This window comes from Mobula birostris, chromosome 7 (genome assembly GCF_030028105.1).
Source record: "Mobula birostris isolate sMobBir1 chromosome 7, sMobBir1.hap1, whole genome shotgun sequence".
Lineage (NCBI taxonomy): Eukaryota > Metazoa > Chordata > Chondrichthyes > Myliobatiformes > Myliobatidae > Mobula > Mobula birostris.
This window is the reverse complement of record NC_092376.1, coordinates 6,775,235-6,980,170: the sequence shown is the minus strand read 5'-3', so window position 1 is coordinate 6,980,170 and position 204,936 is coordinate 6,775,235. Positions and strand designations below refer to the sequence as shown.

The following is a 204,936-nucleotide window of genomic DNA, read 5'->3' as shown; positions in this document are numbered from 1 at the left end:
ATGTACGCCTTTCGGCTGTGGGAAGACACCGGAGCACCCGGGGAAAACCCAGACGGTCATGGGGAGAGCACACAAACTCGTCACAGCCGGCGGCGGAAAATGAATCCGGGTCGCTGGTGCTGCAGTAGCATTACGCGAACCGCTGCGGGTCATTCGGCTCAACTCGCCCTTGCAAAAGATCTGCAGGGTCTGGTAGACTCAGCCAGCCCCACTGCGGGTGCAACCCGCTCCGCTATTGAGCACATCATCCAAAAGGCAGGATCTACTGGGAACCTGCTGTCTTCTCGTCACTACTATCAGGGGCTGGAGCTGGAAGGCCCACACTCAACATACTTTGGAACAGCTTCTTCCCCTCTGCCATCAGATTTCTGAATTGTCTACAGACTCATGCACATGATGATATACATTATTTACTTTAGTAATTTATAACATACTTTACGACTTGCACCAGGCTGCTGCAACAAAACAACTGATTTCACGCCAGTGGTAATAAATCTGAATCGGAAACTGAACGCATCTCGTTTTGCCTGTGTTTGGCCTGTATCCACCTAAACCCTTCCTGTGTATGAGAAAAAAAATTTGACAAGAAACAGGAGTTTAGCCTGCAAGAATCGTAATTACCCTTAGTCCTGCAGGTTCTTTAACATCTCCTGTCAGAGCCACCTTATGTGCAGACACTCCTGTGCTTAGCGTCACTTTATGGGCATACAATCAATTTGGTGTATATAAGCTATCTCATGTATTTATTGTTTTTTATTATTATGTTCTTTATCTTTTGTGGGGGGTTTTTTGCGCTGCATCGGATCCAGAGTAACAATTATTTTGTTCTCCTTTACACTTCGCGTGCTGTAAATGACATTAAACAATCTTGAATCTTGAAAAACCCAGGAGAAATGAAGGACTGTAATGGCCAACTCCCCATGGAGCGGAGATTGAAAGGAGAACAACATGGCGAAGTTTATCAACTCTGTGTGGGTCTAATACAATAAAAGTGAACTTGTGATCTCTCAGTCTACCTCGTCGTGGCCCTTACACCTTAATTGTCTACTTGCACTGCACTTTCTCAGTACGATCACCAGTAGGTCACAGGTAAATAGGGTCATAAACAGATCTTTTGGCACATTGGCCTTCATAAACTACACAGAACAAATACAATCTCTGTAAATTTGCCGGTGACACAACTGTTGTTGGCAGGATCTCAGATGGGGATAAGGAGGGAGCTAGATTGGCTAGTTGAGTGGTGTGACAACAGCAAGCTTGCACTGAACATCAGGAAGACCAAGGAAGTTAATGTGGACTTCAGGAGGGGGAACTCGAGGGAAAACACACCAGTCCATAAGACTGTAAGACATAGGAACAAAATTAGGCCTTTCAGCTCAGCTCCACCATTTCGTCATGGCTGATCCCGATGTCATTCAACCCCATACATCTGCCCTCTCACCATAATCCTTGATGCACCAACCAGTCATGAACCTATCAAGTTCCGCTTTAAATATACCCACGGACTTGATCTCCACCGCAGTCTGTGGCAGAACATTCCACAGATTCACCACTCTTTGGCTAAATTATTTCTTTTTACCTCTGTTCTAAAAGGTCACACCTCAATTTTAAGGCTATGCCCTCTAGTTCTGGATACCCCCACCAGAGGAAACATCATCTCCACATCCACCTTATCTAGTCCTTTCAACATTCAGTAGGTTTCAATGAGACCCCTGTGCATTCTTCTAAATTCCAGTGAGTACAGGCCCAAAGCTGCCAAATGCTTCACTTATGTTAACCCCTTCATTCCCAGAATCATCCTTATGAACCTCCTCTGGATTCTCTCCAATTACAACACATCCTTTCTGAGATATTGGGCCCAAAACTGTTGACAGTACTCCAAGTGTGGCCCGACTAGTTTCTTACAAAGCTTCAGCATTTCTCCCTGTTTTTATATTCTATTCCCCTTCAAATAAATGCCAACATTGCATTTGCCTTCTTTATCACAGACTCAACCTGTAAATTAACCTTCTGGGAGTCTTGCACGAGGACTCCTCTGCACCTCTGATGTTCGAACCTTCTCCCCATTTAGATAATAGACTGCGTTATTGTTCCTTTTACCAAAATGCATTATAATACATTTCCCAACACTATATTCCATCTGTCACTTTTTTGCCCATTCTCCTAATTTGTCTAAGTCCTGCTGAAATGGCATCGCTTCCTCAGCACTACCTACCCCTCCACCTATCTTCATAGCATCCGCAAACTTTGTCACAAAGCCATCAATTCCATTATCTAAATCATTGACAAACAATGTGAAAAGTAGCGGTACCAATACCGACTCCTGAGGAGCAACACTAGTCACTGGCAGCCGACCAGAAAAGGCCCCTTTTATTCCCACTCACTGCCTCCTGCCTGTCAGCCATTCCTCTATTCATGCCAGTATATTTCCTGTAACATCATTGGATTTAATCTTGCTAAGCAGCCTCATGTGAGGCACCTTATTTAATGCCTTCTGAAAACCTAAGTAAATGACATCCACTACCTTTCCTTTGTCCGCCATGTGTGTTACTTCCTCGAAGAACAGATTTGTCAGGCAAGATTTCCCTTTACAGAAACCAGGCTGACTTTGAATTATTTTATCATTATACTGCAATTACCCCTCTCAAATTGCAGTATGCATTCAATCATATTATAATCACTGCCTCCTAAAGGTTTCTTTACATTAAGATGACTAATAAAATCTGGTTTACTACACAACACCCAATCTAAAATACCTCTTGCCAAGTAAGCTTGAATACAAGCTGCTCTAAAAAGCCATCTCGTAAACATTCAACAAATTTCCCCTCATGATCTGACATTGACCTGATTTCCTCAATCCCCTTGCATATTGAAGTCCCCCAATACAATTGTGACATTACCTTTATTACATGCCTTTTCCAGCTCCCTTTGCAATCTCAACCCCACATCTTGGCTATTGTTTGGAGGTCTATATATGATTCCCATAATGGTTTATTTACCCTTGCAGTTTCTTAACCCCACCCACAAAGATTCAACATTCTCCGACCCTGCATCACCTCTCTGTAAAGTTGTAATTCCATTTTTTTTACCAATGCAGCCACACCACAGCCCATGCCTTCCTGCCTGTCCTTTCAATACAAAGTATATCCTTTGATGTCAAGTTCCCAACTATGGGCTTCTTTCAGCCATAACTCAGTGATGCCCACAACGTCATACCGACCAATCTCTAATTGTGCCTCGAGTTTGTCCACCTTATTCTGAATGCTACATGCATTTAAATACAGTACCTTCAGTCCTGTATTCATCACCCTTTTGAATTTTGCCTCTGTGGTACAACTTATCTCTTTGCTCTGCCTGCAGTTGTACCCAATCATTGGCTTGTCCTTCCTTACGTTCATGTTACACTCATCATCTATTTGTAAACTTGCTGGCTCATTCTCAGTTCTATCATATTGGTTCCCATCCCCCTGCCATATTAGAAACATAGAATCATGGAAAACCTACAGCACAATATAGGCCCTTCAGCCCACAATGTTGTGCCGAACTTGTACTTACTTTAGAAATTACCTAGGGTTACACACTCTGCATAGTTCCAGCCTCCAGCGAGAGCAATCGCTTACGATGTCCTCTCACCTCTCGATGTTCATGTTCAGTGACTTCATGTCTCTCTTGCAGACATCTTTGAAATGAAGAAAGCCCTTGTGCTCCTTGCCGGAGGCCAGTTCCCCATACTAAAAAGAGAAGAGAAGCTGAGACTTGCTGTGGAAAAAAAGCGCACTCGTCGGAAAAACAGCACCAAGACAACACTGGAGGACAGCGCCTTCAAGTGCAGTGGCTGCAGCCGAGACTGTCACTCTCGTGCGGGACTGTACAGCCTCAACAGACGCTGCCCTACCAACACAGACTGAAGCAAGACTTTCCAGGTGCAGATCCATGGTCTCATGAGACTAACGGATGCCACAGACATTATTAGGGTTACACATAGCCCTCTTTTTTTCTAAGATCCATGTATCTATCCAGGAGTCTCCTAAAAGACCCTATCATATCCGCTTCCACCACCATCGCCGGCAGCCCATTCCACACACTCACCACTCTCTGTGTAAAAAACCTACCCCTGACAACTCCTCTGTACCGACTCTCAAGCACCCTAAAACTGTGCCCTCTCGAGTTAGCTATTTCAGCCCTGGGAAAAAGCCTCTGACTATCTACACGATCAATGCCTCTCATCATCTTATACACATCTATCGGGTCACCTCTCATCCTCCGTCGCTCCAAGGAGAAAAGGCCGAGTTCACTCAACCTAATCTCAAAAGGCATGCTCCCCTTGTAAATCTCCTCTGCACACTTTCTATGGTTTCCACATCCTTCCTGTAGTGAGGTGACCAGAACTGAGCACAGTACTCCACGTGGAGTCTGACCAGGGTCCTATATAGCTGCAACATTACCTCTCAGCTCCTAAACTCAATCCCACGATTGATGAAGGCTAATGCACCGCATGCCTTCTTAACCACAGAGTCAACCTGCGCAGCTGCTTTGAATGTCCTATGGACTCAGACCCCAAGATCCCTCTGATCCTCCACACTGCCAAGAGTCTTACCATTAATACTATATTCTGCCATCATATTTGACCTACCAAAACAAACCACCTCACACTTATCTGGGTTGAACTCCATCTGCTACTTCTCAGCCCACTTTTGCATCTTATCGATGTCCCGCTGTAACCTCTGACAGCCCTCCATGCTATCCACAACACCTCCAACCTTTGTGTCACCAGTAAATTTACTAACCCATCCCTCCAATTCCTCATTCAGGTCATTTATAAAATAAACATTAGTTTAAACCACTCCCAATAGCTCAAGCAAACTTGCCCGCAAGGATATGGGTCCCCCTCAGATACAAGTGCAACCCGTCCCTTTTGTACAGGTCACACCTCCCCTAGAAGAGGTCCCAATGATCCAGAAATCTGAATCCCTGCCCCCTGCTTCAATTCTTCACCACGCATTTGTGCACCACCTCATTCTATTCCTATCCTCACAGTTGTGTGGCACAGGCAGCAATCCCAAGATTACTACCCTTGAGGTCCTGCCTCTCAGCTTCTTTCCTAACTCACTGTATTCTGTTTTTAGGATATCCTCCCTTTCTCTCCTTATGTTGTTGGTACCAATATGTACCACGACTTCTGGCTAATCACTCTCCCTTTTCAGGATATGGTGGACACATTCAGAAACATTGCAGAACCTGGCACCTGTGAGGCAAACTACCATCCATTTCTCCTTGTCCAGTCCTCAATGAGGCATGAGCAATGGAAATGGTGAGCAGTTTCAAGTTTCTGGTTGTCAACACCTCGTTAGGTCTATCCTGAGCCCAACACATTGATGCAATTGCAAAGAGGGTACACCAGAGATTATATTTCATTAAGACTTTGAAGAGATTTGGTATGTCACTAAGGACTTCAGCAAATTACTACAGATGTGCTGTGGACAGCATTCTGACTGGTTCCATCACTGTCTGGTATGGACGGCCCACTGCACGGGATTGGAAAAGGCTGCAGAAAGTTGTAAACTCAGCCATCTCCATCATGGGCACCAGCCTCCCCACTATCGACCACATCTTCAAAAGGTGATGCCTCAAGAAGGCAGCTTCCATCGTTAAGGATACTCCCCATCCAGGACATCACTGGCATGAAGGAGGAGGCACAAGCGCCTGAAGACATACACTCAGCATCTTTGGACTAGCTTCTTCTCCTCAGTCATCAGGTTTCTGAACAGTTCATGAACCAATAAACACTACTTCTCTATCTTGCTCTTTTTGGACTACTTATTTATTTGTTCTATTTCATATTATAATTTACAGTCATAGAAACATAGAAAACCTACAGCACAATACAGGCCCTTCAGCCCACAAAGTTGTGCCAAATGTGTCCCTACCTTAGAAATTAATTTTATGTATTGCACTGTAATGTTATTGGAAAACAACAAATTTCATGACATACGTGAGTGGTAATAAACCTTATTTTAATTTTAAGACACACAAAGTGTTAGAGGAACTCAGCAGGCCAGGCAGCATCAATAGGGAGGAGTAAACAGTCAACATTTTGAGCTGAGACCCTTCATCAGGATTGGAAGGAAGGGGGTAGAATAAAGTGGGGGAAGAGGAAGGAGTACAAGCTGGCAGGTGATAGGGAAGACCAGGTAAGGGAGAAGTTGGGTGGGTAGGAGAGGGTGAATGAAGTAAGAAGATGGGAGGTGATGGGTGGAAGAAGTAAAGGGCTGAAGAAGAAATAATCTGATAGGACAGAAGAATGGACCATGGGGGAAATGGAAATAAGAGGGGTGACAGAGGGAGGAAAAGGGCAGGTGAGGAGAAAAGATTGGGTGAGAGAGGAGTCAGCAGGGAACGGAAAAAGGGAGAAGGGGCAGGATCTCCAAGTGACTAGTCGGAAACCAGCGAGAGGTAATGAAAAATTTTGGCCTGAAATGTTCCTTTCCCCACACAGGTGCTGCCTGGCCTGCTGAATTCCTCCAACGTTTTGTGTGTGTTGCCAGAGATTTCCATCATCTGCAGAATCCCTTGTATCACCATTTAATCAGAATTGCCTGCCTGCATGTATCTCTGCTCTGGGTAGATCCAACTCCCAAGGAAGACCCCACCTGCTGGTGGCTTCCCAGTACTGCACCTGGGATGATAACAATCACCAGAGTGAGAGAAATGTGGCACCAAGAGATCTGCACTGGAGCAGACTCTGTCCTTTCTATGGTTCTGATGCAGAGGAGATTTACCATGATGCTGCCTGGATTAGACAGCATGTTTTATGAGGATAGGTCAAGTGAGCTTTTCCCTTTGGAGTGAAGGAGGATAAGAGGTGACATGATAGAGGTGTACAAGATGATTAGAGGCATGGATATACTTGATATCCAACTTCCTTTTTTTCCCCCAAAGTGGAAATGGCTATTAAGAGGGGGTATAACTTTGAAATGATTGGAGGAAAGTAGAGAGAAGTGTCAAAGATAGGGTTATTTTTGTTCATTCGAATGAACAATCATTAAACATCTTTGCTTCATCTGTCACAAATGGGAGGATTTTTCAGTGCCCACCCATTTGACTTCCCATCCCCATTCCAACGGTCTATCACCTCCTCCACTGCCACGATGAAGTCACACTCACCTCATATTCCATCTGGCTAGCCTCCAACATAATGGCACGATCATCAATTTCTTGAACGTCCAGTAATTTTTTCCCCTCTCCTTTCTCTCTTTTACCATTCCCCATTCTGTCTCCCCTCTTACCCCTTCACTTCTCATCTGCCCATCACTTCCCCCTGGTTTCTCTCCTCCTTCCCTTTCTCCCAGAGTCCACTGTCCTCTCCAATCAGATTCCCTTTTCTTCAGCCCTTGACCTTTTCCACCACTCACCTTCTAGCTTCTCAAGTCACATCCCTCTGCTATCCACCATCTTCCCCTGACCTGGTCTCACCTATCACCAGTCAGCTTGTACTCCTTCCCCAGGCCCCCTACCCACTCACCTGCTTATCCTGCCTTCTGCTTCCTTCCTTTCCAGTGCTGATGAATGGACTCAGCCTGAAACATTGATTGTTTATTCCTTTCCATAGCTGCTGCCTGACCTACTGATTTCCTCTATCGTTTTGTGTATGTTGCTCTGGATTTCTAGCATCTGCAGAATCTCCTGTGCTTTGAATGAACAAGTGGCAGGTAACGCCTTCATTTGCATCTGGCGTTGGTCCAAGAACAGGAGCCCATGTCAACAGCAGCTCTCTGCTGCTCTAACCGTCTGAGGGGCACTGCGCAGGAGACAAGTGGAGATGAGCTCTCGAGGTCGGAAAACACCAGCAAGGAGGAGTACGACAGATCCCTCATGGAAGGTAAGCAACAGATATTTAAGTCAGTGTTTAGCAGACGTCAGCAGGTTGAGGTACCCCTTTGGTTGGGGTCAACCATAGATGTTGCATACAGTCACCATGATCCACATGCAGGTACGCAAACCATGGCAGGACAATATGAAGAGCAAACTGTTGCCCATGTAACAGGCTCACCCTCTCTACCAAGCTGATGAATGCAAAAGAACATCAGAAACCAATACAGTTTGGCAAGGCGACATCTCAGAATTTGCCAGTCGGCGTTGACCTCAGCGTAGACTGCCTTAGGAACTCCAGCTCCGGAATTTTCCTCAAGATTTATTCCTGAAGCCTTCCCCATGAGTGGATGAGCGGGTATAGCTGCAAGGCAGCAGAGGTTTTCATTCTCCTAGATGAGCTGCCAACCATGACTGACTAGCCTCATCTCCCTGAAGCAACTGGTTTTAAGGCGCCAGTAACCCTTGCCCCTTCTCATAGAACATAGAATAGTACAGCACATTACAGGCCCTTTGGCCCACAATGTTGTGCCGACCCTCAAACCCTGCCTCCCATACAACCCCCACCTTAATTCCTCCATATACCTGTCTAGTAGTCTCTTAAATTTCACTTGTGTATCTGCCTCCACCACTGACTCAGGCAGTGCATTCCACGCACCAACCACTCTCTGAGTAAAAAACCTTCCTCTAATATTCCCCTTGAACTTCCCACTCCTTACCTTAAAGCCATGTCCTCTTGTATTGAGCAGTGGTGCCCTGGGGAAGAGCCGCTGGCTATCCACTCTATCTATTCCTCTTATTATCTTGTACACTTCTATCATGTCTCCTCTCATCCTCCTTCTCTCCAAAGAGTAAAGCCCTAGCTCCCTTAATCTCTGATAATAATGCATACTCTCTAAATCGGGCAGCATCCTGGTAAATCTCCTCTGTACCCTTTCCAATGCTTCCACATCCTTCCTATAGTGAGGTGACCAGAACTGGACACAGTACTCCAAGTGTGACCTAACCAGGGTTTTATAGAGCTGCATCATTACATCGCGACTCTTAAACTCTATCCCTCGACTTATGAAAGCTAACACCCTATAAGGTTTCTTAAATACCCTATCTACCTGTGAAGCAACTTTCAAGGATCTGTGGACATGTACCCCCAGATCCCTCTGCTCCTCCACACTACCAAGTATCCTGCCATTTACTTTGTTTCTGCCTTGGAGTTTGTCCTTCCAAAGTGTACCACCTCACACTTCTCCGGGTTGAACTCCATCTGCTACTTCTCAGCCCACTTCTGCATCCTATCAATTTCTCTCTGCAATCTTTGACAATCCTCTACACTATCTACAACACCACCAACCTTTGTGTCATCTGCAAACTTGATGGCCCACCCTTCTACCCCCACATCCAGGTCGTTAATAAAAATCAAGAAAAGCAAAGGTCCCAGAACAGATCCTTGTGGGACACCACTAGTCACAATCTTCCAATCTGAATATACTCCCTCCACCACGACCCTCTGCCTTCTGCAGGCAAACCAATTCTGAATCCACCTGGCCAAACTTCCCTGGATCCCATGCCTTCTGACTTTCTGAATAAGCCTACCATGTGGAACCTTGTCAAGTGCCTTATTAAAATCCATATAGATCACATCCACTGCACTACCCTCATCTATATGCCTGGTCACCTCCTCAAAGAACTCTATCAGGCTTGTTAGACACGATCTGCCCTTCACAAAGCCATGCTAACTGTCCCTGATCAGACCATGATTCTCTAATTGCCCATAGATCCGATCTCTAAGAATCTTTTCCAACAGCTTTCCCACCACAGACTTAAGGCTCACCGGTCTATAATTACCCGGACTATCCCTACTATCTTTTTTTGAACAAGGGGACAACATTCGCCTCCCTCCAATCCTCCAGTACCATTCCTGTGGACAATGAGGACATAAAGATCCTAGCCAGAGGCTCAGCAATCTCTTCTCTTGCTTCGTGGAGCAGCCTGGGGAATATTCCGTCAGGCCCCGGGGACTTATCTGTCCTAATGTATTTTAACAACTCCAACACCTCCTCTCCCTTAATATCAACATGCTCCAGAACATCAACCTCACTCATAGTGTCCTCACCATCATCAAATTCCCTCTCATTGGTGAATACCGAAGAGAAGTATTCATTGAGGACCTCGCTTACTTCCACAGCCTCCAGGCACATCTTCCCACCTTTATCACTAATCGGCCCTACCTTCACTCCTGTCATCCTTTTGTTCTTCACATAATTGAAGAATGCCTTGGGGTTTTCCTTTACCCTACTCGTCAAGGCCTTCTCATGCCCCCTTCTTCCTCTTCTCAGCCCCTTCTTAAGCTCCTTTCTTGCTTCCCTCTATTCCTCAATAGATCCATTTGATCCTTGCTTCCTAAACCTCATGTATGCTGCCTTCTTCCACCTGACTCGATTTTCCATCTCACTTGTCACCCATGGTTCCTTCACCCTACCATTCTTTATCTTCCTCACCGGGACAAATTTATCCCTAACATCCTGCAAGAGATCCCTAAACATCGACCACATGTCCATAGTATATTTCCATACAAAAACATCATCACAATTCTCCTGTCAGTTGGACTTGGTTGTTTGAGACACACGCCATTGGGAGCATTTGATAGGGAGTGGGAGGCTATGTGGGAGGAAGGGTGACTTACTTACTTGTCTATTACACCAGTGGCATTTAGAGCAGAAATCAATGTCCCCATCTCCGCCTGATGTAGAAGGATACTTCCATGCTGTTTCCAAAATAATCTTGTTTTACATAGAAACATAGAAAATAGGTGCAGGAGTAGGCCATTCGGCCCTTCGAGCCTGAACCGCCATTCAGTATGATCATGGCTGATCATCCAACTCAGAACCCTGCACCAGCCTTCCCTCCATACCCCCTGATCCCTTTAGCCACAAGGGCCATATCTAACTCCCTCTTAAATATAGCCAATGAACTGGCCTCAACTGTTAGCTGTGGCAGAGAATTCCACAGATTCACCACTCTCTGTGTGAAGAAGTTTTTCCTCATCTCGGTCCTAAAAGGCTTCCCTTTTATCCTCAAACTGTGACCCCTCGTTCTGGAATTCCCCAACATCGGGAACAATCTTCCTGCATCTAGCCTGTCCAATCCCTTTAGGATTTTATACGTTTCAATAAGATCCCCCCTCAATCTTCTAAATTCCAATGAGTATAAGCCTAGTTCATTCAGCCTTTCATCATATGAAAGTCCTGCCATCCCAGGAATCAATCTGGTGAACCTTCTTTGTACTCCCTCTATGGCAAGGATGTCTTTCCTCAGATTAGGGGACCAAAACTGCACACAATACTCCAGGTGCGGTCTCACAAAGGCCTTGTACAACTTCAGTAGTACCTCCCTGCTCCTGTACTCGAATCCTCTTGCTATAAATGCCAGCATACCATTCGCTTTTTTTACTGCCTGCTGTACCTGCATGCCCATTTTCAATGACTGGTGTATAATGACACCCAGGTCTCATTGCACCTCCCCTTTTCCCAATCGGCCACCATTCAGATAATAATCTGTTTTCCTGTTCTTGTCACCAAAGTGGATAACTTCACATTTATTCAAATTAAATTGCATCTGCCATGAATTTGCCCACTCACCTAACCTATCCAAGTCACCCTGCACCCTCTTAGCATCTTCCTCACAGCTAATACTGCTGCCCAGCTTCGTGTCATCCGCAAACTTGGAGATGTTGCATTTAATTCCCTCATCCAAGTCATTAATATATATTGTAAACAACTGGGGTCCCAGCACTGAGCCTTGCGGTACCCCACTAGTCACCGCCTGCCATTCTGAAAAGGTCTCGTTTATTCCCACTCTTTGCTTCCTGTCTGCCAACCAATTCTCTATCCACATCAATACCTTACCCCCAATACCGTGTGCTTTAAGTTTGCACCCTAATCTCCTGTGTGGTACCTTGTCAAAAGCCTTTTGAAAATCCAAATATACCACATCCACTGGTTCTCCCCTATCCACTCTACTAGTTACATCCTCAAAAAATTCTATGAGATTCGTCAGACATGATTTTCCTTTCACAAATCCATGCTGACTTTGTCCGATGATTTCACTGCTTTCAAAATGTGCTGTTATCACATCTTTGATAACTGACTCTAGCAGTTTCCCCACCACCGATGTTAGGCTACCCTGTCTATAATTCCCCGGTTTCTCTCTCCCTCCTTTTTTAAAAAGTGGGGTTACATTAGTCACCCTCCAATCCTCAGGAACTAGTCCAGAATCTAAAGAGAATTTACCATTTAGGGTTGTTAGCCCTGAGCTGATCCCCTGATCTTGCAAGATCACTCTTAAACTGGCCTCTAGTCTTTGACCTGTTTGGCATGGGTGACCCTATCAAAAGCAAAAGCATAAAGCCCTGACTCCAGCCAGAATATCTCTCTGGGTCATTGTGGCATGCAAACCTCCAAACCACAATAAGATAGTGGTCCTCTTGGAGGAGACTGATGTTAGAGAAGGTTAAAAGGTCAACACAATGTTTCTATGTTCTATGACTTAGACAGATTGGGAGAATAGGCAAAGTAGCAGATAGAATGCAGGAAAGTGTACGGCTATGCACTTTGGTAGAAGGAATAAAGGCATAGACTATTTTCCAAAATGGGGAGAGAATTTGGAAATCAGAGGTGCAAAAGCACTTTGGAGCTCTCATACACCATTCCATAAAAGTTAACTTGCAGATTGAGTCAGTGGTAAGAAAGGCAAATGCAATGGTTAGCATTCACTTTGAGAGGACTAGAATATAAAAGCAAGGATGTGATGCTAAGGCTTTGTAAAGCATTGGTCAGACTACATTTGGAGTACTGTGAGCAGTTTTGGCCCCTAATCTAATAAAAGATGTGCAGGCATTGGAGAAGATCCAGAGGAGGTTCTCAAGGATGACTCTGGGAATTAAAGATTTTTTACACGGACTGAAAACTGCATAGCACTTTAATAATACATTATATAAAAGAAAATTCCAGCTGCATGGTAGTGAAGGCTAAGTGTGCGGGAGCATTTCAGTTCCTGCATGGCTGCACACCCATGCAGCTTAGAGGGCACAGTGGAGAAGATGTTTCCTAATGTGGGAATGTCGAAACAAAAGGCACAGCTCAGATTAGGACATCCCTTTAGAACAGAGGTGAGGAGGAATTTCTTTAGCCACAGGGTGGTGAATGTGTGGAATTCATTGCCACAGATGGCTATGGAGACCAATTCATTGAGAGTTTAGAAGGATGTGGACCAAGTGATGGCAACATACATTTTGGTCTGCAGACATGTATGGGCTGAAGGGCCTTTCTCCATGCTGCATGACTCTGTGTTGACTACATCTCCAGCATGCTGATTTGCATACAACTGGATGTACCTGCAATACTAGCAGCAATTGGATCCAGAGTATGTTGTGGCACTGTACAACCAGACAGAGGGTAGAAGAGAGGGCTATCTTAGCTGCAAAGGGGAGGGGCACAAGCAGAGACCATTGGCTTTCCCGACGGAGGAGGCACAAGAGAGTGCAGATGCTGGAATCTGGAGCAGCCACAGTACCACAGCGGTTAGTGAGACGATATTATAGCTCAGGACAACAGAGTTCAGAGTTCAATTCCGGACTCATCTGTGAGGAATCTGTACATCCTCCCTATGGAATATGTGGGTTTTCGTCATGTGCTATGGTTTTCTCCCAGGGTCCAAACACGTACCAATAGTACGTTAATTGGTCATTGTAAATTGTCCCATGATTAGGCGAGGGTTAGATTGGTGGGTTGCTGGGTGGTACGGCTCATTGAGCTGAAAGGGTCTGTTCTGCACTGTACCCCTAGCTAAAAATTAAAAAAATAAAAACACACAATCTGTTGGAGGAAATCAGCAGGTCAGCTGCATCTGTGGCAGGAAATGAATATGTTTGTATCTTGCGGTGGATTGTGAGGACTGCCGAGAGAATCACCGGGGTCTTTCTCCCCCATCCCTCATCCACAACATATACCAGAAGCTCTGCATTTACAGAGCTCTCAGCATTGTCAAGGACCCCTCTCATCCGACCCACAATCTCTTTGACCTCCTACCATCAAGACAGAAAGTACCGCAGTACAAGAACAAGCACTGTTAGTCTGGATAACAATTTCTTTCCCCAGCTGTGAGATGTCCGAATACCCTGCTCCTATGCAGTACACATTACTTATGACAGTACATGTAGTGTACTACTTTTCGTAGAACAAGATAGAACATTAGAGCACAGTACAGGCCTTTCAGCCCACAATGTTGTGCTGACCTTTATTCCTACTACAAGTCAATTTCACAATTTTCTCCCACATAGCCCTACATTTTTATTTCATAAATGTGCCTATCTAAGAGTCTCTTAAATGTCCCTAATGTCTACCACCCCTGGCAGCACGTTTCACACATCTACCGGTCTCTATGTTAAAAACCTACCCCTGGCATCCCACCTATACTTTCCTTCAAACATCTCAAAGTTCTGCAGCCTTGATTTAGCCATTTACACCCTGGGTAAAGGTCTTAGGCTGTCCACTTCATCCATGCCTCTTATTATCTTGTATACCTCTAACAAGTCACCTCTCACCCTCCTTCATTCCAAAGAGAAAAGCCCTAGCTCACTGAATGTCCTCAGAAAGCATACTTTCTAATCCAAGCAGCATCCTGGTAGATCTTCTCTGCACTCTCTAAAGCCTCCACATCCTTTTTATGAGGAGATCGGAACTGAACACAATACTCCCTGTGTGGTCTAACCGGAGTTTTATAGAGCTACAACATTACCTCACGGCTCTTGAACTCAATCTCCAATTAATGATGGCCAATATACCATACACATTCTTAACCACCCTGTCAATTTGCACTGCAACTTTGATGGATCTGTGGACATGAACCCCAAGTGGACTCCTCTTTTCCTCCATGCTGTTAAGTATCCTGCCATTAGCCCTGTATTCTGTAGTCAAGTTTGATCTTCCAGTGTGAATCTCTTCACTTTTCCAGATTTGATGATGAGAGGCGTTGATCGTGTAGATAGAGGCTTTTTCCCAGGGCCGAAATGGCTAGCACAGTTTTAAGCTGCTTGGAAGTAAGTGCAGAGGAGATGTCAGGGGTAAATCTTTTGTATGCAGAGAGTGGTGAGTTCGTGGAATGGGCTGCCGGTGATGGTGATGGAGGCGGATACGATAGGGTCTTTTAAGAGACTCCTAGGTAGGTACATGGAGCTTAGAAAAATAGAGGGCTATGGGTAATCCAAGGTAATTTCTAAAGTAAGTACATGTTCGGCACAGCATTGTGGGCCGAAGATCTGTATTGTGCTGTAGATTTTCTATGTTTTCTGTGAACTCCATCTGCCACAGCTCAGCCTAGTTCCACATTCTATTAATGTCCCATTGTAACCTATGACAATGTTCTACATTATCCACAACACCACCAACTTCATGCCATATGCAAACCTAATAATCCACTCTTCCTCTTCCTCATTCAAGTCATTTATACATTTAACTATATACATTATAAATATATGTCATATATGCATGTCATGGTCCGGTCCGTGAAATCCACATTCTGGTTCACAGTCCGGTTCATCGATCCTTATTCCGAGTTTTCCTGTTTTCCCTTGTTCCATTGGGTGCCTTAATTGAGGCACCTGATTCTCGTCTTGGGCTGACACATAAGTATCTCCGCAAACCAAGGATTCCCTGCTGGACCGTTCCCTTCCCCTCCCCATCTGAATCCCTGACAGTTTCCTTGGCAGTCATCCCGGCCCTGCGTCCAAGAAAAGGTCCCGGCCCTGTTCCCAAGAGCCTAATCAAGCTGAGTCCCAGAACCAAGCCAAACCTAGTCCAAGAGCCTCGCCCTGCTCTGGAGTCCCCTCGCCTAGCCCGGTGCTGGAGATCCCTCGCCCTATGCTGGAGTTCCCTCATCCTGTCCAAGCCACGTCCAAGAACCTTGTCCCGTCCAAGTCAAGGCTTTGTGTTCACGTCCTGTCCATGTGCCTCGTCCTGTGAAGGAGTTCCAAATCCAGTCCTGTAGCCACATCTTGTCCTTGCATAGATCCAGGGTCCGAGCCCGAGTCAAGACCCAGGGTCCAGGTCCCTGTCCAGTCTCTGGCTCGGAGACCTAGCCCAGGCTTCTAGTTCCAAGTTCCTTGTCCTGGACCCGCTCTCCTAGTCTTAGTCCTAACCCAGGCTCGGTGCCCTTGTCTTGTCCAGGGCCTGTGTCCATGTCCAGCGTTGTTTCTTCCTGACTCCCCTTGCTTTCTTGATAAACCTTGTCCTGTTCCTAGTACTTCAGTGTCTGTGTCTTGCATTTGGGTCTGCTCCCAACGTCCCCTTATGACAATGCACTTTATGTCAACTTATACATCTACAGAATAATTTTTATTATCTGTTAATATGATTGTGTTTTTATTATTTTATATGCTGCTTATGACATGTCTACTATATTTTGCAGCTTGGTCTGAGAGGAATGTTGTTTTGTGTACAAATGAATGACAATAAAGTTCAACCTAAACTTGAACTTGAAGAGACTGCAGATGTTGGAATCTGGAGGAACACACAGTATGCTGGAGGAACTCAACTGGTCAGGAAGCCTCTGTGGAGGGCAATGGACAGTCTATCTTTGTATCTTCTGCCCAGTGGGAAGAGGGGGTAGAGAAGATAGAACAGTTAGTATTTTGCCATGTTTCAGGAAATCACTTAACCACTGAACAGACAAGGCTAATGAATGAGACAGCAACCCACACTGATCCATTGTCACGTAATCCATCTTGATCTTCCAATGTACTGAGTGAGTCCCACACCTTCAGGGGTGATCCTGGATGGGCTGTTGAGGCTGCGATACCATTTGATCTCCATTGGTGGGTGGAAAAGATCGCTGGTGTTTAGGGACCAATATTCATCCAAGTTCAAGTTTATTGTCTTCTGACTGCACAAAATATACAACCAAACAAATCAAAACGTGTATCACACACAGCACATAAAACAAAATCTTATGCTCTAATTAAATTAAAATATATAATTCAAAATGCATGTAATAATGTGCAACACAGGTAAACAATAAACAGCTCGCTGTTCTGGCGATGAGATCTCGATGGTGGCAGGGTATTCATTAGACTCACAGCCTGAGGGAAGAAGCTGTTACCCAGTCTGGCAGTCCTAGTCCTGATGCTCCTGTACCTCCTTCCACCAACAATGTGATGAGATTGTATGCTCATCATTTTACTGCCTGTGAGATTATTCTTTGCATAACAGCACAGGGTCCTTTCCCCATCGTAGGGCAGTCCAAAGCTATAGGGCATAGGTATAGGGTGAGTGGGGAAAGACTGAAAAGGGACCTGTCGCCACTCCTGCCCGGGTGTTCCATGCTCCCACTACTCTCTGTGTAATAAGCCTATATCTGACATCCCCCCACCCCAAATTTTCCTCCAACCACCTTAAAATTATGTCCTCTGGTATTAGCCATTTCTGCCATGGGAAAAAAAGCACTAGTGTGGCAACAAAGGCTAAGTGCATGGAAGCACTCAGTTGCTGCATAGCTTAGAGGGAACAGTGCTTATCTTACGCACATCTATCAAGTCTAAAATACTAACATACATTTCAATCATAATCATAGCATCATAATTCAATGATTCCTTCCCCACTCTCACAGATGCTGCCAACCCACTGAGTTCCTTCTCCTGTCGGTCATTCGCTGGCCTCCAAACGTGGTTCTATGTATAAACTGTACCGTGGAAAGCATTCTGACTGGTTGCATCACCGCCTGATAATGGAGGGACAGCACAGGATCAGAAAAGGCTGCAGGAAGTTCTAAACTCAGCCAGCTCCATCATCAGCACTAGCCTCCCGCCATTGAGGACATCTTCAAAAGGCGATCACGCAGAAAGGCGGCATCCATTGTTAAGCTCCCCTGTCACCCAGGACATGCCCTCTTCTCATTGCTACCATCAGAGGGAAGTACAGGAACCTGAAGATGCAACACAATCAACGTTTCAGGAACAGCTTCATCCCCTCTGCCATCAGATTTCTGAATGGACATTGAATCCATGAACACTACATTTTTCTCCTTTTTTTGCTGTCTTTTTGCACTTATTATACACACACATGGCGTGGAAAGGGGAGACTTGCTGCATGGGCAACTGCCGGTCTTCCATAAAACCTTGCCCAGGCCTGCACCCTGGAGACCTTCCAGGCACAGATCCACTGTCTCGCGAGACTAACAGATGCCTACCATTATACACACACACACACTCACATTCATAATGAAGACATACAGAAACTTCTTACAGAGGATGCCAGGATTGAACTCCAAACTCCGATGCCTTGACCTGTAATAGCATCGGACTAACCACTATGTTACTGTGGCGTATATTTCTTACTGTAATTTATTTTATGTATTGCACTGTACTGTTGCCGCAAAACAACAAATTTCATTACATATATTGCTTTCCCTGGAGCAGCGGAGGCTTAGAGGACCACCAATAGCAGTTTATACATTTATGACAGGCGTAGATAGAGATTTGGTTCTAATTGAAACTTGAACCCATTTTTAATGAAGGTAACCAAACTGCGCTCTTTCCTCCTCCATACCTCTCCCACCCCCGTCGTTTACTGCAGGTTTTCAGAGTTATCAATCTGAACGTTGGAGGGCAGATCTACACCACGACACTGAGCACTCTGACGAGATTCCCCAGGTCCAAGCTGGCCGAGATGTTCCGTGGACGTGCCAGGTTGCCCCTCGACCCCAAAGGCAGATACTTCATCGACAGGAATGGCACCTACTTCAAGTACATCCTGGAATTCTTGCGGACTCGAAAGCCACCAAGCTGCTTTGCTCAGGGCGTCTACCAAGAGGCGCTCTTCTACGGAATCGGGCCCTTGGTGAAGTCCCTTGAGGAACACCCTGAAATGTACAGCGAGCAGGTTGGAAGGCAGAACTTTTTGGCACGGGTACCGAATTACAGGGAAAATATAGAGCTCATTATCCACCTGGCCAGGGCCGACGCTGTGGCCGCCCGACAATCCATAGTCATGGTTTGTATCGTCAAAAATGAGAAGGATGACGCAGAATGCCTTCAGGCTGTGAGTAACCTCAGTTCCAATGAGGAGCCTATTGTGAAATTCGGACCCTGGGACCCCTCCCCAACTGTTTCTGACATGCTGCGCTGCATCGAGATGGACCTAGAGAAACGAGGTTATAAGGTTTCCTCTCAACCCCATGTGATGGCGAAAGGGCCACTTTCCAAGCCCTGTAACAAGTTTTACCATTTGATTTTCAGTTGGTGGTAAGACATGAAAGTGGATATTTACAACGGGAACCTTTCTACAGAGCTGGTCTGTCCTTGTGTTCATGCCTCACACAAGCCTCTTCAATTGTCTCCAGCTCTCCAAGAAAGCTCTAGCAAGAAAGTCAAAATACAAAGCCTTTGGCACATATACAGTGCTTATAGAAAGTATCCCCCTCTTTTCATGTTTTATTGTCTCACAGCATTGACACAGTGGATTTACTTTGGCTTTTTTCTGAATCTGGTCAACAGAAAAAGACTCTTTCATGTCAAAGCACAAACAGATCTCTACAAAGTGATTTAAATTAATTACAAATATAAAACACAAAATAATTGATTGCATAAGTATTCACCCCCTTTAATATGACACACCAAATCATTGCTGGTGCAGCTAATTGGTTTTAAGAAGTCATATCATTAGTTAAATGGAGATCTGTTTTTGGAGACCTGTGTGCAGTCAAGGTGTTTCAATTGATTGCTGTAAAAATACACCTGTATCTCGAGGGTCCATCTGCTGGTGAGTCAGCATCCTGGCAAAAACTACACCATGAAGACAAAAGAACATTCCAAGCAACTCTGCGAAAAGGATATTGAAAAGCATAAGTCAGGAGATGGGGGTAAGAAAATTTCCAAGTCACTGAATATCTCTTGGAGTACAGTTAAGTCAATCATCAACAAATGGGAAGAATATGGCACAGCTGTAAATCTCTCTAGAACTGTTGCCTGGGTGCTTCGCCAGCCACAGCTTTATGGGAGAGTGACAAAGAGAAAGCCACTGTTGGAAAAAATACTGACACGAAATCTCTGTTAGAGTTTGCCAGAAGGCACGCGGGGAGACTCTGAAGTCAGCTGGAAGAAGGTCCTATGGTCTGATGAAATCAAATTTGAGTTTTTTGGCCATCAGACTAAACATCGCACATCATCAAAAACATACCATCCCTACTATGAAACATCATGCTGTGGAGATGCTTCACTGCAGCAGGCCCTGGAAGGCTTGTGAAGGTAGAGGGTAAAATGAATGCAGCAAAATACAGAGAAATCCTGGAGGAAAACCTGTTGCAGTCTGCAAGAGAACTGCGACTTGGGAGAAGATTTGATTTCCAGCAAGACAATGACCCCAAGCATAAAGCCAAAGCTACATAGGAATGGCTTAAAAACAACAAAATTAATGTCCTGGAGTGGCCAAGTCAGAGACCAGACCTCAATCTAATTGGGAAATCATGGCTGTTCACTCACAATCCCCATGCAGTATGATAGAGCTTGAGCAGTTTTGTAATGAGAAATGGGGGAAAATTGCAATGTCTAGATGTGCAAACTGATAGAGACCGAGTCACACAGACTGTAATTACTTCCAAAGGTGCAACTACTAAATAGTGACTTGAAGGGGTGAGTAATTATGCAATCATCTAATAATTGTAATAAATTTAGACCAATCTGTAGAAATTTGTTTTCCCTTTGACACAACAGGTTTCTGTTGATCAGTGTCAAAAAAGCCAAATTAAATCCATTGTGATTCAATGTTGTAAAACAATAAACCATGAAAACTTCGGGGGGGGGGGATGGTGAATGACTTTTATGGGCACTGTGTATATACCTAGGGTGCCTAAGACTTTTGCACAGTACTGTAGTAATATGTGAGTGATGATAAACCTGATTCTAATATGGGTCTGTATTAGTCATAGAAAAGTACAACACAGAAACAGACCCTTCAGCTCACCTGTCTTTTTCAAAACCATTTAAACTGCCTATTCTTGTTGACCCCCATAGCCCTCCATACCCCTACCATCTTTGTACCTATCTAAACTTCTCTTAAGCACTGAAATCAAAGCTCACATGCATCACGTGTGTGGAAGCTCATTCCACACTTTCACAGCCCTCAGAGTGGAAATGTTTCCCTCATCTTTCCCTTAAACTTTTCAACTTTCACCCTTAACCCATGACTTCTGGTTGAAGTCCCACCCAACCTCAACTGGAAAAAGCCTGCTTACATTTACCCTATCTGTACCCCTCATAATTTCTCCTCTCAACCTTCTATGTTCTAAGGAATGAAGTCCTAACCTATTCAATCTTTCCTTATAACCCAGGTCCTCCAGGCAGCCATCTACTACCACTCTCTGGCTTCTCCCTGAAAGCCAACGTCTAATTCAATTTACCACCTCATCTTGTAAGCAGAGTAATTGAACCTTGTCGACCAACCTCCCATGTTTCTAAAGTCCATGTATTGTGGGTGGAGAGTGGGAGGGGACTCATGGTTGGAAAAGGGGGAAAGGAGAAGGGAGGGAGTGAGAAGCACTAGAGAGAAATTCTGTAATGATCAATAAACCAATTGTTTGGATTCAAATTATCTTGCCTGGTCTCTCAGGCTAGGTACGTTTGCACCCACATCAGCCCTTGTCCCCAGCATTCCTTCTCTGCCACTTGTCTCATACCCCTCTGTGGTGCTCCACCTTTGCCACCTCCACAGCATTTGCTCCCGCCAGATTTACAAACTCAAACTCTGCTCCATGTTGAGAAATACAGGACTGTGCAAAAGTCTTAGCACCCTAGCTATATATATGACTTCTGCACAGTACTGTAAATTTATTATCAAAGTTACCAAAAGCTACCTTGAGATTCATTTCCTTTTAGGCACTTACAGGAAAATAAAGAAGTATAATAGAATTTATGAAAAACAATATAAATAAAGACTGCCTTACAGCCAACATGCAAGAGAAGAGAAACAACGCAAATAAAAAAATACTGAGAATGTAAAAAGTGCCTGAAAACGAATCAGTAGGTAGTAGAATTAGCTCAGAGTTGGGGTGAGTGACGTTATCTACACTGGTTTAGGAGTCTGACAGTTAAAAGGGTGGTGTGGGACCTACAGCTCTTGAACCTCCTACCTAATGGTAGAAGCAAGAAGAGAGCATAGCCTGGATAGTGGGAGTCCTTCTTCCTCATGTTCTTACCACCCTTAATTGCTTCCATTTAAGTACTGATACAGTATGACATGGGAGCAGAGTAAGCCTATTCAGCCCATCAAGTCTGCAACTCCCATTCCACCATGGTTGATTTGTACTCCTTTTCAATCCATTTTCCTGTCTTCTTCCCATACCCTCTGACACCCTTACTGATCAAGAACCTATCGATACTTTTAAAATACCCATTAACTTGGTCTCCACAGAGTCACCACCTTATGGCTAAAAAAATTCCTCCTTATCTCTTTCCTAAAGGGACATCCTTCTATTATAAGGCAGTGCCCTCTGGTCATAGACTCTCTCACTACTTTAAACATCGTCTCCATGTCTGAATAAAGCTTTTCAATATTCAGTGGGTTTCTGAAATTCCTGAGATATTGAAAAATGCTCCACAATGGAATATGGAATAAAACAGAAACGTGCATGACCAAGCTCCAGCTTCCTGTCAAGATTGCGCCCAGCGGCGTTCTCCATTGTGGTCATGGCTCAGACTTAGTTTCTTTTTAGGTTCATAGAGATGGTTTTGGTGACAGAGAAGGGGGTTAGGGTCATTTTAGGGCTTGGAATTAGGGATGTGGGAGAGTTAGAGGTCAGGGAGTCATCGGCGAGTTCCAAGATCGGAGTTTTGAGCGGGCAGGAGGCACAAAGGCTGTTGATCCTCTCGGGACATGAGTCGGTAAGACTGGAGTTGGAGGCTTCTGGGTTCCGTCATTAGAGTCCTGGCATACGTGCTGAAGATCAAAACCCTAGGGTCGATTGCAAGTCAAGGCCCGATGGTCTGTGAGTCCATTGAGGAAGTCGAAGGCCAATCTTTGTGAGGCTGGAGGAGTGTAAGTGTGAATGGGTGGGTGAATGAGAGAATGGGGCTTGTTTAGCTTTTCATAAACATGAGAAAGTCTTCAGCTGCTGGAAATCCAGAGCCACACACACAAAATGCTGGAGGAACTCAAAAGCTCAGGTAGCATCAACGGAAGTGAATAAACAGCCAAGCTTTCAGGACTGAAAATGAAGGGAGAAGATGCCATTATTGTTGTACGTGTTATTTTATGAACATGGTGGGCATGCTATGTTGGCATCAGAGTGTGTGGCGACATTTGCAGTCTGCTCACAGTACATGCTCAAGTTCTGTTGCTAGTGACATAAACAGCGCATGTCCCTTTCTGTTTCGATGTACACGTGATGAATCCATGATTCTGAATCTTAAGTTATCATTCAAAAGCAGGTTGGGCAGTTACCATTACAATAATGGACCATAAGATCTGTAGTGGGAATTTCATGACATACTGGGATGAAGACATAGGGTTGTAAAGAACGTTGACCTTCATAAATCAAAATACTGAGTACGGGTGTGGGGATATTATATTGAAGTGCAAGACATTGGTGAAGTCTCATCTGGAGTATTGTGTGGAGTTCAGGTCACCTACCTACAGGAAAGATATCAATAAGATCGAGATTACAGAAAAAGTTTACAAGGATGTTGCCAGGACTTGAAGACCTGAGTTTGGAGCCTCAGTTAGACTCTGCAAAATGTGTCATAGCATACTTTCTGCTATATAAATGAAAATCATTGCTGCTCTTAGTTATGAACACGTGGCAGAGCTGCCTGGTCCAAGCAGATCATCTTGGCACCTTCAGAGGAGAGGGAGAGAACAGCATCAACTTTTCTTGATCCATGAAATATTACTGTCATCAGCAAGGACATTGAGTGTCATGGTAATATAATGATTCACATAACACTGTTACAGCTCGGGGCATTCCAGATATCAATTCCACCACAATCTTTAAGGAGTCTGTATGTTGTCCCTGTGAACTGCGTGGGCTTCCTCTGGGTGCTCGAATTTACTCCAACAGTCCAAAGATGTACTGGTTAGTAGATTAATTGATTGTTGTAAAATGTCCTGTGATTAGGCTAGAGTTAAGCAGGTGGGTTGCTGGACGACGTGGCTTGTTGGGCCAGAAGGGTCTGTTCCGGGTTGTATCTCAAAATAAACAAACAAATTTAATAGCTGAATGTTCCATGAGCCAAGTGTCTTCCCAGACCACTTAGGAGTGGTGGAACAGTGTCAGAGAAACCAGACACTTATATTTAATAGGAGTAGACAATAAGATGATTGATCTTATCCGAGCAGAACTTCCTCGCAGAAGCCCCCCATTTTACATTACCTTGGAGTTGGAACCATCCAGCACACACCCATTCCCCTCCCCATCTACATTATCTCCATTTGCCCACATTTAGACCATATTTTTTGTTAGCAATACAGTGCAGAATAGGCCCTTCCAACCCTTCAAGCCACACCACTCCAGCAACCCCACAACCCCAATTAACCTTCACTTAGTCACGGGACAATTTACAATTACCACTTAACCTACCCAGTATGTCTCTGGACTGTGGAAGGAAACTGCAGCACTAGGGAACACACATTCCATGGGGAGGACGTACAGAGTGCTTACATAACTGCACCAGAATTCAGCTGCAGAACACCAAGCTGTAAGTGTCATGCTAATTGCTTCACTACCATCATACCTGTTTATGCCTTGTTGATTTACTCAGTGTCCACTTTATTAGGTAGCAGCAACTTAATACATAAAAGCATGCAGACATGGTCAACAGGTTCAGTTGCTGTCCCAACCAAACATCAGAATGGGTAAGAAATGTGCTCTAAGTGACTTTGACTGTGGAATGGTTCTTGGTGCCAGACAGGGTGGTTGAGTATCTCAAACTGTTGATCTCCTGAGATTTTCATGCACAACAGTCTCTGGAGTTCACAGAGAATGGTGCAAAAAGCAGAAACATCCCATGTGGGGCAGTTCTGAGGATGAAAATGCCTCGTTAATGGGAAGTCAGAAAAGAATGACCAGACTGGTTCAAGTTGACAGTAACTCAAGCAACCACACATCACAACAGTGGTGTGCAGAAGAGCATCTCTGAACACACAACACGTCAAACCTCGAAGTATTTGGGCTACTGCAGCAGAAAACCACAAATATCCTTGGTGGCCACTTTATTAGGTACAGGGTCACTGAGTGTAAGTCCTTATTTTAATGTCTCTTAAATGTACTATTTGTATCTGATTCCACCATCATCTCTTGGAGGACTCTGTGTAAAAGAAAATTTATCCCTCAAATCCCTCCTCTCACCTTATACTATTCCAGCTTGTTTGTTTAGCAATATGGTACTGAACAGGCTCTTCCAGCCCAACAGCCTAACAATTTAACCCTAGCCTAATCACAGTATAATTTACAATGATCAATGAACCTATTAACTGGTACGCCTTTGGACTGTGGGAGAAAACCTGAGCATCCAGAGGAAATCCATGTGGTCACGGGTAGAATGTACAATTTCCTTACAGACAGCCAGCAGGTTGCTGGCTCTGTAAAGTGTTATGCTAACCGCATAGGGGGTTTTTGTTCCCCCTACCACGGGAAAAGACTCTGACCATCTACCCTACTCCTCTTATAAACTCACCCCTCAGCTTCCTTTTCTCCAAAGGATTAAACTCAGCCACAGTAACGTAGTGGTTAGCGCAATGCTATTACAGCTTATGGTATTGGAGTTTGGAGTTCAATTCTAGCACCGCCTGTAAGAAGTTTGTATGTACTCCCTGTGACCATGTAGGTTTCCTCTGGGTGCTCCAGTTTCCTTCTACATTCCAAAGATGGGCAGGTTGGTAGGTTGTTAGTTGGAATTGTAAATGGTCCTGTGATTACGCTAGGGTTAAATAAGTGGGTTTCTGGGCAGCACAGCTCATTGGGCTGGAAGGGCCTGTTCCACACTGTATCACAAATAAAATAAATGCATTGAAAACCAAAACCTAACAAATATAAGAAAACAATGGTTAACTTTCTCCTGGAGCCAGTATCACCAATTCATTAGAATGGGAACTTTATTTGCTTGCACTAGGTGGGTTGCTGGGTGGCGGGGGCTCATTTAGCTGGAAGGCCTGTTGTGATAACTAAATAAATAAAATTCTCTATCACTTTCATCCTTCAATCCAGATAACCTGATGACTCTCCACTGAACTCCCTCCTGCACAATCACGTCCTTCCTGTGACTAAAATCTATTAAATATAATCAGCAACTGAGCTTGCAGAGTTCTCTGAGGGAAATTTCAAGGATAAACCTGTTTGAAAAAAAACTTCTTCGCCCACTTAGTCCTGAATGACCGGCCCCTTATTACAAGACAGTGACCCTTGGTTCCAGGTTAACCAGTCAAGGAAACATCAACCCTGACTTTACCTTTCAAGCCTCACAAAAATGTTTGGTTCAGCGAAGAGTGCCCTCGCACTCTTGAACATTCCAACAATCAATCCGATATGCACCCTTGTTGTCCAAATACAAGACATGTGGTAAGGATGGAAGCCATCTTGCTCCGAAGGAAACCTGTGAATCCAATGAGTTAGAACACAGAACAGTACAGCCTCTTCAGCGTCTGTCCCTATCAATCTCCCTCTTAAATAGACCCAATGGTTGTCTCATTCCTGTAATGAGGTGACCAAAAATTAATACATTTAGATTATTGTATTTAGTTCTGGTCGTCTCATTATAGGAAGGATGTGGAAGCTTTAGAGAGGGTGCAGAGGAGATTTACCAGGATGCTGTCTGGATCAGAGAGCGTGTCTTGTGAGGATAGGCTAAGCAAGCTAGGGCTTTTCTGTTTGGAGCAGAAGATGAGAGGTGACTTGATAGAGATGTACAAAATGGTAAAAGGCAAAGATAAGAGTGGACAGCCAGAAACTTTTTCCCAGGGCAGGAATGGCTTATACAAGAAAGCATAATTTTAAGGAGATTGGAGCAAGATACAAGGGGCTGTCAAGAGGAAAGAATTTTTTTATATACTGAGGATGGCAGCCCATGAAATGTGCAGCCAGTGATGGTGGTAGAGGCAGATGCATTTAGGGCATTTTACAGACTCTTAGATAGGAACATGGATGATTTTTAAAAATGGAGGGCTCTGTGGGAGGGAAGGGTTTGATTGATCTCAGAGTAGGTTAAGATATCAGCACAATATTGTGGTCCGAAGGGCCTGTACTGTGCTGTAAATATTCTATGTTAATGACGTAGTCTACGAATTTACTGAATGGTGTACCTGGCTGGCATACTGCTGCTCTTATTTCTTAACTCTTAAGCAAGTCAAAAGAGAATAATCTGAATCAACTAGAGGGGCCAAATGGCTTTAGTGTAGTTGCGGTGCTTGGCAGCACAATAGCACAGCAGTTAGCACTATGCTATTTCAACTTGACACATCAGAGGTCAGAGTTCAATTCCCATCTCATCCATCTGTAAGGAGTTTGTATGTTCCTCTGGGCACTCTTGCTTTCTCCCACAGTCCAAAGGCGTACCAGCTAGTAGGTTAATTGGTCATTGTAAATTGTCCTGTGGTTAGGCTGGGGTTACATAAGTGGGTTGCTGGGTGGCGCAGTTTGTCCGGCCTAAAGGGCCTGTTCTGGCTGGTAGCATGGGTGGGTGGGTGTGTAGGTAGGTAATAACTAAATACATGTATAAATACATAGACCTGCTGAAAGTGCTCATATTGTTAAGTCCACAACACTTTTATCTCATGCCCAGATCCTGTGTTGGGGAGAATGTGTTGTAATATCAGGCTTCCAATGTTTCAGGTCCAATCAGCATGAATTATCCATAAACCTACAGCTCAAAAGCAAGTGGGATAGGCAGACAAATAACATGCAAATTTTGGCAGTCTGTCATTGAAATTCAATTTGGACTTTTTTTTCTCTCAAAAGCAGGTTTAATCATTTCATCGAGTGCAAAGATGGATTGAAGAAGCCTAATTCATTGCCATAAGCTGGCCAGTGGAGTAGTGGCATCCGCATTGGACTTCGAGGCAAGTAGTCCCAGGTTCAAACCCGGTCAGCTCCTTGCACGCTTTCCATCTGTGCTGGGCGAGTGTCAAGCTAGCACTATGGCCTTGTAAAAAAAGAAACAGAGAAACGCTAAGGAAGTGGCACTAGCTGACCCATAAGCCGTGGAAAGGAACAACAACAATTCATTACCATGGACAGCTGTGGAGGCCAAGTTATTGGGTATATTGAAAGTGGAGGTTGATAGATTCTTGATTAGTCAGGGCGTCAAAGGTTACAGGGAGAAGGCAGCAGAATGGGGTTGAGAGGGATAATAAATCAGGCATGATGGAATGCCGGATCAGACTGGATGGGTCAATTGGTCTAATTTTGCTCCTGTTTTACAGGACCATCGATTTACTATCATTTTACAGTAGAAAGTCTTAAGTCAACAAGTATTATTAGCATTCATCATGGTCCTTTCAGTACACAGGTCAGGCCAAAATTTTCTCAAAGAGCTCAGGTACAGAGACAGAGAAGCTCTCTTTGAGGAGACTGGTGCTGTGATGGTTTCTATCGGATTTTGATGCTGACAATATATTAAATCATTAATATATAGTCTTACGTTCACACAAGGAACAGATATTATAAATACTAGAGAGTCTGTAGATGCTGGAAATCCGGAGTAAAACACAGACAGCTGGAGGAACTCAACAGGTCATGCAGCATCTATTCAGGGAAACATTTCGACTGGAAAAGCGAAAAAGCCAGAATAAGAATATGGTAGGAGGGCAAGAAGTACAAACTGGCAGGTGATAGGTGAAACGAGGTGTGGGGAAAGGTGGATGGGTGGGGAGAGGGGGGTTTGAAGTAAGAAGCTGGGAGGTGATAGGTGGTAGAGGTAAAGGGCTGAAGAAGGAATCCGATAGGAGACGAGAAGGCCAGATATTACACAAGAGAAAGCACAACCAGAAAGAAACCTACATGCTTTATCCACATAAAGGTGTATGATGTCATCCACAGTTGAATATTCCATTGACACTCACCTTTGATGTTGAGACAGTGGGAAGAACAAGATCATGTGAAGCTTTGGTACGAGGTAGAGAGAAGTCATAGTCATAGAGCACGAAAACACGCCCTTCAGCCTATCTAGTCCATGCCAAAATGTTATTGTACCTACTCTCTCAACCAACACATTACATGAACAATAACCCTCCAGACCTCTCCTCCCCATGTACTTAATCAAATTTCTCTTAAATGTTAAAATCAACTTGCATTCACTACTTCCACTAGCATCTCATTCCACACTCTTACCACCCTCTTAGTGAAGAAGTTTCCCTTCAGGTTCCCCTTAAACATTTCAACTTTCACCTTTAACCCATGATCTCTAGCTCTAGTCTCAGACAACCTCAGTGGAAAAAGCCTGCTTGCATTTGCCCTAGCTACACTCATAATTTTGTATACCTCTATCAAATATCCCCTCATTCTTCTACACTCCAGCAAATAAAGTCCTAGCCTATTCATCCTTTCCCTATAACACAAGTCCTCAAGTCCCAGAAACATCCTTGTAAATTTTCCCAGCTCCTGTGCTCAATACATTGATTTATGAAGTCCAACGAGCCAAAAACTCTCCTTTCGACCCTATCTACCTGTGACACCAATTTCAAGGAATTATGGATCTACATTCCCAAATCCTTCACTGTTCTACTGTACTCCTCAGTGCCCTACCATTCACTGTGTCAGTCCTACACTGATTTGTCCTCCCAAAGTGCAACATCTCACACTTGTCTGCATTAGTGTCCACCTGCCATTTTTCCGGATGGGACAGATCCCACTAAAAGCTTTGATAGTCTTCCTTCCAGTCCACTACGCTCCCAATCTACACCTCACACTTACCTGGATTAATATCCATTTGCCATTGTGTTATATCCCACAACTTTGATAGCTTTCCTCGCTGTCCACTGCACCCAGTGGTCCCCCACCACCGGGCCGTGAGGAAACGATATGAGTCAGCTGCACCTTTCCTTATTTCCTGTCACGCCCACTGTTGACTAACACCCCCCCCCACCCCCCATCGGCCAGTCTGCAAGAATATTGTCAATATTAAACTGGTCCGTGATGCAAAAAACGTTGGGGACCCCTGCACTACAACACCAATCTTGGTGTCATCCGCAAATTTGCTGATCCAATTTACCATCAATGCCCCTAGTATTTACAGTTATCCCTCTCATGTGTCCAATGATCTTGGTAAATCCCTACCATCAGGAAGCAGGTAATGTAGCATCAGGAAAAGAACTGTTAAGATAGGAAACAGCGTCTTCCCCCAGCCTGTAAGACTACTAAACTCCCTTCCACCAGCCAGGTATCATTACATTTGAAGCACCAGTAGTGATATGTTTACTTTTTAACTTGTGTCACAAATGCACCCAATAATTTGTTAACTTAATAGTGATATTACTTTGTGTGTGAGTTATATGTACTGTCTTATGCACCTTGGTCTGGAGGTACATTGTTTTGTTTGGCAGTATACATGTGTATGGTTCAACAATAATAAACTGAACATGAACGTGAACACACTACCATCCAGATTGTTGACACAGATGACAACCTGTTGAATTAAAACGTCCTTTGATAATTTGTTCAACATGTGGGCAGACTTCTGCAGTCCAGTGGATTTTCCCCCACAGACCCCCACCTCTATTCCTTGGCAAGTACCACTGCATCTGGTGGGTTCAACTGAGTTTTCGAAAGAGGTCTGAGATCCAGAACTAAAAATACACCATTGCTAACACATAAAGTTCATACAGAGGCACCAAGGAAGAAACAGTCTTGAAGATATATATGTATATATATGTATATAAAAAGAAATTAAATCTAAAAAGCAACGATTTGAGCATATCAGGGGTTTTACAACACAGTGACAGCCAATTATATGGTCATTACACCAGGACACAGTGTCATTGCAATTAACGGCAGTGCCGACGAGCACAGAAGAGATCTAGCAAACACCACAGTAGATTTGAGGTTTTGTTTTATAAAATGTCCACTGCCTACTAGGTACTCACTGCACATGCGACTACTGGTGCTCTTTTAGCTAGTCTATAGCTTAAATCTGGTGTTCAAATCCAAGTACGTGACGGACTAAGTGGTATCAGGACGCTACACAACATACTTAAAAAGTCTTTCTTTTATGTATAGATATATATATATTTTCTTCTTAAAAAAGACAAAGACATTAAGAGGGTCAAAACAATATTTCTGGAATGAGGAAAAATTTCCTTCCACAGCCACCCCCTTCCCAACCCACCCCACCCACTTCAGGGAAAAGTTTGAGCAGGGATAGTTGTCAAAGTTTTTTCTGCTTAAAAAGAATCTCACACAGTGAAGTAATGGACAACTGAAATAATACAGGACTGAAAAAAAATGCAACTAAGGCAAAAAAAAAATTTAAAGGAACCTTCCGTGTTAATTACCTCAAAATTGGTCACTTCATGAGAGTGGGGGGAATAAGCCAAAATAACAGAATAAGATGAAATGGATGCAAGAGAATTCTGCTCTCTGGTGTAGTGAGGCCGTGGGGGTGGGGGGGGGGGGGAGAATACAACCCAAAAATAGACACAAGAACTGGCCTGATGTACAGCTACTTATGGAATAAATTATTTAAACTAGTGTAAAAAGAGTTTTTATACTTGTTCATTATTACAAACATATTCTACAAGGTCAGTTACTCCCAAGAGGTCATCTTCATCCTCCTCCCCTCCTTCAGCTGTTCCCTCTCCCGAGGGCATGCCTGACTCCCCATCACACGCGCCATTCAGTGCTGGGCTGGGAGTAGCAGTAGTGTCCTTGGCCATTTGGTTCTTCTCACCGGTTCTGCTGATCAGGGTCTGTCCATTGGAGGGGGGCAGTTCCTCCAGGCTACAGTCCAAGGAGCTGGCGTCCTTCTCGGCCTCCTGCAGCTCCTCGTCCTCCTCCTCCTCGTCACTCATCAGCCGGTATGCAGGCTTCTTGCTGCAATCCCGACAGGGTCTGGAGGACAGCCTGCTCACCAGCGCAGGCTGGTCTTCATCCTCCTCATCCTCGATCCGGTTCGGGCGCTTCCGCTGAGGCCGCTCATCATCCTCTTCCTCAGAACTTTTGCTCCCAGAGCTCTCTGGAAATACAAAGATTAATTTCAATTTGGAGATATAAGAGATGGTAGGCACTGAATTTGGAGCAACATACTAAATACTGGAGGACCTCAGTGCATCAGGCAGCATCTGTGGAGAGAAACAGATAGTCAGTGTTTTGGGTCAACACCCTTAATCTGGGTTGTCCATATCTGTCAATGAAGATGAAGGATCTCAACCCGAAATGCCAACCGCCTATTTCATTCCACGGATATTGAATTCTCCTAGGATACTGTGTGTTGAATCATTTGACTCTCTTCTCTGGAAAATGAGGAATGTTTCCACCCGCCAAGTTAAGACGCAGGTTAGAAGGAAACCACCAATTCAAGGTGAAATGTAGACATGGAAAGAAAACTCAAATGATTGCAGATCTTGGAAATCTGAAACCATTGTTTTCTGATGAAGAATCCTGCTTCTCTCTCTCTTTCTGGGTTTATCTAGGACAGAGATTGACCAATTCTTGATTGGATTTCTACATGGAGTGTTGCCACAAGAAAGCAGCGTCCATCATCAAAACCCCCCCCCGCCATCCAGGCCATAAGTTCTTTTCTCTACTACCATCAAGAAGGAGGTACAAGAGTTTTAGGTCCCACACAAACAGATTATAGAAACATAGAAAACGTGCGGCACAATACAGGCCCTTCGGCCCACAATGCTGTGCCAAACATGTCCTTACCTCAGAACTACCTAGGCTTACCCATAGTCCTACATTTTTCTAAGCTCCATGTATCCATCGAGGAGTCTCTTAAAAGACCCTATCATTTCCGCCTCCACCGCCGCCACCGGCAGCCTGTTCCATGCACTCACCACTCTCTGCGTAAAAAACCTACCCCTGGCATCTCCTCTGTATCTAGTTCCAAGCACCTTAAAACTATGCCCTCTTGTGGTAGCCATTTCAGCCCCGGGAAAAAGCCTCTGACTATCCACACGATCAATGCCTCTCATTATCTTGTACACCTCTGTCAGGTAACCTCTCATCCTCTGTTGCTCCAAGGAGAAAAGGCTGCGCTCACTCAACCTATTCTCATAAGGCATGCTCCCCAATCCAGGCAACATCCTTGTAAATCTCCTCTGCACCCTTTCTATGGCTTCCACATCCTTCCTGTAGTGAGGCGACCAGAATTGAGCTCAGTACTCCAAGTGGGGTCTGACCAGGGTCCTATATAGTTGCAACATTACCTCTCGGCTTTAAACTCAATCCCACAATTGATGAAGGCCGATGCACTGTATGCCTTCTTGAACACAGAGTCAACCTGCATAGCACCTTTGAGTGTCCTGTGGACTCGGACCCCAAGATCCCTCTGATTCTCCACACTGTCAAGAGTCTTACCATTAATGCTATATTCTGCCGTCATATTTGACCTACCAAAACGAACCAACTCATACTTATCTGGGTTGAAATCCATCTGCCTCTTCTCAGCCCAGTTTTGCATCCTATCAATGTCCCGCTGTAACCTCTGACAGCCCTCCACACCATCCACAATACCCCCAACCTTTGTGTCATCAGCAAATTTACTAACCCAGCCCTCCACTTCATCATCCAGATCATTTATAAAAATCACAAACAGTAGGGTTCCCAGAACAGATCCCTGAGGCACACCACTGGTGACTAGCCTCCATGCAGAATATGACCCGTCTACAACCACTCTTTGCCTTTTGTGGGCAAGCCAGTTCTGGATCCACAAAGCAATGTCTCCTTGGATCCCATGCCTCCTTACTTTCTCAATAAGCCTCGCATGGGGTACCTTATCAAATGCCTTGCTAAAATCCAAATATACTACACCTACGGCTTTACCTTCATCAATGTGTTTAGTCACACCCTCAAAAAATTCAATCAGGCTCATAATGCGTGGCCTGCCTTTTGACAAAGCCATGTTGACTATTCCTAATCATATTATGCCTCTCCAAATGCTCATAAATCCTCCCTCTCAGGATTTTCTCCATCAATTTACCAACCACTGAAGTAAGACTCAGTGGTCTATAATTTCCTGGGCTACTCCTACTCCCTTTCTTGAATAAGGGAACAACATCCGCAACCCTCCAGTCCTCTGGAACATCTCCCATCCTCATTGATGATGCAAAGATCACTGCCAGAGGCTCAGTAATCTCCTCCCTCGCTTCCCACAGTAGCCTGGGGTATATCCCATCCGGTCCTGATGACTTACCCAACTTGATGCTTTCCAAAAGCTCCAGCAATCCTCTTTAGTATCTACATGCTCAAGCTTTTCAGTCTGCTGCAAGTCATCCCTACAATCTCCAAGATCATTTTCCGTAGTGACTGAAGTAAAGTATTCATTAAGTACCTCTGCCATCTCCTCCAGTTCCATACACACTTTTCCACTGTCACACTTGATTGGTCCTCTTCTCTCATGTCTTATCTTTTTGCTCTTCACATGCTTGTAGAATGCCTTGGCGTTTTCCTTAATCCTGTCCGCCAAGACCTTCTCATGGCCCCTTCTGGCTCTCCTAATTTCATTCTTAAGTTCCTTCCTGCTAGCCTTATAATCTTCTAGATCTCTATCATTACCTAGTTGTTTGAACCTTTCGTAAGCTCTTCTTTTCTTCTTGACTATATTTACAACAGCCTTTGTACACCACGGTTCCTGTACCCTTCCACCCTTTCCGTCTCATTGGAACGTATCTACGCAGAACTCCACGCAAATATCCCCTGAACATTTGCCACATTTCTTCCGTACGTTTCCCTGAGAACATCTGTTTCCAACTTATGCTTCTAAGTTCCTGCCTGATGGCCTCATATTTCTCCTTACTCCAGTTAAACGTTTCATTAACTTGTCTGTTCCTATCCCTCTCCAATGCTATGGTAAAGGAGATAGAATTGTGATCACTATCTCCAAAGTACTCTCCCACTGAGAGACCCAACACCTGACCAGGTTCATTTCCGAATACCAGATCAAGTACAGCCTCTCCTCTTGTAGGCTTATCTACATATTGTGTCAAGAAGCTTTCCTGAACACACCTAACAAACTCCACCCCATCTAAACCCCTCACTCTAGGGAGATGACAATCAATATCCTGGGAAATTAAAATTCAGGACCAGTTGTTACCCTTCAACCACCGTGACATTGAACTGATTCCACAACCTACAGACTCTCTTTCAAGGACTCTACAACTCCTGTCCTCAGTATTATTATTACGATTATCAATTGCACAATTTGCCTTCTCTTACATATTGTTTGTTGATCTTTGTTTATATACAGTTTTTCATAAATGCTATTGTATTTCTTCATTTTCCTGTAAATGCCTGAAGAAAATGAATCTCAAGGTAGCGTATCGGTAATAAAGAATAACTTTACAAATAATAGCTTTGAAAAAAGAACTACTTTGACTTTGTAATAAGTTTGTTACAAGAATTCTTCTGGCCAACAGAGTTTCAGGAAGAATGTGGGAAAATAGTGCTTAAAAGCAAAGTCCATATGTGTGCATACACATACTTGTGCGTATAACAATCCACGCAACTTTGAAGCACAATTTTGACTGCTTACAGTTAATTTTCTCCAATATCATTTCTACTGCAGATGTTCCAGCTATGATTAATGCAGTTCTACATAAATGAGTTTCAAGATCCATCTTGTATCAACTTACCATCACTCATGGTGATGTACAGTCTACGCTTGTGCCCTCTAAGTCTTTCCTTTCGACTCACACTACTTTTCATGGACCTCTCTGACTCAGAATCTTCTCTGTAATTGACCTTTTTGGACTGGTTCCGTTTCGACCGCCTCCTCCTCATGTCCAGCACATCACTGTAACAACTGGAACCATCACTCTCTGCAGAATGAGAGGGGTACTTCAGTAAACCCAAAACAGTAAACAAAACCACGAGAAATCCAGTCATCACACAAATAACTCTCAAACTAATGTTCTTTGAAAGAAACTATATGGTAGCTGTCTTTTTTCTATAATTTTGACATAAATTTACACCTTAGAGGTGACCGGGCTCTCCCTCCCCACTATTTGTGATATTTACCAGCAGCGTTGTGTATGAAGGGCCTGAAGCATTGTCGAGGATCCCTACCACCATCTCACAAGCCTTTTGACCCACTATTGTCAGGAAGGAGGTACAAAAGTATCAGGACTGGGTCTGCCAGTCTGGGTAACAGCTTCTTTCCTCAGGCCATGAGACTAATAAATACTCTGCCACCAGTGAGGTCTTGTCATTAGGACAGCAAGCTGTTTACTGTTTACCTGCGCTGTACACTACATACACTTTGAATTCTATTTTATTAACTTATTGGTGGTAATATTTTGTTTTATATGTTGTGTGTGATATCTGTTGCGTGAGTGCTCTTTGGTCCGGAGGAATGTTGTTTCATTTGGTTGTATGTATATACAGTTAGATGACAATATACTTGAATGTGAACTTGAACTTACTGATGTTACAAGCGTGATTGATATCAAAACTCTTATCATTGGGCAAGAGCTGTAGATCCCACACCACAGGAACAGTTATTACAGGTTAGAAATTTTTTAAATACTGTTTCTCCTAACTTTCCAAATTTATGTTCAATGGATATTTTGGAAAAAATTTAATTTAAATCCTTTTCAGTAAGGTATTATAGCAATTATTTATAATACCATTATGAATATATGTCCTGATGTATCTAATAAAATTAAGACTGATTGGGAAAGAGAACTTAAGATCACTGTACCCATTGAAAAATGGGAAAAAATTCTTCAATTAGTTAATTCATCCTCTATATGTGCTAAACATGCGTTGATACAGTTTAAAGTAGTGCACAGGGCTCATATGTCTAAAGATAAATTATCTCGTTAGGACTCATATACAAATCCCATATGTGATAGACCTCATTCTGAGATAGCTTCTTTAACTCATATGTTTTGGTCATGTCCTTTGTTGAAAAAATATTACTATCTCAACTGTTTTGAATATTGACTTACAACCTCACCCAATTACTGCTATTTTTGGGTTACCAATGATAGAATCAAGTCATTTAACCTCTTCAGCTCGTCAGATGATTGCATTTCTTACATTAATGGCTAGAAGATCCATTTTGCTGAATTGGAAAGAGATTAATCCTCCTACCACATTTCATTGGTTCTCTCAAACTATGCTGTGTTTAAATTTGGAAAAAATTAGAAGTGTTGTTTATGATCCCTCTACTAAATTCGAAAAGACTTGGAGGCCATTTATTCAACATTTTCATATGACATAATTTGACCTTTTTCAAACTTACTTTATTTCTTTGTAATATTGGTTGAGAGGAACAGAGCCGTTGACACTAAGGTTTCCTTTTTTTTAATGATGTTACATAACAGCCCATGTCTTTTTTTTAAGTTTATTTGATTAATACTGTTTAGATTAGTTTTTTTTTGGGGGGGGGGTTACAGTTTTATTTTTTTTCCTTTTTCATGATTTTTTTTAGATATTTTTCATTGTTTTATATTGTTCATCTGTATCCTATATGATTGGGAGTTTTATCATTTAAGTGTCAACTGGCTTTATAATTAACTATGTCAATTATAACAATGTATTCCCAATAACTTTGTACCATTACTATCCTATGTGTATTATTATGAAACTAATAAAAATATTGAAAAAGAAAGAAAGGAACAGTTATTACCCTACAACCATCAGGCTTCTGAACCGACGTGGATAACTTCACTCACCTCAACTGTGAAATGATTCTACAACCTACAGACTCACTTTTAAGGACTCTACAAGTCACGTTCTCAGTATATATTTTTTATTTATACATAATTTGTCTTCTTTTACACATTGATATTTTGTCAGCCTTGGTTTATGTACAGTTTTTCGTAAATTCTATTGTATTTCTTTTCCTGTAAATCCCTGCAAGAAAATGAATCTCAAGATAGTATATGGTAACAAATACGTACTTTGACAATAATTTTATTTTTTGAACTTAAACTGTAATCCTGGTGACCAATCCAAAAATCACACTACTGGTCACATCTTGCCAAGTAAAGCATTGTATGTAGACCATAAGATATAAGAGCATAAGAGCATAATTAGGCCATTCAGCCCATCAAGTCTGCACCGCATTCAATCACGGCTCGTTTATTCCCCCTCTCAATGGCATTCTCTTGCCTTCTCCCTGTAACCTTTGATGCCTGACTAATCAAGAACCAAGAACCTATCGCCCTCTGCTTTAAATATACCAAATGACTTGGCCTCCACAGCCATCTGTGGCAACGAATTCCACAGATACACCACCCTCTGGGTAAAGAAATTCCTTCTCATCTTTCTTCTAAAGGGACTTCCTTCTATACAGTAGGACATTGTAAGAAAAAATGGCTCCGTCCTGCTCACAACTGAAAATTAAAAAATAATTAATTGGCTGTAAAGTGTTTTGAGTTGTCCTAATGTCATGGAGGATGGTATACAAATGCAGCTCTTTTGTTTTAGTCTGGCATTACTTGCTGCCTTTAGGTAAGAGGTAAACTGAAAGGGATGGGGGAAGGAGAGATGAAATCAATGGAATAGCTTTTCACCTTCTTGTTCATCTTCATCCTCATCTTCGTCCTCATCTGAATACCGTTTAACTGCTCTTCCTCTTAACCTTCGACTCCTCCTCATTGGCTCTGTGTATTTCGGATGTCTTCCTCGGCGGGGGGAGTCAAAACCATCTTCGTCATTGGAGGCAAGCTCTGCCTCGCTATCTCGGTCAGAGATTTCAAACTCTTCTTCGCTACTGCATGCAGAAATATTTAAAGGTAAGGTCACTCTCTGTGCCCTAGGTTAAAGACCCATCACAGATTAAAAGAAACTCTATCAAAATTAAGTAATTAAATTCCTACAGTGGATTCTAGTTAATTGGCTCACACTGGAGCAGTACACTTTGGCCCAAGTAAGCGGCTTCCCCAATTAGCCAAAGTTTCATGGAAATACTTAAAAAGGTATAAAAGTGACAAATGACCCTTTAACTCAGTAATAAATTATGTACTTCAATGAAATACAGAGTAAATTAGAACACTACCAATACTTCTATAGCACTATAAAACTGTGTATTAGTTCTTAGTAATTATCGACGGAGGAATCCATCCAGTTTGAGCTTTTGACTGTAAGTGAACAAAATCAGTGCAGTCACCTACTGCAGATTATGGACTATCTTCATTGCCTTCCTGCATGAAGTAATGTTGTAACCCACAATAAACTTCTTGCCACAAAGTGATCAAAAATCACTGCTTTACAACTCGGTGCTTTTCAACCCAAATGGATAACATAATACAAGCACACACAACTGATGCTATTTAAAAACTGCTCACTCTAACAACGGTGTAGTTTCTAACAGCAACATAAGTGCACATGACTGACACTACTTAGAAACCGTTTGGCAGGTCTCCTGTCCCAATTAAGCAGTATAGTGTTTCATAGGAGGAGGAGGTTAGGAGAATCAATGGCACTTAACGGCGATTCCTTTGCTTGCATCTTTGGAAACAGCTCTATTTCCATCTTTAATATCTCTATTTTTCCCTTTCAGGGTTCTTTTGAAGACCCTGACCTGGAGTTACAGGCTGACTACAGTTCTTTGCGGGAATGGGACCCGCTCTCAGGGTTTCACAACTGGCTGTTATTCGGCACACCAACAGCACGGGCTAAGGGCTTCACTCACCTTCGGAGGTCCAAAATTTCTCTGGAGACGGAGTGGGGGGGAGAGATCAGAGGTCGGTGTCCAGGCGGGAGATCGGTGTGTTGTGGGAGATGGAAAATCTAAGACTGTGTGCCCAGAGACCCCAGCTCTTTGGGCACAAAGCTCAGAAGCGACGCAAAGGACTTTTAACATCGTAAACCAGCAAGTTGCTTGTTATGTCTCCCCTATCGCTGTGGAACGGAGACACCTCTTTCTCCCTTATTAAGGAGAGAGAGCGTCTGTGGTATGTCAAATACCATGAACGCGTAGTCTTTGGAGTACTGCAAGCCTGTGTCTTTGCTGTTGCTTTGCTCACGCTTGAGTGCTCGGAGGCAGGTGCCGATGCTTTTTTTTGCCAGTGGGGGGAGAGGAGATCGTTGCTTGCGGCCGCTTACCCACGGAAGGGAGGGGAGCTGTGGGGGACTTTGGGGTTCTAACATTTAACTGTCAGTCATTCTTTGGGGGCACTCCCATGTTTTTCATGGATGGGTGTGAAGAAAAATCATTTCAGGATGTATATTGTATACATTTCTGACATTAAATGTACCTTTGAACCTTTGAAATAAAAAAAGAAAATCCAACTATTTTCTCAATTAGTTTTTATGCAAGAGTTGTCCCAAATAAGCAGCTGCCGTGACTAACTGATGCCCAATTAACTGTGATCACTTTAATAGACCAAACTATTTAATGCAGCTGAGGATACTCAATCTCTGGACTTTCTCGCAGAGTACAAACATCAAGTACTACAGAAAGTGATGAAAAGGACTTCAAAAATTTACCTCAACTTCCAGAGGTAGCATTTTAACCAAACCTAGGAGGGGATGCTTTAATATTTCACCTTTCACTTATTCTGAACTCCTCTTCACTCTCTTCATCTTCAGGTGTACTGTCACTGTCAAGGTCATTCAGTCTTCGCCTTTTCTTGCGTCTACAAGCAGATTCTCGCGATGGTCGCTTATTTTCCTTCGACTCTGCAAGTATAGTGGAGATATCCTTCCCATGGGATTGTCCAGTGATGTTTGCCATGTCCTTTCCTCTTCCAGCACCTGAAGAAAAAAGCATTTTTAAAAAATCAAACCTCTAGGACTGTATATCTAACTCCTAACTCCTGCAGATGTTACCACTATGGTAGGCCATATCTCAAATAATAACGAGTCAGAGGAAGGAAACAGAGAACTCAGTGACAAGGTGTATTGACAATAACCTTTCCCTCAATGTCAGCAAAACAAAAGAGCTGGTCATTGACTTCAGGAAAGGCACATGCTCCTGTCTACATCAATGGTGTTGAGGGTGAGATGGTTGAGAGCTTCAAGTCCAACCACAATGATGTCACGGCCAAGAAAGCACACCAAAGTCTCTACTTCCTCAGAGGGCTAAAGAAATCTGTCATGTTTCTGTCAACTCTTACCAATTCTTATTAATGTATCATAGAAAGCATTCTGTCAAGATGCATAATGGCTTAGTATGGTAATTGCTCTGCATGTGACCATAAGAAACTGCAGAGAATTGTGAACACAGCTCAGCACTTCACAGTAACTAGCTTTCCCTCCATGGACTCTGTCTGCACTTCTTGCTGTCTCTGCAAAGTAGGTAGCGAACAATGACTTCTCTAATGCCCCACCTCCCCCTCATACCCCATCTGTTATTTATCTATATACACACATTCCTTCTCTCTCTCTCCTTCTTCTCCTTCTGTCCCTCTGACTATACCCCTTGCCCATCCTCTGGGTACCCCCCCCCCTTTTCCTTCTCCCTGGGCCTCCTGTCCCATGATCCTCTCATATCCCTTTTGTCAATCACCTGTCCAGCTCTTGGCTCCATTCCTCCCCTTCCTGTCTTCTCCTATCATTTTGGATCTCTCCCTCCCCACCCCACTTTCAAATCTCTTACTAGTTCTTCCTTCAGTTAGTCCTGACGAATGGTCTCGGCCCGAAACATCAATTGTAACTCTTCCTAGAGATGCTGCCTGGCCTGCTGTGTTCACCAGCAACTTTGATGTGTGTTGTTTGAATTTCCAGCATCTGCAGAATTCCTCGTGTTCGCATAATCAAAGACCCAAGCTACCTTGGATATTATCACTTCTACCTCTCAGGCAGGACGTCCAAAAGCCAGAAAGCATATTCCAACAGGGTCAAGAGCAGCTTTTGTTATCAGACTCTTGAATGGACCTCTTGTACCATAAGATGGACTCTTGGCTTCACAACCTACCTGGCCACCCCATTACAGGAAGGATGTGAAGTATTTGGAAAGGGTACAACAGTGGTTTCCCAAATTGCTGCCAAGATTAGAGGTTGGACAAATTTGGGTCTGGAGTGTCAGGTGCTGATAGGAGACCTGACTGAAGTTTATACTACTATGAGGGGCATAAATAGAATAAAGCAGATGTGTGGGACAAACTCTCTTTCGCACAGAGAGTAGTGGTTGTCTGGAACAGACAACCAGTGCTGGTGGTGGAAAAGATATAACAGTGACACTAATGAGCTTTTCAGAAAGACACATGACTACGGAGGGAATGCATGAGAAGAGAGGTGTGAATGTGGAGAGAGAGACGTGAATGTGGAGGGAGAGGGGGAGGGAGACACGTGAATGTGGGGGGAGAGGGGGAGGGGGAGCGGGATGGGGAGGGAGAGGGAGAGGGACACAAATACACAGGGAATGGACAGAGTAGACGAAGAGATTTTGTTTAAATTGGCATTGAGTTTGGAACAGACATTGTGGACCAAAGAACCTTTTACTGTGCTGTATGGATATATGATTGAGCATAAGACATAAGAGCAAAATTAGGACATTCAGCCCATCGAGTCTGCTCGGCCATTCCATCATGGCTGAATTATTAGCCCTCTCAATGCCATTCTCCTGCCTCCCCATAATCTTTGACACCCTGATTAATATCATGCCTCTGAATGAAAGTTTCCAGGAGACTCAAGTAACTGAAAATGCTGGAATCTCGAGCACTAAACAATTTGCTGGAAGATCTCAGTGGCTCACACAGCATCTGTGAGAGGGAAGAAACTGAGTAGAAAGAAAGTGAATGAAAGATCAAGTTGAAGTTTACCATCATCTAACTGCACATATATACAAACAAACATTATTTGGTTGTATATATCTACAGTTAATTGACAACAGATGGGAGGTAGAGAGGAAAAAGGGAAAGAAATGGATAAAAGGTGGTGGGGTGGGGAGTGGGAAGGTTCCTGCAGGGAAGTAAGCAGGAAAACAAAGTGCTACCTGTACTGAATTCAGGTAAGTAAAGGTGAGAATGGGAACCACTAGGGGGAGGGGGCTAGGAAATGACATTTTAAACCAGATTGAGGGTTGGGGGTGGTAGGAACCTGTATATGAAATTTATGGGTGGAGCCAGGAGAAAGTAGGGGAAGACAATGAAGGAAGGCTGGGAAACTAATTTATTTTTGAGATACAGCGCAGAACAAGTCCTTCCAGCCCAATGAGTCACATGACCAGCAACCCTCCTATTTAACCCTAGCCTAACCACAGGACAGTTTACAATGACCAATTATCCTACTAACTGATATGTCTTTAGACTGTGCAAGGTAACTGGAGCACCCGGAGGAAACTCACATGTACGTGGTAAGGTATGTACAAATTTGCTTACAGAGGACACATACCAATCCTCATAGAGGGATCAGAAGTGGAGAGAGTGAGCAGCTTCAAGTACCTGGGTGTCAAGATCTCTGAGGATCTAACCTGGTCCCAACATATTGATGTAGTCATAAAGAAGGCAAGACTTTATTAGGAGCTTGAAGAGATTTGACATGTCAACAAATTCTCTCAAAAACCTCTATAGTTGTACCATGGAGAGCATTCTGACAGGCTGCATCACTGTCTGGTATGGGGTGGCGGGGGGCTACTGCACAGGACTGCAAGAAGCTGCAAAGAATTGTAAATCTAGTCAGCTCCATCTTGGGTACTGGCCCACAAAGTACCCAAGACATCTTCAGGGAGCAGTGTCTCAGAAAGGCAGTGTCCATTATTAAGGACCTCCAGCACCCAGGGCATGCCCTTTTCTCACTGTTACCATCAGGAGGTACAGAAGCCTGAAGACACACACTCAGCGATTCAGGAACAGCTTCTTCCCCTCTGTCATCCGATTCCAAAATGGCTACTGAACCCTTCAACACTACCTCACTTTTTTAATATATAGTATTTCTGTTTTTTGCACATTTTTAAAATCTATTCAATATTTCTTTTAAATTTTATTTTTTCTCTTCTATATTATGTACTGCGCTGAACTACTGCTGCTAAGTTTACAAATTTCATGTCACATGTCAGTGATAATAAACCTGATTCTGATGTCAGAAATGAACTCCAAAGTCTGAGACCCTGAGCTATATAAAAAAGAAAATTAAATTAAATACAAAGTGCAAAAAGAGAGAGAAAAATACTGAGATAGTGTTCATGGATTCATCGTCAATTCAAAAATCTGCTGGCAGAGGGGAAGAAGCTGTTCCTGAATCATTGAATGTGTGTCTTCAGCTTCTTGTACGGTAGTAATGTGAAGAGGGCAGGTCCTGGGTGATAGGGGTCCTAAATGATCGATGCTACCCTTTTCAGGCATCACCCTTTAAAGGTGTCCTGGATGCTGAGGAGGCTAGTGCCAATGATGGAGCTGGCTGAGTTAACAACTTACTGCAGCTTTTTCCGATCCTGTGCCATGGCCCCTCCATACCAATTGGTGATGTAACCAGGTAGAATGCTTTTCAAGATGCACCTATAGAAATTTACTTATGTTTTTAGCGATATACCAATTCCCCTCAAAGTCCTAATGAAATATAGCTCTGTCGTGCCTTCTTTGTAATTTCATCAAGATAAGTCTTCAGAGATATTAACATCCAGGAACTTGGAACTTCTCACCCTTTCCACTTCTGATCCATCGATGAGGACTTATGTGTTTCTTCTTCCTAGAGTCCAAATCAATTCTTTAGTCTTACTGATGTTGAGTGCAAGGTTGTTGCTGTGACATCAATCAACCACCTCATTTATCTCGTCCTGTACACCTCCCCGTCATCATCTGTAATTCTGCCAAGAATAGTTGTGTCATTGGCAAATTTATCAATGGCGATTTGAGTTGTGCCTAGCCACACAATCCTGGGTATAGAGAGAGTCAAGCAGTCAGCTAAGCACACATCCTTGAGGTGCGTCTGTGTTGACTGTCAGCAAGGAGGAGATATAATTTCCGAACTGCAAAGAATATGGTCTCCCAGTGAGGATGATTAATTTGCAAAGGGAGGTACAGATGCCCAGGTTTTGGAGCTTGTTGAGTAGAACTGAGGGCATGATTGTGTTGAACGCTGAGCTGTAATCAATAAATAGCAGCCTAACGTAGGTGATCCAAGGCAGAGTGAAGAGCCACTGAGATTGCATCTGCTGTAGACCTGTTGTGGCGATAGGCAAATTGCAGTGGGTCCTGGTCCTTGCTAGGCATGAGCTGATTTTTGCCATGACCAATCTCACAAAGCACTTCATTCACAGTAGATGTGAATGACACTGGGTAACAGCTATTGAGCCATTGGGCACAGGTTTGATTGTCACTCTTTCAAAGCAGGTGGGACCTGCAACAGCATCAATGAGAGACTGAAGATGACCTTGAACATGACACAGGTTTTCAGAGCCTACTAGGTAAACCATCAGGGCCTGACATCTCGCAACAGTTCACTCCTTGAAAGATGTTCTGTAGTTGGCACCTGAGACAGAGATTACAGCGTGTCAGCAGATGCTGCAAGGATTCACACAGGCATAGGTTTATTCTCCCTTTCACAGTGTGCACAAAAGGCATTGAGTTCGTCTGGGAATGAAGCAACAAAGCCATTCATAATGTTAAGTTTTGCTTTGTAAGAAGTAATGGCCTGCAATTCCTGCATCCTGCCAGAGCTGACTTGAATCCATTTCTACCTCTAACCTAAATCAGAATTGTTTTCTAGCACTTAAAATAGCTTTCTGTAGGTCGTACCTCGATCTCCGGTATAGTTCTGGATCTCCGGTCTTGAATGCCACAAACCTAGCCCTCAGCAGACTACAAATCTCCTAGTTCATCCACACCTTTTGGTTTGGGGATGTCCGATATGTTCTTGAAGGCAAACATGCATCCACACAATTCTTGAAGTCGGTGACAACCGTGGCATACTCATTCAGACTCAAAAATGAATCCCTGAATATTGTCCAGTCCATCGACTCAAAGCAGTCCTGTAAGCACTCCTCCACCTCCCCTGACAATACCCTCTGGTCCTCACTACTGATGCTGCAGTCTTTACTCTCTGTCTATACCCTGGGAGTACAAGTATGACCAGGTAATCAGACTTTCCAAAAGTGTTAGCATGGGAATGGCATGTAAGCATTCTTGATAGTGGTATAACAGTGGTCAATTGTTGGTTCCTCTGGTGTCATAGGAGATATGTTGGTAGTAGTTGTTCAGAGATTTCTAATTTCTTCAAGCAGGCCTGGTTGAAGTCTCCCGCAATGATATGTAAGGCATCACAGAGCGCAGTTTTGTGTCTGTTGATTGTTCTGCTCAGCTTCTCCAGTGCCTGCTTGACATTAGCCTGAGGTGTAATGGACACCACCACCAGGATGACGGCGGGTAGCTCCCTTGGCAGGTAAGTGGACATCTGACTGCTTGATGTTCCAGGTTGGGTGAGCAAGACTGAGACAGAACTGCCATGATTGCACAGCATGGTGAGTTGATCATAAGAGCATACCCGACTTCTCTGCCTTTAAGGGACTGAGCTGTCCTGTCTTTGCGGAAAATGCAATTTCCTGGCAGTAGAGAAGGCCATGGGGTGCCACAGTGGTGTACTGGTTAGTGCAATGCTATTATAGCTCAGGGCGTCAAGAGTTTCCTGCATCCTCTGTAAGACAATCCTTCCTGTGTTTCCACTGGCAGCTCCAATTTCTTCCCACAATCCAAAGACATACCAGTTAGTATATTAATTGGTGATTGTAAATTGTCCCATGATTAGGCAAGAGTTAAATTGGTTCGATGCTGGATGGTGCGGTTAGGAGGGCCAGACGGGCCAATTCAGCACTGTATCTTTAAATAAAATAAAGGATGGACAGGTTAGTGTGGGAATAGAATGGGAAGTTGAAATAGCTTATAACTGGGAGTTTGGGGTGATCACTGTGCACTGACCATAAAAGTTTTCTGTCAAACAATCGCCAAATTTGTGCTTGGTCTCACAGATGTTGGGAAGGCCATGTCAAAAGCACTAAATGGGGTCGGCTGGTGGCGCAATGACATCGGCGCTGGACCCAGGAGTGGAGGTTCCCGGGTTCGAAACCAGTCGGGTCCGCTCCCGAGTACGCTTTCCATCCTGCTGGGTTGAGTGTCGAGATCGCAACTCGACCTCGTAAAATTTTTTAAAAAGCGAAAAATACTGCAAAAATGTGCGCGGAGTGGCGTGCCAGTCTCTCTCTCGCTCTGCGCCTTGTAAAAGCCATGAAAAAGACATCATCACGGATGGACGCGCGCGCACACACACACAGACGCGCACACATGCACACGCAGACTCGCACGCACGCAGGCACATGCCAAAAAAAAAGCAGCACCAAATGAAGGAAATAATACTTTTCTTTTTGTGTGGCTTTGGTGACTTTGAATATACTCACACAGAACCCTTCAAGAACAAGATTGGGGGGCGTCACGTGATAGCGTGGAATTGAGACGTGTAAATCCAACTCTCCCGTAAAAAATTAGCAAAGTACCGTTTAAACAAAACAAAGTTAATAAATACTTTCCGAAAACTATTTATAACTTTGCAAGACTACTTTACGATATGCCTCCTAAACTGCAACAGAAGAAGTCTGTTGTTGCGAAGCCGCCGCGAGATGGGAAGAAAAAAGGGCCTACTGCAGCGATGGAGCCTCGGACTCAGGTCAGATCTCTTTTGGAGGAGATGCATTCTATCTCCACCGGAGAACAGGGAGCAATGGCGGCTGTAGCGGTCTCTCGGAAGAAGGTGCCGGAAATGCGCATGCGCAAATCCATACAACTCAAACTACAAGAACCGACAGCCACTGCAACTGAAAGTGACTCAGAGTCAGAATCGGATACCGCAGAGAATACAGATGAAGAAGAGGAGGAAGAACTGGAAGGGATTGGAACTAAAGGAGATGATGGAAACATAAGAGAGGCTTTATTGCAATTAACAGCTGAAGTAAGAAAAGTAAGAGCAGAGCTTAGAGACATGAAGATGTGCTATAATAAAGCTATGAAAAGACAGGATAAAATGGATAAGAAGCTTCAGGAGATGGAAAGAACAATGGAGCATATTAATGATAGAGTGGAAAAAACAGAAAATGATTTGCTTGTCTGGAACACGGAAAGAAATCGATTCTTGGAGGAAGTGGACATGTGGAAAATTTTAGTAGACGTAATAATATTAAAATTGTTGGTCTTAAAGAAGGTATGGAGGGAGGAAATCCAATAAAATTTTTTCAAAGATGGATCCCAGAAGTTTTGCAAATGAAAGAGGAGGACCGATTAATTGAAATTGAGCGGGCACATAGAGCTCTAAGACCAAAACCACAAGATGACCAACATTCACGAGCAATTTTAATAAAATTCTTAAGATTTCAAGACAAGGAAAGGATTCTACAGGCAGCTGCCCAAGCTGCCAAGAATAGAAAAGGGCCATTGATGATTCAAGGGAACAAAATTTTTTTCTATCCTGACATAAGTTATGAACTTTTGAAGAGAAGGAAGGAATTTAATCCAGTGAAAAAAATCCTGTGGGATCACGGTTATCATTTTATATTGCGTTACCCTGCAACCTTGAAGATTTTTTTGACTGGTGGAGAAAAAAGATTTTTTGATGATTACCGGAAAGTGGAGCAGTTTGTGCAAGACTCTCTGAATATTCACCAGGTACAAGAACAAAACCAGGGGAGCGAGATGGATTGAAGTAGAAGACTGGGTCAAAGAATGGACTTGTTGGATTTTTGAAGGCGGATGAATATATAAATATATTACTAATTATATGAGGGAGGGGAAGTAAGGTTAAAATTTGAGGAATACTGGTTGGGGATAGTAACATTAATTTTTTTTATATATATATATATAATTTTTTTGTTGCGGGGGAGCTGGAAGAAGCACTGTTCAATTGCTACGCTAATCATGTGTGCAAGCGTGGCTCTAGCCACGACCCGCAAAATGGAGTAGGGTAGTGTTGTGTATCCTTTCATTCACAACATTAGTGGGGGGGTATTTTGTTTTTTCTTTTTTTATATCTCATCTATCTCTTTTTTTCTCTTTTTGCTTGGATGATTGGGGGGGGAACGCATAGCAACATGGTGAAGTTCAAAGAGATTCCCCAAGGAACTATGAGAGTTGAGAAGTTAAGTAATGTTTTAGATTGGAGTAACTTTGTTAAAAATAATGACTAATTTATTGAATTTTTTGAGTTTTAATGTTAATGGGCTTAATGGACTAGTGAAAAGAAAAAGAATCTTAACACATATTAAGAAAATGAAGATAGATTCAGCCTTTTTACAGGAAACACATTTAACAGAAACAGAATATCAGAAATTAAAGAGAGATTGGGTGGGTAGTGTTGTAGCGGGGAGTAGCAATTTTTAAGTCAAAACAAGAATGGGAAACAGATCTGAATATTAATATTGATGAAACAAATTGGTCAAGACTGTGCCTTGACAGTATGACAAACACAATAAATGTTCGACTTAGATTAGTATAATATAACTTCTTACACCAATTATATATTACACCACAAAAAATAAATTACTTATAATTTAAGAGATAAATATGTAACATTTTTGAATATTTGGCGCCCTTATTTACAAAAGATAGGATGGCATATTTAAGTGCTCCGATAAAGATCTTGGTCCCTTGGGGAAAGTAACGAATAAGTATACCAATTTTATTTTGAATTCCATGGAACATGTGGAAACCTTCCAATACCTAGGCGGCTCTCTTTTTTTTTCTTTTTTTCTTTTTAGGTAGGACTTTATTTTGGGGGGGGGGAGGGTTAAGGGGAGGGGGGAGGGTAGATACTATCTTTTCATGTATTTTTGAAAACTCAATAAAAATTATATTAAAAAAAAACAAGATTTACAGATTCACAATGACTTGAGTAATAGAACACAGAACATAAAAATCTACAGTACATTACAGGACCTTCGGCCCACAATGTTGTGCCGACCATGTAACCTACTCTAAAAACTGCCTAGGATTTCCCTACCACATAGCCCTCTATTTTTCTAAGCTCCATGTACCTATAAGTGTCTTTTAAAAGACCCTATTGTATCCGCCTCTACCACCGTCGCTGCCAGTGCATTCCACGTACCTACCACTCTCTGTGTGAAAACCTCACCTCTGACAACCCCCTTCTACCTAATTCCAAGCACCTTAGAACTATGCCCCTCATGTTGGCCATTTCAGCCCTGGGAGAAAGCCTCTGGTTATCTGCATAATCAATGCCTTTCATCATCTGGTACACTTCTATCAGGTCACTTCTCATCCTCTGCCACTCCAAGGAGAAAAGGCCCAGTTCACTCAACCTATTCTCATAAGGCATGCTCTCCAATCCAGGCAACATCCTTGTAAATCTCCTCTGCACTCTCTCTATAGTATCCACATCCTTCCTGTAGTGAGATGATCACAGTACTCCAAATGGGGTTTAACTAAGGTCTGATATAGCTTTAACATGACCTCATGGCTTTGAACTCAATCCCATGGTCGATGAAGACCATCATACCATATGCCTTCTTAACAACACTGTCAACCTGTGCAGCGGCTTTGAGCATCCTATGGACACGAACCCCAAGATCTCGCTGGTCCTTCACACTGCCAAGTGTTTTACTATTATTATATTCTGTCTTCAAATTTGACCTACCAAAATGAACTACTTCACACTTATCTGAGTTGAACTCCATCTGCCACTTCTCTGCCCAGATCTGCACCCTATCAATATCCTACTGTAACCTCTGACAACCTTCCAGACTAACCACAACACCCCCAACTCTTGTGTCATCAGCAAACTTACTCACCCACCTTTCTACTTCCTCATCCAGGTAAATTATAAAAATCAAGGAAGGATCCCAGAACAGATCCCTGTGGAACACCACTGGTCACTGTCCCCCATGCAGAATATGAACCATCCACAACCACCCTTTGCCTTCTGTGGGCAAGTCAATTCTGGATCCACAAAGCAAGGTCTCCGCAGATCCCATCCCTCCTTACTTTCTGAATGAGCCTGGCAAGGGGAACTTTATCAAATGCCTTACTGAAAGCCATATACACTACATCCACTGCTCTACCTTCATCAATGTGTTTTGTTGCATCCTCAAAGAATTCAATCAGGCTGGTAAAGCATGACCTGCCCTTTACAAAGCCATACTGACTATCCCTTATCAGATTATGTCTCTCCAAATGCTCACAAATCCTGCCTTCAGGATCTTCTCAAACAACTTGCCCACCACTGAAGTAAGAATTATTTTTTTTCAGTTAGTTGTAAATATCTGAACCTTATCCTGAAACCATGACTACTAGTTCCAAACTGCCCAGTTAAACAAAGTTTCTCAGCATCTAGTCTGCCAAATTGCTTTCAGAATATTTTATGCTTCATGTCTTTCTTCTGAACTCTGGTGAACATGGACCCTTCTACTCAATATCTGCTCTTTAGGAAGTACTCTTTATGCCTGCAATCAATCTAATGCATCAACATTACAACACTTCAAAGGTATATGCAACACTCCTGCCCCCAGACATTTTCTTTCTCTCCCCTCCCATTGGGCAGAAGGTCCAAAAGCCTAAAAGCATGTATCACCAGGCTTGAGGACAGTTTAATTCTGCTGTTATGAGATATAGGATCAGAATTAGCCCATTCAGCCCATCAAGTCTGCTCCAGCATTCCATCATGGCTGGTTTATTATCCCTCTCAACTACATTCTTCTTCCCTCCCCCTGTAACCTTTGACACCCTCACATTATTCAAGAACCTATCAACCTCTGCCTTAAGTACACTTGGCTTCCACAGCTGTCGGTGGCAAAGAATTCCATAGATTCCCCACCCTCTGGCTAAAGAAATCCCTCCTCATCTCTGTTCTGAAGGAATGTCCTTCTATCCTGAGGCTGTGTCCTCTAGGCCTAGACTCCCATACTGTAGGAAACATCCTCCACGTCCACTTGAGCGATGCCTTTCAATGTTCGATAGGTTTCAATGATATTCCCCGCCTCCCCCTCCCTCCACCCCTCATTTTAAACTCCAGCAAATACAGGCTCAGAACCATCACATGCTCCTCATATGTTTCAATCCTGGGATCATCCTAATGAGCCTCCTTTGGACACTCTCCAATGCCAGCAGATTCTTTCTTAGATAATGGCCCAAGACTGCTCACTTAAGACTACTGAACGATTCCCTGGTACAATAAGATGAACTCTTGACTTAGTGAACTCTTCACGGCCTTGCGCCTTACTGTCTGCCTGCACTGTACTTTCTCTGTGACTGTAACACATTATCCAGCATTCTGATATGTTTTCCTTTGTACTACTTTAATGAACTCACTGCTGCAATGAAATAATCTGTGTGGATTTTCAAGATTTATAGATTAGCATTATTTGTCACACGTACATCGAAACATACAGTGAAACGCGTTGTTTGCATCAAATCAAATCAGCAACGATTGTGCTGGGCATCCTGCAACTGTCTCCACCCTTCCAGCACCAGCATAGCACGCCCACAACCCACTACATCTAATGGCAAGCAAAATAAAGTAATTGACTATACATGAGACAACAATAAGCCAATTACCAATTCTTTTTATGTTTCTCCAAACCTCTTGCTGTAAATGCCAAAGTGGCATTTCCCTTCAAAATTGCCGGCAGAGTAACTTTAAATGGGGGTGGGGAGAATACTTTTTCTTAAAAAAAGTGAACTCAGTTCTGACCTTTGCCCTCTGCCTCCTGTATGTCTTCATGTATTGCTTCATCGATTGCATCATCAAACTCATCAAACCTGCATAAGAAAGATTCACATTAATGCCTTAATGTCTTAAGCTACTCATAAATTGACAGCTTCACACATCAATATTTCAGATTGAGAAAGCAAATGACCGCTAAACTGGAAAACCACAGACTATCAGACACCATGCACTCATTAAAAAAATCACTTTTAAAAAGTCCCCATAAAGTCAATGTTCCAGGTAATGTTCCAGCTATATAAGACCTTGGTCAGAGCTCACTTGGAGTACTGTGTTCAGTTCTAGCCACCTCACTACAAGAGGGATGTGGATACTATAGGGAGAGTGCAGAGGAGATTTACAAGGATGTTGCCTGGATTGGAGAGCAAGCCTTATGAGAATAGGTTGAGTAAACTTGGCCTTTTCTCCTTGGAGTGACGGAAGATGAGAGGTGACCTAATAGAGGTGTATAAGATGATGAGAGGCATTAATCATGTGGATAGTCAGAGGACTTTTCCCAGGGCTGAAAAGGCTAACATGAGGGGCATAGCTCTACGGTGCTTGGAAGTAGTTACAGAGAAGATGTCAGGGGCAAGTTTTTCCACACAGAGTGTGGTGGATGCATGGAATGCACTGCTAGCGGTGGCAGTGGAGGTGGAAACAGTAGGATCTTTTAAGAGACAGTTAGATAGGTACATGGAGCTTAGAAAAATAGAGGGCTATGCGGTAGGATAATTCTAGGCTGTTTATAGAGTAGGGTACATGGTCGGCACAACATTGTGGGTCGAAGGGCCTGTAATGTGCTGTAGATTTCTATGTTCTATGCTCTAAAGTCACACTTTAAGAGGAAAAGACTAGTTGATTTTCTGAGTTATTGGGAAAGGTTGAACAGGTTAGGACTTTATTCCCTGGAACGCAGGAGAATGAGGGGAGATTTGATAGGAAGTATACCAAATTATGAGGGGTGTAGATAGGGTAAATATAAGCAGGCTTTTTCCACTAAGATCAGGTGAGACTAGATCTAGAGGTTATGGGTGAAAGATGAATTACTTAAGGGGAACCTGAGGGGAAATTTCTTCTGAGGATGGTGAGAGTGTGGAAGTGGTGGATGAGGGACTGATTGCAACATTTAAGAGAAGATTGGATAAGTAACACACACAACAGTTAACATCTTGGGCTGAGACCCTTCATCAGGACTGGAAAGCTTGAACAGGTACATGGATGGGAGTGGTATGAAGGGCGATGGTCCATGTGCAGGTCAATGTGACTATGTGGAATGACAGTTCAGAATGAACTGGATGGGTCAAATGGCACATTTTTGTCTGTAGCACTCTATTATTCCAGACTAAACTGGTGATATGGTAGTCTTTGATTGTAAAAATGAATTGCTTGTCTAATCACCTTAATCAAATATTCTTAACTGCCTTAATTCACTAAAGGGAGCAAGCTTCTCAGTGCACTGTATTTAATGTATTGACTCAGGGGCCAGGCAGATCACTACAATGGGAAAACTTCAAGCAGAGATTTTCCTATCACCACTTTCCACAGTGAAATATCCCACGGGGCTCACAGCAACATTATCTCTCAGTAACAAAAAACAAAAATGACGAAGGAAGTTGATGGTGGCTAAAGCCTGATTTATACTCCTGCGTACGGGCTACGCTGTAGGTCTTGTGTAGCCTTACACCGTAGCGAGCATGCATAGTTGTGTCTGCGTTGCTCTGCAATTCACCACCAAAACACTAGTTGGCGGTGGGGTTTCTATGCCACTGTGTTGAGTTTCTTCGTGAGAGACGTGGGCGAGGAAATGCATTTCAAATATTCTCGGATGTTGGTTGGTAGGATTTGATGATTTGGTTCATCGTCTCCAACCATTTATTTCGCATCAGTGTACAGTCATGGCGGAGAGAAGCAACTGGAAATGCGTAGGGGGAAATGCAATGCTACCAAGCGGACCAATCACAGTTGTTGCAGTCTGCATCGCTACGACGCGAGTTACTTATTTGGGGAGGTGCACGTCACCCTACGGCGTAGGGTACACGATACCTACGGCGTACATTTGACGCAGAAGTATAAATTAGGCTTAAGAAGGCGTAACATGTGTGTTGGCCGTTATTAACCTGGATTAGAGAGCAGTCTTATGAGGATGAGTGAGGATGAACGAGGGTGAGAGGAGATGTCATAGACTTGATTGTGGATAGCCAGAAACCTTTCTCAGGGCAAAAACGGCTAACATTGGGGGGGGGGGGGGGCGCGGGGAGCAGAATTCAAAGGTGATCGTAGGAAAGTATAGGGGATGTCAGAACTAAGTTGTTTTACATAGAAAATGGCGAGTGCATGGAATATCCTGCAAGGGGTATCCAAATACATTAGGGAGCTTTAAGAAACTCTTAAATGGGCACATGAATGATATAAAAATTGAGGGCTATGTAGGAGAGAAGAGCTAAATTGATCATATAATAAGTTAAAAGGTCAGTACAACATTGTGGGACAAAGGTCTGTAGAGTGCTGTACTACTCAATGTTCTATGAGTCCCCTTCCAAATGAATTCTCCAGAACTTTGACTTCAGTTAATTGACACAGGTTGGGGATCATTCATCTTTATTTACAATAACCATGGTACCCAGTAGAGTTCCCAATGGAGTAAGAGAGAGGTGGCCATATGCTCTTTCAAGCAACAGATGTTAAATACCATTTGCACAAGCAGAGAAAACCATACCTGTAATTGATGGATCTCCGTGTTCTCCCTGATCGCCTTTCCAAGGATTTGAAGTCTTTAATTTCTGGCTCTTCTGGTACTAAATCCTGAGAAGAGTAAAAGCATTAGGCAGAGGTGAGCCTTATGTCAGAAACCCAGGACATAACCAGCATAGAAATTCATTACACAGCTCATGAGATTTATAGTTCTTGTCAGTGTGGTACTGCTGCATCTTCCTCTATTGCACAGACATTAATCAGACACTTGTTTTTTGGAGCTTTCCTTCTTTCCTTTTTTTAATTTTTAAAATTTATTTAGAGATACAACGTAGAATAGCCCCTTCCGGCTGAATAGGCTGAACAGCCCAGCAATCCACCTATTTAACCCTAGCCTAATCACAGGACAATTTACTATGACCAATTAACCTACTAACCAGTACATTTTGGGAGGAAACCCACATACTCATGGGAAGAATGTACAAATATTTGCAGACAGCGTTGAAACTGAACTCTGATGCTTCGAGCTGTTACCACTATGCTACCATAGTGCCCTTCACCTCTCTCCCCAACCTGTTTCATCCCCACTCCATCAAGCAATCCAGATAATGGGCATCAACCCCTGCAAATGGGCATACCCCTGTAAACCTGAAACCTGCCCAGACCACATGTAGAACAATAATACACAGGCCCTTCGACCCTAGATGTTTGACTGACCTTATAGATTAGGGATTCCCAAACTTTTTTATGACATGGACCGCTACCATTAACCAAGGGGCTGGTGGACTCCATGTTGGGATCCCCTGTTTTAGAGTCATAGAGCACATAGCACAGAAACAGGCCTTTTTGCCCATCCAGTCTGTGCTAAACTGTTATTCTGCGTAGTCCCATTTAACCTGCTCTAAGATCAATCTAACTTTCCCCTCCCACACAGCCTCAATTTTCCTTTCATCCACGTGCCTATCTAAAAGTCTCTTAAAGGTCCCTAATGTATCTGCCCCAGCACTACTCCCGGCAGTGTGTTCCACACATTCACATCTCTGTAGTAAATAACCTACTTCTGACATCCCTCCTGTACTTCCCTCCAATCACTTTAAAGTTATGTCCTCTTGTATTAGCCATTTTTACCCTGAGAGAAAGGTCCTGGCTGTCCACAACAAAGGTCTTGATGGTCACTCAGGGAATGAAGATAACTGGGGAAATTGGGTTGAGAATTTGCTGTTAGCTTTTGGAATGAGGATGAGGGAACAGTCTTGGAGACTGCTTCCTCATTCCTTTGTACCTAATTACCTTCAAATTATAGATGCACCTTTGAAAATGTGACCTTTGTCCAGAGAAGACATTTATCTTCCCAGATGTACACCACAGGGATGAGAATCAGAATCAGATTTATTATCACTGCCTAATATAATGTAAAAATTGTTGTTTTGCAGCAGCAGTACAATGCAATACATAAAAAATTGCTGTAAGTCACAATAAAAAATATGTACACAAAATAAATAAATCAGTGCAAAAAGAGAACAAGAAGTGAGGTGCTGACCATCAACCACCTATTTACACAAAAGATTCTTCTTTTTAATCTTTTTATTAGTTTTCAAGTTCATAAACATAATAACAATAGTGATACAAAGAGATTGGAATTACGTTATTGGTAATAAACATATACAAGAGAAACTAGAAATAGTACAAGTGTAATAGACTTCCAAACTCTCGATATAATTAATCATGAAGAAAAAAGATATAAAAAGAAAAGGATATCACAAAGAAAAAACCCCAAAAAATAAAAAAAGCTAAGAAAAAAGAACTAAATTACTAGACCCAAAAAAAACCAAACAGAACAAAACAAGGCTGAACCAATATATTAGATCGAATACATTCATTAATGTCGTCAACTCTGCTCCCCTATTCATATATTCTAAGTTAATAAAAAGCATTCAGAAAAGGTCAAACTACATCATATGAAAATGTTGAATAAAGGCTTCCAAGTCTCTTCAAATTTAACCGAAGGATCAAAAATGACACTTACCTTTTTCTAAATTTAAACATGATATAGTTTCGGAAAACCATTGAAATGTAGTAGGGGGATTGGTCTCTTTCCAATTCAATAAAATGCATCTTCTGGCCATTAATGTAACAAATGCAATCATCTGACAGGCTGAAGAGGATAAAAATCTATGTTCTACCATCGGCAAACCAAAAATTGCCGTAATAGGATGGGGTTGAAATAATATCAAAAATATCTTTCCAAATTTTTTCCAAGAGAGGGCAGGACCAGAACATATGAGTCAAAGAAGCCACCTCAGAGTGACATCTGTCACAAATAGGATTTTCATGGGAGTAAAAACAAGCTAGATTATCTTTAGACCTGTGGGCCCTATGCACTACCTTAAATTGTATCAATGTATGTTTAGCACATATACAGGAAGAGCTAACTAACTGAAAAATTTTATCCCATTTCTCTACAGGTAAGTGAAGTTGAAGTTCCCTTTCCCATTCATTTTTAATTTTATCAGATATACCTGGCTGTATTTTAATAATTATATCCTAAATAGTTGCTATTAATCCCTTCTGATAAGGATTTAAACTTAAATTTTTTTCCGTGGTATCAGTTGAGTATGAAATTAGAAAGATAGGCAGCGTGGTATTTAAAAAGTTTCTTATTTGTAAATATCTTTTTAAAAATGGGATCTGGGCAAGTTATATTTATTAGACAACAGGTTTTCAAAAATAAATCACAGAAACATGTTATACCCTTCATTTTCCATATCAAAAAGGCTTGATCCATAACAGAGGCTTGGGAAAAAAATCAGATATATTAGGGCTTGATAATATAAATTTGTTCAAACCAAAAAAATTACAAAATTGGAACCATATTCATAATGTGTATTTAATTATTGGATTAACCAATTGTTTATTCAATTTAGAAAACACAAAGGGAAGTGAAGTTCCTAAAATAGAAACCACTGAAAACACTTGTACAGAGTAACCTTCAAGGCTACACAAAAGATTCTGCAGATGAAACCAGAGCAACACATTCTCAGCAACCTCCCCCCACCACCACCCCTCCAATTCTATGCCTCACTCCCTGGTGCCAGGGTCAGAGACGCCTTGGATCAGGTCCACAGCATTCTAAAAAGGGCGGGGGGGGGTGAACAGGCAGAAATCATGGTACATATTGGTACCAATGATATAGGTGGGAAAAAGGAGGAGGTTCTGAAAACAGATTATTAGCAGGACTTCCAGGGTAGCAGTCTCTAGATTGCTGCCTGTGTGACATGCCAGTAAGGGTAAGAATAGGATGATTTGGCAAATGAATGCATGACTGAGAAGTTGGTGAAGGGAGCAGAGTTTCAGGTTTCTGGATAATTGTGATCTCTTCAGGGGAAGTATTGACCTATATAAAAAGGACAGATTACACCTGAACCCAAGGGGGACAAATATCCTTGTGACATGTTTGCTAGAGCTGTTAGGGAGGATTTAAACTACTATGGCAGGGGATGGGAACCAGAATGATAGGGCTAAGGATGAGACAGTTGGTGTAAAAGTAGGTACAGTGTGTAATGTGACTGCGAGGAAGGGCAGGCAGATGAAAAGGTAAATTTGCAGTCAGTGGGATGTGTTGAAGTGTAACATTGGGGCAAAATCAAAAAGGGTGATGAATACAGGACTGAATGTGTTATATTTCAACGGTACACAGAATAAGATAGATGATCTTGCAGCACAATTAGAAATTGGCAAGTATATCATTGTGGGCATCACTGAGTCGGGGCTGAAAGATCACAGTTGGGAGATGAACATCCAAGGATACACATTGCATCAAAAGGACAGGCAGGTAGGTGGGGTGGCTCTTTTGATAAAAAATTAAATCAAATCCTTAAAAAGAGGCAAAATCAGATGAGAAGGTGTAAAATCCTTGTGAGCAGAGTTTAGAAACTACAAGGGTAAAAAGGCCTTATACCCAGGCCTCTGAACAATAGTCAGGATGTGGGATACAAATTGCAATGAGAAATAGAAAAGGCATGTAAAAAGGGCAATGTTACGATAGTGATGAAGGATTTCAACATGTAGGTAGATTAAGAAAATCAGGCTGGTGCTGGATCCCAAGAGAGGGAATTTAAAGGATGGCCTACTCCTGCACCTATTGTCTATAAATATACGAAGAGCATTTGATAGCTCTGGGCCTGTACTAGATGGAGTTTAGAAAAATGAGGAGGCATCTCTTTGAAACTTAATGAATATTGAAAGGTCTGGATTGAGTGGATAGGGAGAGGATGTTTCCTATACTGGGTGAGACTAGGACCAGATGGCACTGCCTCAGAATAGAGAAACATTCATTTAGAACAGAGATGAGAAGAAATTTCTATAGTCAAGGGTAGTGAATCTGTGGAATTCCTGGCCACAGATGGCTGTGGAGGCCAAGTTATTGTGTATATTTAAAGTGGAGGTTCATAGGTTCTCAATTAGTCAGGGCTTCAAAGGCTACAGGGAGAAAGCAGGAGAATAGGATAGAGAGGGGTGATAAATCACCCATGATGGAATGGCAGAGCAGACTCGATGAGCTAATTGGCCTAGTTCTGCTCCTATGTCTTATGGCCTTATTTACAACAACCACTTAATTTCCCAACCCGTGTGAGGGAACTGGATCACCAAGGGACCCACTCTTTCACAGTGAGAACGTGCAAACTCCACACAGACAGGACCAGAAGTCAGAGTTGAACGTGGGTCTTTGGTACAGTAAGACGGTGGTTCCAACAGCTGTTTTAGTGTGGAGATTCTTTTGATTTAAAAGTACCTGTTTCTCTGGAAACTGCTAGTATTTTTGATAGAGTAGCACTACACCTTTCACCTAACCATTTGGAACATGGGGAGAGAAATATACCAGTCAGCCTCAAGAAGAGTGCCTTATCTCTGCATGGAGGGTAGGTCAGAATCCCACCAATCAACCCTCTCTTTCAGATAATATCTCACTATTTGTCCACCTTCAGCAGATTTTAAATATTTTCAGACAAAAAGATTTAAAATTGTGAAACTTCAGATTTGGAGTAGTGTGTGCAGTTCTGGTTATCGCATTACAGGAAAGATCAGAAGCTTTGGAGAGGATGAAGTAGTAGTCTCCAGGTTAGATAATCTTGCAATGCCAGAAACTGAAGGTAGAAACTGAGAGTGTTGTTGAACTGCACGGTATCATAGCAGCTAGTGCAATGCTTTACAGCATCCAGCTGTAAGATCGGCTTTGATTACTGCCGCTGTCTATAAGGAGTTTGTATACTTTCCCTGTGACTCAATGGGTTTCCTCAGGGTGCTCCAGTTTCCTCCCACATTAAAGACATACAGTTTGAGTTAGAAAGTTGTAGGCATGCTTTGTTGGCGCCAGAAGTACGGTGACACTTGCAGGTTGCTTGGCGCAATCTTTGATTTTATGCAAAACGATGCATTTCACTGTATATTTTGATGTACATGTGACAAATAAAGTTAACCTCTTTGGGCGCCATAGTAGCATAGCGGTTAGCACAACAGCTTAGGCTGTCAGAATTCAATTATGACACCATCTTTAAGACTAAATCTTCCCTGTGAAAAGCATGTGTTTTCTCTTGGTGCTCTGGTTTCCACCCACAGTCTAAAGACATACTGGGTTGGTTGAGTGGTCATTGTAAATTGTGCCATGATTAGATAGGGATTGTTGGGGGTTGCTGGAATTGTGGGGCTCAAAGGGCCGGAAGGGCCTACTCCACACTGTATCTCTGAATAAAACAAAAGGAATAAATCAAATAGAGATTTATAAAATTATGAGAGCTAATAGATGGTATTTGACATTCTTCTCCTGATACAAATGTGAAATACTAGAGGGCACAGTATAGAAATGTCAAATACTAGAGGGCACAGGATAGAAATGTCAAATACTAGAGGGCACAGTATAGAAATGTCAAATACTAGAGGGCACAGGGTAGAAATGTCAAATACTCGAGGACACAAGATACAAGTGTCAAATACTCGAGGACACGGGGTAGAAATGTCAAATACTCGAGGACACGGGGTAGAAATGTCAAATACTCGTGAACACGGGATAGAAATGTCAAATACTGGAGGACATGGGATAGAAATGTCAAATACTAAAGGGCATGGGGCAGAAATGTCAAATACTCGAGGACACGGCTTTGAAATTAGAGGGAGGAATTTTAAAGATGATGTACAGGCTATTAAGGGTGGTGGTACTGGAATCCGATGTGACAGTGAAGTTTAAGAGGCATTTAGACAGACACATGAACATGCAGGGAATGGGGGGATATCGCTCACGTGCAGGCAGATAGGATTAGTTCAATCTGGCATCATGGTCAGCACAGACATCGCAGGCAGAAGGGTCTGTTCCTGTGCTACGTTCTTTGATTCTGAAAGTAAATGCGATAAACACACAAGCCTTTTCCTAAATCCAAAGTCTTTCTTTCATTTTGAAAATAACCCCAGGTGTTAGCCTTTAATGTTCACACCTTCACATAATAAAAATGCACTTACTTTTGGGGTGATGATATTTTCAACATTTATTCCCACAAACGCCAACCTCTCTTTCCTGGAAGGTAAAGTGTATCAATATTACCATTCTTTTCAATCAGAAACCTGTTCAAATCAATTAAGAAAACACTAAATTACTAAAGACAATACCAAGCTTAAAAGAATTTAAAAGGATGGTATATTTAGCATCTGTGAAGCTCTACAGTTTCACTGCAGTAACTGCCAACATTTTATTCTGAAGGCTCAGCGTTACTTGCTCACTTAGTGGCTCAAAATGATGGAGGAACTCAGCAAGTCAGACAGCATTTAAGGAAATTAATAGTTGATGTTTTGGGCCGAGTCTCAGTCCTGATGAAGGATCTTGGCCCGATTAAATGAAATTCCCGACTACCCTCCATCAGACAATATTGCCCATCTCCAGAGGCCATCAGCGGTATTGAACACGACATAAGGACACTATTGCAACAAGGGGTTCTGCGGCTAACTCAGAGCCCTTGCAATATGCCGATATTACCCGTCCCCAAGCCAGGGAGACTGGAGTGGCAGCTTGTTCAGGATTTGTGGACTGTAAATCAGACAGTGCAGCCCATTTCATCTAGGCTTCCAGACTCGAATGTGATACTGGCCTCCATCCCTTCAGATTCCTGATGGTATAAGGTGATTGATTTGTGCTTTACCTGTTTCTCAATACCACTGCATGAGGACAGTCAGCATCTGTTTGCTTTTACATATAATGGACACCAATATACATGAACAAGATTACTGCAGGGCTATACAGAAAGCCCAGCTGTCTATGCAGCCGTTGTACAGGATGATCTAGCAAACTTACTACTGCCCGGAGGCAGCATAATTTTACAATATGAAGACGATTTATTGTTGGCCTCACAGATACTGACTGATTGTAGAGAAGACTCCGTGACATTGTTGAATCATTTGGCTGTCAAAGGACATAGAGCCACCCTGTCAAAATTACAACTCTGCCAGCCTACAGTAACGTATCTGGAGTATGTGCTGCACAAAGGAACCCACTGATTAGAGCTGGAGTGTGTGACTGCCATTGTGCAGGTTCCTAGACCTGTTACCAAGAAACAGATGATGGCTTTCCTGGAAATGACAAATTATTGCAGACATTGGGTACCTAAATACTGAATCTATGACGCTGCCCTATGAGTCGCAGTAACCCAGGATGCATGTTTTTTTTTAATTTAGTGCAATCATGAACAATAGCCAGATCAGAAATGATGATCAAGTCAACTAGTTCCCAAAGAGAACTCTGATAGGCCAATCAGATGGTTTACTGCTGCTCAGCGATATCTGATACAATACAATGGACTGAGGACATGAAGCAGGCTTACGAGGCTCCCGTTTTGGGATTGCCTGACTACAGAAAGCTGTTCCAGCTGTATGTGAATGAAAAGGAGGGTTTCACAAGTACAGTGTTAACCCTAGAACATGGTGGCTTATGAAGACCAGTGGCGTATTATTCAACCCTATTGCTCCAGTGGTTAGAGGAATACCAGAATGTTTAAGGGCGGTGGCACTGACATTAGTAATGGTCAAAAAGGCTGCACAGTTAATACTAGATCATGCCTGCACTGTAATGATAGCTCAAGCTGTAATGTTGCTCCTCAACTGAGCTGCTACATAACATTTCACCACCGCCGGCCATACGGGATACGAGGTTATGTTACTTAACAAGTCGAGTTTAATTTCTAAAAGAGCACTCACACTCAACCCGGCTATGCTGGTCCCTATGACAGAGTCCTCAGAGCCCCATAACTGTGTAAAAGTAGTAGGGCCTGTTACATTACCATTGTATCCCTTGATAACCCAGATTTAATAGTCATTACGGACGGCTCCTCTTGCAAGCCTAATGACCACACCATACTGGCAGCCTATGCAATAGTGACTCCCTTTGATACTTTAGAGGTAGGAACCCTTCCCCAAGGGACATCTTCTCAGGTAGCTGATCTTTTTGATCTAACATGAGCCTGCATTTTAACCGAAGGTTACACAGTGAACATCTATACCGACTCCGGGTATGCCTTCGGGATGGTACATGATTTTGGGTCACTTTGGCAACATCATCATCATCAGGTACCACGCCCAGATTGAGCTTTGACTGCCACGGCCCACACACTCCTATTTCAGGTCAAGTGGATCAATTCATTGGTATTCATTTCCAGTTCTCTGGCTGCTGTCTCCATCATCATTTGTCTTTGCCTTCCTTTTGCTTTCTTCCCTTCAATCTTTCCCATAATTACCGTGCATTCTAACTCCTCTTTCCTAATCACATGTCCAATGAAGTTATGTTGCCTTTTCATGATCTCGTACATTATTTCTCTTTTTGTGTTTGCTCTGTTCATGACATCCTCATTAGATATTTGTTTCGTCCATGATATTCTTTGCATCCTCCTCAAAAACCACATCTCTGCTGCTTCAATTCGTTTCCTCATGTTACTAGATATTGTCCAACATTCTGAGCCATATAACTGGATAAACGTAACATTTCAATACTCTGACACGGTTTGTCATGCCTAGTTTAGTGTTGGTCAGTATACTCTTCATTATCGTAAAGGTGTCTTTTGCCATCCTGATTCTTCTTTTGATGTCCATATTGCACCTGCCATCTGATGTCACCCAGCTTCCTAAGCAGCAAAAGTTCCATACTTGTTTTATGTCTTGCCCTTTTATTTTCAGCCTGCAGATAGGATTCTCCTTCTTTCTGGATATCACCATACATTCTGTCTTTTTGCAATTGGTAGATAGACCCATTTTTGCACTTTCTTCAACAACTATATCAGTTAAGTTTTGTAGTTCTTTCTCCGTACTTGCAATTAACACAGTGTCATCTGCATATCTGAAATTATTGATGTTTTCACTGCCAACTTTGATTCCCAAGATGTCTCTTATTTTTTGTAATATTGTTTCATTGTACACATTAAACAAATCAGGGGAGAAAACACACCCTTGTCTAACGCCTCTCTTGATTTTCATAAACTGACTCACTTCTCCATCTACTCTTACAGCGGCAGTTTGTTCCCAGTACACATTTCTGATCAGGCAGAGGTCTTTCGAATCTAAATCTAGAGTTTCCTGTAATATTTCAAATAACTTATTGTGCTTCACTTTATCAAATGCTTTTGTGTAGTCGATAAAACAAACAAATCTTTTTGCACTTGAATAGCTCATTCTGACAGCATCCTTAACATCAATATCGTGTTTCTTATACCTTTGTCTTTCACAAAACCACATTGTTCTTTACCTATTTCAGCTTGTATCTTACTTTTAGCTCTTGTCATCAAAATGCTTAGAAGTATCTTAGTGATATGACCCATTAAACTTATGGTCCTATGTAATTCACATTCTATTGCTCCAGGTTTCTTAGGAAGAGTGATAAATACTGATATTTTCATCTCTTCTGGTATTATTCCAGTCTCATAAATGTTATTGATTAAGTCAGTAAGTTTTTCAATTACATAATCTTCAAGGGCAATAATTTGTTCTATTACTAATTCATCAGGACCTGCTGCCTTTCCTTTCTTCATCTTATTTATTGCATTACGAACTTCAGATTTTAAAATACTTGGACCATCAATGTTCTTCTTAATTTCTGGTTTCTCGCCTCGATCGTCTTCAAACAATTCCTGAATATACTCAGTCCACCTGTTCATAATCTCATCTTTTTCCATGATAATGGTACTGTCCTTTGCTTTCAAACATCCACCTGAAGAACAGAGGAGCTTTTTACCAGTGATATTCTTGATTTTCTTGGAATGTATGCAGGATGGTTTTTTGAACCAACATGTCGAGGAACCAACTAGAGAGCAGGCTATTCTGGACTGGGTTTTGAGCAATGAGGAAGGGTTAATTAGCGATCTTGTCGTGAGAGGCCCCTTGGGTAAGAGTGACCATAATATGGTGGAATTCTTCATTAAGATAGACAGTGACATAGTTAATTCAGAAACAAAGGTTCTGAACTTAAAGAGGGATAACTTTGAAGGTATGAGACGTGAATTAGCTAAGATAGACTGGCAAATGACACTTAAAGGATTGACGGTGGATATGCAATGGCAAGCATTTAAAGGTTGCATGGATGAACTTCAACAATTGTTCATCCCAGTTTGGCAAAAGAATAAATCAAGGAAGGTAGTGCACCCGTGGCTGACAAGAGAAATTAGGGATAGTATCAATTCCAAAGAAGAAGCATACAAATTAGCCAGAGAAAGTGGCTCACCTGAGGACTGGGAGAAATTCAGAGTTCAGCAGAGGAGGACAAGGACAAAGGGCTTAATTAGGAAGGGGAAAAAAAGATTATGAGAGAAAACTGGCAGGGAACATAAAAACGGACTGTAAAAGCTTTTATAGATATGTAGAAAGGAAAAGACTGGTAAAGACAAATGTAGGTCCCCTGCAGACAGAAACAGGTGAATTGATTATGGGGAGCAAGGACATGGCAGACCAATTGAATAATTACTTTGGTTCTGTCTTCACTAAGGAGGACATAAATAATCTTCCAGAAATAGTAGGGGACAGAGGGTCCAGTGAGATGGAGGAACTGAGCGAAATACATGTTAGTAGGGAAGTGGTGTTAGGTAAATTGAAGGGATTGAAGGCAGATAAATCCCCAGGGCCAGATGGTCTGCATCCTAGAGTGCTTAAGGAAGTAGCCCAAGAAATAGTGGATGCATTAGTGATAATTTTTCAAAACTCGTTAGATTCTGGACTAGTTCCTGAGGATTGGAGGGTGGCTAATGTAACTCCACTTTTTAAAAAAGGAGGGAGAGAGAAACCGGGGAATTATAGACCGGTTAGCCTAACGTCGGTGGTGGGGAAGCTGCTGGAGTCAGTTATCAAGGATGTGATAACAGCACATTTGGAAAGCGGTGAAATCATCGTACAAAGTCAGCATGGATTTGTGAAAGGAAAATCATGTCTGACGAATCTCAGAGAATTTTTTGAGGATGTAACTAGTAGAGTGGATAGGGGAGAACCAGTGGATGTGGTATATTTGGATTTTCAAAAGGCTTTTGACAAGGTCCCACACAGGAGATTAGTGTGCAAACTTAAAGCACACATTATTGGGGGTAAGGTATTGGTGTGGGTGGAGAATTGGTTAGCAGACAGGAAGCAAAGAGTGGGAATAAACGGGACCTTTTCAGAATGGCAGGCGGTGACTAGTGGGGTACCGCAAGGCTCAGTGCTGGGACCCCAGTTGTTTACAATATATATTAATGACTTGGATGAGGGAATTAAATGCAGCATCTCCAAGTTTGCGGATGACACGAAGCTGGGTGGCAGTGTTAGCTGTGAGGAGGATGCTAAGAGGATGCAGGGTGACTTGGATAGGTTGGGTGAGTGGGCAAATTCATGGCAGATGCAATTTAATGTGCATAAATGTGAAGTTATCCACTTTGGTGGCAAAAATAGGAAAACAGATTATTATCTGAATGGTGGCCGATTAGGAAAAGGGGAGGTGCAACCAGACCTGGGTGTCATTATACACCAGTCATTGAAAGTGGGCATGCAGGTACAGCAGGCGGTGAAAAAGGCGAATGGTATGCTGGCATTTATAGCGAGAGGATTCGAGTACAGGAGCAGGGAGGTACTACTGTAGTTGTACAAGGCCTTGGTGAGACCACACCTGGAGTATTGTGTGCAGTTTTGGTCCCCTAATCTGAGGAAAAACATCCTTGCCATAGAGGGAGTACAAAGAAGGTTCACCAGATTGATTCCTGGGATGGCAGGACTTTCATATGAAGAAAGACTGGATGAACTGGGCTTGTACTCGTTGGAATTTAGAAGATTGAGGGGGGATCTGATTGAAACGTATAAAATCCTAAAGGGATTGGACAGGCTAGATGCAGGAAGATTGTTCCCGATGTTGGGGAAGTCCAGAACGAGGGGCCACAGTTTGAGGATAGAGGGGAAGCCTTTTAGGACCGAGATCAGGAAAAACTTCTTCACACAGAGAGTGGTGAATCTGTGGAATTCTCTGCCACAGGAAACAGTTGAGGCCAGTTCATTGGCTATATTTAAGAGGGAGTTAGATATGGCCCTTGTGGCTACGGGGATCAGGGGGTATGGAGGGAAGGCTGGGGCGGGGTTCTGAGTTGGTCATAATAAATGGCGGTGCAGGCTCAAAGGGCCGAATGGCCTACTCCTGCATCTATTTTCTATGTTTCTATTTGTTGATGTACCCTTTTTGGATCAGTAATAGGGATTCTTTCTACTTGCTCACATTCCTGGTTTAACCATTCTTCTTTGACTTTTTGACATAAGCTTTTAATTTTTTTTTATCTAAGGACTTATATTCCATAGGATTTGCTTTCTTCAGTCTCCTTTCTTCCAATAGATTTTTGATTTCATCTGTCATCCACTTATTCTTTGTGCTTTTTTCTTTTTTTGGAATCACTGACTTTGCTGATTCTACCAAAGCATCCCTCAGAGAGTTAAACTTCATTTCTACATGATTGCTATCATCTTCAATAGATTCTATTTCTAGACTTTGAAATCTATTCCTTACTTCAACTGTAAATTTTTGTCTTAAGTTAACAAATGAGGATATAGATAAGTTCTATGAAGAGCTTGAACAAGCAAAGAATAGATGCAAATCTCAAGAAATTGTTATTGTCATGGGAGATCTAAATGCTAAAGTAGGACAAGGTGCTGATGGAAATACCGCAGGAAAATTTGGAGTGGGGAAGAAATGAAAGAGGCGAGAAATGGGTAGAATGGTGCAAGATGAATAATCAGGTCATTATGAATACCTACTTTGGCAACGTAGAAGGTTCATTACGTCCACGGGTAAACCCATCCAGCATGCGCATCTTATTAAATATCTGCTTCAAGCAGCTCAGCTGCCAAAACAAATTGCTATTATTAAGTGTGAAGCTCACAGTAATACCTTAGATCCCATAGCTAAAGGAAATGCTGCTGCTGATGTGGCTGCTAGAAAAGCTGCTAGTGCAGGAAAGGACATGCTAGTACATATGCAGGTACAATGTATCCCTGTAACCATGCCCCAAACCTGAAAGATTTAATTTCCACCAAAGACAGGACCCTGGAAAAGGAGACGGGAATATGGAAGAAAAAGTAGTGTTTCAGGGACTCTGATTGGGGGTAATCGCCCTGCGTGTCCAGGAATCTCCTACAAGACCTTGTTTGACTAGTACATGGGAAAGGTCATCAAATACAACAACGATGGTTTGTACCAGGATTAACAGTAATTGCAGGACAGGTTGTGCGAAGCTGTGAAATTTTCCAAAGAAACAATCGGGGTAAGTCACCTGTGGAGGCACCATTTGCTAAAATACAAATACATTTTGTGCACATGCCTACCAGTGGGGGTTACAAATACCTATTAGTAATAGTGGACATGTTCTCCAAATGGGTAGAGGCATTTTCCACTAGAAAAGATGATGCTCAAACTGTGGGTAATATTAATGAAGGAAATTATTCCCGGATTTGGGGTTCCATACTTTTAACAGTGACAGAGGGACACATTTTGCAGGTAAATTAATTAATGAATTGGGGTCAGACGTTAGGATTTACTTGGGAATATCACCTTCCATATCAGCCCCATTCCTCAGTCTAGCAGAAAGAATGAATGATTAAAAGGTACATTGGCTAAGGTATGTCAGGAAACTGGACTGAAATGACCAGAGGCTCTTCTCATAACATTATGCCCTCTAAGAAATCAGGGGAGCCGGACAACTAAACTGACTCCCTTCGAAGTGTTGATGAGAAGGCCAATGCCAGCAAGGTCTCGGCCCCCTTTGACTAGTGCACAACCGTACTTGGTCTGGACCAATGAGAAAACCATAGAAATTGTTAAAGCCCTTGGCGAAGCAGTAAGTGCAAACCAAAGACAGGTTGCTGCATTACCTCAGCTGTGGGAAGAAAATACTCATTCCTTTCAACCTGGAGACGCTTAAGAAAGACTCTGTTTCTCCTCTGTGGAAAAGGCCCTATCAGATGATCCTGGTGATGAGGACAGGGGGAAGCCTGATTGGACACATGGAACCAGGTGCAAGTTATCTTCTCTTGAAGAAGGGAAGACGGAAAACTGAATTATGAAGAATTTACTTTTGTTGTGTGGACAAATGGGGTTTATTAAGCTGGGGAGAACCTATAATACTTACTTGGGCTTAGCTCATGAATATGCCACACGGACTAATATAATTAGCTGTTGAGTGTGCATAGGGATTCCTATGCATGAAGCAGGAGGTTTTCCCCTTATGGCCAATTCCCTTCAATGAGAAAGAGTGAGAATGCTTCAATAAAATAACCACAGTTATAAAAATTATATTAAAAAAACTAAAATAACCAGTTGTAAAATCTGTTACCAGCCAGACAAAGGGAAGGAATGGATACAGGAGGGAATAGATAATCAATAGAAGAACAAGGTTCCATGGATGTTAATCGGATCAGTATTTTTTAAGGGAAATTGCTTTGAAGGATGGTATAAGGATGGTATTAACAAATCATATTGTGCCTAGATTGCATGTAGCTACTCAAACAGATGAAAAGTACTGGTGTCAGGAAAACAAGACAGATCAGTTAATGGGAAGGAGAAGATGCTGAGAAAAGACTGATTTATGGCAGGGTAACCACAGCACCTCTGAAAGGTCCCCACGATTATTAAATACTGGATATGTGGGGATCAAGCTTTCCCCTGGTTACCTCTCAAATGGACCAGATGTTGTTACCCTGGATTTGTAGTACCAGCGGGACATCACTCTTATGAATTGATACTCTCTTTTTCTTGCCCACCCAGGGAGAAAGAAGGCGATTACAGATACAGAAAGGTTCTAGATGATTAAGTTTCCTATGTCTGGGGCAGGCAGAGCAGCTCAAGAAGTGACACGGATGGCTTAAGCCCTCAAAAAGTTAGCTAATGTCACTGCCTTAGCTCCAGAGGGTACGCAGTTGCAAATTAAAGAATAACCGCTGAAATAGTAGCTACCAGAACTGTGGCTTTGCGGAATTGTATGGCCCTAGGTTTCGTGTTAACTGAGAGAGCAGGCACTTGTGTCATCATAGGACAGGAGTGCTGTACCCATATTCCTGATGAATCCGAATATATAACTAATCTGGCAGGCCACATTAAGGAGAAAATGGAAAAGATAAAGAAACTAGGAGAGGAATTTCATGATCATTATTCCTCAGGGTCTTGGTGGTCACTAGGTTATCCAATGTACTTGCACCTTGATGCCAAACCCTCGACCCAAACCTGTGAGGATGTTTCCTAAAATGAAACCAGAATCAGTTAATCCTGAGTATGCTGAAGACACTTGCTTAAACATGCGGCCTCTGCCCCCAGATTATGAAGCCTGTATTTGGAAGATGAGGAGGTATAGGGTTGAACTACCAATCAAAAAGGAGGAGACTGTGGAGGAAAGGGGTTAAGCTTGAGATCTGGGGGTTAGCATAATCATGGGGAGAATGTGATTTTTAAAAAATGCATCTAACTTCCTTGTACTAACTAACAATAAACCATGCCTTCAATGAGAAACCGACTGTATAGGTGCAAATGTTGTGTAAATTGCAGAAGCAAAGTCTGGATCTAGTGTGATTAGACTCACTGTATAAATTTGAATTGTAACCTTGTGTTGGTGGAGGTGTTGTGTGGAACGGCTCCCCGTGAATCCACAAATAAGGGTGGTAACTAGCTTCGAGGTCTTTGCCTACTTTGCTTTTTTTTTAAAATGTTTTTTTTTTGAAAATTTTGAAAATAAAGTAACGAAATCAACAAAAATATACCAGCTCAGACATGTGTAAAAATGAAATAAGCAAAAAAAAAAAGGACATAACATTAGAGAGATGCCTATTGTACAAAGTGCTCAAAAATACTAAACATTAAATCTCAAATGAGGGCCGTGAGAAATCAGCTGGGGGAAATTGCTCATCCGCCCCCGGCCTCATCCAGGTAGGCAAGAAATGGATCCCAGGTAACCCAAAATTTTTTAATTAAATTGGTTCTCAAGAACCCAAGAACCTAAGTTTCTCCATCTGCATGACTGAGATCATATCAGCCATCCATTTCCGAAAGGAAGGGGCAGAGGGTGATTTCCATTCCCTCAAGATAAGTCTTTTGGCAACAGTCATCCCCAGCATCAGAAATTGTTGCATGGCTGCAGGGAAACAAATAGTAGGTTGCAAGCAGCCAAATATAGCGAGACCAGCTTCCAAAGGGAAGGATCTTTTATAGGCCTCTGAATGCCAGTCAAATATTTTGGACCAAAATCCAGTCAGTAATGGGCAAAACCAAAAGGTGTGTGACAACGTGGCCTACTTTGCTTTTTGATCAGTTCTAAATTCTCTAACAGGTATGCAAGACAAGATTTTCACTACATCTTAGTACATGTGACAGTAATAAACCAATTCTCCAATTATAATTGTGCACTGTTACTGCTTATAAAGGTATGCGACTTGTTTGAAAACGTGACCCTAACAATTCCACTTCTGGTTATCCCCACAGAATCCTACAAAGCTTTTGAAGTGGAAAATAACATTGGATATTCTCCATAAATGCCAGAGTCTGCAGATGTTGGAAATCCAGAGCAACACACAAAATGCTGGAAGAATTGAGGTCAGGCAGCATCTATGGAAATGAATAAACAGTCAACGTTTTGGGCAAGACCGTCATCAGGAGTGGAAAGGAACGGGGAAAAAGCCAGAATAAGAAGGTGGGAAAAAAAAAGGAGTTCAGGTTGGCAGGTTGATGGAATGAAGGGATAGGTAAATAGGGGGAAAAACAGAGGACAATGATTAACTTATCAATCACCTTGTAAGCGCCTTGGCTTACTGCTTTGGACAGTTTGGACAAGTCAGAAAGAAGCTTCACTCTGCAACAGGTGATGTACTAGTCATTATTATCTAAAGATAGGAAAAGGCTCAAATAAAGAACTTTCTGATCTTGCAGAAGCAGCTCAAGGTATAGCTAAATATGGGAGGGATGAGGTAAAGGCTAGAACATTCTGGAGAAAAGGGGAAGGGTCTGACTGAGGAACTGATGGGCTAGCTTTGGCTTAAAATATTTATAACTAACTAACCAATGATTATTTTACATCTAATTGTATCTTAGCATGTGATTGAAATGATTCTAATATTGTCTAAACTTGTAATCGTAAGATTTCCTGCTACCTGATCAATGTTATAAGTTGTGGAGAATTGAGTAATTCGGGGGCAGTGTCTGGACTGGTTCTTTTGGGAGATCAGTCTGTAACTTCCCCCATAGCATGCTATGAGTAGAGAATAAAGATTTGAAAAGAATTACGTGTGTCAGTGTATTTGTGGTACAATTGCTACTGCATCGGGTCCAATCGAGTACGACACAGGTGACAGGTGAAACACACCTATCTCAGGCTATTATAATGTCAGGAGATTAAAAATCCTACTCGTAAGCACAATAGCACAGATCTTCCACTCTATGCTAGGGCTTTCCCATATATCACCATGGACCTTCCAATTTCAGTGCTGGCCTACATAGTAAGCATGATCTTCTGCAGATTTTCCAGACCACCTTCTGGGAAACCTGAACCAAGTTAAACCTAGTGCAAACAAGGGGTGGTGGGGGTGGGGGGGTCCCTATTTCAATGAATTGAGGACGCAGGCTCCAGGAGAAGCTAATTAGTTGTGTTTCTCGTATTTTTTAGGTTTTGGTTTTCAATGTAGTGTGCTATACTTTAAGATTGGAAGAGAATATATTTTTAAACATTACTTTTACGTTAAATCATTGTGATTAGTGAGGGAGAGACTTCCTGTGAATAACAAACCAACGAGATGGAAAACAAGCATATACTAGCTCCAGCTACAAACTCACCCATGCTCTTGACCCACCTATGGCCCTGACCCTAGCTCCAGGTGCACGTTGATTAAGGATAGTTCATTACTTGCCAGCACTAAACATTCAATACAACCCAACTCATACAAACAGTATTCACCGGACATCACAGGAGAGCGGTGGTGGAAGAATGTGGTGTATTTACCAACATTCCCAAATATACATGGCAATCATGCAGATTTCAGGGATGGTAGGTCCTTTGATAGAAAGGACAGTGAAAATGATCCGAATGTTTGTGAATATCAGTGACCTAGAGTGCGGCAGAATAGAGGGATCTGAGAATTCAGATCCGTAATACCTTGAAAGTTGGCGTCTCAGGTAGAGGCATGAGGACAGACTGAAGCACACTGGCCTTCACAAACCAAAGTACTGAGTACAGGAGTTGGGATGTTATGTTCAAGCTGTATAAGACATTGGTGGGGGCAAATTTAGAATATTGTATGCAGTTCTGGTCACCCACCTACAGGAAAGATATCAATAATATTGAAAAAGTACAGAAAAAATTTACAAGGATGTTGTCAGAATTTGAGGACCTGAGTTATAGGAAAAGATTGAATAGATTAGAACTTTAATCCCTGCAGCATAGGAGAAAGAGAGGAGATTCGATAGAGGTATACAAAATTAAGAAGGGGTACAGATTGGGTAAATTCAAGAAAGCTTTTCCCACTGAGGGTGGATGAGACCAGAACTAGAGGTCATGGATTAAGGGTGAAAGGAGAAATATTTAAGGGGAAGCTGAGAGGGATCTCCTTCACTCAGAGGGTGGTGATAGAATGGAACGAGCTGCTAGTGCACTGTAGCACTGTAACACTTCAGAGAAGTTTGGATATTTGATGGATGGGAGGGGTATGGAGGACTATGGTCCAGGTGCAGACTGATGGGACAAGGCAGAATCAGAGTTCAGCATGGACAAGATGGGCTGAAGCGCCTGTTTCTATGCTGTAGTGGTCCACAAACAATGATCCAACAGCTTCTGGGTTTGGGGCCTTGGGGGAGGGGGTCTTCGTCACCCGTTAGGGGCTTTCTGAGAATACAACTGGCTCTGTGCTCATATAGTCTCTACAGTGAGCCATATAGGCAGCAGCCTGCCAGTAAGCGATTGCGACAGGGGTTACACTTGAGTGATCCAGGTGGTACAGACAGCTGCAACTGAACAGTTGCTCATTAATCTTCAGCAGGAAGGAAGAACAGGGGCAACAGGAAACTTTCAAGTAGAGTGAGACCACGTTGACAGCAGATGACAGATAATTCAGATACAACTCATAATGTACAGTATGATCCAAACAGCAAAGAGCCATAACAGTTTCAAGAAAATGGCAGAGGATTGAACAAAATGAGGCAAGGTTGAGAAGCAACACAAAATGAAATTCAAAATACTGCATGACTGTGCACCCAATAGACCGCACTCCCGTGCTCCCAACAGACCGCACTCACCTGCACCCAACTGACCGCACTCCAGTGCACCCAACAGACCGCACTCCCGTGCACCCAACAGACCGCACTCCCGTGCTCCCAACAGACCGCACTCCCGTGCTCCCAACAGACCGCACTCCCGTGCTCCCAACAGACCGCACTCCCGTGCACCCAACAGACCGCACTCCCGTGCACCCAACAGACCGCACTCCCGTGCACCCAACAGACCGCACTTACCGTGCACCCAACAGACCGCACTTACCGTGCACCCAACAGACCGCACTTACCGTTCACCCAACAGACCGCACTTACCGTTCACCCAACAGACCGCACTTACCGTGCACCCAACAGACCGCACTTACCGTGCACCCAATAGTCCGCACTTACCGTGCACCCAATAGACCGCATTTACTGTGCATCCAATAGACCGCACTCCCCGTGCACCCAGTAGACCGCACTCCCCGTGCACCCAGTAGACCGCACTCCCGTGCACCCAACAGACCGCACTCCCGTGCACCCAACAGACCGCACTCCCGTGCACCCAACAGACCGCACTTACCGTGCACCCAACAGACCGCACTTACCGTGCACCCAACAGACCGCACTTACCGTGCACCCAACAGACCGCACTTACCGTTCACCCAACAGACCGCACTTACCGTGCACCCAACAGACCGCACTTACCGTGCACCCAACAGACCGCACTTACCGTGCACCAAATAGACCGCACTCCCGTGCACCAAATAGACCGCACTCCCGTGCACCCAGTAGACCGCACTCCCCGTGCACCCAGTAGACCGCACTCCCCGTGCACCCAGTAGACCGCACTCCCCGTGCACCCAACAGACCGCACTCCCGTGCACCCAACAGACCGCACTCCCGTGCACCCAACAGACCGCACTCCCGTGCACCCAACAGACCGCACTCCCGTACACCCAATAGACTGCATTTACTGTGCACCCAATAGACGGTATTACTGTAAAACCAGAAGACTGTATTACTGTAGACCTAATTTTGACTTTAATCATGAGAAAAATCAAAGTCACAAATCAAATTTATGTCGCACAAGTGACCTCTAGAGACCAGATTTTCTTGCATTACCTTCTCTCAGCTCTTTCCCTCTTTTTAATCATCACATCGATATTCTGCAACTGCTCTTCTAGTTTCTCGCACAGAAATTTCTGTAGATGGACGGAACAGATAAAATAAAGATTAACTTTCAATTGCAATCATATATTCACTCAATAAGACACAATTGCCCATTAATATTAAGCTTGTATCAAGAGGATCGGCTTTATGAGTGGAAAGTTGTATAAACTATCCTGTGATGACTGCCATCCGACCACATCAACATCCCAGCAAGAATTCCTCAAACATTTCTTGCATTTCTATTCCATGCTTGTATCAATCTGCAGAACAGCTACTTCACTTTTGTTTATTTTATTTAGAAGTACTGCACGGTAACAGGCCCTTCTCAATGAACCCGTGCCACCCAATTACACACCCATGTGACTAATTAACCTAGTGAACGTAGGAGGAAACTGGAGCACCCAGAGAAAACCCACATGGTCACAGAGATGAAGTAAAAGCTCCTTACAGACTGTGGTGACAATTGAACCTGGGTCACTGGGACAATAATAGTGTTCTGCTAACCACCACGCTACTCTGCCACAAAAACGACAACACCCAAACAGGGACCATCTGAAACTATTCGGGAATAGCTACTTCCCCTCCATCATCAGATTTCCAAAAAGTTTGTGCATACTGCCTCATTATTTCCTTTTTTGGCATTATTTTTAGTAATTTATAATTATTTTATATCTTTGCTGACCTACTGCCACAAAACAACAAATTTCATGTCATATCAGTGATAGTAAATCTGATTCTGATTAAAACTTCTCGCTAACTGTCTTTTAGGCACTTGAATCCTGCTAACCACAATAACAGTGCTTGACTCTCAACACAGGGAATGGCTCAAAGCCCTGGTGAGCCATTCATCCTGAATACAAGCAATTTGTTGGGGTACCTAGGGAACAAGCAATAGATACAGCATTGGCAAAACATCTACATTCAAGGAACAAGTACAATGGGGATGTAAGAGAATGGATAGTTCTTGAGCTATCACACATGGTTAGTTTTTATCCCAGATGAAATAAAACCATAAGACATAGGAGCAGAATTAGGCTATTCTGCAACTCAAGTCTGCTCTGTTATTCCATAGTCATACTTTTTTTGATGATTTATTTTCCCTCTCAACCCCATTCTCCTGCCTTCTCCCCATAACCTTTGATGCCCTTACTAATCAAGATCCTACCAACCTCTGCATTAAATACAACAGATTCACCATTCTCTGTCTAAAAAAATTCCTCATTTCTGTTCTAAAGGGACATCTTTCTATTCTGATGCTATGCTCTCTAGTCCTAGACTCTCCCACTAATGTCCACGCTATTTTGCCTTTCAATATTCGGTAAATTTCAATGAGATCCCCCGCACCACCCCCCCCCATTCTTCTAAGCTCCAGCGAGTACAGGCTCAAAGCCATCAAGTGCCCCTCAAACATTAACCCTCTCATTCCTGGGATAATCCTTGTAAATCTCCTCTGGACCCTCTCCAACGCCAGCATATCCTTTACTACATATGGGGTCCAAAACAGATGAAGAGTCTTGGCCTGAAACATTGACTGCTTATTCCATAGTTTCTGCCTGACTTGCTGAGTTCCTCAATACTCCAAATGGTCTGACCAATGCCTTATAAAGTCTAAGGATTATATGCTTGCTTTTATATTCTAGTCCTCTCTAAATGAATGCTAATATTGCATTTACGCTCTTACTACTGACTCAAATTCCAAAATAACCTTTAGGGAATGCTGCAGGTGGACTCCCAAGTCCCCTTGCACCTCTGATTTCTGAATTTTCTACACCTTTATTTCTTCAACCAAAGTGCATGTCCATGCTCTTCCCTTCACTTTATTGTATCTGCCACTTCTTTGCCCATTCTCCTAATCCATCCATGTCCTTTTGCAGACTCCCTGCTTCTTCGTTACTACTTCCAACCCCACCTATCTTTGCACCATCTAAAAATTTGGTCACAAAGCCATTAGTTTCGTCTAATGGAGGTACTCACGTGTTGGCAAGGAGGACAGAACCATTCGCCATCTGGGATCGTCATCAATGGCGGTCGTAGACATGCAGTGTGATAACCACTGTCACAGGAGTCACACAACAAAATCTTCGGAGAAAGAAAGATTTAGGCTATTAATCAGTATCAGTATGAATACTTCCGCTGGCTACTACAAGCAATTCACAATACCACAAAGCTTTATTTTACATGAAGGTTAATTTTATTTGTCACATGTACATCAAGACACACAGTGTAAACTGTTGTTTGCATCAAATCAAATCAGCGAGGACTGTGCTGGGGTAGCAAAGTGTCGTCATGCTTAGGCCATCAACATCACATGCCTATATCTTACTAGCCCCTACTAACCCATACATGTTTGGAATATGGGAGGAAACTGGAGTACCCGGAGGAAACCCCCGCAGTCGCGGAGAGAACGTACAAACTCCTTAAAGACAGCAGCAGGAATTGAAACCTGATCATATAGCTGGCGGAGTAAAGCACTGCGCTGAATAGTACGCTACTGTGGTGCTTCAAGGCAGCAAGCTCATGGTAACACCATCACCTGCAGGCTCCCCAACAAGTTTCACAATCTGCGTGCAAGTACAGACTGGAATTGGAATTGTTTTATGATTGGCCATGTACTGCGATACAGTGAAAAGTTTGTCTTGCAAACCGTTCACACAGGTCAGATCATTACACAGTGTATTGAGATAAAACAAGAGAAAACAATAACAATACAAAATAATGTGTAACAACAGAGAAACAACAATGCAACACACACAAAATACTGAAGGAACTCAGCAGGCTACGCATCATGCATGGAGATGAATAAACTGTCGACATTTTGGGCCGAGACCCTTCATCAGGACTGGAAAGGAAGGGAGAAGATACCAGAATTTTAAAAAAGTGGGTGGAGGGGAAGGAGGATTAACTAGAAGATGATAGGTTAAGCCAGACGGGTGGAAAGGGTGAAGGGTTGGAGGAGGAGGAATCTGATAGGAGAGGAGAGTGAACCATGTGAGAAAGGGAAGAAGGAAGGGCACAAGGGGTAAGTGATAGGCAGGTGAGGAGAAGAAGTAACAGACCAGACTGGGGAATAGAAGAAGAGGGAAGGAGAGGGAGAAATGGATATTCATGATATCAAGTTGGAAGCTACCTAGATAGAAGGTAGCTCTTGTGTTTACAAGATACAACAGTGCATCCGTTACCCTTGCGAGACCATGGATCTGCGCCTGGAAAGCCTTCACTCTCCAGGGCGCAGGGCTGGGCAAGGTTGTATGGAAGACCAGCAGTTGCCCATGCTGCAAGTCTCCCCTCTCCACGACACCAATGTTGTCCAAGGGAAGGGCATTAGGACCCATACAGCTTGGCACCAGTGTCATTGCAGAGCAATGTGTGATTAAGTGCCTTGCTCAAGAACACAACATGCTCCCTTGGCTAATGCTCGAACTCAAGACCTTCAGATCGCTAGTCCAATGCCTTAACCACTTGGCCACGTGCCCTACAGACAGACAATAATATGCAAGATCTTAACAAGGTAGACTGTAACACTGAGGACTTTGTCCTGCTGATGGAGGCCTCCTGCTACTCCATTGTGTTCTCTTCCTCTCTAACTTCTCTGAGTAACTTAGTAAAAGATGGAGGAGGGCATATCTTAGAGCAATCACGTCATCTGACAGCCCGCCCTTCACAACTTGCTCCATCTTCATTCAATTTCTCTCAAGACAGCTGTATATCCCCTTTGTGGCAAAAACAGTGCAGCAGCTTCTCTAACGTGAAAATGTAGGCTGACAACTTCTCTCTTTCCTCCTGAAATGTGTGCCTACGCTTCATTCTAAGATCGGCTGCATTTCCAGCAGTGCCAAAAGCATCCTCCAGACATTGCAGTAATTAGCTGACACTAGACAATGGGGTGACCCGTTGGGGCACCCTGTGAAAGAAGGGTAGTGCAGTCTGATGTGAACAGAATGAACATTAAATTTTGCTGAATGCTATTGGTATCACTTTGCTTTGGAAGTTGAAGAAGAAAACCTCAGTTTATTAAAGAAGAACAACGTATAGCAAGGCAAATATAGCTCCTCTTCGTTTAACGAAGGACACTTTTGATGGCATCATTTCTGGTTGATCTGCCACCCTTGTGCCTCTCGTTGTCATTCTGGAGACGTGCAGTCCTTTCATCCACCGTCTCTTCATCTCTGGCGGGAGGAGAAGATGGCAGCGTGACGCAGTTCACAGCGGCCACTCCGGTGGTGATGTCTGTTATCTGTCAAGTAGGGTGCCGTGCACAATCCTGATTTGACGCAGACAGACGTGAGAGCACGGAGGAACATCTGGTGAAACTTCTGAAATGCCTGCTTCGCTGCTGCTGCTACTGTGTGATCCAGAATCTCCAGAGGGGAAGGCCCCAAGTCCTCGGCTTTGCTTGTTACTCGGTGGCCGGGGCAGGGTTGAAGCACTCGGCAGAGGATGGTGCTCGGTGCTCCGTGTCGGAGGCTCAAAGTTTTCGGATGGACTCAGAGTCTGTCGCGGTCGGGTGCTTCCAATGGAGCTGCATCGGCAAGTTTGCGGCGCTTGGAGGTTCATGGCAGGGAGAGTTTCCCCCTTCTACCGTCTGCGTGAGATGATGGGGCTATCGGGACTTTGAGGCTTTTTTTTTACCGTGCCCATGTCTGCTCTTTATCAAATTACGGTATTGCTTTACACTGTTGTAACTATATGTTATAATTATGTGGTTTTGTCAGTTTTAGTCTTGGTTTGTCCTGTGCTTCTTGTGATATCATTCTGGAGGAACACTATCATTTTTTAATGCATGCGTTTCTAAATGACAATAAACGAGAACTGAGTGTCCTCATAATCTAATCTAATCTTCTGCTGTTTATTCTTTGTCTCTGATCTTGGAGACATGCATTTCTCTGCTCCTTTGTCTCTTCCTCTCTCCTCCTCCTGTGCCTGTTTTTGTCATTCTGGAGAAGTGCAGCCGTTTCATCCCCCCTCTCTTTATCTCTTCTGCTGTTTGTAATTTGTCTCTGATCCTGGAGACGTGCGTTTCTCAGCTCCTTTGTCTCTTCCCTCGTCTTTTTTGTCCTGACTCTTTGATCCTGGAGTCCTGTAGCCCTGGCCTCATCCGATTCTTATTCTCTCCCTCTCCTTGCCGTTTCCCGACGACGTTTGGCGTCATCTCTTGATCATAATGTCCCCCTTCTCCTTCCACGCAGCATAATTAAGCTGACCATTTTTTTTTACCCTAATGCTGGATAGATGATACGAAGCAGTAACACCAAAGCCTCCAGGATGCTGATTATTCTTGATGATGTGGTCAGCGCTCTCCTAAATGGACACGATATAGTCACCGCTGCCCTTTAACTGCAACAAGGAATTTGATGGGTGTCTCGAAGTACGTCGTTACAATAAGATTTAATTATCTCTTATTGATGGGTCTCAGTTTCATCTGTCCCACTCCTGCACATGCTGCTGGTGATTAGCAGAATGAGACCACTCAAAATAGAGCTGCCCTGCCCTTTTGCTCTGGTTGGTGTCGCTGCTGTGAGCATCATAAGCCGCTTCTGAGGCTGGCTGTGCGCATACGTCATGGTGTTGTGTCGCGGTTTCCATCATGGCTGACATCGGCTCTCGGGTGAAAGCAGGGCTGTTGATTTTGGCGAGTGAGCAATTTTTAACAAATATATAGCCCTGAACCTTGCCTGCATTCTGTAAGTTCGCGCATTTTAAGTTGATTTAGCCAAAAATAGTGCCGCCGTAATGTACCGTTTGCGCTAATTGGAGGTCACAAACAGACAAACAGAGCGTGAGAGTTTTAGTAGTATATAGATGGCTAACGGATTTTCTGCCTTTAGGAACCTCAGCTGCTGGGCCCTTTTTCATGTTATCTGAGCACAGCCATTCATCAGTAACCGAGATGTCTGCTCAGCCCAAGCCTCATAATCTTCTTCCCCATCAGGTGTGGGCTTGATCCCAGCCTACAATAAACTTCGGCATTTATCAACCAGTGATCTAATAACCAAAACGAGCTCAGAATTTAAATCAACCACTTAAGGACTCATTAGACTTTTCATATCAGACAACTCCTTCCCGTGACTCCGCAGAAATGAGAGTAACTTGTCTTTACAGTCTCCGCTCTCAGCTATGGGAAACTCGATTTCCAATTCAGCACAGTCGCCTACACCCACGCCTCTTCTCTAAAAGTATGAACGGCCCCTTGCTCCGCCTCTCCAGGTACTCCAAGCATAACACAGAGATCCACTCCCATCACGTCACTGTTAGTCTGAACTAAAATGACATCTTTGCCCATCATTTGTTCAAACAGCTGTTCCATGATCATAACTTTCCCAAAGACCGGCTGGTGGCGCAGTGCTATCAGCGTCGGACTTCGGACTTCGGAGTGAAAGCTCCCGAGTTCAAATCTAAGTCGGGCCACACCCCCACCTGACCCCTGAGCACGCTTTCTATCCGTGCCACGTCGAGTATCGAGCTAGCCACTCGGCCTCGTGAAAAAAAACAAGGGTCGAGTCAGGAACATTCATATCGTGACCCAGTTTATCCAAAAGGAGACCAATCCTGACACTACGCGCCAGACAAGAATGGCTGATTGGTGTGACACGCTAGGAAAGAACTTTCCCAAATACTGAAACCAAATTTAAAACTCTTATCAGCAATTTAGCTGGGTTGCAGATATCCACCCTGCTCTGAACACAAGCTTTAGTTACGAGGAATCTCTTTGAATCACACCAATGCTTAATCTCTGCGGTGTCCATAATAGAACATAGAAATTTACAGCACATTACAGGCCCTTCAGCCCTCAATGTTGTGCCGACCATGTAGCCTACTCTAGAAACTGCCCAGAATTCCCTAGTGCATAACCCTCTTTTTCTAAGCTCCATGTGCCTATCAAGAGGCTCTTAAAAGACCCTATTGTATCCGCTCCAACCACTGCCGCCAGCAGTGCATTCTATGCACCCACCACTCTCTGTGTGAAAAACTTACTCTTGACATCCCTTCGGTACATAGAAACATAGAAACATAGAAAATAGGTGCAGGAGTAGGCCATTCGGCCCTTTGAGCCTGCACCGCCATTTATTATGATCATGGCTGATCATCCAACTCAGAACCCCACCCCAGCCTTCCCTCCATACCCCCTGACCCCCGTAGCCACAAGGGCCATATCTAACTCCCTCTTAAATATAGCCAATGAACTGGCCTCAACTGTTTCCTGTGGCACAGAATTCCACAGATTCACCACTCTCTGTGTGAAGAAGTTTTTCCTAATCTCGGTCCTAAAAGGCTTCCCCTCTATCCTCAAACTGTGGCCCCTCGTTCTGGACTTCCCCAACATCGGGAACAATCTTCCTGCATCTAGCCTGTCCAATCCCTTTAGGATCTTATACGTTTCAATCAGATCCCCTCTCAATCTTCTAAATTCCAATGAGTACAAGCCCAGTTCATCCAGTCTTTCTTCATATGAAATTCCTGCCATCCCAGGAATCAATCTGGTGAACCTTCTTTGTACTCCCTCTATGGCAAGGATGTCTTTCCTCAGATTAGGGGACCAAAACTGCACACAATACTGCAGGTGTGGTCTCACCAAGGCCTTGTACAACTGCAGTAGTACCTCCCTGCTCCTGTACTCGAATCCTCTCGCTATAAATGCCTATTTCCTATTTCCAAGCACCTTAAAACTACGCCCCCTAGTGTTAGCCACTTCAGCCCTGCAAATAAACCTCCAGCTATCCACACAATCAATGCCCCTCAACATCTTATACACCTCTATCAGGTCACCTCTCATCCTCCATCACTCCAAGGAGAAAAGGCCAAGTTCACTCAACCTCTTCTCATAAGGTATGCCCTCCAATCCAGGCAACATCCTCGTAAATCTCCTCTGCACCCTTTCTATAGTATCCACATCCTTCCTGTAGTGAGGTGACCAGAACTGAACAAGTGGGGTCTGACCAAGGTCTTATCTAACTGTAACATTACTCCACGGCTCTTGAACTCAATCCCATGGTTGACGAATACCAACACACCATACACCTTCTTTACCAAACAGTCAACCTGCGCAGCAGCTTTGAGTGTCCTATGGACTCCGACCCCAAGATCTCTCAGATCCTCCACACTGGCAAGAGTCTTACCATTTAAATTATATTCTGTCTTCAAATTGGACCTATCAAAATGAACCACTTTACACTTATCTGGGTTGAAGACCATCTGCCACTTCTCAGCCCAATTCTGCATCCTAACGATGTCCCACTTAAGCCTCTGACAACCTTCCAGACTATCCAACAACACCCCCAACCTTTGTGTCATCAGCAAACTTACTAACCCACCCTTCTACTTCTTCATCCAGGTCTTTATAATCACGTATCTTAATCACTTTCCTGGACAATAGTTTAACAAAGGCTTAAATACACAATCAATTCTCAGAGCAATCACACAGTATTCAGCGAATCCAATCACGGATGATAGCCCCCAAAATGAAACCCCTTTTTTACTGAGCTTCTCTTGAAGTGCAGCTCATTAGTCCCTTGCTAACAGCCACTAGACTCAGCAGTGTGAAAACCATCTTCCGCAGACTCCGTACGTCTAGGGTCGATATAACTTGGATCCTACCAAACCCGGAAGGATGGGATGTCTCGCCCACCCGAACCCCAATCTCTGTGAATACTGTGTAACGTACTGCCCCTTTGCAATTGCCGGTTGCCAAGAAATAACAGACCATACACTGCACACAATTATAAAGAAAGTACAATTACAAATGTCAGCTTTATTGAACAGTTAGTAGGAAAAAGAAAAGGAAGAAAATAAAAAGGGCCTATTACAGTTAACCGAGTCCAAATGTGCACTTAAGTTGGAGCTCATCTTGAAGTTGTCTTTAACTCATGAGCTGGACCCACAGTCTGCATGAAAACACACACATTCCGAATGTTGCTCAAAATCAACTTGAACCAATGTGCTCCCCCATGGGAATATTGGTCCTTCCTCCTTGAAGCCATTCATCTGCACCAAGCACCTTGTGCAACAGGGATGGCATCCTCAGCCATCTTCCCTCCTGTCTTCTCCCAGTTCCCGGTAAAAAGACTTCGACCTACACCAGTGTCCATCTCAAAAACATCTCCGCCCAGCATTCTCTAGAACCTTCTCCCAATTCCATCATCCTGATTGGCTGACACATTCCTAAGTTGAGCAACATAGGTCCTTATCTTTAGCTCATACCGAAACAGAACAGACTGCTCTTACAGAACTGTTAAAATGAAATACCTACAGCACAGCAGTACAAATCATAACCAGGGCGCTATAGATGGAAGGCGCACCTTACAACCTCCTTTGCTAGAGATGTAACTCCATCCCGTCACCCAATTAAAATACCAAAGCCAAAAGGAACACAAAAACACCAAGAAAATAACCCAGTGGCTCACAAGTGGGACCTACCAGTTCAGGGTGATTGGACAAGCCACATTTTTTACAGGGCTCATCGTCTTCTGCTGGCCTTTCTTCTTCTGCTTCATCAGATTCGTCATCGTGCTGGTCGCTGTCACTCTCTTCACTTGATTCGTCCTGTCTACGCCAGCCCTTTGATTTGGTCCATTTAGCCCTTCTGCTGGCTTTCGCCTTACGCTGTAAAGTTAATAGTAAATGTCAGTCATAGAATGCTTCGGCCCACATAGTCCACGCTAATCTATTAATCTGCCTAGTCCCATCAACCTGCATCTGAACCATATCCTCCATACCCCTCCCATCCACGTACTTAAGCAAAGTTATCTTAAATGTTGAAAATGAACCCACATCCTCCACTTCCTCTGGCAGATCTTTCCACAATCTCACCACCCTCTGAGTGGAGAAGTTCCCTTAACAGTTTACCTTTCACCCTTAACCCATGACCTCTAGTTCCACTTCTCTCCCTGGTAACCCACTCAGGCACCTACCACTCCCAGCATAGAAAAATTGCCCCTCATTCACCTTGAAACTTCCTCCCTCTAACCTAAAAAGCATGTTGCCTTGCTTTTGATGTTTCTGCACCCAAGAAACAAATTCTGACTGTCTATGCTATCTGTGCCTCTCATAATTTTAGAGGTTTCTATGTCTCCTCTATCTTCGATGCTTTACGAACGACGCAAGTTGGTCTTCGTATAGCTCAAATGCTCTAAACCATACAGCTTCCTGGCAAACCTTTTCTGCACCCTTTCCATAATCTCCACGTCCTTCCTGTAATGGGGTGGCCAGACCGCACACAGTACTCCAAATATTTGATGTGACATGGTAGAGTAGTGATTAGCGCAATGCAATAACAGCTCAGAGTAGAGTCCAATTCCAGTGCCATCTGTAAGGAGCTTGTACGTTCTCCCCGTGACCGCGTCGGTTTCCTCCAGGTGCTCTGGTTTTCTCCCACAGTCCGAAGTTATACAGGTTATTGGGTTAATTAGTTACTGTAAATTGTCCTGTGATTAGGCTAGTGTTAAGTAGGTGGGTTGCTGTGCGGTGCGGTTCATTGGGCTAGGAGGGCCTGTTTCCTGCTGTTTCTCTAAATAAAATAAATAAATAAAGTATGGCCTGACTACTAAAGTTTTATCTAGCTGCAGCATGACTTCCTTACTTTTATACTCATTACCCCCCCCCCCACCACCACCAATGAAGGCACACATTTCATACCACCTTATCTATTTGTGTAGCACTTTCAGTGAACTATGGACCTGGACCCTAAGGTCCCTGTGAATCTCAATACTGTTAAGGGGCCTACCATTAACTGTATGCCTTCTCCTTCCATTTGACCACTTTTGATAACAGCTCACACTTGTCTGGATTAAACTCTGTCTGCCCATATCTGTAACCAAACTATATCTTGTTGCAAAACACATAAAATGCTGGACTCAGCAGGTCAAACAGCATCTATGAATAAAAAGTCAGCATTTTGGGTCAAGACCCTTCATCAGTATTGGTATCATATCTCGTTGTATTCTTTAATAGTTCTTAACAGTGTCCACGATTCCAACAATCCTGGTGCCTTCTGCAAACTTGCCCTTCACTACATTTTCATGTAAGTTATTCTTATATTTCACAAAGCACAGAGGTCTCTGCATTGATCCCTGCAGAACTACTAGTCATTCTTTTGGTTTTCCCAGACGATACTATGTTTAAATCTGGAGAAAATTAGAAGTAATCTTTATGATCCTACAGTTAAATTTGAACAGACTTGGAGATCTTTTATTCAACATTTTCATTTAATGTAACTTTTTTTTCTTTCTCTGGCCATATCTACATTCCCTTCTTGCTTTTTAACTGTTTTTAATGGAGGTCGGGTTTGAGGACGTGATTATTTTGTTTAACTCTACTTGTTTAACTCTACTTGGTACCTAGTTAGCCCATTGCTTTGCTTTGCTTTTTAGGTTAGTTGCACGGTGGGTTTTTTTTGGGGTTTTTTTCCTTATTGACATGTTTGAAAATTAGTATACTATTATATTACCTGGTTATTTTATATCTAAACTGCACTGTTCGTTCTAACTTTTTTTTGTGTATTAATATCTCTTGTAAAGTTATATTGCAACTGTGTATCAGTGCCTATATGGTTTACCTTTTGTGTACTAATTCAATAAAAAGATTTAAAAAGAAAGAACTACTAGTTACAGTCCTCAGGCCAAAATAACAGCCTTTCACTCCTGCTCTCTGTCTTCTATGGACACTAGGATGATTTCAAGGATTGGGGGTGGGGTGGGTAGGAGAGACCAAATAGGGTGGCTTTGTTTTCCTTGAAGCAGGAGAGACTTAGTTTGGATGGGATAGAGGTACACAAAAATTATGAGGGATGTGGACAGGGCAGATATTAAGAAACATCCCTTTAGGAGAGATAACTAAAATTAAAGAACATAGGTACAGGGTAAGAGGTAGGAGATTTACATGAACCAGGGGAGTGGCTATAATGTGGAACACGCTGCTTTACGGAGTGCTCTCATGGCTCTTAAGAAGGATATAGAAGAGTAGAACATAGAACAGTGCAGGTACTTCAACTCACGATGTTGTGCCCCTTTAATCTATTCTATGATTAATCTAACCCTTCCTTCCCACATAGATCTCTATTTTTCTTTCATCCATGTGTCTATCTAAGTCTCTTAGACGTCCCTAATATATCTGCCTCTACCACCACCCCCAGCAGCACGTTCCACGCACCAACCACTCTCCAGGTAAAATCTCACTTTTGACTTACTCCCAAGAATTTTGCCCCCTCGTATTAGACAGTTTGGCCTTAAAAAAAAGACTTTGGCTATCCACTCTGTCTATGCCTCTGATAATCTCATACACCTCTATCAAGACAGCACTCATCCTCTATCACTCCGAAGAGAAAAGCCCTTGCGCGCTCAACCTATTTTCCTAAGACAAGAGTACCCGAATGGTCAAAAAGGAGATGGCTATGGACCTCGTACCCCTAAATAGGATTTGTATAGAAGGTACTTGATGGCCAGTAGAGACATTCAGTTGAACATTTTTGCTTCCTAGTCTGTTAGATCTATTAAGAAAGATTTACATTCATTTCTCAACACAACAAAATAATGTAGCTGGGATTTTTGAGAAGATACCATGGTACCTTTGTTCCTCTTGACAGGGAGGAATCTTTCTCCAGTTTTCTCTGGTTCTCTTCCTTTCTTGGACTCAGGGGTGCAGGCACTTCTTCCTTCTTGCTTGCTTTCTTCTCTTGATTCTCAGTCACTTTTATGGTGGGTTTGGATATTCGCTGTGACCTCCTCAGACATCTGGCCTCACCCTGTTCTGTTTCTGGCTTTTTCTCCTCTACTTGTTCTACTTTCTGTGGTGTTTCTTCTGCCACTGCTTTCTCTGGTGCCTGTTGTCTCATGGACGACCTTGTTCTTCTCAATGAAACTTTCTTGCATTCCTCCTGCCCACCTTTGATACAATCCGCCTGCTTTTTGTCAGGCAGCATCCTTTCGGAGAGATTGGTGTCCACAGAGCATTTTGAAGAATCCTCATCCTCACATTTAGATTTTTTTTCCTCAGTAGACTTCCCGAGTTCTAGGAGGCCAGGGTCCCCACCTTTCCTCTTTGTCATGCAGTTCTGGTTAGCCTCAACTTTTATTACACTGCCATGATTCTCCGTGGCAATGCTTATTGGCGGCTCCGAGCCTTTTGTGCCTGGCCCATCAATCCCATTTTCTTCCTCCTTCACTGGGTGCATGGCTTCAGTCTCCTGTTTCCTCTTGGGTTCCTCAGTCTTCCCTGGAGCAGAAGCCTCTGTGATTCCCTCCCCAGTTTTGTGCTGGTTCACCTGAGGTCCAGTGGTCACCTCACCATTAACTAGTTGTTTTCCATCCTCCCCTATGGGTGCCTGCTTCACAGGCTCTCCCTCTACTTTCAACAGTTCTTTGACAGGGGTGACAGGCTTGCTTATGGGGCCCTTGTCATAATCCTCGGCAAGTTTGATTTCGCGCTTTTTCACAGGAAGTTTCGCCTGCTTGACATTCCTCAGTGCCCTTTCGAGCTCTTCTGAGGATTTCTCTTTGATGTCATCAACTGGCTCCACCTTAACGCTGACTTCTAGCCTTTCACACTCTACAGATGTCAACTTACCACTGTAAACCTTCCTTTCACCTGAGCTTTTCAGATTCATCAGTTCTGCTTTGCAGGGTTTGCCTTCTCCATCAGCACTCATTTTGTTAACACTGTTCTCTTTGGTTGGTTTAGCACCGTCAGCTTTTGCATTATTTTCTGACCCAGGTTCCTCGATCTTAACCATCTGCACTAGATTTCCCCCATTGTCGTCTTCCTGTTTTTTGACCAGCTGGACTTTCTTGTCTTCTACTGGAGAAGTAGATGCAAGGGATGATTTTCCAATTGATTCTGATTCTTTCTGTTGTTCTTCCAACACCTTGTCTAGTTTCATTTCTTCTGCGTAAAAAATGAAAATTATTTACAACATTAACAGAGAATAAAGTCTCCAGCTGTCAGACTCCGTGTAATATCTCTAATGTTGTATACATAAATCAACACAAAATGTTGGAGGAACTCAGCTGGTCAGGCAGCATTTACAGAGGGGAATAAAAAGGCCCATGACCCTTTCTCTAGATTGGAAAGGAAGGGGACAGAAGGCAGAATAAAAGGGTAGGAGTGGGGAAGAAGGAAGAAATTATCACAGAGCAACACACACAAAGTGCTGGAGGAACTCAGGGTGTCAGGCAGCATCAACGGAAGAGAATTAAGAGTTGACATTTTGGGCCAAGACCCTTCATCACAACTGTTAAGGAATAGGGCAGAAGCCTGAATAAGAAGGTGGTTGTAAATGAAATACAATGTTGGAAAATGCATCGTCATGCACTTTGGTAGTAGAAATAAATGTGCAGACTATTTTCTAAATGCGGAGAAAATCCAAAAATCTGAGATACAAAGGGACTTGGGAGTCCTTGTGCAAAACACCCTAAAGGTTAATTTGCAGGTTGAGCCGGTGGTGAGGAAGGCAAATGAAATGTTAGCATTCATTTTAAGAGGTCTAGAATACAAGAACAGGAATGTGATGCTGAGGCTTTATAAGGCACTGGTGAGGCCTCACCTTGAGTATTGTGAACAGTTTTGGCTTCAAAAGGGATCAGCCATGATTGAATGGCCGAGCAAACACACTAAGCCAAATGGCCTAATTCCGTTCCTATGTCTTATGGTCTTATGGAAAGGAAAGGAAAGGAGTACAAGCTGGCAGGTCATAGGTGAGACCAGATGAGGGGGAAGGTAGGTGGCTGGCGGGTGGGGGAGGGTTGGGGGATGGAAATAAGAAGCTTAAAGATGATAGGTGGAAGAGGTGAAAGGCTGAAGGAGAAATCTGAAGGAGAGACAGTGGACCATGGGAGAACAGGAAGGAGGAGGGGCACCAGAAGGAGCTGACAGGCAGGTGAGAAGACAAGGAGTGGCAGGGGTACAAGAAAGAGGAATGGAAAAACAGAGAAGGGGGAGAAACTTCTGGAAGTTTGAGAAACCAGTGTTCATGCCATCAGGTTGGAGGGCATCTAGAAAGAATATGAGGGGTTGCTGCTCCAACTTGAATGTGGTATCATCATGGCAGCGTAAGCCATGGACTGAATGTCAGAATGGTATTGGTAAGTGGAACTGAAACAGGTGGCCACCAGGAAATCCCAAATGGTGCTCAACAAAGTGGTCTCCCAATCCATGTAGGGTCTCACCAATGTAGGAGCAACGGACACAGTGGATGACCCCAACAGACTCACAGGTGAAGTGTAATTTGGGGTGGTGAAACAGGCAGGTGCAGCACTGCTTTTGAAATGCTACAGCCAGAGAGTTGCATTGGCCCCCTCCATTTATTGTCTCCAGCATCTGCACACAATGACTGCAATGTGCACCCATCTAGGCTATGCTGACAGCGGCTGATGAACCCATAATTTCTATCAAGAAAGTCCAAGTCAGCACTGCATAGCGCCATGGTAGCATAGCTGTTAGCACGATGCTAATACAGCTCAGGGCATGGGAGCCTGGAGTTCAATTCCAGCGTCCTCTGTAAAAAAAAACGTGTAGTGTGTGTGTGTGTGTGTGTGTGTCTGTGTGTATGTGTTTTCTCAGAGTGGTCCAGTTTCCTCCCACAGTCCAAAGGCATACTGATTAACAGGTTAATTTGTCATTGTAAATTGTCCTGTGATTAGTCTAGGGTTAAATAGGTGGGTTGCTGGGTGGTATGTCACAGTGGGCCAGAAGGGCCTGTTCCACACTGTATCTCTAAATAACATAAAGTAAAAGATGTAAGTACCTGGGTTCGTTTTATACTGACCAGAACATGGCAGAGCTAAACAGATGAAAGAAGGCTAAGTTCAAACCCCCATTCTCCAACCATTCTTTCCAACCTAAGTGCTCCTCAGCTCAGTGCAATGAAGTTAAGCTACAACCAGCCACTGTGGAATGCAGAGAAATCCTACAAGCTAAGGCTTCTACTTCAAAGAGGTCAGTCCACACTTGGAGTATTGTGAACAGGTTTGGGTCCCTTTTCTAAGAAAAGATGTGCTGGCATTGGAGAGGGTCCAGAGGAGGCTCATGAGAATGAATGTGGGAACAAAATGGTTAATATATGAGGAGCGTTTGATGGGTCTGGGCCTGTAGTCACTAGAGTTCAGAAAAATGAGGGGTAATCTCCTTGAAACCTATGAAATATTTAAAGGTCTAGATAGAGTAGATATGGAGAGGATGTTTCCTATAGTGTGTGAGACTAGTACCAAAGTGCACAGACTTAGAATAGGGGGATGTCCTTTTAGAACAGAGTTAAGAAGGAATTTCCTTAGCCAGAGGGTGATGTATATTTTGAATACATTGCCACAGACAGTTGAGAAGGCCAAGTCTTTGGGTATGTTTAAAGCGGAGGTTGAGAGGTTCATGTTTAGTAAGGGTGTAAAAGGTTGTGGGGAGAAGGCAGGAGAATGGAGTTGAAAAAGATAATAAATCAGGCACGATGGAATGGCACAGCAGACTTGATGGGCCAATAGCCTAATTCTGTTCTTATGTCTTATATTGAAAGTTTGTGCACATGGGTTTTAAGAAGGAAAGAATCTATCCAATTAGATATTGAAGAATTAATCTAAAAATGGTCACTAGAGGTCAACAGCTACAGAAGAAAAGGTACCTTCCAAGTGCTCTTCAAGTTCTTTCTTGCTCTCTTCGTCTTCTGGCGTAGGACTAGTACGAGAGGACCCACCTTCCTGGATGAATTTGCTCAGTAATGCTGGATCTATCTGGGCCTTCAGCAGCTGCAAGGTTTCAGCCAATTCGTTGCGGTCCCTGAGAGAGAGAAGTTCGTGGGTGTACGCCATGACCACCTTTCATGTACTCAGCAGTCTGATAGTCATTCAGATAAAGAAGCAAGGGGTGGGGTTAGTGGAGAGGAAAGATTAGCTACCTTTCCCGCTATTGATCTTTCTCATTTGGGAAATTTTCATACCAATTCCACCACAAAGTTAAAAGTGGGTCTAGTGTCAAATAACTGCATGTCCAACTCACTCAATTCCTCAAATGATTAAATAGCTTCTGCCCACAAGCATTAAGACTCGGCTAACTTTTGAGTTGTTGGTCATCAATGCCATTGCTGGATCTACATTCAGTGACAACTTCATCAGTAAATGCAAATATCTAATCAGCCAATCCTGTGGCAGCAACTCAAAGAATAAAAGCATGCAGACATGGTCAAGAAGTTCAGTTGTTGTTCAGACCAAACATCAGAATGGAGGAGAAATATGATCCAAGAAACTTTGACCAGGCAATAGTTTTTGGTGCCAGATGGCTGGCTTGGGTATTGCAAAAACTGCTGATCCTTTGGGAGTTTCACACACAGCAGTCTCTAGAGTTTACAGAGAGTGGTGCAAGAAACAAAAAACATCCAGTGAGCGGCAGTTCTGTGGGTGAAAATGCCTTGTTAATGAGACAAGTCAGAGGAGAATGGGCAGACTGGTTCAAGCTGTCAGGAAGGAGACAGTAACTCAAATAACCATGTGTTACAACAATGATGTGCAGAACAGCATCTCTGAATGCAAAACATGTTATTGAATTGTATGGGCTACAGCAACAGATCACATTGTGTACACTCCTGTGCCTAATAAAATGGCCAGTGAGTGTAGATCCAACTGATACCATACTGCCTTCACACTGCTACTAACTTCCAATCATCATAAATTGGAGCACATCCATAAGTCCTCTGCCCATGTGCTTCTTCACACCAAGCACCATTAAACCACAATTCTGTGTTAACATGAAGCCATGAGGGGATTTTAAAACAAAAGTGTGTTGGGATTAGACTATATAATTGGTATTTTCTTTGCATCTTCACTTTTATGCTTGATTGTATTTTATAAAACTATTTATATACATGTAAATGTTCAGTATGTTTCCCAGTGGTCACAGTATGTATATGCAATTGTTCAGCGTGTCCTCGAGTGGTTAGTTCTGTATTCTGAAAAGTTCTCTGGTATCGTGTTATTTGAACAGGAGCTATCTGATTGGTTAACTATTATCTACAAATTTGAATGGAATATTTCTTATCTATGGTATAGAAAGAGCTGAACACATAAGCTCACCATCTTTATTCTTTAGTTTTATTTTTTCCCTTCCCTCCTTCTTTGTTCTCAGACTCCTGATATTATCCAGTTTCAATTCTTTTTTTTTTACAAAGAAGACATGGCAGCAGCTATATTTCAGTAGGAGTTTGAAACTTGGTATGTCACCAAAACACCCACAATATACCGTACAGAGATTCTAAATGGCTGTATAACCATATGGTATGGGGAGGTGCACAAGACTGAAATAAGCTGCAGAAAGTTGTAAACCCAGTCAGTTCCATCCTGGCACTAGCTTCCCCAAACCCCAGGACATCTTAAAGGCGCAATGCTTCTACAAGACAGCATCCATCATTAAGGACCCCCATCACCCAGGGCATGCCTCTTCTTATTGCTACCAGCAGGGTGAAGGCACAGGAGCACAAAGGCAAGCACTCAATGATTCAGGAATAGCTTCTTTCCCCCTAACACTACCTCATTAATTTCTTTTCTCTTTTTGTACTACTTATTTAATCAACTTTAAAATATATACATAAGAACATACTGTGAGGTGCATGGGATGTTCAGGGAGGGGTAGCACCTCTGGTGAAGGAACTTGTCATGTCCATTCTGAGTCAGCTCACTCACTTTTGATTCCCACCAGACTTTCAGTTCTCAGCTATGGCTCCAAGTAGCTGTTTGCATGCGACTCAGCCACATACCCTGCTGAGTTGGGGACATGCCTGTCCCAGCATGCAAAGTCAGCTATGGCGGACTGGGCGGATTGATCTACAGTGAGATTCAATAGGCAGGAAGGTGGCACAGCAATGTTCCGTGGGAAGTGAAGGGCATGACAAGGCACGGAAGACATAGCAGTCACCCACGGAAACCAAGGAAGACCCCAGTTTCTGACGCTTGTTCATACCACTGGACTCAAGACTTCTGAGATCAAGAGACTGGGACTAGAGGAACACAGCAGGTCGGGCAGCATCCGTGGAAAAGATCAGTCGACGTTTCGGGCCGGAACCCTTCATCAGGACGTCCTGACGAAGGGTTCCGGCCCGAAATGTCAACCGATCTTTTCCACGGATGCTGCCCGACCTGCTGAGTTCCTCCAGCGTGTTGTGAGTGTTGCTTTGACCCCAGCATCTGCAGATTATTTTGTGTTTAAGAGAGTGGAACTGCTCCAGTGCAAAGGTTTTTCTACTTTAAAAACTTCCTCGCACAGGTTTCCCATCATTATCTGTCACAATGGACAACTACCACCATACTTCTTACATAGCTTACAGTTTTTATATATTGCAATGTACTGCTGCGCATAACAAATTTCACAACATATGCCAGTGATAGTAATGCTGATTCTGATTCTATTAGCACTCAATAAAACAATCGTGAAGTTATAAGTTCTAAGTTTTATGACTTCTGTAAGAATTGAACAGATGGGAATTGCTACAGCCGAAGCAATTCTCATCCTTGCTTTTAAATCCACTCATAGCTACTCCTTTCCCACCCAAATCCAGAAATACTTCCACACATTCATTAAAACTACTGAGAACTCTGTCCACTTTTCATTGCCACCACAGAGAGTCCGGTCCTAAGCAACCTCACTCACTAAATCTCTCTGTATCTTTTCCTTTATGCTGGTGTTAACTTTGCTTAATAATTTCCCCTTTGTTCTCCAACAGCCTAAATTAACAACAAGAAACTTGAAAATTCACTCTCCCCACTCCACCCAACATTATCCCTTACGCCCAATGTACCTTACAATGAGCTTCCAAGAAGTGCCATCTTGATCATCTTGTTCCTCCGTGTACAGTCGAACATTTAGTTCCTGGTCGAGCTGATACCAGTACATTAGGCCGTCTTTATCACAGCCAATGGGATGAATGCGCATAGCATCAGGTTCCTCTTCATTCAGCACGTTCTTGAACTTTAAGTTGTCGTCAAACTGACATTCACAAAGGTACTGAAACAAAAGGACCTCTTAGTAACTCAACTCCAGCAAATTACAAGTTCTTGTTCTTAACCAAACTGTGTACTGGAAGTTTAGAAGAATGAGGGGGAATCTCATTGCAACCTATTAAATATTGAAAGGTTTGGATCAAATGCATGTGGAGAAGATGTTTCTTATAGTGGGGGAGTCTAGGACCAGAGAGCATAGCCTCAGAATAGAAGGACGCCTGCTTGGAACAGGGAGGAGGAGGAATTTTTTTAGCCAGACAGTAGTAAATTTGTAGAGTCCATCGCCACAGAAGGCCATAGAAGCAAAGTCATTGAGTGGAGATTGATAGGTTTTTGATTAGTTAGGGTTCAAAGGTTATGGGGAGAAGGCAGGAGAATGGGGTGGAGAGGGATAATAAATCAGCCATGATAGAATGGAAGAGCAGTCTCATGGAGCCGAATGGCCAAATTCTGCTCCTTATGTCTCATGGTCTAATATTAGGAAATGATTAAATCAGAATAAACTGTAATGGTAGGCTGCCAGTACTCACTTCAACTCAAAGTATTACCATGCAGTATTAAAACATCAGCCACCCTGCAGTCTTCTGGAACTGCACTAGTGGCTAACGACAAAGCGAGTGTGTGTGTGTGTGTGTGTGTGTGTGTGTGTGTGTACGCGTGCGCGTATTGAGAAGTTTGATGTGCTATATGCCTAAGTACATAGAAACATAGCAAACCTACAGCACAATACTGGCCCTTCAGACCATAAAGTTGTGCTGAACATGTCCGTACCTTAGAAATTACTAGGCCCTCCATTCTTCTAAGCTCCATGTACCCATCCAAAAGTCTCTTAAAAGACCCTATCGCATCCACCTCCACCACCGCTGCCGGCAGCCCATTCCACACACTCACCAGTCTCTGAGTAAAAAACTTACCCCTGACATCTCCCCTTACCTACTTCCCAGCACCTTAAACCTGTGTCCTCTTGTGGCAACCATTTCATAATGGGAAAATGCCTCTGACTATCCACACGATCAATGCCTCTCATCACCTTTTACACGCCTATCAGTCACCTCTCATCCTCCGTCGCTCCAAGGAGAAAAGGCCAAGTTCACTCAACCTATTCTCATAAGGCATGCTCTCCAATCCAGGCAACATTCTTGTAAACCTCCTCTGCACCCTTTCTATAGTTTCCTCATCCTTCCTGTAGTGAGGCGACCAGAACTCAGCACAGTACTCCAAGCAGGGTCTGACCAGGGTTCTATATAGCTGCAACATTACCTCTCCGCCCCTGCATGCATGCATGCATAAATAAATAAATAAATAAATCCTAGATGCCATCACACTGACTTGTTGGGCCAAGACACTATTTTGGAACTGGGGTCAAAGGAGGCCAGACCAATCAATGAAAGGAAGTATACTTCTTTAATCTGTTAATCTTTAAAATAATTTCACACATTCATGGTCACCGTTTTCTTAGCACAATTAACATCTTAGATTATCCACTGTTGTGCTGTAAATTAAACTTGTATTCTCTGAACCACCGGCAACCAAATAATTTCACTGCTTTGATCTTAAGGGGAAGCAGAGATATTTCACAAACTCCACCCAGTAGGAGAAATGAATGTTGTTAAAAGCAGGGATGTGTGCAAGCTGTCTTCTACCTAGAGCTCCTAAAAGCTTAGTCCATTGCCAATGAACCACAAGCAATAGTTTTCCCTACCCGGTCAGCCCCAAATTGTCTGATTCAGGCAGATCTGTGACCAGAGTTCCGATATTTCTCAATACCCAACAGAAAGAGAAGTCATACAGTTTCCCTCTTGCTGCTATAAGACTCTTGAATGGTTCCCTAATATGAAAAGATGAATGCTTGACCCCACAATTTACTTCATTATCACCTTATCAACTGCCAGTACCAAACTTTCTGCTTAACCGTAACACTTCCTTCTAGAGTCAGTCATTGGTTTTCCTCATAGAGGCATAAAGCACCCTCGGTCCATCTAGTCTGTGCCAAACCGTTATTCTGCCAAGTCCCAATGATCCACGTTTACACCATAGCCCTCCGTACTTCTCCTATCCATCTACTTATCCAAATTTCTCTTAAATCTGGAAACTGATACCACATCCACCACTTCTGCTGGCAACCCATGGAGTGAAGGTTCCACCTCATGTTCCCCTTAAATACTTCACCCTTCACTCTAAACCGAAGACCTCTAATTCCAGTCTCAGCCAACCTCAGTGGAAAATGTCTGCTTGTAGTTTCCCCATAAGGGCCATAAGATACAGGAGCAGAGCTGGGCCATTTAGCCCATCAAGTCTGCTCTATCTATGGCCTTCATAATTTTGTGTACACACCCCTCATAATTCTGTACTATCTCAATGCATTACTGCAATGACATAATCTGTATGGATGGCATGCAAAACCAAGTTTTCCGATGTATCTCAGTACATGGGGCTCCACAGTAGCGTAGCAGTTAGCACAACACTATTACAAGTTGGAAAAATGGAGTTCAGAGCTCAATTCTGGTGTATCTGTAAGAAAGTTTCTATGTTTTTTCCCGTGACCAGATGGGCTTCCTCGGGTGCTCTGGTTTCCTCCCACAGTTCAAAGACATATCGATTAGCAGGCTAACTGGTCATTGTAAATTGTCCTGTGATCAGGCTAGTGTTAAATAGGTGGGCTGCTGGTCAACACAGCTCATTGGGCTGAAAGGGTCAGCTCCGCGCTGTATCACTAAATAAATACATAAATGTGTACAATAAACCGAATATAATACGATCTTGAATCCCCAACTGGTAATTTTATAGATGCTGGGAAAAAGGAGAATGTGGTGTAGGGGTTGTATGTGGTTTGCAGGGAATGAAGGAGAATTATTTTGGTCTCTGGTCAGATGAAAAGTACATCCATTTCAGGTGGATAGCAACAGCAAAGCTTCATCCTAATGCTCCTCAGTAAACAGAAACAGCATAAAGATTAACACTGGTACAAGGGGAAAAATCCACCATTCAATCATGGCTGATTTGTTTTTCCTCTCAACCCCATTTTCCCTGTAACCTTTAATACCCATACTAATCAAAAACCTCTTAACCTCCACTTTAAATATACCCAATGACATGATGACCAACCCTTATAGGAACAAGTACACAGAAACCTGGAAGGATATCGAGGGTTAGGTAAAAAGAAAAAATGAAACTTGTGAAAGAAGAGAACTAAAGACAGGGGAGCCCATCAAGGATACAGAAAAAAAACGTCTTTAACATTTAAAACACATTTGAACGTAGAAGGATAGGAAAGGTTTAGAGGTATTTGGGCCAAATGCAAGGAAATAGGATTAGCTTTGGTGGGCATCTTGGTCAGCATGGATGAGCTGGGCAGAAGAGCCTGTTTCTATGCTGTATTACTCAATGACATGAAACGTATGCTATGGGGTGGGGGGCCTAGTGGAGGGCTAGCCAAACACGGTTGTGACCAACAAAGATCAAGCTCTGACAGGACATCTTGGAAGTACAGTGATTAGCACGACGTTATTAAAGCTGTGGGCATCAGAGACTGAAATTCATTTCCAACGCTATCTTGTAAGTTCTCCCTGTGACCACATGAGTTTCCTCCCACTGTCCAAGGGCATGCTCGTTAGTAGGTTAATGGGTCATTGTAAATTGCCCAGTGATTAGGCTAGAGTTAAGTAGGTGGGCTGCTGGGCGATCCGGCTCAATGGGCATCTCTAAACAACAAAAATTCTCCCTGTGCAGGAAAGTTGTTTCTATTGGTAGGTGAGACTACAACTAGGGGACATAACCTCAAGATTCAGGGGAGTAAATTTAGGATGGAAATGAGGAAGTACTGCTTTTCCCAGAGAGTTGTGAATCTGTGGAATTCTCTGCCCAATGAAGCAGTGGAAGCTACCTCAGTAAATACATTTAAGACAACGTTGGATAGGTTTTTGCATAGTAGGGGAATTAATGGTTATGGGGAAAAGGCAGGAGTCCATGGCCAGATCAGCCATGATCTTATTGAATGGCAGAGCAGGCTCAACAGGCCAGGTGGCCTACTCCTGCTCCTATTTCTTATGTTCTTATATGACTGCATGGGTATCCTGCGGGTGCTCCAGTTTTCTCTCAGTCCAAAGATGTATCGATCAGTAGATAAGTTGATCATTGTAAATTGTCCAGTGATTAGGCTAAATAGGTGAGCTGCTGGGCGGTGCGGCTTGTTGGGCCATAAGGGCTAATTCTGTGCTGTATCTGCAAATGGATAAAAATAAAATACCTTCCCTCAGCACTAACAACCCAAAAATTCGCTGACCTAGGAAGAATGGGTAACTAAGCTTGTCATCAGAGGTCTTCAACAGGCTGTGACCAGTTTTGAAGAACAGAGATGAATTTCAGAAAAAGGGGAAGCAGAGTACATCACCACGGTACAATGTCCTTTCCATATGAAAGGGTAAAAATATCCCCCACTATTCATAGCAGAACTAAAAGTCTGCTTTTATATGGGCATTTCTGATTACAACCAGAATGATCATCCATTTTTATTTTTCTTAGTACTTAAGAGAACAGCATTTTTCTCCCCACATTAAGTTCCATTCATAATTCTAATATTTTAACACCATTTTACAAACAGCACTTACTGAATTAGTGCAAAAGAGGTCAACAACAATATGGCAACAGAATGAACACTTATGTAAGCACATACAGAATGCTGGAGGAACTCAGAAGGTCAGACAACATCCATGGAAATTAAACAGTCGTAGGCTTGAAACCTGATGAAAGGTCTCAACCCAAAGCTGTTTGTTCACTTCCATAGATGCTGCATGTTCTGCTGAGTTCCAGCATCTGCAGAATCTCTTGTGTTTACTTTGGTAAAAAAAAAATCAGAGGATACCAAGATTGGACACTTGGAGCGCACAACTCTAGATCTCTAAAGGTAGTACGATAGGTAGTCATGGCAAGATTCATGATTCAAATTTAAAATGCAAAATTCAGAGTAAATTTTATTTTCGAAGTACATATACATCACCATATATAACCCTGAGATTCATTTTCCTGTGGGCATACTGAGCAAGTCCATAGAACAGACATAGAATAGGTGGGTAGAGTTAAGATGGCGCCAAGTGGCTGCCTCTTTGAGCTATTCTGTGAAAACAGCATAAAGTCCTCTCCTTAAAGGCTCTTTTTTTCCCTTTTCAAGGTGGCTGGGATTATATTGAGGTCCAGATCTGCAACAGCACTCAAACTGTATTTTGTTTTACGGTGGATGAGTTCCCACTCTTGGAGCTCACCAGACGACCATTTTCCAACATTCTCCAGGCGTGGCTTGGAAGATGGTGCTTCCAGGATGCGGCACAGCACAGCCCTGGACCAATTCCGAGCTGGTGCTGCCAACTGAGACATCGCGGGAGAAGGAACATCAGGATTTCACTGCGGCGGCTTTTTGGATGGAGGTCTCTGTAGCTGAGCAATCGCACTCTCTCTCTTTCTCTCGATAGTGGGGAAAGGTTACTGCCGACTCTCGAGTCCGAGAATCTCTGAATAAAAAGTGATGCAGCACACTGTAATGTCGTAACAGCGACTTAGTCTTTCTTTTCGCTGTGAAATGGATGACATCTCCCTGTCTCTTATTAGTGAGACAGAGAGCGAGCCTGTGGCATGTCAGACTGCAAGGTAATCAATAGTTTTTGTTGACTGTAGATCATGGTCTCTCTTTGGGTGCTTTGCTATTGCTTGGTGGGTGGTGAGTGCTGACGCTTTTTTTCTGAAACAGGTAAGGGGGAGGTTGATGTGTTGATGCTTGCTGCTGTTTGCACATGGGAGGAGGGAGAGAGGACTTTGGGGTTCTAACGTTTTTCTGTCATTCATTCTTTTGGGGTTTTGTTTTTCGTGGATGTCTGTAAAGACTAGGTATTTCAGGTTGTATACTGTATACATTCTCTGATAATAAATGGAACCATTTGAAAAGTCACGATAACATGATCAATGAAAGATCTACCAGAGTGCAGAAGACAACAAACTGTGCAAATGCAAATATAAGTAATTAGCAATAAAAAATGAGAACATGAGATAATGAAATAAACAGTCCTAAAAGTGAGATAATTGGTTGTAGGAACATTTCAATAATGGGACAAATGAAGCTGAGTGAAGTTATCTCCTTTGGTTAAGAGCCCTATGGCTGTAGGGTAATAACTGTTCCTGAAACCGGTAGTGTGAGTCCTGAGGTTCTTGTACTTTCTACCTGATGGCAGCAGCAGGAAGAGAGCATGGCCTGGTGGTGTGGGTCCCTGACGATGGATGCTGCTTTCCTACAACAGCGTTTCACTTACATGTGATCAATGGCCAGGAGAGCTTTACCTGGGATACATCTACTATTTTTTGCAAGGATTTTCTGTTCAAAGGCATTGGTATTTCCATACCAGGCTGTGATGCAGCCAGCAATATATTCTCTACTAAACATCTACCGAAGTTTGTCAAAGTTTTAGGTGTCTTGCCAAATCTCTACCAACTCCTAAGGAATCAGCACTACCGTGCTTTCTTTGAAATTATAATATTATTACAATTAATTCTAATAGATATCTAATATGATACTTAATTACAATATTACAATTAATATTTAATTAATTAAATATTTTATAATTTAATTATAAAATGGCAAATAGTTTCTTGCCAATACTAGCTGAAGAGTAGGGTGTAAGAGTTGGAAGGTTACGCTCCAATGTTTTGCTCTTACTGGGGTGACACGGTAGTGTAGCAGTTAGCGCAATCACTTTACAATGCCAACGATCATCAATTGAGGTTCAACTTCCGCCATTGTATTTAAGGAGTTTGTAATTCTCTTCATGACCGCATGGGTTTCCTTCGAATGCTCCATTTTCCTCCCATATTCCAAAGACATACAGGTTAAGGTTAGTAAGTGCTGGAAACATGGTGACACTTGTGGGTTGCCCTAGCACATCCCTGACGCTAACAATACACTTCACCGTATGTCTTGATGTTCATTTGACAAATAAAGCTCATCTTAAATCTTAAATTGCATTAGTCACTAGTCTGACCAGAGCTGCAATACAGCCTCCTTTCCGGTCATGTTAGAGGGAACAGGTAATTAAAGAGGGAGCTTACCAGAATGTTATGAAGAGAGATTGTATAAATTGAGGTTCTTTTATTTGGAAAAGAACTACTGAGCAGATTACTTAAGAACAGTTCAGTAAAGGCCCTTCAGCCCACAATATTGTGCCAAGCTCTTAACCTACTCCAAGATCAATCTAAACTTGTCCCACATAACCTTTCACTTTTCCTTCATCCATGTACTTATGTAAGAACTTCTTGAATGCCTCTGACTCTAGCATCTCCCTTGGCAGGGCATTCCACACACCCACTACTCTCTGTTACAGAGGATGAATGCCAGGGCCAGAGAGGTCAACAAGTAGAAAGGGTGGGTGGAGGAAGGGACATATGGTAAAAATGAAGCTTGACAAAGCTCATTTGAGCAATTTTGCACCCCACACCCAAGTAAAGATATGCTGACCTGGAGAGGGTCCAGAAAAGATTCAGAAAAATAATCCTAGGAATGAAAGGCTCTACGTATATTGCTCTAGGCCTGTACTCAGTGGGCTTCAGAAGGATGAGGGAGGGAAATCCCACTGAATCCCACGGAATCCGTAAAGCCTGGATAGAGTGAATATGGAGAGGATGTTTCCATTAATAGGAGAGTAGGCAAGACTGATATTGTCACTTAGCATATCAAACATGGTCATAGGTGTAGACAATCAATAGTTTTTTGTGTACTCAGGATACTTATGCACTCGAAACAGACCTGACAACATTATTTTTTGGTGTCTGGCTCTCTGTCTGCAGAAGCTTTTAGACTATTTGTGTGAATTACTTTGTGACAAAAATGTTTGAGCATTCAGAGGCATCTCCCACTGTAGATATGTAATTCAAAGGAAGCACTGTCAACTCAAAATATTGAAGTGAGCAATGTCATTGTAACTATTGAAATTGTATTGAATCACCTGTTACTATCTTTGACCTTAAAAGGTATAATCTATTGAGAGTGTATCCAGAAGAATGCCTATTAGTTGTGATGAATAAAGACTTCCATATCACAGCTTCAGTGATTCTCTGGTGACTTTGTTCACAGTCGCAACATACCTAAAATGGCTGAAAACGAATTCCAGCACCTTCATTCTTTACAGCTTTACAAACTGAACCTCAAGTTAATATCAGGAGAGGTTCATGCACACAAGCTTGCTGAGAAGTTACCTTCAAGAGACCAAGTTTGCATTCGGCATCCATCTCAGTGTATCCAATTTTTTCCATCTCCCAAGCCCAAGTATTGTTGTATTCCAGGCAGATCTATTTAAAAGCAAACCAACGTAAAGTGTTTTGCATACAGTTTTTATGATTTATAATATTTTAAAATTAAAACAGCAATGACCAATAATTTAAAGAACCTTCAGCCTATGATAAAGATTCAGTACTCAATCCATGTAAATGCAATAATGGGGTAAAATTCCAATTTATGCTGTAACTGATGTTTACACCTAGTCCCAAACTATTACTAACCAGTGATATACAGACATTGCACATTAGGGAACTTTGGTTTGTAACATGCATTATCAAAGAAGCTGTGTTTTGTTGTACTGGTCTATAGGCAATGAACTCCACAGAGTAATGCAAGACACCAAGCCACTTTTTTCTCAGGAGATCCAGTGTGAGAGTAGTTTACCCTGAGAAGGTACTTTTCCCATCGATCGAAGCTGACAGACTTCCCAATCTTCCTCATCAACTTCAAATGAAGATCAACCAATGGTTGAGGAACTATAAGGAAAAAGAACAAAATAAGTTAATGGTTGCTTCACTTCCGTAAAGAAATTCAGTTACAATTTTAACAAAAAAAAACTCTCTTGAAATCCTATTTATTAAAAACACAAGAAATGCTGCTGGAGATAGCCAGCAAGTGTCGCCACGCTTCCGGTGCCAACATAGCATATCCACAACTTAACAAACTTAGCCTGTACATTCTTGGAATGTGGGAGGAAACCAGAACATATGGAGGAAATCCATATGGTCACAGGGAGATCATACAAACTCCTTACAGACAGTGGCAGGAATTGAACCCAGGTCGCTGATGCTGTAATAGCATTACACTAACTGCTACACTACCATGCCACCCCATCCTGGGCATCAGAGCTTGCTTCATTAATTTTCTTACAACTGATGTTAGGCTCATGGGCCTGCAATTACCTAACATACCCCTGCTGCCATTCTTGAATAGAAGGCACCACATTTCCTGCCTCCAGTCAACTCGAGCATCTTCTATAGTCAGAAATTTGGAAATCCAGAAACCTCTTCCTTTGCTTCTCATGGTAGCTTGGGATCAGGACTCCTTTACCTTTCCTAGGTTGAGAATCAAGCCTAAGCTTCATACGATAAAGGGTTAAATGAATGGGAAGAACTGAACTACGACTCTTCCCCAAGTTACAAATCAATACTTATGAACGAGCGTTTTGGAGACTGGCGAGATGGATGGGGAGAGATAGATTTATCACGGGCTACGGGTCATGAGACATCTTCCTTCGGATGTGAATGGGCCATTTCTGTGTGCCTTCTCTCCTTCGCCTTCCTGAGCCACAATAATCGAGGCCAAGTGGAACCAAGCAGGGCTGGGAGTGCTGAGCAGAGTAACTCGCTCACTCACAAGTCAGTAAGGCCAGCTGCCGGCTGCTTTTCCCATGCCTGCTTGCTCAGCCAGCACAGACGTCTGTAATCCGTAAGACCACAAGGCATAGAAGCAGAGCCAGGCTATTCAGCCAGTCAAGTTGGCTCTGCATTCAACCATGGCTGATTTATTATCCCTCTCACCCTCATTATTCTTCCTTCTCCCTGATGTCTTTGATACCCTTATTAATCAAGAACCTATTAACCTTTGCTGTCTTTAGCAATGAATTTCACAGCTCATCTAGGAGAGGGGAAACTGATCTCAAAACTCTGGTATCTTACAATTGTATCCACTCATGGGAACGTTTCAGGAATAAACTCTGAGGAAAAACCTGGAGCTGGAGTCCCTAAGGGAGTCCTACATTGAGCTCAAGGCTAACTGGTAACTACTGTATGCCACTGGTGCCAAACTATATCAGTCTCTGCCATTCTTTTGCATTCATCACCTGTGTACAGAGGGGGAGTCTGCTCTGTAGGCAACAGCTTGCTCTCCAAGTCGTGCTGCCCTGCCCTGCACACTGGCTTGCATATATAGCTAAGACACAACATCCATGGTCGACCCCAACCAACGTAGGCCTCTTTTGTCAATTCATTAAGAAGGTGGAAGTGGATACCTCCAAATTAATGTAAGTAGCAGAAGGGAGAAAAAAATCAATAATTTTTTGCAGCACGCAGCAGTACATTAACAAATTATCAATGCTCTCTTGCACACCAGCCAATGAATAATTGAGAATATGGAATATGCCTTGTTGAGTTTACATATGGTTCTGTAAACAGGTTTGTCCATGGAATTATAAACTGCACAAGCAGCTCCTGATGAAGGTTCTTGGCCTGAAAGTTGACTCTTTATTCCTCTCAATAGATGCTGCCTGACCTGTTGAGATCTCCCTAGTACTTTGTGTGTGTTACTCTTGAGATTGTTAGAATATTTTATCTTGAGGGGTTTGTGGGGGAACCAGAGGGTCAGGCAAATCATGAAGATCTCAAGATGGAAACACAGGAGATTACAGATGCTGAAAATTGGAGCAACAAACAATCTGCTGGAGGGATTCAGCAGGTCAAGTAGCACCTGCATGGTCTAGACACCAAAACCTCAGCAATTACTTCTCCTCCTTGATACAGATCTAAACCTATTCCACTATCATTTTCATTTCTTTTCTACAATTACCTTGTCCTATGAACTGAGAAATTGTGCAACTGTCCAAAATCATTCTAATTTCAAATTCAGTTTGCAGTCATATGCAAAATCCCAGAAAATAAACAACATTAAATTGAAAACTGAAGAATCCACAATGGGAAGAAACTGATCAGTCACAATGGCAACATGGGATAAAAAGTGAAGCTTGTGAAAAAGAACAAATGGACTTGAGACATGTAAAACAAGGAAATTCAAAGTCAAGACAATTTTACTTGAAATTATACTTTTGTAGTCACAGAGTCATTGAACAATACAGCACAGATACAGGCCCTCAAGCTCATGTTGATCATGGTACCCACTGATCTAGTCCCAATTTCCTGTTTTAAGCCCATATCCCTAAACCAGAAGACCCCAACCGTTTTTATGCCATGGACCCCTACCATTAACCGAGACGTCTGTCGACCCCAGGTTGTCAATCCCCACTCTAAGCTCAACCCCTCTATGTACCTATCCAAATACATTGAGACTATTGTAACTCCCTCAACCACTTACTCTGGCAGTCCTCTTCTTATACTTACCACCCTTCGTGTGAAAAATATCCCCTCAAGACAACTCTCACTCTAAATCTATTCCCTCTTAGTTTTGGACTCCCCTACCCTAATGAAAAGACTGCACCGTCCACTATTTATGCCTCTCATAATTGTAAACATTCCTGTAAGGTTTTGCCCAAGCACCCCACTACTATTTTCCCACATTGCAAAGAAATCAAGACCTAGCTTGGCCAACCTCTCTATATAGCTCAGGCCCTCCAGCCCTGGCAACATCCTCAGACATCTTTTCTGCACTCTTTTCAGTTTAATCATATATTTCCTTTAATAGCATGACTACATCATACTTAGCAATGATTAATAAAAATGAAACATATGCCCTAATTCCTACACTCAGTGCCCTGACTGAAAACCAGTGTGCTAAATGCCTTTTTCACAACCCTAAAAACCTTTAACATCATTTTCAATTCCTGTGCATCACTTTCCAAAATGAATCGTCTCACATTTATCTGAATTGAAATCCATTTGCCACTCTTTGGCCCACTTCCCTAACAAATCAAGGCCCCCTTGTAATCTATGATAACCTCCTTCAATAACAACACTACCTTCTAATTTTGCATTACCTGCAATCTTACTGATCAAGCCTTGTGCATTTGCATCCAAATAACAAGTAATAAGGGTCCGAACACTGACCCCTGCAGCACACCACTAGGAACTGATTTTCATTATGCAAATAATTCTCTGCTTCCTACCTCCAAGGCAATTTTTAATCCACCCAACCAACTCTCCCTGGATTTCATGGCACCTAATCTTTCAAACCAGCCTACTACGTGGGATCTTGTCGAATGCCTTGCTAAAGTTCAAATAGACAATACATACTCTCATCATAATTTTGGTTACTTCCGAAAGGATTGTCAAGCACAACTTCCCATGCAGAAAACCATACTGACTCCTCCTAATCTGATTCTTGTCTATCAAAATGCTGGTAGATTTTGCCTCTCAGATTCCCTGCAAAACTTCCCCAGATTTGCAATATTTATTCATACCATTTTATTTTTAAAAAGAACTAGAAGTTCAAACAAACATTGTCAAATGGTCCTTTCAAAGTGCATTTACATAAAGTGGAAAACTAAGACCCAAGATCTTCATATTTCTGAAGTATTTCAAAGAAACTTGTCCATGTGATGAACAAATTACAACATGAACATTTCACAAAGCAAAACCAATTTAAGTACAAAACCACAGGAGTTTATGGAAAAAGTTAAATCAAACCGCACAGAAAGAAAATGCATTATAATGGATGACTTATTATTACAAACAGATAAGCAACTTTATGAACGATAGAGTCTTTAAAAAGTACAACACATAAACAGGCCCTTCTAGTGCATGCCAAAACCATTTATCCCTCTGTATCCCTACCATATGGATTTCAGCAAGGCATTTGATAAGGTACCCCATGCAATGTTTATTGAGAAAGGAGGCATGGGATCCAAGGGAACATTGCTTTGTGGATCCAGAACTGGCTTGCCCACAGAAGGCAAAGAGTTGTCGACTGTCATATTCTGCATGGAGGTCGGTGACCAGTGGTGTGCCTCAGGGATTTGTTCTGGAACTACTTCTCTTTGTGATTTTTATAAATGACCTGGATGAGAAAGTAGAGGGATGAGTTCGTAAATTTGCTGATGACACAAAGGTTGGGGGTGTTGTGGATAGTGTGGAGGGCTGTCAGAGGTTACAGTGGGACATTGATAGGATGCAAAACTGGGCTGAGAAGTGGCAGATTGAGTTCAACCCAGGTAAGTGTGAGGTGGTTCATTTGGGTAGGTCAAATATGATGGCAGAATATAGTATTAATGGTAAGACTCTTGGCAGCATGGAGGATCAGAGGGATCTTGGGGTCCGAGTCCATAGGACACTCAAAGCTGCTACGCAGGTTCACTCTGTGGTTAAGAAGGCATACGGTGTATTGGCCTTCATCAACCATGGGATTGAGTTCAAGAGCCAAGAGGTAATGTTACAGCTATATAGGACCCTGGTCAGACTCCACTTGGAGTACTGTGCTCAGTTCTGGTCACCTCACTACAGGAAGGATGTGGAAACTATAGAAAGGGTGCAGAGGAGATTTACAAGGATGTTGCCTGGATTGGGGAGCATGCCTTATAAGAATAGGTTGAGTGAACTGGGCCTTTTCTCCTTTGAGTGATGTAGGATGAGAGGTGACCTGACAGAGGTGTATAGATGATGACAGGCATTGATCATGTGGATAGTCAGAGGCTTTTTCCCAGGGCTAAAACAGCTAACACGAGAGGACACAGTTTTAAGGTGCTTGGAAGCAAGTACAAAGGGCATGTCAGGGGTAGGTACAGAGGAGATGCCAGGGCAGAGAGTGGTGAGTGGGTGGAATGGGCTGCTGGCGACAGTGGTGGAGGCAGATACAATAGGGTCTTTTAAGAGGCTCCTGGATAGGGACATAGAGGGCTATGGGTAATCCAAGGTAATTTCTAAAGTAAGTACATGTTCGGCACAGCATTGTGGGCCAAAGGGCCTGAACTGTGCTGAAGGTTTTCCATGTTTCTATGTTCTATCTATGTACCTATCCAAACTTTGCTTAAACGTTGAAATCAAACTCACATGGACTATTTGTGCTGGTGGCTTGTTCCACACTCTCACATCAGTCTGAGTGAAGTTTTCCCTCATGTTCCTGTTAAACTTCTCACCCTTCACCCTTAACTCATGACCTCTGGTTGTAGACCTACCCATTTATCTTATTTAAACCCTCATAATTTTGTATACCTCTATCAAGATTGAGAAATCAATATTTTAAGGAATTAGGTTCTAACCTATTCAATCTTTACTTATAACACAGGTCCTCCAGACCCAGTAATGTCCTTGTAAATTTTCCCTGTACTCTTTCAACCTTACTTACATCTTTCCTGTAGGTAGGTGAACAACACTACACCAAATTAAGCTCCAAATTAATACTCCAAATAAAACTTCAACATAACATCCAATCTCCTATACTCATTACTTTGATTTATGAAGGCCAATTTGCCAAAAACTTTCTTTACAACCCTATCTACCTGTAACACCACTTTCAACAAATTATGAATCTGTATTCCCAGATCCCTTTGTTCTACCACTCTCCTCAGTGACCTACCGTTCACTGTGTAAGACCAGGGAAGAAGAACTGGTCTCGACATGGTGCAGCCAAACTGAATTCTGGCACAAAGTGCAATTTTTGCATTTACAAAATACTTTACAATGACCTCAGCTTTTTACAAAGTGCTTAGGTTTAGGCACTAATATAGCAAACTGAGCACAAAGTGTCTATACGCTCAGTGACCTCCTGTACCTAATAAAGTGGTAACAGAGTACAGGTTTCCCCCGCTATCCGAAGGTAGAGTGTTCCTATGAAATGGTTCGTAAGCCGGAATATCGTAAAGTGAAGAAGCAATTACCATTTATTTATATAGGAAAAATTTGTGAGCGTTTGCAGACCCAAAAAATAACCTACCAAATCATACCAAATAACACATAAAACCTAAAATAACAGTAACATATAGTAAAAGCAGGAATGATACGATAAATACACAGCCTATATAAAGTAGAAATACTTTTCCACAATCATTGCCGCACTGTTCTCGGTAGCGATAATCTCGCAGAAGCGCTCTCGGCAGAAACACTCTCTCCAGTAACCTTTAAGCTATGAAGCTGCCAAATCATACCAAATAACGCATAAAAATACACAGCCTATATAAAGTAGAAATAATGTATGTACAGTGTAGTATTACTTATCAGAATTGGGAAGACAGCGCCGAGCACACTGATGATGGTGTGTTAGGCTGAGTCGTTGGAGGTTGGGGTGGTGCAGTGGTCCCCAAACTCCAGGCAACAAACCGGTACCAATCCACGAAGCATACAGTGGTACAGCGGTGGCCAGAACGCACTGAGCACATCTTTAAGAAAAAAGCAGAAATAAACAAGCTAATTAATTAGGTGCCACCGGCACGTAAATGTCGGCCCAGATCAGAGGAAACGCAATCAGCAATCGCCTCTGATCTGGGTGGCACCTAATTAATTAGCTGTTTATTTCGGCTTTTTTCTTAAAGATGTGTTGGGTGCATCCCGGCTACCGCTGCATTAACCATGGCAATGTATCGGTCTGCGGCCCGGGGGCTGGGGTGGTGGGACACTGGGGTGTCATTTCATCGTCGTCTGTTTCCATCAGGGCAGGCGGGTCATCTTCTTCTATGTCTGCCTGCCTCGATGTCGAAGGTCGAGGTTCATCGTCTGCTGTGGCTGATGAGGAAGGCTTGAAAAATGACAGTATGCTTGACTGCTTATCCTCGCGCATTTTTCTATCATCTCACGCAGTTGCTTCACGTTCAATTCCTGGGCGACTTCACTTTCGGTCCGTTCGCTACTGCATTCGGTTTTGATTGAGATCCTTTCCTCTTCCAATTGCATCAGCTCTTCATCTATCAGTTCTTGGTCATGGGATGCCAAAACCTCTTCAACATCATCTTCATCAACTTCCACAAGCCAAACTCACTTTGTCCTTACTATGCTCACCACGATCGAAACGCTTAATTATGTCTAGTTTTACGCTAAGTGTAACACCCTTACGAGCTCTTTTAGGCTTTTCCGATACCTGAGAACTCATCTTGCTAACGGATGCTCACAGGCACGGGTTTAAACAATGCCGGCTAGAATGCAGTTCCGGGGGAGGAGCTTGGCTGCTCGGGGCACGCGCTGCCTTTTATCACACGCCACTTTTATTGCGCGCTGTCTTTTTTCGTAACAGTGAAAACACCTTCTGTTAGCGAAAAAAGGTAACTAATGTAGGTCTTTCGTAACAGCGAAGTTTCGTAAAGCGAACGTTCAAAAAGCAGGGGACACCTGTATATGTTTGTGGTTTTCTGAAGCTGTAGCCCATCCACTTCAAGGTTCAATGTGCTGTGCATTCAGAGATGCTCTTCTGCACACCAATGATATAAAGTGTGGTTATTTGAGTTACCATCACCTTCCTGTTAACTTGAACTAGTCTGGCCATTCTCTTCTGACTTCTCTCATTAACAAGGTGTTTTCACCCACAGATTCACTACTCACTGGATGTTTTTTGTTTTTTGCACCATTCTGTATAAACTCTAGAGACCGTTTTGCACGAAAATCCCAGAAAGTCTGTGGTTTCTGAGATACACAAGCCACCCTGTCTGGCACCAACAATCATTCCACAGTCAGTCACTTAGATCACATTTCCTCCCCATTCTGATGTTTGATTTGGACAACAAATGAACCTCTTGACCAGGTCTGCATGCTTTTATGCATCTGGTTGATGCCACATAATTGGTTGATTAGATATTTGCATTAATGAGCAGATATACCTAATAAATTGAGTACAAACAATCAGTGTAATAAAACAAGAAGCATCTTTATTTTTCGAAGTGTTGATCAGGTGCAGTGGGTTTACACACGCTCAAGTTAAAAAGGTATGGGTTCAAGTATCAAAATCTAAAATGTGAGGGCAAAATTTTGATTCAAGAAAGTGATGGATTGTGGAAACTTACTGCACTCAAAATGACTGCCCCACTTCCAATATTGCATTATTAGAACATTTTTAGAGTACTTTGTAGCTTCAAAGTACTGTGTGTCATCCTTAAGACTGAATTTTTTTTATGGAAATAAGGCTATTTTTGTTTTCTTTTATAAATAATGCCAAGAATTTGTTTTTAGCATCCATCCAAGGAAGTTCTAGTTTAATGTCTCACCAAATAGTTAGAGACCGAGCATCCAGTTCCCCTTCAATATGGACTACAGGCACTCCTCAAGTTCTGAGCACCGGATGTGTACAGCGCACACATATGAAAAATTGTTCAGGAGACCAAAGTGTTGGGTTTGTGCTGATGTCCATTTTTGTGAATCCTATCTGGACAGCTTTAAAACTGCCAATAGTATCTAAAATCTTGAGCTGAACTTTCTAATAGATAACATGATTATTTACACGCTTTTCCAGACAATCTATCCGACAGGGACAACCACCCCCCCCCCCCCCACAGGCATCTTCTGTCCTATAGGAATTCAGTTCATGGCCGCATTTCGACCTGTGAACTACTTGGTTTACAAATAGTTCTCAGGAACTCTACTGTAAACCTGGGGTGAACCTGGACAGTATTGATCTAGAAAGCTATACTTCAAAACGGGGAAATCAGAGTCTCAAACAAGACAGAATCTGCAGATGTTGGAAACCCAAGCAACACACACAAAATGCTGGAGGTACTCAGCAGGCCATGCAACATCCATGGAAAAAAGTACAGTCGGCATTTCAGGCCAAGACCCTTTGGCAGGACTCTGCTCAGCCCAAAACGCCGACTCTACTTTTCTCCATAGATGCTGCCTGGCCTGCTGAGTTCCTCCGGCATTTTGTTGGAATCGGAGTCTGGAGCCTTACTTATGGCTGAGAACTGGAGACAAATAAGGTTACATGATGCAAAAGACAACTTGCTTTATAGGTATATAAAAAAATCCTACAAAATCAAAAATGCTTCTACTTTCTGAAGAGAGTTGCACTATGCACATCTCTACTCACGTCATCCTACATACAGAGAGTAGACACTCACAACACACTGGAGGAACTCAGCAGGTCGGGCAGCATACATGGAAAAGATCGGTCGACGATTCGGGCCGGAACCCTTCGTCAGGACTGTAGGGGGAAGGGGCAGAGGCCCCATAAAGAATTTGGGGGGAGGATGGGAAGGAGAAGGCTGGTAGGTTCCAGGTGAAAAACCAGTAAGGGGAAAGATAAAGGGGTGGGGGAAGGGAAGCAGGGAGGTGATAGGCAGGAAAGGTGAAGAAAGAATAGGGGAAACACAATGGGTAGTAGAAGGAGACGGAACCAAGAGGGAGGTGGTAGGCTGCTGGGGGAGGGGGCAGAGTGACAGAGGGATAGGGGAAGGGAGGGGGAGGGAATTACTGGAAGTTGGAGAATTCTATGTTCATACCAAGGGGCTGGAGACTACCTAGACGGTATATGAGGTGTTGCTCCTCTAACCTGAGTTTAGCCTCATCATGGCAGTACAAGAGGCCATGTATGGACATATCTGAATGGAAGTGGGAAGCAGAATTGAAGTGGGTGGCTACTGGGAGATCCTGTCTGTTTTGGTGGACGGAGCGGAGGTGCTCGACAAAGCAGTTCACCTCCTCTCTTGCCACCATTCAGGGCCCCAAACAGTACTTCCAAGTGAGGCAACACTTCACTTGTGAGTCTGTTGGGGTCATCTATTGCATCCGGTGCTCCCGGTGCAGCCTCCTCTACATCGGTGAAACCCGACGCAGATTGGGGGACTGCTTCGTCGAGCACCTCCGCTCCGTCCGCCAAAACGGACAGGATCTCCCAGTAGCCACCCACTTCAACTCTGCTTCCCACTCCCATTCAGCTATGTCCATACATGGCCTCCTCTACTGCCATGATGAGGCTAAATTCAGGTTAGAGGAGCAACACCTCATATACCGTCTAGGTAGTCTCCAGCTCCTTGGTATGAACATAGAATTTTCCAACTTCCGGTAATTCCCTCCCCCTCCTTTCCCCTATCCCTATGTCACTCTGCCCCCTCCCCCAGCTGCCTACCACCTCCCTCTTGGTTCCGCCTCCTTCTACTACCCATTGTGTTTTCCCCTATTCTTTCTTCACTTTTCCTGCCTATCACCTCCCTGCTTCCCTTCCCCCACCCCTTTATCTTTCCCCTTACTGGTTTTTCACCTGGAACCTACCAGCCTTCTCCTTCCCACCCTCCCCCCATCTTCTTTATAGGGCCTCTGTCCAATCCCCCTACAGTCCTGACGAAGGGTTCCGGCCCGAAACGTTGACCGATCTTTTCCATGGATGCTGCCCGACCTGCTGAGCTCCTCCAGCGTGTGAGTGTTGCTTTGACCCCAGCATCTGCAGATTATTTTGTGTTTACGATACAGAGAGTAGAGTTTCCTAACATGCTGCATCACTGCATGGTGAAGAAACTGCACTGTGGCAGACAGGTAATCAAAACTGCCCAATGCATCACCAGTACCAACCTATCCACCATCAAGGACAAAGATGCTGAAAGGTGCTAGAAAAGGCCCAGTAACATCATGAAGGATCCCACCCACCCTGCTCATGAACTGCCCCAATTCTATCAGGGAGGAGGCTATATAGCATCCATGGCAGGACCACCAGACTCAAAAACAGTTACTTTCCCCAAGCAATAAGGCTGATTGACAGCTTCACCCACTAATACAAAACTACCACCGCTTTATCATTTCCTATCAGTCATCTTATGTACAGACACTCCTGTGCCTAGCATCACTTTATGGACATAAATCAATCTATGTATGTAAGCAATCTTATGTATTTATATTTATTGTGTTTTTATTATTGTGTTCTTTATCTTATTGTGCTTTATTTTGTGCTGCATTGGATCTGGAGTAACAATTATTTTGTTCTCCTTTATCGTTCTGTACTGGAACTGAATAATCTTGAAACTGAAGTTTTAAAATACCCTTGCTGACACAGTCCAATTTTACAGAATCCATGTTTTTCTCTGTAGGGAGGCAGATGTTACCTATCTTCCACAAGGAAGAGAAAACCTTTACATTATTCATGGTTGACAGCTTGCAACTGAACAGCCCAAAGACTGGAACAGGCTTCCTATCCTGTCCTTCACAGTTACAAATTCATTATGGATTTAAGGAGAAACTAACCTTTAAAATACTCATCTGCTTCTCTCACACATGAGAGAATTACCATTAACTAGAGTGCCAGTTATGCAATATATTCACAGCACTCCTCTATAAATAACCACTTGTAGGATCAAAACAAAAACAAATTGGAAACTCAGTACTTTTTCTAGATTATGTCTAGAACGACGTTAACATTTCAGACTAAAGCTCCTTCATCAAAGCCCATAACCCTACATTTTTCCTACATCCATCTGCATACCTATGAGTCTTTTAAATATCCCTTTTGTATCAGCCACTAACACCAGCCCTGGAAATGCATTCTAGGCACTTATCACTTTTTGTGCGAGAAACTACCTCAGACATCTGCCCAAAACTTTCCTCCGCTCTCCTTAAACTGATACCTGCTGTTGGCCACTGCACAAAAAGCTGGTGGAACTCAGCAGGTCAGGCAGCATCTATGAAGGAATACAGGAGCCAACGTTTTTGGCTGTAATCCTTCATCAGGATCTTAGCCCCACTATAGCATGCAAGCCTTGTCACAACAGAAAGCTGCTCTCAAATTCTATTTTGTCCAGTATCATCTTCTTGGCATCCCTGATAACTTTACAAAGGCCGTATCTTGACTTCTTGCATAGATCACAGTCACCTGATTCGAAGATCACAGACCTAGACTTGAATAGAGGGTCAATCTCCTCATTCATCTATGGTTTCCGGATGGGGAACACCCTGATTGACCACTGCCCCCCCCCCAACCGGTATTGAGCTCTCTGCCTTCTTAGTGACAAAGGCTAAACCAATGAAGTCATTCTCATCGGTTAGGGAACGTAGGGGCCAGCGTAATGTTTTATAGTGCCAATGATCTGGGTTAATTTCCTGCCACTGTAAGGAGTTTGCACATTCTCCCGAAAAATGCGTTGTTCTCCTCCAGGTGCTCCGGTTTCCTCCCATATTCCAAATGCATATGGTTACAGTTAGTAATTTGAGGGCATGCTACATTGGCACTGAAAGTGTGGTGACACTACCAGGATGCACAACCCTTGCACTGCTTTGCTGCAAAATGATGCTTTTCTCTGCATGCTTCAATGTACTTGTGACAAATAATGCTAATCTCATTTAGGTTGGCTGCCGATTCCTTGAATATGGACAAATCTACAGACTCAAAATAGCTGTATAGAAGTTCAACTATTTCATCAGAACACAGTATGACTTCCACATACCTTTTATTCACCTGTTTCACTTCACAACCCAACAACCACCAAATATCACTATCCAACTGAGAAGGCAAGAATTTTACTGGTATGAACATTTTGAATTCCTAGCATTGAAGAATAATAAAATAGAATTGATGGCTTTGTGGCCAAGTTTGCAGACGATACAAAGATAGGTGAGGGGAAAGTAGTGTTGAGCAACCAGGGAGTCTGAAGGAAGACCTGGACAAATTAGGAGAATTGGCAAAGAAGTAGCAGATGGAATACCGTGTCAGGAAGTGTCTGGTCATACACTTTGGTAGAAGGAATAATGGTGTCAAATAATTTCCAAATGGGAAGAAAATTCAAAAATCAGAGGTACAAAGGGACTTGAGAGTCCTTGTGCAGGATTCCCTAAAGGTCAATTTGCAGGTTGAGTTGGTGGTTAAGGAAGGAAAATGCAATATTACATTCATTTCGAGAGCACTAGAATATAAAAGCAAGGTTGTGATGCTGAGGCTTTATAAGGCATTAGTCAGACCATACTTGGTAGTAATTGTGAACAGTTTTGGGCCCTTAAATCTAAGAAAAGGTGTGCTGGTATTGAAGGCGGTCCGGAAAAGGCTCACAAAAATTATTCCGGGAATGAAAGGGTAATGTATGAGGAGCGTTTGATGGTTGTGGGCCAGTACTCAGCTGGAGTTTAGAAGAATGGGGGGAGGGGGTCTCATTGAAACTTATCGAATACTGAAAGGCTTAGATAGAGTTTATGTGCATGTCTAAGGCAAGAGGCACAGCCTCATAATAGAAGGACATCCATTTATTACAAAGATGAGAAGGAGTTTCTTTAGGCAGAAGGTGGTGAACCTGGGATTCACTGCCACAGACAGCTCTGCAGGTCAAGATATTGAGTATATTTAAAGCAGAAGTTGACTGCACTCAACAGGGCAGACAACCAGTGTGCAAAAGACAAACTGTGCAGATACAAAAGGAAAAGAAAGAAATAAAAATAAATAAATAAGAAAGAAACAAACATCGAGAACGTAAGATGAAGAGTCCTTCTCTAAATCATCTCCAAAACCACCATTTTCTTCAAGTAAGGAGACCAGGGCAGCACACAGTACTCCGGCCTCACCAGTAAGTACCCTGTACAGTTGCAACATAATATCCCTGCTCTTAATTTCAATCCCTCTGGTAAAGAAGGCCAACATTGCTTTTGTCTTCTTGATAACCTTTTGTACATGCAAACCAACTGTTTCAGATTCGTGCACATGTACTCCAAAGTCCCTCTGCACAACCGAATGCTGCAATGGTTTTTATGGTCTGGGCTTCAAAGAATTAAGCAGTGGATGTAACGCTTATCAATCTTTTTAGCCAAAGGGTGGTGAATCAGTGGAATTCATTGCCACAGACAGTTGTGGAGACCAAGTCATTGGGGAATATTTATAGCGGAGTTTGACAGGTTCTTGATTAGTGAGAGCATCAAAGGATACAGGGAAAAGGCAACAGAATGGGGTTGAGAGGGGTAATACATCAGCCATGATGGAATGGTGGAGCAGACCTGATGGACCGAAAGGCCTAATTCTGTCATGTCTTATGATCTTATCAAGCAGTTGTACATAGAACCATACAGCATGGAAACAGACTACTTGGTCCATCATGTCTATGCCAGCCAGTGTTAATCTGTATTAATCCCATCTTCCAGCACTTGGCTTGTAGCCTTCTATGCTCTGGTCACCAAAGAATTGGCAAATCCAGATTCTGAAGCCAGAAGGTGGAGTCTGCAAGTCCAGGCTCAAAGGCTAGAGGCTGAGGTGGCCTGAACTGGGATTGGAGATAGGTGTGTGTGTGTGTATATAACCATATAACAATTACAGCACGGAAACAGGCCATGTCAGCCTTCTAGTCCGTGCCGAACTCTTACTCTCACCTAGTCCCACCAACCTGCACTCAGCCCATAACCCTCCATTCTTTTCTTGTCCATATATCTGTCCAATTTAACTTTAAATGACATCGGACCTGCCTCAACCACTTCTGCTGGAAGCTCGTTCCACACAGCTACCACTCTCTGAGTAAAAAAGTCCCCCCTCATGTTACCCCTAAACTTTTGCCCTTTAACTCTCATGTCCTCTTGTTTGAATCTCCCCCACTCTCAATGGAAAAAGTCTATCCATGTCAACTCTATCTATCCCCCTCATAATTTAAATACCTCTATCAAGTTCCCCCTCAACCTTCTACACTCCAAAGAATAAAGACCCAACTTGTTCAACCTTTCTCTGTAACTTAGGAGATGAAACCCAGGCAACATTCTAGTAAATCTCCCCTGTACTCTCTCAATTTTGTTGATATCTTTCCTATAATTCTATGTATAGAATCAAGTTTATTATCACCAGCATGTGACGTGAAATTTGTTAACTTACCAAGTTCAATGCAATACATAATATAGAACAAAATAATAATAAATAAATACATCTTATTCAATATGCAGGTTTCCCCCACCATCCGAAGGTACTGTAGAGCGTTCCTATGAAACGGTTCGTATGCCGGAATGTCGTAAAGCGAAGAAGCAATTACCATTTATTTATATGGGAAAAATTTGTGAGCGTTCGCAGACCCAAAAATAACCTACCAAATCATGCCAAATAACACATAAAAACTAAAATAACAGTAATGTATAGTAAAAGCAGGAATGATATGATAAATACACAGTCTATATAAAGTAGAAATACTTCTCTACAACGATTGCCTGCACTGTTCTCCATAGCGAAAATCTCACGCAAGCGCTGTTGGCAAGAACACGGCGCAAGCGCTCTCCAGTAACCTTTAAGCTATGAAGTTGCCAAATCATACCAAATAACACATAAAAATACACAGCCTATATAAAGTAGAAATAATGTATGTACAGCGCAGTTTCAATTACCGGAATTGGGACAGCGCTGAGCATACTGATGATGGTGTGTTAGGCTGAGTCGGAGTTTGGGTGGTGCAGTGGCCCCCACCCTCTGGGCAGCGACCCGATACCGATCCGCAAAGTATGCAGGAGTCCAGCGGTAGCCGGGACACACCCAGCACATCTTTAAGAAAAAAGCCGAAATAAACAAGCTAATTAATTAGGTGCCGCCCGGCACGTAAATGTCAGCCCAGATCAGAGGCAATTGCCGACCACATAGAGCAAGTGAAATCGGTGATCGCTTCTGATCTGGGACGACATTTACATACCGGGCAGCACTTAATTAATTAGCTTGTTTATTTCGGCTTTTTTCTTAAAGACGTGCTGGGAGCCTCCCAGCTACCGCTGCATTCTCCGCGAATCGGTATCTGTCCGCGGCCCAGGGTTTGGGGTGGTGGGACACTCAGGTTTCAATTGCTATCCTTTCCTCTTCCAATTGCATCAGCTCTTCATCTATCAGTTCTTGGTCATGGGATGCCAAACCTCTTCAACATCATCTTCGTCAATTTCCACAAGTCAAATTCACTTTGTCCTTACTTCGTTCACCTCGATCGAAACGCTTAATTATGTTTAGTTTTACGCTAAGTGTAACACCCTTACGAGCTCTTTTAGGCTTTTCCGATACCTTAGAACTCATCTTGCAAACGGCTGCTGACAGGCAAGTGTTTAAGCAATGCCGGCTAGAATGCCGTTCCGAATCCGGGGGACAGCGGCTGATCAGGGCGCGTGCTGCTTTTTTTCACGTGCTGCCTTTCTTTGTAACAGTGAAAACACCTTCTGTTAGCGAAAACAGGGGGACACCTGTACTTTATAAAGACTAGATTAAAAGTCGTGCAAAAAACAGAAATACTATATACTTTAAAAAAGTGAGGTTGTGTCCAAGGGTTCAATGCCCATTTAGGAATCAGATGGCAGACAGGAAGAAGCTGTTCCTGAATCACTGAGTGTGTGCCTCCAGGCTTCTGTGCCTCCTACCTGATGGTAACAGTGACAAAAGGGTGCTGGAGGCCCTTAATAATGGACGCTGCCTTTCTGAGACATCGCTCCCAGAAGGTGTCCTGGGTACTTTGTAGGCTAGTACCCAAGATGGAGCTGACTAAATTTACAACCCTCTGCAGCTTCTTTTGGTCCTGTACAGTAGCCCTCACCCCCTTACCAGACAGGGATGCAGCCTGTCAGAATGCTCTCCATGGTACATCTATAGAAGTTTTTGAGTGTATTTGTTGACACACCAAATCTCTCCAAACTCCTAATAAAGTATAGCCACTGCCTTGCCTTCTTTACAACTGCATCGATATATTGGGACCAGGTTAGATTCTCAGAGATCTTGACACCCAGGAACTTGAAACTGCTGACTCTCTCCACTACTGATCCCTCTATGAGGATTGGTATGTGTTCCTTTGTCTTACACCTCCGGAAGTGCACAATCAGGTCTTTCATCTTACTGACGCTGAGTGCCAGGTTGTTGCTGTGGCACCACTCCACTAGGTGGCATACCTCACACCTGTACACCCTCTCGTCACCACCTGAGACTTTATCAACAATGGTTTTATCGTCAGCAAAATTTATAGATGGTATTTGAGCTATGCCTAGCCACACAGTCATGGGTATATATAGAGTAGAGCAGTGGGCTAAGCACACACCCGAGGTGCACCAGTGTTGATCGTCAGCGAGGAGGAGATGTTATCACTAATCTGCACAGATTGTGATCTTCCAGTTAGGAAGCCAAGGATCCAATTGCAAAGTGAGGTCAGAGGCCCAGGTTCTGCAACTTCTCAATCAGGATTGTGGGAATGATGGTATTAAATGCTGAGCTACAGTAGATGAACAGTATCCTGGCATAGGTGTTTGTGTTGTCCAGGTGGTCTAAAGCCATGTGGAGAGCCATTGAGATTGCATCTGCCGTTGACCTATTGTGGCGATAGGCAAATTGCAACGGGTCCAGGTCCTTGCTGAGGCAGGACCAACCACTCAAAGCACTTCATCACTGTAGATATGAGTACTACTGAGTAATAGTCATTAAGGCAGCTCACATTACTCTTCCTAGGCACTGGTATAATTGTTGCCTTTTTGAAGCAAGTGGGAACTTCCACCTGTAGCAGTGAGAGGTTCTTGAATACTCCCACCAGTTGGTTGGCACAGGTTTTCAGACCCTTACCAGGTACTCCATCGCGACCTTCCGCCTTGCTCCTATATCATAAGATATAGGAGCAAAATTAGGCCATTTGGGCCATCGAGTCTGCTCTGCCATTTCATCATGGCTGATCAGTTCCAATCTCCTGCATCATGTCATTCCTAAGCTCACATAGTAAGGAAAGTAAATTTAGGATACAGTAATTGAAAATAGGACAGCTTGATTTCCATCACTAATTTTATCAAAGAATTCACAGATGAATTGTATATTCAGTGGCCACTTCATTTGATACACCTGCTGGTTAATGCAAATATCTAATCAGCCATAGCAATTCAATGCATAAAAGCATGCAGACATGGTAAAGAGGTTCATTTGTTGTTCAGATCAAACATCAGAATGAGGGAAGAAATGTGATCTAAATGACTTTAACTGTGGAATGATTGTGGTTTCAGTATCTCAGAAACTGCTGATCTTCATGCACAACAGTTTCTGGAGTTCACAAAGAATGGTATGACAATCAAAAAAAAAATCATCCAGTGAGTGGCAGTTCTGTGGGTGAAAATGCCTTGTTAATGAGAGAAGTCAGAGGAGAATGGCCAGACTGGTTCAAGATGACAGGAAGGTAACAGTAACTCAAATAATCATGCTTTACAATACTGGTGTGCAGAAAAGCATCTCTTAATACATAACATGTTGAACCATGAAGTGGATGGGCTACAGCAGCAGAAGACCACAAACATACTTTCTGTACCTAATGATGTGGCCACTGAATGTATTTATGCACATTTTATCCACATCCCTACTTTAACCTTGAAGTAAGTTCATATTTTATATAACTCTTTATTCTTATAATTGTTGAATGTTGTTACATATCACGCCAACACACCACAGCAAGTTCTTAATACATGGAAATATATATAGCAAATAATGTTGATTATTAATCCTTAATCCTAAATCCTATGCATTTCATGACCTACTAGTTCAATACTACGCTACCATGCTCTCCCAAAATTACTGAAGAAAATTCAAGGAATTGTGGGTAAATTGGCTAATCAGATCCAAAACTGGCTTGGTAGTAGTAGAAAGATGATTTTCTGACTGGAAGACTTTGACTAGTGGTGTGTACTGAAGGGAGCTTTGCTGTCTACAGCTAGAGCAGGATATAGACCAGATGGAAAATTGTGGAGCATTGCAAAATGAAGTTAATTGTGAAAAGTTCAAGGTGATATATTTTGCAAGCCAAATAAGGGTGGATATATACAGCAAATAGTAGGATACAAAGAAAAGCTGATGAACAGAGACACCTAGGGGCCAAGTATACAAGTTCCTTGAAAGTGGCAACATAGGTCAGTAAGATGCTGAAGGCAGTATTTGGCATGCTTGCTTTGGGAGTCTGGGGCACAGAATATAAGAGTTAGGATGCTGTGTGTTGAAACTTTACAAAACACTGGCTATACCGCATATGAAGTACTGCCTGCAATTTGAGTCACTGCACTATAGAAAGGATGCAATTGCACTAAAAAGAGGCGTAGGAGATTAGTTATGGGGAATGATGGGATACGTTGGGCTAGTTTTCCCAAAAGCAAAGGAGTCTGAGGTGTGACCTGATAAAAGTATACTGTACAAGACTGACAGGCATACAGAGTATGTCAGTGAGGTTCTATAATCAGAATGAAATTTACTATCACTGACTTGTAGATGGTGACAGCTGCCTTCCTGAGACTACCTTTTGAAGATGTCCTCAATGTTGTGCCCATGGAGTCTGGCTGAGTCTACAACCCTCTTGAGAGGGTTGGAGCCTCCACCACAAATCTGTAGAAATTTGCAAGGGATTTTGGTAGCATAACCAATCATCTTTAACTCCTAATGAAGCAGAGCAGCTGCTGTGCCTTCTTTGTGACTACATAAATAATATTTTGCCCAGGAGAGATCTGTAATTTCCCTGTACTACCGTCTGTACTACCTGCCATTTCTGCGATATCCTGAAGAATTCAGCAAACTGGACAACTGAGAATCAGTTATAGATGCAGCAGCCATTGCTGGAGTGGATTTGGGCCTGGATCGAAGTGGTGGGGCCCAGGTACGATAAAGAAAAACAAATCGATGTTTGGCTAATTTAATAGCAAAGTCAGATTAAAAAGATTGAGGTATCAAGGCCAAGGGCGAAGGACAAAGCTCACTACACTGTGAGGTTTACTTGACTCAGCGCTGAACTGACTCGACTGCTGGCTCCACGGCTATGGACTCACTTTCAGGGACACTGTGGTTTATGTTCTATGTGTTAGTTATTTACTCTTATTGTTTGCACAACTTGTTCTCTTTTTTTCACACATTGCGTTGTTGTGTGGGTTTTTCTTAACAGGTTCTATTGTGTTTCTTTGTTTTGTGCCTACAGGAAGATGAATCTCAAGGCTGTATACAGAAGAGAGAATTTAGAGAACTAGGCAGAAAGCTGAAAAACATGACCTCCAGGATAGTAATTTCTGAATTGCTACCTCTGCCATGTGCTAGTGAGGATAATAACAGGATGATTTGCCAGATGAATGCGTGGCTTAGAAGCTGGAGCAGTGGGTAGGGCTTCAGGTTCTTGGATCATTGGGATCTCTTCTGGGGAAGGTATGACCTGTACAAAAGGGAGAGGTTTCACCTGAACGAACCCAAGGGGTCCAATATTCTCGAGGGCAGGTTTGTTAGAGTTGTTGGGGAGGGTTTAAACTAATTTGGCAGGAGGGGGTGGGAAATGAAATGAAGAGACTCAAGAAAGGATGGATGGTTAAAAAAAGCAAAGATAGTGTGCAGTCAGACTGTCTGAGAGGTTAGGCAGAAGATAGAACAAAATTGCAACCAGCAGGGTAACTATCAGTGCATTAGGGATGCAAAAACAAAGAGAGTAGCAAATATAGTAGTGTTATATCTCAATGCACGGAGTATAAGAAATAAGGTGGATGATCTTATGGCACTATTACAGATTGTCAGGTATGATATTTTGGCCATCACTGAATTATGGCTGAAGGATGGTTGTAGTTGGGAGCTGAATGTCCAAGGTTACACATTGTATTGGATAGATAGGAAGATAGGCAGAATGGGTGGCGTGGCTCCGCTGGTTAAAAAAAAATGGCATCAAATCAGTAGAAAGATGTGACATAGGATTGGAAGATGCTGAATCTTTGTGGGTTAAGTTGCAATTGCAAGGGTAAAAGAACCCTGATGGCAATTATATATAGGCCTCCCAACAGTAGCTGGGATCTAGACCACAGATTACAATAGGAAATAGAAAAGGCATGTCAAAAGAGTAATGTCATGATAGTCGTGGGAGATTTTAACATGAAGGTCAATTGAGAAAGTCAGGTTGGTAATGGATCTCAAGAGAGTGAGTTTGTTGAATGCCTATGAGATGGCTTTCTAGAGTATTTTGTTACTGAGCTTTGAGGGGATCAGCTATACTGGATTGGATGTTATGTAATAAACTGGAGGAGATTAGGGAGCTTAAGATAAAAGAACCCTTGGGAGGCAGTGATCACAATATAATTCAGTCCAACTTGAAATTTGATAGGGAGAAAGTAAAGTCTGACATAGCAGTAATTCAGTGGAGTAAAGGAAATTACAGTGGTACAAGAGAGGAGTTGGCCAAAGTAAACTGGAAAGAGATGCTGGCAAGGATGACAGCAGAGCAGCAATGGCATGAGTTTTTGGGAAAACTGAGGAAGGTGCAGGACAAATGCATTCCAAAAATGAAGGAATACTCAAAAGGCAAAACAGTATAACCGTGGCTGACGAGTAGTCAAAGTTAATGTAAAAACAAAAGACAAAGCAAATTCACCACTCTCTGGCTAAAGAAATTCCTCCTCATCTGTTCTAAAAGGACACTTCTCTATTCTGAGGCTGTGTCCTCTAGTTTTAGACTCTCCCACCATAGGAAACATCCTCTCCAAATCACTCTATCAAGGCCTTTCACCATTCGATAAGTTTCAATGAGGTCACTCCTCATTCTTCTGAATTCTAGTGAATACAAGCCCAGAGCTATCAAACACTCTTCATATGACAAGCCATTCACTCCTGGAATCATTTTTGTGAACCTCCTTTGAACCCTCTCCAGTTTCAGCACATCCTTTCTAAGATGAGGGGCCCAAACCTACTCAAAATATTCCAAGTGAGGCCTCACTAGTGCTTTATAAAGTTTCAACATTACATCCTTGCTTTTTATGTTCTAATCCTTTTGAAATCAATGTTAACATTGTATTTGCCAATTTAATTGGTTTGGCACAACACTGTGGGCCACAGAGCCTGTTCCTCTGCTGTACTCCTGATTCTATGTTCTCCTGATTATGTACCCAATACAAAAACAGAGTCCAAAGCCTTTGTTGTCCTAGAGGCAAATATGTTTACCAGTGAACCAAGCTGACAGACTTTTTTTATAGTCATACAGTACATGACAGAATTATGAAAATGGTGTTAATGCCTTGGAAACCAAATAACACAAAGAGATTTGCCGCAAAGGAGGTGGACTGCTGGTTGTCGCACCCTCTAGTGGCTTTTTATAGGATCAAAACATTGGCTTTACTGAGCTCTTTATATGCCTCCACTTTAAACAATGACCTATTCTTCCAAATTAAACTGGCAGTAGCCTGTTTAAAGCACTTCATGTTCATCCCAATATTTGCCTTGTGCTTAGACAATGTTAGCCATCATCTTTGCTATCTCATTCAGGGTGAGTGGGCAAATTCATGGCAGATGCAATTTAATGTGGATAAATGTGAAGTTATCCACTTTGGTGGCAAAAATAGGAAAACAGATTATTATCTGAATGGTGGCCGATTAGGAAAAGGGGAGGTGCAACGAGACCTGGGTGTCATTATACACCAGTCATTGAAAGTGGGCATGCAGGTACAGCAGGCGGTGAAAAAGGCGAATGGTATGCTGGCATTTATAGCGAGAGGATTCGAGTACAGGAGCAGGGAGGTACTACTGCAGTTGTACAAGGCCTTGGTGAGACCACACCTGCAGTATTGTGTGCAGTTTTGGTCCCCTAATCTGAGGAAAGACATCCTTGCCATAGAGGGAGTACAAAGAAGGTTCACCAGATTGATTCCTGGGATGGCAGGAATTTCATATGAAGAAAGACTGGATGAACTGGGCTTGTACTCGTTGGAATTTAGAAGATTGAGGGGGGATCTGATTGAAACGTATAAGATCCTAAAGGGATTGGACAGGCTAGATGCAGGAAGATTGTTCCCGATGTTGGGGAAGTCCAGAACAAGGGGCCACAGTTTGAGGATAGAGGGGAAGCCTTTTAGGACCGAGATTAGGAAAAACTTCTTCACACAGAGAGTGGTGAATCTGTGGAATTCTCTGCCACAGGAAACAGTTGAGGCCAGTTCATTGGCTATATTTAAGAGGGAGTTAGATATGGCCCTTGTGGCTACAGGGGATCAGAGGGTATGGAGGGAAGGCTGGGGCGGGGTTCTGAGTTGGATGATCAGCCATGATCATAATAAATGGCGGTGCAGGCTCGAAGGGCCGAATGACCTACTCCTGCACCTATTTTTCTATATATTAGGTAAGAATATGATGAGGCTATTTCTCAACTCTGAACCATATATATTCTGATAAGTTAATGTGGTCCAAAACATTGTTGAAGTTCCTACCACCCATCCCACAATCACTTTGACCCACTACCAACAGGAAGGAGATACAGGAGCATTAGGACTAGGATTGCCAAGACTGCGTAACAACTTCTTCCCTCAGGCTGAGAGACTAATGAATACCCTGCCATCACCGAGATCACGAACTGTTTACTGCACCATTCACTGTTTACCCTGTGCTGTGCACTACGTGCATTTTGAATTACATTTAATGAATGTATTTGTGGTAATATTTTTAAGTGCTGTGTGTAATGTTCCTCTGGACCACATAACATGCATTGTTTCATTTGGTTGTATATATGTACGGTCAGATGACAAACTTGAACTTGTGTTTCCTGGAGAATCCCAAAAAAGACAAAACTATTCTAGAGTAAAATTCATATTTTAAACACAATAATATAAACAAAAGGTCATGCATAAAGTCAGATCATGGAGCAATGCAGCTTGGATATAAGCCCTTTGGCCCAACCAGTCTCTACCAATTACAGGGTCCACCTAGCTAGTCCCAGTTTCCTGTGTTAGACCTATATCCCTCCAAGCCCACCTCTAGATGAACCTATCCAAGTGTTTCTTAAATAATACTACTATATCTGCCTCAACCACTTATTGTAGTTAGTACCACACTCACCACCCTCTGTGTGGAAGAAGTCCCTCAGGTCCCTTTTAAATATTTCCCTTCTCATCCTAAACCTACATATAGTTTACGACATCCTCTATCCCACAGAAAAGACTGTTAGCAACCACCTTATCTATAACTTTCATAATTTTAAACATTTCCATAGTCACCCCTCAATTCTCCTGCATCTGAGGAAAAAGACCTAGCCTAACTAACTTCACCCTATAACTCTAGACCCCTAACCCTGGTAACATCCTCATAAACCCTTTCTGTAAACTTTCCAATTTCCAAGGAAGGTACATTTTGAAAGGAAGATAGATCTCAAAATCTTCAATGTCATTTCATTGATCCTATAGAAACTCTTAACTTTGACAATAGAGAAGGTTGAGAGGAGGTTTACTAGAATGATCCCAGGAATGAACGGGTTAACGCATGATGAGCAGTTGAAGCTTTGGACCTATAGTTGCTGGAGTTCAGAACAGGGGTTCCCAACCTAGGGTCCATGGATTCATTGCTTAATGGTATTGGTCCAAGGCATAAAAATAGGTTGGGAGCTCCTAGTTCAGAAGAATGAGGAGATTTAATTTAAACCTATTGAATATTGAAAGGCCTAGACAGAATGGATGTGGAGAGAATGTTTCCTATAGTGATCTGGAACCACAGGGCAGTCTCAGAATAGAAGGATGGCACTTGAGAACAGATGAGAAAGAATTCCTTTAGCCAGAGGGTTCTGAATCTGTGGAGGCCAAGTCATTGGGTATATTTAAAGCAGAGGTTGATGAGTTCTTGATTAGTCAGGGTGTCAAAGATTACAGGAAGCAGGCAGAGAATGGGGTTGAGAGGGACAATAAATCAGCCGAGATGGAATGCAGAGCAGACTTGACAGGCTAAATGGTCTAATTTGCTTCTATGCCTCATGGCCTAACATCTGTAGTAATTTAAAGACCCAAACTCTTCTACAGGTGAAACCTGACCTGAAGGAATTTCACATCATTAAGCAAAGTCCTTTGCAGTAAACAAAAGTGGCTTAGCTGAAACCCATGTTCTGACAGAATAAGAACATTAATCACTGCCTCTGGGAAATCTGAGTGATGTTAGAGTTGTTTGGGAGGAAAGGGGCTGGTTAGAGGTGTTTCGTAAATTAAAGCAGTTGTTACAACTACCAAGCACATGCCAGCACTTTTCTCAAGCATCATTCATCCTGCACTCTACAGATGAACAATTCATCAGGTCCACACTTCACCATAAACAGAGCAACACAAACAAAATGCTAGAGGAACTCGGTAGGTCAGGCAGCATCACCATTGTTAACTTGGCTTAGATAAAATTGAATCTTAATGGGAACATTGGTCATCAGGTTAAGACAGGGAGGAATAAAAAGATAATCAATATAACATTGGTTTGGAAATCAGCCAAACCCGTCCCATTTGAGAAATGTCACTCAGAGTAAATAGAACCAAAACAGAAAGTTATTACGCTAGATTTAGATAAAAGGGAAGTCACAACCAGATGATGCATAAAGGTTCCAAACAATTTGCTTCAATTTTGATTTGACGCTTCCATAAAGCACTGACAAGAGTTTAATTAATTACTTGCTTGCATCATACACTAGGGTGCTCTCTTCAGTTACTGGATGAGGTAACCGTAGCCTTTGGCCAGGAGCAAATGTCATCAAGTGATGCCCAACCTTCATAGTGTTTCCATCCTTAGCCACTACACTCTCCAGTTGGCGAGTCAGCAGTGGTGGCCAAATCACTGCCCATCTGCTAACGACTTCCAGCTCAACGCCTCTTGCTTGCTCCATATCCAGCAAGAGGATCTTTCTGCTTCCTTCCCCATCCTGCAAGCTGGTTGGTTCTTGCTCTGTTCATCAAGATCTCAGCACAAACAGCAACCTCCATGCTGACCTTGCCTGGAACCCTCTACTGCCGATCTCCACAAGGAATAGCCATGCCTGCCATCCTTTGTCCCTGCACTCCTGGACTAAGGACTGTTACTTCAGGGCCTTCCCCTCCTGAGCCTACTCACATCCTTCCTCCTGTGGTACTGTGAGCTCCACCAGGATGATTTTCTTGCCTTCAGTGGACCATAGTACGATGCCTGGTCAAAGCGTGATTTGCACAACCTCCGGGAACTATAGCTTCCTCCCCATATCGACCCTCATCTCCCATGATTTGGCAGACTGCTGCAGATCGGATTTAGCCCTCTTTGATATGACTGGTGTGGCCCTCTCTTTGATGAAAATGACTGCCCTGTTTGCCTCTCTGCCAGTTGGTCTCTTTCAACACCTCTCCTGCTCCAGTGCATCAGCAAAGGGCAGCAAGACTTTATCGTGGCACCACCTATACCGTCCTTGTGTTAAAGCTGTTTTGCATCCTGACAGTATGTGTGCCATTGAACCCCGCTGACCACAAAGCTTGCAATTAAGATCCTCTCTCAGCCTCCATGTGTCAGCTGTAATGGTGTAGAGAGAGTGTCATAGCCAATTTTGTCAATCTTCAGCCACTCTTCAGTCTGCTTTAGTGTCAGTGATGTTGGCGCTGTCCGCCATTGCAACATTAAACCACTTTCAAAGACACTTTAGATTACATTAGATTCAACTTTATTGTCATTGTGCCAAGTACAGATCCAAAGCCAATGAAATGCAGTTAGCATTTAACCAGAAGTGCAAAGAATAGTGTTATTTACAAAATAACTGCGAATAAAAAGTAAGTACTACAGTACACAAATCTAAAATTATCGAGACAGTAGAATATGGATGCAATACTGCTTAGCACTGTGATGTGAGGTTCAGCAGGGTCACAGCCTCAGGGAAGAAGCTCTTCCTATGCCTGCTGGTGCGGGAGCAGAGGCTCCTGTAGCGCCTACTGGATGGGAGGAGAGCAAAAAGTCCATTGTTAAGGTGAGATGCATCCTTGATAGTGCTTTTCGCTCTGCCCAAGCAGCGTTTACTGGGTTGTCCTCTATGGATGGAATGATTTCTCCCTGTACTTGAAGACTGAACTTGCTAGTAGCCTTGCTCTTTTTGATCACCATTCATCTGGACTTCCTGGCCTTGAAGGTTATTCTAGCCCAGGTAGCTACGTTGTCCAAGGTTTCCAATACCCATCTTGCTTGGACTGGGTTACAGTGATTACTGTAATCTCATCCATGAACCCCCATATTGCAGGTTGTCGGATGCCGAGCTCCAACACTGGGCTTTGGGTTGCGCCTGCTGCTGCTGATACAAGGAAGTTCATACCCATGACAAACAAGATGGGGGAGATGGTAACACCAGGTTGCAACCCCTCTTTGGAGGTTTTGCCACCCAGTGATAAAATAGGCTGAAGTGAAGTGTAGCTTGAATCCTAGGTAGCTGGTGATCATGTCTCACCTTACTGGTGGGACATGATAGTGGCCCAGGCCAACCTGGATGAGGATGTGTGGAATTGATCTGTAGGTGTTGGCTAGGTTTAACCAGACGACTGTTAAGTTGCGTTTCTTCCACCTGACCTCGCAGATCAATTGGCTGATTATTGAGGTGTGGTCAATGCAACCAGAAAAACCCAGGATGCCACCTTTCTGGATGGATGTGTTGATATAGTGGTTCTCCATTAAGTAGGGGGTCAGCCTTCTCGCAAGCACTGAGAAGAATATCTTGCACTCCACACTAGGGAGGGAGATTGTCCTAAACTGGGTGATTGTGGAAGAATCTTGTTCCTTAGAAACAAAGCATCCTTCAGCCATTTTCCAGCTTGGAGGAATACAGCGTTTGGTCCAAATCTTTCTCATTATTTTATACAACCTCCTGAGAAATTTTGGGCATTTCTTGTATACCTTGTAGGGTATACCACATGGTCCTGGGGCAGCAGATAACTTTGCTCTCTTGATGTTATCCTGGACTTCCTGTCATGTGGGCTCTGCCATTTTCAGCTCAGTAGCTGGGATTCTTGGTTGGGGGACTTTTGGATTAAATTCTAGTCCCTGATTCCTACAGGGATCACTGTGTGATTCCTGCAGAAATTTTTCTACCTCCTGCTTTGAGCTGATTCAGGTGCCAGATTTTTGGTGGCTAAAAAGAGCCCCAGTGAATCTGAATGGGTTTTTAACAAACTGTGCTCCCCTTTTCTCTTCTTCACTTTCACAGCTGTTCCACCTACTGAGCTTGCGCGGTTGTTCCTGCAATTTGCTGGTTATATCTTTAACACCTCCTTTTTCGTCAATTGAACTTTTTTTGAATTGTTTGTTCACGGTCTTTACTTTACTTCACTTCTACGTGGCAAATCTCCCTTTTCCTCCTGTTTGATTGCCATGATGGTTCAAGATCCCTTTTCTTCTTCCTTGGGCCGAATCACTCTTTAGCAAAGTTGAACACATTAGATACGAGGGAGTCCATTTTCCTGCACACAGATCCTGTCAATGTAGCTTCAAAGATGCAATCCTGGTCATCATCAAACTGCTTCCAAGATACATTGTCTGATGACCTAGGCCATCTGATCCTCTTTCCTTGATGAATGGATTAGGGTGCCATGGGGCACTCACGTGATCCCTTTTTTGACACGGGGGGGGGTGCAGGGCAGCTTAGCTGCAGGGAGATCTTCAGCTCTGTGGGGTGCTTCCTAGCTGGCATTCTCCATCTCACCAGATGTTGAGTCCATGTGTTGCATTTGAGTTGCCTTCGTTCCACAGCTGGACCTGCCTTAGTACATCTTGAGGCCTTTGATTTTGCAGATTTGCCTCCCCAGTCATTGTTGTTTGCTTGAACCTTCTCATATATATTTCCAGTCCTGGCCATTGCCATTATGTCCATCCTATTGATTCCCTCATTGCAACCCCACCCCCGGAGACTCTGGGGGTATTGCATAATTAATACAGCGAAATGCTGGCAGAACTCAGCAGGTTAGGCAGCATATATAGAAAGAAATAGAGTCAACAAGCCAAGGCCCTTCCTGGACTATTAGGGTGTTCAATTCAACATAAAGTCAACATAGAATAAAGCACAGCACAGCACAGAAACAGACCCTTTGATCCACAATGTTGTGCCAAACCAATTAAATGAATACTCAAATGGTAAACTTAACTAATCTCTTCTGCCTACACAATCTCTTCTATTTCCCTCGCATTCATGTGCCTATCCAAACATCCCTTAAAAGTTCCTACGTATCCGTCTCTACCAACACACCAGGCAATACATGCCAGACATTCACTCCACTCTCTGTAATTAATTAATTGGTAATCTTGCCCCTCACGTGTCCTTTGAAATTACCCACTCACCTTAAATGCATGCCCCCCTCATATTTCAACCCTGGGGAAAAAGATACTGCCCGTCTACTCTATCTGAACAGTTGCATGAATTCTACTCAAAACTAGCATCACTGAAGCATATTTTTCTTTCATTTTTATGAAAAAATGCATCAATAAGGAGAGGTAGAGTGAACGTATGCACTGGCAAATGAATTCTCTGTCATAAAAATTAAACATGATCACTTAGAAACAAAAGTACAGTAGGAATACTTGATATGAGACAATTTTTTTTGAGGGTCAGAAACATAACCGAGGTATTTTCTAATATTATAGCCCTTTCCCATGCAGTAGCTCTTCAATCATGCCTTCATAAAGCAACGAACCAAAAGCACATATTGATTTAGTGATTCATGTCTTCTTTGAGTCTTTCTTCAGCTGATCTACATGGACTCTATTTGAAGGCACATTTGTTTGATTTTCCCCATGACCATTGCTGTCCGAGTTTTGTGAACATTTAAAAGAACTCTTCATTTCTTAGAATTTGCCCCCTTGCATCCCTCCAATCCCAATGATGACTCCCTGTTTTTGAATTGTCTATATTATCATTACTCCTCTCACTTTCCAAAATGTTTTTAAAAATTTACTACCACCAACCTTTTTTGTTATGTCTTGTTATTGCCCTACTTGTCTCTGTCACAACTGTCAGTCCACACTCTAGGGAAGCACCATGTGGCATTTGGCTATGATAGATCAGTATCACAAATGGAAGTTGTAATTATGTAAAAATATTGGATTCTAAAGTGATTATATAAGACCATAAGACACAGGCACAGACTAAGACTATTTGGCCTACTGAATCTGCTCTCCTATTTCATCATGGCTGATTTATTACCCCTCTCAATCCCATACCATTTTAACGCTTTTACTAATCAAGAACCTATCAACCTCACCTTTATTTAATGACTTGGCCTCCATGGTTGTGGGCAATAAATTCCAGATTCACCTCCCCCTATATTCTAAAAGGACATCCTTTTATTCTGAGGCAGTGCCCTCTGGTCCTAGGCTCCCCCACTATAGCAAACATCCCCACATCCACTCTATCTAGGCCTTTCAATATTTGATAGGTTTCAATGAGATCCCCCTTTATTCTTCTAAACGTCAGCGAGTACAGGCCCAGAGCCATCAAACACTCCTCCTACGTTAACCTTTTCCTTCCCAGAATCATTTTCATGAAATTCCCCTCGACTCTTTCCAATGCTGCACACTTCTTCTTAGATAAGGAGCCCAAAAAGGCTCTCAATACTCCAAATGTATCAATAAAAAATTGGAAATGCTGGATCTGACCAATGCTTTACAAAGCATCAACATTACATCCTTGCTTTTGTACTCTAGTCATCTCAAAATGGACAGAAGATACAAAAATCTGAACATGCATACCACCAAGCTCAAGGACAGCTTCAACCCATAAGACCATAAGACATAGGAGCAGAATTAGGCCATTCAGCCCATTGGGTCTGCCTATATAATGTTCCATATTAATTTCAGGTTAAGTCCAAAATATATAAGTGAGGAAATTGGTCACATCAAACCTGAAGGATGAGGACTAAAAAGAGAACTGCAGGGAGCACTGATTAGCTCACACAACATCTGGCTCCAACCTGACACCTAACCTTTCAAGTGTTTCCAGCATTTTCAATTTTTTTATTTCAGATTTATAGCATCTTCAATTTTTTTTTGTTGATTTTCAATTAATTAGGAATGTGACACCCCTTAATTCTTGCAAAGAGAAAAACTATTTGATTTCAATGACAAATTCCTAAAATCAATTTATTAATTTTATTCCCCTCCATTGATGCTGCCTGACTTGCTGAGTCTCTCCAGCATTGTGTGTGTTACTCAGATTACCAGCATCTGCATAACCTCTTGTGTTTATTAAATTTAACTATAGTTGCACTACATACTGCTAGAAGTTTTCACTATGAGATGATCAAGATATGAATTCCCTCAGAATGGACTGATTCCCACACAAGTGACAAGCACCAGTGGCTGAATTGGTCAATAACTCAGTTGTACGGATAGAATTTGCTGGGTGATCGATCAAAATTGATCTCCTGAATGTCTTGCGCAAATTCTGTTAAGGCAGCAAGAACCCCAACATTGCTTCTGGTCTCAGGTAAACAGAGTCCAATAATGTATCCTTGTCCCCAGTAAAAAGTTACCTCTCGTGAATGTCATGCGAGGGATGTTTAAACTGATTCCTATCACAATCTAAAAATCACACACCAAACTGTGACGTAACATTGTAATGTTATCTTCCACAAGAAGGATGTACAGAAATGTGAAAACAGTGAATGGGAAGGATTGGGTCATTCAAACAAAAAACCCTATCATGGCTATTAACCTTAACAAACAGGCCACTCAGCCATCTCAAGCTTGTTAAGTCAACCCAACAGATCGAGGTTGATATGTACTTTATTACTGACAGCAAGATGGAATTTGCTGATTTCAGAAATGTTGTTAAAGCCAAAACTAACTTTCACATGAATGAAAACACACAAGTTAATTTTTTTTTAAAAGAGATGATATGTTGAAGTTGTATAATATTGGCGAGGCCTAATTTGGAGTATTGCATGCAGTTCTAATGGAAAGATATCTATTGTCCGCTTTTGCACACTGGTTCAACATCCATGTTGGTCTGGTCTTTCATTGATTCTATTATGGCTATTATTCTATTATGGATTATTGATTATCCCTGCAAGAAAATGAATCTGTTGTATGTGGTGACATATATGTACTTGTGCTTTGAGTAAGATTGAAAGAATACAGAGAAATTTTGCAAGGATGTTACCAAGACTTGAAGGCCTCAGTTATTTATTTATTTAGAGATACGGTGTGAACTACGCCTTTCCGAACCTTTGATCCACGCCGTCCCAGTATTCCCCGATGACCCCGATTTAACTCTAACCTAATCATAGAACAATTTACAATGACCAATTAATCTACCTGGTATATCTTGGACTATGGAGGGAAACAATAAGGAAAGATTAAATATGTTAGGACCTTATTCCTTAGAGCATAGGAGAATAAGAGGAGATTTGACAGAAGTATACAAAATTTCACGGAGTATAGATAGGGTAAATGCAGACAGTTGGGTGAAACTAGAACTAGGGGTCATGGGTTAAAGGTGAAAGCTAAAATGCTTAAGGGGAACATGAGAGAGAACTACTTCACTCAGAGGGTGGTGAGTGTGGAACCATCTGCCAGCAGAAGTGGTGGATATGGGTTCAATTTCATATATTTAAGAGAAATTTGGATAGGTACATGGATGGGAGGGGTGTGGAGGGTAATGGTCCAGGTGCAGGTCCATGGTACTAGGCAGATTAACAGTTTGGCACAGACTTGATGGACCAAAGGGCCTGTTCCTGTGCTGTAGTGTTCTATATTGACAAATCTTAAACCTGTTTGGGAAATCAAAAATCTGTATCCAGAACCATGAAAAAAATAACACCACAGTTCTAGCAGTTTCCCTTCACACAACCACCATGTGTTACAGTGACATGATCACACTTCTTTTGCATAATTAAATATGACTAGCTGAAAAGTGACTTGGCTGGAACTTTAGAATTAATGAACCTGGCAGTCCACATTACAGCTTCTGAAACAAGAAATAGGAATGGAATGTTACAATCAAAGCACTGTATAAATACGTTAAATACTCCATACCTGCATACTCAGAGCCATATTTACAAACAATAGCTTCATATTCTGAGTTTTCACATCCTTCATTATTCAACTTTCCTCAAGTATCTATCCCTATTGATAGATTTTCATATCTAGCGTGAGACAACACACTTCCTTAAGAACCATACACACAAAATGCTCAGCAGCTCAGGCAGGAGGGAAATGAACAACCAAAATTTTTATTTACTTTTACTTTAGATAAGCCCTTCCAGCACTTCAAGCCATGCCGCCTCAGCAAACCTCACAGTCTCAAACAACCCTAATCTAATCATGGGACAAGTTACAATGACTAGGTACATCTTTAGACTATGGGAGAAAACTGAAGCACATGGGGAAAACCCGCACATTCCATGGAGAGGACATACAAAGAGGTTCCTTAACAGACTGGCGCTGAAATTTAACTCTGGAACGTCCCGAAGAAAAAGCATTTCAGGATGTACATTGTATACATTTCTCTGACATTAAATGTATCTTTGAAACCCTTGAGCTGTAATAGCATTGCCCTAACCTCTACACTACCATGGCACCATTGACTGTTTATTTCCCCCACAGAGATGGTCTAACCCAGTGGTTCCCAACCACCAGGCCCCAAAGATGTGCTACCGGGCCGCAAGGAAACGACATGATTTGCCAATATGAAACGATACGAGTCCGCTGCACCTTTCCTCATTCCCTGTCACGCACTGTTGAACTTGAACACCCCCCCCCCACCCCGTCGGCAAGAATATCGTCAATATTAAACTAGTTCGCGGTGCAAAAAAGGTTGAGGACCCCTGGTCTAACCCACTGGGTTCTTTCAGCAGTTTGTGTACATTGCTCCCGATTTCAAACACCTATAGTCTCTCGCATCTCTTTAGGAACTGCAAAGTGCAGAAATATTTCTTGCAATCACTTTTAAATAATTTCCCTGAATGTTAGATTTGAGATATCTACATTCTGGACTTCACTATTAGTAAGGGTGTTGTTCAATATCAGCCTACCAATTCACTTCATTGTTTTCAATTGAACAGGCATACCCTTGATTATGTAAGAGTTCCTGAGAACCGTAGACAAGCCTATTACTCCACAAGTTGGAAACAGCCATTTTCTCTAGCTACTATGTGATATTACTGTACATACACTCTACACTCTTTCATTTCATTAAATAATCCCACTAAAACTACCCAGAACTAAACTGTCCTGGTGAAGGGTCTCAGCCTGAAATGTCAACTGTTTATTCATTTCCACAGATGCTGCCTGACCTGCTGAGTTCCCCCAGCATTTTGTGCGTGGTGCTCTGGATTTCCAACGCCTGCAGAATCTCTGTTCAGAATTAAACTTAATAGCATACAGTATTAAGCAATTAAATTAATACCATGAAAGATTTTATGATTATTCACTTGAAAATGCTTTACAAATGTAGGGAAGAATTTTCATAAAGTTGGATTTTTGTAAGCCAAATCATGTGCAACTCATCTTCAAAAGGTAATGCCTCAAAAAGGTGGCATTCATCATTAAGGACCTCCAATATCCAACACATGCCCTCTTCTCATTGCTACCATCAGGGAGGAGGTACAGGAGCCTGAAGGCACACTCTCAACACTTCAGGAACAGCTTCTTCCACACGACCATTAGATTTCTGAATGGCCAATGAACCCATGAATGCTACCTCAATATTTTTTTTTATTTTGCTCTCTTTTTGTACTACTAAATAAATATATTTCTTTAACTAGAGACCACTCACCCTGAAGTCCAGTGCTGATCCCACTACACCACCAGCTGTCTAATTTCTCATTGTAACTTAAGTTATTATGCATTGCAATGTACTGCTGCTGTAAAACAACAAATTTCACGACCTTTGCCAGTGATATTAAACCTGATTATGGATTTCAGCCCCATTATCTTAGATGTAAAAATGAAAAACATTCAAAATATAACACAACTCATCATTCTTCAGCATTTTTGATGCTTTCCCTAATAATCTCAGCTCTTCCTATGTCTAACTGAGCACTCTTCGTATTTATTTTGCCTGAGTATGAAATTTATATAATGGGTTATTATCACACAAGCAATACTTCTAAACTACACAATTATAGCCAATATCCAAAAAGACAGAAAATAATATACAATTCAGTCTGCAAATGTTAAAAGGAAAAGCAATTGCGATGGATCTTATGGTCTATACCTGAAATAATTTGCCTTTACTGGTATTAGCTACCAATTTTCCAATTACTTTTTCACCTTTTCTCAGATCAAGGTAAGGTCTGTTAATTTCCCCCACTAAAAACCTATGAGAAAACCCACCAATCCATGGTGTTTGCATCTAAGATAGCTTTTAACACCAAGTAACCAGAAAATTGTGTGTGTTGCTCTAGATTTCCAGCATCTACAGAACCTTTTGTGTTTACCTTAAATTGTTTTGCTCATTTGCTTCTCAACAGATTTATTTCATTATTATTATTTAGAAATACAGCATGAAACAGGCCCTGCCAGCCCAATGAGCCGCAGCACCCAGCAAACCAACAATTTAACCCTAGCCTAATCACAGGACAATCTACAATGACCAATTAACAGGTACATCTTTGGACGATGGGAAGAACCTGGAGCATCTGAAGGAAACCCATGTGCACACAGAAATGATGTACAAACTTTCTCACAGAGAATGCCGGAATTGAACTCCAAACTCCAATGCCCCGAGCTGTAATAGCATCACACTAACTGCTACTACGGTGCCCAAATTTTATTGCTTAAATAAATTGTTCCCTCACTTTTACATTATTTTGTTCCCCCCACTTTTAATACATTTCCATCTACTGTTCCTTCTAGCAATATAGTTTCCTCAGACTTAGTTTAACACTACAAGTACCAAGTACTCTTTCAAGAGCTTTGTTATTTTTTTTATGAGTCTAACCACCATGTAGCACAATCCTATTCTCAGGTACATGTCCCAAAATACTGGCTGATTTTATTTTTCATTATTAACCTAGCCAAATGCAGTTAACGCAATCCAGCTAGGAATGCAACAATTTTTCCACCAGCTTTCCTGAGTACTGCACAATGGAAATCATACCAGAACCAGGAAGCCTAGTCTAAAAGATCAGCCATTTTGTACCAAGATGAGATGACATTTCTTCCTCACACAGTTGTGAATCTTTTGTTATTCTCCAACACAACAGTCTGTGGATGCTTAGTGACTGTGATAGACAGATTTTCAGACACTTTATGAATCAAAAGATAGGATCTATATAGACTATTCCCACTTCTATCTTTATCTTAGCAACCCATCCAAAAGAAACACGAGAGATTCTGCAAATGCTGGAAATCTAAAGTAACACAAAAAATACTGGAGGAACTCAGCAGGCCAGGCAACATCTATGGAGAGGAATAAACAGTTGACATTTTGGGCCAAGACTCATCATCAGTCCTAATAATAAATGCTGACTGTTTATTCCTCTCCATAGATGCTGCCTGACCTGCTAAGTTCATCCAGCATTTTGTGTGTGTTACCCATGCAAAACATTATGTAAACCATCATTCAATAGCATTTTGATGCTTTCGGAATCAGAGTCAGGTTTAATATCACCAGCATATGTTGTGAAATTTGTTAAGTTAACAGCAACAGTACAATACATGATAATATAGAAAAAATAAGTAAATCAATTAAAGTATATATATGTGTATTAATTAGTTGAATTAAAAGTAGTGTAGAAATGATGAAGCAGTGAGGTAATGTTCATGGGTTCAATGTCCATATAAAAATTGGATGGCAGAGAGGAAGAAACTGTTCCTGAATAGCTGAGTGTGTACCTTCAGGTTTCTGTACAATGAAAAGAGGGCACATCCTGGGTGGTAGGGGTCCTTAATGGACACCCTTATAATCTCAATTCTATGAACAACACCTCAGAGCTAGTATGAAATTTATATAATGGGCTATTGTAACACAAAACAATACTAAATTACATGTTACAGCTGATCTGAAATGAAGATAGAAAATAATGCACAATTGTCTTCAAATGTAAAGATCCTATATGTGGAATGTTCATTTTGCAATAATCACACACACACTACTCAACAGAATTTCCTACAGTATTCTGGTTCAAGTGGAACTGTTAACAAGCAACAGCGCAACACAGTCATTATCACCTCAAAGTGACTCAACTTCATCAAGCATCATCAACAGGTTTCTATTAACAATTTAGTAAAGGTGATGTCACAACAGATTGAACTGGAGGATCGTGTTTATATAAATAGCATAAAATAGAGCACTGATTAAGCAGCTTGTTTTCACCAGGAAGAATGACATTTTGTAGAGCCTTGATTTGATTTAGAAATGTTTGCCTGGGCGAGGAGGCGGAGTTTGAAGAGGTCATGTGGAAAAGGCAAAGAATACACAAAACCATACTGTAAGCACCAACACGAGTTATGCATATTTTAAAGATACAGTAAACAAAATTAAATGAATGGAAAAGAACAACATCCAGAACACAGGGCGGGAAATGTGAGGGACGCAAAACAAGTCAGCGCAAGATGGCGATCAGAGATAAAACAAAATAAATAATATATATATATTTTTATTTTTTTTTGCATTACTTTTAACAGGAAGTCTCATGAGGTGCATGCGCATGCGTGATGTTAAAAGGCGCCTGAAAATGGCAATTGGTTTTCGATTCATTTGTAATCCGTTTATAAAATAAGTATTTTTGATGAGTCTGAGTGAGGGGGTAGATCGGGGAGGAGTTTTTATTCTGACGGCCGTGCAAACAATGCACGATTACCACACATAATAGGCATGAGGAGGGGGGGATGCTGGTGAGCCGTCTATTTACCTCACAATGACCATCTTGTGGCGTCTTTCCTGAGGAGATTTATTTTACCCTTACCCGATTTTTTATTTTCCAGCGCTTCTTCCAGCTCGGGGAAGGTGAATTCGGGCAGTTCCAGCGAGGCGCCATAGCGCTCGAGGAAAGAGCAGACAACGGCGAAATTGGGCTTGGAGGCCACCGCCGCCATCTTAATGTCGGAGGACTCGCCGACCTCCTCCGCTATCCCGGCGTGCAGCGCAGCCGAGCCCCGCTCGCGATGGTTGGGGGTGGGGCAAACAGGAGGAATCCTCCAGTAGCCCGTCCTGCATCGCGCCGCCCTACGAGACGTTTGGGGAGCGCAATCAATCCGGGCTGCCGTTTCCGTGGCAACCGTTCCTTAGCTATCTCCTTCTTCCAGGTTAGCGAAGAAAACCCTCCCCCCCTCCAGAAAAACGGCTTAAAACTGCATCCCAGAGCAGAAAGGAAATTGATTGTGTTTTGCTTTAGTGACTGAGTCATCTAAATAGGTGAGTCTGCTTCACAGATAAGGCCTTAACAAATTCAACCTAGGGTCAAGAGAAACACCAGAGCTAAAAAAATCAGAGTCAAGTTTAATATCACTGGGATATGTCGTGAAATTTGTTATTTTGCGGTGATATAATAAAAATTATGAATTACAATAATAAATATATCATTATCAGGTGCCATGCCCAGTTTGAGCTTTGACTGCCATGGTCCACATACTCCTGTTTCGGGTCAAGTGGATCAATTCATTGGTATTCATTTCCAGTTCTCTGGCTGCTGTCTTCATCATCATTTGTCTTTGTCTTCCTCTTGCTTTCTTCCCTTCAATCTTTCCCATAATTACCGTGCATTCTAACTCCTCTTTCCTATTCACATGTCCAATGAAGTTACGTTGCCTTTTCATGATCTCATACATTATTTCTCTTTGTGTTTGCTCTGTTCATGACATCCTTGTTAGATACTCGTTTTGTCCATGATATTCTTTGCATCCTCCTCAAAAACCACATCTCTGCTGCTACAATTCGTTCCTCATGTTGCTAGATATTGTCCAACATTCTGAGCCATATAACATAACTGGATAAACGTAACATTTCAGTACTCTCTGGCGGGTTGTCATGCCTAGTTTAGTATTGGTCAATATACTCTTCAACTTTCTGCAGCATTTTTCTGATCTATGAGTTGGTTTATTATTGTCATATGTTCTGAAGTTCTGCGAAGACCTTTGTTTTCCATGTCATTAATACAGATCAAACATCATATTGAGGTAATATAAGAAAAAAACAATAACGAATGGAGAGCAAAATGTAATTCTTATCTTTAAGATGAAAGGTTAGCTTTATTTGGCACATATACATTGAAACATATCATTGGCTTCAACAACCAACACAGGCCGAGGATGTACTGGGGGCAGCCTGCAAATGTCGCCACATTTCCAGCACCATCTTAGCATATTCACAACTCACTAATCCTAACCCGTACACCTTTGGAAATGGGAGCACCTGGAGGAAACCCGCACGGTCAAGAGGAGAATGCACAAACTCCTTATAGGCAGCAGCAGGAATTGAACCTGGGTTCAATGGGGAAGACTGTTGAAACATTTCAGTCAGTACCTGTAGGTATGTGACTGTTGAGGCCAAAGGATAGTATGGATAGATTTGAACCCGGGTTGCCTGTATGTAAAGTGTTGCGCAGAACAGTACATTTCCGTGCCTCCACTTGGAGAACGCCTGTGCGTGACTTTGTTTAATGTGGGAAGGCTGATGTGGCAGCTACCACACAGTCCTTGACAGATCAGGATCAGGGTCCCGTGACTGACATGGAGTGTAAGACGACTGGGGACCCTTCACTGCTGCAGACTTCCTCTGCCTTCACTGACGTTGTGATGTGTCACATCTTCTGCCATCCCCACTGTTGGATCACTCTTTGTCTGGAATCTCCCCTTTGACCTTATGGGTGACCCTACCTGGAACTATGCTCCAGACAGCATCACTCTTGGGATCACAGGAATTCCCGAGCCTCTCCGCCATAACAAGATGACAATCTTCGGAGAAGTGGCAATTTTACACCCTTTCATTAAATCTACACAGTCATTTTTCCTTCAAGTTTATTATTGTCATGTGTGCCATGGTACAGCGAGAAGTTTGCCCTGTAAACTGTCCATACAGATTATTTCATTATAATAATGCATTGAGGCGTTACAAGGCAAACCAACAATAGAATGCAGAATAGAGTGATGAAAAGTCCTGATGAAAGGCCTCGGCCTGAAACATCGAATGTTTATTCTCCCAACGTAGATGCTGCCTGACCTGCTGAGTTGATCCAGCATTTTGTTTGTGTTGCTCAGGATTTCAGTAACATGCAGAATAAAGTGTTACAGTGGCAGAGCAAGTGCAGTGCAGGCAAACAGTAAGGTGGAAGTAGAGTGTGAAGTCGAGTCCTTTATCATTCAACAGTCTCATAAGCGTTGCCTTTCAAACTCCAACACTACATCCCCATCGTGAGAGCTGGACAGGCTAGTCCCCTGCACAGTGGATGCAACAGATTGCAGAAGTTTTGATTAACTCCAACCATACCATTGACTTCAGAGGACAATGGAGACGGGAGGTCATCACTGACCTATGTTCCACTGAGAGCAGAGGGCCTAACAACAACAACATTAACTTGGGATAGAAGCTGCCTTTCAGCCTGATGGTACGTGCTTTCAGGCTTTTGTATCTTCTGCCTGATGGGAGGGGGGAGAAGACATTATGTCAGGGTGAGTGTGGTCTTTGATTATTAGATTAGATTCAACTTTATTGTCATTGTGCCAAGTGCAGATACAAAGCCAATGAAATGCAGTTAGCATCTGACCAGAAATGCAAAGTATAATGTTACAGGTGGTCCCCGTTTTCCGAACGTTTGCTTTATGACACCTCGCTGTTACGAAAGACCTACATTAGTTACCTGTTTTCGCCTACAGAAGGTGTTTTCATTTTTACAAAAAAAGGCAGTGCGCCCCCGAACAGCCAAGCTCCTCTCCCGGAACTGCATTCTAGCCGGTATTGCTTAAACACGTGCTTTATCTCAATTTATTTTGTGCATCTGTTAGCAAGATGAGTTCTAAGGTGTCAGAAAAGCCTAAAAGAGCTCGTAAGGGTGTTACACTTAGCGTAAAACTAGACATAATTAAGCGTTTCAATCATGGTGAATGAAGTAAGGACATTGTCCGCGCGTTGAACTTGCCTGCGTCCACCATTCGCACTATTTATATGCAGAGAGAAAGACTTTGAAAGCTGCCGATGTTACTGTTGGTTCTGCTCGTAGCAAAGTGGCATCCAATAATGGATAAAATGGAAAGTCTATTGCTTGAGTGGATTGATGGGTGCACAAAGCGTGGTGGTCCGTTATGTTTTCTTATACTTAAGGAGAAATCAGTCAGTCTTTTTAATAAGCTGAAACAGAAAGCACTGGACGATGGTGATGAAAGTGTTGCGAAAGTGGAATTTAAAGGTAGTCACGTGGTGGGCATGTGGCCAAGTGGTTAAGGCATTGGACTAGTGATCTGAAGGTCGTGAGTTCGATTCCCAGCTGAGGCAGCGTGTTGTGTCCTTGAGCAAGGCGCTTAACTACACAGTGCTCTGCGATGACACTGGTGCCAAGCTGTATCGGCTCTTGCCCTTCCCTTGGACAACATCGGTGTCGTGGAGAGGGGAGACTTGCAGCATGGGCAACTGCCGGTCTTCCATAGAATCTTGCCCAGGCCTGCGCCCTGGAGAGTGAAGACCCATGGACTCACAAGACTAACGGATGCCTTTAATTTAATTTAATTTAATTGAAAAGGTAGTCATGGGTGGTTTGATCGGTTTCTGAGGCAAGGGCAGCTCCATAGTTTAAGCAGTGGTCCCCAACCTCCGGGCCACGGACCGATACATTGCTGCGAAGAATGCAGGGGTGCAGCGGTAGTTGGGACGCACCCAGTACATCATTAAGAAAAAAGCCAAAATAAACAAGCTAATTAATTAGGTGCCGCCCGGCTCGTAAATGTTGGCCCAGATCAGAGGTGATTGCCGATTGTGTCAGGTGGTCATTCGTACAAGCAAGTGTTTAACTGTGATGAAACTGCAATTTATTGGAGTCTTCCCGATTCCGGTAAGTGAAACTACATACATTATATAGGCTGTGTATTTTTATGTGTCATTTGGTATGATTTGGCAGCTTCATAGCTTAAAGGTTACTGGACAGAGTGTTTCTGCCGAGAGTGCTTCCACGAGATTTTTGCTGCGCTAGACAGTGCTGCAGAAAAGTATTTCTACTTTATATAGGCTGTGTATTTATCATATCATTCCTGCTTTTACTATATGTTACCGTTATTTTAAGTTTTATGTGCTACTTGGCATGATTTTGTAGGTTATTTTTGGGTCTGGGAACGCTCAAAAATTTTTCCCATATTAATAAATGGTAATTGCTTATTCACTTTACGACATTCCAGCTTACGAACTGTTTCATAGGAACGCTGTACCTTCGGATAGCGGGGGAAACCCGTATTTACAAAATAACTGTGAATAAAAAGTAAATGCTACAGCACACAAATATAAAAGTACTGAGACAGTACAATATGGGTGCAATACTGTTTAATGCTGTGATGTGAGGTTCAGCAGTGTCACAGCCTCAGGGAAGAAGCTCTTCCTGTGCCTGCTGGTGCGGGAGCGGAGGCTCCTGTCCCGCCTACCAGATGGGAGGAGAGTAAAAAGTCCATGGTTAGGGTGAGATGCATCCTTGCTAGTGCTTTTCGCCCTGCCCAGGCAGCGTTTATGGCAGATGTTCTCAATGGTGGGCAATTGGATGCCGATAATCCGCTGGGCAGTTTTCACCACATGCTGGAGTGCTTTGCGGTCCAATACGGGACAATTGCCATACCACACTGAGATGCAGTTGGTGAGTATGCTCTCAATGGTACAGCGGTAAAAGTATCCTGGGACAGAGATATGCTTTCTTGATGCTCTGCAGGAAATAAAGGCACTGTTGTGCCTTTTTGACCAGGATGGAGGAGTTCAGGGACCAGGTGAGATCCTTGGAAATGTGGACACCAAGGAATCTGAAGCTTGATACATGCTCCACTACAGTCCCATTGAAGTAGATGGAGATGTGAGTGTGGCTCCTAGCATGCCTGAAGTCCACAATGATCTCCTTGGTTTTCTGAGTGTTAAGGGCCAGGTTGTTGACGGCACACCACGCGGACAGGTGCTGGACCTCGTCCCTGTAGGCCATTTCGTCGTCCCCTCTGATCACCAACCAGCGTGGTGTCGTCTGCGAACTTGATTATGGAGTTAGAACCATGTACAGGTACGCAGTCATAGGTGAAAAGGGAGTACAGAAGAGGGCTCAGCACACAGCCTTGAAGCATGCCGGTGTTCAGGGTGAGAGTGGAGGAGGAGAGATTGTCTAACTTAACTGATTGGGGTCTGTTAGTCAGAAAGTCCAAGGTCCAATTGCAGAGGGATGAGCTGATACCAAGCTGGTGAAGTTTGGCGATCAGCTTGGAGGGGATCACAGTATTGAATGCCGAACTAAAGTCAATGAACAGCATTCTGATGTAAGAGTTGGGACTGTCCAGGTGGGTCACGGCAAAGTAAAGTTCCATGGAGATGGCTTCCTCTGTTGACCTGTTGGTGCGATAAGCAAATTGATGGGGGTCCAGGGTAGTGGGCTGACAGGATTTCAGATGTGATAGAACCAGTCTCTCAAAGCACTTTGCAATGATGGGAGTGAGCGCAACTGGGCGGAAGTCATTCAGGCCCGTGGCTGCTGCCTGCTTTACCAAAGCAGTAAAAATGTAGACAGTGGGTGAAGGAGAGAGTGGTATCTGTGACGTGCTGAGCGGTGTCTATAACACTCCCCACTTTCTGACAGTGGATGAGGGGTATAGCAAGTCGTGATACAGTTCATCTGGATTCTCCAGTTCTGGCAACATCCTCATAAAATTTTCCATCCCTTCTGGTGGTAAGACATTCTTTTTCTGAGTTGACAGATGTCTCCTGGACAGTATTTCAGTACTAGCTAGTTACCCTATCAGAATCAGTTTTAATATCACTGGCATATGTCAGTGAAATTTGTTGTTTTGCAGCTGCAGTACTTTGCAATACGTAATAAAAATTATAAATTACAAAGATAACTATTTTTAAAATTAATTAAGTAGTGTGAAAAGAGAGCTAAATAAAGAAATATATATACAGTTAGTGTACATGTACATTGTCCGTTCAGAGTTCTGAAGAAGCTGTTCTGGAAATATTGAGAGTGTATCTTCAGGCTCCTGTACCTCCTCCTTGATGGCAGTAATGAGAATAGGGCATGTCCTGGGCAATGTTGGGTAATTAATGATTGATAATGCCTTTTTGTGGGGTTACCTTTGAAGCTGTCCTGGATGGTGGGGAGGCTAGTGCCCATGATGGAGCTGGCAGAGTTTACAACTTTTTGTAGCTTTTCCTCATCCTGTGAAGTAGTCCGTCCATATCAGACGGTGATGCAACCAGTCAGAATGCTTTTCATAAACAACAGGAATTCTGCAGATGCTGGAAATTCAAGCAACACACATCAAAGTTGCTGGTGAACGCAGCAGGCCAGGCAGCATCTCTAGGAAGAGGTACAGTCGGCGTTTCAGGTCGAGACCCTTCGTCAGGACTGTACCTCTTCCTAGAGATGCTGCCTGGCCTGCTGCGTTCACCAGCAACTTTGATGTAGAATGCTTTTCATGGTATATCTGTAGAAATTTGTAAGTGTCTTTGGTATCATACCTAGTTCCCTCAAACTTAATTAAATCTACCCACTGTTATGCTTTCTAATGCCTAATCTCTGATGAGCTGAGATGGCAGGATTCCTCAGCAATGGGAACTTTCATAGTCTATACTCAATTCTATACTTGCAATCAAATGTATGTCCATCATAGTTCCTTAAATAGCAAAACAAATAAGAAAGGAAATACATTTTACAACATCTCATAATTTAAAGTAATCTCAAGAGGCTTTATAATCATTTAAATAGATTTAAATGTAATACAGCAATCACAGTATGCACTGCATGTTATTCTGTTGCAGAGATGGGGTTAAATAAACTTCGGCTTGGTCGGTGGGAAACACTTCCTTCCTCTTCAAAATATTGGAGCCGAAGGTCTCCCTGCATAGCCGTTTGCGGCAATAAATTCCACAGATTCACCACCCCCAGCTAAACAAAAGATAAATATTAGCTTTATCTGTCACACATCCAGTAAAATGCATTGTTTGCATCAGTTCAATTCAGTGAGGATTGTGCTGGGTCAGCCAGCAAGTGTTACCACACTTCCATTGCTAACATAGCAATTCTAATTTAATAACCCTAACTTGTCCATCTTTAGAATGTGGGAGGAAGCCCATGCAGTCACAAGGAGAACAAACAAACTCTTTACAGGCAGTCAACAGGAATTCTGCAGATGCCGGAAATTCAAGCAACACACATCAACGTTGCTGGTGAACGCAGCAGGCCAGGCAGCATCTCTAGGAAGAGGTACGGTCGACGTTTCAGGCCGAGACCCTTTGTCAGGACTAACTGAAGGAAGAGTTAGTAAGAGATTTGAAAGTGGGAGGGAGAGGGGGAGATCCAAAATGGTAGGAGAATACAGGAGGGGGAGGGATGGAGCCAAGAGCTGAACAGGTGATTGGCAAAGGGGATATGAGAGGATCATGGGACAGGAGGTCCGGGGAGAAAGATTTTTATACACACGTTCTTTCTCTCACTCTCCTTTTTCTCCCTCTGTCCCTCTGACTATACCCCTTGCCCATCCTCTGGTTCCCCCCCCCCCCACCTTGTCTTTCTCCCCGGAGAAAATACATGGGTCATTCACTTTAGTAGTAGAAATAAATGTGCAGACTATTTTCTAAGTGGGGAGAAAATCCAAAAATCTGAGATACAAAAGGATTTGCGAGTCCTTGTTCTGTACACTTTAATGGTTAACTTGCAGGTAGAGTCCGTGGTGAGGAAGGCAAATGCAATGTTGGAACTCATTTCAGGAGATCTAGAATACAAGAGCAAGGATGTGATGTTGAGGCTTTATAAGGCACTGGTGAGGACTCACCTTGTGTATTGTGAACAGTTTTGGGTGCCACATCTAAGAAAAGATACGCTGGCATTGGAGAGGGTTTGGAGAAGGATCAGAAGAGGTTCAGAAGTATGATTCCGGAAATGAAAGGGTGACCATATGAGGAACGTTTAATAGCTCTGGGTCTGTACTCGCTGGAATTTAGACAGATGAGGGGGGATCTCATTGAAACCTTTCGAATGTTGGAAGGCCTAGACAGAGTAGATGTTGAAATGATGTTTCCCATGGTGGGGAAGTCTAGGACAAGAGGGCACAGGCCCAGGATAGAGGGGCGTCCATTTAAAACAGAGATGCGGAGAAACTTCTTTAGCCAGGGGGTGGTGAACTTGTGGAATTTGTTGCTGCAGGCAGTTGTGAAGGCCAAGTCATTAGGTGTATTTAAGGCAGAGCTTGGTAGGCTCTTAATTGGACACGACATCAAAGGTTACAGGGAGAAGAATGGGGAGTGGTGCTGAGGAGGAGAGAAAAAGGATCAACCATGTTTGAATGGTGGAGCAAACTCGATGAGCCAAATGACCTAATTCTGCTCCTATATCTTATGGTTATATGATCTTATGGTCTCCCACTATCAGAAACAACCTCTCCATATCCACTCTAACTAAGCCTTTCAATGGGATGCCTCTTCATTCTTCTAAACTCTGGCAAGTACAGGCCAAGAGCCATCAAATACTTTATTCCTGTATGAATTTCTCTCACTGTACCATAACATAGTCTTTTATTCTTTTCTCATATGACCTGCCTTTTTTCTTCAGTGATGCAGCCTATTTAGACAACATGGTTGTATCCCTTTTTAATTATCTTTATCTACTTATTACTATCAGGAAGCAGCAAATATTAGATATCTGATCATTCTTGTATTCCCGTGCCCCATCTGTGTCACAGCAAATGATACTACCTCTGGCAGGAAGGAGAAAGGAATGAGGGTGGGGAGAAAATATCGCTTCATGCTTCATTTTATTCAAATACATTCCTTTACATTTTTGTATCACCTACAAACTGCTGGAGGAACCAGTAAGTCAGGCAGCATATATGGAGAGGAATTGAGAGTCAACGTTTTGGGATAAGACCCTTCATCAAGACTGGAAAGGAAGGGGAAAGAAGCCAAACTGAAAAGGTGGAATTCACCTTCCTGTCTCTCAGATTACAACTTATTCAGCCCCTTACCTAATACCTATCTCCTCCTAGTAGGTAGGGACAGTGCGAATCTTGTTCTTCCATTCATGTGCATCACTAATTAGATGACGAGGCATTTGGCTACCTTAAGAGACTTCGGGCAGCTGGGGCTCGTCAGCCTGGGACGGCAGCCTACCGGGGAGAAGGAAAACTCCGATTTTAAACCTCCACTGCCTTGCGGCATACCCACCCATGGGAAAGGCTTCAGGAGTAAACCCCGAGGAAGAAATCCGGAGCTGGGGTCCCTACGGAAGTTTGATGTTGTTTACAACTTCACTCTGGCAACCTCTGCAACGACACTGGTGCCAAGCTGTATCGGTGCTTGCCCTTCCCTTGGACTACATCAGTGACGTTGTGAGGGGGAGCCCACTGCATAGGTAACAGCCGGTTCTTCAAATCTTCTCACCCAAGCTTGTGCCCTAGAGAGGGCACAGTCCACCAGAGGCACAAATCCATGATCCCCTAGGATAGATGGCTGCCTACTATCTCCTCCTAACTTCTTACTTCATTCCCCTCTCCCTCATCTGATCTCACCTATCACATTCCAGCTATACCTTACACCTTACCCTTGTTATTCTGGCTTCTCTCCCCTTCCTTTCCAGTCCTGATGAAGGGTTTCAGCCTGAAATTTCAATAGTTTATACCTCCCCATAGATGCTGCCTGATCTGCTAAGTTCTTCCAGCATTGTGTGTTTCATCTAGGTTACCTCCAACCTGATTGCATGAGCATTGATTTCTCCAGCTTCAGGATTTTTTTCCCTCCCCCTTCCCTCTTCTTCATTTCCCCACTCTGGCTTTTTGCCTATTCTCTCCTGCCTATCACCTTCCCCAAATGCTTCTTCTCCTCCTACACTTTCTCCTATGATCGACCCTCCTTTCCTATCAGATTTCTTCTTTTCCGGCACTTTGCCTTGTTTACTTCCCAGCTTCTTACTTCATCCCCCTCCCCCACCCACTTGGCTTCACCTAACGCCTTCTAACTTGTCCTGCTTCCCATCCCCCCCCAACTTTATTCTGACTTCTACCCCCTTCCTTTCCAGTCCTGATGAAGGGTCTCCACCTGAAAGATCAACTGTTTATTCATTTGCATAGACGCTGCCTGACCAGTTGAGTTACTCCAGCACTTTGTGGTGTTACTCTGGATTTCCAAGGTCTGCAGAATCCCTTGTGTTTACCTTTTCAGTGTCTTTAGAATCCCTTGTGTTTATCTTTACATTTCACACATGATAAGTAGTTTTTAAATCAAGGCTCATAACTTTTGAACATTGCACTGCATTTCTACTTATAGCTATCCCGCAGACATTGGCTGAAACCCATCCACAAGCTCCCGAAATAGAAAGAATATTCCAGCAGTGACATTAAGAAGTAAGGACTCTCTGTATCAAGTGATAAAGGTTTAAACACAACTAACTCCTTGTGTAGAATTTGAAGAAAGCAGACAGCCTGGGTTCTGAACAGGTAAATCGCCACTGAGTTTTAACTTTTATGGCTTAACAATGAGTAAATCTTGTCTGTAATTTTGCTACAACTTTTGTTTCACACAGTTTATTTGTCATTCTTCTGAAATGTAAATGTTACTATTGAAGCTTATCTGTCTCAAAGAATTGTATTTCAGGAAATTCTTAACTGAGGCTATGCACTTCTAGCAGCCTGCCACGGATCATCACATCCTAAAGCTTATTGTAGCCAGCAGAGTCCTTTTAAAGTATAATATAGTAACCAATTTGCACACAATATTCAAGGATCAAGGATAAGTTTTATCTATGTATTAGGACCCTCATGGGAGTTATCTACAGACCTCCAAGCAAAAGGTCAGGAAGCTGGATGCAAATTACAATAGGCAAGTAAAAAGGGAAATGCTACGATAGTGATGGGGGATTTTCAATATCTGAATCAGAATCAGGTTTAATATCACTGGCATGTGTCGTGAAATTTGTTAACTCAGCAGCAGCAATTCAATGCGATACATAATATAGAAGAAAAATTATTATAATAAATAAATTCTGGTATACTATGGATTAAAAATCATGAAAAAAACTGAAATAATTTATATTAAAAACTGAGGTAGTATTTAAGGGTTCAATGTCCATTTAGTAAATTGGATGGTAGAGGGGAAGAAGCTGTTCCTGAATCGCTGAGTGTGTGCCTTCAGGCTTTTGTACCTCCTACCTGATGGTAACAGTGAGAAAAGGGCATGCCCTGGATGCTGGAGGTCCTTAATAATGGACGCTGCCTTTCTGAGACACCGCTCCTTGAAGATATCCTGGTTACTTTGTAGGCAAGTACCCAAGATGGAGCCAACTAAATTTACAACCCACTGCAGTTCTTTCAGTCCCGTGCAGTAGCCCCCTCCCCCATACCAGACAGTGATGCAGCCTGTCTGAATGCTCTCCACGGTACATCTATGAAAGTTTTTGAGTGTATTTGTTGATATACCAAATCCCCTCAAACTCCTAATGAAGTATAGTCATTGTCTTGCCTTCTTTCTAAATTGATCTTGACACCCAGGAACTTGAAACTGCTCACTCTGTCCACTTCTGATCCCTCTATGAGGATTGGTATGTGTTCCTTCATCTTACCCTTCCTGAAGTCCACAATCAGCTCTTTCGTCTTACTGACGTTGAGTGCCAGGTTGTTGCTGCGACACCACTCCACTAGTTGGCATATCTCACTCCTGTACGCCCTCTCGTCACCATCTGAGATTCTACTAACAATGATTGTATTATCAGCAAATTTATAGATGGTATTTGAGCTATGCCTAGCCACACAGTCATCAGTATAGAGAGAGTAGAGCAGTGGACTAAGCACACACCCCTGAGGTGTACCAGTGTTAATCGTCAGCAAGGAAGAGAAGTTATCACCAATCCACACAGGTTGTGGTCTTCCGGTTAGGAAGTCGAGGATCCAGTTGCGGAGGGAGGTGCAGAGGCCCGGGTTCTGTAACTTCTCAATCAGGATTGTAGGAATGATGGTATTAAGTGTTGAGGTATAGTCGATGAATAACATCCTGACGTACAGTGGCATGCAAAAGTTTGGGCACCCCGGTCAAAATTTCTGTTACTGTGAATAGCTAGGCGAGTAAAAGATGACCTGATTTCCAAAAGGCATAAAGTTAAAGATGACACATTTCTTTAATATTTTAAGCAAGATTACTTTTTTTATTTCCATCTTTTACAGTTTCAAAATAACAAAAAAGGAAAAGGGCCCAAAGCAAAAGTTTGGGCACCCTCCATGGTCAGTACATAGTAACACCCCCTTTGGCAAGTATCATAGCTTGTAAACGCTTTCTGTAGCCAGCTAAGAGTCTTTCAGTTCTTGTTTGGGGGAGTTTCGCCCATTCTTCCTTGCAAAAGGCTTCTAGTTCTGTGAGATTCTTGGGCTGTCTTGCATGCACTGCTCTTTCGAGGTCTATCCACAGATTTTCGATGATGTTTAGGTCAGGGGACTGTGAGGACCATGGCAAAACCTTCAGCTTGCGCCTCTTGAGGTAGTCCATTGTGGATTTTGAGGTGTGTTTAGGATCATTATCCTGTTGTAGAAGCTATCCTCTTTTCATCTTCAGCTTTTTTTTTTCCACAGACAGTGTGATGTTTGCTTCCAGAATTTGCTGGTATTTAATTGAATTCATTCTTCCCTCTACCAGTAAACGTTCCCCGTGCCACTGGCTGCAACACAAGCCCAAAGCATGTTCGATCCACCCCCGTGCTTAACAGTTGGAGAGGTGTTCTTTTCATGAAATTCTGCACCCATTTTTCTCCAAACATACCTTTGCTCATTGCGGCCAAAATGTTCTATTTTAACTTCATCAGTCCACAGGACTTGTTTCCAAAATGCATCAGGCTTGCTTAGATGTTCCTTTGCAAACTTCTGACGCTGAATTTTGTGGTGGGGACGCAGGAAAGGTTTTCTTCTGATGACTCTTCCATCAAGGTCATATTTGTGTAGGTGTCGCTGCACAGTAGAACGGTGCACCACCACTCCAGAGTCTGCTAAATCTTCCTGAAGGTCTTTTGCAGTCAAACGGGGGTTTTCATTTGCCCTTCTAGCAATCCTGCGAGCAGTTCTCTCGGAAAGTTTTCTTGGTCTTTCAGACCTCAATTCGACCTCCACTGTTCCCGTTAACTGCTATTTCTTAATTACATTACGAACTGAGGAAACGGCTACCTGCAAACGGTTTTCTATCTTCTTATAGCCTTCTCCTGCTTTGTGGGCATCATTTATTTTAATTTTCAGAGTTCTAGGCAGCTGTTTAGAGGAGCCCATGGTTGCTAATTGTTGGGACAAGGTTTGAGGAGTGTATTATAAAGCTTTGAAATTTGCATCACCTGGCCTTTCCTAACGATGATTGTGAACAAGCCATAGCCCTAACAAGCTAATTAAGGTCTGAGACCTTGGTAAAAGTTATCTAAGAGTTCAAATCTCTTGGGGTGCCCAAACATTTGCATGGTGCTCCTTTACTTTTTTCACTCTAAAATTGTACAAAACAAAAATAATACACTAATCTTGCTTAAAATGGTGAAAAGAATGTTTCATCTTTAACTTTATGCCTTTTGGAAATCAGGTCATCTTTTACTTGCTTAGCTATTCACATTAACAGAAATTTTGACCAGGAGTGCCCAAACTTTTGCATGCCACTGTAGGTGTTTGTGTTGTCCAGCTGGTCTAAAGCCACGTGAAGAGCCGTTGAGATTGTAACTGCCATTGATCTATTGTGGTGATAGGCAAGTTGCAGTGGGTCCAGGTCCTTGCTGAGGCAGGAGTTTAGTCTAGTCATGACCAACCTTTCAAAGAATTTCATCACTGTAGATGTGTGTGCTACTGGGCGACAGTCGTTAAGGCAGCTCACAATATGATAGAATTCATCCTGCAGTTTGAGAGGGAGAAGATAAAGTCAGATGTATAAATGTTACAGTGGAATAAAGGGAATTACAGAGGCATGAGAGAGAAGCTGCCCAAAGTTGATTGGAAGAGCTCACACGCAGAGATGATGGCAGAACAGCAATGGTTGGAATTTCTGGGAACAATTCAGAAGGCGCAGGACAAGTATACCCCAAAGATGAAGAAGTATTTTAAAGGGAGGGTAAGGCAACTGTGGCTGACAAGGGAATTTGAAGACAGCTTAAAAGGAAAAGAGAGGGCATATAATATAGCAAAAATTAGAGGGAAGTTTTAGAAGATTGGGAACCTTAGAAACCAACAGTTTCTAAAAAGCCAAAGGAGAGAAGAGATGAAATACAAAGGTAAGCTAAGCAATAATATAAAAGAGGATACCAAAAGCTTTTTCAATTATATAAAGACTAAAAGAGGCAAGAGTGGATATTGCGCTGCTGGAAAATGATGATGAAGGTATAGTAATGGGTATCAAAGGAATGGTGGATGAACTTAATACTGTGCCTTGTAAAAGTATTCAGTCCCGACATTTTGTTCACATAATTGATCAATTTAACTGAGAATTTTTATGTGTGAATCACATTCTATTTTTTTCACAGTAGAGCCCAAAGAACAGGGAAAATTGTAAAGCATGAAAAACTAAAAATTCAAAAAGACTGAAATGTCAGCAGTTCAAAACTATTCATACCTCCTTGCTCAGTACTTAGTTGAACCACCTCTCACAATTATTACAGTCTTTTGGCTAATTCTGTATGCTTTGCACAACATGATGGAGCAAGATTTGCCTATTAAGATTGCTCAATCTATGCCAGGTTAGTTGGGAAGTAGTGGTGGACAGCTGTCTTAATGTCTTGCCAGAGATGTTCAATCATGTTAAGTTCCGAACTCCGAGCTGGTCAAGGACATCAATTTTCTTAATTTGAAGCCACTCTATGCTTGCGCTAGCAGTGTGCTTTGGTCATTGTCCTGCTGAAAGACAGAATTCCTCCCCTGTTTAAACTGTCTAACAGAGGCTAGCAGGTTTTTATCCATGATCTCATTCATCTTTCCATCATTCCTGACCAGATTTCCAGTCCTTGCTACTGAAAAGTATTCCCATCGTATGATGCTACCTCCACCATACTTTACAGTAGGGATGGTATTGAGAGTCGAAAAACACATATCCTTAAGCAAACTTTTAAACCAGCGCAGCATTCTCTCTTCCACTGTCTTAAACAGGAATTGCACCAGCAACCAGAGTTGCTTCAAAATTCGTCATTTGAGTAGCAATAGGTTTTTCAATCACCTTAAAACGATGTTACTAACTGTACAGTCCATACTGTATAGAAGGAGGAATCCAATAGGAGAGGAGAGTGGACTGTGGTGGAAAGGGAAGTGGGGGGGGGGGCACCAGAAGGAGATGATAGGCAGGTGAGGAGAAGAGGTAAAATGCCAGAGTGGGGAAATGAAGAAGAAGGAAGCGGGAGGGAAAAGAAATTACCAGAAGTTGGAGAAATCAGTGTCCATGTCTTCAGGTTGAAGGCTACCCAGATGGAATATGATGCGTTGCTCCTTCACTCTGAGAGCAGCCTCATTGTGGCAGAAGAGGAAGCCATGGACCAATATGTTGGAACAGGGAATATGGATTGGAAACTGATGCCGCATTGTATTGTGACTTAGACACATGCTTTTACAACTGGAAGGATGTGCTGTGCCTGTTTAGTGGCTACCTAGAGTCAACTATACAGTATAAAGCAGGGTAATTGACCAGAAGAGTGCAAGAATGTCAGTCGGCGAGCCTGGAGTTCAGGATACCATAGTCCAGCCGTCAGTACCCAGAAGACTGAAAGTTGAAGCAAGATGCCAGAGACTGGAGGCTGGAGGGGCATAGGCAGAGACACCCCAGGGTTGGGGAATCAAGTACCAGAGGACATAGGTTTAAAGTGAGAGTGGAGGGATTTAAGAGGGACTTGAGGGGCAACTTTTTCACCCAGAGGATGATGAGTATATGGAATAAGCTGCCAAAGGAAGTGGGTGAGGCAGGTGTAATAGTATCATTTTAAGAAACATTTGGATAGCTGGATGGAGGGGAGGGCCCTGGAGGGATATGGCCCGAATGCAGGAAATTGGACTAGATGGGTGGGCATCATGGATGGCATTAACTGGTTGTGCCAAAGGACCTGTATCTATGCTCTGACTCTTTGATCTTACGTTCTGACCGTAGAACAGCAGAGTTATTGAATACAGTATTTTTATCTGTTTTATCTAATGGCTGCCACATTTCCAACTTGTGAACTGTTCGGGTGCGGACAATTCTCAGGAGAAGAATAGGCCAGGGGAAGAACTCTAGGGGAATAGATGGATAGACATACATTAGGACGCTAAATAACTTCAATCAATTCCACCCACAATCCAAAGACCTACCAGTTGGTAGGTTAATTGGTCATTGTAAATTGTCCTGTGGCCGGCTGGTGCCGTAACGACATTGGCGCCGGACCCGGGAGTAGAGGTTCCCGGGTTCGAAACTAGTCGGGTCCACCTCTGAGTACACTTTCCATCCATGCCGGGTTGAGTGTCGAGACCGCAACTCGACCTCGTAAAACAAAGGGAAAATACTGCGAAAATGTCTGTGTGAGGAGTGGCTCGCCACATAGTCTCTCTCTCGCTCTGTGCCTTGTAAAAAGCCATGAAAAATCCATCATCACGGATGTACACAGACGCGCGCACACGGAGACGCACAGACTCGCATGCACGCAGGCACACGCCAAAAAAAAAAGTAAATTGTCCTGTGAGTAGGTTAGGATTAAGTAGGTGGTTTGCTGGACAGTGTGGCTCATTGGGCTGGAAGGGCCTGTTCTGCTCTGTAGCTCTTAAATAAATACATACATACATACATATAGACGTACGGACAGACGTACCAGAACGGCTTAAGGATGAGTGATCTCCTGTGTATTGTGGATTTTTTAATATTGTTTATTAGTAACCATGATGTGGACTTCTCTGTCAAGGTTAGCTTTCACTGTTTAGCCATCTGTGCTGCTTAAAAGCGGATTTTTAGATTGTATCAGCAGGCAGATAAAAGGCAGCCCACATTACCATAAACTGACCGTGCAACTTACTGTCTAAGCGAAATCGTGTGGTTATTCCCACTGTGCTGTTTTAATGTCAGACTGAGGATCTCTTCCAGGCCCTGCTCCCTTACCACCATGAAGTCTCCACAGATAGCTTCACTCTCGTGGGGTCGGATGAAGGTGCAGGACTGTCCCACAGCCTATAAGGATTGCAAGGTCTGGCCAGGCGGGAGTCGGCCCTGGGACTGGAGAGAGACGGGTACAGATGTAAGTCAGAGTGCGTGCAGCGTGAAAGAGGAAGGAGTTGGAGCAATTCACCCTTTTACCCTGTGGTTGGTGGGGGGGGCAGGAAGGAGGGAGGGAGGGGGAGAGGGAGAAGGAGAAGGAACAAAAGCAGTTCATCCATGTCAACCACATGAGATTCAAATGAGATTCTGATTCATCTATTTGTCACACGCACAGTGAAATTCGTCATTTGCATTAACAAAGAACCCCAGGATGTGCTGGAGGTTGCCTACAAGGGTCGCCTCACATTCCATTGCCAATATAATATGCCCATGTTTGCCAAGTTAATCCCATTTGCGCATGTTTTGCCCCTTTCCCTCTAAACCTTTCCTATTCACATTCTTGTCCAAATGTATTTTAAATACATAGCAGATGCATAAGAGTTGGAGGTGATGTATTAGCATGGATTGAGGATTGGTTAACTAATAGAAAGCAGAGAGTTGGGATACATGGGTGTTACTCTGGTTGGCAATCAGTGGTTAGCAGTGTGCCGCAGGGGTCAGTGCTGGGCCTGTAACTGTGTTCATGATATACATTAATGATCTGGAAGTGGGGACCAAGTGTAATGTATCTAAGTTTGCTGATGATACTAAATTGAGTGGAAAAGCAAATTGTGCAGAAGATAGGGCGAATCTACAGAGAGATATAGATAGGTTAAGTGAGTGGGCAAGGGTCTGGCAGATGGAGTACAATATTGGTAAATACGAGGTCATCCACTTTGGAAGAAAAAATGAAAGAGCAGATTATTATTTAAATGGTAAAAAATTGTAGCATGCTGCTGTGCAGAGGGACTTGGGAGTGCTTGTGCATGAATCACAAAAGGTTGGTTTGCAGATGCAGTAGGCTATCAAGAAGGCAAATGGAATGCTGGCCTTCATTGCGAGAGAGATTGAATCTAAGAGCAGGGAGGTTATGCTGCAACTGTACAGGGTACTGGTGAGGCCGCACCTGGAGAACTGCATGCAGTTCTGGTCTCCTTACTTGAAGAAGAATATACTGGCTTTGGAGGTGGTGCAGAGGAGGTTCACCAGGTTGATTCCAGAGATGAGGATTATGAGGAGAGATTGAGTCACCTGAAACTATACTCACTGGAATTCAAAAGAATGAGAGGAGATCTTATAGAGCCATATAAAATATATAAGATGATCTGATAGAGGTGTACAAGATGATGAGAGGCATAGATCGTGTGGATAGTCAGAGACTTTATCCCAGGGCTGAAATGGCTAGCACAAGAGGGCACCGTTTTAAGGTGCTTGGAAGTAGGTACAGAGGAGATGTCAGGGGTAAGTTTTTTATGCAGAGAGTGGGGAGTGTGTGGAATGGGCTGCCGGCAATGGTGGTAGAGGTGGATATGATTGGGTCTTTTAAGAGACTCCCGGATAGGTACATGGAGCTTAGAAAAATAGAGGGTTATGGGTAACCCTCGGTAATTTCTAAGGACATGTTCGGCACAGCTTTGTGGGCCGAAGGGCCTGTATTGTGCTGTAGGTTTTTCTATGTTTCTAATTACGAAAGGGATAGATAAGATAAAGGCAGGAAAGTTGTTTCCACTGGTGGGTGAGACGAGAACTAGGGGTCATAGCCTCAAGATTCAGAGGAGTAGATTTAGGAGAGAGATGAGGAGCAACTGCTGTTCCCAAAGAGTGGTGAATCTGTGGAGTTCTGTGCCCAATGAAGCTGTGGAGGCTACATCAATAAATATATTTAAGACAAGTTGGATAGATTTTTGCATAATAGGGGAATTAAGGGTTATGGGGAAAAGGCAAGTAGGTGGAGATGAGTCCATGGCCAGATCAGCCATGATCTTATTGCATGTGGAGCAGGCTCAAGAGGCCAGATGGCCTACTCCTACTGTTTCTTAAATGTTGTTATTCTACCCGCTTGAACCACTTCCTCTGGTGACTTGTTCCGTTATAGAGCAGTGAATATGAAATCACATTCACTGCAATGAGCAGCAATTTCTCCATCTTCCCCCGTTCTCTTTTTTTTTTACCATTCTCTATTCTGGTTCCCCTATCACACTTTCCCTTCTCACCTACCCATCACCTCCCTCCTAAAGCAACATCCATCTTCAAGAACACCCACCATCTTCTTGCTGCTGTCATCAGGAAGGAGATACGCAGCATCATGTTCAGGAACAGTTATTGCCCTTTAATCATCAGGCTCCTGAACCAGCATGGGCAACTTCACTCACCTCAACTCTGAATTGTTTCCACAACCTATGGACTCAATTTTAAGGACTCTTCATCTCATGTTCTCTGTATATTTTCGCATAATTTGTCTTCTTTTGCACATAGTTTCTTTGTTAAGTCTTTGTTTATGCATAGTTTTTCATAAATTCTATTATATTTATATATTCCCCATAAATGCCTGCAAGAAAATGAATCTCAAGGTAGTATATGGTGACATATATGTATTTTGATAATAAATTCATGTTTATTGTCATTTGACTGTGCATATATACAACCAAATGAACAACATTTCTCTGGACCACGGTGCTCCCAAATAAATATAGCACACACAGCACCTAAAACAAAACATTATTACAAATAAGTTAATAAAATATAATTCAAAACGCATGTAGTAAAGCACACCACAGTACAAGACCTTGGTTGGTGGCAGGATGTTCATTCGTCTGAGGGAAGAAGTTGTTACCCAGTCTGACGGTCATAGTCCTGATGCTCCTGTACCTCTTTCCTGATGGTAGTGGGTCAGAGATTGTGGGATGGGTGGTAGGGATGCTCAACAATGCTTCTAGCTCCTCGTATACAACACTACCAGTAAATTTCACAAATAGGGGAGGTCGATCTAGGTGATCCTCCGATGGGTTTTACTATCCTGTGTTGGGACTTGCAGTCTGATAGCTTGCAGCTTCTATAACCACACAATGATGCAACTAATTTCCCCCAGGATCAACCAATCTCTCCCGGGATCAATAAAGTATGACTATGAACCAGACAGGACATCTCGATGGTGCTAATGTAGAACGGTATTAGAATGGGGGTGGGGGAGGAGCCTTCCACACCCAAATCTCCACAAAGTCAAAGTGAAAGTAACTTTGACTTTGCTGGTCCACTGAACTCTTCCATCAGATTCCTGCTTCTTCAACCCTTTGCCTCTTCCACCTATCCCTTCCCAGCTTCTTGCTTCATCCTCCTCCCCACCCACCCACCTTCCCCCATCCCCTGTCACTTCCCAGCTTGTACTCCTTCCCCTCACCCCACCTTCTGCTTTCCTTTCCAGACTGGATGAAGGATTGAAACAGCAACTATTTATCCCTCTGCATTGATGCTGCCTGACCTGCCGAGCTCCTCCAGCATTTTGTGTTTGTTGCTCATTAGAATCAAAAGCATAGATGTAACCATTTACCCACAGGGTGTTGGCTGGAATAAATGCACTATACAAGATTCCTTCCAGTACTTTTTCTGAAATTGTCAGCACATGTTTTTCAAGAAAATATTCAGTTTCCTGGTTAGTGCATCATCTAACCTTCCTAGCACTGCTGATGTACACCCAGTGGCCACTTTAGTAGGTACAGGATTGGAACCCAGTCTGGTCTTCTGTAGCCCATGCATGTCAAGCTTCAATGTATTGTGAGTTCAGACATGCTGTTCTGCATACCACTGTTGTAACCCATGGCTATTTGAGTTACTGTCACCTTCCTGTCAGCTTAAACCAGTCTGGCCATTCTCATCTAACCTCTCTCATCAACAAGGTGTTTTCTCCCACAAAACTACTGCTCACAGGATGATTTTTGTTTTTTGCACCTCCCTCTGTAAAATATTTTGTGTGAAAATCCCAGGAGAGCAGCAGTTTCAGAGGCACTCATATTACACCGTCTGGCACCAACAATCATTCCATGGTCAAAGTCACTTAGATCACATTTCTTCCCCATTCTGATATTTGGTCCAAGCAGCAATTGAACTTTTTGACCATGTCTGCATACTTTAATGCATTGAGTTGCTGCCACATGATTGGCTGATTAGATGCTTGCATTAATGAGCAGGGGTACTGGTGTCCCTAATAAGGTGGCCACTGAAGGTATAGCTTTAGTTTACTGTCTTAAAGAGCGTCACATTTGCTCCCTGAACCACAGTTCAGATTCAGACTTGGTGTTCAATTTTCCAGAATAAAGTTCAAAGTACATTTATTATCAAAGTATGAAAACAGAATACCACTGTGAGATTCATCCTTCCCTAGGCAGCCACAGAACAAAGAAACACCACGGAACCCGGTTCTAGAAAAACATCCAACACCCAACATGCAAAAAAAGAACAAGTTGCACAAATTCAAAAAGCGAGTGGAACAACACATAGAATATCAAACATCAAACCAGGAGTCCAGGAGTATTCAGTTTGAGACTATAAGATATAGGAGCTGAATTAGGCCATTTGGCTCATCGAGTCTGCTCCGCCATTTCATGTTAGCTGATCTGTTTTTGCCATCAGCCCCAATCTCCTGCCTTCTCTCCGTATCCTTTCATGTCCTGATTAATTAAGAACCTATCAAACTCCACTTTGAATGTATCCAATGACTTAGCTTCCACAGCTGCCTGTGGGAATGAAGTCCACAGGTTCAACACCCTCTGGCCAAAGAAGTTCCTTCTCATCTCCATTCTAAAAGGACACCCCTCTACTCTAGTTCAGTTCAGCGGCACCAGCCAACTGCAGGCAGCAGAGCCAGTCTTCACCAAAGCGCTGCAGTTCCCAAACTGCTCAAAAACAGCAAAAAAAAGGGTAACCAGAATCCAGTAACATGTGCAACATGAACCTCAAGGTCCTGAACTTCTTGTCAGGATTGCCTCCCAATGAGCCACAGCTGACAAGTGAAAACAAGCAAGAAAAGTTTTAACAAGTCCCTTAATGGTTGTTCACTCTCCTGTTTAGCACCACCCTGGCGTGCAGGCATCCGACCTGGAGGAAATCATTAACAAGGGGATTGAGACACTAGTTATCGGCCGTGGAATGAGCCAGGCTTTGCAGGTGAGTGTTTTATTGAAATAGTTGACTGCACTTAGACATAATCATTCGTCAATTGAATGGGGCAGTAGTGGTGTCTGGTAGAGCAATGGAAATCACGGCATTCCTGTGCACTGAGGAGAATAAGGACATCCTGGAGTTTGGAAGGCTAGATCCTGGATGTCTGTATAAAGGAGTGTGTGGGTGAATGGCATCCACAGTAACCTAGGCAGAGAATATGCGGAAGGGGCAGTGAGCCAACAGTGTTAATCCACAGCAATGTATCTACCCTAAGGACCATAAGACATAGGAGCAGAATTAGATCATTCGGCCCATCGAGTCTGCTTCGGTTGTTCTTCAGACCAAATATCAGAATGAGGAAGAAATGTGACCTAAGTGACTTTGACTGTTGTTACCATATGGGGTGATTTGAGTACCTCAGAAACTGCTGATTTCCTGGGATTTTCATGCATAACAGTCTCTAGAATTTACAGAGAATGGTGTGAAAAACAAAAAAAAATCCATTGAGTGGCAGTTCTGTAGATGAAAACACTTTGTTTATGAGAGAGGTCAGAAGCGAATAGCCAGACTGGTTCAAGCTGACAGGAAGATGACAGTAACTCAAATAACCATGCATTTCAACAGTGAGGCACAAAAGAGCATCTCAATACATGACATGTCGAACCTTGAAGTGGATGGGCTACAGCAGCAGAAGAATACGAATGTAAACTAAGCGGCCACTTTATTAGGTACAGGAGGTACCAATAGAATACTGACCGAGTATATACCGAGGTTAAAATTCCTTCCCAGCAATAAGGGGATTTAAACTCAGGAATGTCAACTAAATTTGGGGTTTTAATATCCAAGGACCACCAGACTCAAATACAGTTACTTTCCCCAAGCAATAAATCTGATCAACACCTTCACCCACTAACCTACCCACAACCATCACTACTTTATCAGTATAGACACTACTGTGCCTAGCGTCATTTTGTAGACATACAGTCAATCTATGTATATTACCTATCTTATGATTTACACTTATTGTGTCCTTTGTCTTACTGTATTTGTTGTGCTGCATCGGATCCAGAATAACAATTATTTATTTCTCTTTTACACTTGTTTATGGGAAAGTATATTAAAGAATCTTGAGTCTTGAAAATGCTTAGCACTGTAACGATTGATGACTATCTTTCAGGGAAGGAGGGAAATTCCCTGCTTTCCAGCCTTGGCATCCTGTGAATGAATAAATTGATTTAAAAATCAAGTCAGATGACCCAAACACTTTAGTTATACAGGGTGTTACTGCAAATTTCGTTTGCCACTTTACGTCATTTAGCATTAAACCATGGAACAGTACAGCAAAACAACAGGCTCCTTGGCCCTTGATGCTGTGCAGTTCTAATTAAACTAACGATGCCTAATGACACTAATCCCTTTGGCCTGTACATGGTCCATATCCTTCTGTTCTGTGTATATTCATATGCCCATCTAAGACCTGCTTAAACACATCTCTCATATCTGCCCCCACATTACAGGCACCCTCCATTCGTTCGTTATGTGCCATGTTGTATAACATGGATGATCATGGGCTTTTGACCATGATTGTTTTTGGCAAACTTTTCTACAGAAGTGGTTTACCTTTGCCAACTTCTGGACAGTATCTTTACAAGGCAGGTGACCCCAGCCATTATCACCACTCTTCAGAGATTGTCTGCTTGGTGTCAGTGGTCACATAACCAGGACTTGTGATATGCACCGGCTGCTCATAGGACCATCCACCACCTGCTCCCATGGCTTCACATGACCCCAACTGGGGGACTAAGCAGATGATACATCTTGCCCAAGGGTGACCTGCAGGTTAACAGAGGGAAGGAGCTCCTTACACCTCCTTTGGTAGAGATGTATCTCCACCCTACCACCCAAGGTACCCTGCACTATCTGCAAAAAAACCTTGCTCTGTACATCTACATTAAACTTTCCCTCTTTTACCTTAAATGCATACCCTAGTAAAGGAGTTCCCAACCTTTTTTATGCCATGGACCACTACCATTAAGCAAAGGGTCCATGGACCCCATGTTGGGAACCCTTGCCCTTATGTATTGGGCATTTTGACCCTGGGAAAAAGGACCAGCTATCTGTCTGTTTCTCTCATGATTTTATATACTTCTATCAAGCGTCTGATGCTCCAGAGAAAACAACCCAAGTTTGTCCAACCTGTCATCCAAGTGTGAACCTCTTTTGTACCTTCTCCAAGGCTGCCACATCTTTCCAATAACGGGGCAACCAGAATTGAGAGCGATATTCAAAGATAAAAATGAGTTTGTCACATGTATATCAAAACATACAGTGAAATGCATTATTTGTGTCAACAACCAACACAGTCCGAGGATGTGCGGGGGGGGGGGGTGCGGGGAGCAGTCCACTAGTGGTACCATCATAACGTACTCACAACTCAAAAAACTCTAACCCGTATGTCTTTGGACGTAGGAGGAAAGCAGAGCACCTGGAGGAAACCCATGTGGTTGCAGGGAGAGCATACAAACTCTTTACAGACAGCAGCAGGAATTGTACCCTGAACACTGGTGCTGTAATGTGTTATGGTAACCACTATGCTACTGTACTATCCCAGACGCAGCACTATTTAGTGAAGTTTGGATTATAAACAGGAAATAGTCTCTAAAACCTGTCGGACTGAACCTCCTTAGCTGTTATTAGCTCCAGCTCAGGGAGTGAAGTTAGAGTGAAAATACGACATCTCATCAGAGAAGGGAATTGCAAGTACATAGCACCATCACAAGGTGGCAGCAGTTCCCACCCTCCCAATAGTTCCGCTTCAGAGCTGAAGTGTTCCAATTTTCCTCTCGTTGACCCAGTTCAAAGTATATATATTATCAAAGTATGTATATACAAACATGAGATTTGTCTGCTTACAGACAGCCACAAAGCAAGAAACCTGAAAGGACCCAATTTTAAGAAAGATCAACCGCCAATGCAGACAGAAAGAGAAAAAAAACACAAATCACGCAAACAATAGAAGCAACAACATTCCGAATCAAATTGAGTCCTTGAGGAGCCTGGAGCAGGCCCAAGGCCTAGGTCTCAGTTCATCATATTAGCGGGGCAAATTGCTACAAAGCTCACAGACATGTAGCACAGCAGCCGGGGCAGTCTCACAGCCTTAGCACAGTAAAGAGAGAAATTAGCACGTGGGAGAGCGAGCGAAATCAGCCTGACTTTTGCCTCCGATCCTGACACCCTGCCTTTCCAGTCTATCTGAGCTGGCATTTAAATTGTCCAAACAGCAGATTGTGCCTTGCTTTAGGACCTGGGCCCTGTCTCAGTGATACACTCTAGCCTAGACCTCACCACCCAACCTGAAACTGTTCTTGACCTCTCCATATCAGTTCAGCACTTAGAGAAATCCAGTGTTGCACCCGGGTTAGTTAGACATGCATCCCAACTAAGATATTTAAATTAAATATCTTCGCATTGGTCTGAAATCAACCCTGTGCTGAATCCCTTAAATAACACGGGAGTCAGGAGGTACAGGAGCCTTAGGTTCAGGAATAGTTATTACCCTACAACCACGAGGCTCCTGAACTAGGGTGGAGAGCTTCACTCACCTCAACAATGGACTGAGTTCACAGCCTATGGATTCACTTTCAATAGTGACTGTGTTTCAGTACAACAATGATTGTGTTACAGAAGCATTTTATTGGCTGTGAATGCTGTAGATTATAGAACATAGAACATTACAACACTATGCAGGTATTCTGCCATGGACAGTCCCAAGATCGGCTGCAGAAGGTGGAGGGTTGGGCAGAGGACTAGCAATCCCATCCCATAAAAACCCAGTGCCAAGAGAAGTCCCAAGAGAAGCTCCAAAGTCCTCATCCCTGGGAAAGAAGGATCTCTGCCATGCAGACATGAGATGGGCCACCCTGGGGACGACTTGAAAGACTGGCTCAGGACAGAGGGCTCTGGACTGTTGTTAGCAGCTAATGCCTCAGTAGGCGTGATGGGCTTAAGAAGAAGAAGACAACAGGCTGTTTGGACTACAATGCTGTGCGAATCTGTGGCAGCAATTCAATGCATTAAAGTATGCAGACATGGTCAAGAGGTTCAATTGCTGCTTGGACCAAATATCAGAATGGGGAAGAAATGTGATCTAAGTGACTGACCGTGGAATAATTGTTGGTGCCAGAAGGTGTAATTTGAGTGCTTCTGAAACTGCTGCTCTCCTGGGATTTTCACACAAAACATTTTACAGAGAGTGGTGCAAAAAACAAAAATCATCCTGTGAGCAGTAGTTTTGTGGGAGAAAACACCTTGTTAATGAGAGAGGTTAGATGAGAATAGCCAGACTGGTTTAAGCTGACAGGAAGGTGACAGTAACTCAAATAGCCATGGGTTACAACAGTGGTATGCTGAAGAGCATGTCTGAACTCACAACACATCGAAGCTTGACATGCATGGGCTACAGAAGACCAGACTGGGTTCCAATCCTGTACCTACTAAAGTGACCACTGGGTGTACATCAGCAGTGCTAGGAAGGTTAGATGATGCACTAACCAGGAAACTGAATATTTTCTTGAAAAAAATGTGCTGACAATTTCAGAAAAAGTACTGGAAGGAATCTTGTATAGTGCATTTATTCCAGCCAACACCCTGTGGGTAAATGGTTACATCTATGCTTTTGATTCTAATGAGCAACAAACACAAAATGCTGGAGGAGCTCGGCAGGTCAGGCAGCATCAATGCAGAGGGATAAATAGTTGCTGTTTCAATCCTTCATCCAGTCTGGAAAGGAAAGCAGAAGGTTGGGTGAGGGGAAGGAGTACAAGCTGGGAAGTGACAGGGGATGGGGGAAGGTGGGTGGGTGGGGAGGAGAATGAAGCAAGAAGCTCGGAAGGGATAGGTGGAAGAGGCAAAGGGTTGAAGAAGCAGGAATCTGATGGAAGAGTTCAGTGGACCAGCAAAGTCAAAGTTACTTTCATACAACCATTGTTGGTAGAATCTCAGGTGGTGCCGAGAGGGCATACAGGAGTGAGATATGCCAACTAGTGGAATGGTGTCGCAGCAACAACCTGGCACTCAACGTCAGTAAGACGAAAGAGCTGATGGTGGACTTCAAGGCTAAGACAAAGGAACACATACCAATCCTCATAGAGGGATCAGAAGTGGAGAGAGTGAGCAGTTTCAAGTTCCTGGGTGTCAAAATCTCTGAGGATCTAACCCCTGGTCCCAGCATATTGATGTAGTCATAAAGAAGGCAAGACAGTGGCTATACTTTATTAGGAGTTTGAAGCAATTTGGCATGTCAACAAATTCTCTCAGAAACCTCTATAGTTGTACCATGGAGAGCATGCTGACAGGCTGCATCACTGTCTGGTATGGGGGAGCTACTGCACAGGACTGAAAGAAGCTGCAGAAGGTTGTAAATCTAGTCAGCTATATCTTGGGCACTAGCCTACAAAGTCCCCAGGACATCTTTAGGGAGCAGTGTCTGAGAAAGGCAGCGTCCATTATTAAAGACCTCCAGCACCCAGGGCATGCCCTTTTCTCACTGTTACCATCAAGTAGGAGATACAGAAGCCTGAAGGCACACGCTCAGTGATTCGGGAACAGCCTTGTCCTCTCTGCCATCCGATTCCTAAGTGGACTTTGAAGCTTTGGACACTACCTCACTTTTTTTCAATATGCAGTATTTCTGTTTTTGCACATTGTTTAATAATGTATTCAATATATTGAATTGATTTACTTGTTTGTTATTCTGTTTTATTTTATTTATTATTATTTTTTCTCTCTCTCTGCTAGATTATGTATTGCATTGAATTGCTGCTGCTAAGCTAACAAATTTCACGCCACATACCGGTGATGATAAACCTGATTCTGATTCTGGGAGGGGTGGTACTGAGGGAGGATCACTTTGGGAGAGGTGGTACTGAGGGGGGGGCCACTGTGGGAGGGGTGGTACTGAGGGAGGGTCACTGTGGGAGGGATGGTACTGAGGGAGTATCACAATGTGAGAGGAACAATACTCAGAGATGTTTGTTTCAATATTACGACATACATGTGACACATAAAGCTAATCTAATCTTAGTCTCTTAACTGCTGATGGCCCAAGTATTCGTACTTGTGATCTGGAGGCCCATTCTGAGCTCGGCTTTAACATGCAAAGCTTTAAATTAAGCAGACAGGTGATGATTGCTTTATATGATGTAGCACCAGCATTCATGCCAACTCCCTTTTACTGCAAGACTCAGTCTTTCCAGACAGTCTGGAAACTGAAGCAGCGGTAAACTGGCATTTAATCAGATGACTGGAAAGCATCTTTCATAATTAGATCTTGTTGGAAAGTCATCTGTCTTTTTTTAATCTTCTGTTAATGGAAAGCAGGTCCAGTTGGTATCCCGCAAAGGAAGATCATCTCCTACAAAAGGATTTTAATATTTTACTATATCATTCAGGATATTCCAAAGTATTTTATAGTCAAAGTCAAGTCAACATAACTGTATTACCAAAATATAGGTATGTTTATCATATTCTACCCTGAGGTTCATTTTCTTGCAGGAATTTACAGGAAAATAAAGAAATACAGTAGAATTTATGAAAAATTGTACATAAATACTGACAAGGAGCCAATGTGCAAATGTGAAAAGTCTAATACCAGAGGGCATGCATTGAAGGTGAGAGTGGGTAGGTTCAAAGGGGATGTGAGGGGTAAGTTTTTTACTCAGAGCATCGTAGATGCCTGGAATGTGCTGCCTGTTATGGTGGTAGAGGCAAGTACATTAGAGGCTTTTAAGAGACGTTTGGATAGGCAAATGGATGTAAGGAAGACGGACAGATATAGACAAGCTGTAGGTAGGAGGGATTAGAGTTTGGGTGTTTTTGATTTGCTTTTTGGCTGTTTCTGCCCAACATTGTGGGCCAAATGGCCTGTTCTTGTGCTGTACTGTTCTGTGTTCTGAAAAGAAAAACAAATTGTGCAAATAAAACGAAGTAAATAGATGATACTATGAGTTGTGCAGTTCTTGAAAATGGGTCCCAAGGTTGTGGAATCAGTTCAGAGTTGAGGTAAGTGAAGTTATCCACACTGATTCAGGAGCCTGATGGCTGTAAGGTAATAACTGTTCCTTACCTGGTGGTGTGGGACCTACAGCTCCTCTACCTCTTGCCCAGTGGTAGCAGTGACAAGGGAACATGGCCTGGATGGCAGGGGTCCATGATGATGGATGCTGCTTTATTGTGGCAGCACTCAATGTAAATGTGCTCAGTGATGGGGAGTGGTTTGCCTGCGATGGACTGGGCTGTGTCCACCACTTTCTGTACCCTTTTCTATTCTTGAACATTGGTGTTTCCATACCAAGCCATGATGCAATCTGTACTGATACTCTACACTGTGCATCAGTAGAAGTTTGTCAAAGTTTTAGACGACATGCTGAATCTGTGCAGCTTCTAAGGAAGTCAAGGTGCTGTTGCACCTTCTTTGGTGGATGCTTCTGAGATTAGATTAGATTAGATTAGCTTTATTTGTTACAGGTACATTGAAACATCATAAAATACAGCTCAAATGCCATCTATAAATTTGCTGATGATACAAACATTGTTAGCAGAGTTTCAGATGGTGACGAAAGGGCGTACAGGAGCAGATATAAGTTAGTGGAGTGGTATTACAGCAACAACCTTGCACTCAACTTCAGCAAGACCAAAGAGCTGGTTGTAGACTTCAGGAAGGGTAAGTCGAGGGAATATAAACCAATTCTCATAGCGGGATCAGAAGTGGAGAGAATGAGAAATTTCAAGTTCCCGGGGGTCAATATCTCTCTGGACCTAACCTGGACTTAGCCTATATTAGGCTATATTTCATTAAGGGTTTGAGGAGATTTGGTTGGCCAACTAAAACACTTGAATACTTCTACATATGTACCATGGAGAGCATTCTGACCGGCTGCATCATCGTCAGGTATGGGAGAGGGGTGCTACTGCACAAGATTGAAATAAGTTGCAGAAACTTGTACAATTAGTCAGCTCCATCATAGGTACCAGACTCCGCAATATCCAAGGCACCTTCAAGGAGCAGTGCCTTAGGAAGGTGGTGTTCATCATTAAGGATCCCCATCACGCAGGACATGCCCTCTTCACACTTTTACTGTTGGGAAGGCAGTACAGAAGCCTGAAGGCGCACACTCAGCAATTCAGGAATGGCTTCTTCCCCTCTGCCATCTGATTTCTAAATGGACATTGAGCCCATGAACATTACCTCACTACTTTTTTATTTCCTTTTCTTTGCACTACTTGTTTTAACTTAACTACTTTATATATATACTTAATGTAACTCAGTTTTTTTCTCTATATTTATTTATCATGTATTCCCCTTGCACTGTTGCCATAAAGTTAACAAATGTCACAACATTTTTCCTGGACTTATTTCCTGGCATAATTTACATATTACTATTTAACTATTTATGGTTTTATTACTATTTATTATTTATGGTGCAACTGTAACAAAAACCAATTTCCCCTGGGATCAATAATGATTCTGATCTGTCAACGACCAACGCAGTCTAAATTTGTGCTGGGGGGGCGTGCGGGGGACCACAAGTGCCACCATGCTTCCTACACCCCCCAAACCCTAATCCGTATGTCTTTGGAATGTGGGAGGAAACCCACAGGGTTGCAGGGAGAATGTACAATTCTGCAGTTGCTAGAAATTCAGAGCAAAAAATGTGTTACTCTGGATTTCTTCAATGTTTTGTATTGAAACCTTTCACCTGAACTCAAATGCCCAGTTGAAGGGTCTCAACCGAAAATGTTGCCCGTTCATTTTGCTCCACGGATAATGCCTGAAAAGAATGATCCCAGGACTGAGAGGAGTAACACAGGAGCACATCATAAACACAAGATTCTGCAGATGTTGGAAATCCAGAGCAATACATACAATATGCTGGAGGATTCAGCAGGTCAGACAGTGTCTGTGGAGAGAAGAAAAAGTTGATGTTTCTGACCAAGATCATTCATTAGTACTGAAATGGAAGGGGGCAAAAAGAAAGTGGGCAGAGGTCAGACCCAGCAATATCCTGATGAATGGTCACAGCCTAAAATGTCGACTGTTTTGCTCTGAATTTTCAGCATCTGTAGAATCTCTTGTGTTTAAACCCTCCTTGTGTTACCACACACAACATGCTGCAGTAATTCAGCACAGCAAGTCCCCTTCCTTTCCAGTCCTGATGAAGCGTCTTGGCTCTAAGTGTCAGCTATTTATTCCCCTCCATAGATCCTGCTTGCCTTGCTTAGTTCCTCCAGCATTTTGTGTGTGCTAACATGATTAGTGTTTGATGTCTCTGGGATTGTACTCAAAGGCCCTTCCTTCTTCCATTTTTCCCATGGTCCACCCTCCTTATCAGATTCCTTCTTCCCCAGCGCGGATTAATCTATCACCTTCTAGGTTGAACAGTTCAAAGTAAACATATTATCGAAGTATGCATATGTCACCCTATACAACACTGAGATTTATTTTCTTGCGTGCAGCAGGCATGGTTAATAAATCCATAATTGAATAATAACCACAATAGAATTAATGAAAGATCACGCCAGTGTTCAAAAGACAACAAACTGTGCAAATACAACATGAAAGAAATAATAATAATAAATAAATAATCAAATGAGATGAAGAGTCCTTGAAAGTGGGTCCATTGATTGTGGGAGCATTTCGATGATGAGGCAAGTGAAGTTGAGCAAAGTTATCCCCTTTGGTTCAGGAGTCTGATGGTTGAGGGTAATAACTGTTCCTGAATCTGGTGGTGTGGGTCCTGAGGCTCCTGTACCTTCTTCCTGATGGTAGCAGTGAGAAGAGAGCATGTCCTGGGTGGTGGGGGTCCCTGATGATGGATGCTGCTTTCCTGCAACAGTGTTTCATGTAGATGTGCTCATTGGTGGGGAGGGCTTTACCTGTGATGGACTGGGCCCTATCCACTGCTTTTTGTAGGATTTTCTGTTCAAGGGCATTGGTGTTTCCATACCAGGCTGTGATGTAGCCAGTTAATGTACTCTCCACTACATATAGACATTTGTCAAAATTTTAGATATCATGCCTAATCTTTGCAAACTCCTAAGGAAGTTGAGGCACTGCTGTGCTTTCTTCATAATTGCGCTTACGTACTCGGCCTAGGACAGGTCCTCCTTCCCCTCCCCCCACCTTCTTATTCTGGCATCTTACCCCTTCTTTTCCAGTCCTGATGAAGGGTCTCAGCCCAAAATGTCAACTGTTTGTTCACTTTCATGCTGTGTGTTCCTTCAGCGTTTTGTGTGTGTTACTCTATACTCTCACCAAGCCCAGAGTCATCAAAGTTCAAAGTAAATTTATGATCAAAGTACATATATGTCACCATATGCTACCCTGAGATTCACTTCCTTGCAGGCATTCACACTAGAACAAAGAAATACAATAGAATAAAAATACACATAAAGATAGACAAACAACCAATGTGCAGAAGTAGACAAATTGTGCGAATACGATGATAATAATAGTAATAATAATAATAAATAAAACTGAAAACATGAGTTGTAGAGTCCTTGAAAGTGGGTCCATAGGTTGTGGAATCAGTTAACAGTCCAGTTCCTCTGGCTTCAAGATGGCGCCGATAAGTGATAACTCTGTGTGCAGCTCTGATAGGAATCACTAGGTATCCCGTTTTGGACCACTACAGCTGAAATCCTCAGTCACAACCATGGATTCTTCAGTAAGCCTCTTGGTTTAGAATCCGCAGTCTCTTGAGTCTCAAAGCATCCCATCATTAGATGTATTTGATGTGGTCAATGCGGTTTAGTTGCAAAATAAGAAGCTGAACAATATCGATTGCCCAAGGGTACTAGCAGCTCTTGACATTCTCGCTATCATTTCTTTCACAGGTTCCCTCCAGAACTTTAGATTACATTAAGAACAAAGGCGTTGATGTGAAAGTCCTTCAAACAGAGGCAGCCGTGCGAGAATACAACTCATTGGCCAGCCGTGGTGCACGAGTAGGAGGGGTCTTCCATTCCACTTGCTAAGGCAACCACATGTATGGCGACAACTTTAAACTCAGTTGGAGAGATAAACATACAATATTACAGCACAGTACAGGCCCTTCAGCCCATGGTATTGTGTTGACCTTTTAACCTACTCTCAGATCAATCAAACCCTTTCCTCCTACATAACCCTCAATTTTTCTATCATCCATGTGCCTATACAAAATTATGAGGAATACAGATAGGGTAAATGCAAGCAGGCATTTTCCACTGAGATTGAGTGAGACAATAATGAGAGGTCATAGGTTAAGGGTGAAAGATGAAAAGTCAAAGGGGAACATGAGGAGAAACCTCTTCTCTCAGAGGGTCGTGAGAGTGTAGAACGAACTTTCAGAGCAAGTTGTGTATGCAGGGTCAATTTCAACGTTTAAGAAAGTTTAGATAGGTGCATGGACGGGAGGAGTCTGAAAGACTGTGGTCCAGGTGCAGGTCGATGGGACTAGGCAGTTTAAATGGTTTGGCTTGGGCTAGATGGGCTGAAAGGCTTGTTTCTATGCTGTGGTTTTCTACAGTATGACTCCATGACTGGTATCTAAAAATTTCTTAAATGCTGCTAACATATAAGCTTGAACAAGTCTTACTCTAATCCTCGGGGAATGAAAACGGAATAAATTGGCTTCAAAAGCCTTGCTTCTGTTATGCCATTGGCATCGTATGCCATTTGAGTTACTGGCATATTACATTACAAGCAGACAATTGTGATGATCGTTTCAAACCAGATTGTCTGGTTTTACTGTTGTCACTGATACTTATGTTCATTCTGTTTTCAGTTGCTGATGTTTAAAGTGAATCAAGTTTCCATTTCCATCCTGGGAAAATGTCTCTGCTGTCCATTCTGTCAACACCTCTTATCATCTTGTATACCTCTATCAAATCACTCCTCTTCCTCTTTCTCACCAAAAAAAAACCCCTAGCTCGCTTACATATCCTCATAAGACATGCTGTCTAATCCAGGTAGTGTGGTGGTAAATACCATCTACACCCTCTAAAGCTTCTACAATCTTCCTATAACAAGGCAGCCAGAACTGAACACAATGCTCCAGGTGTGATCTATCAGGGTTTTATAGAGATGCAATAGTATCTTTTGGCTCTTGAAGGCCAGCAGCCCATACACCCTCTAAAACCTTATCAACTTGCACAGCAACTTTGAGGGATTTATGGATGTGAATCCCAAGATCCCTCTGTTGAGAATCCTGCAATTAACCCTGTATTCTGTCTTCAAGCTCCAAAGTAAATCACTTCACGCTTTAGGAACAATTTCTTCTCCCCCTCCATCAGATTTCTGAGCAGTTTATGAACCCATGAACATTACCTTGTTTGGAACTATTTCTTGTAACATACAATTTTTTTTTTTGCTTTTCACTGTACTGCTGCAAAACAACCCATTTAAACAATAAGACCTAGGCCCATTCCATCATAACTGATTTATTATCCCTCTCACTCCATTCTCCCACCTTCTCCCCGTAATCTTTGATCAAGAACCCATCAACTTCCACTTTAAATATACCCAATGCCTTGGTCTCCACAGCCATCAGTGGCAATGAATTCTATATATTCACCACCCTTCTCATCTCTGTTCTAAAGGAACATCCTTGCAGTCTTAGGCTATCCCCTTTGATTCTACACACTCACACTATTGAAAACATCCTCTGCACGTTCCCTCATATTAGCCCTTTCAACATTCGATAGGTGTCAAAGAGATCCACACTCATTCTTCTAAACTCCAGCAAGTACAGACCAAGAGCCATCAAATTTTCCTCAAACATTAGCCCTTTTATTCTTGTGAAACTCCTCTGGATCCTCTCCAATGCCAACACACCCTTTCTTAGAAAGGGACCCAAAACTGCTCACAATACTCTAAATGCAGTCTGATTAGTGCCTTATAAAGCCTCAGCTTTACATACTTTTATCTTCTAGTTCTCTCGAAATGAATGCTCACTTAAATTTCATATCTTAAAAGCCAGTGGTAATAAATCTGATTCTGACTTAGGAACATCTCACTTACCATTCATTATTACTCAGCATTTATAGTGACTAAATGCTTCGGGCCTCTGTCATGTGGGGTGTAATTGGGTAGCGTGGGATTCGTTGGGTCTTATAAGAGCCTGAGAGGGCTTGTTACTGTGCTGTATCTCTAAATGAAAGAAAATAAAAATGCAGACTGCCTTTAAATCCACGAAGTTCAAAGTAAATTATTTATCAAAGTATGTATCATCATCATTATGTGCTGGGTCGTATGTCTTAGACGATCATGGTCTTTCCAGGACCATGATTGTTCTTGGCAAATTTTTCTACAGAAGTAGTTTGTCATTGCCTTCTTCCGGGCAGTGTCTTCACATGATGGGTCACCCCAGCCATTATCAACACTCTTCAGGGATTTTCTACCTGGCATTAGTGGTCGCATAACCAGGACTTGTGATATGCACCAGCTGCTCGTACGATCATCCACCACCTGCTCCCATGGCTTCACGTGACCCTGGTCGGTGGGGTGGTGGTGGGAGGGAAGCTAAGCAGGAGGGAAGGTGCACCTTACACCTCCTTTGGTAGTGACATATCTCCAACCTGCCACCCAGATATGTGTAATGTATAAAAACTTAAGATTTGTCTTCTTGCAGGCAGCCATAAGACAACGAAACATAATAGTTGGTAGAGTCAATGGCGACTCTACCAACTTAGAGGAGTAAACGGCATCAGTGACTAGCTACATCAGCAAGTGCATTGATGATGTCACTGTGGCCAAGACCATCACTACACGCGCTAACCAGAAGCCATGGATGACCGCGGAGGTGCGTGCGCTGCTGAGGACCCGTGACTCCGCCTTCAGAGCAGGCGACGAGGCAGCCCTAAACACAGCAAGGGCCAAACTGTCCCATGCTATCAGAGAGGCAAAGCGTGCACATGCCCAGCAAATCCACAGCCACTTCTAGGACAGCGGCGACACGCGGCACATGTGGAAGGGCATTCAGGACATCACCAACTACAAGACAACACCACCTGCCTGTGCTTGTGATGCCTTTCTCCCAGATGTGTTGAACAACTTCTATGCTCGTTTTGAGGCGGAAAATGGCGTGGCGGCGAGGAAGACCACCCCTCCTCCAAGTGACCAGGTGCTGTGTCTTACCGTGGCCGATGTGAGGAGAACCCTGTGCAGGGTCAACCCACGGAAGGCTGCTGGACCAGACGATACTCCTGGCAGAGTGCCTAGAGGATGTGCAGACCAGCTAGCAGAGATTCTCACTGACATCTCACTGAGCAGTGCCGTCGTTCCTACGTGCTTCAAGGCCACCACCATCGTCCCCATGCCGAAGAAGTCTTCAGTGTCCTGCCTCAACGACTACCCTCCCGTTGCACTCACATCCATCATCATGAAGTGTTTTGAGAGGCTCGTCATGAGGCACATCAAGACCCTGCTGCCCCCCTCACTGGACCCCCTGCAGTTCACGTATCGTCCCAACCGTTCAACAGACGACGCCATTGACATCACCCGCCACCTGGCCCTAACCCACCTGGACAAAAAAGACACATACGTTCGAATGCTGTTCATAGGCTTCAGTTCAGCATTCAACACAATCATTCCTCAGAAACTGATTGGAAAGCTGAGCCTACTGGGCCTGAACACCTCCCTCTGCAACTGGATCCTAGACTTCCTGACTGGGAGACCTCAGTCAGTCCGGATTGGAAGCAGCATCTCCAACACCATCATACTGAGCACGGGGGCCCCCCAGGGCTGTGTGCTCAGTCCACTGCTGTTCACTCTGCTGACCCACGACTGTTCTGCAACACACAGCTCGAACCACATCATCAAGTTCGCCGATGACACGACTGTGGTGGGTCTCATCAGCAAGAACAATGAGTCAGCATACAGAGAGGAGGTGCAGCGGCTAACGGACTGGTGCAGAGCCAACAACCTGTCTCTGAATGTCAACAAAACAAAAGAGATGGTTGTTGACTTCAGGAGGACATGGAACAACCACTCTCCGATAAACATCGACGACTTCTCCGTAGAGATCATTAAAAGCACCAAATTTCTTGGTGTTCACCTGGCGGAGAATCTCATCTGGTCCCTCAATATCAGCTCCATAGCAAAGAAAGCCCAGCAGCGTCTCTACTTTCTGCAAAGGCTGAGAAAAGACACAGAGCCAGTTCAGTGGTGAGTGAAGCCGATCCGGGAGCCCGATGGCCGCTGGCTGCAACTGCAGAGTCAGTTCAGTTTAGACGAGTAATCTAGTGGAATAGAGAGCTGAACACTGGGTCATAGAGAAACATAGAAAATAGGTGCAGGAGTAGGCCATTCGGCCCTTCGAGCCTGCATCGCCATTTATTATGATCATGGCTGATCATCCAACTCGGAACCCCGCCCCAGCCTTCCCTCCATACCCCCTGACCCCCGTAGCCACAAGGGCCATATCCTTCACTATCGGACTTAATGCCTTAATCTTTTTAATTGGGCTTGGTGCTGAAATTGGCCGAACAGTAGTTCGTTTTTTGTTGTTGGACTCAGACCTCGCCGGTTCAAATTGCTCCCAAGTCCGCTCCAGCAATGGCCAAACATCAGTTCATTTTCCATTCTGGGGCCTGGGCCCTGCTGCTTCACTCCACCCGAAGTCCACTCCGGAAATGGCCACCACAGCAGGAACTGATGCCTGAAAGTTTGTTGAACCCTTCAAGATACTGCAGAAAATGCAGAGGTTTCAAAAGCGCAACTCCCAAAGGGAAAGTACAGGCTATGGATTGCAGTGATCCTAGTCCGGAAAGAGTGTAATTACAGAGTAGTTAACAACAAACACAAAATGCTGGAAGAACTCAGCAGGTCAGGCAGCATCTATGGAAATGAATAAACAGTCGCCTTTTTATGCTGAGTCCCTCCTTCAGGACTGGAAAGGAAGGGGGAAGATGCCAGAATAAAAAGGTGGGAGGGGTGAAGGAGGACAGCCAGAAGGTGAAGGGTGAAACCAGGTGGGTAGGAAAGCTAAAGAGCTGGAGAGGAAGGAATCAGACAGGAGAAGGAAGTAAACTATAGGAGAAAGGGAAGGAGGGGCAATTCCAGGGAAAATTTATAGACAGGTAAGAAGAGGTATGAGGCCAGAGTGGGGAATAGAAGAATGGGGAGTGGAAGGAAAATTTTTTTCACTGGAAGGAGGAATTGATATTCATGCCATCAGGTTGGAGGCTACCCGGACGGAATTTAAAATGGTGTTCCTCCACCCTGAGGGTGGCTTCATCATAGCACAAGAGGAGACCATGGACTGACATGTCAGAACAGGAATGAGGATGGGAATTAAAATGTTTGGCCACTGGGAAGTTCCACTTTTGCCGGATGGAGTGGAGGTGCTTGACAAAGCGGTTCCCCAATTTACGACAGTTTGTAATAGAATAGTTGGTAGTCTTGTTTGCTGCCTGTAGAGCATTGTCATGTCTCATCAGGACCATCCTTACTGGAAGGACCTTTGTCTCCTCCTATGCTTTCTCCCCAGCTGTTCCTAAACCAGCAGGGCTTTTGTCTACACATGGAATTGGTTTATTATTGTAACAAGGTACAGTGGAAAGTTTTTTTTCAAGCTCGATTCGGACAGATAATTCCATGTAAGACCTCCCCCACCTTCTTATTCTGTCTTCTTCCTTGTTCCTTTCCAGTTCTGATGAAGGCTCTCGGCCCAAAATATCAACTGTCTATTTATTTCTGATGAGTTCCTCCAGCATTTTGTGTGTGTTGCTCGGATTTTCTCTTGTTTTTGAAGTATTGCTGTTGTCCAGGTGATGCAAAGCAGAGTGGAGAGCCAATGAGATTGCATCCGCTGTAGACAAATTGCAGTGGGTCCAGGTCCTTGCTTAGACAGGAGTTGATTCTAGCCATGAACAACCTCTCATAGCACTTCATCACAGTAGATACGAGTCTCACTGGGTGATAGTCATTGAGGCAGCTCACCCTGCTCTTCTTGGGCACTGCTATGATTGTCAACCTTTCAAAGCAGCAAGAGAGAGATTAAAAATGTCCTTCAGCACCCCTGCCAGTTGGTGACACAGGTTTTCAGAGCCCTACCCAATACATCATCAGGACCTGATGCCTTGCAAGGGCTGGTCCTCTTGAAAGGTATTCTGACTTTAACCTTTGACATAGAGATCACAGGGTCACCAGATTTGCACAGGTATAGTAGTGTTTTACTTCCTTACAAAGTGTGCATAAATGGCATTAAGGCATTGATTGCCAGTATCTGGAGAATGGAGAGTATGGGATCATAGTTACACAGAAGGTGCAGTAGACAAAGTACGAGAACCACAAAGAGGTACACTGGGAGATCAAGCATTCATCCTTTAGGGAATGATAGGCCCATAAAGTGGGATAGAAGCTGTCCTTGAGCCTGACGGTCTAAAGGTTTTGTAAATGGCGAATGGGCGTTGGGGTGGGTGGTGAGAAGAGACAATGACCAGGGCGGGAGAGATCATTACATTGGTGAAGGGAACCTCTGTTTCCCCTGTGTCCCAGTTCACACTGCTGACAGCAGCACTCAACTGCGTCACCGAATACACTGAAAAGTTCGAAGTCAATTTATTACCAAAGTATGTTCATTATAGGAGCACCTTCGAGTGTCCTGACCAGCTGCATCATCATCTGGTACCGGAGTTGAAAGGCATCTGACTGCAAATCTCTACAAGGGGTGGTGAGAACTCTTGACAGGATATTTATCAGGAGGGCTGCATATGCAGAGCCATTAGCATTGTCAATGATCCCTCTCATTCATCTAACAATCTTTTTGACCCCCTACCATCAGGCAAGATGTACTGTAGCATCAGGACAAGGATGGCCAACAGCTTCTTCCCTAGGCCATGAAACTACCGAGCTCCCTGCCACCACCCAGGTCTCATCACATAATGTAGTGCTATGCTGGTTACTTTTTAACTTGTGTCATATGCTAAATGTCAATCTTCTGGAATATATTTCATTATTTGTTAATTTATTTGTGGTAATATTCCTTTATGTGTTGTGTGTGAGTTATATTGCAGTTTTGTGCACTTTGGTCCAGAGGAACATTGTTTTCTTTTTGGTAACATATTTGTGTACTGTTGAGTGACAATTAACTTGAACTTGAGAAATATGAAAACTTACACAAAAAGTCTGGCAAACAAATATGTGAAAGAAGACAACCTGTGCAAATAGAAGTAAATAATACTGAGGACTTGAGTTGAAGAGTTCTTGAAAGTCACTCCATACGTGGAATGAAGTGAGGGACGTTATCCATGCTGGTTCAAGAGCTTGATGGTTGACGGGTAATAACTGTTCCTGAACCTGGTGGTGTGGGTCCTGAGGTTCCTGTAACTCCTTCCTGATGGCAGCAGTGAGAGGAGAGCGTGGACTGGATGGTGGGGGTCCCTGACGATGGATGCTGCTTCCTTGTGGCGGTGCTCCTTATAGATGAGCTCAACGGTGGAGAGAGTTTTCTTTGCCTGTGGTGCACTGGGCTGTATCCACGACTTTCTGTAAACTTTTCTGCTCTTGGGCTTTGGTGTTTCCATACAAGGCCATGATGTAAACAGTCAGGATACGCTCCACTGTGCATCAGCAGAAGTTTGTCAGGGTTTAAGATGACTTGCCAAGTCTGCGCAAAACTCTTCAGCAGAGGCCCTGATGTGCCTTCCTTGTAATGGTTCTTACCTGCTGGTCCCAGGACAAATCGCAGTTACAGTAACAGCAAGGAATTTGAAGTGGCAGACTCTCCCTTGGCTTTCCATATTCAGGATAGCAAAAAATTAGTATCTAAAGTCCATCTTAAAATGCTACATTTGTGAAGTAGTCAGCAGCCGGGCTCCAAAGCAAGCTATTTCTGAATCAGACAGCAATATCCACCAAGCTATTAGTAATTAAGCAAATGACAGGAGATTCGGATGATTTCCATCCCACATCTAAAGGAAGTATTTAAAAAAGTCTGCATGTATACTCAGTGGCCACTTTATTAGGTACACTTGCATACCAGCAACTGATCTCCTGGGGTTTTCATACATAATAGTCTCCCGGGTTTACAGAGGATGGTGCAGAAGAAAAAATATCTAGTGAATGGCAGTTCTGTGGGTGAAAATGCTTTGTTAATGTGAGAGGTCAGAGGAGAATGGCCAGACTGGTTCAAACTGATAGGAAGGCAACAGTAATTCAAATAACCACGTGTAACAACAGTGGTGTGCAGAAGAGCATCTCTGAACACACACATTTAGTCTTTGAAATGGATGGGCTACAGCAGCAGACGATCACACACATACACTCAGTGGCCACTTTATTAGGTACAGGAGGTAACTTAATAAAGTGGCCATTGAGCGCACTTGAGCTATAATGCTTCAATGTTTCTGTGGAAGTTACAGCATGGGAAGTACGACTGAGGAATGAGTGTGAGTTGTAAAGTTGTCTGTGCCCAATTAATTGACGCTGACACTTTCTTGATTTGGCAATGTTCTGTTAGATTAGAAAACCATGCATGCCGCCTCACTGTTTGGAGTAGAGTGGCCACCGCAGTGCCGCAGAGACGAAGCAACAGCTGTGAGAGGAGAGACTGAACAACCAGAAGATGCAACCACTAACCACAGCCACTTACTCGTGCCCACACTCTGCACCAGAATATGTGGATCCTGGATTGGCCTCAACAGCCACCCGAGGACCTTCCAATAGACAACCCACTAGGGGAACATCATACTCAATTCGAGTGATTGGACTACTTAGGATATATGAAAGGAATGGCAGTTAGCTTAATGCCTGTTGCTGAAAATTTACTCTGGTCTGTAATTAACAGCGGACTGACCAAGCACACTGAAGCCATTCATTTGATGAGAGGGAGGTGCCTGCCAGACTTTTTGGGAGTCTAAGGCAACTAAAATAATGGGAAGTTCGATGAATGAGATTCATATGGACTTCTCAATCACAGGAAAAATCTCCCCACCACTGAGCACACCTGCGTGGGGCACACCATAAGAAAGCAGAGTTCATCATCAAGGACCTCATCATCCAGGCCATGCTGTCTTCTCACTGCTGCCATCGAGAAGGAGGTACAGGAGCATAAGGTCTCACACCATCAGGTTCAGGAACAGTTATTACCCTTCAACCACCAGGCTCGTGAACCAGTGTAGATAACTTCTCTCACCTCAATACTGAACTGATTCCACAACCAACGGACTCACTTTTAGGACTCTACAACTCATGTTCTCAGTATTGGAGTCATAGAACACTACAGCATAGAAACAGGCCCTTTGGCCCATATAGTCCATGACAAATTATTATCCTCCCAAGCCCCATTGACCCACACCTGGACCATAGCCTTCCATACCCCTCCCATCAATTTACCTATCCAAACTTCTCTTAAATGTTGAAATTGAATCCACATCCACCACTTCCACTGGCAGCTCATTGCACATCTTGCCACCTTCTGAGTGAAGAAGTTTCCACTCATGCTCCCCTTAAACATTTCACCTTTCACCCTTAACCCATGACCTCTAGTTCTAGTCTCACCCAACCTCAGTGGAAAAACCCTGCCTGCATTCATACTCTCCACACCTCTCATAATTTTGTATGCCTCTATCAAATCTCCCCTCACTCTCCTACACTCCAGGGAATAAAGTCCAAACCTATTCAACCTTTCCCTGTAACTCCGGTCCTCGAGTCCCAGCAACATCTTTGTAAGTTTCCTCTCTACTCCTTCCAATCTTATTAATGACTTTCTTGTATTAATTACTTACCTTTTAATTTGAACTGAAACCATTTGATAATGTCCATAATAAGAGGCATTTAGCTAAATATGGAGATCATGAAACTGAAGACAGGATATTGAAGTGTTTAGAAACTGGTCGAGTGGTAGAAGACTAAAAATAATGAACAAGTGCATTTCAGAATCCAGTTTATTATTATGACTTATGTGAAATTCATTGCTCTGTGGCAGCAGTTTAGAATCAGGTTTATTACTAATGCCAGAAACCTGATTCTGAACCCCTGTCACCCAGGACATGCCCTCTTCTCATTGCTACCATCGAAGAGGAGGTACAGGAGCCTGAAGACACGCACTCAGTGTTTTAGGAACAGCTTCTTCCCCTCTGCCATCAGATTTCTGAATGGACATTGAACCCATGGACACTACCTCACTGTTTTATGGTTTTTCCTTTTATTGTTCCCTTTCTGCGCTGCTTATTTAATTATATGTGTATGTAATTTGATCTGAGGGCAGAGAGGAAGAAATAGTTCCTAAAGTGTTGAGTGTAGGTCTTCAAGATTGCTTAATGTCATTTCTAGTACATAAGTGACAACGACACCTGCAAGAAGTGCATCCAGCTGCAGCTCCTAACAAACCGCGTTAGGGAACTGGAGAAGGAGCTGGATGACCTCCAGATCGTTCGGGAGGATGGGGAGTTTGTAGATAGTAGCTACAGGGAGGTAGTTACGCCAAAGGAGCAGCGCACAGGTAATTGGGTTACCGTCAGGCGAGGGAAGGGGAAAGGGCAGGCAGAGCAGGGTCCCCCTGTGGCCATTCCCCTCAACAACAAGTATACCAATTTGGATACTGTTGGGGGGGATGCCTTACCTGGGACTAGCTGCGGCAGCCGGATCTCTGGCACTGAGTCTGGCTCTGCAGTGCAGAAGGGAGGGTGGAAGAAGAGGAGAGCGGTAGTGATAGGGGACTCGATACAGAGGTACAGACAGGAGGTTCTGTGGTCGTGACAGAGACTCCCGGATGGTTTGTTGCCACCCGGGTGCCAGGGTCAGGGATGTTTCTGATCGCGTGCACAGCATTCTGAAGTGGGAGGGTGATCAGCCAGATGTCATGGTACATATCGGTACCAATGACGTAGGAAGAAAGAGTGAGAAGGTCCTGGAGAGTGAGTATAGAGAGCTTGGTAGGAAGTTAAAAAGCAGGACCTCGAGGGTGGTAATCTCAGGATTGCTACCTGTGCCATGTGCCAGTGAGGGTAAGAATAGGATGCTCTGGCAGATGAACACGTGGCTGAGGAACTGGTGTAAGGGGCAGGGTTTCAGATTTCAGGATCATTGGGACCACTTCTGGGGCAGGTGGGACCTGTACAAGAGAGACGAGTTACACCCGAACCACAAGGGGGACCAATATCCTTGCAGGGAGGTTTGTTAGTGCTATTGGGGAGGCTTTAAACTGGATTTGCAGGGGGATGGGAACCAGAGTGCCAGAGCAGATAGTAGAGCGGGGGTGAAAATAAATTATGTTAAAAGTTCATGCAAAGTCACAAATAGAAAGGTTGTGGGTGGTGGTAATAATCTTCTGAGGTTTGTCTATTTCAATGTGAGGAGTATCGTGGGGAAGGCTGACGAGCTGAGACCGTGGATTGACACATGGAATTACGACATTGTAGCCATTAGCAAAACTTGGCTACAGGAGGGGCAGGACTGGCAGCTTAATGTCCCAGGGTTCCGATGTTTCAGACGTGATAGAGGCAGAGGGATGAAGGGTGGGGGGGGGGGGTGGTGGCATTGCTAGTCAGAGAAAATGTTACAGCAGTGCTCAGGCAGGACAGATTAGAGGGCTTGTCTACTGAGTCCTTATGGGTGGAGCTGAGAAACAGGAAAGGTATGACCACATTAATAGGGTTGTATTGTAGACCCCCAATAGTCAGCGAGAATTGGAGGAGCAAATCTGCAGAGAGTTAGCAGACAACTGCAGGAAACATAAAGTTGTGAAGATTCAGTCGCTAGATATACATGGAGAGGTAGTAAATTGGATTAGGCATTGGCTCAATGGAAGAAGCCAAAGAGTGGTGGTAGAGAATTGCTTCTCTGAGTGGAGGCCTGTGACTAGTGGTGTGCCACAGGGATCAGTGCTGGGTCCATTGTTATTTGTTACCTATATCAATGATCTGGATGATAATGTGGTAAATTGGATCAGCAAATTTGCTGATGATACAAAGATTGGAGGTGTGGTGGACAGTGAGGAAGGGTTTCAAAGCTTGCAGAGTGATTTGGACCAGCTGGAAAAATAGGCTGAAAAATAGCAGATGGAGTTTAATACAGACAAGTGTGAGGTATTGCACTTTGGAAGGACAAACCAAGGTAGAACATACAGGGTAAATAGTAGGGCACTGAGGAGTGCGGTAGAGCAGAGGGATCTGGGAATACAGATGCAAAATTCCCTAAAAGTGGCATCACTTTCAGGTCGTAAAGAGAGCTTTTGGTACATTGGCCTTTATTAATCAAAGTATTGAGTATAGGAGTTGGAAAGTTATGGTGAGGTTGTACAATACATTGGTGAGGCCGAATTTGGAGTATTGTGTGCAGTTTTGGTCACCAAATTACAGGAAGGATATTAATAAGGTTGAAAGAGTGCAGAGAAGGTTTACAAGGATGTTGCCGGGACTTGAGAAACTCAGTTACAGAGAAAGGTTGAATAGGTTAGGACTTTATTCCCTGGAGTGTAGAAGAATGAGGGGAGATTTGATAGAGGTGTATAAAATTAAGGTGGGGATAGAGTATAGATAGAGTGAATGCAAGCAGGCTTTTTTTACTGAGGCTAGGGGAGAAAAAAACCAGAGGACATGGGTTAAGGGTGAAGGGGGAAAAGTTTAAAGGAACATTAGGGGGGGCTTCTTCAGACAGAGAGTGGTGGGAGTGTGGAATGAGCTGTCAGATGAAGTGGTAAATGCGGACTCACTTTTAACATTTAAGAAAAACTTGGACAGGTACATGGGTGAGAGGTGTATGGAGGGATATGGTCCAGGTGCCGGTCAGTGGGACTAGGCAGAAAAATGGTTCGGCACAGCCAAGAAGGGCCGAAAGGCCTGTTTCTGTGCTGTAATGTTCTATGGAGAATGAAATAATTTTTACTCTGGATCCTATGCAGCACGAAAACACAATAAGATAAAGAACACAATAATAATTTTTAAAAAACACAATAAATACAAATACATAAGATAGCTTATACACAGAGATTGATATGTATTTGTATTTATTGTTTTTTTTAAAAATTATTATTGTGTTCTTTATCTTATTGTGTGTTTTTGTGCTGCATTGGATCCAGAGTAAAAATTATTTCATTCTCCATAGAACCATAGAACATTAGGCACAGGAGTGTTTATGTAAGGTGACTCTGACAGGAAATGATAAAGAAACAGTGGTGGGTCAGCATGTGGAGGTGTTGATCAGCCTTACTGCTCGGGGAAAGTTACTGTCTTTGGCTCTGGTGGATGCTATGTAGCCTCCTCCCCGATGGGAGTGGGAACATTGTTTTGCAGCAGCAAAGGAGGTGCATGGTGTGTCCAGGGAGGGGTAGCACCTCTGGTGAAGGGGCTTGTGTCCATTCTAGGGCAGCTCACTCACCTTTGGTCCCCAGCAGACACTCAGCTCTCACCTGTGGCTCCAAGTAACTGTTTTCATGCGACACCAGCCACACCGCTTCGACAGGTGGGCTAAACCAGATGAGGGTAGCCTGCAGCCTCATAGCCGATGAGTTAGGGACATAACTGTCCTAACACGCAAAGTCTGCTCCAGCAGACTGGGTGGATCTACCACCCATTCGGCCTCTGTATTCAACACATCATCCTCCACAACTTCCTCCATCTCTCAAGGGATCCCACCACTAAACATATCGTTACCTGCCCCCCCGCTCTGCTTTCCACAGGGATCGTTCCCTCCATGATTCTCTTGTCTGTTCCTTCCTCCCGATACTTATCCCTGCAAGTGGCCAAGTGCAGCACTTGCCCACACACCTGCTCCCTCACCTCCATTCAGGGCCCAGGCAGTCCTTCCAGGTGAGGCGACACTTCACCTGCGAATCTGCTGGGGTTGCCCATTGTGTCCGGTGCTCCCGATGCAGTCTCCTCTACAATGGTGAGACCCGCCATGTATTGGTGGACCACTTCGTTGAACACTTCTGCACCATTCACCACAAGTGCAACTTCCCAGTGTCCAAACATATTAATTCCAATTCCCATGGTTGGACCATGGCCTCTTCCTGTGCCAAGATGGAGCAACATCTCATATTCCGTCTGGGTAGCCTCCAACCTGATGTCATGAATATCGATTTCTCCTTTTGGTATACAAAATTCCAACTCCTCCCCCCCCCCCCACACTCACACACTCTTCCTCTATTCACCACTCTGACCTTTTACCTCTTCTCACCTGCCTATTACTTCCCCCTGGGTCCCTTCTTCCTTCCCTTTCTCCTATGGCCCACCCTCCTCTCCTATCAGATTCCTTCTTTTCCAGCCCTCTACCTTTTTCCACCCACCCAGCTTCGCCTATCACCTTCCAGTTAGCCTCATTCCCCTCCCCCACCTTTTTATTCTGGCATCTTTCCCCTTCCCTCTCAATCCTGAAGAAGGGTCTCAGCCCAAGACGTCAACTGTCAATTCATGTCCATTGATGCTGCCCAACCTGCTGAGTTCCTCCAACATTTTTTTGTGTGTTACTCTACAGTGAGATCTAACAGCCAGAAAGGCAGTTCTGCAACGCTCCATGGAGATTGAAGCCCACGTCAAGGCACAAAAGATGTCATGGTCATCCACTGAAACCAAGGAAAACCCCAGTTTGTGATGCTTGGTCATAACACTGGACCCAGACTTCTGAGATCGAGAGGGTGTAACTGCCCCAGTGCAACAGCTTTTCCACTTTAAAAACTCTCCCACACAGGTTTCCTGCCATCCTTGGAGATGGCAGACAACCACCAATTTCACATCCAAAGACATAAAATTACTATTACTGATCTTACAAAATAACAATGCAAAAAGTAAGGAATAATGATGTAGTGTTCATGGGCCGTTCATAAATCTGATGGCAGAGGGAAAAAGCTGTGTCTTCATCAATGAGTGCGTGCCTTCATCAATGAGTGTATGTCTGAGTCAATGTGTGCGTGTCTTCAGGCTCCTGTGCCTTCTCCCAATGGCAGTAATGAGAAGAGAGCATGTGCAAGATGGTGAGGCTCCTTGATGATCGATGCCACCTTCTTGAGGAATCGCCTCTTGAAGATATCTGCGACGGTGAGGAGAATGGAGCCTGCTAAGTCTACACCCCTCTGCAGCCTCTTGCAATCTTGTGCATTAGAGCCTCCACCACAGATGGTAGTGCAGCCAGCAAGAATGCTCTCCACTGAAGCAATTTGCAAGTCTTTGGTGACATAACAAATCTCCCCAAACCAACTGAGCTGCTCGCATAACATCTTTGAGGTTGCATCAATGTATTGGACCCATGTTGAAGGGTTTATCTGGTGATGGTTTACAAAGATCTGTATTGGATTCTCAATATTCCCCAAAACAGGGAATGTTTACTAACTTTAATAGAATAATAGAATACCTTTAATCTTGCAAGCTGCTCCAAATAAAATTTGACAAATTGACAAAATTGAGTTTATAAGTCATTTGTGAGGCTTCACTTGGCATACTGCGTATAGCTTTGGTCACCTGGTGGTAGGAAGGACGTGGTTAAACATATCTTTCAGAAAAGGTATATGGGGATGTTGCCAGACTGCAGGGCCCAAGCTATAGGGAGAGGTTGGCCATGCTGCATCTTTATTCCTTAGAACGTGGAGAATGAGGGGTGGCTATATGTTTAGAATTACGAGAAACGTTCACTAGATAAGGTGGACAGTAAAGTCTTCTTTGCCAGGATTGCCATCATCATCATTATGTGTGGTATCGTATTATGAGGATGATCATGGTCTTCCTTCTGGCTTTAATCTGAGCTCTATACATAACCATGACTGTTCTTGGCAAATTTTTCTTCTGAAGTGGTTTTCCATTGCCTTCTTCTGGGCAGAGTTTTTACAAATTGGATGACTCCAGCCATTATCAATACTCTTCAGAGACTGTCTGCCTGGTGTCGGTGGTCACATAACCAGCACTTGTGATATGCACCGACTGCTCATAGACCATCCACCACCTGCTCCCCTGGCTTCATGTGACCTTGATCGGGGGGCTAAGCAGGTGCTACACCTTGCCCAAGGGTGATCTGCAGGCTGGTGGAGGGAAGGAGTGGCTTACACCTCCTTTGGTATAGATGTATCTCCACCCCACCTGCCAAACTGGGGAACATAGATTTAAGATGAGGGGTGGAATGATTTAACAGGGACCTATGGGACAACTTTTGTGCATTGATTTTTGTTAGACTTTGTTATTTATAGTTTCTTTTTTCTGAATTCTGCTGCCTGACCGGCTGCATTACAGCCTGGTATGGAAGCACCAATGCCTTTGAGCAGAAAATCCTACAAAAGTTAGTGGATTCGGCCCTGTACATCATGGGTAAAACCTTCCCAACAATTAAGCACATCTACATGAAATGTTTCCATAGAAAAGCAGCGTCCATCATCAAAGATGCTCACTACCCAGCCATGCTCTTTTCTCACTGCTGCCATCAGGCAGAAGGTACAAGAGCCTCAGGACTCACAACACCATGTTCAAGAACAGTTACTAGCCCTCAATCATCAGACTCTGGAACAAAAGGGGATAGCTACACTCATTTAAGGACTCTTTTATCTTGTCATTTCATGCTCATTATTTATAACTGTATTTGTTCAGTTTGTTTTTCATTGATCCTGTTTTCGGTTACTATTCTATAGATTTGCTATGCATGCCTGCAGAAAAATAATCTCAGAGCTGTATGTGATTAGATGTATGTACTCTGATAATAAATTTTATTTTGACTTTGGCCTTTCTTTATTTTCCTCTAAATGCCTGCAAGAAAACAAATCTGAAGGAAGTATATGGTGACATACACATACTTTTGAGAATAAATTTATTTTGACTTTGCTGGAGGGAGGTGAGTCTATGGAATGAGCTGCCAGAGGAAGTGGTTGTGGAAGTTAAAGTAGTGCAACTTAAGAAGCACTTGGATAGATATGTGGAGGGGTGGTGGGGGAATTAGAGGAATATTGAAATGATCTGGATGGACATTGTGGTCAGTATGGCCTGATTGGGCCAAGGGGCCTGTCTTCATGTTATAGTAATATGTGACTCTACACCACTAGATGGCATAAACCCTGGAGTGTCTAAAATTCAGATGAGTGAGAGGGTACCTCACTGAAACCTATCAGATGTTGAAGAGCCTCCATAGAGTGGATATGGAGAGGATGATTCCTCCGGTGGGAGAGCCTAGGACTAGAGGACATAGCCTCAGAATAGAGGGAAGTTCTTTTAGAATGGAGATGAGGAGGAATTTCTTTAGCCAGAGAGTGGTGAATCTGTGGAATTCATTGCCACAAGTGGCTGTGGAGGCCAAGTCATTGGGTATATTTAAGGAAAGGTTGATAGATTCTTGATTAGTCAGGCAGGGCATGAAGGGTTATGGGGAGAAGGCAGGAGATGGGGCTGAGAGGGAAATGGATCAGCCATATTGAAATAGCAGAACTGTTTGGATGGGCCAAATGGCCTAATTCTGCTCCTATAAGATTTAGATGGATGAAAGACTTAGGACAAAGGAGCATTTTTAAGAACCATCTTCAAGAAGAGAGAGGCAGGATGGACTGGGGAACCAATTCCAGATGTTACAACCTTGCAAGCTGAAGCCACAGCTGCCAGATGTTCAGTGACTTAATTTAGTGAAGAAACCAGAAGTTGGGATTTACTGACTGCCCATCGAATTCAGATTCAGATTTATTTATCACATGTACTTTGACACATCTCTTGTGTCCCTTGTAAAATGCACCCATTTAGAATGGAGAAGAGGATGATTTTTTTTTTTAGCCAGATGGTGGTGAATCTGTGGAATTCATTGCCACAGTCGGCTGTGGAGGCCGAGTCACTGGGTATATTTAAAGTGGAGGTTGATAGGTTCTTTATTAGTCAGGAGGTCAGAAGTTACAGGGAGAAGGCAGGAGATTAGGATGGAGAGGGATAATAAATCAGCCATAATGGAATGGCACATGCTTGATGGGCTGAATGGCTTAATTCTGCTCTTGTGCTTTATGAACTTATTTGCATTAGCAACCAACAAACCCAAGGATATGCTGGGGGCGTTCCTGTTACGTGAGGAGTTGGCTTCTTTGCCAGTCATTGATTGGCCTTTTCAAAGGATGTGGCCACTCTTTCCCATTGGCTGGCTTGCACCAATTTCCAGTTCCGGGCACCTCGGGTGCATAAGAACAGCACGTGAGGGAGGCTCGGTCTCTTTTGTTTCTAATTTCAGGTCTACACATGACTTTGATCGGGTGGCGAGGGAGGGGGTGTTGCTATGCAGGTGCTACATCTTGCCCAAAGATAACCTGCAGGCTAGTAGAGGGAAGGCGTGCCCTACACCTCCTTTGGTAAAGATGTATCTCCACCCTGCCACTCGTATTTATTGAGTATGCCTACAAGGAAATGAATTTCACGGTTGTATATGGTCACACACACGCACATATATATACTCTGATAATAAATTCACTTTGATCTTTGAACTTTGAACTAGGAACAGAATTCTGACTGTCTGTACCTCATAATTTTATAAGTCTGGAACATCAAACACCATTGCAAAGGTAAGGAGAAGCAGATCCCTCACACTGTCATCAATGAGGTACTTATTCTTTTAACAGTGAAAAGAAAAATGAGATTAATGCGCCATGGTAGTGTAGCGTTAGTGCGGCATTATTACAGCTCGGGCGTTCAGGGGTTTAATTCCAGCGCCATTTTCTAAGGAGTCTCCCTATGTCCTCCCAGTGGAATGCGTGGATTTCCTCCGGGTGCTCTGGTTTCCTCCTCTAGTCCGAAGACGAACCAGGTAGGTTAATGGGCTATTGCAAATCGTCCTGTGATTAGGTTAGGGCTAGTAGGGGTTTGTGGGGGCACCATGGCTCAAAGGGGCAGAAGAGCATACTCCGCGCTGTATTGCTAAATAAATAAATGAATAAGAATTCCTGGGTAATTTTCACCAGCTGGTACATGCTTTAGAGAGATGAACATAGAACAGTACAGGCCCTTCGGCCCACAATATTGTGCCGTCCTTCTAACCTACACCAAGATCAATCTCATCTCCCCCCCCACATAACACTCCACTTTTCTATCACCCATGTTCAAAACCCTCTTTTTTCCTATCATCCATGTGCTTATCTCAGAGTCTCTTAAATGTCTCTAATGTATCTGCCTCTCCCACCACCCTTGGCAGGGCGTTTCACACCCGCCCAACCACTCTCCGTGTAAAAAAAACTTACTGTATCTGACATCCCCCCTATACTTTCCTCCAATCACCTTAACATTACGCCCCCACCCCTGGTTTTAGCCACATTTATCATGGAGTAATGAAAATGTCAGGAATAGGCAGGGGATTGAGCTGACAAGAAATATATATTGAAAATAAAATTTAAGAGCTGCTACCGGTAGGAGACAAGAAAAAGGCTCCATCAACAAAAAAAAGTAAACGTGGCTGCTTTGGCAGTGGGGAAAGGTTTCTGTTACGGAAAAAGGAAATGGGACCTACGTTAAATGAATGCTTTTCTGTTGGGAATGTTTATTTACAGCGGAGGCCACAGAGAGAGGAAGAAAAGCCGCCTAAATCGCCTCGCCTGTTGCTCGGTGCCCCGGGGAGATCCTGGAACACAGGGCCGGCGATCGAGACAAAGACTAGGGAACGTCAACCGCAAAAGAGCGGGAGGGGAGGAGAGAGAGAAGAGTGGAAGGGAGGGAATGTGTGTGTGAGAGAGAGGGAGAGTGGGGAAAGGGAGAGAGAGTGGGGAAAGGGAGGGAGAGAGAGTGGGGAAAGTGAGAGAGGGGGAGAGGGAAGGGAGAAAGGGGAGAGAGCGATAAAAGGAGGACGAGAGAAGGAAGAGAGTGGCGGAGAGGGAGAGTGCATAAGAGGGAGGAAGGAGGGAGAGAGACAGGGAGGGAGGGAGAAAGAGAGAGAGTGTGTGAGACAGGGAGGGAGAAAGAGAGAGAGTGTGTGAGAGACAGAGAGGAAGGGAGGGAGAAAGAAAGAGAGAGTGTGTGAGAGACAGGGAGGAAGGGAGGAGAGATTCGCTACAATGAAGCAGGAAATCCAATCCACGTTGAACGTCTTGTGAAAAGGCGAAGCCAGTTTAAGGGGAGTGGCGACGGTTCCTCTGACCAGGGAGGGGTGGGAGGAAGGCGCTGGGGCTGGAAGCGGACCTGTCGGCTGGGGGGACGCCTCCATTTACCCCGCCCGCGTTGGCCAGGCTGCCGGCGATTGTGACGCGGGGACTCGGGCTGAGACAGGTGAGTGAGCGGACAGGTTGCAGAGACAGGGCGGTGTGTTTTCACCAGCGCCTCGCCTGCTACAGGGAAGATCCCTCTAATACGGTCTGCAGCTTCCTATTTTTGTATTAGACTAGTAACTTCTAAGCCCGAAGCTTTTTAAATTTCTGACCGGGAGACTGGGAAACTTTGTGGAATTCCTAGTGGGAGACAGAAGCATTAAATACTTATGGGACAGAGAGATTTAACCTTAGATGTCATTACTTATGCACCATGGGATCTGGCGAAAATTGGGAGTTTTATATTAATTCGTATCGTTCTTTTTTTAAGGAAAGGGAATTATTTTGTGGGTTGTGTCCGTTTTTAAATTTTCTGAGAGATCTTTTCGGAAGTTGGATTTTTATACTACTACAATTTATTTATTTTTGAAGGATTATTTTATGGTTTGGGCCCCACCTTTCTTTTTAATTTCTGGGAAATTGTTAAAAAAAAAGTTGGGTTTTTAAGCTAATTCCGAATTTTTTATGGTGGTTTGGGGCATCGTTTCTTTCATTTCTGGGAGAGATCTTCCTGACGGAAGTCGGATTTTTATACAATTCAGATTTTATTTTAATTTTTAAGGGAATTACTTTGGGGTTTGAGATTCAGTTATTTTTAATTTCTGATAGATTTCTTTCTGAAGGAAATTGGATTTTTTATTCTAATTCAAAATTTTCATTTTTAAGGATATTATTTTGTAGTCTTAGCTCCAATTATTTTGGTATCTGTGAGATTCCTTTCTGAAGGATGTCAGATTATTATATTAATTCAGATTTTTAATTTTTAGGGGGGATTATTTTGCGATTTGAGTCCCAGTTTCTGTCAGGGAATGTAGAGAAGACTTGATATAAAGTAGAGCAGTGGCGATGATTCAGTGGTGAACAATAACTTTAATAATAGACCTCAAATAACAAGACACCTAGGGGCACATAACAACAGAGAACAGAAATTAAACACAACAAGGTCAACTTTAGACCTGGAGGGTGAAAGCTGGGAGCAACTGGCCAGCTGGTTCAATGAGTGAACGAGGACTGTGGATGAGAATGGGTTAAATAGGCTGCAGGTGAGTGAATGAGGACTGTGGATGAGAACTGAGGTTAAGTAGGCTGCAGGTGAGTGAACGAGGACTGTGGATGAGAACTGGGGTTAAGTAGGCTGCAGGTGAGTGAACGAGGACTGTGGATGAGAACTGGGGTTAAGTAGGCTGCAGGTGAGTGAACGAGCATTGTGGATGAGAACTGGCGTTAAATAGGCTGCAGGTGAGTGAACGAGGACTGTGGCTGTGAACTGGGTTTAAATAGGCTACAGGTGAGTGAACAAGGACTGTGGTTGAGAACTGGGGTTAAATAAACTGCAGGCAATGTGTTTGGAATGAGTGGCAGGTAAATCCTATTAGCTGAATGAAGACTGAGGGGTGTCAGTGGGATCAGCTCTGACAGTTTCTTTCGTTTCTGGAAGAGATCTTTAGAAGGAAGATACTTTTAGAAGAGGTGACATTTAAACCAGTAACAAAGAATCTCTCTCTTGCTCTTGTAGTTGTGTTTGGAGGTTCCCCTGAGTGACAATGGCCAGAGTGGACCTAAGTCACTTCTTGGACATTGTCTACGGCGGGGTGGACCCCAATATCACGGGCAACGGCGGGCCGGAGTGCACTGCTTTCCTCTCGGTTAGGCAGCGAGTGCTAGAATCAGTCATCATGGTGGCCGTGTCCTTGCTTCAGATCGTGGTGGCCTATGAGAAGATCGGAGACGGATTCCGGGAGCATTGGAACCTCAGTGGCTCATCGCAGGAACATCATGAGACACTGGGCAGGAACATTCTGCAGGCCGCCCTGTGTTTGACCTTTGGCTTAGAAATTGGGTTCAAGTGTGCGTCGAAAACCCTCATTTATTTACTAAACCCTTGCCACGTGGTCACAGCCCTCCAGGTGAGTTCAACTATTCCTCCTTCTTATCATGCCTAACTTTTAAGTGGATGAGATTGGACAAGGCATGGTTAGTAGGTGTGGGTGGCATGGTGGTGTAGTGGTTAGAGTAATGCTTTATGGTGCCAGTGACCGGGTTCAATTAACTCCGCTGTTTGTAAGGATCTCCGACATAGGTTTCCTCTGGGTGTTCTGACATTCCTAAAGAGGGGTGTCTATTTAGACAGAGATTGGGAGAAATCCTTTGAGCCAGAGAGTGGTGAATCTGTGGAGGAGATTTCATATATTTAAAGTGGAGACTGATAGGTTCCTGATTTGTTAGGGCATCAGAGGTTACTGGGGAGAAGGCAGGAGAATGGGGTTGAGAGGGATAATAAATGAAGGAATGGTGGAACATGCTCGATGGGCTGAATGGCCTAATTCTGCTCCTATGTCATATGGTGTTGGGGTTAGTAAGTTGTGGGTGTGCTGTGTTGTCACCGGAAGCATGGTGACACATGCAGGCTGCCCCTAGCACATCCTCGGACCGCGTTGGTTGTTGACGCAAATGGCACATTTCAAGCTAAATCAAGTCACTTTTTATTGTCATTTCGACCATAACTACTGGTACAGTACACAGTAAAAACGAGACAACGTTTTTCAGGACCTTGGTGCTACATGAAACAATACAAAAACTACACCGAACTATGTAAAACAACACAAAAACTACACTAGACTACAGACCTACCCAGGACTGCATCATCATCATCATCACTATCATCATCATCATCAGGTGCCATGCCCAGTTTGAGCTTTGACTGCCATGGCCCACATACTCCTGTTTCGGGTCAAGTGGATCAATTCATTGGTATTCATTTCCAGTTCTCTGGCTGCTGTCTTCATCATCATTTGTCTTTGTCTTCCTCTTGCTTTCTTCCCTTCAATCTTTCCCATAATTACCGTGCATTCTAACTCCTCTTTCCTAATCACATGTCCAATGAAATTACGTTGCCTTTTCATGATCTCATACATTATTTCTCTTTTTGTGTTTGCTCTGTTCATGACATTCTCGTTAGATATTCGTTTTGTCCATGATATTCTTTGCATCCTCCTCAAAAACCACATCTCTGCTGCTACAATTCGTTTCCTCATGTTACTAGATATTGTCCAACATTCTGAGCCATATAACATAACTGCATAAATGTAACATTTCAGTACTGTGAGGTGGGTTGGCATGCCTAGTTTAGTATTGGTCAGTATACTCTTCATTCTCGTAAAGGTGTCTTTTGCCATCCCTATTCTTCTTTTGATGTCCATATTGCACCTACCATCTGATGTCACCCAGCTTCCTAAGTAGCAAAAGTTCTGTACTTGTTTTATGTCTTCCCCGTTTATTCTCAGCCTGCAGATAGAATTCTCCTTCTTTTTGGATATCACCATGCATTTTGTCTTTTTGCAATTGATAGATAGACCCATTTTTGCACTTTCTTCAACAATTATATCAATTAGGCTTTGTAGTTCTTCCTCCGTACTTGCAATTAACACAGTGTCATCTGCATATCTGAAATTATTGATGTTTTCACCGCCAACTTTGATTCCCAAGGTGTCTCTTTATTTTTTGTAATATTGTTTCACTGTACACATTAAATAAATCAGGGGAGAAAACACACCCTTGTCTAACGCCTCCCTTGATTTTCATAAACTGACTCACTTCTCCATCTATTCTTACAGCGGCAGTTTGTTCCCAGTACAGATTTCTGATTAGGCGGAAGTCTTTTAAATCTAGATCTAAAGTTTTCTGTAAAATTTCAAATACCTTATTGTGCTTCACTTTATCAAATGCTTTTGTGTAGTCGATAAAACAAACGAACAAATCTTTTTGCACTTGAATAGCTCGTTCTGATAGTATCCTTAACATCAATATTGCATTTCTTGTACCTTTGTCTTTCACAGAGCCACATTGTTCTTTGCCTATTTCAGCTTGTATCTTACTTTTAGCTCTTGTCATCAAAATTCTTAGAAGTATCTTGGTGATATGACTCATTAAACTTATGGCCCTATATAATTCACATTCTATTGCTCCAGGTTTCTTAGGAAGAGTGATAAATACTGACTTTTTTCATCTCTTCTGGTATTATTCCAGGACTGCATAAAGTGCACAAAACAGTGCAGGCATTACAACAAATAATAAACAAGACAATAAGCACAGTAGAGGGCAGTAGGTTGGTGTCAGTCCAGGCTCTGGGTATTGAGGAGTCTGATGGCTTGGGGGAAGAAACTGTTACATAGTCTGGTCGTGAGAGCCCAAATGCTTCGGTGCCTTTTGCCAGATGGCAGGAGAGAGAAGAGTTTGTATGAGGGGTGCGTGAGGCCCTTCATAATGCTGTTTGCTTTACGGATGCAGCGTGTGGTGTAAATGTCTGTAATGGCGGGAAGAGAGACCCCAATGATCTTCTCAGCTGACCTCACTATCCGCTGCAGGGTCTTGCGATCCGAGATGGTGCAATTTCCGAACCAGGCAGTGATGCAGCTGCTCAGGATGCTCTTGATACAACCTCTGTAGAATGTGGTGAGGGTGGGGGGTGGGAGCTGGACTTTTCTCAGCCTTCGCAGAAAGTAGAGATGCTGTTGGGCTTTCTTCGCTATGGAGCTGGTGTTGAGGGACTAGGTGAGATTCTCCGCCAGGTGAACACCAAGAAATTTGGTGCTCTTAACGATCTCTACGGAGGAGTTGTCGATGTTCAGCGGAGAGTGGTCGCTCCGTGTCCTCTTGAAGTCAACAACCTTCTCTTTTGTTTACATTCAGAGAGATTTCACTATACAATACATATAACAGCTAATCTAATCAAATTATTCTAAAATAGGTGATATGATAGTTTGTGAAGAAAGATTTTGTTGAATTCCTTAAGGTTGTCATAGCTGGGAGTGGTAGTGAAAGTAAGCTTCCAACTACCTATTTGGTGCTCCCAATGGCAGTGTCTCAAACAGCCTCTGACAACCAAGGCCAGCTCCTGGCCTTCATGTGTGGCTTAGTGATTAAGCCCAGCAGAACTGTTTCTACTGACGGGAGAAGGGGCAAAGGCAGGTTACTGGTGCCTTAGAACCAGTCACCTCGGGCAGACGGGGCTCATCAGCTGTGGTTGGCAGCTCATCTAGGTGAAGGAAAACTCTGATCTCAAATCTCAGTTGCCTTGTGGCTATATCCACTCATGAGGAAGGCTTTGGGAGTAAATTCCGAGGAAAAGTCCAGAGCTGGAGTCCCTAAGGCAAGCCTACATTGTGTAAGAGGCTGACTGGCAGCTCCCGCAATGCTGCTGGTACCAAACCGTATCGATCTATGCTGTTCCTTTGGAGAGAGGGAGCCTACTGCACGGGCAACAGCTTGCTCTCCGTATTGTACTGCCCTGACTCATGTATCACGTAGGCAGCTAGGGCGCAACATCCATTAGTCGATCCCGACCAAGAGGGGGCCTCATGAAGAAGGTTTTAAGAAAAGTGAACGCAGCGGCTAATGCAACGCTGTTACCGTTGGAGTTCCGAGTTCAATTCTGGTGTCCAGTGCAAGGAGTCGGTAATTTCTTCCGGTTTACGCATGAGTTTCCTCTGGGTGTTCTGGTTTCCTCCTACAGTCCAAAGGTATTCTGGTTAGTAGGTCAACTGGCATTGTAAATTGTCCTGTGCTTTAGCTGGGGTTAAATTGCTGCTTTGCTGGGTTGTGCAGCTGGTTGGGCCTGTTCCATGCTTACTTCTAAATGAATACATGATGAAATTGCAGAGGGAATCTTGATCAGCTGGACAAAAAGTCACCAGAGCCTCAAACAAACTTCTATAGGTGCACTGTGGAGAGTTTCCTAACTGGTTGCATCATGGCCTGGTGGAGGGAGGAGAAGATGGCGGCGCGACACAGCGCGCGCGGCCTCTCCGGTAAATGATATCGTATTTGTAAGTAGGATGCCGTGCACAATCCTGATTTGATGGAGACGGACGTGAGAAGCATGGAGGAACATCCGGAGAAACTTCTGAAATGCCTGCTTCGCTGCCACTGCTACTGTGCGATCGAGAATCTCTGGAGGGGAAGGCCCCGAATCCTCGGCTTTGCCTGTTGCCGGGGCTGGGGTCGAAGCGCTCAGCAGAGATGGTGCTCGGTGCTTGGTGTCGGAGGGCTGGTCGGAGGCTCGAAGTTTTTGGACGGACTCAAGAGTCGGCTGTGTCGGGTGCTTCCAGGGTGCTGCATCGGCAAGTTTGCGGTGCTGGAGGTTCATGGCAGGAAGAGTTTTTCTTCCTTCTACCGTCTGCGTGAGATGACGGGACTTTCGAGAGACTTTGAGACTTTTTTTTACCGTGCCCATGGTCTGTTCTTTATCAAATTACGGTATTGCTTTGCACTGTTGTAAATATATGTTATAATTATGTGGTTTTTGTCAATTTTTTAGTCTTGGTGTGTCTTGTGTTTCTGTGATATCATACTGGAGGAACATTGTATCATTTCTTAATGCATGCATTACTAAATGTCAATAAATGAGGACTGTGTGTCCTCATAATCTAATCTAATCTAAAAACCAATGCCCTGATGAGCTAACCACTGTTCTGCCCTTGGCCAAATGCGGGCATATGGGAGGAGTTTTGATGGGAATCTTGGTCAGTATGGATCAGATGGGCCGAAGGGCCTGTTTCTACGCTCTGTGTATCACAGAGATTAGTGTTGGGAGCCTTGCTGCTCTAAATTAAATGTTTATTTTTATTCATTTATTTCAAAAATTTATTTAGAGATACAGCACAGAACAGGCCTTTCCAGATCCGATGCATCACAAATAGCACAAAAGATAAAGAACACTGTAATAAAATACACAATAAATATAAATACATGAGATAGCTTATATATGCACACACATACATACAGAGGTTGATTGTATGTCCATAAAGTGACGCTAGGCACAGGAGTGTCTACGTAAGGTGACTGACAGAAAATTATAAAGTAGTGGTGAAGATAGTGGCTGGAGGTGTTGATCAGCCTTACTGCTGGGGGGGTGAAGTACCTGTTTATGAGTCTGGTGGTCCTGGTGTGGGTGCTACGTAGCCTCCTCCCTGGTGGGAGTGGGACAAACGGCCCGTGAAGTGGGTGTGTGGGATCCTTCATGATGTTACTGGCTCTTTTCCAGCACCTTTCTGTATCTGTCCTTGACGGTGGTCAGGCTGGTGCTGGTAATGCAATGGGCAGTTTTGACTCCTCGTTGTGGGGTCTTCCTGGCCGCCACAGTGCAGTTTCCAAACTAGGCAGTGACGTAGCTGGATGTTCCAACTATCCATAAGTTATAACCCTGCAAAGAGAGAAACACATCTGCTTTTAGTTTTTTTTCCCTCCCGAGTAAAGTGACATGCAAACAGAAAGTTCTAAATAACAGGATAATTCTTTTAAAAATATTTTACTTGCACTTTAAACATTCAGTTTCAAATTCAACCTTTGATCTGATCAACCATTCAAGTTATCCCCCACCCCCTCTATCTATTACTTTGGTTACTGCACTGTAAACACTTTAAACCACTTTTTTCTAATGGCATTTGCATTGTAAGTGCTTATAGTCATTTGTGTATTTTGTGCACACTTTATTTCATGTCTGTACTTGTAACTTATTTTTATAGAATTCTTTAATCTGCATGAAGGTTGAATGTTGTTACTCTGTTGCATGTCACACCCTGACCAGCACACCACAGCTATTTCCTAATCCACGTAAATGTATCTGGTGAATAAAGCTGATCCTTGATCTTTGATGGCGAGGAGACTGGTTGACAATGACAGAACAGTATTATGAGCTGATATGGTGAGCAGAAAGGAGACAGATAGAATTGCAGACATTCCACCCTGCAAAAACTCATTTCAGGGAGGTAGCACCATCAATTTGTGGGAGACTCCCGGGAGAGGTGGGATGTCTGCAATACAGTAGCTCCTTAGCAGCTGGCCAGTCAGTTTAAATAACGTTAGCTATGCTAATGAACGAATGACACCTGTTAAATTCACCTCAACATGTCTTGTACAGTCTTAACCCACCATGGGCAATAGAAAAGTCACTGTTGCAAACAGTGCAGCGAGCAACACTGTCATTATTTTGACCCCTATTAGGCAGGGGTACACTTTAGTGTAGTCTGGGGTGACGTACGTTTTATATTTTTTTTGGAACACTCTGCCATGGCGCGCTTTCTCTCGCCCTCTCTTGTGGTCGCTCGCGCACTCTCGCTTGCTTTTGTCTCGCTCGCTCTCAAAAAAATTGATTTCCGTGATATTGTATATAATTTGCAGGCATCAGGGAGCCACTATTAATATGCGGGAGACTCCCAGAAGTTCCGGGAGAGGTGGGATGTCTGGAATTGAATCCCGAAAAATATGAGCTGACATATGCTGCAAAGCTCAGGTACATTGAATGAACTGAGGAGATTAGAAAGTACTCGGAACAAGGGGGTTCACGCTATTAGATCTCTAAAAGCAGTGCTACAAATAACTCCACCATGGACAGTCCCAAGCCTGGCTGTGAAAGGAGAAGGGTCGGGCATTGGGTTAGCCTGTAAAAATCCGGAGCCACGGAAATGCCAACAGAAGCTCCATAGATCTCAGCCCTAGGTGAGGAATGATCTTTGCCCAGAAGGGACATGCCGGGAGACGGAAGCCTAGGGCTGATTGACCTTTGGCCTGTGACAGAGGACTCAGGTGAGTTGCTGTCAGCAGCCTCTGCCCCAGCAGGGTTGAAGGACTTAAGAAGAAGAAAAACT

At 43.2% G+C, this 204,936-nt stretch overlaps 3 protein-coding genes, 1 long non-coding RNA gene and 1 pseudogene across 12 annotated transcripts in view; 3 read left to right on the top strand and 2 right to left on the bottom strand.

Moving 5' to 3' along the window:
* Positions 1-16,253: 16,253 nt before the first annotated feature.
* LOC140200652 (uncharacterized) lies at positions 16,254-16,793 on the bottom strand. The gene is made up of 2 exons (XR_011886683.1): positions 16,620-16,793; positions 16,254-16,506 (listed from the first exon to the last, which is right to left on the bottom strand). It is a non-coding gene; the product is annotated as an uncharacterized lncRNA (long non-coding RNA).
* Positions 16,794-16,914: 121 nt separating this feature from the next.
* Positions 16,915-19,163, top strand: LOC140200636 (BTB/POZ domain-containing protein KCTD14 pseudogene; annotated as a pseudogene).
* Positions 19,164-31,211: 12,048 nt separating this feature from the next.
* On the bottom strand, positions 31,212-143,088 carry rsf1a (remodeling and spacing factor 1a). Its single transcript, XM_072262560.1, is given in 19 exon segments — positions 31,212-32,068; positions 35,688-35,873; positions 38,577-38,776; positions 40,554-40,761; positions 52,630-52,697; positions 55,361-55,446; positions 61,846-61,900; positions 76,205-76,284; positions 78,227-78,331; positions 85,664-85,849; positions 88,809-90,124; positions 92,847-93,001; positions 96,009-96,214; positions 104,443-104,535; positions 104,909-105,000; positions 142,648-142,848; positions 142,851-143,012; positions 143,015-143,054; positions 143,056-143,088. Coding segments are annotated over 19 exon segments (3,942 nt in total). The 3' UTR covers positions 31,212-31,598.
* On the top strand, positions 142,672-178,304 carry aamdc (adipogenesis associated, Mth938 domain containing). Of its 6 annotated transcripts, none has more exons than XM_072262561.1 (5): positions 142,672-143,096; positions 153,162-153,331; positions 159,930-160,080; positions 164,985-165,080; positions 175,974-178,304. In XM_072262561.1, the coding sequence occupies exons 3-5, from the start codon at positions 159,949-159,951 to the stop codon at positions 176,112-176,114; spliced, it is 369 nt and encodes a 122-aa protein (XP_072118662.1). In that variant the 5' UTR covers positions 142,672-143,096; positions 153,162-153,331; positions 159,930-159,948; the 3' UTR covers positions 176,115-178,304. The 6 variants fall into 6 exon arrangements, with proteins under 6 accessions (XP_072118662.1, XP_072118663.1, XP_072118668.1 ...); XM_072262562.1 differs by having other exon boundaries at positions 159,912-160,080; XM_072262564.1 differs by lacking the exon at positions 142,672-143,096 and adding an exon at positions 152,922-153,024.
* Positions 178,305-195,947: 17,643 nt separating this feature from the next.
* The window catches only part of LOC140199987 (transmembrane protein 164-like), a 68,933-nt gene continuing 59,944 nt past the window's right edge, over positions 195,948-204,936 (top strand). For 2 of the 4 annotated variants that reach the window (XM_072262558.1, XM_072262559.1), the window contains exons 1-2: positions 195,950-196,253; positions 197,808-198,198. In XM_072262558.1, coding sequence (XP_072118659.1) covers positions 197,836-198,198 — 363 coding nt within the window. In that variant the 5' untranslated portion in view covers positions 195,950-196,253; positions 197,808-197,835. Of the gene's footprint in view, positions 196,254-197,807; positions 198,199-204,936 lie in introns of all 4 variants that reach the window. The other 2 variants (XM_072262556.1, XM_072262557.1) reach the window with 2 other exon arrangements.

Bases quoted from the DNA above. Each gene is read 5' to 3' on its own strand.
- aamdc (XM_072262567.1), top strand. From the start codon at position 159,949: ATGAAGTCTCCACAGATAGCTTCACTCTCGTGGGGTCGGATGAAGGTG. The intron at 160,081-164,984 runs GTAAGTCAGAGT...TCTCCTGTTTAG, and splicing joins GGAGAGAGACGGGTACAGAT to CACCACCCTGGCGTGCAGGC. The intron at 165,081-175,973 runs GTGAGTGTTTTA...TTTCTTTCACAG, and splicing joins GAATGAGCCAGGCTTTGCAG to GTTCCCTCCAGAACTTTAGA.